This window comes from Bufo bufo, chromosome 6 (assembly GCF_905171765.1).
Source record: "Bufo bufo chromosome 6, aBufBuf1.1, whole genome shotgun sequence".
Taxonomy (NCBI): Eukaryota; Metazoa; Chordata; class Amphibia; order Anura; family Bufonidae; genus Bufo; species Bufo bufo.
The window spans coordinates 207,487,741-207,776,098 of NC_053394.1; the positions used below are offsets into that span (position 1 = coordinate 207,487,741).

Here is a 288,358-nt window from a genome sequence, read left to right on the forward strand (position 1 = left end):
GTGTTGCCAATCTCCTGCCACCTGACACGGGAACGTCCGTGACAGTACCCCCCCTTCTATGGGTGACCTCTGGGCACCCAGGACCGACCTTATCCGGGTGAGACCTATGAAAAGCTTTCACCAAACGACTGGCATTCACGTCAGATGCCGGTTCCCACATCCTCTCCTCTGGTCCATAACCCTTCCAGTGAACAAGATACTGAAGAGATCTACGGAGAACTCAAGAGTCAATTATCTTGGCGATCTGAAATTCCAAACTACCGACCAAGGAAGACTGCACCAAAGGTTCAACATATCTCTTCAACAAAGATTTATGAAACATATTATGAATTTTCAGGGCCTGAGGAAGTTCAAGACTAAAAGCTACAGGATTAATAATGGCAGTGATCTTATATGGACCAATAAATCTTGGACCCAACTTCCAAGAAGGTACCTTCAACTTAATTTTTCTTGTAGACAGCCACACAGATTCACCCACTCTTAGGTCCGGACCATTCATACGTTTCCCATCAGCCACACGTTTATACTTGTTGCCCATATTAATCAAGTTATTTAAAAATTTTCACCATATAGATGACAATGATAACGAAAAACATTCCTCCTCAGGGATACCAGAAGTATTAGAACCAGAAAATGTGCCAAACTGCAGGTGAAACCCATATTCCCCAAAAAACGGCGACTTACCAGTGGACTCATGTCTGATTGTTTATGGCAAACTCTGCTAAAGACAAAAACGAAGACCACTCCTCCTGGTTCTCAGAGACAAAACATCTCAAGTAAGTCTCCAGACTTTAATTACTGCGTTCATCTGTCCGTTCGACTGAGGATGAAAAGAAAGGACAGTTGTACCCTCAGACGAGTACAGAACGCCTGCCAGAATCTGGAAACAAACTGAGTTCCACGATCAGAGACCACGTCAGACGAGTATGTGTCACCTTAGCACGTGCACGTGCACATGTACTAAAGGCTGACACATAGACCTCAACACACTTACGCAACCCCGGCCACCAGAATCTACGAGAGATGAGGTCGGCAGTGGATCTACTTTCAGGGTGTCCCGTAAGAACCGTACAGTGATGTTCCTCAAACACCTTGTGACGCAATCCGATGGCATAAACAGTTTCCCAGAGGGACAACAATCAGGTGCGTCTTCCTGGGCCTCTAACACCTTCACTTCTAGGTCAGGGTGAACAGGGGATATAGCCACCCCTTCCGACAGTATAGGACTCGGATTTTCAAAATCACCACCTCCAGGAAAACTACGTGACAAGGCATCTGCCTTGACGTTCTTAACCCTAGGACGATAGGTGATCAATCAAATTGAATCTGGTGAAAAACAAAGAGCATCTGGGGAGAAAAACAGAACTGGATCGCACATCCACAATGCTATGCTTGTTTCGGGTTCAGTCGTTTAGCCGACTCCAGGTAAGGCTACTTTCACAATGGAGTTTCTGGGTCCGCTTGTGAGATCCGTTTCAGGGCTCTCACAAGCGGCCCAAAATGGATCAGTTAAGCCCCAATGCATTCTGAATAGATAAGGCGTTTTTTAGACGGTCACTAAAACGCAGCTTGCAGCGTTTTGGTGACCGTCTGACTATGCGGAGCCAAACGGATCCGTTTTTCACTGACATATTATGGTGCAATTGAAAACGGATCCGTCCCCCATTGACTTTCAATGTAAGTCAAGACAGATCCGTTTTGACTTTGACTTTTTTTTGAATGAATAATGCAAACAGATCTGATGAACGGATACAAGCGTTTTCATTATTGGTGCGGATCCGTCTGTGCAGATACAAGACGGATCCGCACCAAACGTGAGTGTGAAAGTAGCCTTAGCCAGGTTTTTGTGGTCTGTGAATACCATGATCAATCGCCCCGTCCAACCAATGACGCCATTTCTCTAAAGCAAACTTAATGGCCAGTAACTCTCTGTTACCCACATCATAATTTCTCTCTGCGGCAGTTTTATTTTTTTAGAGAAAAAGGCACAAGGACGCAATTTACCAGGTGACTGGCCCTGAAATAAAACTGCTCCTACCCCCCTCCTCGGACACGCCTAGTTCCACAATGAAAGGTTGTGATACATCCAGCTGTACCAATATAGGAGCAGAAGAGAAGCATTCCTTAATCGCAGAAAAGGCTCGCAATGCCAAATCAGACCACACTGAGACATCTGTCCCTTTCTTAGTCTTATCCGTTAAGGGTTTTACTATTGAATCCATTTTAGGTAACATTTGGTGAACCCCAAAAGCCGCATAAGAGCCTTCAGATTTTCGGGTCGATCCCAGTCCAATACAGGACGGACTTTTTTTGGATCTATTCAAAAACCTGAAGACGACAGCAGGTAGTCCAAAAACTGCACATCATGTACAGCAAAAACACACTTCTCTAATTTTGCGTACAATTTATTGTCCTTTAGGATCTTGTCGGGGGGTAATAATTAAATTAAGAATTAATAATTATGCTCATAAATTTTTTTTAAAATAAAATTCGTCATAAATTCTTAAATTCATGACCTGGTGAATTGTAGACAACCCAATTGAAACAATTCACATCTGAGTCCGACTATTTCCTCAGATAAATAAGTTCTTTTTGACGTGAGATGACATTAATGATAAAATGTAGTTCTGCATTATACAATAATACACAGGTATTATAAAAATAATTATTTATAATATGGAACACCATACTAATAGTGTTGGACCCCCTTTTGCCTTCAGAACTGCCTTAATTCTAAGTGGCATTGATTCAACAAGGTGCTGATAGCATTCTTTAGAAATGTTGGCCCATATTGATAGGATAGCATCTTGCAGTTGATGGAGATTTGAGGGATGCACATCCAGGGCACGAAGCTCCCGTTTCACCACATCCCAAAGATGCTCTATTGGGTTGAGATCTGGTGACTGTGGGGGCCATTTTAGTACAGTGAACTCATTGTCATGTTCAAGAAACCAATTTGAAATGATTCGAGCTTTGTGACATGGTGCATTATCCTGCTGGAAGTAGCCATCAGAGGATGGATACATGTTCTCATTCTGTTTACGCCAAATTCGGACTATACCATTTGAATGTCTCAACAGAAATCGAGACTCATCAGACCAGGCAACATTTTTCCAGTCTTCAACAGTCAAATTTTGGTGAGCTCGTGCAAATTGTAGCCTCTTTTTCCTATTTGTAGTGGAGATGAGTGGTACCCGGTGGGGTCTTCTGCTGTTGTAGCCCATCCGCCTCAAGGTTGTGCGTGTTGTGGCTTCACAAATGCTTTGCTGCATACCTCGGTTGTAACGAGTGGTTATTTCAGTCAACGTTGCTCTTCTATCAGCTTGAATCAGTCGACCCATTCTCCTCAGACCTCTAGCATCCACAAGGCATTTTTGCCCACAGGACTGCCGCATACTGGATGTTTTTCCCTTTTCACACCATTCTTTGTAAACCCTAGAAATGGTTGTGCGTGAAAATCCCAGTAACTGAGCAGATTGTGAAATACTCAGACCGGTCCATCTGGCACCAACAACCATGCCACGCTCAAAATTGACATTCAGTTTGGAGTTCAGGAGATTGTCTTGACCAGGACCACACCCCTAAATGCATTGAAACAACTGCCATGTGATTGGTTGACTAGATAATTGCATTAATGAGAAATAGAACAGGTGTTCCTAATAATTCTTTAGGTGAGTGTATATACCGTTAATATAAAGCATTACAAGCTTAACAATACATGTGAGTGGAAATAACTTGTCACATTAAAACCAAGCTATTATTAGGTTAGGATATCAAAGTAGGAACATAAGTTATATACATCACTTCTGTTCAGAGAAAACATCATGATATCAAGATGGGCATGTCTAATCCTAGACATCATTATAGAATGCTAAATACATTCTGCCCCCCTCCCCCTAACCAACTATACATCACATGACTTCAAGATGGGCAAATTAATTCAAGGATATAACTTAGAATAGACAACTGTATCCTTCCGCCCCATCCTGGACTATTTTCACATATATAACTTTGGTAAGACTATTAAGACAAATAACAGGGATCTAGGATCTTAAATGGGAAGGACTTGAAATAAGTCTTTCCTGTGGGAATCCATCAATTAGCTTGGTGAAGAATGTTCTATCAATATACAGTCGTGGCCAAAAGTTTTGAGAATGACACAAATATTAGTTTTCAAAAAGTTTGCTGCTAAACTGCTTTTAGATCCTTGTTTCAGTGATGTAGTGAAATATAATTACACGCACTTTATACGTTGAAAGGCTTTTATCGACAATTACATGACATTTATGCAAAGTCAGTATTTGCAGTGTTGGCCCTTCTTTTTCAGGACCTCTGCAATTCGACTGGGCATGCTCTCAATCAACTTCTGGGCCAATTCCTGACTGATAGCAACCCATTCTTTCATAATCACTTCTTGGAGTTTGTCAGAATTAGTGGGTTTTTGTTTGTCCACCCGCCTCTTGAGGATTGACCACAAGTTCTCAATGGGATTAAGATCTGGGGAGTTTCCAGGCCATGGACTCAAAATGTCAACGTTTTGGTCCCCGAGCCACTTAGTTATCACTTTTGCCTTATGGCACGGTGCTCCATCGTGCTGGAAAATGCATTGTTCTTCACCAAACTGTTGTTGGATTGTTGGAAGAAGTTGCTGTTGGAGGGTGTTTTGGTACCATTCTTTATTCATGGCTGTGTTTTTGGGCAAAATTGTGAGTGAGCCCACTCCCTTGGATCAGAAGCAACCCCACACATGAATGGTCTCAGGATGCTTTACTGTTGGCATGACACAGGACTGATGGTAGCGCTCACCTTTTCTTCTCCGGACAAGCCTTTTTCCAGATGCCCCAAATAATCGGAAAGAGGCTTCATCGGAGAATATGACTTTGCCCCAGTCCTCAGCAGTCCATTCACCATACTTTCTGCAGAAGATCAATCTGTCCCTGATGTTTTTTTTTGGAGAGAAGTGGCTTCTTTGCTGCCCTTCTTGACACCAGGCCATCTTCCAAAAGTTTTCGCCTCACTGTGCGTGCAGATGCGCTCACACCTGCCTGCTGCCATTCCTGAGCAAGCTCTGCACTGGTGGCACTCCGATCCCGCAGCTGAATCCTCTTTAGGAGACTATCCTGGCGCTTGCTGGACTTTCTTGGACGCCCTGAAGCCTTCTTAACAAGAATTGAACCTCTTTCCTTGAAGTTCTTTATGATCCTATAAATTGTTGATTGAGGTGCAATCTTAGTAGCCACAATATCCTTGCCTGTGAAGCCATTTTTATGCAATGATGGCTGCACGCGTTTCTTTGCAGGTCACCATGGTTAACAATGGAAGAACAATGATTTCAAGCATCACCCTCCTTTAAACATGTCAAGTCTGCCATTTTAACCCAATCAGCCTGACATAATGATCTACACCCTTGTGCTCGTCAACATTCTCACCTGAGTTAACAAGACGATTACTGAAATGATCTCAGCAGGTCCTTTAATGACAGCAATGAAATGCAGTGGAAAGGTTTTTTTGGGATTAAGTAAATTTTCATGGCAAAGAAGGACTATGCAATTCATCTGATCACTCTTCATAACATTCTGGAGTATATGCAAATTGCTATTATAAATACTTAAGCAGAAACTTTTCCAATTTCCAATATTTATGTAATTCTCAAAACTTTTGGCCACGACTGTATATACACTGCTCAAAAAAATAAAGGGAACACAAAAATAACACATCCTAGATCTGAGTTAATTAAATATTCTTCTGAAATACTTTGTTCTTTACATAGTTGAATGTGCTGACAACAAAATCACACAAAAATAAAAAAATGGAAATCCAATTTTTCAACCCATGGAGGTCTGGATTTGGAGTCACACTCAAAATTAAAGTGGAAAAACACACTACAGGCTGATCCAACTTTGATGTAATGTCCTTAAAACAAGTCAAAATGAGGCTCAGTAGTGTGTGTGGCCTCCACGTGCCTGTATGACCTCCCTACAACGCCTGTGCATGCTCCTGATGAGGTGGCGGACGGTCTCCTGAGGGATCTCCTCCCAGACCTGGACTAAAGCATCTGCCAACTCCTGGACAGTCTGTGGTGCAACGTGACGTTGGTGGATAGAGCGAGACATGATGTCCCAGATGTGCTCAATTGGATTCAGGTCTGGGGAACGGGCGGGCAAGTCCATAGCATCAATGCCTTCGTCTTGCAGGAACTGCTGACACACTCCAGCCATATGAGGTCTATCATTGTCTTGCATTAGGAGGAACCCAGGGCCAACCGCACTAGCATATTGTCTCACAAGGGGTTTGTGGATCTCATCTCGGTACCTAATGGCAGTCAGGCTACCTCTGGCGAGCACATGGAGGGCTGTGCGGCCCTCCAAAGAAATGCCACCCCACACCATTACTGACCCAATGCCAAACCGGTCATGCTGGAGGATGTTGCAGGCAGCAGAACGTTCTCCACGGCGTCTCCAGACTCTGTCACATGTGCTCAGTGTGAACCTGCTTTCATCTGTGAAGAGCACAGGGCGCCAGTGGCGAATTTGCCAATCTTGGTGTTCTCTGGCAAATGCCAAACGTCCTGCACGGTGTTGGGCTGTAAGCACAACCCCCACCTGTGGACATCGGGCCCTCATATCACCCTCATGGAGTCTGTTTCTGACCGTTTGAGCAGACACATGCACATTTGTGGCCTGCTGGAGGTCATTTTGCAGGGCTCTGGCAGTGCTCCTCCTGTTCCTCCTTGCACAAAGGCGGAGGTAGCGGTCCTGCTGCTGGGTTGTTGCCCTCCTACGGCCTCCTCCACGTTTCCTGATGTACTGGCCTGTCTCCTGGTAGCGCGTCCATGCTCTGGACACTACGCTGATAGACACAGCAAACCTTCTTGCCACAGCTCGCATTGATGTGCCATCCTGGATAAGCTGCACTACCTGAGCCACTTGTGTGGGTTGTAGACTCCGTCTCATGCTACCACTAGAGTGAAAGCACCGCCAGCATTCAAAAGTGACCAAAACATCAGCCAGGAAGCATAGGAACTGAGAAGTGGTCTGTTGTCACCACCTGCAGAACCACTCCTTTATTAGGGGTGTCTTGCTAATTGCCTATAATTTCCACCTGTTGTCTATCCCATTTGCACAACAGCATGTGAAATTGATTGTCACTCAGTGTTGCTTCCTAAGTGGACATTTTGATTTCACAGAAGTGTGATTGACTTGGAGTTACATTGTGTTGTTTAAGTGTTCCCTTGACGAGGGTATTGGTTATCCATGTTCGCCTCGACCATTACTTTCATACCCACCTTACTCCCCTCTAAACCACCATTACACTTTTCCACCCCAGAACTCTAATCCCAATAAAACTCGGACCACCAATTGGAAATGTAATGGCCACAGCAGCCGTTTATTAAATAACATTTACAACCATAACATAACATAATACAGTATAAAACCCCAATGGGGGGAGGTCCTTGAAGCCCCAATACATCGAGCTGTCAAACCAGGGTGAGCCATTCTTGCCTCCAGCCGTACCGCCCAGCTCAAAGGCACCATCGAATGACCCCCCCTCGATTCACCACAACCGCTCGGTCCACCTGGGAGTCCAGCCCCCACCGTGGGGCCCCCCAATTGTCCTCAGATTCCACCGTGCCCAACTCCAAGGACCCCCCCCCCACCGCCACCAACGACCGGACTTGACCACCTCAACTCCGGGCGTTCCTCCACAACCTCAGGGCCACCTCAATGCCTTCCTGCAACGCCAAACTCCACATATCCAACCCCACCGCATTCAAATGCACTCCGTCCGATCTCTAAAAAGCCCCCGTTCCCGCCTCTAAATCCCTATGCCTGACTACCACCGCCCCGTTCCTAGCCATAAAATGCCCAACTGCCCTGTTCACCTTTATCCTCGCCTTATTCACCGCATCCACAGACCTAGCCTCCCCCCACACCTGCCGGGGGACAATATCCGACCATATGGTCACCATATCTGGAAATAACGACCACAACCGTAAGAAATCCCACTTGATCTCCTTAATCAACTCCCGGATAGGCTTCGCCGCCAAATCATTGCCCCCCGCATGTACCACCAACACCTCCGGTGCCCTATCCATCCTCACGAACCTATGAATTTCAGGCAGCACCCCTTTCCAAACCATACCCCGCCTCCCAATCCACCTTACCACCGCAGACTCCCTGTCAAATCCTAGCTGTTGACCGTCCGGCCGAACCGCTGCCCGGACGGCCCCCCAGAAGACATAGGAATGCCCCACAATCCACACCAGAGCGGGCGCTGTATCTGTAACGAGAGAACAAAAAGAACAATTCCGCAGCTTTGCACAAACACAATAAACCTAACACCAATCAACCCTCCACACTTTACAAGCGATCCAAACGCACATAAGATTTAAACCTCGCCGATTCCCAACGGCCAATCCTTTTAATAACGTCTTCACCCACACCCCATCTAGCCGCTTCTGTCGCTGCCCCGATTCTAAAGGAGTGGCTAGAATACCCCACCTTATCCACCCCCACCCGGCTCAAACACCTCGAAAAAATAGCAGAAAACTGAAAGCGAGACAAAAAGGTGCCATCCATATGAACCAACAATGGGGACCCGCCCCCCCCCCCCCTTAACCCATAATCCCGCAAACATTGAACCGGGCACATGTCACAATCCTCCACCCGGTAAAGCACCACCTTCTTCCCTTTACCCAACGTATCCGTCTTTGACCGCCGAATAATAAACTCTACCCTATCATCAAACAGCTCAACATCCCTCCTCAAAAGTCCCCCAACCCGACTCACTGACTGACAAACCAACTCCCCCACCCGCATAGCCCCAAAAAAGGCCAGCGAGAAAGCCAACCGAAACAACCTCGTTTCCCCCTCTGACCGACAAACCGTCCGTAACTGCCCCCCCAACTTAAGCAACAACCCAAACGAGACTGGCCTCCTCCTGTCCACCCCAGCACCCATCCTCCTCCAACCTTTTAATGCCTGCACCACCAAAAATGACTTTGTCACATCCACCATCCGCCGAGCCTTAAAACCAAAAGCCAACCCGGCCATGTAACTGTTTATCTTGCTAACCGACCAACCCTGCTCCCTACCGTGACCCAAAAACATTAGCAAAACCAACTCCGGCTCCTCAATCCCTCCTCCCAAAGCGGCACACCAGTCCTCCCACACCCTCCAAGCCCTCATATACGCATCCCACGTACCCGGAGCTAATGACGCCCGAATAAGCCCCATCAATGCTCCTCCAGCAGCTCCCACAGGCAACCCGGACACTCCAATCCAATCACCTCCGCCTCCGGAGCCAACTGCCGAAAACGATTCCACTGCGAACGAGAAAGGGCGTCAGCAATACAATTGTCAACCCCCGGCACATGCACCGCTACAACCCAAGCATTAAGTGACAAGCACTCTAACACTAACTGCTGCAGCAGCCGCACCACCAATGGCGACGATGCCGACAGCCCATTTATCGCTTGAACCACCCCCATGTTGTCGCAGTGAAAACAAACCTTTTTATCCCGGAACCGCTCTCCCCACAACACAACCGCCAGCACAATAGGGAACAACTCTAACAAAGCCAGATTCTTCACCCAGCCCCGTTCCACCCAAACAGCTGGCCACACTCCAGCGCACCATTGACCTCCACAAAAGCCCCAAAACCTGAACCCCCCGCCGCATCCGTGAATAATTCAAAATCAAACGCCTCAACAACTTCCCCCATGAACAGCGAGCGACCGTTGTACTGGTCCAGAAAAGAACTCCAAACCTGTAAGTCCGCCCGCAGCTCCCTACCCAACCGAATATAATGATGCGGAGCCACCACCCCCCCAGTTGCCTGCGCCAACCGCCTACAGAACACTCGCCCCATGGGCATTATCCGGCAAGCGAAATTAAGCTTCCCCAACAGCGACTGAAGCTCTCTCAACTGCAACTTTTTTGCCCGAATCGCCCTAGCCACCAAGCCTTTCAGATCTACCAGCTTATCGCCCGGCAACCGACACTCCATCCTCACCGAGTCAATCACTATGCCAAGGAAACTCAATTCTGACACCGGCCCTACTGTCTTACCCTCCGCCAGCGGGACCCCAAACCTCTCAAAAACCGAACTCAACGTTGCCAACAATAATGCGCAAACCGGCGACCCCGGGGGGCCTATACACAAAAAATCCTCTAGGTAATGAATCAGCGATTCACAACCCGACGAGTCCACCACTGCCCACTCCAAAAACGAGCTGAAAGTTTCAAAGTAAGCGCACGACAATGAACACCCCATGGGTAAACACCGATCCACAAAGAACCCCCCATCCCAAAAACATCCCAACAAATGCTGACAATCCGGATGAACCGGCAACAACCGAAACGCTGCCTCAATATCCGTCTTTGCCATCAACGCTCCCGCCCCAAAACGCCTCACCCAACCGACCGCCGATGTATATACTACAGAACAAACCGCCGGGTCAATACCATCATTGACCGAGGAACCCCTCGGGAACGACAGTTAATGGATCAAGCGAAACTTATTTGCCTCTTTCTTAGGTACAACCCCCAGCGGTGACACCCGCAAATTGTAAACCGGTGGCTCTAAAAACTGACCCGCCATCCGCCCCAGCATCACCTCCTTCCCCAACTTCTCCCCCACCACCTCTGGATGCTCCCTAGCAGACCGCAAATTCTTCCTGAGCAACACCGCCTCACCCGGAACAAACGGAATTCGAAAACCTTCCGCAAAACCCAAAACCAACAAACCCGCCGCCTCCCTATTGGGGTACCTATCTAAGTACGGTTGCATCCTTTCCAGCCGAACCGGCGTCACCCCCTTTTCCAAAACCATCCCCCCCTCTCTGCTTGCCTCCCTTAAAACACCGCGCTGGCCCGTGATTCCCTCCACAGCCTGAGCATTCGTGCTTAAATTTACATTTAGGCCCGAACCTACAGGTGCCTTCATTGAAGGCAAAACACAGTCCCCTCGCTGAGGCAACCGCTGTATTGCCCGACCCCCCACTACTACCTTCCCCACGAAAGGGCTGCCCCGAACGCACTGGGGCCGTAACTTTCAGCCATAAAGCAATATCCTTATGGTCCCACCGCATCTCAGGGCGAACCGCCTTCCTTTGCCGGAACTGTTCGTCATACCGCAACCACGCCACTCCCCCATACACCCGATACGCCTCCCCGATTGCGTCCAAATAACAAAACAACCCCTAACAAGCCTCCGGAGTCTTCTCCCCAATCACACTCGCCAATATCGTGAACGCCTGCAACCAGTTTGCAAACGTCCTCGGTATTAACCTATACCGCCGCTTCTCCTCCTCCTCCCGCTTACCATCTTCCCTTCGCACCCTATCCAGATTGAAGCGTTCCAAAGGAAGCAAGGAAAATATCTCCACATATTCCCCCTTCCAAATCCTCTCCCTCACCTCCGACTTCAAATGTGCCCCCAACGGACCCTCAAAGCAAACATAAACCTCCCCTTTTGCTTTATCATCAACCCGCACAGAATCCTCGTCCCCCTCCGTTCCCGCCTGCGTCTGTACCGACACCCCCACACCCGGCAACCCCCGCTGCGGCTCCACCGACGACCCTCCGCTCGCAGCCAAACCTTGCACGCCCCAGGCCTGCAACGGTGTCCCCCCACTCAACCCCCAACTAGCAACCAACCCCGCCAGACCCCCCAACAATTGCCCCAGGCCCTTACTCAACTCTAACTGGGAAACACCCCCCACCCCAGCCCCCACACCCTGCACTACCTGCGCAAGTGGACCCCATGCAATCTCACCTGGCTGCCTGGGCGCTGTGTTCCCATCAGCCGCAAGTCCTGACTCCTGAAGATCCCTCCTCTGCGTCACGCTGTCGCCGTCTCTCTGTCCCCTGGACCCGCTGGGACCAGGGACGTCCTCTCCCGGATAGACCATGCCGCTGGAACCTTCATCCTCACCCTGCCTCCTGGAACGCGCGTTGCAACAGGATCCCTCCATGGTCCGGACCTCCTCACATCTCCTGGGCTCGGTCGGCTCCTGTCCCCTGGCTCTATGCAAACCAGGGACGCCGGGGTTAACAATGTCATCATAACTGCTCCTGGGGGCGGAGCCTCTCGAGCTGTCTGCAACCTGGGGCCTGCTGCTACCACCGTATCCACATGCAGCAGCCCCGCGCTGAATGCCTGACCTCCCACGCCGAGGGGCCGCCCCTGTGCCAGGAGTTACAGGGGCGCCCGCAGTACCCGGTCCCGCTCCCACGCCGTCGCCGCTTGCAGGAGTGGACGGCCGGGCCCGGCCGCCCACAAGGCTCCGCCTACAGTGAAGATTCCTCCCACGCCGGGGCCTAGTAGAAGCTGGTGTCGGCGGCACCCGACGTGGAGGGTCCCGAGAAAGGGCTCCTAATACGTCGCTGAGCCCTAGGGGGGGAAGTTGATGGGGAAAGGCGCGCCGGCGGCCTGGCCCGCCGCGGCCGTAATTCCGGTGAGTGAGGCAAGACAGGCACCTCACTCGGCCCCCCCAGCAGCAGCTGGATCTGCTCCTGGACCCACGCTAGGCCTCTCACCTCAGCCGCTGCCCGCAACTCGCCGATCATGGCCTCCAGACGCTCCATCTCTCAGGTGATGTACCAGCTTTTCTCTCTACCTAAAATGGCCCCTAGCCTTCTTCTTCCCTGCCTATTTAAACCCCTCGACTCCACCCCCTCACACCCCTAACCTATTCTCCCTGCCAAAGCCCCCTCCCTCTCCCCTAGCCCGACCACTCCCCCCCCCCCCCCCAGCTCACTGAAACCAAACCCCTGTCATGGGGGCCTCCCCTCAGTCCGGCCACTGCTTTATTTTTTTGAGCAGTGTATGTGTGTGTGTGTATGTATATGTATATATATATATATATATATATATATATATATGTATATATATATATGTATATATATACACTGCTCAAAAAATAAAGGGAACACTTAAACAACACAATGTAACTCCAAGTCAATCACACTTCTGTGAAATCGAACTGTCCACTTAGGAAGCAACACTGAGTGACAATCAATTTCACATGCTGTTGTGCAAATGGGATAGACAACAGGTGGAAATTATAGGCAATTAGCAAGACACCCCCAATAAAGGAGTGGTTCTGCAGGTGGTGACCACAGACACTTCTCAGTTCCTATGCTTCCTGGCTGATGTTTTGGTCACTTTTGAATGCTGGCAGTGCTTTCACTCTAGTGGTAGCATGAGACTGAGTCTACAACCCACACAAGTGGCTCAGGTAGTGCAGCTTATCCAGGATGGCACATCAATGCGAGCTGTGGCAAGAAGGTTTGCTGTGTCTGTCAGCGTAGTGTCCAGAGGATGGAGGCGCTACCAGGAGACAGGCCAGTACATCAGGAGACGTGGAGGAGGCCGTAGGAGGGCAACAACCCAGCAGCAGGACCGCTACCTCCGCCTTTGTGCAAGGAGGAACAGGAGGAGCAATGCCAGAGCCCTGTAAAATGACCTCCAGCAGGCCACAAACGGGCATGTGTCTGCTCAAACCTTCAGAAACAGACTCCATGAGGGTGATATGAGGGCCCTACGTCCACAGGTGGGGGTTGTGCTTACAGCCCAACACCGTGCAGGACGTTTGGCATTTGCCAGAGAACACCAAGATTGGCAAATTCGCCACTGGCGCCCTGTGCTCTTCACAGATGAAAGCAGGTTCACACTGAGCACATGTGACAGACGTGACAGAGTCTTGAGACGCCGTGGAGAACGTTCTTCTGCCTGCAACATCCTCCAGCATGACCGGTTTGGCATTGGGTCAGTAATGGTGTGGGGTGGCATTTCTTTGGAGGGCTGCACAGCCCTCCATGTGCTCGCCAGAGGTAGCCTGACTGCCATTAGGTACCGAGATGAGATCCTCAGACCACTTGTGAGACCATATGCTGGTGCGGTTGGTACCTGGGTTCCTCCTAATGCAAGACAATGCTAGACCTCATGTGGCTGGAGTGTGTCAGCAGTTCCTGCAAGACGAAGGCATTGATGTTATGGACTGGCCCGCCCGTTCCCCAGACCTGAATCCAATTGAGCACATCTGGGACATCATGTCTCGCTCTATCCACCAACGTCACGTTGCACCACAGACTGTCCAGGAGTTGGCAGATGCTTCAGTCCAGGTCTGGGAGGAGATCCCTCAGGAGACCGTCCGCCACCTCATCAGGAGCATGCACAGGCGTTGTAGGGAGGTCATACAGGCACGTGGAGGCCACACACACTACTGAGCCTCATTTTGACTTGTTTTAAGGACATTACATCAAAGTTGGATCAGCCTGTAGTGTGTTTTTCCACTTTAATTTTGAGTGTGACTCCAAATCTAGACCTCCATGGGTTAAAAAATTTGATTTCCATTTTAAAATTTTTGTGTGATTTTGTTGTCAGCACATTGAACTATGTAAAGAACAAAGTATTTCAGAAGAATATTTAATTAATTCAGATCTAGGATGTGTTATTTTTGTGTTCCCTTTATTTTTTTGAGCAGTATATATATATACAGTGGGGGAAATAATTATTTGACCCCTCGCTGATTTTGTAAGTTTGTCCAATGACAAAGAAATGAAAAGTCTCAGAACAGTATCATTTCAATGGTAGGTTTATTGTAACAGTGGCAGATAGCACATCAAAAGGAAAATCGAAAAAATAACTTTAAATAAAAGATAGCAACTGATTTGCATTTCATTGAGTGAAATAAGTATTTGAACCCCTACCAACCATTAAGAGTTCTGGCTCCCACAGAGTGGTTAGACACTTCTACTCAATTAGTCACCCTCATTAAGGACACCTGTCTTAACTAGTCACCTGTATAAAAGACACCTGTCCACAGAATCAATCAATCAAGCAGACTCCAAACTCTCCAACATGGGAAAGACCAAAGAGCTGTCCAAGGATGTCAGAGACAAAATTGTAGACCTGCACAAGGCTGGAATGGGCTACAAAACCATTAGCAAGAAGCTGGGAGAGAAGGTGACAACTGTTGGTGCGATTGTTCGAAAATGGAAGGAGCACAAAATGACCATCAATCGACCTCGCTCTGGGGCTCCACGCAAGATCTCACCTCGTGGGGTGTCAATGGTTCTGAGAAAGGTGAAAAAGCATCCTAGAACTACACGGGAGGAGTTAGTTAATGACCTCAAATTAGCAGGGACCACAGTCACCAAGAAAACCATTGGAAACACATTACACTGCAATGGATTAAAATCCTGCAGGGCTCGCAAGGTCCCCCTGCTCAGGAAGGCACATGTGCAGGCCCGTCTGAAGTTTGCCAATGAACACCTGAATGATTCAGAGAGTGACTGGGAGAAGGTGCTGTGGTCTGATGAGACCAAAATAGAGCTCTTTGGCATTAACTCAACTCGCTGTGTTTGGAGGAAGAAAAATGCTGCCTATGACCCCCAAAACACCGTCCCCACCGTCAAGCATGGGGGTGGAAACATTTTGCTTTGGGGGTGTTTTTCTGCTAAGGGCACAGGACAACTTATTCGCATAAACGGGAAAATGGACGGAGCCATGTATCGTGAAATCCTGAGCGACAACCTCCTCCCTCTGCCAGGAAACTGAAAATGGGTCGTGGATGGGTGTTCCAGCACGACAATGACCCAAAACATACAGCAAAGGCAACAAAGGAGTGGCTCAAGAAGAAGCACATTAAGGTCATGGAGTGGCCTAGTCAGTCTCCGGACCTTAATCCAATCGAAAACCTATGGAGGGAGCTCAAGCTCAGAGTTGCACAGAGACAGCCTCGAAACCTTAGGGATTTAGAGATGATCTGCAAAGAGGAGTGGACCAACATTCCTCCTAAAATGTGCGCAAACTTGGTCATCAATTACAAGAAACGTTTGACCTCTGTGCTTGCAAACAAGGGTTTTTCCACCAAGTATTAAGTCTTTTTTTGTTAGAGGGTTCAAATACTTATTTCACTCAATGAAATGCAAATCAGTTGCTATCTTTTATTTAAAGTTATTTTTTCGATTTTCCTTTTGATGTGCTATCTGCCACTGTTACAATAAACCTACCATTGAAATGATACTGTTCTGAGACTTTTCATTTCTTTGTCATTGGACAAACTTACAAAATCAGTGAGGGGTCAAATAATTATTTCCCCCACTGTATATATATATATATATATATATATATAATTTAATGCTTTGCTAAATTATGAGTCATGATTCTTCTGCAGGTAGAATGAAGCCTCACAATATCCTAATACTACATCTCAATATGAAGATGATCAATTAATTTAATTATTTATTTATTCGCCAATCTAGATGGTATAATTTCACCCACACTATCAAATTAGTCTTAATAAAATGAAATATCATTTTCTGTGTCTCTTACCAAGTCCTAGTAGGAATCTCACTTCTGCTCCTAGGAAAGCTGGGTGGTCCATCATAGCACATCTCACCATGGCTTTCATCTTGATAGACCCCTCTAGAGAGCTCAACTTCTCTCTTCTCTCTCTTTTTTTTTTTCTTATCAGTTAGACACACCTTCCTAGTTTGGAACTTCCCAATCATTGTCGGATGGGCGTGACCATTGATAAAAAATGTGACATCATAACCTTACCCAGACTGCACTTTTGCTACTGTTGTAATGTCACCTACTCATACCTAGGTGGCACTGCTGTGTAAGCTATTTGCATCATAGTATAAAGGGTTAACTTATGTAAGTCTGAATAAAACGTATTCTATACATTTGACCTTAGAAGCTTTAATTCAAAGCTATAGGGATTAATTCTGACACTTGTAGCAATTAGAGACAGACCTCTAGGCTAATGTTTCTCACACTGTTGATTTATGGACCATGATGATTAGGCCTCATGCACACAGCCGTGTTCCGCAGCCGAGAGCGGTCCATGGTAACCTGGCCGGGATTCCTTCTGACAGCAGGAGCGCACGGCGTCATTGGTTGCTATGACACCGTGCACTTCATGCCGCCGCTGCTGTACAGTGATACACTGGTATAGATCAGAAGGAATCCCAGCCGGGTTACCACGGACCGCTCTCGGCCGCGGAACATGGCCGTGTGCATGAGGCCTTATATGAATTGCCTTGTTTTCTCACAGAGATATCAGTACCTCCTCTGTCATACCAAAGATGTGATTAATGGTTACAAAATACACATCTCTGGTCCTCATGGGGCTGTAGGGGGGACCCGATGGCATGGAAGGCAGCGCAATGCCTTCCTTAGGCACCTGCGCTGCCTTCCGGTGACAAGCCTGTGAGATCCAGTCCCCTGGATCTCATAGGCCGGAAGCTGTATGAGTAATACACACAGTATTACTCATACAGCCAATGCATTCCAATACAGAAGTATTGGAATGCATTGTAAAGGATTAGACCCCCAAAAGTTCAAGTCCCAAAGTGGGACAAAAAATAAAGTGAAAAAAAAAAAGTTGAAAAAATAAAGTTTTCCCCCCAAAAAATTAAGTTTCAAGTAAAAATAAAAAAAACGTCATTTTCCCCAAATAAAGTAAAAAAAAAATTGGTAAAAAATAGGGGGGAAAAAAAGTATACATATTAGGTATCGCCGCGTTCGTATCGACCGGCTTTATAAACATATCACATGACCTAACCCCTCAGATGAACACCGTAAGAAATAAAAAATAAAAACTGTGCTAAATAAACCATTTTTTTGTCACTTTACATCACAAAAAGCACAACAGCAAGCGATCAAAAAGGCGTTTGCCCACCAAAATAGTACCAATCTAACCACACCTCATCTCGGAAAAAATGAGCCCCTACCTGAGACAATCGCCTGAAAAATAAAAAAAACTATGGCTCAGAATATGGAGACACTAAAACATAATTTTTTTGTTTTAAAAAAGCTGTTATTGTGTAAAAGTTACATAAATTAAAAAAAAAGTATACATATTAGGTATCGCCGCGTCCGTATCGACCGGCTCTATAAAAATATCACATGACCTAACACCTCAGATGAACACCGTAATATTTTTAAAATAAAAACTGCAAAATAAACCATTTTTTGTCACCTTACATCACAAAAAGTGTAATAGCAAGCGATCAAAAAATCACACGCACTCCAAAATAGTGCCAATAAAACCGTCACCTCATCCCGCAAAAATCATACCCTACCCAAGGTAATCGCCCAAAAACTGAAAAAATTATGGCTCTCAGTCTATGGAAACACTAAAACATGATTTTTTTTGCTTCAAAAAAGAAATCATTGTGTAAAACTTACATAAATAAAAAAAAAGTATACATATTAGGTATCGCCGCATCTGTGACAACCTGGTTTATAAAAATATCACATGATCTAACCTGTCAGATGAATGTTGTAAATAACAAAAAATTAAAAACGGTGCCAAAACAGCTATTTCTTGATATCTTGCCTCACAAAAAGTGAGCAACCAAAAATCATATGTACTCTAAACTAGTACCAACAATACTGCCACCCTATCCCGTAGTTTCTAAAATGGGGCCACTTTTTTGGAGTTTCTACTCTAGGGGGTGCATCAGGGGGGCTTCAAATGGGACATGGTGTCAAAAAAACCAGTCCAGCAAAATCTGCCTTCCAAAAACCGTATGGCATTCCTTTCCTTCTGCGCCCTGCCATGTGCCCGTACCGTAGTTTACAACCACATATGGGGGTGTTTCTGTAAACTACAGAATCAGGACCATAAATATTGAGTTTTGTTTGGCTGTTAACCCTTGAGGGGTGTAGTTTATAGAATGGGGTAATTTTTGGGTGGTTTCTATTATGTAAGCCTCGCAAAGTGACTTCAGACCTGAACTGGTCCCTAAAAATTTGGTTTTTGAAAATTTCAGAAAAATTTCAAGATTTGCTTCTAAACTTCTAAGCCTCGTAACATCCCCAAAAAATAAAATATAATTCCCAAAATGATCCAAACATGAAGTAGACATATGGGGAATGTAAAGTAATAACTATTTTTGGAGGTATTACTATGTATTATAGAAGTAGAGAAATTGAAACTTGGAAATTTGCATTTTTTTTTGAAATTTTTAGTAAATTTGGTATTTTTTTATAAATAAAAATGAATTTTTTTTACTTTATTTTACCAGTGTCATGAAGTACAATATGTGACGAAAAAACAATCTCAGAATGGCCTGGATAAGTCAAAGCGTTTTAAAGTTATCAGCACTTAAAGTGACACGGGTCAGATTTGCAAAAAATCGCCAAGTCCTTAAGGTGAAATAGGGCCAAGTCCTTAAGGGGTTAAGTCCAACTTGGAGAACACCCTGGCACCAATAATCTGGTTAAACAAATCAGAAATCAAAGGAAGAGGGTAAGGATCATGGTCAGTAATCTGATTAGTTCACGGAAATCCAGACCTGGTCGATGAACTCTGTCTTTTTTTATTTAATTTTTTTATATTTTTATTTTATTTTATAACCACAAAGAACCCTGCTGCCACTGGAGACTTGGAAAGGCTTATGTGTCATGTAGCCAAACTCTCGGCAATATACTCTCTCATGGGCCTATCTTTCAGGTTCAGAAAGGTTATACAACCTAGATTTTGGCAATTTAGCTCCGGGAATAAGATTGATAGGACAATCATATTCTCGATATGGAGGTAAATCCTGGCATCCACTCTCAGAAAACACATCGGCAAAATCAGATATAAAAGAGGGTAATGTCTTAGTAATTAAAACAGAAAAGGATGTATTCAGACAATTGTCAATGCAATAATTACCCCAATACAGAATCTGTCTAGCTTGCCAATCGATGGTTGGATTGTGCTTGCTTAGCCATGGTAAACCTAGAGCCACCGGTGCAGGTAGACCCTCCAACACAAAACACGAGAAATTCTTGATGAAAGTCACCCACTCTTAATGTGATATAATACACCACTTGAGATAAACCCTTTTGAGCTAGAGGTGCAGAATCAATAGCAAAAACTGAGCATCATTCAGGTTCACCCCAGCCCCGCTGTCGATAAACACCTCAATCCCCAGAGTTTTTGTCTCTAGCGCCACCTCAGCCGTCAGGAAAAATCTGGTACTACCAGTAAAAGACATGCACATTTTCGGACTCTCCTCTCACCCCTCCAAGATGGGAATTAAATGTCCCTTTTTTTTCTTTTTGCCGTTGAATGCATGGATATACTTCCTATTACTAGTATGCTTAAAAGCTGATCCAGGAGTAGCTCCCCCTAATTGCATGGGTTCGTCCCCAGACATAAACCCAGGAGAGTAGCTTCACCAAAGTGTCAGAGGAGGACGATACATCATGTGATAGTACGTCCTGAGAGTGGGGGCCCCTAGATCTCTCTCTCAGGCGTCTATCAATGCGTGTATAGCCAGAGACATAGCAGCCTCCAGAGACACTGGTGTTTCATGAAAGGCCAAAGTGTCCTTTAGCCTCTCTGATAACCCTTGACAAAACAGTCTACGGAGGGCAGGATCGTTCCACTCCATATCTGTTGCCCACCTCCTAAACTCAGAGCAATAAGTCTCAGCGGAATTATCACCCTGACGAAGGCCATGCAGCTTGGTTTCGGCTAGAGAGGTCCGATCCGGATCATCATAGATAAGACCCAAAGCTTCGAAAAATTCATCTACCGACCGGAAAGACTGCGATCCAGTCGGCAGAGAAAAAGCCCATGACTGCGTATCCCCCTTATGCAAGGAAATAACCACACGACTCGCTGTTTCTCATCTCCAGATGAGTGTGGACGCAGCCTAAAATAAAGTTTTCAACACAAAGAACCTAAGCAAAGTACAACAAGGGAAAGGAAAGACTTAACTTCAAAGGAGCTTTGGAAGCACCAGAAACTCCGCCGAGATCCACACACCAGCAATCCACAACTGAAACTGAAGCTATAAACCGTACAGCATAGTGGGAGAAGCAACTATAAATAAGGAAGGTTAAATGACCACATTAGCAACACCTGAGGCAAGGGGTGTGGCCATACCAGAAACAACACAGACGCCTATTGATCCACAGGGAAAACCTGCCAGATCAAACCACGTATTGCCAGTCTCACCAATCTCCTGCTACCTGTCGCGGGAACGTCTGTGACAAACACCTTCCCAACCATGAAGCATGGGGGTGGAAACATCATACTTTGGGGACGGGGGGGGGGGGGGGGGGGGGGGGCGCTTTTCTGCAGAGGGGACAGGACGACTGCACTGTATTGAAGGGAGGATGGATGGGGCCATGTATTGTGAGATTTTGCCCAACAACCTCCTTTCCTCAGTAAGAGCATTGATGATGGGTCGTGAAGGGTGTTCCAGCATGACAATGACCCAAAACACACAGCCAGGGCAATTAAGGACTGTCTCCATAAGAAGCATTTCAAGGTCCTGGAGTGTCCTAGCCAGTCTCCAGACCTGAACCCAATCGAAGCTCAAACTCAATGTAGCCCAGCGACAGCCCCGAAATCTGAAAGATCTGGAGAAGATCTGTATGGAGGAGTGGGCCAAAATCTCCCTGATTTAAGTGTGTGCAAACTTGGTTAAGAACTACAGGAAACGTCTGACCTCTGTAATTGCAAACAAAGGTTTCTGTACCAAATATTGTTTCTATTGTATCAAATACTTATTTCATGCAATAAAATGCAAATTTTAAAACCATGCAGTGTGATTTTCTTGATTTTTTTTTTTAGATTGTCTCCCACAGTTGAAGTGTACCTATGATAAAAAATTACAACTATTATTTTCCCCACTGTGTATGTGTATATATATATATATATATATATATATATATATATATATATATTACAGTACAGACCAAAAGTTTGGACACACCTTCTCATTCAAAGAGTTTTCTTTATTTTCATGACTATGAAGGCATCAAAACTATGAATTAACACATGTGGAATTATATACATAACAAACAAGTGTGAAACAACTGAAAATATGTAATATTCTAGGTTCTTCAAAGTAGCCACCTTTTGCTTTGATTACTGCTTTGCACACTCTTGGCATTCTCTTGATGAGCTTCAAGAGGTAATCACCTGAAATGGTCTTCCAACAGTCTTGAAGGAGTTCCCAGTGATGCTTAGCACTTGTTGGCCCTTTTGCCTTCACTCTGCGGTCCAGCTCACTCCAAACCATCTCGATTGGGTTCAGGTCCGGTGACTGTGGAGGCCAGGTCATCTGGCGCAGCACCCCATCACTCTCCTTCATGGTCAAATAGCCCTTACTTTCAAAGTTTTCCCAATTTTTCGGCTGACTGACTGACCTTCATTTCTTAAAGTAATGATGGTCACTAGTTTTTCTTTACTTAGCTGCTTTTTCCTTGCCATAATACAAATTCTAACAGTCTATTCAGTAGGACTATCAGCTGTGTATCCACCTGACTTCTCCTCAACACAACTGATGGTCCCAACCCCATTTATAAGGCAAAAAATCCCACTTATTAAACCTGACAGGGCACACCTGTGAAGTGAAAACCATTTCAGGGGACTACCTCTTGAAGCTTATCAAGAGAATGCCAAGAGTGTGCAAAGCAGTAATCAAAGCAAAAGGTGGCTACTTTGAAGAACCTAGAATATGACATATTTTCAGTTGTTTCACACTTGTTTGTTATGTATATAATTCCACGTGTGTTAATTCATAGTTTTGATGCCTTCATAGTCATGAAAATAAAGAAAACTCTTTGAATGAGAAGGTGTGTCCAAACTTTTGGTCTGTACTGTATATGTAGGAAAAAGGCAGCATTCCAAAAAATAAAATAAAAAAAATACTTTATTCACCTCAGTGGCAATGGCGACGTTTCGGCTCTATATCAGAGCCTTTCTCAAGATCATGCTTGAGAAAGGCTCTGATATAGAGCCGAAACGTCGCCATTGCCACTGAGGTGAATAAAGTATTTTTTTAATTTAATTTTTTGGAGTGCTGCCTTTTTCCTACCTATTGTTGTCGGATTGACTTATTCCAGTGGGCAGTGCACCCATTATTATCTTGAGGCTGGGCTGCCCATTTTTTCATTATATATATATATATATATATATATATATATATATATATATATATACTGCTCAAAAAAAATTAAGGGAACACTTAAACAACACAATGCAACTCCAAGTCAATCACACTTCTGTGAAATCAAACTGTCCACTTAGGAAGCAACACTGAGTGACAATCAATTTCACATGCTGTTGTACAAATGGGATAGACAATAGGTGGAAATTATAGGCAATTAGCAAGACACCCCCAATAAAGGAGTGGTTCTGCAGGTGGTAACCACAGACCACTTCTCAGTTCCTATGCTTCCTGGCTGATGTTTTGGTCACTTTTGAATGCTGGCGGTGCTTTCACTCTAGTGGTAGCATGAGACGGAGTCTACAACCCACACAAGTGGCTCAGGTAGTGCAGCTTATCCAGGATGGCACATCAATGCGAGCTGTGGCAAGAAGGTTTGCTGTGTCTGTCAGCGTAGTGTCCAGAGCATGGAGGCGCTACCAGGAGGAAGGCCAGTACATCAGGAGACGTGGAGGAGGCCGTAGGAGGGCAACAACCCGGCAGCAGGACCGCTACCTCCGCCTTTGTGCAAGGAGGAACAGGAGGAGCACTGCCAGAGCCCTGCAAAATGACCTCCAGCAGGCCACAAATGTGCATGTGTCTGCTCAAACGGTCAGAAACAGACTCCATGAGGGTGATATGAGGGCCCGATGTCCACAGGTGGGGGTTGTGCTTACAGCCCAACACCGTGCAGGACGTTTGGCATTTGCCAGAGAACACCAAGATTGGCAAATTCGCCACTGGCACCCTGTGCTCTTCACAGATGAAAGCAGGTTCACACTGAGCACATGTGACAGACGTGACAGAGTCTGGAGACGCCGTGGAGAACGTTCTGCTGCCTGCAATATCCTCCAGCATGACCGGTTTGGCATTGGGTCAGTAATGGTGTGGGGTGGCATTTCTTTGGAGGGCCGCACAGCCCTCCATGTGCTCGCCAGAGGTAGCCTGACTGCCATTAGGTACCGAGATGAGATCCTCAGACCCCTTGTGAGACCATATGCTGGTGCGGTTGGCCCTGGGTTCCTCCTAATGCAAGACAATGCTAGACCTCATGTGGCTGGAGTGTGTCAGCAGTTCCTGCAAGACGAAGGCATTGATGCTATGGACTGGCCCGCCCATTCCCCAGACCTGAATCCAATTGAGCACATCTGGGACATCATGTCTCGCTCTTTCCACCAACGTCACGTTGCACCACAGACTGTCCAGGAGTTGGCAGATGCTTTAGTCCAGGTCTGGGAGGAGATCCCTCAGGAGACCGTCCGCCACCTCATCAGGAGCATGCACAGGCGTTGTAGGGAGGTCATACAGGCACGTGGAGGCCACACACACTACTAAGCCTCATTTTGACTTGTTTTAAGGACATTACATCAAAGTTGGATCAGCCTGTAGTGTGTTTTTCCACTTTAATTTTGAGTGTGACTCCAAATCCAGACCTCCATGGGTTGAAAAATTTGATTTCCATTTTTTTTTATTTTTGTGTGATTTTGTTGTCAGCACATTCAACTATGTAAAGAACAAAGTATTTCAGAAGAATATTTAATTAACTCTGATCTAGGATGTGTTATTTTTGTGTTCCCTTTATTTTTTTGAGCAGTGTATATATATATATATATATATATTACTTTGGTATGTTGTGAATACTCAAAAAAAAAAACGGGAATCCCCTTTAGTAATTTATAAACCCTGATGGGAAGGAGTGGGTGCGGGCAATTTAAACTCTCTGTATATTCCTGCCCCCACCGAGGTCAAGGATCAATCTAATTGTGGCCATCATGGTGGATTCAAGGAAACAGAATTACCGGTAAGTCTAATTACGGTTTTGGCTATAACCTAGTCACCCTTCTTTTGGCAATTATGTCTGCTAGAAGAATTTCAGAGATTCAGGCTCTCTCGGCTTATAGCCATCATGCTAGTTTTGTAGGATGAGGTGGTTATTAGGACTCTTCCTTCTTTCCTACTGAAGGTTGTTTCTGATTTTCACAGGAACCAAGATGTTATTTTGCCTTCATTTTGTCCTAGCCCTGGGAATCCTTTGGAGCCACAGTTTGCATCCCCCATTCTCCTGGAAGATGGTCGTTGATGTTCTGCGCAATCAGCTGTGCCTTTGACTTCAGCTCCGCAAAGCTCCTGGAACCCGAAACAATGGTTTATTAATGCTTCTGTTTTCCACACATTGGTGCATAGCGCTTAGTGAGTGCTATGCACTGAATAGAGGAGCGGCTATGCTGCTTCCTCTAATGGACCTGGAGATCATGTGATCGTTGGGTGTCTTGGGGCAGATCAGTGCAGCTGGGTCTCAGCTGAACAAGATCAGCTCAGCTTGTGTGCAATGCCTCATTTGTAGCCCTAGTTACAGCAGAAAAAGTGCAAAATACAGGAAAAATAAAAAAACATGATTTTTTTTATGCAGGGCAATGCTCCTTCACATGCATCGAAGTACTCCACTCTATGGCTAGACAGTAAAGGCCTTAAAGATGAAAGAATGACATGGCCCCCTTCCTCACTATCCCTAAAGGGTCTGCACTATATCCCTGGTTCTGGTATTACTCCATCAGGACCTTGCACTGCGATGGCAAGGTCTCATTGCTTGCCATGGCACCCACAAGCCTTACAAAGGCTCCCAGGCCTGCCACCCTGGGCTGGTCTCGTAGGCACATTGTCAGAGAATATTGACAGTTCAATGCATTACGATGCAGCATGTATTGTTATGCGTTGTAGAGGGAATCAGACCCCTAAAAGTTATAGTCCCACAGTGCAATCACAGAAAATAATGCACTATAATAATAGATGCAAGCATAACATATGGACTAAGTCCTCACTCTATTGATAAAATCTGAGACACTTGGTCAATACATTTTGATCAAAACACATCTAAGCCCACCTACCAAGTGACAAAGTGGTCTCAGTTCAGGCGGGTCCTACGCTAAACCTGCCTATGCCGTTATGCATTTATGTTCAGGAGCGCAGACCCCCTCACATATAGTGTGTTGCTCCTAGTTACCTCCATGTGCAACAGCAACCGATGGGAGGAGGAGCACACACAACTATATGTACCACCTTAAATCAATTTGGTTTTCCCGTGATTTGTTTAACTTGTCTTGAAGGAGTGGCACCTTCATTTGTGAATACGCTCATATCTTGGGAGTAGTATTCATGTGCACTTTTGCCCAACCTATCTAATAGGCGACCTTGATTAAGGTGGTACATATAGTTGTGTGTGCTCCTTCAATAGTGATGCTATTTACCTGGGACTGTATGTTGATTCCGGCTGTGGGAGGGAGTGATATTTACATGGGACTGAATGTTACTGGGGTTTGAGGAAGGGAGTGATGTTATTTGCATGGGACTGAATGTTCAGGGGCAATGTTATTTACGTGGGACTGTATGTTGAAGGTGGCTGGTGGGGGAATGATGTTATTTACATGGGACTGAATGTTGAGGGATGATGTTTACATGGGAATGCATGTTGGAGGCGTATGGGGAGGGGGTGATATTATTTACTTGGGACTGTATGTTGAAGGTGGCTGGGGAGGAGGTGATGTTATTTACATGGGACTATATTTTAACCACCTCAGCCCCCCTAGCTTAAACACCCTTAATGACCAGGCCACTTTTTACACTTCTGCACTACACTACTTTCACCGTTTAATGCTCGGTCATGCAACTTACCACCCAAATGAATTTTACCTCCTTTTCTTCTCACTAATAGAGCTTTCATTTGGTGGTATTTCATTGCTGCTGACATTTTAACTTTTTTTGTTATTAATCGAAATTTAAAGAAATTTTTTCAAAAAAATGACATTTTTCACTTTCAGTTGTAAAATTGTAAATAAAAAACGACATCCATATATAAATTTTTCTCTAAATTTATTGTTCTACATGTCTTTGATAAAAAAAAATGTTTGGGTAAAAAATAAATGGTTTGGGTAAAAGTTATAGCGTTTACAAACTATGGTACAAAAATGTGAATTTCCGCTTTTTGAAGCAGCGCTGACTTTCTGAGCACCTGTCATGTTTCCTGAGGTTATACAATGGCCAGACAGTACAAACACCCCACAAATGACCCCATTTCGGAAAGTAGACACCCTAAGGTATTCGCTGATGGGCATAGTGAGTTGATAGAACTTTTTATTTTTTGTCACAAGGTAGCGGAAAATGCTGATTTTTATTTTTATTTTTTCCCTTACAAAGTCTCATATTCCACTAACTTGTGACAAAAAATAAAAACTTCCATGAACTCACTATGCCCATCATGAAATACCTTGGGGTGTCTTCTTTCCAAAATGGGGTCACTTGTGGGGTAGTTATACTGCCCTGGCATTCTAGGGGCCCTAATGTGTGGTAAGTAGTTTGAAATCAAAATGTGTAAAAAATGACCTGTGAAATCCTAAAGGTGCTCTTTGGAATGTGGGCCCCTTTGCCCACCTAGGCTGCAAAAAAGTGTCACACATCTGGTATCGCTGTACTCAGGAGAAGTTGGGCAATGTGTTTTGGGGTGTCATTTTACATATACCCATGCTGGGTGAGATAAATATCTCGGTCAAATGCCAACTTTGTATAAAAAAAATGGGAAAAGTTGTCTTTTGCCGAGATATTTCTCTCACCCAGCATGGGTATATGTAAAATGACACCCCAAAACACATTGCCCAACTTCTCCTGAGTACGGTGATACCAGATGTGTGACACTTTTTTGCAGCCTAGGTGGGCAAAGGGGCCCACATTCCAAAGAGCACCTTTAGGATTTCACAGGTCATTTTTTACACATTTTGATTTCAAACTACTTACCACACATTAGGGCCCCTAGAATGCCAGGGCAGTATAACTACCCCACAAGTGACCCCATTTTGGAAAGAAGACACCCCAAGGTATTTCGTGATGGGCATAGTGAGTTCATGGAAGTTTTTATTTTTTGTCACAAGTTATTTATTTTTTGCCAAGATATTTATCTCACCCAGCATGGGTATATGTAAAATGACACCCCAAAACACATTGCCCAACTTCTCCTGAGTACGGAGATACCACATGTGTGACACTTTTTTGCAGCCTATATGCGCAAAGGGGTCCAAATTCCTTTTATGAGGGCATTTTTAGACATTTGGATCCCAGACTTCTTCTCACGCTTTAGGGCCCCTAAAATGCCAGGGCAGTATAAATACCCCACATGTGACCCCATTTTGGAAAGAAGACACCCCAAGGTATTCAATGAGGAGCATGGCGAGTTCATAGAATTTTTTTTTTTTTTTTACAAGTTAGCGGAAATTGATTATTTTTTTTTTTTTCTCACAAAGTCTCCCTTTCCGCTAACTTGGGACAAAAATTTCAATCTTTCATGGACTCAATATGCCCCTCACGGAATACCTTGGGGTGTCTTCTTTCCTAAATGGGGTCACATATGGGGTATTTATACTGCCCTGGCATTTTAGGGGCCCTAAAGCGTGAGAAGAAGTCTGGAATATAAATGTCTAAAATATTTTACGCATTTGGATTCCGTGAGTGGTATGGTGAGTTCATGTGAGATTTTATTTTTTGACACAAGTTAGTGGAATATGAGACTTTGTAAGAAAAAAAGAAAATTAAAAAAAAAAAATTCCGCTAACTTGGGCCCAAAAAATGTCTGAATGGAGCCTTACAGGGGGGTGATCAAGGAGTGTATATGGGGTTATCACCCCCCTGTCATTGATCAGGCTCCATTCAGACGTCCGTATGTGTTTTGCGGATCCGAGGTGTCCGTGTTTTGCGGATCCACTGATCCGCAAAACACATACGGACGTCTGAATGGAGCCTTACAGGGGGGTGATCAATGACGGGGGTGATCAGGGAGTCTATATGGGGTTATCACCCCCCTGTCATTGATCACCCCCCTGTAAGGCTCCATTCAGACGTCCATATGTGTTTTGCGGATCCGATCCATGTATCGGTGGATCCGTAAAAAACATACGGACGTCTGAATGGAGCCTTACAGGGGGGTGATCAATGACAGGGGGGTGATCAGGGAGTCTATTTGGGGTGATCACCCCCCTGTCATTGATAACCCCCCTGTAAGGCTCCATTCAGACGTCCGGATGTGTTTTGCGGATCCGATCCATGTATCCGTGGATCCGTAAAAAACATACGGACGTCTGAATGGAGCCTTACAGGGGGGTGATCAATGACAGGGGGGTGATCAATGACAGGGTGGTGATCAGGGAGTCTATATGGGGTGATCACCCCCCTGTCATTGATCACCCCCCTGTAAGGCTCCATTCAGACGTCCGTATGTGTTTTGCGGATCTGATCCATGTATCCGTGGATCCGTAAAAAAACATACGGACGTTTGAATGGAGCCTTACAAGGGGGTGATCAATGACAGGGGGGTGATCAGGGAGTCTATATGGGGTGATCAGGGGTTAATAAGTGACAGGAGGGGGTGTAGTGTAGTGGTGTTTGGTGCTACTTATTACTGAGCTGCCTGTGTCCTCTGGTGGTCGATCCAAGCAAAAGGGACCACCAGAGGACCAGGTAGCAGGTATATTAGACGCTGTTATCATAACAGCGTCTAATATACCTGTTAGGGGTTAAAAAAAAAATCGCATCTACAGCCTGCCAGCGAACGATCGCCACTGGCAGGCTGGAGATCCACTCGCTTACCTTCCGATCCTGTGAACGCGCGCGCCTGTGTGCGCGCGTTCACAGGAAATCTCGCGTCTCACGAGATGACGCATAGATGCGTGACTCTGCCTGGAGCTGCCGCCTCCGGAACGCGATCCTGCATTAGGCGGTCCGGAGGCGGTTAAAGGGGGCTGTAGATAGAGAGGGATGTTATTTACATGGGACTGTATATTGGAGGGGGATGGAGAGATTGTGTGATGTTATTTACATGGGACTGTATGTTGGAGGGGGTGAAGGGAGGGGAGTGGTTATTTACATATGACTGTATTTTGGAGGGGGCAGGAGAGATACATGGGTGGTATGGTGGAGGCAGGAATATAACAACAGGGGGCACTGCAAATCCAGGGGACATCATAGGCGTTCTTATTACTACTGAGGGCTCTATAGGAGGGACTTATAGAGCAGCCTTATTTTTACTAAGAGTACTATGGGAGCCTTATTACTACTGAGGGGTCTGTAGAGAGCTTTATTACCACTGGGGAAACAATAGGGGGCCTTATTTCTACTGGGGGCTCTGTGAGGGTATTATTAATACTGGAGGGCTCTTCTACTAATGGGGGTACTCTTGGGGAGCATTATCACGGTTGGGGGCACTGTAGAGGGCAGTATTACTATGGGGCACAAATTTTTCTTCAGGATAGTATCTGGCGGTATTGGGGGGGCACAGCGAGCAGCAGGATAACACTGTGGAGACTCCAGGTTGGGGGATGATGATAGAAATGTGAGGAAGCGAAGATGTCTGTGTGTCACAGGCAGTTGAGAGAAGTTGTACTGACCGAATGGAGAAGATGATGACAGAGAAGATCTACATCCGAGGAGACATCACCTGGGAGGCCCTGGATGTGAGAGGTATGTGCTGCTGTATAGCAAGTACAGCAAAATGCGATGTGTGGGGGAAGGGATGACGACTTAGAGAACTGGGCCATATTCATTGGGGCTTGTGCCCCGACTCTTTTGAGACAATAGCAACGCCCCTGGTAAATGGAAATATAAAAAAGTTATGGCTGTCAGAAAATGGCGATGCAAAGAAAATTTAGACTTTTTCAAAGTTTTTTTTTTTTAAATAAAATAAAACCAAAAAAAATAAAACAAAAAAAACCTACAGTGGGGGAAATAATTATTTGACCCCTCACTGATTTTGTAAGTTTGTCCAATGACAAAGAAATGAAAAGTCTCAGAACAGTATCATTTCAATGGTAGGTTTATTGTAACAGTGGCAGATAGCACATCAAAAGGAAAATCGAAAAAATAACTTTAAATAAAAGATAGCAACTGATTTGCATTTCATTGAGTGAAATAAGTATTTGAACCCTCTAACAAAAAAAGACTTAATACTTGGTGGAAAAACCCTTGTTTGCAAGCACAGAGGTCAAACGTTTCTTGTAATTGATGACCAAGTTTGCGCACATTTTAGGAGGAATGTTGGTCCACTCCTCTTTGCAGATCATCTCTAAATCCCTAAGGTTTCGAGGCTGTCTCTGTGCAACTCTGAGCTTGAGCTCCCTCCATAGGTTTTCGATTGGATTAAGGTCCGGAGACTGACTAGGCCACTCCATAACCTTAATGTGCTTCTTCTTGAGCCACTCCTTTGTTGCCTTTGCTGTATGTTTTGGGTCATTGTCGTGCTGGAACACCCATCCACGACCCATTTTCAGTTTCCTGGCAGAGGGAAGGAGGTTGTCGCTCAGGATTTCACGATACATGGCTCCGTCCATTTTCCCGTTTATGCGAATAAGTTGTCCTGTGCCCTTAGCAGAAAAACACCCCCAAAGCAAAATGTTTCCACCCCCATGCTTGACGGTGGGGACGGTGTTTTGGGGGTCATAGGCAGCATTTTTATTCCTCCAAACACAGCGAGTTGAGTTAATGCCAAAGAGCTCTATTTTGGTCTCATCAGACCACAGCACCTTCTCCCAGTCACTCTCTGAATCATTCAGGTGTTCATTGGCAAACTTCAGACGGGCCTGCACATGTGCCTTCCTGAGCAGGGGGACCTTGCGAGCCCTGCAGGATTTTAATCCATTGCGGTGTAATGTGTTTCCAATGGTTTTCTTGGTGACTGTGGTCCCTGCTAATTTGAGGTCATTAACTAACTCCTCCCGTGTAGTTCTAGGATGCTTTTTCACCTTTCTCAGAACCATTGACACCCCACGAGGTGAGATCTTGCGTGGAGCCCCAGAGCGAGGTCGATTGATGGTCATTTTGTGCTCCTTCCATTTTCGAACAATCGCACCAACAGTTGTCACCTTCTCTCCCAGCTTCTTGCTAATGGTTTTGTAGCCCATTCCAGCCTTGTGCAGGTCTACAATTTTGTCTCTGACATCCTTGGACAGCTCTTTGGTCTTTCCCATGTTGGAGAGTTTGGAGTCTGCTTGATTGATTGATTCTGTGGACAGGTGTCTTTTATACAGGTGACTAGTTAAGACAGGTGTCCTTAATGAGGGTGACTAATTGAGTAGAAGTGTCTAACCACTCTGTGGGAGCCAGAACTCTTAATGGTTGGTAGGGGTTCAAATACTTATTTCACTCAATGAAATGCAAATCAGTTGCTATCTTTTATTTAAAGTTATTTTTTCGATTTTCCTTTTGATGTGCTATCTGCCACTGTTACAATAAACCTACCATTGAAATGATACTGTTCTGAGACTTTTCATTTCTTTGTCATTGGACAAACTTACAAAATCAGTGAGGGGTCAAATAATTATTTCCCCCACTGTATACAAGTTTGGTATTGCTGTATTCCTATTGAGCCGCAAAACAAAGCCTTATTCACACGTCAGTGTTCCACGTACGTGTGTTGTACGTGTTCTTTACGGACAACACACGTACCTATTCATTTCAATGTGTGTGTTCACACAAGTTTTTTACAACGGTCCGTGGGTCTGTGTTTTTAGCACTGAAGCATGCTCTATTTTGTCCGTGTTCATGGATCCATCACGCCCATTATAGTCTATAGTCTATGGGTCACGGATGCCACCCATGTTTCACGGATCATTAGGAAAAGATGCTTTAAAAAGTATTTTTCAGCTGTGCAGTGTCCGTGAAACACAGATGACACACGGACAGCAAAAAACAGAGATACAGACCACACATGGATCTTTCACGGAGGCATCACTGAATACCTTTTCACGGACTTGAGCACGGATATGGAGGTGTGAATGAGGCTTAGCAATGTCCTGTTTTCCAGGACAGACATTGTAAATTAAATAGGGCCCTTAAAAAATACACGTTATCCCGCAAAAAATAAGCCCTCGTATGGCTATATGATCGGAAAATATAAAAAAGTTATGGCTATTGGAACGTGGGGAGGCAAAAACTAAAATGCAAAACCAAAAATGGGCCTGGTACTTAAGGGATTAACCTCAAAGCCTCTGCAGTTTACAGTCAATGCTGTATAAATCACCAAACTAGGCTTCAAATGCACATGGTGCTGCTTCCCTTACATACAACACTTTACAACCACATGTGGGGGGCTGTATTCAGGAGAAAATGGATAACAAATTGTGGGGTGATTTTTCTCCTGTTACCCCATGTAAAAATTAAAAACTTGGGTCTTTCTTGAAAAAAAAAAAAAAAAAAAATAGTTTTTTTTAAATTTTCTCAGCCAAAGAGTTTCTAAATGCTATGAAATACTTTCTGGGCCAATGTGCTCAAATATACCTCTTTAAAAATTCCTTGGGGATGTAGTTTCCAAAAAGGAATCCCTTTTTGGAGGCTTCCACTGTAGGGGTACCTCAGAGTCACTACAAATGTGGCATGGCACCTGAAATTTATTCCAGTGAAATCTGCTATCCAAAAGCCATATAGTGCTCCTTCCCTTCTGACTCCTGCTATGTGCCCATGCAGCAGTTTATGACTACATATTGGGTGTTGAAAATTAAAACTATGGGCCCAAGTCAACATTTTCTTGTAAAATATGTAATTTTTCATTTTCACGGGCAAGTGTTTCTAAATTCTATGAAACTCTTGTTGGGCCAAAGTGCACACTGCATCCCTTTTAAAATATCCATGGGTGTGTAGTTTCCAAAGAGGTCACACTTTGGGGGTTTGTACTGTAGGGCATCTAAGGGGGTCTTCAAATGTGACATGGTGCCTGAAAATTATTCCAGTGAAATCTGCCCTCCAAAAGCCATGTGGCGCTTCTTCTTTTCTGAGATTTGCTGGGTGCCCATACAGCAGTTTATGACCACATATGGGGTGTTGCCGTATTCAGGAGAAATGGCTAGCAAATTGTGTGGTGATTTTTTTTTTTCCTGTTACCCCTTGTGAAAATAAAATCTGGAGCAAAAGAAACATTTTATTGGAAAAAATTTCATTATTTTTCATTTTCACAGCCATGTGTTTCTAAATTCTATGAAAAGCCTGTGAGGTCAAATCACTCACTACACCCCTCGATGCAACATGGTGCTGGAAAACCTTTCCAGCAAAATCTACTCTCCAAACTGGCACTCCTTCCCTTCTGAGCCCTGCCATGTAGCCATACAACAGTTTATTACCACACATGCAGAATCAGGGTAATAAATATTGAGGTTTGTTTGGCTGTTAACCCTTGTTGTTACAGGAAAAATTTTGAAACTTCACATACATTTTTGTGGAACACATTTTTTGAATTTTGTAAAATCAGTTTTGAAAAATATCAGGGGTGCAATTTCTAAAATGGGGTAATTTATGGGTGATTTTTAATATGTAAGCCCCTAAAAGTGACTTCATAACGGAATTGGTCCTTTAAAAAGGGGATTTAGGAAATTTTCTTGAAAATTTTAAAAATAGTTTTTAAAATTCGAAACCGTCTTATGTCGCTCTAGCTTTCTGACGTCGGGGAGCAAGGAGGAGATTGAGGATGCGGTGCTGGGCTCCATCCTGGACTCATCTCTGGGACAGGACACATCTCAGGTTAATTTGCATATGTATCAAATCGTTTTTTTTACAGAATAAAAGCACACAGAGCTATGGGGACTGGGTATTGCGGATGTGCTAGCGGCCATCTAGCAACCCATGTCCTCAGCTCTATACACAAAATCCCGGTGACAGGTCCGCTTTAAGTGTTTATTTTATGAGGTATAAATTTCCGTCTTAAAAGCAGAGAAATTCAAATTTTTCTAAATTCCCTGTAAATTTTGGATTTTTTTTTATTCCTAAAAGTAAAACGGATCGACACAAAGTTACCACTATCCTGAAGTAGAATGTGTCATGAGAAAATAATATCAGATAAATAACTGTTCCAAAGTTATTACCACGTAAAGTGACACGTCAGATATGCAATATACCACCTTGTCGTTCAGGGGAAAAATGGCTTGGTCTAAAGGGGGTTAACAGATGAAATGAAACAAGTGCGTCCTTTTTCATTAGGTACATAATAATTCTGCACACTAAGGGCCCATTCATACGACCATATTTTTCTGTCTTCATCAGTTATAATTTTGCGGATCGGATGCGGACCTATTTATTTCAATTGGGCCACAAAAGATGCAGCAGACAGAAGGCCATGTGCTGTCCCGCATCTGCACTTAAGTTTCGCGGCTCAGCAAAAAAGATGGAACATATCCTATTCCTGTCCATTTTTGCGGACAAGAATAGGCATTTCTATCATGAAGAACGTTCCGATCTGCAAAATGCGGAAAGCACAGGGCCGCTATCCCTGTTTTGCGGATCCGAAATTCACGGTCTGCAAAAATGGATATGGTCATGTGAATGGACCCTTATAGTTGTCCAATAATTATGCACACATAGATAGAACAGCCAATAAACGGATTGGCTCCGGATGCGTTCAGGGTGCATTCAGTGAAACTCGCACCATTTTGCAAGCAAGTTCAGTCAGTTTTGTCTACAATTGCGTTCAGTTGGTCAGTTTTGTTCCGCGCGGGTGCAATGCATTTTGAGGCGTTTTTCGCGGGCATTATAAAAAACTAAAGGTTTACAAACAACATCTCTTACCAACCATCAGTGAAAAATGCATTGCATAAGGACTTGCTTCCGGATGCAATGTGTTTTTCAGCGAAGCCCCATTCATTTCTATGGTGCCGGGGCTGTGTGAAAAATGCAGAATATAGAACATGCTGTGTTTTCGGTGCAACGCAGAACCGATGCATAGAAAAAAAAAAAACGGTCATGTACACAGGGCCATTGAAATGAATGGGTCAGGATTCAGTGGGGGTGCTATGCGTTCACGTCACAGCATTATATTGATTTATGATGCTATGTAAGCCTTAGGGCTCATTCACACAACATTTTTTGCGTCTGGAGTGCTGATATACTTTAATGGGGCCACAAAAGATGCGGATAGCACTCCGGTAATAAAGGTTCTACCTGTGTCTGAATGGTGAACAACAAAACTGTTGGAGCTGATTGTGCTCATCGGTGTCTGTCTGGGCTGTCCAGAGCCTATTCGCGGTGTGTATGCTCTCACATAAGAACTGCTTCCAAGACCTCCTAACAGGTCAGAAGTGCCAAGATGGTGGGAATTCATTGAAATGACCATCCTGCTCTCAGTCCAATGATGTACCCCTCTCTCAAAGTCTGTCAACTGGGCAAAATGTTTTCGAATATGTCCTAGAGCAGGGATCAGCAACTTCCAGCACGCTAGCTGTGGTAAAACTTTAGGGTGTTGCCACTATCCAGTCAGTGCTGCCAGTATCAGACTGTGCAAATACACCGTCCCAACTGGTAATACCTAGATGGACCTTTATTGTATACCGCTGACGATTCGTTCATAAACTTTTAATGGGAATAATAGAGGAAAGACTGGTGTTCCAGTCTTAGTAATTTGAAGTAAGATATTCAGAATTTATTAAGAGACAAGTTTTGATAAATTTTGGTTCATCTTTGGCTGTTTGGCACAAATCAAAATCGCCAGCTATGGGTTTAAACAGATTTCAGCTATAATGTACAACAATTTTCTGGGGTAAACGGATTAAAGGGGGTAGATGCTTATCTAACAGCAAAGAGCACTGAGGGTTATAATTAATGTAACAAATAATGTTGTATAATTGGCCTGAAAAGGGTTGAACTTAATGGACCTGTGTTTTTTTCAACCTTATCCACTTTTTTATTTGTGACCAGCAGAAAATTCCAAAAAGTTACAAATGTGCAAAAGTCCACATGTGTACAGACTTGATATATTCCCTCTTATTTACTGAAAGTTACTATAGCTTTGTCAAATGTACAGTATACTGAGTATTATTGTTTGTGGTCAATGTGTCTTTAAACATTTAGCAAGCAGATTACAGTAGTGTTTCCCCAAAATGCCCATTGTTTTATGAAATGTTCCTTGTATTGTCAGCATTTTTATGGGAAAAACTTGCATCATGAAATTGGAGGCACGTCTCTATGGAAAAATCTACTGTATTTACAACATGCTTTGAATTTTATGGTCGCATAATATAGCTGTATCCTTGAGCCTTGGGACTGTAGTATTTTCAGAAGCAATGTACTGATTTTCTTCTTGAGGGGATGGTAAGTGATGCTAAAGCTTAAAACAGAGCATCAGTCCATCAGCAAGAGGTAGTATACTTAGGAAAACACGGGCATCCCTTAAAATGGCTTCATTCATCTGCTGTATGCTTTGTACCTTGTCTGTCATGGAGTTCTTTTTTAGGACTGCTCCGTTGCACAGCACCTGTTAAATAACACATTTCTTCATGGATTACTGTATCAGCTACTAGCCGTATGCTAATTATGCAGACTGGACAGGAACTTACCCCATCTATGGCCAGTACTCCTCTGCTCTTCAACAGACGCAGGCACTTCTCATAACATTTTCTGCAGTTTGTTAGACCAGACATATTTATAAAGATTATATCAAATGTCCCCACTTCTCCGGCAGACAGTAAGCCATCTTTATAGGAAAAAAACCAGAGGTCAACAATAAGGCATTTAAAATGAGTGGCATAGCTTGACTGGTATGCTTGTGTTTATTGTACTTCTAGACTTTCAGGCTGCTTTCACATATGCGTTTTTGCTGTCTGATTTTGAGATCCGGCATAGGATCTCAAAACCACAGCAAAATGCATCCGTTTGTATAATACAACCGGCTGCATCTGTTCAGAACGGATCCGGTTGTATTATATCGAAAATGAACATGACTGATCAGGCACTAAAACAATTGTAAGCCAATGAGCTCCGGATCCATTTTTTTCATGTCTGACACCAGCACCATTAACTTACATGGTTTTTGGTGTTGGATTCAGCATGTTCAGTTTCCCATGCTGCACACAAAAACACTGCTTGCAGCGGTTTTGTGTCTGGCATGGGAATGCAACAAACCGGAACAAAATGCATTCTGGTGCACTCCTTTCCGGTTTGTTCAGTTTTTTCCCCATTGACAGTGAATGGGGACAAAACTGAAGCGTTTTCCTCTGGTTTTGAGATGCTCTGCCAGATCTCAAAACCGGAAAGCAAAACGCAGATGTGAAAGTAGCCTTACTGATGGTTTTTGGTTTAAAATTTGCCAAAATATAATGGTCTCTAAAATGGCTACCTTTACAAGGTATACAGAAGCTTGCACAATTATGAAGATGGCCATCACCTCCAGACCCCCATAGACCTCTTCAGACCCCCATAAGATCTCTCCATACCCCCCATTAGACCTCCATATCAGACCTCAGATCAGACTGTAAAATAATAAATTAACTTACCTCTCCTGTCGCCACTCTCCCTGTCTTGGCTGTCTTCTCTTTTCAGGGCCGGTGCTGCAGTCACCGGACCTCCTGCAGCGTCAGGTCAGAGTGTGTACTGGCAGGCAGCCAGGACACAGCAGCGCTGGCCCTGAGAAGAGCAAGCAAGAGGAGGGGTAAGGACTAAGCCAGTTCTACTGTACAGCAGTTTGATAAATGACCTCCTTGGTGTTTCTGCAACTGCCCTCCTCTAGTCCTAATTTTGCTGCCATTCCAATGGGAGAAATAGGTGTAAAAACTATTAGAGCATGTTGTGGTTGACAACAGCATGTGAAAACCATTAGTTTAACAGCAAATTTCTACTGTTTTCCGATGTGGTTTTGGCTGTGCAGTTTTTACAGGTCAAACAAATGTATTTTACATTTTTAATCTGCAAATACCATGTAGGCTATAACCGTGGCAATTTGAGATAAAAATGTACATTATTGATCTGCGTCAGATGCAAATCATTTTAAATTAGGGCTTTTGGTAACATAACAGAGCATGATTAGATGTTTTGCATAAACGGAAAACTGATAATATAGTCTCTGCAAGACTGCCTGTGTGAGGGTTGAGACTCCATGTTGTGCATTGTACAGCCATTTTATGTTATAAGCCTTAAACCTTTGTGTGTAGAATCTATGATATAAACTGTGAATTTTTCTGTGTAAGATTACTGTGACTTTTAGGTCGCTCCTAGCCCCTCCAACTTTGTCCCTTTGAGGAATTTGTACAATTATTAGCAGTGATGAGTCTGTGACGAACACCCACATTTAAGATTAAGGAGACGCTTCAGGCGTATAGCCAAGAAATGCTTATTTCCGATTGTGATTTAATGAGTTATGATGTAAATGCTTAATTATGTCTCCCACTTTGGAAATGATCCAGAAAAACGGTATGTAATCTCTGCTTACTTTCAATAAGGTTGGAACACTTGATACACAGCACTGTGCTCATAACTTCTAATTTGGAGTCCACTGCCCATCCGGCATTGGGGTTTTTGCCCCAACAGAAACTTGGTGCCTGATACGTGGGGCATGACCAAGTCCTTCCTACTGAGACCCCTGACGCCTGGACGTGCCACACCGGGACAAACAGACGAAAATAATCGCTGAGGTAAGAGCTTTTTCTTACAAGTAGTCTGTACTTCCCTGTCTGGCATTTGTCTTGTTCGAGGGTCTGGCAGAATATAAGGTAACTTTGCAGTCGTGCCTAGTTTATGTTTAAAAACCTGCGACCCTGATAAAGGCCTAGCAGACGAACGCATGAATAAGTGGTGGATGGATTCAAACCAGGATTTTGCCACTTCCCTGCCCAAGCCTCCAATCTGTCCAGATCCATCTGTAGTGGTATACTGTCCTTTTTTGTCTTAGGGTACTTTCACACTATTCCAGGAAAAAAACTTTATCAGCTTCACCTAATGCTTTTTGAATGGAAAGCAATCCGTTCAGTATGCATCAGGATGTCTTCCGTTCCGTCCCTTTACGTCTTTTGGCTGGAGAAAATACTGCATCATGATGCGGTTTTTTTCTCCGGCCAAAATTCCGGAACACTTCCATTGAAATGTATTAATGCCTGATCCGGTACCAAATGTTCCGGAAATAGCCGCATTGATGGATCCGGTTTTCCGGTCTGCGCCGGGATATAGGAGGAGCTGATTGCGCAGCTTCCTGTTTGTCTCTTTGCTCCAGCCTGCAAGGGACAAGGAAGCATGCCATTGTAAGGTGAGTATAAATTTTTTTTTGTTTTTTTTGTGTAGTGCAACTATAGAAAAAATAACTATAAGCAGCTCCTATGTACTTATACATAGGAGCTGTATGTTATAAGTACATAGGTTATGCTAGTAGTAGTATTAACTAGGTACTACTACTCCTAGCATCCACTAGTACTTATACTACCTGCAGTCCCTATGCAAAATACAATTGGCAATATATAATTTTTTTTTCTTTGCTTTACAGAACAGCAAGCAGTGTTTGGGCGCCCGAAGTTCCCCAGGAGGCGGTCCCTGATGAGCCGCCCACCCCGGGTCCATCTCGTCCAGCTCAAGCAACTGGTCAGGACCTCAATGTTCCCCTACCTGTGCCCTCTGGTGAAGCAACGATGGCCACATTAGTCCCACTTTTTGAGGTCCTCGTTCGTCGCCAGATGACAGGTAGGAGTCGTCAGGCAGACTATGAGGATCTCACAAGGCTCGTTTACGAATCCATGATGGGATTCACAAATAGAGTTGCCGCTTTGGAGGATAATTTGCGGAGTCTTCAGGAGGGGGCGGTGTTGATGTCGCAAATTAGTCCGGTGCATCACTATTTGATATCGTTACTCCCTGTGATGAAACAGTTCATGCCAAACCAGCTGTTTGAGGCCAGAAGACAAGTGGACTGCGTCTTGTAGCAAGTGCAACACCGCCCCAGCCCTATCCCCATCCCACACCTATCCCCATCCCACACCTATCCCCCATCCCAACCTCCCCATCCCCCTTCCCAGCCGCCCCATTCCACTTCTCATCCCACTTCCCATACCCCATCCCAGTCCCAAACCCCAGAGCTATTTTCTCACCACTTTTCTCCCTCTCCTCCTCATTACTATCGCCAACCTCTTTCACCACTCCCTCTACTCTAGCTCGGGAAAGTCCATCTCCTGCCCAATTCTCAACCTTAAATACTCCCTCTGTTGCACTTCCCCCCCAACACGCACTTATTTGCCCACAGTGGCAGAAGAACAGGACAGAGGGGTCCCAAACAGTGTAATGCCCTCCACCCCCCACCCATCGACTTCCCCCAGGCCTGGATACAGGCAACTTTAAAAAAGTTTTTAAAAATGTTATGTTTTTTTAATATCTTTTTTTCAAAAATGTTATTTATTCTTAATAAATGTTATTTGTATTGGAAATGTATTTGTTTTTAAAAATGATTCAAAATGTGTTATTTTGGAACCATTAAAATCTCCCAGCGCTGGCGGAGCGACACAAGTATTTGTCGCTCCTTCAGCATGGGGAGATTATGTTCACAAGGAACAGTGTGTAGAAGAGAGGCCTGACATAATCTCCCAGTGCTGATGGAGCAACACAAGTATTTGTCTCTCCTCCAGCGTGGGGAGATTAAGTTGTCAAGGAGTAGTGCAGAAGAGGCCTGACATTATATCCCAGCGCTGGCAGAGCAACACACGTATTTGTCGCTACTCCAGTGTGGGGAGATCAATGTATGGTTTTAAAAAAAAGTTTAAGAAACAAAATAATTTTACAAAACAGGTTTTGAAAATCAATACACACTACTGTATCCACCCACATAAGTATGCAACCAAACTGCAACAAGAATAAATTCAAATTAGATTAATTTTTCCCCTCACTCATGACAGCACCTATGCGACCAGGACCTCCCATCCAGGACAGGAAACCTGACGAGATAAAAAGGTTCACACCCCACCACACCTCAGTTCAGGTTTCCTGTCCTCCAGATAGGGGGTACCTGAGTTCCCTTTAAATCATGGTTCTCACCTCGATGGCTGGGGAAGGTCCGGGTCTACTACGGTGTAGTAACTACATCGTAAAGGGACCTATCCCTGGCGGCATAAGTCTCCCGGTGGAGCCGTCGCCTAAGTCTGCCCTTCATCCTGCCTCCTTCCAAGCCTCTTTGTGGAGCCGCTGTGGCCGTGAACAGGCGGCTCCCGGTCCATGGCAGTGGCTGCGCTGTCGTCCAATTTCCAAGATAGCGGAATAGGGCTCCAAGACGCTCGGCGGATGCACAGACTCGGAGTGGCTTCCGGCGCATAGACGTCATTTCCTTTGGCGGGTCGGAAGCCGGAAGTTCAGCTGCCGTGGATTAGACACCCCCCCCCCCCCCTTTTTTTCTTGGGTCATGGGAAGGAGCCGAGGCGCCTTATAAATCCGGTAGCAGGAGAAGGCAGCCAGATGTGGACGCACACAGTGCTGTGCAGGATCTGCAGCTGCCGCGTATCATGGAGCCAGGTGACACCAGACGCGCCGACCCCGTGGAACCCTTAAGGCCCAGAAGCCCGGTATTGGACCTGAGGAGGGAGAAAGATTGACGCTACACCTGGGTGAGACTGACCATCTACTACCCCCCCATTTATTTCTGGGTGTTGTATGCTTTTTTCGTAGGTTGCTAAAGTACCTAAGAAAGCTTCCGGCAAATCCAAACATGGAGAATGTGGAGGATGTAAAGTGCCTCTGTATTCTACATATGTTAAACCACTATGTCAATCGTGTATTGATAAGCTAGTGATGGAAGAATCCCATAGCTTATAAAAATCCATTTAAAGCCTTAGTTCGTTTGGAAGTTATATCTTGTATAAAATCCTTCAAGCGAGGCCGGCAAAAATCGCCAGAGAGACCTAGAATCAGGCCAGGATATGTCCTCTGATTATATGTCTTCTGATGAAGATACAGCAGGAAAGTCTCGTTTTTCCTCCAGAAAATGTAGAGTCCTTATTAAAAGCCGTAAAAACTACTATGCAATTGGAGGACATTAAAGAGACTAAAACTATTGCTGACTAGGCTTTTGAGGGGCGTGGCCCAAAACGCCATAGAGTTTTTTCCATTCACAAGAACATTGAAGCATTAATTAAAAAGGAATGGAAAAATCCGGACAGAATTTTTTTAATTCCAAATTCTGTCAAGCGTAAATACCCGTTTGAGGAATCGGTATCTAACGTATGGGACAAAGTTCCTTCCGTAGATGCTCCGGTAGCCAAGATCGCCAAAAGATCAGACCTTCCCTTCGAAGACCTAGGCTGTTTAGGAGACTCCTTAGACAAAAAGGTGGATGTTTATCTCAGACGATCATGGGACTGTGCCTCGACAAGTCTCAGACTGGCCATTGTGGCCTCGTGGGTATCTAGGTCTTTAAGGTTATGGCTGGGGCAGTTAGAATCTCATATCAGAGACAAAACACCAAGAGAAGATTTACTTTCCTCTCTACCAACCTTCCACAAGGCGGCAGATTTTTTGGCAGACGCCTCTACGAATGTAGTTCGTTTTTCTGCCAGAGGTGCGGCTATGTCAAATGCAGTTGGCGGGCTGTATGGCTTAGGCCTTGGAAAGGGGATCAGGGCTCAAAGTCTAGACTTTGCTCTCTCCCATGTGAAGATTCTAGACTGTTCGGTTCCTCTCTTGATGACATATTAGATAGAGCTTCAGACAACAAAAAGAGGTTTCTGGTCCCCCAAAAGAATTCCTTTTTTCGTAAACCTCAGGCTATGTTTAAAAGGCAGAGGAGTAAGCAGAGTAATAGAAGTGAAAGAGAAAGATTCTCTAGGAATTCTGGGGGTTTTCTGTTCAAAACCCAGGACAACAAATCTCAATGACGCCAGAAGTTAAGTGGGAGGAAGACTGTCTGGTTTCCTTCCAGCCTGGAAATCGGTGTCCCAAAACAAATGGATTTTAAGCGTAATAGAAAACTGATTCTGGCTGGAGTTCCTTTCTTGTCCAAAAGAATTATCGTCCAGACAGTTTGCCCCAAAAATCAGGAAAGAAGGGAGGCCTTACAGTCAGAAGTTCTTTCCCTCTTACACAAGGGATTAGTTTGTCCAGTTGCCATAGCAGAAAGAGGCAAGGGATATTCCCCTTTGTTTCAGGTAAAAAAAGCTGAATGGTACATTCAGGGTTATTCTAAATCTAAAAAAACTGAACAAATCCCTAGAGTACAAAAAATTCTGAATGGAGACCATAAAATCTACGGTGAATCTTCTCTTCCAGGGTTGCTGGATGGCAAATCTGGACCTAGAGGACGCATACTATCATGTTCCATTTCATCCTTCCTCCCAAAAGTTTTTAAGAACAGTGGTATGGGTTCCGGGGGAGTTATTACATCTCCAGTACAAAGCTCTTCCCTTCGGTGTGTCACAGGCATCGAGCGTCTTCACCAAGGTGATAGCAGAGGTGGCAGCTTTTCTAAGACAGTCAGGCATTTCGCTAATCCCCTATCTGGACGATTTTCTGATTGTTTCTCAGTCAAGAGAAGGGGTAAAAAAGATATCAAGTTGCTCTGCTCCTCTTTAGAAGACATGGGGTGGTTAATCAATTGGAAAAAGTCAAATTTGATTCCTTCTCAGAGTTGTGTTTTTGGGGATTCAGTTAGATTCTTGTCATGCCCTGCTCTGACTATGTGCGGAGGTCGGCCAGAATAGCAGCACGTGTTTAGTTTTTTGTTTTGTTTTGGAGTCGTGCTAGATCCGCCTCCCTTCAGGTGCACTGGGTGGGGTCATTGGTTTAAACTTCACTCATTCCCAGTGTTCTGTGCGGGTTATAGAAATCAGTCTGGCCTTGGAAGCAAGGAAGGAAGGATTGTCTGTTCCAGCTCAGATAAGATAAGTTTGGTTTCTGTTTTTTTTGTTTGCCGTCTAGGCTGTTTGTGTGTCGTCTGTCCCCTCCAGGTTCTGAGGGAGCAGGCTGCCCCTATTCCCCTTTCACCATCTCAGGGATTCTAGGGTATTTTCAGCCCAGGCACGAGGACACATTATTCCAACCTTCAAGGTCTGAATGTGGGCTTAGCAGTGTGGGGAGAGAATTCAGGGATTTGCTAGTAGGTGACCTTTCCCCAGCTTCTCGCCTTGAAACTTGTTTGTTGGTTTATCTGTGTATCTGAGATCCCGTCCGCCATGACAATTCTAGTCTACAAAGGAGTTTTCTTCCATCACAAAGAAAGGAGGCAATTATAGAATTGATATGGTCAATCTTCCTGTCTTACCGGTGTACTTTAAGAGAAGCGATGGCGGTACTGGAACAAATGTCGTCTGCAATCCCGGCATTTCCATATGCGCAGATCCACTCCAGAAATCTTCAAGCAGATATCCTGAGGTGGTGGGACGGTTCCCCGTATTCTTTAGATCAGAAGTTTCATCTATCCTCAAAAGCAAGGCGCTCCCTAATGTGGTGGATGATGCCAGAGCACCTTTCAGCAGGTGTCCCATGGACATTTCTAGATCAGACCATTGCGACCACCAATGCCAGTCCTTGGGGATGGGGTGCCCACTCCCAGAGCAGGGGAGGTGGGACCTGAATACAAGAAAGGAATCATTCAATTTCAAAGAGTTAAAAACGGTACAAATGTCTCTGATGGTAGCACTTCTGGAAGTAAGAAACAAGAGGATGACTTTTTTATTCGGACAATACAACAGTGGTGTCCTATATAAACTGTCAAGGGGGGGGGACAAGAGCCTCCTCCGTCCTTTTTATTTTATTTAGTAGAGACAAGGATGCTCTTCCTTTCATCAATTCACTTGAAGGGAAAGGAAAATACTGTAGCGGACTTCCTCAGTTGAGTTTCCGTAAAACTGGGAGACTGGTGCCTTAACAAAGAAATATTTTCTCAGATAGTCCAGAAATATGGTCTGCCTATGGTAGACCTGTTTGCCTCCTGAGCCAACAGTAAGGTAGAAAGATTTTTCTCCCTAAATCACTTAGGCAGCCCATCAGCAGTGGATGGGTTAGCACAGGACTGGAGTCTAGAGTTGGGGTACGCCTTTCCTCCCTTTTGCCTAATCCCTCAATTGTTGAACAAAATAGAGAGAGAAGGAGCCTCGGTCATCTTAATAGCCCCAAATTGGTCCAAGAGGTCCTGGTACTCGAGTTTTCTGAAACTGACAATTCAACCTCCCTGGACTCTGCCATTGAGGGGAGATCTTCTTTTCCACCCCAATCCAGAAGTCCTTCACTTGTCAGCATTGAGGTTGAAAGGGAAATCTGGTTAGGAAGGGATTTGTCAGTTAAAGTGGTCTCCACAATGCTAAAAAGTAGAAAGGAGGTGACCTCTAAGAAATACATAAAAATTTGGAATGTGTTTTCTACCTTCTTAGGTTGTAGTCCAGATCCTCTTAAGTCTCCAGAAATTCCAAAAATGCTAGAATTTGTACAAGCAGGGCTTGACAGACATCTTAAAGCCTCAACTTTGAAGGTTCAGGCAGCTGCCCTAAGTTACTTTTTTGATTACTGGTTAACGGAGCATCCTTGGATCAGATTTTTATCTGCTGCTTCTAGGTCTCAGTCTTCCCTTAGATCCTTGTCCCCTCCCTGGGATCTAAATACAGTTCTTACGGCTCTATCCCAGAAACAGTTTGAACCATTAAGTTACATTTCAATTAAGATTCTCTCTTGTAAATTGGCCTTCCTTCTTGCTATAACCTCGGCCAGAAGGGTATCTGCAATACAAGCTTTTTCTGCATTCCCTCCCTATACTACCATCCTAGAAGACAAGGTTATCATCAGGCCTATCCCTTCTTTTCAGCCAAAGGTGGTTTCAGATTTCCACATAAATCAGGATGTGATTCTTCCGTACTTTTGCCCTAACCCAGCCAATGCGTTAGAGGAGAGATTTCATTACTTGGATGTCAGAAGGTTTCTACTGATTCCACTTCTCCTTGGAGGAGAGATGAAAACCTCCCTATTCAGTTCCAGGGAAAGTGTAGGGGCCATAAAGTCTCCTCTAGTGTGATAGCTAGATGGGTTAAGAATGCTATTTCGATGGCCTATTTTTCTCTTGACCTTCCCCCTCCAACGAGGTTTGGGGCTCATTCTACCAGGGCAGTAGCTACCTCCTGGGCAGAAAGGGCTGAGTCTTCATTGGCCTAGATCTGTAGAGCGGCTACTTGGAGTTCTCCCCACACTTTTTTCAAACATTATAGGTTACATCGCAACTCAGATGTGGCCTTCAGTCCGTAGTCCCCCCTTACTTTTTTACTTATATTTTATTCTCGCATGGGTGCCATCATGGGTGAGGGGAAAACAATAATTGCTCTTACCGGTAATTGTTTTTCTTGAAACCCATGACGTCACCCCTATTTTCCCTCCCTTTTTCAACAAAATATATATATTTTTTAAGAATATGATATATATATATATATATATATATATATATATATATGCACCTAATATATATATCAGTTACAGTGCCCTACGGAAGTTGGGAAGTTGCTAAATTTGTTTTCTCTTTTTGTGCTTTTCTTCTTTTCTTGGTGTCGTCACGCCTCCGGAGTTCGGTTTATTATAATCACTGAGGTGTGGTGGGGGTGCGAACCCTTTTATCTCGTCAGGTTTCCTGTCCTGGATGGGATGTCCTGGTAGCATGGGTTTCAAGAAAAACAATTACCGGTAAGAGCAATTATTTTTTTCCTGAAAACCCCCCCAAAAAAACACAAATCATTTAAATCATTTGGTCCTGCCAGTCCACTCTTCCTGCATCGGCGCAGAAATATTCAGTAAAGGAGTCTCTTATCCTTGAAACTGCTACAATGAAAATCCGCCATTTGGCCACTAGAATGCCGAATGTGCATTCAACCATTCTTCACGCCCTGGTCAGGCGGTAGTTAAATACGCATTTGCTCTGGTTTAATCAGCGGCTGGAATACGGTTTAATTAGATTGCCACATATCTGAAACGCCTCATCAGCAACTAACACAAAGAGCATGGGGGGAGCATCTGTACCTAGTAGTTTTTGAGGTGGTGGTAAATCAAATTGTCTACTGTATAGCCTTCGCCCCATCGAAGAATTTTTAAAGACCATGGAATCATTGGTTCGGCCGTAAGCCCCAACATCGATTGCCACAAAACTGTATTGGGCATCAGCGATGCCCATTAATATGATTGAGAAATATTTTTTGTAGTTAAAATAGTCTGAACCAGTGCCTTGGGGCTTGATTATTTATTTTTTTAATAGTGTTTATTTATAGAAAGCATTTTTACTTTACAAAACGTCTCCAAATCCCAAAGGAATACAGAAACGAAGACAGCCAGACAACAAGTCTGAAGACCCGTACTCATCCAAGAAGTACCTCAGAATAAGTCAATGACAAAATGTTGCTAGACAAATGAGCAGTCCCGTAATACGTCATGGTATATTTACGAGTACAGGACCTAACAACCATTCACACACTCATACAACCTGGAGTCCCAGAACCTGGCACCTAAGCTCAAATAGTACCCTACGTACATAACCAAAGTGCCCAAATCTGATCGAATCTGTCAGGATTCCCCTTTGCTGCAAAAGTGAGTTTGTACATCTGCAGGTCAGCGTTTATCAGTTGGATCCAAGAACCAAGGGTAGGGGTCTTTGGTGGTTTGTATGCGGTTTGACGGATCCGGCAGGCATTTCTGGCAACGGAACTGCCCGCCGGAATCCAACAACGCTAGTGTGAAAGTACCCTTATTACTTTACACAGTTTAGTATCATCTGCAAAAAAAAATATTTTTCTGTGCAGCTCCTCTACAAGATCATTAATAACTATATTGAAGAGAATAGGACCCAAAACTGACCCCTGAGGTACCCTACTAGTAGTGACAGTGACCCAATCAAAGTATGTACTGTTAATAACCACTCACTGGGTCCGTTACGTACCCACTTGCACACATTTTCTTCCAGTGGCATAATATCAAATGATTTGGAGAAGTCAAGATATATCACATCACAACTTACCCTGGTCCAGTCTAGAACTTACCACCTCATAGAAACTGATTACATTAGTTTGACAGCATTGATCCAGCACTAAACCAGTACTAGTATGTCGCTATACCCTTTTTTCATTGAGCTACTCCAGGATAGCATCTCTTAGAAAGCCTTCAAACAGGTAACCAACACAGAAGTTAGACTTACTGGTCTATACTTTCCGGGCTCTGTTTTTGACCCCTTTTGGAATATTGGCACCACATTTGCTAAACACCAAGCCTGTGGAACAGACCCTGTCATTACAAAGTACTTAAAGGCTATGTACACCTTCGGAGGCAATTTTTGTTTATGATTGGATTTTAGTCATTTTTGGCTAAAAATCATATTTTCAAATAGCCTTTATTAAAAATATTGAGCCGTTCTGTCACAAAGGGTAACAATTTTTTTGTGTGACTGGTACTTTCACTTTGTGCCGGTCATCTAATAAACTTTATCTCTAAACTAGAGGTCATAAACACTTTATTTAAGCCACATTCTTATCAGTAAGATACAGTATCTCACAAACGTAAGTACACCCCTCATTTTTGAAAAAATGTATTATATCTTTTCATGGGACAACACTGAAGATATGACACTTTGATAGAATGTACAGTAGTCAGTGTACAGCTTGTATAACCGTGTAAATTTGGTCTGCCCTCAAAATAACAACAAAAGTGAGTACACCCCTAAGTGAAAATGGCCAAATTGTGCCTAGTGTCAATATTTTGTGTGGCCACCATTATTTTCCATCACTGCCTTAACTTTCTTAGGCATGGAGTTCACAGGTTGCTACTGGAATCCTCTTTCACTCCTCCATGATGACATCATAGAGCTGGTGGATGTTAGAGACCTTGCGCTCCTCCACCTTCCATTTGACAGCTGTTTCAGGGTGTTGCCCCTCATCAGTGTGGAGTAGGATTCTGGCTGACCGGGAGCAATGCCTTGGAGACTATTCAAACAAAACAATAGCTGATCTTAGGGAGACCAGCTACAGAAAACACTGTGGAGCCTCATTTAAGAGTCTCAACACAGCAATCCAAAGGGCAAAGCTCCCTGGGAAACAGTAATATGGTGGATTTGGTGATCTCTGTAATGGGGACACCCCTTTTCTTGGTTTTCCTTCCTTTGAGGGATATCTGGCTTTCACTGTGTTGAAGACCCATAACTGGGGCTCCACAGTTATTTTGCATATTACTTTTTCCCAAGGAGCTTTGCACTTTGGATTGCTGTGTTGAGACTCTTAAATGAGGCTCCACAGTGTTTTCTGTAGCTGGTCTCCCTAAGATCAGCTATTGTTTTGTTTGAATAGTCTCCAAGGCATTGCTCCCGGTTAGCCAGAATCCTACTCCACATTGATGAGCGGCAACACCCCGAAACAACTGTCTGTGGATGGATAACTGGCTTAGGTCTTCCCCGTCACATCCTTAAAGCTTGTGAAAGAGCGGGATATTGACATGGGGGCCACTTAATATGGTGCATTTGGTGTAATGGGGATACCCCTTTGCTTGGTTTTCCTTCCTTTGAGGGACATCTGGCTTTCACTGTGTTGAAGACCCATAACTGGGGCTCCACAGTTATTTTGCATATAACTGTTTCCCAGGGAGCTTTGCACTTTGGATTGCTGTGTTGAGACTCTTAAATGAGGCTCCACAGTGTTTTCTGTAGCTGGTCTCCCTAAGATCAGCTATTGTTTTGTTTGAACCTTCCATTTGAGGATGCCCCACAGATGCTCAATAGGGTTTAGGTCTGGAGACACGCTTGGCCAGTCCAGCACCCTTACCCTCTTTAGCAGGGCAGTGGTCGTCTTGGAGATGTGTTTGGGGTCGTTATGTTGGAATACTGCCCTGAGGCCCAGTTTCCGAAGGGAGGGGATCATGCTCTGCTTCAGTATGTCACAGCACATGTTGCCATTCATGGTTCCTTCAATGAACTGTAGCTCCCCACAGCCGGCAGTATTCAAGCAGCCACAAAACATGATACTCCCACCACCATGTTTGATTGTAGGCAAGACACACTTGTCTTTGTACTACTCACCTGCTTGCCGCCACACATGCTTGACACCATCTGAACCAAATCAGTTTTATCTTGGTCTCATCAGACCACAGGACATGTTTCCAGTAATCCATGTCCTTAGTCTACTTGTCTTCTGCAAACTGATTGCGGCTTTCTTGTGCATCATCCTTAGAAGAGGCCATACAGAACAATTTAATGCACTGAGCGTTGACAAGCAGACCCCCCCCAATCCATTAACCTCTGTAGCAACACTGGCAGCACTCGCACGTCTATTTTGAAAAAATGGCCTCTAGATATGACGCTGAGCATGTGCAACTTCTTTGGTCATCCATGGCGAGGCCTGTTCTGAGTGGAACCTGTCTTGGTAAACGGCTGTATAGTTTTGGTCACAGTGCTGCAGCTCAGTTTCAGGGTGTTTACAATCTTATTAGGCCATCTTTATGTAGAGCAACCATAAATTTTTTTCAGATCCTCAGAGAGTTTTTTGCCATGAGCTGCCATGTTGAACTTCCAGTGACCAGTATCAGAGAGTGTCAGAGTGATAACACCAAATTTAACACACCTGCTCCCCATTCACAGCTGAGACCTGGTAACAATAACGAGTCACGTGATACCGGGGAGGGAAAATGGCTAATTGGGCACAATTTGGCCATTTTTACATAGGCGTGTACTCACTTTTGTTGCCAGCAGTTTAGACATTAATGGCTGTGTGTTGTTATTTTGAAGGCTGACCAAATTTACACTGTTATACAAGCTGTACACTGACTACTTTACATTGTATAAAAGTGTCATATCTTCAGTTTTGTCCCATGAAAAGATATAATAGAATATTTACAAAAATGTGAGGGGTGTACTCACTTCTGTCAGATACTGTAAGAACTGAGCTATAATGAGTGTTTATAATGTCAGGAAGCAGAGATAAGGAGCCCCTCAGTTCCCCAAATGACACAAAACAGAGAAAATTCAAGGACTTTACATCCAAAGGCTATGCCTTAATTAGACAAAATGTCCAGTCTGTAATGTCTGCAGAAAGTGTGAAAACTAGACCATGTACCATAGCAACTCTACATATCTGGGCAACAGAAGTCTCGGCAGCTTCTGCCCAGAATGCTGTAATGCCCATTGTGGAATGGGCTTTATGTTTTAATGGACAAGAGTGTTCTTAAGAAACATAAGCTTGACAAATTGCTGACTTCAGAAATCTTGTCAGGGTATTCCTTGAGATTTTCTTCCCTTTGCTTCTTCTTGCAAACTAAATGAAGAGGCTGAACAACTGTCTCCAAGGCTTTGATATCTCCAGATACGTACTTAGTCACAGCCCTTCTAACATTTAGAGTGTGAAATAGCTGCTCTTGTTGCTTCCTGGGAGAAGCACAAAAAGGTAGTTTATTTCCTGACAATAATGGAAGGCAGAAGCAACTTTGGGCAAGAAGGCTGGGTCTAATTTGGGGATGATTTTAGACTCCAGGATACTGAGGTTCTCTTAGAAAGGGCCTGCAACTCCCTTATTCTGTGAGCTGAAGTGATGGCAACTAAGGAGGCAGTTTTAATAGACAAGATTATAGCAGACCACTGAGAGCTACATTTAGATTCCAATGAGGACCAACTGTCTCCAGTTCATCTAATCCTGGACTCTGTCTTAGTGAACGTCTTGAGCTATTTATGGTCAGCTATGTGAAAAATCATGAAAATAACAAGGCAGATATTTGGACTTTTAAGGTAATGGGTCTCAAAACATTATCAAACCCTCTTTATAAGAAGTCTAAAATAATTGGAGAATATGGGTCTGGATGACCCATTTAATAACGGGAGCAACGTTTCTTTCAGAATTTCCTGTAGATGGCAAAAGTGACCTTCCTATGGCTTTGCTGTAAGGTAGATAGCAACAAATCCTATAGACCTTGGTTCCTCACAATTTCCCATTAACAATCCAGGTAGTCCTCTTTAGATTGTGTATCTCTGGGTATTGGAGGACCATGAAGAAGAGCCTCCCTTGAAGGAAGAAACACTGGGTCCTTGGAAACAAGAGACTTCATTACCAGGAACCAGCTGAGCTTGGGCGAGAATGGGGTAATCAAATGAGTTTTGTGGATTATGGTTTCCTGAGAACTGAGAGAATGTGGGGAAATGGAGGTAAGTTATAAGCCAGATTCATGTCCCAGCACTGGGATAGGGTATCCACTGCTATTTGTGTGTCCCACGGCTTTAGCAAGAAGAAAGAAGCCAACTGGATGTTCTTCACTGTAACAAATCAGTCCAATGAGAGGAATTTCCTTGTTCACGGAACATTCCACTGCATCTATCTGCTGAGTAAGTCTGCAGTATGGTTCTCTGAACCCTTCAGATGGACAATTGATAAGGAGAATGGAGGGGAAACCTTGTACCTCCTTGATGTTTCAGAAATGACACTGTTTTCTTGTTGTTGGATAGGATCCTGAGATAGTAGCCCCGAAGAAGAGATTCTGCTTGAGGACTCCCATGTTTTCTTCAAGAGGCCATTCATCTTCCTATCCATGGGAACTCAGAGTTGGCAGGAGTCCTCAAATGGTAAAGATGTTTTCTAAACCACCTTGGCCACTGGAACATTAATCTTGGGTACTTTATACCACAATATCGTATACTCTGGATTAAAAGACATGTGGTTTTTGCATTCTCTGCATCTTTCCATTTTTCAAGAATAAGCTCTTTTAAATTTAATTAACTGGGAAAAAGTCTATTTTTATTGACTTTCAGATCCCTAAACATCTCATCATAGCCAGAACGAGGGTGCAATACTTCTGTTTATAGGCTGTCTGACCACTGAAAAAAGGGAGTCCATTTTTTGTCATAATCTGTTGAAATGGAAGGTAGGCTTCCTCTGTTTTGTCTTCTGACAAAATGGTTTTCTGCTTCCGTCTCTGCATCTAAGTCAAAGCCCATGTCCAGGCTAGATATTTGGTATGCGTAGGCAGAGCAGCGATGGACACAAAATGTCAATAGAAGATTGAACCTCTTTACGAACTATAGTTCAGGGAGCAAGGAGTGTTGTTCGTCTCTGATAAGCTTTTCAATACAGTCAGAGCTCAGCTGCATTTTATAAGAGTCCTGTAATTTCTTTGCACATTTAGTGTATCTCTTCACTTCCCTTTTCAAGTTCAAACGGATACACAAACATAGTTGGAATACAGGAAAGCGGGTCAGAGGATGAAGTACACTGACAGTGGTCTCTGCATTAGGACCACAGTTAGGGGTTTCCATATAGCCAGGGGAACACACACACACACTATATATACATAGTCCGGATCCGGGTTTTGGCAGCACCTGGCTGTCCTTAAATAGACAGCTGGGCTCAGAAGCCATGTCTCTGTGTTGGGATCTGGGAACCTTGTGTCTGGATGAAAGCTTGCTACCTGTTTGGCGTGAAAACAGGTTGGTGCTGCTATCAGCAAGGACTCTTTGAGGCAGAATTGCCGCATGGCGTGAATTACCACCAACACCGCAAAGTGACTTTTTGTTTGAATATGACTGCTTGTCTTGTCACTTGCATGAACAGTGTGAATAAAACACTGTTTGGCCAAAGAACTTGTTGTTGCCTCTATACTGCGTCCGCTAATCCTGTCTACCAGAGCGAGTCCCCACAATTGGTGGAGGATGCGCGCATCGTGGCAGTGAGACTGTCGCGAACGCCGATATTTTTGGTTTCTGCATTTTTCAGGCACGGTTGTATGTCGTACATTAAACCAGCTGTATTACAACCAGTGCCCCAATATAGGCTGTTGTGAAGGCCCTCATGGAGGCTAATCTGCAGCAACGAGATACAAACCTGCAGCAACGCGAGGCTAATAAGCGGCAGCAGGAGACCAACCAGTTGCTGCTACAACATGTGATGGCTTTGCAGACAGCAGGAGCAACCCCAAGCGTCCACTATGCCCGGAAAGCGGTCTGTGCTGAGATTCCTAAGATGACCCCCATAGACGACATCGAAACCTACCTGGCGATGTACGAGAAAGTGGCCATCAGGGAAAAGCTACCCCGTGACCAGTGGGCTGAGGTCGTCGCTCCATTCCTGGCATCCGATTCCCAGCGGGTGTATTTCGACTTGCCGGATGATCAAGCGGCCGACTACCAAAAAGTAAAGGGTGAGATTCTGGCAAGACTGGGGGTGAATGTGTTGGTCCGGGCCCCGCGGGTACATCAGTGGGGGTTTAAGCCGGCTGAGCCTGCGAGGACCCAGTATTATGACTTACTCCACCTCTTGCAAAAGTGGCTACAGCCTGATGCGCCGAGTCCCCCGGCTATGCTGGATAGATTATTAGCCGATATTTTCTGGAGGGCTTTGCCATACCCTCTCCAGCACTGGTTCGGTCAGGTGTCTCCTGGCAATGCCCTTGAGATGGTGGACCTGGTGGAATGCTATGAATCTACCAGGAAACTAAAGGAGGGTTGTGTCGGGAGGGGGGTCGGCAAACCCCTGAAATCTCGACCCAGGCCTGGATATTTGAGCCAATGCCCGGATGTACCCACGGCGGACTTGGCTCCGATAGTCTGCTGGCGGTGTCAGGAGCCTGGCCATGTAAGGGCTGACTGTCGCCATCGGGTTGAGCCCATGGACACTAACTATGGCTATTGTCAGGTGCTATATACAAGGAAGCTGTGTGCAACAGGTACCCCAGAGTCTCTAGATCACTTGTGCCAGGTGGAATTGGGAGACAATCCGGCGGAGGCTCTGCTGGACTCAGGGAGTCTGGTGACCCTAGTAAGGGCTACCCTGGTGCGGTCCACTGAGTATACTGGCCGGAAAGTCGGGGTGATGTGCATCCACGGAGACTTAAAAGACTACCCCACCGCGCTGGTGTCTCTAACCACGGTGGCCGGTAGATGGACCCACGGGGTGGCTGTCGCCACAAATCTACATTATGAACTCATAATAGGGAGAGACTTCCCGGCACTGTGGCCTGTTATGAGAGTGACTGATACCCATGAGACAGGGGTAACCCTTTCAGAGTGGCCCGGCTCAGGGGGAAGACCAGAACCCTGGGAACCTGAGACCGAAGGGCCAGCGGTAGGGGTGAACGCCACTTCGGTGGAAGAGGGGGAGGCAACCCCGCTAAGTGTGATGGTGAAAGATGTGGAGGACTTGCCGCCGGGTTCTGAATTGGCAGACCTCAATGTTTCCGTGGATAATTTTGGTACCAACCCTATCCCGCGCCTGGGAAAATGTGTTAATAATAGATTGTGAACCACAACAACCTGGGGCAGAGTCAGTGTTTCCCGGTTTTGTGGTTCACCAAGATATGCAGTAAACCAACTACGGGGTGAGCCTATTGAACAGTTAGTGGTCCCCAAGGCTTATCGCAAGCTTGTGTTAGATCTAGCCCACCAACACGTTCTCGGGGGTCACCTGGGGCTGCAGAAAACTCAGGATTGTATTCTACAGCGGTTTTACTGGCCCGGCATATTCAAAGAAGTTGAAGAGTTTTGTAAGTCTTGCCCGACCTGCCAGAAAACTAGCCCCCAGCCACATTTCCGTAGTCCCCGAGTACCTCTCCCGACTATCGAAGTACTGTTTGACCGAATAGCTATGGACCTCATAGGCTCAGTACTAAAGTCCGCCAGAGGGCATCAACACATCTTAGTCATTCTAGACTACGCCACTGCGACATACCTCGGGCAAACTCATAGCTAAAGAGTTATGGAGATGTTTTCCTGAGTAGGACTACTTAAAGAGGTTCTGACCGACCAAGGGACACCTTTTATGTCCAAGGTGATGAAGGAACTCTAAGTTGCTGCACATAAAACAACTACGGAAGTCCATTTACCATCCGCAAATGGACGGTCTGGTAGAACGGTTAACACAAACATTAACCGCCTTCGGACCGCCTAACGCAGGATCGCGTTCCAGAGGCGGCTCACTCAGGCAGAGTCACGCATATACGCGTCATCTCGCGAGACGCGAGATTTCCTGTGAACGCACACACACAGGCACGCGCGTTCACAGGAACTGCAGTTAAGCGAGTGGATCTACAGCCTGCCAGCGGCGATCGTTCGCTGGCAGGCTGTTGATGCAATTTTTTTAACCCCTAACAGGTATATTAGATGCTGTTTTGATAACAGCATCTAATATACCTGCTACCTGGTCCTCTGGTGGTCCCTTTTGCTTGGATCGACCACCAGAGGACACAAGCAGCTCTGTAATAAGTAGCACCAAGCACCACACTACACTACACCCCCCCCGTCACTTATTAACCCCTTATTAACCCCTGATCACCCCATATAGACTCCCTGATCACCCCCCTGTCATTGATCACCCCCCTGTAAGGCTCCATTCAGACGTCCGTATGTTTTTTACGGATCCACGAAACGGATCCACAAAACACATACGGACATCTGAATGGAGCCTTACAGGGGGGTGATCAATGACAGGGGGTGGATCACCCCATATAGACTCCCTGATCACCCCCCTGTGATTGATCACCCCCCTGTAAGGCTCCATTCAGACGTCCGTATGTGTTTTGCGGATCCGATCCATGGATCCGCAAAACACATACGGACCTCTGAATGGAGCCTTACAGGGGGGTGATCAATGACAGGCCCTCATGGAGGCTAATTTGCAGCAGCAAGAGACCAACCTGCACCAGCGAGAGGCTAACTGTCACGGCTGTATGTGAGCAACAATAGTAATACACAGTACAGAGCAACTGACTGGACCCAGAACTAGGGAGGATAAAGGGTGACCCCTGTCCGACCCTCAACGCTTTCCCTATTCTGCTAAAGCACATGCCCGGATCCAAATGGCGGAACGAGGCATGCCCACGTGCCTAAGACTAATGACCACTGTAACCCCTACAATAGTGGAAGGGGCACGGCCACCAGTGCCCTACTCAGTATATGGAGGGAACCGTGGCCACCTCAGATCCAGTCAGAAAACAAACAGGAATACAACAATGTCTGCAGACTTAGCTGAGGGTGTTGCAGCCGCAGAGAAGACGGATCCAAGGACAGGCTGGCAATATCCGGAGTGCTAGCTGCAGCAGAACACAGGTCCAGTGAACTGATAGCTACAAGTGAAGAAACTAAAGCAAGAGCTACAACTGGAGTGAGAACTATAATCCACATCCTATCATAGGAGGAGGGGTGATATAAAGAGAGGGAAATCAAACACATGAAGAACAGCTGTGGTGAAAGAAACCAAAAGTAAACAGAGTAGTGAGAACTCCTCCCAGCTCTAGTAGTGACATCATCACAGGGGTGGAGAAACAGAGCTGTGAGAACGTCCCAAAGCTCTGGTAGTGACAGTACCCCCCCCTCTACGGGTGGACTCCGGACACCCAGGACCCACCTTCTCAGGATGAGCCCTATGAAATGCCCTGATGAGGCGAGTGGCTTTAATGTCCGACACCGGAACCCACATCCTCTCCTCAGGACCATAACCCTTCCAATGAACAAGGTACTGAAGAGAACCGCGGACAATGCGAGAGTCCACAATTCTGGAAACCTCAAACTCCAGATTGCCATCAACCAAAATCGGAGGAGGAGGCAAAGAGGAGGGTACCGTGGGCTGGACATATGGTTTTAATAGAGATCTGTGAAATACATTATGTATCTTCCAAACCCGTGGAAGATCAAGACGGAAGGCAACAGGATTGATGACTGACAAGATTTTATAAGGCCCAATAAACTTGGGACCCAATTTCCAGGAGGGAACCTTCAACTTAATGTTTCTAGTAGACAACCACACCAGATCACCCACATTCAGGTCCGGACCAGGCACACGTCTCTTATCAGCCACACGCTTATACTTCTCACTCATTTTTTTAAGATTACTCTGAATCTTTTGCCAAATGGTAGACAAAGACGAGGAAAATCTCTCCTCCTCAGGTAAACCAGAAAGAGCCCCTCCCGAGAATGTCCCAAACTGCGGATGGAACCCATATGCACCAAAGAATGGTGACTTATCAGAAGATTCCTGACGACGGTTGTTCAGAGCAAACTCAGCAAGAGGGAGAAATAAACACCAATCCTCCTGGTTCTCTGCCACAAAACAGCGCAAATATGTCTCCAGATTCTGATTGAGGCGCTCAGTCTGACCATTCGACTGCGGATGAAAAGCAGAAGAGAAGGACAGCCGAACCCCCAGGCGAGAACAGAAAGCCTTCCAGAACCTGGACACAAACTGCGTGCCTCTATCGGAAACAATATCAGAGGGAATGCCGTGCAATTTAACAATATGGTCGACAAAAGCTTGCGCCAACGTTTTACCATTGGGTAAACCAGGGAAAGGTACGAAATGAGCCATCTTGCTAAAACGGTCCACCACCACCAGGATCACCGACTTCCCCGAGGAACGAGGAAGATCCGTGATAAAGTCCATGGACAGGTGTGTCCAAGGACGGGAAGGAATGGGTAACGGGAGAAGGGAACCTGAAGGCCGTGAACGAGGGACCTTAGCTCGAGCGCACGTCTCACAAGCAGCCACAAAACCCTCCACCGACTTACGAAGAGCCGGCCACCAAAATCTCCGAGCAATGAGATCTACCGTGGCTCTACCCCCGGGGTGACCAGCAAGAACCGTATCATGATGCTCCTTAAAGAGTTTGTGACGTAGCTCAGGAGGCACGAACAACTTCCCAGAAGGACAACGAGCAGGTGTCTCAGTCTGGGCAGCCTGGACCTCGGCCTCCAAATCGGAATATAGAGCAGAAACAACTACCCCCTCCGCCAAAATGGGACCCGGGTCCTCGGAGTTTCCTCCTCCCGGAAAACAGCGAGAGAGAGCATCAGCCTTCACATTTTTTATCCCAGGTCGGAATGTAACAACAAAATTGAATCTGGAGAAGAACAGAGACCATCTGGCCTGTCTCGGATTCATACGCCTGGCCGACTCCAAGTATGCCAGATTCTTATGGTCGGTAAAAACGGTGATAGGGTGCCTGGCCCCCTCCAACCAATGGCGCCATTCCTCGAAAGCCAACTTGATGGCCAACAACTCCCTATCTCCCACATCATAGTTTCTCTCTGCCGGGGAGAGTTTTTTAGAGAAAAAGGCACAGGGTCGCCACTTGGCAGGGGAAGGGCCCTGGGACAAAACCGCACCCACACCCACCTCGGAAGCATCCACCTCAACAATAAAAGGTAAGGAAACATCGGGATGCACCAAGACGGGAGCAGACGCAAAATTCTCTTTAATCTTAGAAAAGGCTGTAAGCGCCTCCTCCGACCAAGAGGAAAAATCCGCCCCCTTTTTTGTCATGTGAGGGGTTTGACAACAGAGGAATAATTCAAAATGAACTTTCTGTAATAGTTCACAAAACCCAGAAAGCGCATCAATGCCTTCTGATTCTCAGGAAGCTCCCACTCAAGTACAGCACGGACCTTCTCGGGATCCATGCGAAAACCAGAAGCAGAGAGGAGAAAACCCAGAAATTGAATCTCCGATACCATAAAAAGACATTTCTCCAGCTTGGCGTACAATTTATTTTCCCGCAGAATCTGCAGAACCTGAAAAAGATGATCCTGATGGGTCTGAACATCAGGGGAAAAAATCTAAATATCATCAAGATACACCAATACAAATTTCCCCATTAAATGATAGAAAATACTATTAACAAAATGCTGAAAGACGGCCGGAGCATTCATCAGGCCGAAAGGCATAACGAGATTCTCAAAATGCCCGTCAGGGGTATTAAAGGCCGTTTTCCATTCATCCCCCTCTCTGACCCTGACCAGGTTGTACGCGCCTCTCAAATCCAATTTGGAAAACACCTTGGCCCCAACAATTTGATTGAAGAGGTCCGGGATCAGAAGAAGGGGATAGGGATCGCGAATCGTGATACGGTTCAGCTCCCTAAAATCTAGGCAAGGTCTCAGAGAGCCATCTTTCTTTTTAACAAAAAAAAAAACCCGCGGCCACAGGTGACTTTGAGGGACGAATATGCCCCTTTTCGAGACTCTCGGAGATGTAAGTTCGCATAGCGATTCTTTCCGGTTGTGAGAGATTGTAGAGGCGTGCTTTTGGCAGCTTGGCGCCGGGAATGAGGTTAATGGGACAGTCAAACTCCCGGTGAGGAGGTAGCTCCTGAACACCGCTCTCGGAAAACACGTCCGAGAAATCAGAGAGAAATGATGGCACCGTTTTAGTAGACACCTCTGCAAAAGTCGCTGTGAGACAATTCTCTCTACAAAAATCACTCCACTCATTTATTTGCCTTCCTTGCCAATCAATAGTGGGGTTATGTCTAGTGAGCCAGGGTAACCCCAAAACTAGAGGAGACGGCAATCCGTTAAGGACAAAACAAGATATATCCTCCACATGAGTGTCACCTACAGCTAGCCGGATATTGTGAACAATGCCCTTCAGAGATCTCTGTGAGAGTGGAGCAGAGTCAATAGCAAAAACAGGTATATCTTTATCTAATGTGCAAACCTGAAAACCATGCATGGCTACAAATTGAGTGTCAATAAGATTGACGGCCGCTCCACTATCGACAAAAATCTCACAAGAAATGACTTTGCTCTCTAGCGCCACCCTGGCAGACAGGAGAAAACGGGAACTGCAGGTCAGAGGAAAAGCATCAAATCCTACATCAACTTTGCCCAAAGTAGCAGATGAAGCAGAACCTGATGATTTACCTTTTGAGATTTTTCTCTTAATATCGCTCTTAGTACGGTTCAAGAATCTCCTAGACGGACAAACATTTGCCAAATGACCTATGCCCCCACAACAAAAACAGACCATACTCTGAGGACTAAATCCTCTTTTATCAGGGGCAAGTCGAGCTAGCTGCATGGGCTCCTCCTCAGAGGGGAGCGAGACAGGATGAGGCCCCTGCACACTGAATGAGTCCGCACCACTGCCCCTAGACTGACAATGGTTGGACAGAGAGGTCTCGTTTCTTTCGGAGTGCTAGCTGCAGCAGAACACAGGTCCAGTGAACTGATAGCTACAAGTGAAGAAACTAAAGCAAGAGCTACAACTGAAGTGAGAACTATAATCCACATCCTATCATAGGAGGAGGGGTGATATAAAGAGTGGGAAATCAAACACATGAAGAACAGCTGTGGTGAAAGAAACCAAAAGTAAACAGAGTAGTGAGAACTCCTCCCAGCTCTAGTAGTGACATCATCACAGGGGTGGAGAAACAGAGCTGTGAGAACGTCCCAAAGCTCTGGTAGTGACACTAACAAGCAGCAGCAAGAGACCAACCAGTTGCTGCTACAACACGTGATGGCTTTGCAGACAGCAGGAGCTACCCCAAGCGTCCACGATGCCTGGAAAGCAGTCCGTGCAGCGATCCCTAAGATGACAACCACAGTTGACATCGAAACCTACCTGCCGATGTATAAGAAAGTGGCCACCAGGGAAAGGCTGCCCCAGGACCAGTGGGCTGAGGTCGTCGCTCCTTTCCTGGCATCAGAGTCTCAGCGGGTGTATTTCGACTTGCCGGACGATCAAGCGGCCGACTACCCAAAGGTAAAGGGTGAGATTTTGGCAAGACTAGGGGTGAATGTGCTGGTCCGGGCCCAGCGGGTGCATCAGTGGGGGTTCAACCCGGCTGTGCCCGTGAGACCCCAGTATTATAACTTGCTCAAACTTTTGCAAAAGTGGCTACAGCCTACAGTGCTGAGCCCCACTGCTACGCTGGACAGGTTGTTAGCAGATATGTTCTGGAGGGCTCTGCCACCCCCTCTCCAGCAATGGATTGGCCAGGTCTCTCCAGGTAATGCGCTTGAGATGGTCGACTTGGTGGAGCGCTATGAGGCGACCCGGAACTTGCAGGGCAGTCAAATACCGTAACTCTCCACCCCGGACCCGGCGACTGGTGACCACCAAACCCGCCCGGGATGTAACCCCTGTGGACCCAGCTCCAATAATCTGCTGGTGGTGTTGAGAGCCTGGCCATGTTCGAGCTAATTGTCCACATCTGTGGGAACCCATGGACACGAACTATGGCTTCCGTCAATCATTGTATGCCAGGAAACTGTGTGCAGTGGGTGCTCCGGAGTCTCTTAACTACCTGTGCCAGGTGGAGGTGGGAGACACTCGAGTAGAGGCTCTGTTGGACTCGGGGAGTCTGGTGACCCTGCTAAGGGCTTCCCTGGTACGCTCTGCTGAGTACACCGGCCGTAAGTCATGTGTTTACATGAGGACTTAAAAGACTACCCTACTGCTATAGTGACTCTGTCCACGGTTTCCGGCAGGTGGACTCACAAGGTGGCTGACGCAACCAATTTACATTATGAACTTATAATAGGGAGAGACTTCCTGGCACTGTGGCCAGTTACGAGAGTGACTGATACCCATGAGACAGGGGTAACCCTAGCAGAGTGGCCTGGCTCAGGGGGGAGACCAGAACCCTGGGAACCTGAGTCCGAAGGGCCAGCGGTAGGGGTGACCGCCACTTCGGTGGAAGAGGGCGAAACAACCCCACTAAGTGTAATGGTGGGAGACATGGAGGACTTGCCGCCGGGGCCTGAGCTGGCAGACCTCAATGTCTCAGTGGATAATTTTGGTACTGCACAACACCGGGATCCAACTTTATCCCGAGCCTGGGAAAATGTACTAATAATAGATGGTGAACCACAACAACCACGGGCAGAATCGGTGTTCCCCCATTTTGTGGTTCATCAGGATATGTTGTATTGGGTAAATCAGCTGTGAGGTGAATCCATTGAACAGTTGGTGGTGCCCCAGGCTTATCGCAAACTCATGTTAAGAGTTAGCCCACCAGCATGTTTTCGGGGGTCATCTGGGAATGCAGAAAACACAGGACCGGATACTACAACGGTTTTACTGGCCCAGTGTGTTTAAAGAGGTGGACGAGTTCTGTAAGTCTTGCCCGACCTGCCAGGCAACGAGCCCCCAGCACCTTTTTTGCAGTCCATTGGTACCACTCCCGATCATCGAGGTACCGTTTGAGCGAATCGCTATGGACCTCATAGGCCCAGTGCCAAAATCCGCTAGGGGACACCAACACATCTTGGTTGTCCTTGATTACGCCATTCGGTACCCGGAGGCAGTGTCACTGCGACATACATCGGCGAAACTTATAGCTAAGAAGCTAATGGAGATGTTCTCCCGAGTGGGGCTTCCAAAAGATGTTCTGACTGACCAGGGGACCCCTTTTATGTCCAAGGTTATGAGGGAACTCTTTAAGTTGCTGCATATTAAACAGTTACGGATGTCCGTGTACCATCCACAAACAGACGATCTGGTGGAAAGGTTTAATAAAACTCTAAAAACCATGTTAAAAAGGGTGGTGTCCAAAGATGGGAAGGATTGGGACCTTCTTCTGCCCTATCTCATGTTCGCAGTGCGAGAGTATGCCCCAGGCCTCTACTGGGTTCACGCCCTTCGAATTGCTATATGGCAGACATCCTCGTGGCTTGTTGGACGTATCCAAAGAAGCGTGGGAACAACAGCCCACTCCGCATAAAAGAGTCCTTGAATATGTTACAAAGATGCAACAGCGAATAGAGACTGTGTTGCCTCTTGTCAGGGAGCATATGGAGGCTGCTGAGTGAGCCAAGAGTCGGATCTATAATAGTCAGGCTCGGGTCCGGATCTTTAACCCGGGCGATCAGGTTTTGGTTCTGGTGCCGACCGTGGACAGAAAGTTCCTAGCCAGGTGGCAGGGGCCCTACAAGGTACGGGAAAAAATTGGAGAGGTAAATTACAAGGTGCACCAGCTGGGGAGGCGAAAGCCGGAGCAGGTTTACCATGTTAATTTTCCTAATGCCTTGGAAAGATAGGGAAACCAGTACGGAAGACAGCCCGCGACCGAGTTTTCTAGGGGAAGAGGTTCCGGCTCCTCTGTCTGATACAAGGGAAGCGGTTGCCACAATAAAAATTGCTTACAGCCTCTCCTCTAAACAGGCTCAGGAGACCAGGGAGTTCGTTAGTCTGAACACGGATGTGTACTCCGACCTCCCTGGACGCACTTCCGTAATCCAACATGACATTGTCACTGAGCCTCAGGCAAAAGTCCGGTTAAAGCCATACCGGGTGCCTGAGGCTCGGCGAAAAGACAACTCGGAGGAAGTGCAGCTCATGCTATGGCTAGGCGTCATTGAGGAATCTAAAAGTGAGTGGGCCAATTCCTAAGCCAGATGGGACGTTACGATTTTGTAACGATTTTAGGAAGTTGAACGAAATATCTAAATTCGATGCATATCCCATGCCTTGGGTAGATGAACTAATTGAGAAGTTAGGCCAAGCCAGGTATTTTTCTGTTTTGGACCTCACCAAAGGGTACTGGCATGTACCCTTGACTGAGGCTGCGAAAGAGAAAACTGCCTTCATTACACCAGAGGGGCTGTACCAATATAAGGTATTACCCTTTGGCCTGCATGGCACCCCCGCCACTTTTCAACGTCAAATGGATATTGTACTTCGTCCACATCGGCGGTACGCCTCGGCTTACCTGGACGATATTATCATTCACAGTACCGACTGGGAAAGTCACCTGCCCAAAGTACAGGCCGTAGTGGACTCCCTTTAAAAGGCGGGACTAACAGCTAACCCAAAGAAATGTGCAATAGGGTTAGAGGAGACTAAATACCTTGGGTATGTCATTGGGTGCAGAGTCATCAAACCCCAAGTAAACAAAATAGAGGCGATACGGAATTGGCCCTGACCTGCCACCTCTAGACAAGAAAAGTCGTTCCTGGGAATGGTGGGCTATCATATGAGGTTTGTCCCCCATTTTGCCACTTTAGCGGCTCCGTTAGGGCCGGAATGACGAGGCGGAAGAGGCTTTCTCCACTTTGAAGTTGGCCCTGTGTGGGTCCCCGGTTTTGGTGACGCCCGACTTCAAGAGGGAATTTGTGGTACAGACCGATGCCTCCAAAGTAGGCCTTAGTGCGGTACTGTCTCAGGAAGTCAACGGGGAGGAGCATCCCGTTGTCTTCCTCAGCCGTAAGCTCACTCCAGCGGAGACCCGGTACAGTATAGTGGAGAGAGAGTGCCTAGCCATCAAGTGGGCACTCGAGTCTCTTCGCTATTATCTGTTGGGGAAGAAGTTCCGTCTGGTGACCGACCACTCCCCTCTCAAGTGGATGAGCCAGGCCAAAGAGAAGAATGCTCGGGTCACCAGGTGGTTCTTGTCTCTACAAAACTTTAAGTTTACAGTAGAACACAGGGCAGGCCGGTTACAGGGAAATGCGGATGCCCTGTCCCGAGTACACTGTCTGGCGTTTGTTCACCCCCTCAGGGTTGAACAAAGGGGGGAGGTATGTAGGAAGGCACAGGGTTCCGTCATTGACGGAAGGTACAGTACAGACCAAAAGTTTGGACACACCTTCTCATTCAAAGAGTTTTCTTTATTTTCATGACTATGGAGGCATCAAAACTATGAATTAACACGTGGAATTATATACATAACAAACAAGTGTGAAACAACTGAAAATATGTCATATTCTAGGTTCTTCAAAGTAGCCACCTTTTTGCTTTGATTACTGCTTTGCACACTCTTGGCATTCTCTTGATGAGCTTCAAGAGGTAGCCCCCTGAAATGGTCTTCCAACAGTCTTGAAGGAGTTCCCAGAGATGCTTAGCACTTGTTGGCCCTTTTGCCTTCACTCTGCGGTCCAGCTCACCCCAAACCATCTCGATTGGGTTCAGGTCCGGTTACTGTGGAGGCCAGGTCATCTGGCGCAGCACCCCATCACTCTCCTTCATGGTCAAATAGCCCTTACTTTCAAAGTTTTCCCAATTTTTCGGCTGACTGAGTGACCTTTATTTCTAAAAGTAATGATGGCCACTCGTTTTTCTTTACTTAGCTGCTTTTTTTTTTTGCCATAATACAAATTCTAACAGTCCATTCAGTAGGACTATCAGCTGTGCATCCACCTAACTTCTCCTCAACGCAACTGATGGTCCCAACCCCATTTATAAGGCAAGAAATCCCACTTATTAAACCTGACAGGGCACACCTGTGAAGTGAAAACCATTTCAGGGGACTACCTCTTGAAGCTCATCAAGAGAATGCCAAGAGTGTGCAAAGCAGTAATCAAAGCAAAAGGTGGCTACTTTGAAGAACCTAGAATATGACATATTTTCAGTTGTTTCACACTTGTTTGTTATGTATATAATTCCACATGTGTTAATTCATAGTTTTGATGCCTTCATAGTCATGAAAATAAAGAAAACTCTTTGAATGAGAAGGTGTGTCCAAACTTTTGGTCTGTACTGTACGTGTCACCGAGGTTCCTGGCCTCGGTGAGATAGGAACCGGTAGCTTAGTTTGTCAGTAGCAGCTAGGCTGGCTGACACAATGGTTTTTACTTAGTGTGGCTGTAAAGCCGATCCTGGCCGGTTCTTATTGGGAGCAGCTAAAGAGCAGGGTGGGTGGCTGTTCCCCACATTCCAGGCCAGGTTTTGGGTTGGGAATAAAAACCCAGACAGCAGTCACAGCTGTGTGTGGATTACCCTGCATTTTCATAGTGGAGCTGTGAAGCACTGTGGTCTTGGGTTTCAACCAGTTGGCAGCGTGCTGCACGCTAAAAATCAGACGCCCTAAAGCCTGCTGTGGACGACTGTGGATTGCCATGGACAAAACAGTCCGCCAGGTGACACGTTTGTGCTGTGGACTTTAGGTGGTGTGAATTAACACCAGGACTCTGCACAGTGTTTTTGCTTTATTGCTTTTTATGTGAATAAACACTGAACTTTTGCTTTACTACCGTGTTATTGCCTCTATACTGCGTCCGCTTACCCTGCCTACCAGAGCAAATCCCTACATTGCTGTTGAGGGAAGTTTGGATTTAAATATATATGCCCTTACATATATGCATGTATATTGGCCCTTTTGCATGGGCCGGTCCAGGTGGTATGGGTGTATACATGGAGATGTATTTATGCCCCCTTGTCAGCATACATCTCTATGTATAATATATCCATATGCAGGTGGGCTTATTACTGCCCATTTATGATATTGTGTATATGGACATGCATGTAGATGTGCCCCAAACATCTATATGGATGTATATACCTAAGTATCCCCAGGTTGTGTAGTGTGTATATGTGTACATATACAGTCATGTGAAAAAATTAGGACACCCTTTGAAAGCATGTGGTTTTTTGTAACATTTTTAATAAATGGTTATTTCATCTCCGTTTCAACAATACAGAGAGATTAAAGTAATCCGACTAAACAAAGAAAACTGAAGAAAAGTCTTTTCAAGATCTTCTGTAAATGTCATTCTACAAAAATGCCTATTCTAACTGAGGAAAAAGATAGGACACCCTTGCCCCTAATAGCGAGTGTTACCTCCTTTGGCTGAAATAACTGCAGTGAGACGGTTCTTGTAGCCATCTACCAGTCTTCGACATCGGTCTGAGGAAATTTTACCCCACTCCTCAATGCAGAACTTTTTCAGCTGTGAGATGTTTGAGGGGTTTCTTGCACGTACAGCCCTTTTCAAGTCACCCCACAGCATCTCAATGGGATTCAAATCTGGACTTTGACTTGGCCATTCCAGGACTCTCCATTTCTTCTTTTTCAGCCAATCTTTGGTTGATTTACTAGTATGTTTTGGGTCATTGTCATGTTGCATGGTCCAGTTCCGCTTCAGCTTTAATTTTCTAACTGATGGTCTCACATGTTCTTCAAGCACCTTCTGATACACAGTAGAATTCATCGTGGATTCTATGATGGTGAGCTGACCAGGTCCTGCTGCAGCAAAGCAGCCCCAAACCATGACACTTCCACCTCCATGCTTCACAGTTGGTATGAGGTTCTTTTCTTGGAATGCTGTGTTTGGTTTACGCCAAACATGTCCTCTGCTGTTGTGTCCAAATAATTCAATTTTGGACTCATCTGTCCAAAGAACATTATTCCAGAAGTCCTGGTCTTTGTCAACTTTATCGCTGGCAAATGTCAGTCTGGCCTCGATGTTTCTCTTGGAAAGCAAAGGTTTCCTCCTTGCACACCTCCCATGCAAGTTAAACTTGTACAGTCTCTTTCTGATTGTAGAGGCATGTACTTCTACATCAACAGTAGCCAGAGCCTGCTGTAGTTCTCGAGATGACACTTTAGGGTTTTTGGATACCTCTTTTAGCATCTTGCGGTCTGCTCTTGGGGTGAACTTGCTGGGGCGACCAGTCCTGGGCATGTTGGCAGTTGTTTTGAAAGCCCTCCACTTGTAGACTATCTTCCGGACAGTGGAATGGCTGATTTCAAAATCTTTTGAGATCTTTTTAAATCCCTTCCCAGACTCATAGGCTGCTACAATCTTTTTTCTGAAGTCCTCTGACAGCTCTTTTGCTCTCACCATGGTGCTCACTCTCACTTCAACAGTCAGGAGCACACCAAACTAAATGTCTGAGGTTTAAATAGGGCAAGCCTCATTCAACATGCAGAGTAACGATCTACTAATTATGTGCACCTGGTGTGATATACCTGTGTGAGATCTGAGCCAATTTAAGAGGGAATACATGTGAGGGTGTCCTATCTTTTTCCTCAGTTAGAATAGGCATTTTTGTAGAATGACATTTACAGAAGATCTTGAAAAGACTTTTCTTCAGTTTTCTTTGTTTAGTTGGATTACTTTAATCTCTCTGTATTGTTGAAACGGAGATGAAATAACCATTTATTAAAAATGTTACAAAAAACCACATGCTTTCAAAGGGTGTCCTAATTTTTTCACATGACTGTATATATATATTGATCAGCCTGGTTCGTTTATGACGTGGGAGTGTGTGTTGTTATGTTGTGGCAGTTGGGAGGCTTACAGCTTCGGCAGGAAGTCCTTTGTTTCAGTACTAGCATTCCGTCACACGACCCCACGATGATGTCATCACCCTCCTGTTGAAGAAGGAGGAGGGGGGCTGCTTTTGAGCTATAAAACCCAAAGTCAGGGCAGAGGTGGAGTCTCTTGGAATCTGGACTACAATCAGAGACATATGGGACAGCTCCCTGAAGGAAGGGAGGCCACATGCGGCCACATGAAATGGCTGAGTACCAACCATCCCCTAACCCCTGGCTGTTGACTTCATGTCTCAGCATTAATTCCTGATGAGCCTGTACCCTGGAAGCAGCCCAGTCACCCCCTGTATAACCCTTGGTTACCCTTAACCTCTCCTGCCCTGAGTAATCATATATCCCCTGTGTTCCCCCAGGATTGTAGATCCCTCATATCCCCTGTTCCGTAATAACCCCTGGTTATTCCCCGTAGGGATAGTATATTGTCAGGATTGGGTGGGCTGCTGGTAAAGTGTATGCATGTGTATTATTACAATTGTAGTTAGATGTTGGGGAGGACTTGGGACCGAAATAGTGTATTGTTACTTATATTGTTGTGTGCTGCTATAAATATATATATCTATTCCATTGATATAGATATATATAATTATAAGCAAATATTAGAACATATAGTGTGTGAATAAATCCCTGCGGAGCATTAACCTCTGCATTGCCCTGCCCCTGCAGAGTCCTGACCATTAACCTCTTCAATGCCTGATCCCTGCTACCACTGTCCTGATAACTCATAACCCTGTGTCCCTTGGCCTGCAGGTATTAACCCCTGCAGAGCCACCATTGTGTTTAACTCCTTGTACCCCATAGGGACAGTGATTAGTCAGGCGGGTGGGTTACTGATATTTGTGTGTATGCGAATGTATTATTGTATTATATAGATAGTGTGTGGGGTGGAATTTGGGATTGTGCTGTGTAGAGTAGTTAGGCTTGTATTGTGTTTATTGTAGTACCATTTCTATACTGCGGTGTGTACTTCTGTATGTATATATATTCATATCCATTGATCTATGAATATATATAGATATAGCATATAGTTAGACTTGTATAATTGTATTGTGTAATAAATATTCCTTATTGTTCATAATACAGTGTATGGTGTTTTTACTAGTCGCCGCCGTAGTATAGTGATAGTAAGTCGCACGTAGTGTAGTTCAGTGTAGTGTATATGCAATCAGAGGTAATCAGTAGTGTTTTATGTTTATTTAGGTATAAATGGGCGGAGTCATCAATAGACGTCTCCTCCCATTTATGAATATTAATTATCGATATTTGCATAAATATTGGTGATTAATATTCCCCCTTAACAATTGCCTAGTGGTGACAGGTCGGGCCAACGTATTGCCTCTATTTTGTTCACTTGGGGTTTGATGACTCCGCGCCCAATGACATATTCCAGGTACTTAGTCTCCTCTAACCCTATCGCACATTTTTTTGGGTTAGTGGTTAGTCGCGCCTTCCGAAAGGAGTCCACTACAGCCTGCACTTCGGGTAGGTGACTTTCCCAGTCGGTACTGTGGATGACAATAAGCTGAAGCGTACCGATGATGTGGACGCAGCACAATGTCCATAAGCCGTTGAAAAGTGGCGGGGACACCATACAGACCAAAGGGTAGCACCTTGTACTGATACAGCCCTTCAGGTGTGATGAAGGCAGTTTTCTTTTTGGCAGCCTCCATTAAGGGCATCTGCCAGTACCCTTTTGTGAGGTCCAAAACAGAAAAATACCGGGCTTATCCTAACCTCTCGATAAGCTCATCCACCCGGGGCATGGGATACGCATTGAATTTGGCAATATTGTTCAGTTTACAAAAATCGTTACAGAACCGTAACGTCCCGTCTGGCTTGGATATTAAGACTATAGGACTGGCCCACTTACTTTTAGACTCCTCAATGACATCTAGTTGCAGCATTAACTGCACTTCCTCCGAGATGGCTTGTCGCCGAGCCTCAGGCACCTGGTATGGTTTTAACTGGACTTTGGCCTGAGGTTCCGTGACAATGTCATGCTGGATTGTGGAAGTGCGTCCAGGGATGTCCGAGAACACATCTGTATTCCGACTCACAAACTCCCTGGCCTACTGAGCCTGTTTAAAGGAGAGAGATTCCAAAAGCAGCCCCAAGCCTTATTACTGGAGACAGTTTGAAAAACTATTAAACAAGGGCAGATACATATTGCCACAGGGGGCCTTAATGTTATGAAATATGTTTAATGTTATTATGAAGAAGGGTACCATGAGGTACTTGGACGTCACCCTTTGATGCCGGCTTCGCCGGGGCCACATGATCGCAACTCCGGTCACGTTATCGCAGCGTGCTCATGCGATGCATCCGGCTCCATAGCAACATGACGCTTCTGGGACGGCAGAGCAGAGCCCGGCGCTCGGGAGAAAAACAGCACCAAGTGTTCGCTAGACTGCATGTAGCGCTGTCAAGAAGTGCTGGGAGCCGTTCACCTGAGTTTTTTTTCTAAGTGGGTCGCAAAAGATAGTATCTGCCCTTCTTTAATAGTTTCTCAAACTGTCTCCAGTAATAAGGCTTGGGGCTGCTTTTGGAAACCGCCCACCTCCCCTTTGACCCTGATTGATTGCATATGGTTGTATGCATATATATTCAACTTGTATGGCAAGTTTCTTATGCAACACTATTCACCTGAAGAAGGGGAAGTGGCCCCGAAATGCGTAGTGATTCTGCAATAAACATTTGAAGATATTTCATCTGCACCTGGTTAGTTCTTTGCGCCAAGGGATGTTTCTTCCTTTCACCATGTAGAGGTCTCCCTAACCTTACACAGCTTTAGTAAATTAAAGGGGTTATTCGACTTAAAAAAATGTGTTAGGGCTGCTTTATACATCATTAAAGATATATTTCTAATGTACTCACTTTATTGATTTTGCACTGTTTCCACACTGCTGATTTGGGTCATGTGACCCCCGACGTCATCAACCCTTCTCTGGCACTGACGTCTCGTTTACAAGCTTCTCCTTGCTTGAGGGAGTGGCCCAGCTCTGTAAACGAGACGTCAGAGCCTTTGGTGCCCACCCCCTCTCTCCCTGTATCTGGCTGCTGTGATCTCATTTTCATAACAATAGAGCAGCAGGGCTGTCATTACCATACACATGGCCGATAGTACTGTGCAAAACAGAAGCTCCTGTGTTGCACTGAAAGAGTTAACAGGAGAGCTCTGATAAGGAAAGGGTTACCCAGGCGCTGCCAGTCGCTGTATTGCTGTGATCCAGGAGCAGGAATGAAGGATGAGCAGCTCAGCCAATAAAAGGGAGAAGGCAAGTCAGGACAGTCAATCAGATGAAAGACCCGCCCTCCCTGCAGTTTACACCGGAGAGTAAAGACATGTGCTTCTGCCTGGGCTCTTAGGTTTCCCGGGGAGAGGAAGGGGGGGGACACTGCATTGTGTATATTATGTGTATGGAGGGGGGACAGTGACTACATAGTATATAGTCAACATAGATATGGCTGTAATATAGCTTAGATAGATAAGGGTGTCATATATGACACCTTTATGTATATAAGCTATCTGATACCTATATTTATCTAAGCTATATTAGATACATAGAGCTTAGATACACAGAGCTGCCTCAGAGCTTAGATACACAGAGCTGCCTCAGAGCTTAGATACACAGAGCTGCATATAGAGCTTAGATACACAGAGCTTCCATAGAGCTTAGATACATAGAGCTTAGATACACAGAGCTGCCATAGAGCTTAGATACACAGAGCTGCCATAGAGCTTAGATACACAGAGCCGCCATAGAGCTTAGATACACAGAGCCGCCATAGAGCTTAGATACACAATGCTGCCATAGAGCTTAGAAACATAGAGCTTAGATACACAGAGCTGCCTTAGAGGATATATAGAGCTGCCATAGAGCTTAGATACACAGAGCTGCCATAGAGCTTAGATACACAGAGCTGCCATAGAGCTTAGATACATAGAGCTTAGATACACAGAGCTGCCATAGAGCTTGAAAACACAAAGCTGCCATAGAGCTTAGATACATAGAGCTGCCATAGAGCTTAGATACATAGAGCTGCCATAGAGGATACACAGAGCTGCCATAGAGCTTAGATACACAAAGCTGCCATAGAGCTTAGATACATAGAGCTTAGATACATAGAGCTGCCATAGAGCTTAGATACATAGAGCTTAGATACACAGAGCTGCCATAGAAGATACACAGAGCTGCCATAGAGCTTAGATACATAGAGCTGCCATAGAGGATACACAGAGCTGCCATACAGCTTAGATACACAGAGCCGCCATAGAGCGTAGATACACAAAGCTGCCATAGAGCTTAGATACATAGAGCTTAGATACACAGAGCTGCCATAGAGGATACACAGAGCTGCCATAGAGCTTAGATACACAGAGCTGCCATAGAGCTTAGATACACAGAGCTGCCATAGAGCTTAGATACATAGAGCTTAGATACACCGAGCTGTCAGAGAGCTTAGATACATAGAGCTTAGATACATAGAGCCTGTGTATCTGCAATGTGACAGGATGATCTGTCTGTGTGAGCTAGGAGATTATCATGTGACTGTTTTTTTATTTTTATGCAAAGTTAGTATGTGCAGAGCAGGGTGAGGCGAAGGTCAGATTGTTCACGCCCACAAATATTCATGAGGGAGGGCTCAGGCTTTGTGCCCCCTCAGCATGTACTTCAGCATGTAAACACAGCAATGACAGCACCATGAAAAGGTGTAAGTATGGTTTTCTCTCTTAAGAAATCAAGCTTAACGTATATGTATGTCCTGATGAGTTTTATACTTTTTATTTGTTTTTTTCCATAACTCGGATTACCCCTTTAACATGGTAGATCTGTTCCGGCTTTCGCCACTCTGGCTGGTGTACCTTGTAGTTCACATCTCCAACTTTCTCAAGTACCTCGTAGGGCCCCTGCCACCTAGCCAGGAACTTAATGTCGGTACCAGAACCAAAACCCAATCACCCGGGTTACTGATCCGGACCTAAGCCTGCCGATTATAGACCCAACTCTGGGCTCGCTGAGCTGCCTCCATATGCTCCCTAACAAGAGGCAACACTGTCTCTATCCATTCTTGCATCTGGGTAACTTACTCAATAACACTTTTATACGGAGTGGGCTGTTGTTCCCATGCCTCTTTGGCTACATCCAAGAGACCGTGAGGGTGTCTGCCATATAGCAGTTCGAAGGGCGAGAACCCAGTAGAGGCCTGGGGTACCTCTCGCACTGCGAACATTAAATAGGGCAGAAGAAGGTCCCAGTCCTTCCCATCTTTAGCCACCACCCTTTTCAACATATTTTTTAAATCTTTGGCTAAACCTTTCTACCAGACAGTCTGTTTGCGGATGGTAAACGGACGTCCGTAGGTGTTTTATGTGCAGCAACTTACAGAGTTCCCTCATCACCTTGGAGATAAAAGGGGTCCCCTGGTCAATCAGAACCTCTTTAGGTAGCCCCACTTGGGAGAACATTTCCATTAGCTCCTTAGCTATCAGTTTAGCCGATGTATGTCGCAATGGCACCGCCTCCGGGTACTGAGTGGCGTAGTCTAGGACGACCAAGATGTGTTGTTGTCCTCTAGCGGACTTCGGTACTGGCAGTGGTGTATCTTGGTTTTGTGTTGCCCTAGGCGAGACTAAACTCGGGCACCCCCTAATATAAATTTGACCCACCCCTTCCTGTCAAGGCCAAACCCCTTTCTCTCTAAACCCCACCCCTTCCTATGTGCCATCCACAGATCCCCCTCCCCTAAACAGTGCCATCCACAGATCTCCTTCCCCTAAACAGTGCCATCCACAGATCTCCCTCCCCTAAACAGTGCCATCCACAGATCTCCCCCCTAAACAGTGCCATCCACAGATCTCCCCCCTAAACAGTGCCATCCACAAATCCCCCTCCCCTAAACAGTGCCATCCACAGATCCCCCTCCCCTAAACAGTGCCATCCACAGATCCCCCTCCCCTAAACAGTGCCATCCACAGATCCCCCTCCCCTAAACAGTGCCATCCACAGATCTCCCTCCCCTAAACAGTGCCATCCACAGATCTCCCTCCCCTAAACAGTGCCATCCACAGATCTCCCTCCCCTAAACAGTGCCATCCACAGATCTCCCTCCCCTAAACAGTGCCATCCACAGATCTCCCTCCCCTAAACAGTGCTATCCACAGATCTCCCTCCCCTAAACAGTGCCATCCACAGATCTCCCCCCTAAACAGTGCCATCCACAGATCTCCCTCCCCTAAACAGTGCCATCCACAGATCTCCCCCCTAAACAGTGACATCTACAGATCTTCCTCCCCTAAACAGTAACATCCACAGATCCCCCTCCCTGACGCTCACAGGAGTACATTTATAAACTAATCAGTAACTTTAATCATTGCTGATCTCTTTACTTGGATACCTTACTCTGTCTTAGCTCCGGTAACAGCAGGCAGAGCGGGTGGTGCTTACTCACTGACGTCACGCGCCGCCTAGTGGGAGAAGCAGGCGAGTGACGTCAGTGAGTTAGCACCGCCCGCCCGCACTGCCTGCTGTTACCGGAGCTAAGACAGAGTAAGGTATCCAAGTAAAGAGATCAGCAATGATTAAAGTTAAAGTTACTGATTAGTTTATAAATGTACTCCTGTGAGCGGCGTGGCCCTGTATATTCTAACCCCCAGGCAAGCGTCCCTGTCACCATGGGAACGCCTGGGGGTTAGAATATACCATCGGATTTGAGTTTATACGATCTCACTAAGATCGTGAAAACTCAGATCCGATGGTATATTCTAACCCCCAGGCAAGTGTCCCCGTCACCATGGGAACGCCTGGGGGTTAGAATATACCATCGGATCTTCTGAGTATACCGGCATATAAGACGGATGGGACAAGGGGCAAAAAAGGCATTTTGCCGCCCCATTGCCAAGTGGCAAATGCCTAGGCAAATGCCTTGTTTGCCTCGTGATAGATACGCCACTGGGTACTGGGCCTACGAGGTCCATAGCGATACGCTTAAACGGTACCTCGATGATCGGGAGAGGTACCAAGGGACTACAGAAAAGGTGCTGGGAGCTAGTTGCCTGGCAGGTCGGGCAAGACTTACAAAATTCGTCCACCTCCCTAAACACACTGGGCCAGTAAAACCGTTGTAGAATCCGATCCTGTGTTTTCTGCATTCCCAGATGACCCTGAGAACATGTTCGTGGGCTAACTCTAACACGAGTTTGCGATAAGCCTGGGGCACCACCAAATGTTCAATGGGTTCACCCTGCACCTAGTTTACTCGATACAACATATTCTGCTGAACCAAAAAACGGGGGTACACCGACTCTGCCCCAGCTTGTTGTGGTTCACCATCTACTATTAATACATTTTCCCAGGCTCGGGATAGGGTGGGGTCCCGGTGTTGTGCAGTACCAAAATTATCCCTGGAGACATTGAGGTCTGCCAGCTCAGGCCCCGTCGGCAAGTCCTCCATGTCTCCCACCATTACACTCATTGGGGTTGTCTCCCCCTCTTCCACCGAAGTGGCGGTCACCCCTACCGCTGGCCCTTCAGCCTCGGGTTCCCAGGGTTCTGGCCTCCCCCCGGAGCAAGGCCACTCTGCTGAGGTTACCCCTGTCTCATGGGTATTAGTCACTTTCCTAGCAGGCCACAGTGCTGGGAAACCAGGGAAGTCTCTCCCTATTATAAGTTTGTAGTGTAAGTTTGTGGCAACTGCCACTTCGTGAGTCCACCTGCCGGCCCCGTGGTTAGAGACACCAGGGCGGTGGGATAGTCTTTTATGTCCCCAAGGATGCACATGGCCAATATACTCAGCATACCGTACCAGGGGAGCCCTTACTAGGGACACCAGACTCCCTGAGTCCAGCAGGGCCTCCGCTGGAGTGTCTCCCACTTCCACCCGGCACAAGTAATTAAGAGTTTCTGCACACAACCTCCTGGAATATGAAGACTGACAGAAGCCATAATTTGTGTCCATGGGTTCCACCTGATGGGGACAGTCAGCTCGTACATGGCCAGGCTCCTGATACGTCGTGGGGCACGGGTTGTAATACAGCTGGTTTGAAGGGAGTCTTTCACCTAAAATCACCATTATAGAACACTAACATCAGGATCTCCATTACATTCCCCATATTAGAAGGCTACCTTCCATATTGCTGTCCATCGCTGTTTTTCTCAGAAAATCACTTTTATTCAATTTGTAAATAAGCTTCTGAAGGTGCCCAGGGGAGGCATTCATGCGGCCGTTGCCCGGGCCCCTCCCGGATTCAGGCCTTCAGCCTGGCACAAGGCTGAGATCCTACAGAGATTGCCAAAGCTCCAATGTCAGAGAGAGATCATCACCACCACCTGACACTGCTGGCTGTTTTGTATAGGCCTCTCAAAACCCAGCCTGGGACTTGGGGAGAAGTCACCCACCCAGCACTTTGACTACTCCCAGTAAGAGCCGTCCCAGATCAGTTATTTACAGCCATACTAGATAGCAAGGTGTCAAACAGCAACTGCTCATAGGGTGGCCAGAGGTCCAGTTTTAGGCCGGACAGTCCGGCTTTCAGACTCCCTGTCCTCCGTCTAGCGCAGGGCCTGGACGGACACAAGGATGTCCTTTTGAACAGCTCACTCTCAGACAGCAGCACTGTGCTGTCTGAGTGTGAGCTGCAGGAAGAAAGTCACCGTCCTTCCCAAACCCTGCAGCTGACAGAAGTTGATTTTTTTACTTCATTTTTTCAATCCCTGTCGGCTGAGGAGTGTGAGGGGGCGTGGCCTAACTGGATAGGAGGCGTGTCCTTTTAACAGCTCACTCTAAGACAGCAGCACTGTGCTGTCTGAGTGTGAGCTGCAGGGAGAAAGTCACCCTCCCTCCCACTCCTGCAGCTGACAGAAGTTGATTTTTACCTTAATTTTTTCAATCCCCATCAACTATGGAGTGGGAGGGCGTGGCCTAACTGGATAGAGGGCATGGCTTAGTGGGACCTGAGGGCGGGGTTTTAAGTTCGTCTTTTGAGGGTGGACACATTGTGGCAGGGGGCGTGTCTGGGCTCCTTCCTGGCTCATTTGCATACCAAATAAGCTGGATTTTCAGAGGATAAAAACATCTATTGCTGGAACAAAGGCACATCTTGAAATAAGGTACTAAGTGCTATTAGGCCATGGCTTTACTTCAATAGTGATTATCCTGGTAACAGATTTCCTTTAAAGCTCACCTAAAGCAGTGAAGAAAAATGCCTGGGTTGTTTTGGAAACCTGGAGTAAAACTGTATCTGAAGGCTAACAGCCTGCGAGCTTCTATTGACTGATAAGGGTCACGTGACCAAGCTTCTATTGGCTAATGCATTTTTGGGGGAATATCTCAGGAACGGTACGTCCTAGAGAGCTGAGACCTGGTCTAAAACCTTCCCGGAAACCTTATGTACCAGTGTGCCAAATTTAGTGATTGTAAATGCAACGGTGCGGATTCCTTTAGCGGACATACATACACACACACACACACCTTTATATATTAGATATTTAGCTGTTCTGCCACCAAGGGTTAACTGTTTGTCTAGCTATGTGAATTGTACTCCACGTGCATTCCGTTTCCGTATGTACGTATTTCCGTTCCGCAAAAAATAGAACATGTCCTATTATTGTCCGCATTACGGACAAGGATAGTACTGTTCTATTAGGGGCCAGCTGTTCTGTTCCACAAAATACTGAATGCACAAGGACGTCATCCATTTTTTTTTTTTTTGTGGACCCTTTTTTGCGGACTGCAAAATACATACAGTCGTGTGCATGAGCCCTAAACCTTTTATCTCTAAATTATAATAATCAGATAATAGAAGTCAAGTAATCCCTCAAGGTATGGGCCATTTTTTTATTACAAACATTGATTTATTGACACAAAAAAAAACACCAGAGACACATCCAAGGCTTACCACACACAGTTTTAGGCCTCTTTCACACAACCGTTTTTTTTTCCCTTCCGTTTACGGGCCATTTTTTGCGTTCCGTATACGGTCCGTGTACAGAACCATTCATTTCAATGGTTCCGCAAAAAAACCGGAATGTACTCCGTATGCATTCCGTTTCCGTATTTCCGTTCCGTTGAAAAATAGAACATGTCCTATTATTGCCCGCAAATCACAGAACACATACAGAAATGCATCCGTATGTCTTCCGTATCCGTTCCGTTTTAGCGGAACCATATATTGAAAATTTTATGCCCAGCGCAATTTTTTCTATGTAATTACTGTATATGCCATACGGAAAAACGGAATGGAAAAACGGAAACAAAAAAAGGTACAACGGATGCGTGAACAACGGACCGGAAAACACTGAAAAAGCCATCCGGTCGTGTGAAAGAGGCCTAACTGTTTCAACGGCAGATATTGGTTCTCCCAAACCATTCCCTTCTCACACCACATTGGAATTTACTTATGGTTAAATGAACAGCATGAGACTACCAGAGATCTATGGTTCTTTTACTCAATGTGACCAAATGTATCACCACAGTGGAATTTGCCTGTAGTTAGATGGACAGCATGCAATTAACCAGAGCTCTAACATACCGCATGAATGCAGGAGCTTCTGGCTAAGGCCTCATGCACACGGCTGTTGGCCGGGGCTCGCATTGTGGCCCGCAAACAGCGGGTCCGCTGTATATGAGCACTGGCCGTTTGTGCACCGTATCACGGAGCGGACCCATTCAAGTGAAGGTACGGAGTGGAAAAGAGGCACAGAAGCATTACGGAGTGCCTTTGCGGTTTTCTGTCCGTGCCTCTGCACAGCAAAAATGTAGCACATGCACTACTTTTTTGCTGTGCGGACTGTCGGATGAGGATCGCGGATCCCATTTGGGGCCACATGGTCTGTGCAGTATCACGTGTATAGTTTTTCTAGTGTTTAATACTGAAAAAAAAAATATTGCCATATTCTGATCCATATAACCTTTTTTAGTCATGTGTATGGAGGTGTGTGAGAGCTCATTTTTTGTGGGGTGATCTGTACTTTTTATTGTTACCATTGATCACTTTTTATTTCATTTTTTGTGGGAGGTAAAATGGCCAAAAACTGGCGAATCGCTGTTTGCCATATGGGATAAATATTTTAATATTTTAATAGTACGGGCGTTTTCATACACATGACCGTGATGTATATATTTTAAATAAATTTTTATTTTTATTTTGGGGAAAAGGGAGTGATTTGAACATTTATTTTTTAACACTGTTTTATAGTTCCCATAGGGAACTATAACAAGCAATCATCAGATTGCTTCTCTGATATACTCCAGTGCATTAGCATTGGAATCTATGAGAAATGCACTGTATTCCTATGGAGCCCTGCCACAGGCAGGGGCTCCAAGGGAACTAATGTGCGGCAGTCTCTTTGTTACTCAGGAGGACACAGGCTGCCGCACACTGCATCCTGCTCCCCTGATCCTCGCCAGAGAGAGCCAGAGTGCACCTGGAAGTACTATGTACGACGCTGGTTGGGAAGGTGTTAAGCAATAATTTTTATTAAGAGTTTTCAATTACAGTCATGTAATCACAAACAATACATGGATTTATAAGTGTTTTTGACCAGCACTTGGTTTTGGCTCAAAATGCCTGATCAAACACTGACTGTGTGAAAGCAGCCTTCAAGTCATCGGCTTATTTGTTACATATATGATGTCTTATTGGAAAATTCTCCATTTCTCTCAGTTGGACAATGTGTTATTTTCTTACTAGAGAAAGAATTCTCCAAATAATTAATTATAAGATATGTCTTCTGATAGTAGTAGCTATCAAATTATGTAGTCTTATGCCTCATTCACACGTTGGTGTTTGGTCAGTGATTTTGAGTCAAAACCAGGTGTGGCTCTAAACACAGAACAGGAACAGATCTTTCCCTTAAGGCCTCTTTCACACTACCGTTTATTTTATCCGTTTTGCGGGCTGTTTTTTGCGTTTCGTATACGGTCCGTATATGGAACCATTCATTTCAATGGTTCCGCAAAAAAAACTGAATGTACTCCGTATGTATTTCATTTCCGTGTTTCCGTATCTCCGTTCCGTTCAAAGATAGAACATGTCCTATATTTGGCTGCAAATCACGTTCCGTGGTTCCATTAAAGTCAATGGGTCCGCAAAAAAAACGGAATGCATCCGTATGTATTCCGTATCCGTTCCGTTTTTTGCGGAACCATCTATTTAAATTGTTATGCCAGCCCAATTTGTTCTATGTAATTACTGTATACTGTATATGCCATACGGAAAAATGGAATGGAAAAACGGAACTGAAACTTAAACACAACGGAAACAATAAAACGGAACAACGGATCAGTAAAAAACGGACCGCAAAACACTGAAATAGCCATAAACCTTATGTCTGTGGAGGCTCCAAACCTGGTTTTGACTCAAAATTACTGATGGAAATCACTGACCAAAACACTGACTTTGTGAATGAGGCATTAGTGACAGATTAAAGAGGTTCTGCAGTTTTTTTAAACTGATGATTTATCCTCTGGGACCCCTGCCGATCAGCTGTTTGAGAAGGCTGCGGCGCTGGCAGTAGTGCTACGGCCTTCTCGCTGTTTACCGCAGGCCCAGTGACGTCACGACTAGTATCAATGGCCCGGGCTGGGCTAAGCTCCATTTAAGTGAACAGAGCTTAGCCCCGCGCAGGCCAGTGATACTAGTCGTGACGTCACTGGGCCTGCGGTAAACAGTGAGAATTATCAACTCATTTTATAACAAACGCTTTTAGTGAAGATGAAACAAATGTTATAATATATTAGATATGATATGTGCTGTTTTTTTTTTTTAGCCAATTAAGAATCATAAAGTGTTATAATAGGTGTAACTCTTCTTATGCATATTAATTACAGATTAGCGAATTTCATATTTTGCAGTTCGTTCACACTTCGTTTACTGTTAAAAGGTGAATTCCGTTATTCATTCCATCATAATAGAAGTCTATGGGCTGCAAAACGGATCAGTTCTGTTTCTGTTATGCAGGGAAGTCCTCTCCTGCATAAGTGAAACGTGATGAATCCGTTTTGCAGCCCATAGACTTCTATTATGACGGAATGAATAACGAAATGCCTCTAAAGCCATTCTGTTCTGCATTCCATCATAGAATTGTGTTATAGTCCGTGGTAACGGAATCCATAATGCAATTCACCTTTTACCAGTAAACGAAGCGTGAACGAATTTCATAACCTGAAATTCGCTCATCTCTAATATTAATGTTTGGAGATGATCAGATCCTTTGTCCAATTTAGGCTAGGGCTACACCTGTCGCGTCCAGGATCACTGAGCAGTGGTGATCCCATAGAAATGAATGATATTGCCGCTGCAGTTGCAAGAAATCCAGCCGTTACACTGCAATGCACAATATCATGTGTGTCATGTCGCCATCAAGCCAAGCCTTGAAAGAATGAAATTCAAATGTGTCATGAGTCTTGTGAAGGGGTAATTCACAGTTTCGGCAAGATTTTTCTTTCTATAATAAAAAGTTAGGCCTTATGCACAAGACTGTGTGCCGGCTTTGCCTCCGCACTTTTTTGTGTTTGGACCCTCTTTTTTTAGTGTTTGCACTACTTTTTTGTAGTGTGGACCATCGGATGTGGATCGCGGACTCCATTCAAGTAAATGGGTCCACATCCGCAGGCTGCGGCCACACGGTCGGTGCTCGTGCAAACTGCCGTCCTCAGCACGGGCAAAGCCGGCACACAGTCTTGTGCATAAGGCCTAACTTTTTATTATAGAAAGAAAACCCAGGGAAGCACTACTGATCTGTGCCTCCATTCTGCACTGTATCTCCTGGATTGCAGACCCATTCAAGTAAATCCATTATACGGTGTAGCGCATCCACTATACGGTGTGCACACGGCCGGTGCCTGTATATTGCGGACCCGTAATATGGGCACGGCTGGGCAACAGCCGTATCCATTAGGCCTTATACAGTTTTCCATTACATGTTCTGTATGGATTTATGCAAGCATCTTTCAGATGAATGAGAGATTTCTGCCACAAATCTGCTGCATATGAATACACCCAAACAAGCTGAGCACCTGTGTGTCCATCACATAACCAGGACAGATTTAGGATGCCTTGACACGCGGAAGATTTTGTGGCAGAAAATTCTAGTTCCATTCAGCAATGGGGCTAGCAGAAATCCTAGTGCTCGCTGCCCCATTCAAATGAATGGAATTGATTTTCAGTTGCCAAATTTTCTGCCACAAAATCTGCCGTGTGTGAAGGCATCCTTATATTCCATGGAGGTAAGAAATGATGGTTCCTATTATATGATTGCAAGCAGAAATTTTGAACAACATAAGGAATTTATGCACAAAGTATAGTAAAGGAAAATGGATTACCATTTTAAAGGGGCAGTCTGAGTTATATACAACTTGAGCAATCCCTATAAATTGCCTAAAATAACAAAATGAATGGATACGCTCCCATATTCTGCCTTGCATCTTCCTGCACTGAGCTCCAGTCCTCATGTGCATGGAACATCACTGCTGCAGCCAGGAAGATATCAGACAACAGCTGTGGAAGGACCAGAGCTCAGCACTGAAGAAACAAATGAGAAACCGCGTGAATATCCATTCATTTGTTATTTTAGGCCAGAGTTTTCTTTAGTTTTTTTTTTGTTTAGTTTGGACAACCCCCTTTGAGGCCTCATGCACACGACCATATGTATTTTGTGGTCCGCAGAAAACGGATCCACAAAAAATACGGATGACGTCCGTGTGCATTCCGTATTTTGTGGAATGGAACAGCTGGCCCCAAATAGAACAGTACTATCCTTGTCTGTAATGCGGACAATAATAGGACACGTTCTATTTTTTTGTGGAACGGAAATACGGACATACGGAAACGGAATGCACACGGAGTAAGGCGTCATGCACACGGCCGTGACGTTTTTTGCGGTCCGCAAACTGCGTATCCGCAAAAAACGGAAGCCGCCCGTGTTGCCCTCCGCAATTTGCGTAACGGAACGGGCGCCAGCAATATAAATGCCTATTCTTGTCCGCAAAGCGCGGACAAGAATAGGACATGTTATATTTTTCTTTAGCGGGGCCGCGGAACGGAGCCACAGATGCGGACAGCACACGGAGTGCTGTCCGCATCTTTTGCGGCCCCCTTTGAAGTGAATGGGTCCGCATCTGAGTAGCCAAAACGGCGGCTCGGATGCGGACCCAAACAACGGTCGTGTGCATGAGGCCTAACTTCGTTTTCTTTTGCGGACCCATTGAAATGAATGGTTCCGTATACGGTCCGCAAGAAAAAAAAAAAACGGTCACGGAAAGAAAATACGTTTGTGTGCATGAGGCCTAAGGCTGTGGCTGTGAAAACTGCAGGGGCATCATATTAACTGATTAGAACTGATTTGTTCAGTGTGCATTGTTAATGGCTGTGCGAATGCAGGTTACTACATCACCATTAAAGGGGTTTTCCGAGCGTTTAATACTAATGACCTGGGTAGCGGAATCCATAATGGAATTCTTAGATATCCCGAACTTTGTACGCCGAACTTGAAAACAGAAGTTCGCTCAACACTAGACCTGACCTCAGGATAGGTCATCAGTATCTGATCAGTGGAGTCCACCACTTCTCATAGCTCTTACTTACGATTTACGACTGAAAACAGATGTAAAAGAGGAGTAAAAACTACTCCAGTCAGGGCATGGGGTAGTTTTTACTCCTGGCGCATGGACTGCCAAAGATGCGCCTAATTTAAGACCGTAAAGAAGGAGCAAGTCACCTGTGTCTGATTTAATTACCCAGTGTTTGTTCTTCAGACTTTACTTCCACCTGAATTTTATTGTCTACGGCAGCCTGCAAACAAAGGTAAGAGAAAAAGAAAGATACATCGTTATTTGTCGCTAAGGGTATAGGCACACATCATGTAAATGCTTCCAATTCTCTGCAGTGGAATTTTGTGAAGAAAATCCGCATGGGGGGGGGGGGGGGGGGGTAGTTTACTAACAGCGCTTCAGTCTTTAGCATAAAAACAGTTGCAAGGACCACTTTTCTTCACCCACGGACTGCTAGAGCTGAACCTAATTTGTGACGAAGGCCTGCACTTAGTCCTAAATTAGGCGCTTCCTCTGGTAGCGCAGGGGCTAACATAGACCAGCGCAAAAAGCCGGTCTTTGAAAATGACCCCTACTATGTGTGGCCGCACTCTAAGGAGACGTTCACACAACGGCTTTTACAGTGGAATTTTGGTGTGGACAGCAGCGCCGAAATTCCGCCAAAAACCTGCCGGTGGCTGCGTCCTTTCTGCTTCCCATACATCTCTATAAAAGCCATCATGTGTCCCCTAAGGTTACCTGCACATGCTGTGGGTTATGCATGTTTTTTCATGCAGAAAAAAATTCTGCGTGATACAGTACCAGCAAAGTGTATGAGATTAGACAAATCTCATGTACACTTTGTTTATTTTTCTGTACAGAAATTGACCTACTTTGTGGATTTTCAAATCTGCAGCATGTCAATTGTTTTATGCGTGTTTTGTGTGGAGTTTACCCTTTGCAATGTGGAAATCTGTGCAGGTTTTCTGTTAGTAAACGTGCAACCGTGTGCATGTAGCCGTAGGGGAACTACACATGATTCGCATTTGTATGCAATAAATCTACATTAAATCTGCAACAAAAATGCACATAAATTTGCACTATTTTTCTGCCTGTGTTAACAATTCCATTGTAGACTATATAAGGTGCAGAATCGCACAAACAATTGAAATGCTGCGGATTTTAAAATCCGAACAGCAGGTTAATTACCGTGTGTTAAAAATACGCAGTATGTACATGAGATTTGGCAAATCTCACTCACTTTGATGGTACTGTATTACACTGTGGTTTTTCTGCACAAAAAACTGCAGGGGAAAAACTCATGTAAACCATATTGTGTGCAGTTATGCGAATGGTGCTGTTAGGGTACGGCTAAAGGGTGATTTTGGGCACAACATGTGCCACGCATCCATGTCATGCCCAAGTATCGCAGTGTGGCAGGGATGCCACTGGAACGAGTGGGGTCACAGCGCGACTTGCATGATTGTAGCAGGCATGACACGTGAAATGGCATAAAGCCTAGAAGTGCTGGATTTCTTGCAACTTACATGTAACGGTCGCTGCAAACGTGAGTTGCGCTGTGACCCTATTCATCCCTATGGCAGTCCCGCTACACTGCGATCTTTAGTTACGCAACAGATGTTGTGGCCAAAATGGCTATGTATCCAAAGCCTTAGGTCACCTACAAACGAGCGCGGGTGAACGCACATAAGATCCGTGCAGATTTATGTGTGTTTCTGCAGCATATCCACACCAAAATCCGCAATTTCTGATTTTGGTGCAGAATAGATGTGGTTTTGCCACAGATCTCACGCTACTATTGAAATGTAATTATTTCACAGCCACCGAGAATAAAAAGCCCCCTGAGAAAAGCTGGTGTCTCCTCCTGCCTGTACCGATGCTATCCATTACCATACAGGGCGCAAAACCAAAATGGGGGGCATAGCAGGACAACACAGCATCCGATATGAAAAAAATTCCAGCAAATAACATCTACTAATAATGCCCTACAGTGCCAGGTACTTATACTGTATTTGTAATGTCAGGACCGGGTAAAGGTCCTCTTTAAAACACAATTTTTCTCTGCAATGCAGACACATATGAACATTTGACCAATACAGATGCCTTCAGCTGCTAAGCGCACATGTAGCAGGTCGGCCAGTTTTATAGGTATAAATTTGCTGACAGATGCCCTTTAAATGTAATATGTAGGTAAGGCTGGGTTCACATCACCGCTTAGCTTTCCGTTCTTCTGATCTGTCAGAAGAACAGGGGAAAACCCCCCTCAAAAAAACGGATCTGTTATTTGGAGCATCAGTTATGATCAGTTTCCATCAGTTCATGTCAGTTCCATCAGAGATGGAGAATCATTTATTTTTAAATGAAGAAAGAGTCCTGCATGTAGTACTTTTTCTCCCGTCAAAAATAACTGATGCAAACTGATCATAACTGATGCTTAAAAACAGACAGATTAGCGGCAGGGGAGTGCGGCAGGCTGTTCCAGCGGGTAAACAGCCTGTCTGACCCGTCCTGCCTCTAGTTCACGTGTGCTTCCGGACTGCCGCTCCGTCCCCATTGACTATCATGGGGGCGGAGTTCCGGCAGCAGCGCACGGCGAGAGGCAGCCGGACTAAAAGTACGACATGCAGTACTTTTAGTCCGGCTGCCTCTCGCCGTGCGCTGCCGCCGGAACTCCACCCCTGCCCCCATGATAGTCAATGGGGACGGAGCGGCAGTCTGGGGTCACACGTGAACTAGCGGCAGGACGGATCTGACAGGCTGTTCACCCGCCGGACTCCCCTGCCGCTAGTGTGAAACTAGCCTTAGTTTTTAGTGTAAAATGATGCTCAAAATAAAGCATCTGTTTTTATATTTTTTCTGTTCTTCTGACTGATCAGAAGAACGGAAAGCTAAATGGTAATATGAACACGTAATATAATATTTGGTGGTGGCAGTATAGGTCTAAAAAAAAGTCCCCATGCCTGTTTAAGGCTACTTTCACACCAGCGTTTTTGCTGGATCCGGCAGGGCTCAGCAAAAACGCTTCCGTTACTAATAATATAACCATCTGCATCCGCTATGAACGGATCCTGTAGCATTATCTTTAACATAGCCAAGACCGATCCATCATGAACTCCATTGAAAGTCAATGGGGAACGGATCTGTTTTGTTTTGTGTCAGAGAAAATGGATCCGTCCCCATTGACTTGCATTGTGGGTCATGATGGCTCCGTTTTGCTCCGCATCCCAGGACGGAAAGCAAACTGCAGCATTCTGCGGTTTGTTCTCCAGTATGAGAACGGAATGGAATGCATTTTGGAGCATTCCGTTCTGCTCAGTTATGTTTTGTGCCCATTGACAATGGGGGCAAAACGGAAGCGTTTTTTCCCGGTATTGAGACCCTATGACGGATCTCAATACCAGAAAATATTAACGCTAGTGTGAAAGTAGCCTTATGGTGTTTTCACATGTACCATAGTATTTTTAGTAGTGTTCTTCTGCACTTAATTTTTTGCAGCATTTTTTGCTTTAATCCCTTCAGAACCATGCCATTTTTTACCTTAAAGAGGACCTTTCACTAGAATAAAACATCTAAACTAACTATACATACATGGAGAGCGGCGCCCAGGGATCTCCCTTCACTTACTGTTATACCTGGGCGCCGCTCCGTTCGCCCGGTATAGCCTCCGGTATCTTCATAGTTAGGCTCCACCCAGGGGAACCTGCCGGCGTCTCATTCTCCCATGCTGTAGCGCTGGCCAATCGCAGCGCTCAGTTCATAGCCTGAGAGAAAAAAAAGCCTCTCAGGCTATGAGCTGAGCGCTGCGATTGGCCAGCGCTACAGCATGGGAAAATGAGACGCCGGCAGGTTCCCCTGGGTGGAGCCTAACTATGAAGATACCGGAGGCTATACCGGGAGAACGGAGCGGCGCCCAGGTATAACAGTAGGTGCAGGGAGATCCCTGGGCGCCGCTCTCCATGTCTGTATAGTTAGTTTAGATATTTTATTCTAGTGAAAGGTCCTCTTTAAGTACCAGGCTATATTTTGAAAATTAAAAAATATCAAATTTACCAAAGATTTTGAAAAATTTGCAACTTTCCAAATTTCAATTTCTATACTTTTAAAATAGATAGTAATATCTCTTAAAATAGTTATTACTTAACATTTCCCATATGTCTACTTCATGTTTGGATCATTTTGTAAACAACATTTTCTTTTTTTGGGACGTTAGAAGTCTTAGAAATATAGAAGCAAATCTTAAAATTTGTTATAAAATTTCCAAAACCCAATGTTTTAAGGACCAGTTCAGTTATTAAGTCACTTTGTTTGTGGGGCTTACATATTAGAAACCACCCATAAATCACTCAATTTTAGAAACTACACCCATCAAGCTATTCAAAACTGATTTTACAAACTTAGTTAACCCTTTAGGTGTCCGACAAGAATTAAAGGAAAATGAAATTGCTAAATTTTATTCTTTTTTGCAGATTTTCCATTTTAATCAATTTTTCCTGCAACACATCAAGGGTTAACAGACAAAAAAACTCAAATTCTTTTATCCTGATTCTGAAGTTTACAGAAACACCCCATATGTGCTCAAAAACTAATGTATTGGCACACAGCAGGCTTCAGAGTGGAAGAGGCAGCTTATGGCTTTTGGAGAGCAGATTTAGCTGGAATGGTAATTTGGAGGTATGTCGCATATGAAGACACCCAGAGGTGGCCCTACAGTGGAAACCCCCAAAAAGTTACCCTATTTTGGAAACTACACCCCTCAAGGAATCTTTCAAGGTGTGCAGTGAGCACTTTAACCTCAAAAATGGTTCCTAGAATTAGGAAACACTTGGCAGTGAAAATGAAAAATTGCAATTTTCTTTCAAGAAAAAGTTGCTTTACACCGACATTTTTCACTTTCCCAAAGGGTAACAGGACAAAATGCACCACACATTTTGTTCCCCATTTACCCCTGAATATGGTAACACCTCATATGTGCTAAAAAAAAAATGATGTAAGGGTGCACAGCAGGCTTCAGTGTGGAAGCAGCATCATATGGCTTTTGGAGAGCGGATTTAGCTGGAATGGTAATTGGGAGCTACGTCGCGTATGAAGACACCCTGAGGTTGCCCTATAGTGGAAACCCCCAAACAGTGACCCCATTTTGGAAAGTGCACCCCACATTTTCTCCCCATTCAGGAAACACCCCATATGTGCTTGTAGCCTGCTGTATGGGCACACAGCAGGCAAACAGCAAATTATGGATTTTGCTGGCCTGAATTGGCAGACATGGATTTTAGGTGCCGTGTCGCATTAAAAAAAATTCCTGAGGTCCCCAGAAATAAAATAAAAAAACAAGAAGTGACCCCATTTTTAAAAGTGCACCCCCGTACGAACATTTTAAGTGGTGGAAAGGGCACTTTTGACCTAACAGGTGTTTCACAGAAATGAATATGTAGTGGTTCGTGAAAAGTGGATATGTAAGCTATGCGGATTAAATCAGAGATATAAGGTGGTAAAACTACAGGGTACATAAAGGATTAAATTAAATTCGCCATGGATGTGTGGTAGATTTTAAAACAATCCTACATGCACAGGCCAGGTTTCGCAGTGGTAAATGGTGTCTTTCCTTTTCCCCCTTTTGGAACACACCCTGCATCTTTTTTGGGTCCTTCCCTTCCTTGCTGTCTGGGGGACTTGACCTGGAAAATGTTGCCCTGGTACAGCACAGACACCATGACTTCCTGAAGTACTGGGACCCTCCCTGGCCTGGCTTTGAAAAATAGGGCCTTGATAACCACCTCTTAGAACTTAAGGAAAGTTCCTGTGTGGCCTGCAGATTGAAATAGCACATACGCATTGTACATTGCCATCTGTACAATGTGTACGGCCAGCTTTTTGTACCACACTTTTGTTTTTTGTGTGGCAATGTAGGGCTTCAGAACTTGATCTGAAAGATCAACCCCTCCCATGTGCCTATTGTAGCCCAGGATGCAAACTGGTTTGGGGGTAGTGGTTGTGGTACCTCATACAGGAGCAGGGGAGCTGGTGTTGGTGTGAATGGTAGTCAGTAAAAGGATCCCCCTCTTGTCCTTGTACTTAACCGCCAGCATGTTCTAATGGAGGAGAGCCCTGCTTTCACCCATTTCCAGTGGTTGCCCTACCTGGGATCTAGGGAGGCCTCTCTTTTTGCGCACTGTGCCGCAAGCCGCAGTACCTCTGGTAGTTATGGACATGAATAGGGGTATGCTGGTATAATAGTTATCCACATAGAGGTGGTAACCCTTATCCAGCAGTGGGTGCAGTAATTCCCACACTATCTTCCCACTAACTCCTAGGGCGGGGGGGGGGGGCATTCTGGGGGTTCTATCCAGGAATCTTTCCCTTTGTAAATGAGGAACTTGTGGGTGTACCCGCAACTACTCTCACAAAGTTTGAAAAACTTTGCATCACTGAGGAAGGAACATACATGTTTCGAAACACGTCTAGTGGCGGTTTCATGCGGGCAGTGTGGATGGTGATTTATCGCTGATACGCGAGGAGAATTATCAGCTGAAATCGGCGTTCCGGAGATATCAGAGCGCATGCGCCGGTAGAAGGATAGCGGAGGATGGCACAGCTGAGAACCACACCGAGAGGCTGGAAGGAAGATCAGCCTGAAAACTATATAAGGTCATGAGTAACATAGACCATAGTTACATTTGAGTGTGGTTCAGAATAAGTGTACTTCAAGCACAACTTATATATTTGGATCATTTTGCGATATGCAAGCATGGGTTTGAACATTATATCAGCACGTACATGCGAATTAATTGCAACCTAGTGGATTGATCCAAATAGACACGCGAATATAGTGTCATAAATTATACGGACATATCTAAACCTATTCATATCAAGTAATTGAATCAAGGGAAACAAAATCACATACCACCTAACCACATGCCTAAAACTAAGTAACAGTATATGAAAACCGCATTTATTCTATTTTTTAAAACTATATATGCATGAGCTCCGCATTCAATTGGGACCAAGTTTATCAACCTAATATAAGGACTTTTATTACATAGAATTGTATTTGGGGATTGTTATTTTAATGTTTTTTATATATACACTCACCTAAAGAATTATTTGGAACACCTGTTCTATTTTTCATTAATGCAATTATCTAGTCAACCAATCACATGGCAGTTGCTTCAATGCATTTAGGGATGTGGTCCTGGTCAAGACAATCTCTTGAACTCCAAACTGAATGTCAGAATGGGAAAGAAAGGTGATTTAAGCAATTTTGAGCGTGGCATGGTTGTTGGTGCCAGACGGGCCGGTCTGAGTATTTCACAATCTGCTCAGTTACTGGGATTTTCACGCACAACCATTTCTAGGGTTTACAAAGAATGGTGTGAAAAGGGAAAATCATCCAGTATGCGGCAGTCCTGTGGGCAAAAATGCCTTGTGGATGCTAGAGGTCAGAGGAGAATGGGCCGACTGATTCAAGCTGATAGAAGAGCAACGTTGACTGAAATAACCACTCGTTACAACCGAGGTATGCAGCAAAGCATTTGTGAAGCCACAACACGCACAACCTTGAGGCGGATGGGCTACAACAGCAGAAGACCCCACCGGGTACCACTCATCTCCACTACAAATAGGAAAAAGAGGCTACAATTTGCACGAGCTCACCAAAATTGGACTGTTGAAGACTGGAAAAATGTTGCCTGGTCTGATGAGTCTCGATTTCTGTTGAGACATTCAAATGGTAGAGTCCGAATTTGGCGTAAACAGAATGAGAACATGTATCCATCCTCTGATGGCTACTTCCAGCAGGATAATGCACCATGTCACAAAGCTCTAATCATTTCAAATTGGTTTCTTGAACATGACAATGAGTTCACAGTACTAAAATGGCCCCCACAGTCACCAGATCTCAACCCAATAGAAAATCTTTGGGATGTGGTGGAACGGGAGCTTCGTGCCCTGGATGTGCATCCCCCAAATCTCCAGCAACTGCAAGATGCTATCCTATCAATATGGGCCAACATTTCTAAAGAATGCTATCAGCACCTTGTTGAATCAATGCCACGTAGAATTAAGGCAGTTCTGAAGCAAAAGGGGGTCCAACACCGTATTAGTATGGTGTTCCTAATAATTCTTTAGGTGAGTGTATGTATGCAGCATCAATGAAGGAAAAGCACCTGCAAATTACTGTGAGCCAGCCATATTTATTTATTATTTATTTATTACAACTGGGGGTGGTCAGTGGGCCGTGCTCCAGAAGAGTTGGTGAGCATTCTCGAATTTGGTATTGTTTTAAATCTTTATGCCATACCTTGCCCGTTTGCTAGGCAGGTACTGGCGGAATCTAACCCTCCCTTTTGAAAAGTAATAGGGACTCATTTACACAGACATTTTTATCAGGGGTGCACACCTCAGCAAACCTGATGTTAAAGTGGTCAAGGACAGGGCTAACCTTGAACAGACAGTCAAATGTCGAGTCGTTATGGGGTGGGCACTGTGCATTGTCGTTGTAGTGTAATTGTAGTGTGGAATTTCCAAATTGACTCAAATTGCTTCCGGGTCATGGTGTTACTGTAAATTAGAATCTGGTAGAAAATGTCCGAACTCCAATATTGTCTAACTGTTTTTTTTTTACAACGCTCATATGCAGCACGAGTCCCCAAAACTTCATCATCTCTGCTGCACTTACTGGGGTCCAACCTAGTGGTCTAGTGTATGGCGATGTAGGGTTCTGAACAATTAATTGTTGGGTGTATAAATTGGTTTGGGCCACCATTACATTTACAAAAACTTCAGTGAAGAAGATTTTGAAATTTTTTTAGTTCAGTGAAGCCCGCACAATCTATCTGTATTCTGGAGCTGCCCTCAAAATATGGAATTTGGGGCTGATAATCGTCAGGGGGTAGGGTCTATAAGGGTTCACTCTGGGGGGCTGCCTCCGCTGCTACCTTGAGGCGCCTTCTAGAGGGTCCCTCATCAGCGGATGATGATGATGAAGGGGTAAAGGAGTAGATGAAAGTGGCATCCTCTTCTCCGTCACTGGCAGACTCAGTATCAGAGGCAAGGATGGCGTATGCCTCTTCAGCTGAGTTGGGACGGACGGGCCATTTTTATTTTATTGAAGTGTGACGTGTGAAACGTGTAAACCTTTATTTATTGTGAGGGGTGTATATGTACTGCTTTCACACGTGAAGGGGCTTGTAATAAATTTGTAATACAGAGAAAGGGCTCATGCACACAAACGTATTTTCTTTCCGCTTCCGTTCCGTTTTTTTTTGCGGACCATATGCGGAACCATTCACTTCAATGGGGCTGTAGAAAATATAAAAGTCACTCCGTGTGCATTCCTTTTCCGATCGTCCGCATGGCCGTTCCGCAAAAAAGTAGTGCATGTCCTATTATTGTCCGCAAATCACGGTCCGAGGCCCCATTCAAGTCAATGGGTCCACAAAAAATACAGAACGCACACGTTACACATCCGTATTTCATCTGTATTTTGTGGATTCATACTGTAGAAATACCATGCCTAGCCCATATTGCTCAGGTGTTTGGTGATTAATAGGTTACTGTTTCTGTATACGATCCGCAAAAAACTGATCAAATACAGAAACCATACATAGTACATAAGGCCGAAAAAAGACATTTGTCCATCCAGTTCGGCCTGTTATCCTACAAGTTGATCCAGAGGAAGGCAATCCGGATATGCGGATATGTTTTGTGCAATAACGGAACGGAAGAGGACTTAAATCATATAAAAAAAAAAATAATCAAATATGGAACAACGGATCAGTGAAAAACGGATCGCAAAACAACAACGGTCGTGTGCATGAGCCCAAAAGGAGTAGAAAAAAAACCCATACGGATATGTTTTGTGCAATAACGGAACGGAAGAGGACTTAAATCATGGGAAAAAAAAAACTCGAATACGGAACAACGGATCAGTGAAAAACAGTCCGCAAAACAACAACGGTCGTGTGCATGAGCCCAAAAGGAGTAGAAAAAAAGTATAAAAAAAATATTACAGGTGCAGGATGCACGCACAAAGATGTTGATTGCATGCAAAAATCTACACTAATACTACCTAACTAAAATTGATTTCTATATATATGTATATGGATATATATTGTGGGGATTTGCTCTGGTAGGCAGCTTAGCGGACGCAGTATAGAGGCATTCACAAAGTCTTTAACTTAAATAGTTCCGTGTTTATTCACACAAAAGGCAAAGCAAATAACAGTTCGCAATATTGGTGTATGTTCACACCATGGAAAGTCCACAGAACACAAACGCTCAACTGGCAGTTTTTTTTATCAGCCATCCACTGCAGGCTTTAGGGGGCCTGTTTTCCAGCAATGCGGCTCTCAGTCCTTTAGCATAGCACACCTCATGCAGATCCCAAAACCACAGCGTCTCCACAGCTTCACTGTGAAGTGGAGGATAATCCACTCAGTTGAGACTGCTGGCTGGGTTTTTATATCCCAAACCAAAACCCGGCCTAGAACGTGGGGAGAGCCACCCACCCTGCACTTTGGCTGCTCCTAGTAAGAGCCTGCCCGGATCTACAGCCATACTAAATAACAAATAGTGTCAGTCAGCACTAACTGCCGCTGACACTTAAAATTACCGGCTCTTACCTCACCAAGGCCAGGAATCTCGGTGACACATACCTTCCATCAATGACGGACCCTTGCGCCTTCCTACATACCTCCCCCCCTTTATTCAACTCTGAGGGGGTGAACACTTGCCAGACAGTGTACGCGGGACAGGGCATCCGCGTTTCCCTGTAACCTGCCTGCCCTATGTTCCACAGAAAACGTAAAGTTTTGTAAAGACAAGAACCACCTGGTGACCCGAGCATTCCTCTCTTTGGCTTGGCTTATCCACTTGAGAGGGGAGTGGTCAGTCACCAGACGGAACTTTCTCCCCAACAGATAATAGCGGAGAGACTCGAGTGCCCACTTGATGGCCAGGCACTCTCTCTACACTATACTGTACCTAGTCTCGGCTGGGGTAAGCTTTCGACTCAGAAAAACAACGGGATGTTCCTCCCCATTGATGTCCTGAAAGAGTACAGCTCTGAGTCCTACTTGAGAGGCAACAGTCTGTACCACAAACTCCCTCTTGAAGTCGGGCATCAACAATACCGGGGACCCATACAGGGCCGACTTCAAAGCGGAGAAAGCCTTTTCTGCCTGCTCAGTCCACTGGACCATCAGTGACTTGCGTCCCTTCAAAAGGCCTGTCAATGGTGCGGTGACTGTAGCAAAATTGGGGACAAACCTCATATAGTACCCCACCATACCCAGAAACGACTTTACTTGCCGAGTAGTGACAGGTCGGGGCCAATTCCTAATTGCCTCAATTTTGTTCACCTGAGGTTTGATCATTCCGCGCCCAATTACATACCCCAGGTACTTGGTCTCTTCTAACCCTATCGAGCACTTTTTTGGGTTAGTGGTTAAGCCAGCCTTCCTAAGGGAGTGAACTACAGTCTGTATTTTAGGTAGGTGACTTTCCCAGTCGGTGCTGTGGACAACGATATCGTCCAGGTTCGCCGAAGTGTACCGACGATGTGGACGGAGTACAATGTCCATTAGCCTTTGAAACATGGCGGGAGCGCCATGCAGACCAAAGGGTAATACCTTGTACTGATACAGCCCCTCTGGTGTGATGAAAGCCGTTTTTCCTTGGCAGCCTCTGTCAAGGGTACCTGCCAGTACCATTTGGTGAGGTCCAACACAGAAAAATACCGGGCTTGGCCTAACTTCTTAATAAGCTCATCTACTCGAGGCATGGGATACGCGTCAAACTTGGACACCTCATTCAGTTTGCGGAAATCGTTACAGAACCGCAATGTCCTGTCTGGCTTGGGTATTAAGACTATCGAACTGGCCCATTTACTTTTTGATTCCTCGATGACACCTAGATGGAGCATTAGCTGCACTTCCTCCGTGATGGCTTGTCGCCGAGCTTCGGGTACCCGGTATGGTTTTAACCAGACTTTTGCCTGAGTGACAATGTCATGCCGGATTATGGACGTGCGTCCAGGGAGGTCCAAGAACACATCTCTGTTCCGACTAATGAACTCCCTGGCTTCCTGAGCCTGTTTAGGAGGAGAGGCTTTCAGCAATTTTCACTGTGGCAGCCACTTCCCTTGCTTCAGACAGAGGGGCCGAAACCGCTTCCCCCGTGGGCTGTCTTCCGTACAGGTTTCCCTATCTTTCCAGGGTTTGAGCAGATTCACATGGTACACTTGCTCCAGCTTCAACCTCCCTGGCTGGTGTAACTTGTAATCTACCTCTCCAATTTTTTCGAGGACCTCGTAGGGCCCCTGCCACCTAGCTAGGAACTTACTGTCTACGGTCGGTACCAGAACCAACATCCGATCACCAGGGTTAAAGTTCCATACCCGAGCCTGACTATTATAGACCCTACTCTGGACTCGCTGTGTTGCCTCCATATGCTCCCTAACCAGAGGCAACACTGTTTCCATCCGTCCCTGAATCTGGGTGACGTACTCAACAACACTTTTGTGCGGTGTGTGCTGTTGTTCCCACGCCTCTTTAGCGACGTCCAACAGACCGCAAAGGTGTCTGCCGTATAGCGGTTCGAAGGGCGAGAGCCCAGTAGAGGCCTGGGGCACTTCTCGCACTGCGAACATGAGATAGGGCAGAAGATAGTCCCAGTCCCTCCCATCCTTAGACACCACTCTTTTTAACATATTTTTTTAGTGTTTGATTAAACCTCTCTACCAGGCCATCCGTTTGCGGATGATACACGGACGTCCGTAGCTGTTTTATGTGGAACAACTTACAGTTCCCTCATGACCTTGGACATAAACGGGGTCCTTTGGTCAGTCAGAACCTCCTTAGACAGACCCACTCGAGAAAACATCTCCATTAATTCCTTTAGCTATGAGTTTGGCTGATGTATGACGCAGCGGCACCTCCTCCGGGTACCGAGTGGAGTAGTCGAGGACGACTAAGATGTGTTGGTTCCCTCTAGCGGACTTCGGTACTGGGCCTATGAGATCCATAGCGATCCGCTTGAATGGAACCTCAAGAATCGGGAGAGGGACCAGGTGACTACGGAAATGTGGCTGGGGGCTGGTTATCTGGCAAGTTGGGCAAGACTTGCAATACTCTTACACCTCTCTGAACACACTGGGCCAGTAGAACCGCTGTAGAATCCGGTCCTGCGTTTTCTGCTGGCCCAGGTGTCCCCCAAGAACATGTTGGTGGGCTAACTCCAACACGAGCTTGCGATACGCCTTGGGCACTACCAGCTGTTCAATATGCTCACCCCGAAGTTGATTTACCCGGTACAGCATCTTCTGTTGAACCACAAAACGGCAGAACATAGACTCGGCCCCCGGTTGTTGCGGCTCACCCTCAACTATACCACATTTTCCCAGGCTCGAGATAGTCGGGTCCAGGTGCTGTGCTGTACCAAAGTTATCTCCAGAGACGTTGAGGTCTGCCAACTCCGGACCTGGCGGCAAGTCCTCCACATCTCCCACCATCACACTTAGTGGGGTTGTCTCCCCCTTTTCCACCAAAGTTGCGGTCACCCCTACCGCTGGCCCTTCGGACTCAGGTTCCCAGGGTTCTGGTCTCCCCCCTGAGCCGGGCCACTCTGCTAGGGTCACATCTGTCTCCCGGGTATCGGTAACTTTCGTATTCGGCTATAGTCTCTCCCAATTTTTAGTTCATAGTGCAACTTTGTGGCGACAACCACCTCATGATTCCACGTGCCGGTCACCGTGGATAGTGACACCAGGGCGGTGGGATAGTCCTTTAAGTCTCCATGGATGCACACTACCCCTACTTTTCTGCCAGTATACTCGGCAGGCTGCACCAGGGCAGCTCTTACCAGGTACACCAGGCTCCCTGAGTCCAGCAGCGCCACTGCCAGGGTATCTCCCACTTGCACCTGGCACAGGTGACTATTGTCTTGGGGTTACCGGATGCACACAGTCTCCTGGCATATATCTAGGGGCGGTAGCCAAAGTTAGTGGCCATGGGTTCATTCTGATGGGGACAGTCGGCCCTTATGTGTCCAGGCCCGTGACACCACCAGCAGACCACCGGGGATGGGTCTGCAGGGGGTACATCCAGGGCGGGTTTGGCTGGCACCAGCCACTGGGCCTGGGGTGGAGATTTACAGGGTTAGACTGGCCCCCTCCCAAAAGAACCCCCCTGCAGATTTCTGGTGGCCTTGTAGCGCTCCACCAGGTCGACCATCTCTAGGGCATTACCGGGAGACACCTGGCGATCCAGTGCTGGAGAGGGTATGGCAAAGCCCTCCAGAACACATCCGCCAACAGGCGGTCCAGCATAGCAGTAAGACTCAGTACGTCAGGCTGCAGCCATTTTTGCAGCCGGCGTAGCAGATCATAATACTGCGGTCTGGCGGGTTTAGCCGGGTTAAATTCCCACTGACACACTCGCTGTGCCCGGAACAATACATTCACCCCCAGTCTTGCCAGAATCTCACCTTTTACGGTCAGGTAGTCGGCCGCTTGGTCAGCTCAGCTGGTAGGTCGAAAAACACCTGCTGGGGTCTAGATGCCAGAAACGGAGCGATGACCTCAGCCCATTGGTCTCGGGGTAACTTCTCCCGCACGGCCACCTTTTTGAACACCGCCAGATACGTCTCAACATCGTCCGATTAGGTCCTCTTAGGGCATCGTGGACGTTCTGGGACGCTCCTGCAGCTTGTAATGCCATCACATGCTGTAATAGCAGCTGGTTGGTTTCCTGCTGCTGCTTGTTTGCCTCCCGCTGCTGCAATTTAGCCTCCACAAGGGCTTTCACGACCGCCTCCATTTTGTCAGGCTTCATAAAAGACATATGCCCGGGGAAAAAACAAACTTTTCGACCTTTAGGCCAGCCTCACTGCGTTTGCCTGCATCCGACACCAAATGTGGGGATCTGCTCTGGTAGGCAGTTTAGCGGACGCAGTATAGAGGCAATCACAAAGTCTTTAACTTAAATAGTTCAGTGTTTATTCACACAAAAGGCAAAACAAAATAACAGTTTGCAATATTGGTGTATGTTCACACCATGGAAAGTCCACAGAACACAAACGTTCACCTGGTTAGCAGATTTTCATCAGCCATCCACTGCAGGCTTTAGGGGGCCTGTTTTCCAGCAATGCGACACTGGAGTCCCCTGCCTGACATCGGGGAAGACAGGTGCTGACTAGTTCAGCACCGGTCACCTCATCATGAACCCCCCTGGCCCCCTGCAGCTCCATACTGCTTCCGGCGCTGCGATGTGCCGGTCTGGAACGGCCAATCGCAGCGCTTGGAGCTGCAGGGGGGGCGGAAATACATGATGCTGCTCTTACCCAGTATGGATGCCTGCTGGTAAGAGCAGTCATTGTGCCTTGGTTCCCCTGCGATCCTGCCCCAGAACCCGGCAGACCTTGTGCCGTACGCGCCGTCCTTAAGTCACGTCCAGCTGCGCCATACATGTATGCCGCGGGTTCTCTTTGGGTTAAAAATGCCAGCTGCAGATGTTAGCTAAAGATGAATGGGAAATATGAAATGCAGAATATGTTTTTTTCCTGCTGATATTTTGCTAATTAGGTACCATTTTCTTGCTTATTTTGAAAAATTTCCATACTTCTGGAATGAAAAGTCCGCCAGCCCCTGACTAGAGTAGTTTTCACTCCTCTTTTAAGCTTGTTTCCAGGCATTAATAGTTGGAAATTTGCCGGGTCACAAGTGGTGAGGACGGTATATATATTTTTTAATGCCAAAACTGCCTTAGCAAAGTTAATAAATGACTCCCATTGCTTTTTTGTTTTTGCCATTTTTCACGCCTTTTAATATCATGAGTATAACCTGTACGGTGCGTTCACATGTGGCAGATTTTGTTGCAGAAATCTCTGACTGAAAATCTGTTCCATTCACTAAAATGTGATTCTTTTGGTGGCAGGCACATGGATTTCTGCAAGTTTCACTCAAATGAATGGTATTTCTTTTCAGTCACAGAAATGTCTGCAACACAATCTACTGCATGTAAAGGCACCCGTAAAATAACTACAAGCTCATATACAGTATGATATAGATTCATCACACACAGAGTGATCTATATCACATCTTTATTTATTTTAATGTTGATGATTATCACTACAGCTAATGAAAACCAAGAAGTTAATTTCCCAGAAAATTAGATTATATAATGCCAATTAAATGTATTTATTTTTTAATACAGAAATGTTGGCCTACTGAAAAGTATATATAGTATATGCACTCAATACCAGTTATTGGAGGCGATCACCATGTGTCACTGCTTAGGTGTTATGGAATCCCAGGTAGCTTTGATAGCAGCCTTCAATTCGTCTGCTTTGTTGGCTGGTGTCTCTCATCCTCCCCTTAATGGAACTGTACCGACCCTAGGCTAAATGTGTGATATTTGCACAATTTTATTTACAATTAGTCATTGACTATTAGTTACCACAGCCTGCATTTGCCTATTCATAGTGCTGAAAACATCACTTTTATGCCACCATTTATGATTTCAAACAATGTAGCAGAGGACACACTGTTTAGCTACAATGTTGCAATTGACACTGTGCAGACGGTATTTGCTTGTTCAGGAGGCAGCAGTGTGAACCTCTGCAGCACCCCTCCTATTATACAGGTACAGTAACTTCAAACGCTATATCTCATTTGTCGCTACAGTGTGCCTCTGCTATATTAAAACAATCAAGCTCTGGCCACTGACATGTTTTGCCAGCACTCTGGCGTCTTTAGGGGATTGGGCAGCATGCCCATAATGATGAACATTAAAAGAAATAATCGCTAGAAATAGATCACTCTGTGTGTAATTAATCTATATGACTTTCACTTTTTAAATTGAATTACTTAAATAAATGAACTTTTCGATGAGATTCTAATTTATTGAGATGTACCTGTAATTAATGCCATACCTCTCTCCAAAATTCCCTTGCATGACTTATATCTTCTGTCTCTCGCACATGTGCAATTAGCTTTCCATCAGATGGCAACACCAAGGCAAGGACCAAGGGGTTATAGCCATAGCTGCACCCTGTAGTAAACAAGAAGCATCATTTTGTAGCGGACAGGCAATGCAATATATTGTAATCATATGTACTTCAAAATCCTGAGGCTAAAGTGAAAACACAGTTATGGGGCACCATTATACAAAATGGCACAGTGTTCGTGGAATAGAAAATAGTGCACATGGTGTCTGGCCAGCAATCTTTATAAGTTCTTCTTTGGGTAAAATCACACATGATGTGGTTTTACTGCAAATATATATGATTTTCAGATGCTTATGTTCTACTATTTACATGCTTTTTTGTGCTGCCATAGACATGTATTTTAAAACTGCACCTATGTGTGAAAAAAAAATCACATGGCAGTGTAATGTTCCACCACATCACTGCTGCACTTCCACAAAAAATGCTGGTAATGTGTAATCTTACCCTGCAATAGAGTACCTTCACATGTGGGACTCCCATCAAAACGACCCCATTTAGATAAATGGAATTGCTTTTCATTTGCGGAAATTTCTGGAACAAAATCTGCCCCTTTTGAGGCACCCTTGTGGGTGACTTCATTTTGGACATTTTGGTTTGTGGCTTGATGCAGACTATTTTATTTATTTATTTCATTTTTTTCCCTCTCCGCTTTCCAATAGACTTTTTTTAAACTTTTTTTACTATTGAGTGCATTTTGGTTTGTGGCTTGATGCAGACTATTTTATTTATTTATTTCATTTTTTTCCCTCCCCGCTTTCCAATAGACTTTTTTTTTACTTTTTTTACTATTGAGTGCATTTTGGTTTGTGGCTTGATGCAGACTATTTTATTTATTTATTTCATTTTTTTTCCCTCACCGCTTTCCAATGGACTTTTTTTTACTTTTCTGTTCCCATATTTTTTTAGTTAAAATTTTACTGCGTTCACTATTATTCTGCAGGTCAGTACGATTACAGTGATGCCAAACTTTAGTATTTATTACTTCTTAAAAAATAAAAACTTTAAATTAACAAAGAATAAAGATCCACTATGCACAATACATTTTCATATTTTTCAAACTTTCTGTAATTTTTAGCCCCCTTAGGTAACTGTACCATGTGATCCTTGACAGACTGACTGCAGGCAGGGCTTAACAGGCAGTTTGCTATTGCAGGCCTGGGAGCCAGCTCCTTGATCTGCTCACTCTGACCTGAGCACTCAAACTCCTGCTCAATACAGTTACACTAGTGATTTAATTGTGAGCCTCTACTGTGGGAAATGCTGCACACATGATGGGGAGAGTCATGAAGAGAACAGCGCCTGCAAAACGGAATTTTTTTAACAAACTGGTGCCTCCTTGTTCTTTCACTATACCTCTTCTGCTTCATTTCCTGGCACAAACTCAGACACAACAATGAAGGAGCATTAGCAGCGTCAAGCTTCTCAGCCCCTTACCAAAGTGACCATGCATTCCATGCTAGATTCCCTGAGAGCTTCCTTGAAGGCATGCTAAAAGAGTTTAAGAGAGAGCTAAACTACTAGCAGTAATAGATGCCAACAAAATCCTGGAGGTTAAGATTATCAAACTTACTGCAAAATACAAGACATGGAGTGTTACCAGTGGCGTAATAATGTTCTCCTGCAGGAAGTGATAAAGTCAGTGGGTGCTGATGCGCTGGTACAGCTGCTTAAAGATCTAAAAGTTGCCATCCCATCTGCAACGGATTTGGACTTGACTATTGACGAATTCACAGAATCCCAAAACCATCTGGATTTGATCCTTCTGTACTCAGAGACGTTTTGGCAAGGATCCTTTTTTACTAAGTCAAAGACTTATTGCTATGCACCTTATGGCTAAAACCCACACCCACGAATATATTCAAAGGAATCTCAATGTCCCTAGATCTCTTAGTGGCCACATTAACTAAATGCAGAGAGTTTGCTGCAACCACCAAGATCCTCCAAAACCAGATAGGATTTTGTAGGGATTTTCCTGTGGAACTCCTGATCCTGTACAATGGCGTGCAACACATCTGCCGTACTCCTTAATCAGCCTCTCAGAAGCTACTTGCCTGGGACATCCTGTCTGATGTACATTGGTGTCCTAAGGGGGCTACTAACAAGCATGACAAGATATATTGTCTGATAGCAAACCTGAATTGGCTTATCAGTTGGTAGCTCACCGAGTTCTTTAAGGTAATAACATCTGGGCCTCTGTATGTTGCCTGTTTTTACCCCCTTCATAATAATGCAACCACAAGAGCAGTGAGACTATGGAACTCTCTGCCTGAGGAGGTGGTGATGGTGAGTACAATAAAGGAATTCAAGAGGGGCCTGGATGTATTTCTGGAGTGTAATAATATTACAGGCTATAGCTACTAGAGAGGGGTCGTTGATCCAGGGAGTTATTCTGATTGCCTGATTGGAGTCGGGAAGGAATTTTTTATTCCCCTAAAGTGAGGAAAATTGGCTTCTACCTCACAGTTTTTTTTTGCCTTCCTCTGGATCAACTTGCAGGATGACAGGCCGAACTGGATGGACAAATGTCTTTTTTTTGGCCTTATGTACTATGTTACTATGTTACATGGACAGGACTATGGACGGACAGCTCAGTTTTTCTATGGCTACGTGCCTTTGTTTTCTCTTCTTTTTCTAGGTTTATCCCTTTATTTCTTGCATATGGTCACAATGTGTGCTATATCTCTGAAACTGGTGTATGTTCGCCCCTTCTACTGGGGAGAGGACCAGAATGATGTACAATTTTGCATTATGGGATTGAAAAAATACTTTCTGAATGTAAGGGGTTAAACTCTCAATTTAGATTTTTCTCTGTTTTATTATCTGTAAAACAAAATTCTTTAATAAAAAACCTAATGAAAAAAATAAAACCTGTATTGGCATTCAGGTTTGCTGAGGTTATTTTGGTGCAGCTACAGTTTTTTACTGGTGAAACATTTGCACAATCTGAATACACCTTTGCATGATTTATGAATAATGCTCTAGTGATACATTTACCTCTGGTGCATCTTCAGTATGGAAATGCAGTTAATGTGAGAGAAGCAAACCACATCCACAAAATACCCAAATGCAAAACACACGTAATGGCGTATTTCAGTTTTAACAGATATAGTTGGCCACAGACAGTTTCCCATCCTCTGAAAGTAAGCAATGAAGGTTCTTATTGAATTACAGTAAGGAAAGATCTTGAAAACTGGTAGGGATTGATGAAGAAAGCGTTTTTAGTAAGTTGTATAACTCAACTGAAATACTCCTTTAAGTGAATGTGCTGAAGTATTTCACATGAATTCTCACCCATTTCCAAAATGTTCTTAGAATTAATAAGCTTAGCCAGATTTGCCAACAGTTGGGCAGCGTCACTGCTAACATCCTGAGAAGCGGTCCGTAAAAGATACTGGAAACAAACATAATTACATATTATGTATGATCAATATACTTTTGTACAAAAGTGCTTAGTTAAAAAGGTTGATAATGAGAAAACAGTATACAATACCATGTCATAATTGTTTGCAATAATAACAAGTTTATTCATTTTTTTTTCACCCATTGGGTGACAACTACCGGTAAACTATCATTATTATTATTTATTTTAAGAGAATCTGTCAGCGCTAGTTTGGGAGGTGTTTTAGATCTGACAGATTCCCTTTAAAGCACCATTAATTCCAGGGTACTTTACATATGAAAAGGGTTTAATAAAAAAAAACTGTACAATAAGCATGAACTAATTAAGTGACAGACTGATAGAAGGGGAAAGAGGACCCTGTCCACAATGACTTACAATCAACAGGGGAAACTTGTGACTGCAATTTTACAGCAATTTGCACACCATTTTCTGTAGCCATGGTTTCAAGCTGGACCTATCTAATGTGTATTAGAGTTTCCTGACTCTGCCTGATGACTGATATCATGAAAAAGGAGGGTTGGGTTTGCTGGATACCGGAACCTTTTGTTCTCATTAGAGTTATGCCACCACCAAAAGTTTCTGGCACCAACTTATTTACCTTCACCCATTGAGAACATATGCACAACTGGCTGAGGTGAGTGTGCATGTTTATTGGGTGTTGGGGAAATATTAGCTGACAGATATTTTAAGAACATGACCATCTTAAGGGGTGAATATTTTAAAACATAGAGCTTCAGTCCTAATATTACTGGTCTGCCACAATAGTAATAATGCCAAGGTATCAGGCTGTTAGTTTTGTACATTATTGATATTCTGTATTTAGACATCCAATAAACTGGCTACTGAGAAAGGTTTGTTGTATGTGAGAATTTAACATTGTATTTAACAATGACTTCCCTTAACGTCTGGCAGCAGCACATACAATTGGGCTTTAGCCACATCCTCTGAAATCGTTAGGACATGTGTTAGTAAGGTCACACATCTTAATTCCTATATATACTTCTTCCATACCCATAGTCCCTTTATTTAAGTCCTACCTTGGTAGGATGGGAGGAGAATGACTAAAAGTCATTCACATGTGGTAGGTGACACTATGCTGCTTATAACCTCTTTCTCACCTTAAAGGGGTATTTCGGTTACCATAAATATAACTTATGTTTTAGACTAAATCATCACCAATAATTACCTAATATAATGTAAATTTCACATATTTAGCATTCAGTAGTTATAAAAGTAGTTTTTCTTCGTCTGCTAACCACTGTTTCCTCATAAATTACCATGGCATCGACCTGTAGTTCTGAGCCTTTGTTAGGTCGAGCATGCTCAGTGTGTTGCTTTCAATTCTCCATCTAAATGTATTGTGAAACAAAGGGAGTGTTAGTGTGTTGGTGATTACTGAGTAGAGGGGGCATGACAGGACTGTGATATCAGGCAGCCAATCAATAAATACTCGTGAACAAGCACAAAATCACAGCAGGAAATCTAGGCATTGTGAGTATTGTAGTCTTTGAAGTTTTGTGAAAGAAGATCAGGCGTCATGATACTCTGTGTTTTTTTTTTTTTAACAATAGTTTTGAAAATGGTACAGAATACAGTGAATATAAATAGAATCAAGAAAAAAGGTACAAAAAAGACACCAGGAAAGCAGACTGGGCACTTAAGGAGGGGAATTTTCCACATAAGGAAACAATAGACATACGTCAGCAAGATATTATAATGTATTTTTTTTAAATTAGATGGTATCTACTGTTTATCCAGATATTCCATATACTGTATTTTTCGCCCTGTAAGACCCACTTTTTAGTCCCCGAAGTGGGGGAAAATGTCAGTGCGTCTTATGGGGCGAATACTAATGAACGCTTCCATTATGTGGGCTTGTCTTTTGCAGGACAATCTGCTCTTTTTATAAATACCATTTTTTTTTTTTTATGGTGTTCATCTAATGGGGTAGATCATGTGATACTGTTATACAGCAGGTTGTTATGGATGTGGTGATACCAAATATGTCTTTTTTTTCTATTTTTTACAGTTTTTAAATTTGAAACTTTTTTTTAATAAAACACAATTTTACACTTTTAGTGATAGTTTGTGAAGAGTTGAGCACAATTAATTTCACAGGGTATGTGAAAATGTGATCTTGTGAAGCATGCAAGTTCTTTTCTTCTTGTCAATGTCGTGGGGGACAAATCAGAAAAAAAAAGCTTATCTAAACTTTTCAGGAACATTCTATGAATTCATAGCAGCTTTTATAATGGCTTCTTTTAAATGGTACAAATGGAGCCTTGCTAGTAGATCCATTGGAAAAATGGCAGAGAGGGATTTTGGTTTCGATACTTTGTGAGTCCCATTAAATCAGTGAGATATTATTTCAGCTGAGTCTGGCATGTTCTCAGGAATATTTTGAAAACAGATATTATTTCTTCTGAAATTATCCTTGAAGTCAGCAGGCTTCAGTTTGATTGCAACAATGTCCTCCTCTATCTCATTATGCCTGTGAGGGAAAGCATAATGACCATCGACCAGACTGTTATGTGTCCCAAAAATTCCTCTATCTTTTCCTCCAAATGCCATGAAGTCAGAATGTATGGTGGATACAGCCTCCCTTATATCTTGTTGAATTGACTCTTAACTCCCAGAACATGCCTCTTAAATCAGACAAGAAAACATAAGTTTCTGTAATGGCAGCTTGTTTCCCCACCCTGCCAGACAAATCAGTTGGTGCTATGGTACTCACTATACCTGAGCGGGCTACAGTGAATCTTCGGGGAGTTTGTGCCTGCTGAAGCGCTCACATGGCTCAACAAAGATGGAGAAGCGCCTCCCAACTGGTGGGAATTGGCGCCATCATGAGAAGCAAGTAAGTTTTGCCAGGCTGGCACCTTTTCTTCTGCTTCTGGTCATGTCTGCCTGGTCTTCTGGCTGTTGGGGAGGTTTAAGAGGAAAGTTAGAATGCAAATTGCAATGCTTACTGCTATTGCTGTGAGCGGCTTGTGACCACTGTACGGAGCTCCTGCTTTATGCATCCGCTCCTTTCAGAAACTGGCCATGCCGCCACCCCACTCTCTTGTTTTTCATGTTTTGCTCTGATGGAGAACCAAAACATCCTCCAGGAGGCTCCCTTGCTTGTAACAGAGAGTGTGTGCAGATTATCAGCCTCTCAGGTGGCTTTGATCATGGAAGTCCGTTCTCTCCTGCTAAGGGTATGTTCACATAGAGTTGTTGCGATACCAAATTTTTTATTCGATTTTGATACCATAAAAAAGTATTGCGATACCCGATACCATTCGATACCACGAATTTCTTGTCATTTTTCTTTATTTTAAGAAAAATCCAATAGCATATCAGAAACTGATATATTGATATAAATCAAAGAGTTTCCAACATTTTCATCAGATTATCATAATAGGAGTGTGATTGTTCCAAACAATACATTAATACAGAGTGTTTAATCAAAGATAAATTCACTTTAAATCATTGACCATAGCTTATAAGAAAGCTTATAATGATTTGAATATTGAAAAGAAAAATCAATAACATACATACAAACTAAAGACGGGTTGTGGTTTAAGTGAGGGGGGAGGGGAATAGAAGGGGATAAGATTATAATTTTTTTTCTGTTTCGGCGTTTACCGCATCGATTTTTTTTTTATATTTTAATATTAAGTTTGAATTTTTCTGACGTGGCGATATGTTTATTTATTTATTGTTTATATATTTTATATGTGCAATTGGGAAAGGGGGTGATTTATACTTAAGTAAAAAAAAACACCAAAATATATATATATTTTTTACACTTTTTTTTATTTAATAACCATTTCCCCCCTTGTCCTATTCACCCTGATAGAGCTCTAATAGGGTGAATAGGACTTCACACTGTCCCTGCTGCCCTGTGCATCAGACTATGGCAGCCAGGGCTTCAGTAGCGTCCTGGCTGCCATGGTAACCGATCGGAGCCCCAGGATTACACTGCTGGGGCTCCGATCAGAAGCTGCCACTAACACCAATGAAGAGGAGGGGAGGGGACCCTGTGGCCACTGCCACCAATGAGGGGGAGGGGGGGGGACCCTGTGGCCACTGCCACCAATGATTTTAATACTGGGGGGTTGAGAGGGGCGGGCGCACTGTGCCACCAATGATTTTAATGGGGTGAGGGGGTTGGGGGAGGGTGCACTGCGCCACCAATGATAATTAAACCTTAATACAGGAGGCGGGTACTGGCAGCAGATCAGCAGCAGTTAACCCCTCAGGTGCCGCACCTGAGGGGTTAACTGCCGCTGATCGCAACTCCCTGTCAGAGGCAGGGTGCCGGCTATGCGATTCTGCTGCCGGCACCTGCCTCCGGTATTATGTGTTAAAGACGACCTTATATGGATCCAGACTTTAAGTAGCAGGCTACACAGAGCGGCGCCCAGAGATGTCCCAGCACTTACTATTATTCCTGGGCGCCGCACCGTTCGTCCGCTGTGCCCCATTACTGTCTCCTGCTCCATATGCTAATTACTATCAGAGCAATGGGGAGGAGACATCAGCTTCTCTAGTGGGCGTTCCTTCTCCCTGGCTGTAGCGCTGTCCAATAGCAGCGCAGCGAGTAGGAACGCCCACTAGAGAAGCTGATGTCTCCTCCCCATTGCTCCAATAGTAATTAGCATATGGAGCGGGAGACAGTAATTGGGCACAGCGGGCGAACGGAGCGGCACCCAGGAATAATAATAAGTGCTGGGACATCTCTGGGCGCCGCTCTGTGTAGCCTGCTACTTAAAGTCTGAACCCAGGAAAAGTACTATCATTGGTGGCGTAGTGAGCCCGCCCCTCCTCCGCGCTCTCATTGGTGGCAGCTTCAGCGCGGTACAGGGGGAGGGAGAGACTGCTTCCTTCTCCCCTGTGCTGCTGAGAGAACATGAGCGATCTCACAGCAGCACGCTCATGTTCTGTAATACTAGACTGCGTAGCAGCGCAGCCCAGTTTAAAAAAAAATGGAAATCCCAGTATCGTATCGATACCGGGACAAAAGTATCGATTGGGTATCAAAATTTCGGTACCCGCAACCACCCTATGTTCACATGCTGTTTTTTTTACATGGTTTTCAGCGTGGTTTCGGAGCTGAAAAGAACGCAGAATCTGTGCTAGAACCGCCTCCCATTGTTTTCAATGGGAGGTCGTGCCACAGTTCATGCAGCCGAGGATATTTCCCATGCGGTTTTCCAGACAGCACCAAGAATGTACACGTCCATTCTTGGTGTAGTCACTGCACGGACACCTTGGAAAGCCACACCGAGAGCAGGACCGCACCATTAAAAATTAAAACCGCGGCCAAAATCCAATTCTGATTTTTTTTAAGCTGTTTTTGTGAAGTCAATATCAGGAGTGAATCATAATAGGAGAGAGAGCATTAAAGACAGATAATGCTTCTCCTCTTTTTTTTTAATCCACTTCTGGTCTTGGCTTCTAAAACTGCATAAAAAAAACCTGGTCCACCTCCACCGTGGAAAAAGTCTATGGTGTACCAATATACCTTAGGATTTTCCTGCCAATTATCAGCGCAGGGCGCAATATGAACAGCACAGGCAGCACACTGAATGTGGGTAGCCTATTATAGCTAAATGATAAAGTACATGGAAGACATACCATTGGACTGTAGTATTCAGGTTAAGTTGCCATATTGGCACTTTGCAATAAATAAGTTGGTTTTGGGTTGCAGTTTGTGCACTCTGTCTTTAACAAGTTCGCCATCACTGTTCTATAGGGTGAACATGACGATCAAGGTGGTCCCACACAGTGGGGTGCTTAGGTTGTTTGGCACCCGGGGCAGGTCCTTTCTCTGGCACCCCCCCCCCCCAATACTTAAAAAAAATTGTACCCCCTCACAGTAGTATTGCCCTTATTGCAAAACCTTCACAGTAGTTTTCTACAGATTTGTGCCCCTTTCACAGTTGTAATGCCCTCTTTGTGACCCCCTTCACAGTAATAATCCCCATTGTGCCCCCTTTATAGTAATAATGCCCCTTAATAGTAGTAATGCCCATTGTACCCCTTCACAGTAGTAATGCCCATTGTGCCCCTTTCACAGTAATAATGCCCTCTGTCTCCTCCATAGCATAAAATCCCCATTGTGCCCCCTTAATAGTAGTAATGCCCTCTGTGCTAGTAATGCCCATTGTGCCCCCTTAACAATAATAGTGCCCTCTGTACCCCTTCAGCATAGAAATGCCAATTGTGCCCCCTCCATAGTAGAAATGCCCACTGTGCCCCATTCACTTTAGCAATGCCCATTGTCCCCCTCCAGAGTAGAAATGTCTATTGTGCCCCCTCTGTTAAAAAACAAAGAAATAAAACACAGTAACTACTTGCCTTGTCCTGTTCCTGAAGCTCACAGTCCTCTCTCCCCTGCAGACACAGATCGCTCTGCAGCACTGTGTGGGCGAAGCTTATGCAGATTTCCAGGCTGCAGGCTCCGCCCACACAGGGCGGCAGCGCGATCTGTGCCTGCAGGCTGAATGGTGGAGTAGGGAGAAGTCTAACTGCTTCACCATTCAGAGCGCCGCCGGCCTGAAGGAGGGGAGGAGTGTCAGGAACTGAGCGATGAGTGACCGGACTCAGCGTCCTACACTCCAGCAATGAGCACTTCCATCTGTATTGATGGAAGCGCTCATTGCTTCTGGACTCTGGCACCCCCTCACAGCCGGCACCACGTTCCCCCCTTAGCACGCCACTGGTCCCACAGATTAGTGATGAGTGATGAGCATGCTCGGCCAAATACCTGTTCGGCTCGAGCATCGCTATGCTCGGCACATGGCGGTACTCGGTCGAGTACCACATGTGCTCGAGCGCCATGCTCGAGTCTCCTTCCCACACGTTTTGCGGCTGCGAAGCACCAAATAAACGTGCAGGTAAGTACTGCCATCACTTTAATGCCAGTAGCCATGTTGGATGCTGGCATTACAGTGATTGGCTGGCCGGAACGCGTCATCAAGTGCTATATAGCGCCTGATGACGCGGGTTTGGCTCATTGCAAGTCAGGGAGAGCTGTGCTTAGGAAGGGACAGATAGTGTAGGGAGTTTGTGATCGTATTTTATTCAAGTGAATAACGTTTCAAAGACCCAAAAGTCCTTTTAAGGACTATTGTGTGTGGTTGGCAGCAATTTATTTTAGCAAAGTAGTACTCAAATAATTTTTTATATAATTTGCAAAATAGCGATTCTTTTTCTATATAGAGGGTGTCTGCAGTAACATGACATCTGTGCAATTCCTTCTGTGTGTCAGGGGCAGAGATAGGAAAAAATTTTGTGAAAACAATAATTTTTTTCCCATAATCTATCCACATTTTTGCTGTAAACTGTGTCATCCGTGAGTTGTCAGATCTGCGCTGCAATACCTCGTGTAGTTGTCAGGGCCAGATATAGGGAAAAAATTTGAATACAGAAAACACAATTTTTTTCCCCCCATAATCTATCCACATTTTTGCTGTCAATGGTGCAATCTGTGAATTGTGTGATCTGCGCTTCAATACATTGTGTGGTTGTCAGGGCCAGATATAGGGAAAAATATGCACTCACCTAAAGAATTATTAGGAACACCATACTTAATATGGTGTTGGACCCCCTTTCGCCTTCAGAACTGCCTTAATTCTACGTGGCATTGATTCAACAAGGTGCTGATAGCATTCTTTAGAAATGTTGGCCCATATTGATAGGATAGCATCTTGCAGTTGATGGAGATTTGAGGGATGCACATCCAGGGCACGAAGCTCCCGTTCCACCACATCCCAAAGATGCTCTATTGGGTTGAGATCTGGTGACTGTGGGGGCCATTTTAGTACAGTGAACTCATTGTCATGTTCAAGAAACCAATTTGAAATGATTCGAGCTTTGTGACATGGTGCATTATCCTGCTGGAAGTAGCCATCAGAGGATGGGTACATGGTGGTCATGAACGGATGGACATAGTTAGAAACAATGCTCAGGTAGCCCGTGGCATTTAAACGATGCCCAATTGGCACTAAGGGGTCTAACGTGTGCCCAGAAAACATCCCCTACACCATTACACCACCACCACCAGCCTGCACAGTGGTAACAAGGCATAATGGATACATGTTCTCATTCTGTTTACGCCAAATTTGGACTCTACCATTTGAATGTCTCAACAGAAATCGAGACTCATCAGACCAGGCAACATTTTTCCAGTCTTCAACAGTCCAATTTTGGTGAGCTCGTGCAAATTGTAGCCTCTTTTTCCTATTTGTAGTGGAGATGAGTGGTACCCGGTGGGGTCTTCTGCTGTTGTAGCGCATCCGCCTAGAGGTTGTGCGTGTTGTGGCTTCACAAATGCTTTGCTGCATACCTCGGTTGTAACGAGTGGTTATTTCAGTCAACGTTGCTCTTCTATCAGCTTGAATCAGTCGGCCCATTCTCCTCTGACCTCTAGCATCCACAAGGCATTTTCGCCCACAGAACTGCCGCATACTGGATGTTTTTCCCTTTCCACACCATTCTTTGTAAACCCTAGAAATGGTTGTGGGTGAAAATCCCAGTAACTGAGCAGATTGTGAAATACTCAGACCGGCCCGTCTGGCACCAACAACCATGCCACGCTCAAAATTGCTTAAATCACCTTTCTTTCCCATTCTGACATTCAGTTTGGAGTTCAGGAGATTGTCTTGACCAGGATCACCCCCCTAAATGCATTGAAGCAACTGCCATGTGATTGGTTGACTAGATAATTGCATTAATGGGAAATAGAACAGGTGTTCCTAATAATTCTTTAGGTGAGTGTAAATATAAACTACATCAGAAAACAGTGTCTGTACCGCAGATTTCAATAATCTGGGCCTAATCTAGTGTCCATATTCTGTGCGTGTCTGTAACATATACTGTTCTGCATCAGAAAACTGTTTCTTTAGGGCAAAAAAAAAAAATCGGGGCCTAATCTAGTGTCCATATTCTGTGTGTTTCTGTGACATATACTGTCCTGCATCAGAAAACTGTTTCTTTAGCGGACGGTAAAACAATCTGCACCACATCTAGTGACAAAACAATTAAAATGAAGAAGGCGAATGGACCGGGATGTGGGTGTGATGCTGATGGTGCATGCAGAGGCCGTGGCCCTTGTCACAATGAAACTGTGCCTGCTGCTAGTGCACCAGAAAAAAAAAAAACATCCACTGTACCCAGCTTAGCTGGGCAGCGGACCCGCTCCAACTTAGCTGGGCAGCGGAGGACAACACTGTCCAAGTCGGACCAATGCGAACAGTTGGTCGGTTGGATTGCTGAAGATAATGCTTCCAGTCGGTTAAGCCCCACCCTTTCTTCCACCAAGTCCAGTTTCTGTAGCCAAGAGTCTGGTCAACCGAATCCTCTCTCTGATCATCCTTCCTCCCACCATGGGGAGGCTTGCCAAACGAGTGATCCCACACTCGGATATTCCGAGGAGCTCTATCCAGCGCCACTATTACATTTGGTCCTCGCGCCCAGCATGCTTGAAGAGGGACCTAAGCCGGGACGAGAACACTAGCAACCTCACCACCACCAGCATGATACGCCACATGGCATCCAAGCACCCTAACAAGTGGGCCAAACGACTGGGTCCACAATCTGGGTCTGCGGGTCACACCACTGCTTCCTCTTCCCCTCTTTTACGCACTGCTGGCCAATCCCTTGTCGAAGGAGCAGGCCCGGGTGCCCCTCGCCCTGCACCTGGACCTTCGCATAAACCATTAGCAACAACATTCACTTCCCTGTCCAAATGTCCATAACACAGTCATTTGAACGCAAGCGCAAATACCCACCCAACCACCCACAGGCCATAGCACTAAATGTGCAAATTACTGCTGTCCCTCGGTACGCAGTCCCCAGCCGCCACTATTTTTCACGGTGTGCCGTGCCCGCCATACACCAGCATGTGTCCCAGAACATCACCCGTGGCCTGACCAACGCAGTTACTGGGAAGGTCCATTTAACCACGGACACATGGACAAGTGCTGGTGGCCAGGGATGCTACATTTCCCTGACCGCACTGGGTGAATGTTGTGGAGGCCGGGAGTGAGTCGTACCCTGGGATGGCTCTACGTCCATCAGGGTCTCCGCCAGCAGCTATATTACTGGCTCCAACCCCTTCTCCTCCGCCGCCTCCTCCTCCAGCAGCAGTCAGCCATCAGTCGCTAGCTGGAAGCAGTGTAGCACTGCTGTGGGTAAGCATCAACAGGCCATGCTAAAGTTGATCTGTTTAGGGGACAAACAGCACACCGCCGCAGAGCTGTGGCAGGGTATAAGGGACCAAACCGAGCTGTGGCTCTCGCCACTCAACCTACAACTAGGCATGGTTGTGTCTGACAATGGGCGTAACTTGGTGGCGGCTTTGGAGCTCGGCAACCTCACACACATTCTATGCCTAGCCCATGTCTTAAACTTAGTGGTTCAGCGGTTTATCAAAACCTACCCCAATTTGCCAGAGCTACTAGTTAAGGCGAGCCGTGTGTGCCCATTTCCGCAAGTCATCCACAGCTTCAGCCGGTCTGTCAACGCTGCAGCAGTGCTTGCAGCTTCCAGGTCACCGACTGTTGTGTGACGTGAGCACGCGCTGGAACTCTACATTCCACATGTTGGCCATATTTTGTGAGCCGCAGAGGGCAGTTGTGGAATACCAGCTGCAACATGGTCGTCGCCTTTCAAGTCAAGAGTGGGCATTGATGTCAGACCTCTGTGAGGTTTTAAAAAACTTTGATGAATCCACACAGATGGTTAGTGGCGATAACGCTATTATCAGTGTAACCATCCCACTGCTGTGTCTACTCAAACGATCGCTGCTCACAATTAAGCACGACACTCTGAATGTGGCAGATGAGGAAACGGGGAGGACATTACACAGGATGATAGCCAGCCCACCCTCAGTTCGTCTTCTCAGCGCGAAATGGACCATGAAGAGGAGGAGCTGGAGACCGTTGCCTCTGCTACAGAGGGTAGTACCCATGGAACTTTAATTCCATCTGTTCAGCGTGGATGGGCAGAAGAGGAGGAGGAGATGGAGAGTCATCCTGATGTTGACGTCTTGCCTGTTGGTACTCTGGCACACATGGCTGACTTCATGTTAGGCTGCCTTTCCAATGACCCTTGCATTATACGCATTTTAGATAACACGGATTACTGGGTGTTCACCCTTCTCGACCCCCGCTCATCTCTCATTCCTCTGGTGGAGAGGACAAGCAAAATGGTGCAATACCAGAAGATCCTTGTTGGAAAATTGCTCCAAAATTTTCCATCTGACAACGCTGGCGGCAGAGTCCGTACTTCCTTAGGCAACCGAGGAAGGGAGACATGGGGAACACACAGCAGTTCCAACAAAGGCAGGGCAACACTCTCCAAGGCATGGGACACTTTAATGACACCCCGCCAGCAATCTAACCCTGAAGCGCGGCCTAGTGGTACAAGGAGGGAAAAGTTTTGGAAGATGGTGAAGGAATACATAGCAGACCATGTCAGCATCCTAAATGATCCCTCAGTGCCTTACAACTACTGGGTGTCCAAGCTGGACACGTGGCACGAACTTGCGCTCTACGCCTTGGAGGTGCTGGCCTGCCCTGCCGCCAGCGTTTTATCTGAGCATGTATTTAGTGCTGCTGGTGGCATTATAACAGATAAGCGTATCTGCTTGTCCACTAGCAATGCTGACAGGTTGACTCAGATAAAAATAAACAAGGCCTGGATTGCCCCTGACTTCTCAACTCCACCAGAGGAGAGTTGAGCTGATGATAAACATAAAGGCAATTTCAATCTATCATTTATAATGTACTCAATCTACTGTAGTGTATTCCCATGCACCTTTTCCACCACAAAAAAAAAAGAGTATATGGTTGAATCTTGTTTTCTCGTCCTCCTCCTCATCCAGATTGTCTATATTCCCTCCACTCTAATTTTTTTAATAAGGTCAGCTCAACAGCAGGCCCTCGCCCATAATGTTTTGCAAGGTCAGTTAAGCAGCAGGCCCTCGAATATAATGTTTTACAGGGTCAGTTCGCCAGCAGGCTCGCACCTAAAATCTTTTATTTGGTCAGCTCACCTGCAGGCCCGCAACTCAATGTGAATGAGGCCCTCCTTTATGTGATATACAGGTTGTATCGGAATGCCTCTTCATTGTAATTTTTGGCAGGACTTGCACCTTATAAGTAAATATACAGGAAAGAATGTTTTCAATCAGTTTTCCCTATAAAATCGATTTTTTACTTTGGTTTTGTGCTTAAAATCTTAGATTGTGGGCCTGGTGATCAGTTTAAGGCCTTTTAAGCAGCATCAGCAGCAGCATGGTGATAAAAATGTGTGGCAAGGTGACATGGTATGGAGATGGCATCATGAGGAGGCCACATAGTGGCACAATGACTGAGTCTGAATAAAATACTGAGGCCACAGATTGCTTAGAAAGATGCAGATGAAATCAATCTGTGGAGCTATATCACCGTCACCTGCAGATTAATGTAGACCAGGGCCGTAGATACAGGGGAAGCAGGGGAAGCTGCAGCTTTGGGGCCCTGACCCAGAAGGGGCCCATCCAGGAGGAGGACGACTAAAGGATTTGGTCTTGGCCCCCTCAACAGTATTACACAATGAAATTAGCTACAGTAACAGTATAGACAGTGTATAATAAAACTGAGAGAGCGATATTTACTAGCCACAGGAATGGGGGCGGCATGAAAGGAAGGGATCACCAAAAAATTACTGTGGGATGCAGCCCCATTCAAAAATTTGCTGTGGGGCCCAGTCAATTCTAGCTACGCCACTGATGCAGCCCACAAAACAAGTTGGGTTTATCGATTCCAAAACCTTAATTAAATTGTGGGCCTCGTGATAAAAATTAGTGGCAAGGTGACATGGTGTGGAGATGGCAGCATGAGGAGGCCACATACACTGCGTGCAGAATTATTAGGCAAATGAGTATTTTGACCACATCATCCTCTTTATGCATGTTGTCTTACTCCAAGCTGTATAGGCTCGAAAGCCTACTACCAATTAAGCATATTAGGTGATGTGCATCTCTGTAATGAGAAGGGGTGTGGTCTAATGACATCAACACCCTATATCAGGTGTGCATAATTATTAGGCAACTTCCTTTCCTTTGGCAAAATGGGTCAAAAGAAGGACTTGACAGGCTCAGAAAAGTCAAAAATAGTGAGATATCTTGCAGAGGGATGCAGCACTCTTAAAATTGCAAAGCTTCTGAAGCGTGATCATCGAACAATCAATCGTTTCATTCAAAATAGTCAACAGGGTCGCAAGAAGCGTGTGGAAAAAACAAGGCGCAAAATAACTGCCCATGAACTGAGAAAAGTCAAGCGTGCAGCTGCCAAGATGCCACTTGCCACCAGTTTGGCCATATTTCAGAGCTGCAACATCACTGGAGTGCCCAAAAGCACAAGGTGTGCAATACTCAGAGACATGGCCAAGGTAAGAAAGGCTGACACACAAGCTGAAACGTCAAGACTGGGCCAAGAAATATCTCAAGACTGATTTTTCTAAGGTTTTATGGACTGATGAAATGAGAGTGAGTCTTGATGGGCCAGATCAATGGGCCCGTGGCTGGATTGGTAAAGGGCAGAGAGCTCCAGTCCGACTCAGACGCCAGCAAGGTGGAGGTGGAGTACTGGTTTGGGCTGGTATCATCAAAGATGAGCTTGTGGGGCCTTTTCGGGTTGAGGATGGAGTCAAGCTCAACTCCCAGTCCTACTGCCAGTTTCTGGAAGACACCTACCAAGCAGTGGTACAGGAAGAAGTTTGCATCCTTCAAGAAAAACATGATTTTCATGCAGGACAATGCTCCATCACACGCGTCCAAGTACTCCACAGCGTGGCTGGCAAGAAAGGGTATAAAAGAAGAAAATCTAATGACATGGCCTCCTTGTTCACCTGATCTGAACCCCATTGAGAACCTGTGGTCCATCATCAAATGTGAGATTTACAAGGAGGGAAAACAGTACACCTCTCTGAACAGTGTCTGGGAGGCTGTGGTTGCTGCTGCACGCAATGTTGATGGTGAACAGATCAAAACACTGACAGAATCCATGGATGGCAGGCTTTTGAGTGTCCTTGCAAAGAAAGGTGGCTATATTGGTCACTGATTTGTTTTTGTTGTGTTTTTGAATGTCAGAAATGTATATTTGTGAATGTTGAGATGTTATATTGGTTTCACTGGTAAAAATAAATAATTGAAATGGGTGTTTATTTGTTTTTTGTTAAGTTGCCTAATAATTATGCACAGTAATAGTCACCTGCACACACAGATATCCCCCTAAAATAGCTAAAACTAAAAACAAACTAAAAACTACTTCCAAAAATATTCAGCTTTGATATTAATGAGTTTTTTGGGTTCATTGAGAACATGGTTGTTGTTCAATAATAAAATTAATCCTCAAAAATACAACTTGCCTAATAATTCTGCACTCCCTGTAGTGGCACAATGACTGAGTCTGGATAAAAGACTAAGGCCACAGATTGCTTAGAAAGATGCAGATGGAAACAATCTGTAGAGCTGTATCACCGTCACAGATTAATGCAGCCATCAAATTCAAGTTGGGTTTGTCGGTTTCACCTCAGCTCACCAGCAGGCCCGTAGCTTAAATCTTTTACAGGGTCAGCTCACGTGCAGGCCCGCAACTCATGCTGCCTTGCTTTGAAGTAGTAGCCGTAGCAGTTTATTAGGCTCCCTCTCCGAAATCGAACAATGATTCACCGTTACCGGTGGTCACCATGTTAGGAGCATAAAAGAATATCGAAAGTTGATAGGGAAGATATCCAAATGGATCGTGGACGTCAAGGGGACGTGCGATCAGGCAGAAGTTATCTAGATATTAATCACAAAACGGTCCAAAGCACTTCACCAAGGGAAGTACAACGGTACACTCCTCAGCATACTAACAAACCACTACAGAAACTGGAGTACAAAAACACCTGAATCATCAAAAATATAATTTTATTTGGTACAATATTTAAAAATAATCATCATGACATTACAATAATATAACATAATAGCAAGGGACAACAGCCGCACAACACCTCTGTAGCTCACTCAAAATGAACGTGCAAAGGAATATACCGTATAAGCCGATCCATAGACTAAATGAGATCCGAGCATACCCTCATCTACCTATATAGTGCATCCAGCACTTACTAATTTGCTGGGTACTCGTCTGGTGCCGCTCAAATATGCGATCCAACACATGCCCAATATCCCATATGAATAATCAAACTCTTATATATGGTACACATACCTAATGAGAAAATAGCGGCTACAGAGGTGGTGGTCGCTCCTCGACGCCCGTTTCGCGTGTGATCACTACCTCAGGAAGTTTGGAGCATGAATGTTCTCCTCTGGTTCCCAAGACCTCTCCTCAGGACCAAAGCCCTTCCAGTCCACAAGATAGTAGGCCTTCTTAGCACACTTCTTGATGTCCAGGATGTCTTTGACCTCAAATATCTCGTCAGAATCTCCAGATACCAGAGTTGGAGTAGAAGGAGCCGTCAAGAAGCAATTAAGAACTATAGGTTTTAGTAAGGACACGTGGAAGGCATTAGGAATACGCAGAGAGAGAGGCAGACGTAACTTATATGTCACTTCATTGATCCTCCTCAATACTTCAAAGGGTCCCAGGAACCTAGGAGCAAACTTGAAACTGGGAACCCTGAAGCGGATATTTTTAGAGGAGAGCCATACCTTATATCCTGACGAGAACTGAGGCGGTTTTCTTCTTCTCTTGTCTGCATTCATTTTTATGCGAGTCACCGCTTTGTTGATGCAGTCCTTAGTGTCACACCAACTCTTCAAAAAATCCCTAAAAGAGGAATCCGCAGCTGGTACCCCAGAAGATGTAGGAACAGGGAGAGGAGTACAAGGGTGTTGACCACCCAGATAGCTGTACGTTCGGCATAAGGGGGCAGATCTATAACAAATTCCATGGCAATGTGTTGCCATGGGGTATCAGGAACAGGAAGAGGTAACAACAGCCCAGGTGGTTTGGTCCTGGAGACTTTATTTTGAGCACAGCAATAAAGGAATCCCAGCGGACCACGGCTTCTTCAATCAATATACTTGATATTTATTCCATAAGTGAGTACAATAATAGGACGTGTTATCATATGGACAATGAGGAGGCTCTCTGCCTCTTTCTTACTGAAGACATCCGCAAAACTGGCATTCTTATGCGGAAGTCCAGGCAGGTCTACAGGTACAGTAGGCCAGGAAGCAGGTCGGACCTCCGATAAGCAGGTGGACTGACAGGATGATCTCCAACGCAGAATCTGACCGGAGTGCCAGTCCAAAACTGGAGTGTACTGACGCAGCCAGGGAAGACCAAGGATATCTGGACTCACGGACGCTGACAGCACATAGAAGGAGATCATCTCTGAATGCAGAACCCCTATTTGCAACTTAAGGGGCATAGTAACAGAAAGTTCAGGTTCAGGAAGTGGCAGTCCATTTACAGAAGCCACAGACAGAGGCCTTTCTAGACGGATGGTAGGGAGCCGGTACTGATTGAGCAGAGTCCAAGAATGCAGGCACAGACAGTGTGACTCTCTTGTGAGAGAGAATCACCGGAATTGAAAGTTTCGGAGAGGACATCTCCTTGTCTATGACCACCTCTCCAACTGGTCCTAGACATTGGTGTTTTCTGGCTTCTGTGGACAATTTACGCACAAATTGGGCCTTACCTCCATAATACAGACACAGGTTCTCTGCTTTACGGCGTAAACATTCCTGGTCAGACAATCAAAGGCGCTCTATTTGCATGGGCTCTTCTGATGAGGTGGACACTAGAGGAAGAACAGGCCTCTGGAAGGATAGAGCCAAACGAGGTGGTCTTCTGGTGCATGCGATTTCCTTAGAACGTTCCCTGAAATGCATATCTATCCTTGTGGCCAAGGTGATCAGGTCATTCAGAGTAGAGCTAATTCATCCTTAATCCGGTCAGAAAGGCCCTCCCAGAACACCACCAGTTGAGCCTCATTGTTCCATGCAAGTTCGGCAGCCAGGGTACAAAACTGGATGGCGTACTGACCCACAGACGACGAACCCTGTCGTAGATGCAGCAAAGCTGATGCAGCTGAGGACGTGCGGCCGGGCTCTTCAAAGACCAGCCGGAAAGAAGCCAGGAAAGATTGCAGATTAGTGGTCTCTGGACCTCCATGTTCCCAAATAGGATTTGCCAAAGCAAGGGCCTCATCAGACAGCAGGGACACAATGAAGGCAACCTTGGACCGCTCAGTGGGAAACTTCTGCCCATGCAACTCAAACTTGATCAGGAATCTACAACGGGTTTTTGGATCTCCACTATAGCGGGATGGCAGAGGGAGTTGCATACCAGCAGCACACAAATCCAGATTCACCAGTGTGGGTATTTCAGGGGTAGCAGCGACTGGCAACTCTGCAGTAGCTGGAGAAGAGACGGCACCCAGACGAGCAGCAACATTTTGCATGAACTGCATCATGACATCCTGACGTTTGCTCTGACGCCTCACTTCATGTAACAATTCCTGAACGTCAGGCTTGGGGTGACCAGCGGGGTCCATGGTCTCAGCATACTGTCACAAACCAGCGGGAGTGAACCCACTGTGTCACGTGTCCTACCTTCCCTAAGAGCGTTGTCTAAGTGAACCCCTCGATCTTCACAGTACCCCTGATAGTAACATAGTACATAAGGCCGAAAAAATACATTTGTCCATCCAGTTTGGCCTGTCATCCTGCAAGTTGATCCAGAGGAAGGCAAAAAAAAAAAATGTAAAGTAAAAGGTAGAAGCCAATTTTCCCCACTTTAGGGGAATAAAAAATTCCTTCCCGACTCCAATCAGGCAATCAGAATAACTCCCTGGATCAACGACCCCTCTCTAGTAGCTATAGCCTGTAATATTATTACGCTACAGAAATACATCCAGGCCTCTCTTGAATTCCTTTATTGTACTCACCATGACCACTTCCTCAGGCAGAGAGTTCCATAGTCTCACTGCTCTTACCGTAAAGAATCCTCTTCTATGTTTCTGTACAAACCTTCTTTCCGCCAGACGCAGAGGTTGTCCCCCCGTCACAGTCACAGTCCTGGGGATAAATAGATGATGGGATAGATCTCTGTACTGACCCCTGATATATTTATACACATTAATTAGATCTCCCCTCAGTCGTCTTTTTTCTAAAGTGAATAACACTAATTTTGATAATCTTTCAGGGTACTGTAGTTGCCCCATTCCAGTTATTACTTTAGTTGCCCTCCTCTGGACCCTCTCCAGCTCTGCTATGTCTGCCTTGTTTACAGGAGCCCAGAACTGTACACAGTACTCCATGTGTGGTCTGACTAGCAATTTGTAAAGTGGTAGGACTATGTTGTTCTTACGGGCATCTATGCCCCTTTTGATGCAACCCATTATCTTATTGGCCTTGGCAGCAGCTGCCTGACACTGGTTTTTGCAGCTTAGTTTGCTGTTTATTAAAATTCCTAGATCCTTTTCCAGGTCAGTGTTACCGAGTGTTTTACCGTTTAGTATGTATGGGTGACTTGCATTATTCCTTCCCATGTGCATAACTTTACATTTGTTAGTGTTAAACCTCATCTGCCACTTGCAGTATCTGCCCAAGCCTCCAATCTATCCAGATCCCTCTGTAGCTGTATATTGTCCTCTTCAGTGTTAATTACTTTACACAGTTTAGTGTCATCTGCGAAAATTAATACTTTACTATGCAAGCCTTTTACAAGATCATTAATAAATATATTGAAGAGAATAGGGCCCAATACTGACCCCTGAGGTACCCCACTAGTGACAGTGACCCAATCTGAGTGTATACCGTTAATAACCACCCTCTGTTTTCTATCATTGAGCCAGTTACTTACCCACTTACAGACGTTTTCTCCCAGTCCGAGCATTCTCATTTTATATACTAACCTTTTATGTGGTACAGTGTCAAATGCTTTGGAGAAGTCCAGCTATACGACATCCATTGATTCGCCGCTGTCAAGTCTAGAACTTACCTCCTCATAGAAACTGATTAAATTAGTTTGGCATGACCGATCCCTCATGAAGCCATGCTGATATGGCGTTATTTCCGTTGAGATGCACTAAGATAGCATCTCTTAGAAAACCTTCAAACAGTTTAGGCTACTTTCACACTACCGTTCAGAGCGGGTCCGTCTGATGTCTGCACAGACGGATCCGCTCCTATAATGCAGACGTTTGGATCCGTTCAGAACGGATCCGTCTGCATTATAGTTAAAAAAAAATTCTAAGTGTGAAAGTAGCCTGAACGGATCCGTCCAGACTTTACATTGAAAGTCAATGGGGGACGGATCCGTTTGAAGATTGAGCCATATTGTGTCATCTTCAAACGGATCAGTCCCCATTGACTTACATTGTAAGTCTGGACGGATCCGCTTGCCTCCGCACGGCCAGGCGGACACCCGAACGCTGCAAGCAGCGTTCAGGTGTCCGCTTGCTGAGCGGAGCGGAGGCTGAACGCTGCCAGACTGATGCATTCTGAGCGGATCCGCGTCCACTCAGAATGCATTAGGGCAGTACGGATGCGTTCGGGGCCGCTTGAGAGCCCCTTTAAACGGAGCTCACAAGCGGACACCCGAACGCAGGTGTGAAAGTAGCCTTACCCACAACGGATGTTAAACTAACTGGCCTATAGTTTCCGGGCTCTGTTTTTGGACCCTTTTTGAATATTGGCACCACATTTGCCATGCACCAATCCTGTGGGACATTCCCTGTCAGTATAGAGTCCGCAAATATCAGAAATAAGGGTCTGGCTATGACATTACTTAATTCCCTTAGGATACGGGGGTGTATGCCATCCGGTCCTGACAATTTGTCTATTTTAATCTTTTTAAGTCGCTGATGTACTTCTTCCTGGGTCAGACAGGATACTTTTAATGGGGAATTTATTTTTACATTCTGCATGTCATTGTCATCTGATTTTATTTTCCTCAGTGAATACATTGGAGAAAAAGATATTTAACAGCTTTGTTTTCTCCTCGTCGCTCTCTGCGACTCCCCCCTCATTACTCTTTAAAGGGCCGACACCTTCAGATTTATACTTTTTAACATTTATATAATTGAAGAACATTTTAGGGTTAGTTTTACTCTCTTTGGCAATTAATCTCTCGGTCTCTAGTTTGGATGCTTTTATTTGTTTTTTACATGTTCTATTTTTTTCCTTAGAGTTTTTCAGTGCTTCCGTGCTACCCTCCTGTTTTAGTGATTTATATGCTTTCTTTTTGTCATTTATTGCTTTCTATACAGTTCTATTTATCCACATTGGTTTCTTTTTGTTCCTTAACCTTTTATTCCCATACGGTATGTACCTCTCACAATGAGATTTTAGGATGCTTTTAAAGATATCCCATTTTGTGGCTGTATTTTTATTTTTGAGGACTTTGTCCTGGTTAATTAGGCCTATGTCCTCTCTTAGTTGGATAAATTTAGCTTTTTTGAAGTTTGGTATTTTTGTTCCTCCCTGTAGAAACGCTCTTTTGAATGATAATTGGAAGGTTATTACTTTAAGGTCACTATTTCACAGGTGTCCCCCAACCTGCACGTCTGTTGTTCTGTCAGGTGGGGATAGACTTTCCCGAGGGGAACGACATGGTCGCTACCTCTTGAGGAGGATTGGCACATGAGGCAGCTGGTCCAGGCGGACCAGAAGGAACCTGAGTAAGGTACCACAGGTACAGGTGTCGTCAGCAGGCTGAGTAGTAACCAGGAGCCACAGTGCAGGACTGAAGGATAAGGCAGAGGTGAAGTCAAGCATGCAACAGGTCAGGGCAGACAATCCGGTTCGGCAACAGGAGAGCCAAGGCAAGCAGGCAGGGATCAAACAGGTAGCAGGGTCCAGGAATACAAGTTTGAGTTAGGAACACAAGCAGATATCAGGAACCTTAACAGGACACAAGGATCTTGACGCTGAGGCATCTGGGAAGGGGGCTGAGCCACTTATATATGTGCAGGGAGGATAGGATTGGTCAGTGAGGTCACATGATCCAACCCATAAAGGACAGGAAGTGACGCGCACCGACCCTTAAGGAAATGCTGCAGGAAACAAGCAGCAAGCATGCTGTGACCAGTGCTGAAAGGAAACACTGGCAGCAGATCACCGCTGAACACGACGCCTGGGACCGCAGCGGTTTTATTATTTAAACCAGAAAAACTTGACTGTTCATAATATAATAAAAGTCACAACGTCTTGAAACTTCAACTTATAAAGGGCAATTATTAGTCGAGCGTTTATGGGTCACCGTATCAGCGCATGACGTGTCATACACTGATCAGGTGACCCGGAAGGGGATAGGAGACAGCACAAAATTCAAAAGCTGCAGCCAGAGAAACGAGAAATGGCATCTGGAGGAGACATGGAGGAGAGACAGAGGAAAACATTGATAACAACATTAAAATGATCATGCTTATTTTCAAGATAAAGTTCATGTTCTTCATCCTGGTAAATCCTAAAGTTGCTGGCGTGGTAGGTGTTGCTCAGTATCTTTCCAGTCTTCTTGTTCTAAAGTTTTACTCGTCCCTTGGTCAAGGATTCCACAACTAAGTAGGGTCAAATCCTGAGTGGTCATCTTTGAACCCATGCGATGGACACGGCGTTGATTCTTGATATAAACAATGGTACCAGCAGTGATTTCTTTGTTGCTGTTGTTGGCGATCAAAGGCACGTGTCACGGCAAGTGGGGATAAGAGGAACACCAAGTAAACAAACAGCAACAGGTAAACAGACTAGGCTCCAAAGCTAGGGAGGAGGGAATGGTAACCTCCTAACAATCCCTGATCCTCTCCCTGACTGCTGACAGTATGAGCAAGTCCTGATGGTGAACAAACTCATACGCTGGAACCTAAGCCCTGCTGACACTGTAGCAAACCCTAGCTTAGGGAGAGGGGAATGAGACAGCCGGTACCTTCCACTGTGAAGGGACCAGCATCTCCTTGAGACCTAGCAGCAACACACGCACAAAGGAGAAAACAGGAGGACTTAGCTTGAGACGAGCGGGAAGTAGAGGATCCACAAACAACCAGTATAGAACTCCAGAAGGAAAATATCAACTGCAAAGTTAGCAGTGAGAGGCGGACTTAAAGGGAACCTGTCACCAGTTTTATGGTGTCCTAACTAAGGGCAACATAAATAAGTGACTGATTCTCTTAGCACAATGCTGGGTCACTTTCTTTAATTGACCCAGTCAATCTTGCAACATCTTGTATTGAAAAGCTCCAGCTGATAATGATGAGTCATGAATATTCATGAGCTCTTGACTCTCCCCGCCTACCTGCTGCTGAATGACAGTTTGTTTCCATATGAACCAGCAGCAGGTGGGCAGGGGAGTGGCTATAGCTCTGAATTAAATATACGCCGGACTCCAATCAGCTCATTAGCATGCGGCATCTTTGTGTGTATATTATGAGATAACCATCTGTCACACCAGTAAGGGAATACATCTAAGGCACTTTTTAGTAGTTAATGATTGTATATAATTAGTTAGATTATAATCAAATATCCACATGACAGGTTCCCTTTAAATAGAGCCTCTTAAACAGCTAACGAGCAGAACCTGTGGAGAGGTTGGATCCTGCCCACAACAACAAACAGAAAGGAAACACAGAAAGACCTGTCAGATAGACTAACGTGGTGCAAATCTATCCGATCTTCTCAGATCTCTCACAGGGCAGGCAGCGACAGCACGCTTCCGGTGTTCCTGGGCAAAGTGGATGTTGGTACTGACAGTTGAGCTGAGTTTTTTAAGAATAGTTGTCAGTGTATTTAGCACATCAGGGTTGGCATCATCTGAAACGGACATGGGATCCAGAGTGTAATTTTCTTAGGGATTGAGGTTCATAGAAAGCTTGGCCTTCCATTCATACATGACCTCAAATGGAGTGCACTTGGTTGAGGCATGCATAGATGTGTGACAGGCAAACAGAACACCAGGGATGAACTGATCCCAGTTGTTTTCTCAGTCATTGTACAAGCTTACTAAGAAATTTTTTGAGTGTTCGATTGTCACGTTCCCGCTGGCCATTTGTTTATGGATGGTAGGCAGTAGGGCTGCACGATATGGGATTTTTATGAGATTGCGATTAGGGCCCTAAAAATTGCGATAACGATATGCCATGAGGGGGGCCAGCATAAGACATACATATTGCATCTTATGCTGGTCCCCCTCATGGCCCTATGTGTCCCCTCATGTGTCCTAAACTGCGCACATAACTGGCCTTGTGTGTAAAGTATTTTACTACTGTCTGAAACAAGCTCTCTCCTATTGATAAAATGGCCAGCCTCTGTACTCACTTTCACTATGAATGCACTGCAGCGAGCTGGCCGGCGCGTGACTGACGTCACTTAGTAACGCTCCTCCCACTTAATTCAGGAAGCAGGAGCGTTACTAAGTGACGTCAGTCACGCGCCGGCCGGCCAGCTCACTGCAGTGCATTCATAGTGAAAGTGAGTACAGATGCTGGCCATTTTTTCAAAAGGAGAGAGCTTGTTTCAGACAGTAATAAAATACTTTACACACAAAGCCAGTTATGTGCTCGGGGCCCCTTCATATATAATCGCAGCATTTTCGGGTCGGCCAAATCGCCATATCGCATTTGGCGATTATCGCGATTCGATTATTTTTCCGATTTATCGTGCAGCCCTAGTAGGCAGATGAAATGCAGTGATCTGTTTGAAAATGCTCCATCAGGTTGTCGATGATTGAGTTCACAAACTCGTCCCTGGTCAGTAATCAGAGTGTCCATACAGCCAAGCAGGGCCGGACTGTGACAAAAAATAGGCTCGGGCATTTTTGACTGAGCAGCCCAATCACATGACCCCCAACAGGCCCCACCCCCTTTCAGTCTAGGGGCGGAGCCAAAACCGGAAGCACAATTGAGAGGCAGGGCCAGCCACCAGTAAGATAGAAAGGCTTCAGCCAACACACAAGCTTCTTTGGGGGTCCCCAGGTGACATTAAGGGTCTTAGTACGATCCGGCCACCTAATCCGGCAGAAAATGCAAGGAATCCACTGGACACAAAGCACAGCATGCAGCGGTTTATGTCCCGCTGATTCTCTGCATTTTTCCCAGATTGTGGCCGGATCTCTGCCGTACCCCATTATAGTTAATGGGGCTGGCGGGCATTCTGTCTGCATCCAGCAGTGCCGGATCCAGTGAATTCTCAGCTGGAACAGCCTGCCAGGATCACTAACGCAGATGTGAAAGTAGCCTAATACAGCGCCCCATACCTCTTATATCCAGTGACGTCTCCTCTGATGTAGATGTTCTCTTTCTTCATCTTCTCCATTCAGACCAGACCACCGTGATAATTTCTTTCAGCCATCTCACGTCTCTGCAGAATTTGACAGACATCTTAGTTTCCTACTTTTCCATCATCCTCCAATTAACATCCCATCATGCACCCCCAATACTGAGAAGCTGTTCTCCCCAAAACTATACTGCAAAAAGAACTGTGCTAAGCTGATGCTGTGCCAGGGTGCCCCCAAAGTAATGGGGCTCCCAAAGTCCCAACAATAGTAATTATTTCTTTGCCAGAGTGAATTTAGTAGTAATAGTGCTCCTACAGTGCCCCCAACAGTAATTGTGTCCCACAAGTAATAATGCTCCCATAGTCCCCCAGTTGTAATAAAGCCCACCATAATGCCCCGATAGTAATAATTCTCTTTATAATGTGTGACAGTAGAACCCCCCCTTATAATGTGCACCAGTACAAAAAATGCCCCGTTGTGTGGCAGTAAAAAAAGAAATACCTCCTCTTAGTGCCCCCAGTAGAGCCAATGTCCCCAGAGTGCCCTCATGTGTTCCAATGACCCGTACTGTGTGCCACTACAAAAAACACTTAGTGCCACTAGTTGAGCTTAGGTGCCCATAGTGATCTTATAATTTGTGCCAGTATAAAATACTCCTATATAGTCCCCCCAGAAGATGCCCCCATAGTGCTCCTTCCCCGTCTCCATAGTGCCCTCCATAATGTGGCACTATAAAATGCCCCTATAGACTGCCCCACATAGATACCCCCATAATGCTCCTTTCCTCCCTTCCCCATAGTGGCATCAAAATGGGTGCCAGTATTAAATGCCCCTATATAATGCCCTCATAGTGCTCTTGTTCTCCACAGTGCCCACCTATAATGCGTGCCAGTATATAGGGCCCCTAGTAGATGCCCCCATAGTGCTCCTTCCCCTCTTCTCCATAGTGCCCCCGTATTGTGCCAGTATATAGGCCTCCCCATATTGTGCCAGTATATAGGGCCCTATAGTGCTTCCCCTCTTCTCCATAGTGCCCCCCGATGTTGTGCCAGTATATAGGGCCCCATAGTGCTTCCCCTCTTCTCCATAGTGCCGACCCCCCCATATTGTGCCAGTATATAAGGCCCCATAGTGCCCCCCCATATTGTGCCAGTATATATGGCCCCATAGTGCTTCCCCTATTCTCCATAGTGCCGACCCCCCCCTATATTGTGCCAGTATATAGGGCCCCCACCCCCCTTCTTGCCACAGTATAGTATAAAATTAAATAATAAAAACAATAAACTCATATACTTACCTCCATGCTGCTGTCAGCGATGCAGGCCTATTCCGGCCTGTGTCCCACGCTGTACGGCTCGGGTGGCGCCCGCGATGACGTCATCGCTCCGCCTGCACCGGCCTCTGATAGGCTACAGGCCTAGTGCCTGTAGCCTATCAGAGGAATGGGCAAGGGAGACGCCTCTCATCTGTATCCTGAGGACGGCGATACAGATGAATATGGAGATGAGCGCTTCCACAATGGAAGCGCTCATCTCCACTCCTGCCCGGCTGCTGCCACATTAATAAAAAATATAAAAATAACTCAGCCGGCGGCCCGGCTGATTGTGTTCGGCCCGGCCCACCGGGCAAATGCCCGGTCTGCCCTATGGCCAGTCCGGCCCTGCAGCCAAGGCAGCAAATAATTTAGTACAAAAAGATTGCTACTAACTTGGCACTTTTATCTGGAACAGCTGTTGCTTCAGTCCACTTAGAGAAATGATCAGTGGCAGCAACTATATATTTGTTTCCATCTGATATTTCCTGAAGAGGACCGATCATATCAATCCCAACTAAGCTCCATACTTTTCTAGGCACTGGTATACTGTTGAGTGGTGGAGCTTCCTTGCTGATTTTGGGATTTAGGGCCCGTTCAGACCATAGTGCTTTGCAGATCCTCAAATTGCAGGTCCGCAAAACACGGATACCAGCCATGTGCGCTCCGCAATTTGCGGACCGCACATGGCTTCAACAATAGAAACTGCCTATTGGGGACAAGAATAGGACAAGCTCTATCTCTTCCGCCGAGCCGCAGAATGGAACCATTGAAATGAATGGGTCCGCACCCGTTCTGCAAAATTGTGGCCGCCTGAATGAGCCCTTATGATAAAACATTTTTAACAGGCTTTGACATGTTGGTGAATGTTGTTCTTTATTCCCTTCCAGTAATAATGGTCAGAGATTTTGGCTAACGTTTTATCTCTCCCAAAATGACCACCAGAAATTGGGTTGTCATGACAGGCCTTTAGGATATTTGGCAGTTGGCTTTTAGTGAGAACCTCCTTTTCCCCATGGTAAACAATTCCTCTGTCTGCTCGATATGGCTTAGCTGTTTGTCTGAACTGGGTCTTGGCATTTACACGTTTTTCTGGCGGTAGATCGTAAATCCAATGGGGATACTTTTGTTGTGCTACAGTGTAGAATTTAAAAAACTGGTCATACAGTTGATCTTCCATGGTTGTCAAAATTGGAAAAAGTTTGGTGTCACAGAGAGCAGAGAGAAATATACATAACAAGTTACAATATATAACATTAAAGGGATTCTGTCACCTCTTTTTACCCTATAGAGATGCGGACATGCACGGCTAGATACCTGTCCCATATCTGAGTGGTTTTATTGAGTGTAAAAAATGATTTTATATATATGTAAATCAGCCTGGTAAGGAGCCCAAGGGGCTGTACTAACCGTTCTGGAGCCCAGCCACGCCCCCCTGTGAAGGAGCCCAGCAACGCCTGTATCCACAAATCTCCATGCTCACGAAGTCAGATCGCCGTAATCTCGCGACGTGCGAGCTCGCGCATGCGCAGTGCTGGCATAGTGTTCCTTCCCTGTGCTGGCATCAGTCTCCGGGAAGCTCGGGCTCCGCAAGATTACGGCGATCTGACTTTGTGAGCAAGGAGAAGATTCCTGGATACAGGCGGTGCTGGGCTCCTTCACAGGGTGGCGTGGCTGGGCTCCAAAACGGTTAGTGCAGCCCCTTGGGCTCCTTACCAGGCTGATTTACATATATATGAAATCATTTTTTACACTAAATAAAACCACTCAGAGATATGGGACAGGTATATTGCGGACATGCTGGTGGCGATCTAGCCGTGCATGTCCACATCTCTATAGGGTAAAAAGAGGTGACAGAATCCCTTTAACTATGCACTGATGGGGCAGTGCCATCTACTGTCAGTTAAATTAGAGACAGCGTGAGAAACCCAGTGAAGTGATAACATTATGGCCTGGAGGGATATAGTCTGGCCTAGGCTATTTTACACCCCTGGGTATAGAGTTTATCCTCCCCGGGTATAGTCTGGCTTGGAGGGGTATAGTTTGGCCTAAACTATTTTACACCCTGTGGTATAGTTTGGCATAGGACAGTTAATCCCAGGGGTATACTCTGGCCTGGGCCAAACTTTAATCTGGGAAGGGGTTAATTTGGCCTGCTACACCGACACCATCTCCGTCCCTGCGCTGCTGTGACGGGAACTTGATGGCTGGGAAGGCAGCCTGATGCCTTACACAGGCATCGGGGCTTGCCTCCTACGGAAGCCTATGATATCCAGTCCCCCGGCTGCGTCTTATAGGCACGATGTCAGTGTAATACAATGACAGGCAATGCATTACAATACACATGTATTGTAATGCATTGTAGAGGGGATCAGACCCCCAAAAGTTGAAGTCTTATAGTGGGACAAAAAATAATGCTTTACATAATAAAAAAGTTCCACGTTAAAAAAGGGCTCTTTTCCCATAATTCAAAGTCATATAATATTGTAAAAAAATAGGAAAAAAAAGAAAAATAGACATATTAGCTATTGCCACATTGTATTGATCGTATTACATGACCCTCCCCGTCAGGTCAACACTGTAAAAAAAATAAAAAACTGTGCCAAAACAGCCATTTTTTTTGCTCACCTTCTCTCACAAAAAGTGTACTACCAAGCGATCAAAAAGTCGTATGTACCCCAAAATGGTACCAATCAAACAGTCACCTCATCCCGCAAAAAATGAGTCCCCACGTAAGACAATCACTTGAAAAATAAAAACCTATGGCACACGCAAAACAATCCATCCAAATCTGCACTGCAAAGGCCATATGGCGCTCCTTCCATTTTGAATCCTGCCATGTGCCCCCACAGCAGTTTACCACCACATATGGGGTGTTGCTGTACCAAACCATCAACTCGGCCCGCAAAAAATGAGCCCCTACATACATAAGACAATCGCCTAATAAAAAAAAAAATATACAGCTTTCAGAAAATGGCATATGTACCCCAAAATAGTACCAAATTAAACGTCACCTCATCCTGCAAAAAAATGATCCACCACATAAGACAATTGCCTGAAAATAAAAAGACTCCCAGAACATGGCAGCACAAAAACAAGATTTTTTTTTTTTTTTTAAATGCGTAATGTGTAAAACATAACAAAAAAAAGACATATTAGATATCACCATGTCCGTAACAACCTGCTCTATGAAAATATTAAATGATCTACCTCATCCGGTGAAAGCTGTAAAAATAAATAGACAATGCCAAAACTGTTTTTGTCAGCTCATCTTATAAAATGCGTAATATCGAGTGATAAAAAAGTCATATGTATCCCAAAATGGAACCAACGAAAACTTCACCTCATCATGCAAAAAATGAGCCCTCATATTACACCGCCATCGCCCATGAAATAAAAATTTTGTAACTTTCAGAAAATGACGATGCATAAATATGTTTTTTCTTTATAAAAATGCTTTGTGTAAAAGTGGTAAAAAATAAAAAAAATATATATAAACTTGGTATCTCTGTAATTGTACTGCCAAGGAGAATAAAGATAACGTGTCATTTTTTCCCCGCACAGTGTACACCGCAAAAAGAAACCCAAAAAGCAATGGCAGAATTGTTGCACTTCTTTATCCTGCTTCCCAAAACGCGAAATAAAAAGTGATCCAAAAGTTGTATGTGCCCGAAAATAGAACCACGCAAAAAATTACTCCTCACAGAGAAAAAATTATGGTTGACGGAAAATAGCTGTATTAGTACCACAGAGAGTGTTCAATACCAACATTGTGCCTGTAAACCAATCCATCAAAATCTGCACTGCAAAAGCCATATGGCGCTACTTCCCTTCTGAGTCCTGTGGTGTGCCCCTACAGCAGTTTACAACCACATATGCCGTATTCAGGAGAAAATGGGTAACAAATTATGGGGTGCTTTTTCTCCTGTTACGCTGGAGCTAAAGCAACATTTTCCTGGAAGTAATCAAATTTTTCATTTTCACAGACAAGTGTTTTTAAATTCAGTAAAATGCCTGTAAGGTCAAAGTGCTCAGTACACATTTTATTAAATTACTTGAGGGGTGTAGTTTCCAAAATGGGGTCATTTTTTGGAGGTTTCCTTCTGACCACTGCCATGTGCCCATAGAGCAATTTACGGTCATATATGGGGTGTTTCTCTAAACGGCAAAATCAAGGTAATAAATATTGAGGTTTATTTTGGTGTTAAACCCTTGCTGTGTTACAGGAAAAAAAATTATTAACCTAAATCTGCAAAAAAAATTACATTTTGAAATTTCACCGCCATAATTCTTTAACTCGTGTGGAACACCTCAAGGGTTAACAAAGTTTGTAACATCAGTTTTGAATAATTTCAGGGGCCCTCAAAATCACTTTACAACTGAATTGGTGCTTAAAAAACGGTTTAGAAATTTAGAAAAATAGCTTTTAAAATTCTTAGCCTTCTAACGTCCTAAAAAATGATGGCAACATAAAGAAGACATATGGGGAATGTTGACTGATAACTATTTTATAAGGTATTACTATCTGTCTTAAAAGTTGAGAAATTGACATTTAGAAAATTGAATTTTTTTCCAAATTTTCTGTAATTTTTTATATTTTTTTTAGAAATGAAGGAAAAAAAATATTGACCCCAATTTACCGCTAACATAACTTACAATGTGTCACCAGAAAACAATCTCAGAATCAGATAAGTAAAACCATTCTAAAGTTATTACCACATAAAATGACACGGCAGATTTGCAAAAATAGGCCTGGATAGGAAATGAAAACTGGCCTGGGTGTAGAAGGGGTTAAAAGGCAAAAACACTACCTGATGAACAAAAACTTCAGTGTGTCTTTTGTTTCATATTTCCCATGGACTTTCAGCAAAAATCTGGAGCTGGTGATTTTACCACAAAAACACCACTAAAAACGCTAAAGTGCAGAAAAAGCCACTAAAAACCTTTGTATGAAAGCACTCTAGTACTCATTTTTGCTAAACATCATCGCTACATAGTATCTGAAAGTGTGTTATAATTGGAGATGAGCGAATTTTTAAAAAAAATTATTCGGCTGGTTCGTCGAAATTTTTCTAAAAAATTTGGTTCGATCTGAATTTATTTTCGGCGAATCACATTAGAAAACGGCTATTTCCTGACTGCTAAGAGCCTTTATAGTGATGTAGAACACTGTGCCTTGCAGTAACACGCATAGGGAGTCTGTTATGGTAGTGAAATAATACTGTCAGTATGACATGCAGATGACAGGCGTTGCTCTTAGAATCACTGCACACTTCACTTATTTGGGCAGTCACGGGGCCAAAACTGACCAAATAACTCAAGTATGAACTCAGCCTTACAGGTCGATGTTAGCGCCAAGATGAAGCGCACTCCTTTTACACCGTCGTCAGCTGATTGAACATAGATGTCTACAGAACCTGTTCTATTAAACGCTTATAGAAGTAGAGCCCCCACAGAGTGGAGAGGGTGTCAGCAGCAACTTTGTCTTGACGTCACTGATTATTTTGCCCTTCCTCTGATCCGTCAGAACAATAACCCCCCAAAAAACAGATCCTGTCTGTTGAGCATCTATCTGCCTTCAGTATCCATCAGTATTGCTAATGCAAAAAAAACCAGGAGTGGATCAAAAACAGAGATGACACGTTAAAGGAATATTTTCATGTCTTCTGTGTTTTGTAACACTCCTGCTTTTGGCTACCAAATCACAAGCCAATTTTGATGGGACCATACAGGCCTTAAAGCTGCTACACAGACAGGATCAGTTGTGCTTCTCATTTTTCCTTCCTTCTGACAAATCAGAAGAAGGGTCAAATAACTGATGTCAGCCAGGCTGAAAGCAAAATAGTGGCCCAGTCATGAAGTGGGGAGGGTGGGAACAGCATGAGAAGTCCACAGAGTGGCCCTATGATATAGTGGTGAGGTGGAAGCAGCATGAGGAGACCAATAACAGAGTCTGGAGGTAGCGGCAGCATCAGGAGGAGGCCACTGAGTGGCACAATGACAGTGTGGAGATGGCGACAGCAGCTTCAGGAGGAGGCCACAGAGTGGCACAATGACATAGTGTGGAGGTGGCGGCAGCAGCAGAATCAGGAGCAGGCCACAGAGTGGCACAATGACAGAGTGTGGAGGTGGCGGCTAGTTGCGGCCACAAATCCAGTAGTCCAGCGGATATTCAATGTGGGGTGGCAGGGTACTGTCCAAATATGCCACCACCTGCTGTTTCAGGTCCTGCTCCAGGTCTAGCTGCTGCTGCTGGTGAGTAGTTTCTTCACTAGGCGGGTGAAGAAAGCTGCTCATCAGCGACTCTAGACTCAAGTTGCTAATGATGGAGCTGCCACCCTGCCACAGCAGCCATGGCAGAGGAACGTGAGCACAGAGGACTTCCCGGTCAGACCTGCGAGAGGATGGATGATGGCGCAGATAGGCAGCGGCCAACTGACTACATAGGATGTTTCTATAGTAGTTCAGTTTGTCCTCCCTCTTAGCGGGTGTAAAAAAGGCCCCCATTTTGGACCGGTAGCGAGGGTCCAACAAGGTGGAGAGCCAGAAGTCATCCCTCTCCCGAATGGTGACAATTGAGCTGTCACTACGCAAGCAAGTGAGCATGCTTTGGGCCATTTGTGCAAGTGACTCAGAGGGACTCCCTGCCTCCATCTCCACTGCATACTGCCATAGTGTGTCTGGGTCCTCTGCTTCCTCTTCCTCATTATCCTGTAGCTCCTCTGGCTGCTCCTCCTCTCCTGTCACCTGTGTGTAAAAACCACCCATTTTGCTACACATTGCTTGTGCTCCAATGTCCTCCTCCAGTTCAGCCCCCAAAGGGCTCATGTGGCCGTGAGATCTAGGCACCACGTTTCCAGTCCCCTGACCAGCCAGATTTACCAGCATCTGTTTCAGGACATGGAGCAGTGGAATTACGTTGTTCATCCTGTAGTCCTGGCGACTGACAAATAATGTGGCATCCTCAAAGGGCCTGAGCAAACGGCAGGTGTCACACATGAGCTGCCACTGGCTGACATCGAAGTTACACAGAGGAGTACTCCTGTCCACTTGGATGATCAAGAAATAGTGTATGGCCTTTCTCTGTTCGTATAGTCGGTCCAACATATGGAAGGTGGAATTCCAACAGGTGGAAACGTCGCATATCAGCCTATGTTGGGAAATGCCGTACGGCCGCTGCAGCTCAAGGAGGGTGTGCTTTGCGGTGTACGAGTGGCTGAAGTGCATGCAAAGTTTCCTGGCCATTTTAGGATGTGTTGCAGATGGGTGGAAGACTTCAGGAACAGCTTGACAACCAGATTAAACTCATGTACTATATAGGGGGCATGGCGCAGCCCTCCTTGACGCAGCGCAGAAACCACGTTTTTACCATGGTTCCGATTTTGAGTTGTCGCGGAGAAAGCCAGGATTTGATTTCTTGATGAAGGACACGGAGCAGTTCCTCCCCTGCATGACTCCGTTCGCCCAGGCAAACGAGGTGCAGAACAGCGTGACACGGCCGTGCCCTGCACATGTGGTATGCTGGAGGGGCACTGTGAATTGTCCCTGCAGTGCAGGCTGAGGACACGGTGGAGGATGAGGAGGCAGAGGTGGACGTTGTCGCAGGACCAACGGCGTGACAATGTGGAAGCGGAAGCAGCGTCACCTGGCTAAGTTGCTGGTGTGACTGTGCAAGAACCACATTCACCCAGTGGGCTGTAAAGGACATGTATCGTCCTTGACCATAGTTACAGCTCCACACCTCGGCGCTGCCGTGCACTTTGGCAGACACCGACAGGCTCGAGGACTTGCCCACCTTCTGTTCTAAATATGTGTGCAGGGCTGGTACTGCCTTTTGGGCAAAGAAATGACGGCTTGGGACTCTCCACCTCGGCTCGGCACAAGCCAACAGTTCTCTGAAAGGTGCAGAGTCAACCACTTGGAAAGGGAGGGACTGAAGAACCAGCAACTTGGACAGGCGCATGTAACGGAATGCCTAGCACCCCGATCGGGTACCTCTGTTGATAGATGCTCCTAGTGCTTCCAGAGGACTCCAAGCACGCCACTTGACACCGTCAGCACTGCAGACCCCACGAACCGCCGAAGCTTGGTGGAGGTCTCGCCGTCTCCTACCCACCCTGGACCTACGACAAGGCTCCAGGCTCCAGTGGGTGAACCTCTCCTAAATGCAGAGAGCAGGAACCATGAACAAGCTCTTACAAGAGCTTATACTCAGGGGAGTATTGTGATATAGCAATCCCCAAGAGTGTAGTTATCCCATTCCCCAAACATGAGCCAAAACTTCATGAAGGTATAAAACAGGAACTCTTTATTGAGGGCTACCCGCCCGTATTTATGCAGGTCCCCATCTGGTGGACACTCCCCTAGGGGACCAGATGGAAGACTGTGACACAGGACAGATATGCAGCAATCCAGGATACACAGACACAATACATCCCCACAATGCATCATGGTTTCCTACTCTCTGCCCTGGAGACACCCGAGGAGTAATTCAATTATCTCTCAGGACAAAGGGAAATCGCCAATACACATGTGGGGACAACAGGACAGAAATCACCATTTAAACATGCAATGTCACAACCCTTACAGTAAACACAGACATTTAACATATCCCCAGATAGCTCAAGTCTGAGTGCATAGTATTAGGTGAATGGCACTCAGACTACACGAATACAATAAAATTAGCTATCTGGGTACCCTCACATAACATAAAATACAATTCCAAAGACAGATTTAAGCTGTGCGGCCGGTCTGTCTTCTCCTTTAAAGTTAGTATGGGCCATAATCCTGAGGCAAGAGGCTGGTAGCCAGGCCCATCCAAAACCCAGTGGCGAGGTTGGTTTCGCCACAGCGCACATTCAGCTTCTGCGCCATTGGATGAGTGCACGCATACTGTTGTCTCTTGGCAATCGCTTCAGTGATCGATTGCTGACGAAATGACTGACGAAGAGTAGGAAGAGTAGGAGCATCAGGACCAGCAGATGATGGGAAGGACAGACAGCTCAATTCGGCTGAGGTGGTGGAGCCATGACTGCCTGAAACCGGGTGCGTGCCACTGGGTGATGCAGCGGTTGCTGCGGCAGGCTGGACTACCACATCGGAGCTACGGTTCTCCCAGGCAACTTTATGGTGATGCTGCATATGTTGACGCAGGGCCCTAGTGCCAACATTTACCATCTGCCCACAGATTCTACATATGGCCATGTTCCCCTCCTCTGGCGGCTTAACAAAAAACTGCCACATCGCCGAGTAGGTTATTTTACCCCCAACATTAAGCACTGACTGTATGTTACCGCCGCTGCTTCCGTGTACTCATGCACCACTACTTTCCGGGCAAGTAGGCTCCTGCGAAGCAGGTGGTCTACCGTGGGCACGTTTGGCTACCGACCTCCCAATGCTGCCCCCCTGCTGACACCTGGCCACGCTAGCGACTTGCTGGCTCCGCCGCTGCTTCATGGGCATCAGATGATGATGAAGCCCCTAATTCACCCGACTCCCAATTATAGTTGTTGCGATACCAAATTTTTGATTCGATTTTGATACCATAAAAAATTATAGTGATACTTGATACCATTCGATACCACGTGAAAAAAATAAAACCCCAAAAAAGCCACGTGCATTTCGCATTAAAAAAAATGGGAAATCGTGCCGTTTTATTTTTTTTTCTGTTCCGCCGTTCACCGCATCGATTTTTTCAATATTTTTATAAGGCCTCATGCACACGACCGTTGTGTGCACCCGTGGCCGTTGTGCCGTTTTCCGTTTTTTTTCGCGGACCCATTGACTTTCAATGGGTCCGTGGAAAAAATCGGAAAATGCACCGTTTTGCAGCCGCATCCGTGATCCGTGTTTCCTGGCCGTGAAAAAAATATGACCTGTCCTATTTTTTTTCACGGCCAACGGTTCACGGACCCATTCAAGTCAATGGGTCCGTGAAAGAACACGGATGCACACAAGATTGGCATCCGTGTCCGTGATCCGTGGCCGTAGGTTAGTTTTTATACAGACGGATCCGAAGATCCGTCTGCATAAAAGCTTTTTCAAAGCTGAGTTTTCACTTCGTGAAAACTCAGAACCGACAGTATATTCTAACACAGAAGCGTTCCCATGGTGATGGGACGCTTCTAGTTAGAATACACTACAAACTGTGTACAAGACTGCCCCCTGCTGCCTGGCAGCACCCGATCTCTTACAGGGGGCCGTGATCAGCACAATTAACCCCTTCAGGTGCGGCACCTGAAGGGGTTAATTGTGCTGATCACGGCCCCCTGTAAGAGATCAGGGCTGCCAGGCAGCAGGGGGCAGACCCTCCCCCCCTCCCCAGTTTGAATATCATTGGTGGCCAGTGCGCCCCCCCCCCCTCTATTGTAATAATTCGTTGGTGGCACAGTGTGCGCCCCCCATCGGCCCCCCCCTCCCTCTATAGCATTAACAACATTGGTGGCCAGTGTGCGGCCTCCCATCCCCCCCCCCCCCCATCATTGGTGGCAGCGGAGTTCCGATCGGAGTCCCAGTTTAATCGCTGGGGCTCCGATCGGTAACCATGGCAACCAGGACGCTACTACAGTCCTGGTTGCCATGGTTACTTAGCATCCCATCCCCCCCCCCCCCCCCCCCCCGATCATTGGTGGCAGCGGGTTACTAGCAATAGTACAATAGTAGAAGATTCATACTTACCGGCTGCTGCGATGTTCGTGTCCGGCCAGGAGCTCCACCTACTGGTAAGTGACAGGTTTATGCGGCGCATTGCTAAATGAACTGTCACTTACCAGTAGGAGGAGCTCCCGGCCGGAAGCAGACATCGCAGCTCCCAGGTAAGTATGAATCTTTTACTATTGTACTATTGCTAGTAACGCGCTGCCACCAATGATGGGGGGGGGGGGGGAGATGGGAGGCCGCACACTGGCCACCAATGTTGTTAATGCTATAGAGGGAGGGGGGGCCGATGGGGGGCGCACACTGTGCCACCAACGATTTATTACAATAGAGGGAGGAAGGAGGGGGGGCGCACACTGTGCCACCAACGATTTATTACAATAGAGGGAGGAAGGGGGGGGGCGCACACTGTGCCACCAATGAATTATTACAATAGAGGGAGGAAGGGGGGGGGGGGGTGGGGGGGGGGGGGGGGGGCGGGGGGGCGCACACTGTGCCACCAACGATTTATTACAATAGAGGGAGAAAGGGGGGGGGGGGCGCACTGGCCACCAATGATATTCAAACTGGGATGGGGGGGGTCTGCCCCCTGCTGCCTGGCAGCCCTGATCTCTTACAGGGGGATATGATAGTACAATTAACCCCTTCAGGTGCGGCACCTAAGGGGTTAATTGTGCTGATCACGGCCCCCTGTAAGAGATCAGGTGCTACCAGGCAGCAGGGGGCAGTCATGTACACAGTTTGTAGTGTATTCTAACTAGAAGCGTCCCCATCACCATGGGAACGCTTCTGTGTTAGAATATACTGTCGGAAATGAGGTTTCACGATCTAACTCATATCCGACAGTATATTCTAACATAGAGGCGTTCACATGGTGATGGGGACGCTTTAAGTTAAAATATACCATCGGATTGGAGAAAACTCCGATCAGATGGTATAAAAGGGACTCCAGACTTTACATTGAAAGTTAATGGGGACGGATCCGTTTGAAATGGCACCATATTGTGTCAACGTCAAACGGATCCGTCCCCATTGACTTGCATTGTAATTCAGGACGGATCCGTTTGGCTCCGCACGGCCAGGCGGATACCAAAACAACTTTTTTTTCATGTCCGTGGATCCTCCAAAAATCAAGGAAGACCCACGGACGAAAAACGGTCACGGATCACGGAAAAAACGGGACCCATTTTTGCGGACCGCAAAAAAATACGTTCGTGTGCATGAGGCCTAATTTGGACTTTTCAGACATGACGATATGTGATATATTTATTTATTGTTTAAATTTTTTATATGTAAAATTTGGAAAGGGGGTGATTTATACTGAATATTTTTTATTTATTTATTTTTTACTTTATTTAATAACTATTTCCCCCCTTAGGGGCTAGAACCTGGGATCTTTAAATCCCTTGTCCTATTCACCCTGATAGAGCTCTATTAGGGTGAATAGGATGTTACACTCTCCCTGCTGCCCTGTGCATAGTGCTCACAGCAGCAGGGAGCTGACTATGGCAGCCAGGGTTTCAGTAGCATCCTGGCTGCCATGGTAACCGATCAGAGCCCCAGGATTACACTGCTGGGGCTCCGATCAGAAGCTGCCACTGCCACCAATGAGGGGGAGGGGACCCTGTGGCCACTGCCACCAATGAGAAGGGGAGGGGACCCTGTGGCCACTGCCACCAATGATTTTAATACTGGGGGTTGAGGGGGCGGGAGCACTGCGCCACCAATGATAATTAACCTTTAATACAGGAAGCGGGTACTGGCAGCAGATCAGCGGCAGTTAACCCCTCAGGTGCGGCACCTGAGGGGTTAACTGCCACTGATCGCAGCTCCCTGTCAGAGTAATGGGGGCACAGCGGGCGAACGGAGCGGCGCCCAGGAATAATAGTAAATGCAGGGACATCCATGGGCGCCTCTCTATGTAGCCTAGTAATTTAAAGTCCGGGTCCATTTAAAATCCTCCTATCATTATTGGCGCAGTGCGCCTGCCCCTTTCTCCTCATTGGTGGCAGTGGCAGCAGCGGCACGGGGGGGAGGGAGACACTGCTTCCTTCTCCCCTGTGCTGCTGTGGGAACATGAGCGTGCTCACAGCAGCGCGCTCATGTTCTGTGATACTAGACTGCGCAGCAGCGCAGCCCAGTATCGAAAAAATGGAAATCCCGGTATTGTATACAAAAGTATCGAAATTTTGATACGTGCAACAACCCTACTTCCAATTGCGATCAGCTACATCATCGAGTACTGTCTGCACGTCACTGATGTCCTCCTCAACAGTCTCTGGGTCCGAAGCATCACCGCTCGCAACACCAGCTCCCACACCACTCTCCTCATCACTACTTGCCCGCCTAGCGGAGGAAGCAGCGGATGTCTCCTACACATCTTGGCTGGCCAGTAGTTGCTGACTGTCCTCTAGTAGCTCGTCCTCGCTGTATAGTGGGGTTGAGCCCACAGCATATAATACTTCTCTGGCTGGGGGAACAGAAAAGGACAGAGGCAGGTTGAGGACAGGTGAGGGCACAGGGCCCGCTCCCGGGCCATGCCAACTAAAGGTTGTGTCTGACGAATCCACCGACTCTTGGCTGGGGGTGTCTGGTGTCACTTGGAATGAAGTGGATGACCGAGTCAACCATTCAAGAACCGCTGGGTTGCTGGTCAAGACACAACCGCTAGATGACACTGGGAGCTCAGGCCTCTCATTGCGACTCCTGCTGCCATGCCCCCTTACTCTGCTATGACCTGTGCCTGCGCCAGAAACAATTAGGTCTCTCCCACTCCCCTGTGCAGGGCCTGGCACTTCTCTGTCTCACATAGTGTTAGATCAAATAAATAAATAAAAAGGAAATTAAAACACCCCCAAAAAGTCTTTAATTTTCTTACTTCACCACACAACGGCAAAAACTTTTTTTTCTGCCACTAATGCACACAAAAAGGGCTTTAGAACATATAACTGCACCACTGAACGGCAAATAGGCCCTTATTTTTTTCCACTTATACACTCCACAAAAGGCCTTTAGAACATATAACTGCAACCGCTGAACGGCAAATATATATTTCTTTTTTCCACTTATGCACTCCACAAAAGGGCTTTAGAACATATATCTGCAGCGCTGAACGGCAAATAGGTCCTTATTTTTTCCCACTTATACACGACACAAAAGGCTTTAGAACATATAACTGCAGCGCTGAACGGCAAATAGGTCCTTATTTTTTTCCGCTTATACACGACACAAAAGGCTTTAGAACATATAACTGCAGCGCTGAACGGCAAATAGGCCCTTATTTTTTTCCACTTATACACGACACAAAAGGCTTTAGAACATATACCGTATTTTTCGCCCCATACGACGCACTCCCCCCCCCCCCCCAAAAGTGGGGGAAGTGACCCTGCGTCTTATGGGGCGAATACTGGCAATTTACATCGCAGTCTGCGATGCTGGACTGCGATGTATTAGTGAGGAGGGGCTGTAGTAGGCGGGGAAAGCGGCGGGGCAGTGCAGGCACTGTACTCTGTCCCCGCCGCTCAGTATGTACTGTATTATACATAGTGTTAATCATTATATCTAAACTGAATAATGATGCGCTCCCCCTGCTCCCCATGTGTACCGTAGTTACCGGTACACATGTCACGCTCCTGTAGTAAGCACCAGCAGCTAGCAGTGTCATACACAGATCCACCACCCTATAACAGTGCCATCCATAGATCCCCCATCATAATGCCATCCACAGATCCCCCCCACCATCATAATGCCATCCACAGACCCCCCCCATCATAATGCCATCCACAGCTCCCCCCATAACAGTGCCATCCACAGATCCCCCACATAACAGTGCCATCCACAGATCCCCCACATAACAGTGCCATCCACAAATCCCCCACCCCATAACAGTGCATCATCCACAGATCCCCCATAATAGTGTCATGCACAGACCACCATTAGTTGAAACCCACCAAAAGCACACCTTTTGGTTAAAAAATTTTTTTTCTTCTTTTCCTCCTCAAAAAACTAGGTGCGTCTTATGGGCTGGTGCGTCTTATAGGGGGAAAAATACGGTAACTGCGCCGCTGAACTGCAAATAAATTATTTTTTTCCACTTATACACTTTACAAAAGGCTTTAGAACATATAACTGCACCACTTAATGGCAAATATATTTTTCTTTTGCCACTAATGCACAACAAAAATGTTCGCACTTCACCACACAACGGCTAATAAGACCCTTTCCCCCCCACTAATACAAGCCAAAATGCTTTAGAACATATAAAGGGCAAATAAGACGTAGAAATATTTCCTTGTAATAAACCCTGTTAATGGCTGCATCAAACAGCACTTGCACCCCAATTACAGAGCTGTATAATGGCAATTTGGATCCCCAGTCAGTGCAGCAAGGTGTAATAGGATTGTTCCTATAACCCAGGCTGTAACCTCCCCTACTGAACCTTGTTCTACATAAATGCTGTGGAATGATTGCCCCCTATCCTTGAATAATCTTTCCCTGAACTTGTAAATCGTTTTTTTAGCACAATGAAGTCTTTCCTAGCACTGTCCCTAGTGCCTGCTGACGTCTCTCCCTGCACTAAGTACACTGGAAAATGGCAGAATCCTAGATGGCTGAAGCTATCTATAGGGCTGTGACATCACAGGGCTGGATGGCTGCTGATTGGCTGCATGCATGGCAATATGGGTGATCCTGCATTCCCAGAGTGCCTTGTTCCATGTCCTCACACATGCAGCAGAACATGTGCGATTCGTTACCACGAAGCGTGAGGAAATTCGGATTTGGTGTGAATCAAATTTTTCCTGAAATTCGGATCGAATTCCACTTCGTCAGCTTCGATTCGCTCATCTCTAGTTATAATTTATACAAACCGGATTCCAAAAAAGTTGGGACACTATACAAATCGTGAATAAAAACTGAATGCAAGGATGTGGAGGTGCCAACTTCTAATATTTTATTCAGAATAGAACATAAATCACGGAACAAAAGTTTAAACTGAGAAAATGTACCATTTTAAGGGAAAAATATGTTGAATCAGAATTTCATGGTGTCAATAAATCCCCAAAAAGTTGGGGACAAAGGCCATTTTCACCACTGTGTGGCATCTCCCCTTCTTCTTACAACACTCAACAGACGTCTGGGGACCGAGGAGACCAGTTTCTCAAGTTTAGAAATAGGAATGCTCTCCCATTCTTGTCTAATACAGGCCTCTAACTGTTCAATCGTCTTGGGCCTTCTTTGTTGCACCTTCCTCTTTATGATGCGCCAAATGTTCTCTATAGGTGAAAGATCTGGACTACAGACTGGCCATTTCAGTACCCGGATCCTTCTCCTACGCAGCCATGATGTTGTGATTGATGCAGAATGTGGTCTGGCATTATCTTGTTGAAAAATGCAGGGTCTTCCCTGAAAGAGATGACGTCTGGATGGGAGCATATGTTGTTCTAGAACCTGAATATATTTTTCTGCATTGATGGTGCCTTTCCAGACATGCAAGCTGCCCATGCCACACGCACTCATGCAACCCCATACCATCAGAGATGCAGGCTTCTGAACTGAGCGTTGATAACAACTTGGGTTGTCCTTGTCCTCTTTGGTCTGGATGACATGGCGTCCCAGATTTCCAAAAAGAACTTCGAATCGTGACTCGTCTGACCACAGAATAGTCTTCCATTTTGCCACACTCCATTTTAAATGATCCCTGGCCCAGTGAAAACGCCTGAGCTTGTGGATCTTGCTTAGAAATGGCTTCTTCTTTGCACTGTAGAGTTTCAGCTGGCAACGGCGGATGGCACGGTGGATTGTGTTCACTGACAATGGTTTTCTGGAAGTATTCCTGAGCCCATTCTGTGATTTCCTTTACAGTAGCATTCCTGTTTGTGGTGCAGTGTCGTTTAAGGGCCCGGAGATCACGGGCATCCAGTATGGTTTTACGGCCTTGACCCTTACGCACAGAGATTGTTCCAGATTCTCAGAATCTTCGGATGATGTTATGCACAGTGATGATGATAGATGCAAAGTCTTTGCTATTTTTCGACTGGGTAACACCTTTCTGATATTGCTCCACTATCTTTCTGCGCAACATTGTGGGAATTGGTGATCCTCTACCCATCTTGGCTTCTGAGAGACACTGCCACTCTGAGAAGCTTTTTATACCCATCATGTTGCCAATTGACCTAATTAGTGTTAATTGGTCTTCCAGCTCTTCGTTATGCTCAAATTTACTTTTTCCAGCCTCTTATTGCTACTTGTCCCAACTTTTTTGGGATTTGTTGACACCGTGAAATTTTGAATCAACGTATTTTTCCTTTAAAATGATACATTTACTCGGATTAAATGTTTGATCTGTCATCTACGTTCTATTACAAATAAAATATTGACATTTGCCATCTCCACATCATTGCATTCAGTTTTTATTCACAATTTGTTTAGTGTCCCAACTTTTTTGGAATCCGGTTTGTAAAATCTTAGCACGTCTACACAATATGCCGTTTTGTCGCTTTATAAGATGCACTTTTTCCCCCCCAAAAGTGGGGAAAAATGTCAGTAGGTCTTATAAAGCAAATACTAGTGAGCACTTACATTATGGAAGCGCTCACTAGTATGCAGTAGGTGTGGGAAGCAGAGAGTGAGGCGATGCGAGCGCTGCCTGTACTCACCCTCCCTGGTCTTAATCCCTGGGGTCGCGCTACACCGTCATGATTGCATACAGCATCAGGATGTAGTGCGTGCACTATGAACTGACGCTGCAAGTGCGGGCTCAGAAAAGATCAGGGAGCGAAAAATGCAGGAGAGACTGCTGGACCTGCAGAGGAGTGGCAGAGCAGGAGAGGTAAGTGAATTTATTTATTTTAAGGTTGGATCTGTGGTCTGATACAGGGGTCTCACATGGAGGTCTGATGGGGGTCTGATTCGAGGGTCTGGCATGGAGGACTGATCTTGATCTGAGGTCTGATACAGGGGTCTGATATGGGGGTCTGACATGAAGGTCTGATCTGATGTCCTGATATGGGGGTATGATATTGGTGTCTGATCTGAGGTCTGATATGGGGGTATGATATGGGTGTCTGATCTGAGGTCTGATATGGGGGTATAATATGGGTGTCTTATCTGAGGTCTGATATGTGAGGTCCTGATGTGGGGGTCTGATCTGAGATCCTGATGTGAGCATCTGTTATGGGGGTTTAATCTGAGTATCTGATATGGGAGTCTGATTTAAGGTCTGATAAAAATATTTTTTTCTTATTTTCCTCCTCTAAAACCTGGGGTGCGTCTTATAAAGTGAAAAATACAGTACTTTATTTTTGACGGTGGACTTTTCTGTTTATTTCATACCTGACATAATTTTTTCGCAGATGGATGCTCTCTGAGAGATAATCGCAATAGATATTTTCTCCGTGGGTCATCTGCACCCTCAAACATTTTCTGGGACTTTTTTCTTCGATACATGAAGTATCTTTTTCCTAGAAGAGGTAATGCTGCAATTACTATAACAAAAAAGTGCTGAAAACATTATATTGTATCTTATATTATGCAAGATTAAAGGGCATCTGTCAGCAGATTTGTACCTATAAAACTGGCTGACTTGTTGCACTTAGCAGCTGAAGGCATCTGTGTTGGTCCTATGTTCGTATGTGAAAAATGTCTGTGAAAATTTGGATTCCGTGTCCGTTCCGTTTTTTTTGCGGATAGGATGTGGACCTATTAATTTCAATCGGTCCGCAAAAAATGCGGACAGCAGACCGTGTGCTGTCCGCATCAGTATGTCCGTTCCATAGCCCTGCAAAAAAAAAATAGAACATGTCGTATTCTTGTCCGTTTTAGGCATTGTTACAATGGATCGTATGTGTTTTGCGGTCCGCAAATTGCGGATCCGCAAAAAAATAAATATGCCATCCGTTTTATTTTTGCGGATCCGCAATTTGCGGACCGCAAAACATATACGGTCGTGTGCATGTAGCCTAATACTGCGGCCGATTACCCAATGAATGAGCACACGCTCGTTTATTGGGCAATCGAATCTTTCAGCATGCTGAAAGATTACGATTTGGTGGCGGCAGGTCATGCTGTCTAACCACGATCTGGTGCAGGCGAATAACTAGACAGTGTGGGGAAGAGAGATGGCAGAAAGATCGCTCCTCCCCATGCTGTGGAGGAGATCACTGCATGTAATAGCAGCAGTTTCTTCTGCTCATGAGTAGGTGATTTATGGGAAGGAACACTTCCTTCATGACAATCGCCTGTAGAATCGGCTGGTGTAATACAGCCTTAACACAGATTCCTTCAGCTGCCAAGCGCACATGAAACAGGTCAACCAGTTTCATAGGTAAAAATCTGCTGAGAGAAGCCCTTTAAAGTGGATTTCCCATATCATCAAGTGATAGCATATCATTAGGATTCTTGGAAGGGCTGCACTGCTTGTTTAGTTTTTCCCAGCACAACATTCCTGGCCATGCATCATACAGGGTATCACTGCAGATCTTCATTCAAGCAAATAGGCCTGTACTGTAGTCCCTTGCTCAAAAGGTGGCAAAAATCCTTGAGCGGGATGCATGCTTAAATTACAGCCTCAGTCCTTCGCTGTTCCAGAACCCTTTGATTGCAGTGGTACCCTTTGACCTCCTTTGTGATCAAAGGAATCCACCCTACGTTCGGGTCACTGTGTTTCCGAGTGACCCAATCAAATATTGGGGAAGCAATCTGCAGTTAGCCCTGAGGATCTGTGAAGAAAAATGGAAAATACAGGCATCCACGCAAACATATTAACCTGCAGAATTCATTTGTCAGTTATTTAGTATGAAACAAGAATGGTATGAAAAAATGCCAAAATTGCTTTTCTCTATATTTTATATTATATTCCATATTTCCAAAGCAAAAAATGTACTACACCATTTATATATGATTATAAAGAAACCAGTAATATGTATTCGCTTTCTAAGTATAGAAAGAACTCAATTGTCAATATGATAAGGCTGTAGCCTGGTGGTAAGTGGTCAGCCTGCCATGCAAAGATTCCAAGTTTGAATCCTGTGAGAGACTTCTTTTTTCTTCAGATATTTTATCTCCCTAATTTAACCCATAATAAAAGGCTATAGCCTTATCATATCAAGAATAGTGTTTTTATGCTTAGAAAGCTAATACATATTACTGGTTTCTTTATAATCATACACTGCCAGTCCAAAATAAAGTTGCCACCAAAAAAAAGCCTTTAGCTTTGATTACGGCACGCATTCGCTGTGGCATTGTTTCGATAAGCTTCTGCAATGTCACAACATTTATTTCCATCCAGTATTGCATTAATTTTTCTCCAAGATCTAGCATTGATGATAGTAGAGTCTGACTGCTGCGCAAATCCTTCTCCAGCACATCCCAAAGATTCTCAATGGGGTTAAGGTCTGGACTCTGTGGTGGCCAATCTATGTGTGAAAATGATGTATCATGATCTCTGAACCACTCTTTCACAATTTGAGCCAGATGAATCCTGGCATTGTCATCTTGGAATATGCCTGCGCCATCAGGGAAGAAAAAATCCATTGATGGAATAACCTGGTCATTCAGTATGTTCAGGTAGTCAGCTGACCTCATTCTTGGAGCACATACTGTTGCTGAACCTAGACCTGACCAACTGCAGCAACTCCAGATCATAGCACTGCCCCCACAGGCTTGTACAGTAGGCACTAGGCATGATGGGTGCATCATTTCATCTGCCTCTCTTCTTACTCTAATGCGCCCATCACTCTGGAACAGGGCAAATATGGATTTATCAGACCACATGACCTTCTTCCATTGCTCCAGAGTCCAATCTTTATGTTCCCTAGCAAATTGAAGCCTTTTTTTCTGGTTTGCCTCACTGATTGATTAGTGGTTTTCTTACGGCTACATAGCTGTTCAGTCCCAATCCCTTGAGTTCCCTTCGCATTGTGAGTGTGGAAATGCTCTTACTTTCACTATTAAATATAGCCCTGAGTTCTACTGTTTTTCTTCGATTTGATTTCACCAAACGTTTAAGTGATCGCCGATCACGATCATTCAGGATTTTTTTCCCGCCACATTTCTTCCTCGGATACGATTGGTCCCCACTATCCTTCCAGTTTTTAACAATGCGTTGGACAGTTCTTAACCCAATTTTAGTAGTTTCTGCAATCTCCTTAGATGCTTTCTCTGCTTAATGCATGTCAAAGATTTGACCCTTCTCAAACAGACTAACATCTTTTCCACGACCACGAGATGTGTCTTTCGACATGGTTGTTTAAGAAATGAGAAGCAACTTATTGCACCAGTTGGGGTTAAATAACTTATTGCCAGCTGAAAGATAATCGCCCCTGCAGTAATTATCCAATAGGAGGCTCATAACTATTTGCTTAGTGAAATCCAGTTGTTTTATTTTTGGACAGGCAGTGTATATTTACTAAATGGGGCCGTGGGCAAAATTAAAAGTGGAGTCCCAAAAGCTGAAGTATTGTACCTACAGTCATATTCGGTCAATATAGTACATTAACAGGGTTTTCCAAGATTTTATAACTGATGACCTATCCTCTGATCCCGGAACCCCCGCTGATCAGCAGTTTGAGAAGGCACCAGCACTCCTGTGAGTGCCACAGCCTTTGCACAGCTTAGGCCTGTTTCATACTTGCGTTGTTGTTTTCCGGTATTGAGATCCAGCAGAGGATTTCAAAACAGGAAAAAAAATTATTCTGTTTAGTCCTGATGCATTCTGAATGGAAAGGGATCAGGATGCATTCCGTTCCATCAGCATTCTGTTTTGTGACTGGAAACAAAACCTCTGCAAGTTGCGGTTTTGTGTCCGGTCCTTGAAATGGATCAAACTGGATCTATCACTAAAAACAATGTAAGTCAATGGTGACTGACCAGTTTTTTTAAGATCCTAAAAAAAATGATCCGTCACCCTATGACTTTCAGTGTCAGTGTTGGAACGGATGCATACTGATGTGCAAAATTAAAACGGATTCATTTAATTTCAGTTTTGAGATCATCTGCCGGTACATTGTATGTGGCTGTGCTTCGGATCACGTTCAGCCCCATTCAGCTGAGCTGCACCTATGCCATGTGACCGATGAGCTGCCTACTGACCATCACCCAATCTTCTCCTCTCCAGGTATGTCTACCCTAAACATTAAAACTCCACCCAGCTTTTCCCAAGTCTAATTGTCTACACAATTTATCTTTCCTTCTTCTTATCCCCTGGTATTTCTGCACTGAACATTTAACCCCTTCCCGAAATATGATGTACTACTACGTCATAGCATGAAGTGACTTCCCACAAACTGACGTAGCAGTACATCATGATGAGCAGGCGGGCACAGGAGCTGTGCGCTCCCGCTCTCCGTAAAAAAATAAAAATAAAGATGGTGCCAAAACAGCCAAAAAATCGAATGTGCCCAAAGACGGTATCAATACTAACATCAACTCTTCCCACCCAAAAAATCGACCCCCTACACAAGGCAATTGACAGAAAAAAAATATGACTTTCAGAAAATGGAGACACAAAAACATGATTTTTCTTTTAAAAATGCTTTCATATTCGGTATTGCTGCATCTGTAACGACCAGCTCTATAAAATATCACGTGATCCAACCCTCAGGTGTACGTTGTAAAAAAGTAAAATAAAAACTGTGCCAAAACAACAATTTTTGGGAAAAAAAGTATATTAAACAATCAAAAAATCATGTGTACCCAAAAGTAGTAAAATAATAACGTCAGCTCGCCCCCTACACAAGACGATCACCTGAAGAATAAAAAAAATATGGCTTTCAGAAAATGGAGACACAAAAACATTTTTTTTCAAAAATGCTTTATTATATAAAACTGAAGCAACAAAACCTGCTCTTTAAAAATAACACATGATCCATCCCGTTAGGTGAACGCCGTAAAAAACTAAAAATAACAACGTTTCGGAACAGCAATTTTTTGGTTACCTTGCCTCACAAAAATCACAAAATCATATGTACACCAAAATAGCACCAATAAAATTGTCACCTTATCCCGTAGTTTCTAAAATGGGGTCACTTTTTGGAAGTTTCTAATGTAGGTCTCAGGGGGTTTTCAAATGGGACACGAGAACTTAAAATTATGCCAGTGAAATCTATATCCATATGTTGCTCCTTCCCTTCTGCACCCTGCCGTGTGCCAATACAGCTGTTTATCACCAGATGGAGGGTGTTTCTGTAAACTGCAGAATCAGGGTAATAGATATTGAGTTTTGTTTTGCTGTTAACCCTTGCTGCCTTACAAGAAAAAAATGTATTAAAATGCAAATAGAAGTGAAATTTTGAAATTCCTTTAATTCTCGTGGAACACCTAAAGCATTAACAAAGTTTTTAAAATCATATTTAAATAACTTGAGGGGTGTAGTTTTTAAAGTGTGGTAATTTTTGGGTGGTTTCTATAAAGTAAGCCCCAAAAAGTGACTTCATATTGGTCCTTTAAAAAGCGGGTTTTGGAATTTTCTAAAATTGTCAAAAAAATATAAAATGACGTTTACAAAATGATGCAAACATAAAGTAGACATATGGGAAATGTTAACTAATAACTATTTTATGAGGTATCACAATTTTTATAAAAATAAAGGTGAAATATATTGACTCAAATTTACCACTGTCAAGTACAATGTGTCACGAGAAAACACTCTCAGAATGGCTTGGATAAGAAAAAGCATTCCAAAATTATTACCACATAAAGTGACATGTCAGATTTGTAAAAAAATGCCCTGGTCAGGAAGGTGAAAAGTGGCCTGGGGTAAAAGGGGTTAATGTCTCTATTGCCCTGCTGGGTTAATTGAGTATTTGTTTACATTGACTATTTCAGCCCTGTATCTGGTCCATCTTTGATTAGGTCAAATTGAGCCCCCTCCCCTATCTTTCACACCTGATTGAACTCTAAGAGGTATAAATTTAAAGGGGTTGTCCGAGTTATGAAAACAAAATATATAGCACTGCAAATCTGATGGGCAGCAATATATAACTAAGCTAAGCAAGTTTTATGCAAAAAAAAAAATATATATTTCCTCATTTCCCTGGTTCTTTTTTGGCCCTTTGTTTACATGCAATAAAAACAATCTCTGCCCCTCCCCCTGCACTGCTAAGGGAGTGAATACAAGAGCTGCCCTGAGTGACATGTCTGCCTGCTGGGAGACTCAGCAGCATGTTGTATGTGTAGGACTACAAGTCCCAGCTGTACAATGACACTGCTAAGGGAGTGGATACAAGAGCTGCCCTGAGTGCTGGGAGAATCAACAGCAACTTGTAAGTGTAGAACTACAAGTTCCAGCTGTATAATGACACTGCTAATACACACAGGATTTTCCCCCTACCTTCTTGTGCAATGCTCTCTCTAGTCTGTCAGATCCTGTGCCCAGAATTGTCACTGCTGCAGCTAGCCATTATGTGCAGCTGAAAGGGTTAAGAATCTTAGGAGAGAGAGAGCAGACGGCAGTGAAGGGGGGGGGTGTCCAGCACAGTGACTTCTCGTTTACAGGCTTGTAAACGACCTTTATCAGAGCAGGGAGAGAAGCTGACATCACAGGTCATGTGACCCTCAGTAAAATCTGAGAAACCAGCCACTGGAGATAAAGTGAGTTAATTGGAAATTGGTTACATTTGCTTAGTTAGGAACATAGAAAGAACAAAAAAATAACTTGGATAACCCCTTTAAAGAGGTTGTCCGGGTTCAGAGCTGAACCCGGACATACCCTTATTTTCACCCAGGCAGCCCTGCAGTGTGTTCAGTGACGTCACCGGCTCTGATGGGCGGGCTTTAGCGCTGCCCTAGCCGTTTTACTGGCTAGGGCAGCGCTAAATCCTGCCCATCAGTGCCTGTGACGTCACCGGGATTCCTGGCAGCCCCATGGAGAGCCCCGGTACGTCACCGGATCTACGAAAAATGCCTTTGCCCTGCACGATTTAGCGAAGGGCAAAGGAGAGAATCGTGTCATGCCCCGCCCTGACTATGTGCGGAGGTCGGCCAGAATAGCAGCACGAGTTTAGTGTTTTGTTTTGGAGCCGTGCTGGATACGCCTCCCATCAGGTGCACTGGGTGGGGTCATTAGTTTAAATAGCACTCCAGCCCAGTGCTCTGAGCGAATTATAGGAATCACTTTGGTCTTGGAAGCTAGGAGGGAAGGTTGGCTGTTCCAGCTCAGAAAGATAAGTGTGGTTTCTAGTTTGATTGTTTTGTGTCATCTCTCCCATCCAGGTTCTGTGCGAGTAGGCTGCTCCTATTTCCCCTCTTCACCATCTCAGGGAATTTAGGGTGTTTCAGCCCAGGCACGGGGACACATCATACCTACCACCAAGGTCTGCTTGTGGGCTGAGCAGTGCAGGGAGAGAGGTCAGGGATTAGCTAGGAGGTGACCCTTCCCCTGCCTCTCGCCTAGAGCCTGGTTGGTGGTTTATCTGTTAGTCTGAGTGCACGTCCGCCGTGACATTTCGGAGCATGAACTGCTCCGATGCTCAAGTCAGGGGGGCTGTCGGGGTGAAAATGGAGGTATGTCCGGGTTCAGCTCTGAACCCGGACAACCCCTGTAAGTCACTAGGACTTTCAGACCTTAGTCTTTTAAATGGAACATCCTTTAAGTGCGACTCTTTAGGTGCACATATCGAATTATATCAGAATTGAACCAGAAGGGAACCAAAGGTAACTAAAGATATAGTCACTGTATGTAAATAATGTTTCTGCTTCTCACAATCTTCACCTGTATTGTCCGACACTTCCTAAAATACCCCAAACTTCTGCACCCAGCAAAGAACTATTTATCTCTCCCTCCATCTTACCCACCCATCTGACCTCCTCATATCTGTTCCTTAACATAAAAGCTCCTCTCATCCAGCTCCTCTTATAGTGGATTTCATTTTATTCACACCTCCCGCCCCGGCAACAAACATGGTGGAGAAGTTGGTCTTCTACCAGACAACTGCTCCTACAGCTCAACTCCACTGCCACCCTAAATTATGCTCCCTTAATTTGAAGTACACCCTGTCCACATCTACTCTCCCTCTAATCTCCAAGTAGCTGTTCTGTACCTCCCTCCAGGCAGTGGCGTACATAGAGAAGTAAAAAAAAAAATTCCCTGGATTTTATGTGGCTGTCATGGCCCATGAACAGGTAGGAACAAGAGTTAGGGACCACTCATGAGACGGCCTTGACGCGGTGAGTGGCTTACTATGCTTTGGCCAAAATATAAACCAATGTCTCATCCAGCATGGAGGGCAGAGTGCTGGATGTAGTGTGCGATCACATTTGCATTTTCCGTTTGTATATGTATTTCGCCATAGTGATCTGCACCTACAGGCAGGTTGTGCTGACCCAACCCCTTATTTTTTTCTTTGTAGTATATATTGGAGGCGTGGCGATCTCCTTGGAGTCATTGCACACCTGACCAGTTAATCTGTCCTTGAGGCTGGTTTTAAAGTCAGTATAAAACTGAGTCTGCTTGTATAGAACCTACCATTAGCCATCTGGCTCCAGGAGAAGTATATGGTGGGTTCAGCATGCATGTTGGTACTTGCATCCCTGGATCCGATGAAAGCTGTAATGGCACCGGACGGGGTTACAAGCAAAGTGTACTTGGCTTGCATGCTGACCTGCATTCCCTGGATTTTATGTGGCTGTCATGGCCCATGAACAGGTAGGAACAAGAGTTAGGGACCACTCATGAGACGACCTTGACGCGGTGAGTGGCTTACTATGCTTTGGCCAAAATATAAACCAATGTCTCATCCAGCATGGAGGGCAGAGTGCTGGATGTAGTGTGCGATCACATTTGCATTTTCCGTTTGTATATGTATTTCGCCATAGTGATCTGCACCTACAGGCAGGTTGTGCTGACCCAACCCCTTATTTTTTTCTTTGTAGTATATATTGGAGGCGTGGCGATCTCCTTGGAGTCATTGCACACCTGACCAGTTAATCTGTCCTTGAGGCTGGTTTTAAAGTCAGTATAAAACTGAGTCTGCTTGTATAGAACCTACCATTAGCCATCTGGCTCCAGGAGAAGTATATGGTGGGTTCAGCATGCATGTTGGTACTTGCATCCCTGGATCCGATGAAAGCTGTAATGGCACCGGACGGGGTTACAAGCAAAGTGTACTTGGCTTGCATGCTGACCTGCATTCCCTGGATTTTATGTGGCTGTCATGGCCCATGAACAGGTAGGAACAAGAGTTAGGGACCACTCATGAGACGACCTTGACGCGGTGAGTGGCTTACTATGCTTTGGCCAAAATATAAACCAATGTCTCATCCAGCATGGAGGGCAGAGTGCTGGATGTAGTGTGCGATCACATTTGCATTTTCCGTTTGTATATGTATTTCGCCATAGTGATCTGCACCTACAGGCAGGTTGTGCTGACCCAACCCCTTATTTTTTTCTTTATAGCAAGAATCAAACCAGGCCTCCCACACAGTAAAGAAGGGTTTCTGCCTAAACCCCTTTCAATGACCCTTAGACCATTTTTCCACTGCTTCATTTGATAAAAGTTCCTTTAGTGGGTAGAGTCCTGATCAAGTTTTCACCTCCAGTAGAAGAGGAGATAATCCCAACTACAACTGGTCCCCCTCTAGCCCTGGGCCCATAGCATTCGCCTGGTCTGCCGCTATGGTAGTTACGCCCCTGCCTCCAGGCCTAGTAACCACCTTTCTTGACCATTTTAACACCTGGCTCCTACACTTTCTTTCTGCTGACATCCCAACTATCATCAAGGATGACCTCAACATCCCCATTGACACTTGCCACTCAACTGCCTCTAAGTTTCTAGCACTCACTTCATCCTTTGGTCTCTCACAGTGGTCCTCCACTCCCACCACAGAGATGGTCAGACACTGGATCTTAAATTTACACGCCTCTGCTCCCTATCTAACCTTTATAAATTGCCTCTCCCCCTATCCGATCATAATCTACTCACATTCTCTTCACTGGTCTCTGCAGCTGCTCGCCAGTCCACACACTAGCACACTCTCACAGGAACTTTAAACATCTTGACTTTTGCTTGCTTTCTGCCACTATCTACCATATGTTCCCCCCAGGATGCAGATGCTGTCACCACTCTGTATAACACCACAATAACTCAAGCTCTCACACACAATAACTCCAGCTCTCCCCCTCGTTCACAACAAAACCCAAAAAATCAACAGGCAACCATGGCACACCAACCTGACCAAAGAAGTGAGAACTGAGTTTCCAGGGCTGCAAAACGACAATGGAAAAAATTCTCATTCTAAGGCTACATTCACATGACCGTATGAATGAGTCCACATCCGTTCCGCAATTTTGCAGAACAGGTGCGGACCCATTCATTTCAATGAGGCTGCAAAAGATGTGGAAAGCACACCGTGTGCTGTCCACTTCTGTAGTTCCGTTCCGCGGCCCCGCAAAAAACAGATAATGTCCTATTCTTGTCCGCAATTGCGGACATGTATAGGCATTTTCTATTATAGAGCTGAAATTTGTGGTCGGCAAATTGTGGAATGCACACTGGCTGGTATACGTGTTTTGCGGATCCACAAAACACTACAGTCATGTGAATGTACCCTAAGGAGCACTTCACAACATACAAACAATCCCTCCTCATTTTCAAGTCCTCACTCGCTGCTGCAAAACAGGCCTACTTCACATCTCTCATATCTTCCCTGTCCCACAACCGTAAACAACTTTTTTATACTTTTAACGTTCTTCTCTGTCCCCCAGTGTCTCCATCCTCACCATCTCACCACCTGTGCATTTGACCCAATCCCATCCCACCGCATTCCCAACCTCATTACAGTGTTTATCCCAGCCCTAACTAATCTCTTCAACCTATCACTAAGCTCTGGTGTCTTCCATTAAGCCAAATTCTCAAAAAGCCTTCCCTTGACCAATCTTCTTTGTATTATCACCCACATGCTTTGGTGTCTGTCGCAGGCGCATTGAGGATGAAGCGGCCGAGTGAGTGGCCGCCTCTCAGTGCGCCTGCGCCGATTGAAGATAGGTACGGCCGCGGCGCAGGCGCCAGATATTGAATGAAAACAGGCAGGGCCAGCGGAGAAAGATCCCGTCCGCTGGCCCTGTCAATCAACAAGCAGAGGGGGCGTCATTACCATCGGAGGATGCGGCTGCTACCAGCAAGTAGCCGCCCTACTTGCTAGTAGCAAGGTAATTTACATATTATAAAAATAGGGTTTTAGCAAATTCTACTGAACCAAAATTATTATTTTACTTATGTATGGATAAATCGCAGTGTAGGGGTTATTATTAAGCAAAAAAAAAAAAAAAAAACGGTTTAGTGGGCTGACAGAAGCCCTTTAATACTAAAACCTTATCTCAGCTTGAAGGTGAAATTGGGGAAGTGGAATCATCATTATCCCAAAAAATGTCTACAAGTGAATTGGAAGCCTTTAGAAAAGAGGTGGATGCACTATTTGTCAAGTGGGAGGAGCAAATTAAAACTACTAAGATGAAAAAGTTAGAGGGATCGCCTAGATGTTGAGATGAACAGGGTATATCGTTGGAAGCACAGAGACCCTGGTGCAAGACTGAGATCGGTATCTGTAACCTCCATTACGTCAAGAAGTGAGGATGGTAGCTCTGGGGTCTCTGACTCTAGGAGATACCCCCACAGATCTAATAAACGGAAGGAGGCGAATCCCCGGATGCCGACAGGAAAGAGACGCCCGGATGGGACGTCTGGAACATTACAGGTAATTAATCTGTCCACCCGTATACTCACGGATGATCAAAAATCGAATTTGGAGAAGGGTCTCTCCTTTTCTCCCAGCAGTGATTTTGACTTGTTTTTGACAGTGAGAGACGTGCATTTGTTTGCACGCAAGCTGGTTTTAAAGAAGCTATTTTATCAGAGGCCGGATCCCAATTTTCCAACCCCACAGGAGCAGGAGGCACTGGCTATATTAACTTCCCTGTTGGAGGAGCAAGAAGCATCTTCAGAAACGGGTGAGTTTCCCAAGAAATTATGTCCCAAATCTAAGAAATTTCCCCCACTATCGCTTTTTTCCAACATTGATCTATTTGTACAAATGGTGTGTAACGATCTGACTAAGATTCCGGCATCTAATGCCGTTGATAATTGTACCAAGGGGGAAAGGTCCGCCTTGAAAGAAATGAAGACCTGGAATGATGTGGTGATTAAAGGGGCCGATAAGGGGGGCAACATTGTCATCTGGCCCCGTATCATGTATGAAAGAGAGGCCTGGAGGCAGCTGCATGACAAGGAGTGCTATGTCAAACTGCCCTTCAATCCCACCATAAAATACATTGATCAGTTAAGCAGCATATTGAATGGGGCAGTTTTGGAAGGGGTAATTATACTTCTTCCCAAGGTGCATAAAGATTTCCGAGAACCCCAGGGACGCCCGATTGTGTCGGGAACTAACAGCCTAAGGCTACTTTCACACTAGCGTTCGGAGCGGATCCGTCTGCATTAAAACTTAGAACATTTTCTAAGTATGAAAGTAGCCCGAGCGGATCTGTTCAGACTTTACATTGTAAGTCAATGGGGAACGGATCCGCTTGAAGATTGAGCCATATGGTGTCATCTTCAAGCGGATCCGTCCCCATTGACTTACATTGTAAGTCTGGACGGATCCGCTTGCCTCCGCACGGCCAGGCGGACACCCGAACGCTGCAAGCAGCGTTCAGGTGTCCGCTCACTGAGCGGAGCGGAGGCTGAGCGCTGGCAGGCGGATGCATTCTCAGTGGATCCGCCTCCACTGAGAATGCATTGGGGCCAGACGGATGCGTTCGGGGCCGCTCGTGAGCCCCTTCAAACGGAGCGCACGAGCGGACACCCGAACGCTAGTGTGAAAGTAGCCTAAATGAGGCAGTATGCAAATACATCAACTCCTTCTTACACCCGCTTGTTGTAGAGCTACCGTCGCACTTGAAGGATACCATGGACGTTCTCAGAAAGGTTGAAGATTTACACATGGACCCCGATATGTTGCTGGCGACATGCGACGTTAAGTCGCTGTATACATCTATCAAGCATTCGGATGGGCTCAAGGCAGCCGAGTTCTTTTTACACAGCTCCAATTTGGAAGCAAAGAAATGTAAGTTGATTATGACTCTGTTGGAGTTTGTGCTCACCCACAATTTTTTCACATTTGGGTGTCTCTTTTTCCTACAACTCCGGGGGACAGCGATGGGGGCGTCTTGTGCGCCCTCATACGCTAATTTGTTCCTGGGGCTGTGGGAGAGAGAGATCCTACAAACCAGTGTGTCTTCTCTGGGGGCTGAAGGTTCAGTACTGGGGAAGATCCATTGATGACCTGCTTATCATTTGGCAGGGCTCCAGTGAGGAATTCAAGTTGTTTGTGGATGAGCTGAACAATAACCAGTTGAACATCCGACTCACATACACATGCAGTAGAACAGAGATTGACTTTTTGGATGTGAAACTACGGGTGGATGCTGATGGGAGGATCACTTCAGATCTATTCCGAAAACATACTTCGGTAAATTCCCTTCTGTTAGCTCAGTCCTCTCACCCGAGGAATCTGATCAACAGCATCCCTGTTGGCCAGTTCCTGCGGGCGAGAAGAATCTGTTCCACTGATTATTTATTTGAAATTCAGGCTGACGACCTGCGGAAGAGATTTCAGCAGAGAGAGTACACAAGATGGCCGATTGAGAGGGCATATCGTCGAGCACGCCAGGCCAAGCGCCCTGAACTTCTACAACCCCAAGTACGGCGGGACGCGTCTGACGAGATACGATTTATCACAACGTACAATAATAACTGCACCGAAATAGGTGAGGTACTATCTAAATATTGGGGAATACTGCGTGGGGACTCACAGCTCGGACCGACAATGTCGGTTCGTCCACGTTTAACATTTAGACGGTCCAAAAATCTTAAGGACCATCTGGTACGAAGCCACCACATTGTGAGACAACCTGGACTCTTTGGGTCCAAGGGCCCCAAATGGGGCAACAAACCATGCGGCAAATGTGTTGCTTGTTGCAATATGGACAGGACAGACATCTTTTGGGATCCCGCACATAGAAAGGAATACCAGATTACCTACCCAATTGACTGTTCTACTACTGGGGTGATATATTGGGCCCTATACCCATGTGACAAAATCTACGTGGGGCTGACGACACGCCAATTTAAAAAACGTATTCGGGAACATGTACTGGCGATTACAGCTGCAGCTGATATCATGGATGATGATCTCCTTACCACGATACCAAGACACTTTAAGGAAGTACATAGATCTAATGGTTCCCTGTTGAGGTTTAGGGGCATTGATCATGTCAAAATATCCCCTAGGGGGGGGGGGAACTGGAAGAGGATTCTTGCTCAACGGGAATCCCGATAGATTTTCACCTTTAACTCCATTACACCACACGGACTTAATGATTATAATAGTTTTGTGCCTTTCTTGTAGACTCCCTCGTGCTCCGCTTGATGTGATCCTGACATTCACTAGGTAAGTTCTGGTTTTGTAGCAGTATATGATTTTTATTGTCTGACTAACATGTTTTTATCAGTCCTGGTGTTTTGTTTGGTTATCTGCCTGTGACCTTACCCCCTTTTTTGCTCAGTTTCTGCTAGACTCTGCGGATTACTCAACGCGGTTACCAAGCATCACACATGGTGGCGTGTTGTTCCAGCAACGGACAGCCTGTGCGGAGATACAATTATGCACTGACACTTTATATTTATCTGGATATAGGGTGCATTATGAATTCATGCATTCTGCATTCCTTAGTTTTTATGCAACCTATTGTTATGTTTGGACATATTATCTGTGGACACGAATAAGTTGTATGTAGCAAAGTATATTACATTCTAAGATGTGCAATAATGGTATTGGGTTATTATTACTGTAGTGGCATGGATTATGTAATTATGTAATGGATATTTATTGCCCCTACTCTATATATTAAGTATTATGGCTTATAGTGTATATATTTCACAATTATGTATAAGACTTTGTAGTAATTTTGTTGCATGTGGCCATTATTTGTTTTTGCACTTGCACTTTCTCACTGCGCACTTTCACCTGCACTTGCACTTTTCTTTACTGCACGGTTTATTATCATTATTATTATCATTATTATTTTTCCTTCTCACATTAATTATGATCATGGGTATAATTATAGTGTATTTATTAAATTGATTCATGAGGAGTGAACACTTCTCTCGTAACATGCTTGGGTAGGTTATACTACTCTCCAAATAAGGGCGCCAGACCGCTCGTGTCCATTTGATTATCTGTGGGTATTTAAGACAGTGTAGGAGTTATACAGACATACGTGACTTGCTCCACCCATTCATGGGTCAGGTGGGTACCGTTGCTGGGCAGCTGCAGACGCTGTGTCCGGATCATATGGTTGTTGGGGGCGCGTCATCCTCGCTTCCGTTCCAGACGTCATATCCGGTTCGCTGCGCAGAGCTGGTGTGGCGTGGGCCGGGGGCGTGGTTGGGGCGTTCCACCATCAGGTGGTCTGGTCGAATGCGCATGCGCGGTGGTGACATCACGCATGACGTCCACTGTGCGTGTGTGCAATGTGATGGATGGTAGCGCTTTTCAGGTGCAGGATGGGAGGGAGTTGATTGTTGTACCTGATTGGTTTATGTAGATGGGGCGGGTATAAAGGGTGGGTCATATGGGTAAGTGTTATCCTGTATAGTATTATGCTTATTGGTCTCCTCAAGCCACCCAGGGTTGGTATTTTTAGACCAGTGGTGTAGTCGTGCAATCCGTGTTGAGACTGACATCAAGCACAGCGATTGTTTCATCCCCTTTTTGATACATTTTCGGTGGACCACACAGGCAGTGGCAACTATATGCAACAATTATGTATTGCTATACGTACTGGCTTGGGGGGGGGGGGGGGGGGGGGGGGGGGTTTCATCCACATTTCTCTGCATTTCCCTACCGTGCGGTACACATAATTGCTGGTCTCAGCCTTTTTTGGTATATTACCCCTTATGTGCTTGTAGCTCACTGTATTAGCGCACAGCAAGCAATCTATAAAATATGGATTTTGCAAACAGCCCTGAATAGACAGACATGAATTTTAGGTGCCATGTCTCATTTTAAAAAATTCCTAAGTTGCCCAGCAATTAAAAACTCCAAGAAGTGACCCCATTTTGGAAAGAGCACCCCAGTATGAACATTTTAAGTGGTAGAAAGGGTTTTTCTTTACCAAACAGGTGTCTCACAGAAATGAATATGTATTGGTTGGTGAAAAGTGGATATGTAAGCAATGCGGACAAAATTAGAGATATAAGGGTACATGCACACGTTCAGGATTCATGTGCGGAGAATCCGCACTGAAATCCGCAGGTGTTCGCAGGCAAATCTGTGCGGTCAATCCGCATTAATTGGTGCGGATTTGCATACGGATTTGCGTGCGGATTTGGTGCGGATTTCACTAAGTGAATGGAGAAAATCCGGTCAGGAAAAAAAAAATTAATTGACATGTCGCGGATTTTTAAATCCGCACCGCAGGTCAAAATCCGCGCGGAAAAAAATCTGCATCGTGTGCATTGAGAATTTCAAATTCTCATAGAATACAATGGACATGACCTACGGTGCGGATTTTCCGCACGCAAATCCGCGTGGAAAATCCGCACGCAATCCTGATCGTGTGCAGGGGGCCTAAGGTGGTAAAACTACAGGGAGCATCAAGGATGAAATTATTCCATGGATGAGTGGTAGATTCTAAAAAACACTCCTTCATACACAGGCCAGGTTTCGCAGGGCAGGTTTTGCAGTGGTAAATGGTGTCCTTTCTAACCCCCTTTTTCAACACAATCTGCATCTCTTTTGGGTCCTTCCCTTTCTTGCTGTCTAGGGCAGTTCACCTGGGAAATGTTGTCCTGATACAACACGGCCACTGTAACTTACAGAAGTACTGTGGCCCTCTTCTACTTGGTTTGGAAGAAATAGGGCCTTGATCACTACTTCTTGAAAGTGAAGAAATGTTCCTGTGTGTCCTCTAGACTTAAATAGCACATACACATTGTACATTGCCATCTGTACAATGTGTACAGACAGCTTTTTGTACCACACTTTTGTTTTTCGTGTGGCACTGTAGGGCATCAGAACTTGATCTTAAAGATCAACCCTGCCCATGTGCCTGTTGTAGTCCAGAATGCAGTCTGGTTTGGGGACAGTGGTAGTGGTACCTAGTACAGGAGCAGGGGAGCTTGTGTTAGTGTGAATGGTGGTCAGTACAAGTATGTCCCTCTTGTCCTTGTACTTAACCCCTTCACGACTGCAATCCGTTTATATACGTGATATTTGCACATGCCCGTGCAGCTACCACGTGTATAAACATCAAGCCAGCTCTTTAATCCAAGCGCTGCAAAGCGCTTGGATTAAAGCTTCTGCCCCTGTCCTGCTGCTGTCACTGACAGCATACAGTCCAGTAATGCCTGCAAGGGACCAATCAGAGTGGTCCCTTGCCGGCAATCGATATGATTGGTTAGTCTGTGCAGACTAACCAATCGGATCGCGGCAGTGCTAAAATGCCGGTTTCAGGCTCTGATCTGTCTGATCTGGTGCCCCCGATCTGTCCTGGTGCCCCCGATGATTGCGGAGACCCTCAAATGCCAGGGCAGTACGAACACCCCACAAATAACACCATTTTGGAAAGAAGACACCCCAAGGTATTCGCTGAGGGGCATATTGAATCCATGAAAGATTGAAATTTTTGTCTCAAGTTAGCGGAAAGGGAGACTTTGTGAGAAAAAACCCCAAAAAATCAATTTCCGCTAACTTGTGCCAATTTTTTTTTTTTCTATGAACTCGCCATGCCCCTTAATTGAATACCTTGGGGTGTCTTCTTTCCAAAATGGGGTCACATGTGGGGTATTTATACTGCCCTGGCGTTTTAGGGGCCCTAAAGCGTGAGAAGAAGTCTGGGATCCAAATGTCTAAAAATGCCCTCCTAAAAGGAATTTGGGCACCTTTGCGCATCTAGGCTGCAAAAAAGTGTCACACATGTGGTATCGCCGTACTCAGGAGAAGTTGGGGAATGTGTTTTGGGGTGTCATTTTACATATACCCATGCTGGGTGAGAGAAATATCTTGGTCAAATGCCAACTTTGTATAAAAAAATTGGAAAAGTTGTCTTTTGCCGAGATATTTCTCTCACCCAGCATGGGTATATGTAAAATGACACCCCAAAACACATTGCCCAACTTCTCCTGAGTACGGCGATACCACATGTGTGACACTTTTTTGCAGCCTAGGTGGGCAAAGGGGCCCACATTCCAAAGAGCACCTTTAGGATTTCACCGGCCATTTTTTACAGATTCTGATTTCAAACTACTTACCACGCATTAGGGCCCCTAGAATGCCAGGGCAGTATAACTACCCCACAAGTGACCCTATTTTGGAAAGAAGACATCCCAAGGTATTTCGTGATGGGCATAGTGAGTTCATGGAAGTTTTTATTTTTTTGCCACAAGTTAGTGGAATATGAGACTTTGTAAGAAAAAAAAGAAAATCATCATTTTCCGCTAACTTGTGACAAAAAATAAAAAAATCGAGGAACTCGCCATGCCCCTCACGGAATACCTTGGGGTGTCTTCTTTCCAAAATGGGGTCACTTGTGGGGTAGTTATACTGCCCTGGCATTCTAGGGGCCCTAATGTGTGGTAAGTAGTAGGGATCGACCGATATTGATTTTTTAGGGCCGATACCGATAATTTGTGAACTTTCAGGACGATAGCCGATAATTTATACCGATATTCTGGGAATTTTCATTTTTTGAAAAAAAAAATTCATACACAAATCTGCTGAAAATTAATATGTTTATTGTTAACGTGTATTTTTTTTTTTTTTGTAAATCTTTCTTTTTCATTTATACTTAATATTTTAGTTTTTTTTTTTTTTACTAACTTTTAGCCCCCTTAGGCACTAGAACCCTTGTCCTATTCACCCTGATAGATCTCTATCAGGGTGAATAGGATCTCACACTGTCCCTGCTGCTCTGTGCTTTGTGCACACAGCAGCAGGGAGCTGAACATGGCAGCCAGGGCTTCAATAGCGTCCTGGCTGCCATGGTAACCGATCGGAGCCCCAGGATTACACAGCTGGGGCTCCGATGTGGCCGAGCTATTTCTCTCACCCAGCATGGGTATATGTAAAATGACACCCCAAAACACATTGCCCAACTTCTCCTGAGTACGGCAATACCACATGTGTGACACTTTTTTGCAGCCTAGGTGGGCAAAGGGGTCCATATTCCAAAGAGCACCTTTAGGATTTCACCGGCCATTTTTTACAGATTCTGATTTCAAACTACTTACCACGCATTAGGGCCCCTAGAATGCCAGGGCAGTATAACTACCCCACAAGTGACCCCATTTTGGAAAGAAGACACCCCAAGGTATTTCGTGATGGGCATAGTGAGTTCATGGAAGTTTTATTTTTTGGAATATGAGACTTAGTAAGAAAAAAAAATAAAAGAAAAAAATCATAATTTTCCGCTAACTTGTGACAAAAAATAAAAAGTTCTATGAACTCACTATGCCCATCAGCGAATACCTTAGGGTGTCTACTTTCCGAAATGGGGTCATTTGTAGGGTGTTTGTACTGTCTGGCCATTGTAGAACCTCAGGAAACATGACAGGTGCTCAGAAAGTCAGAGCTGCTTCAAAAAGCAGAAATTCACATTTTTGTACCATAGTTTGTAAACGCTATAACTTTTACCCAAACCATTTTTTTTTTTACCCAAACATTTTTTTTTTTATCAAAGACATGTAGAACAATAAATTTAGAGAAAAATTTATATATGGATGTTGTTTTTTTTGCAAAATTTTACAACTGAAAGTGAAAAATGTCATTTTTTTGCCAAAAAAATCGTTAAATTTTGATTAATAACAAAAAAAAGTAAAAATGTCAGCAGCAATGAAATACCACCAAATGAAAGCTCTATTAGTGAGAAGAAAAGGAGGTAAAATTCATTTGGGTGGTAAGTTGCATGACCGAGCAATAAACGGTGAAAGTAGTGTAGTAGTAGTCAATAGTAGTGTAGTGTAGTAGTAGTCAATAATGGCATCTGAGAATGTAGATTTAGTGGCTGTTACGGAGACATGGTTTAATGAAAGAAATGACTGGGACATAACCATACCAGGGTACTCTTTATACAGAAGAGACAGAGAAGGCAAGAAAGGAGGAGGAGTGGCCCTGTATGTGAAAGATAGCATTAAATCTAACCTAATACAAGTTGGTGAGGCCAACATAGAGTCAATTTGGGTTACGTTGCAGTTTGCTAACCATGCAGTAACTCGTGTAGGTGTGATATATAGACCACCTGGTCAAGTTAAAGAACTAGATGATCTACTAGTTGAAGAAATAGCTAAAATGACAATGAAAGGAGAAGTTATCATTATGGGAGATTTCAATCTTCCAGATATAAACTGGAAAACCAAAATAGCAAGTTCTACCAGGAGTACAGATATTCTAAATTCCCTACTGGGGTTATCTCTACAACAAGTGGTTGAGGAGCCAACCCGGAGGGAGGCCATTTTGGATTTGGTATTCACAAACGGGGATTCTGTATATGATGTCATTGTAGGCGAAACCTTGGGATCTAGTGATCACCAGTCAGTGTGGTTTAATATAAGAACTGTGAAAGAGTCCCACCACACAAAAACAAAAGTTTTAGATTTTAGAAAAACAGACTTTTCAAAAATGAAATTAGTCATAAATGAGTCCTTATCAGACTGGAACGGATTACATGGAGTCCAGGAGAAATGGGACTACTTAAAAGGTGCATTATTGAAGGCAACAGAAAATTGCATTAGACTCGTCAGTAAAAGCAAAAAAAGGAGGAGACCAATGTGGTACTCAGCAGAAGTGGCCCAAATCATTAAAAATAAAAAGCTAGCATTTTGTAATTATAAAAAAACCCAGAGCAATGAAGATAAGGAAATCTACAAGATTAGGCAGAGAGAGGCCAAGCAAGTTATAAGAACTTCTAAAGCGCAGGCAGAAGAAAAACTAGCTCAGTCTATGAAAAAAGGGGATAAGACATTCTTCAGATATATAAATGAAAAAAGGAAATTAAAACAAGGAATAACTAAATTAAAAACAAAGGACGGAAGGTATGTAGAAGAGAATAAAGGGCTAGCCGACTGCCTTAATGATTCTGTTCAGTTTTTACAAAAGAAAAAGGAGAAGGACCTCCACTAGAAAGAATGACTATTAAATCGTTTGATGCATGTATCTTTACAGAGGAAGATGTTCTAAGTTTGCTGTCTAAGGTGAAGACCGATAAGTCACAGGGGCCTGATGAGATACACCCAAAATTATTAAAAGAGCTTAGTGGTGAGCTGGCAAAACCGTTAACAGATTTATTTAACCAATCATTAGTAACAGGAGTCGTCCCGGAAGATTGGAAATTGGCAAATGTCGTGCCCATTCACAAGAAAGGTAGTAGGGAGGAATCGAGCAACTATAGACCAGTGAGTCTGACATCAATAGTAGGCAAATTAATGGAAACCCTATTAAAGGATAGGATTGTGGAACATCTAAAATCCCATGGATTGCAAGATGAAAAACAACATGGGTTTACTTCAGGGAGATCATGTCAAACAAATCTTATAGATTTTTTTGACTGGGTGAATAAAATAATAGACGGTGGAGGTGCAGTAGACATCGCATATCTAGATTTTAGTAAGGCTTTTGACACTGTCCCACATAGAAGACTTATCAATAAACTGCAGTCATTGAGCATGGACTCCCATATTGTTGAGTGGATTAGGCAGTGGCTGAGTGACAGACAACAGAGGGTTGTAGTCAATGGAGAACATTCAAAACAAGGTAATGTTACCAGTGGGGTTCCACAGGGATCTGTACTGGGACCGATTTTGTTTAATATCTTCATAAGTGATATTGCAAAAGGCCTCGCTGGTAAGGTTTGTCTTTTTGCTGATGACACAAAGATATGTAACAGGGTTGATGTTCCTGGAGGGAAACGCCAAATGTTAAAGGATTTAGGAAAACTAGAAGAATGGTCAGAACTCTGGAAACTGAAATTTAATGTGGATAAGTGCAAGATAATGCACCTGGGGCGTAAAAACCCAAGGGCAGAATATAGAATATTTGACACAGTCCTGACCTCAGTATCTGAGGAAAGGGATTTAGGAGTAATTATTTCAGAAGACTTAAAGGTGGGAAGACAATGTAATAGAGCAGCACGAAATGCCACCATAATGCTTGGATGTAATGGGAGAGGTATAAGCAGTAGAAAGAGTGAAGTGCTTATGCCGCTGTACAGAACACTGGTGAGACCTCACTTGGAGTATTGTGCGCAGTACTGGAGGCCATATCTCCAGAAGGATATAGATACTCTAGAGAGAGTTCAGAGAAGAGCTACTAAACTAGTACATGGATTGCAGGATAAAACTTACCAGGAAAGGTTAAAGGACCTTAATATGTATAGCTTGGAAGAAAGAAGAGACAGAGGGGATATGATAGAAACTTTTAAATACATAAAGGGAATCAACTCGGTAAAGGAAGAGAGCATATTTAAAAGAAGAAAAACTACCACAAGAGGACACAGTTTTAAATTAGAGGGGCAAAGGTTTAAAAGTAATATAAGGAAGTATTACTTTACTGAGAGAGTAGTGGATGCATGGAATAGCCTTCCTGCAGAAGTGGTAGCTGCAAATACAGTGAAGGGGTTTAAGCATGCATGGGATAGGCATAAGGCCATCCTTCATATAAGATAGGGCCGGAGGCTATCCATAGTATTCAGTATATTGGGCAGACTAGATGGGCCAAATGGTTCTTATCTGCCGACACATTCTATGTTTCTATGTTTCTATGTAGTGCAGAAGTGTAAAAAGTAGCCTGGTCATTAAAGGGTTTCTATCACTTCGTATGACATAATTAGCTGTCAGACACTAGCGATCCGCTAGTGTCTGCTCTGGCCAACCATCCTAATATAACTGTCTATTGGGCAGCCGTTTTGCTAAAAAAATAACTTTTATAAATATGCTAATGAGCCTCTAGGTGCTATGTGGGCGTCATTAGCACCTAGAGGCTCCGTCTACCTTCATACACAGCCACCGCCCAGCGCGTCCCTCCAGCCCGCCCATCTCCTGCTGAATGCGATCCTCCGTGTGACGCAACGGACGAATTCTCGCGCATGCGCCGTGCGCGCTGTATTCGGCGCATGCGCAGTGAATGTCTGACCGCTTCCCTGCTCAGACATCTCCACTGCGCCTGTTCCTTGGAGCACTATGACGTCATCGGCGCAGGCGCAGTGGAGATGTCTGAGCAGGGAAGTGGTCAGACATTCACTGCGCATGCGCCGAATACAGCCGCGCACGGCGCATGCGCGAGAATTCGTCCGTTGCGTCACACGGAGGATCGCATTCAGCAGGAGATGGGCGGGCTGGAGGGACGCGCTGGGCGGTGGCTGTGTATGAAGGTAGACGGAGCCTCTAGGTGCTAATGACGCCCACATAGCACCTAGAGGCTCATTAGCATATTTATAAAAGTTATTTTTTTAGCAAAACGGCTGCCCAATAAACAGTTATATTAGGATGGTTGGCCAGAGCAGACACTAGCGGATCGCTAGTGTCTGAAAGCTAATTATGTCATACGAAGTGATAGAAACCCTTTAAGGGTGTTTAAGCTATGGGGGCTGAGGTGGTTAAGACAATCGCCCAAAAAAGAAAGAAGCTATGGCTCTCAGACTATGGAGACACGAAAAAAAATTTGGGTTTCAGAAATGTAATTATTGTGTAAAACTTAAATAAATAAGAAAAAGTATACATATTAGGTATTACCACGTCCGTAACAATCTGCTCTATAAAAGTGTCACATGACCTAACCCCTCAGATGAACGCTGTAAAAATAAATAAATAAAAACTGTTCCAAAACAGCCAATTCTTTGGTCACCTTGCCCCATACAGTGTAATAATGAATGATCAAAAAATCATATGTACCCAAAAATGGTACCAATAAAAACCTCAACTCTTTCTGCAAAAAACGAGCCCCTGCACAAGACGATCGGCAGAAAAAAAATATATATATGGCGTTTAGAAAATGGACACACAAAAACATTATTTCTTTTTCAAAAATGCTTTATTATGTAAAACTGAAACAAACAAACAAACAAACAAAGTAGACATATTTTATATCACTGCGTCTGTAACAACCTGCTCTATAAAAATAGCACATGATCTACCCTGTTAGATGAATCTTGTAAAATATAAAAAATAACAAAACGGTGCCAAAACAGCCATTTTTTTGTTACCTTGCCTCACAAAAAATGTAATATAGAGCAATTAACAATCATATGTACCCCAAAATAGTACCATCAAAACTGGCACCTTATCTCGTAGTTTCCGAAATGGGGTCACTTTTTGGGAGTTTCTACTGTAAGGGTACCTCAGGGGGGCTTCAAATGGCATCTAAAAACCAATCCAGCAAAATCTGCCTTCCAAAAACCATATGGCTCTCCTTTCCTTCTGCGCCCTGCCGTGTGCCCTTACATCAGTTTACGACCATATGTGGGGTGTTTCTGTAAATCGCAGAATCAGGCTAATAAATATTGAGTTTTGTTTAGCTGTTAACCCTCAATGTGTTAAAGAATTTTTTTTTATATAATGGAAAATCTGCCAAAAAAGTGAAATTTAGAAATTTCATCTCCATTTTCCTTTAATTCTTGTGGAACACCTAAAGGGTTAACAAAGTTTGTAAAATCAGTTTTGAGTAACTTGAGGGGTGTAGTTTCTACAATGGGGTCATTTATGGGGGGTATCCACTATGTAAGCCCCACAAAGTGACTTCAGACTTGAACTGGTCCTTAAAAAGTGGGTTTTGGAAATTTTCTTAAAAATTTTAAGAATTGCTTCTAAACTAAGCCTTGTAACGTCCTAAAAAAATAAAAATGACCTTTCCAAAATGATGCCAACATAAAGTATACATATGGGGAATGTTAAGTAATACATATTTTATGAGGTATCACTTTCTGTTTTAGAAGCAGAAAAATAGAAATTTTTAAAATTGCGAATTTTTCAAAATTTTTGGTACATTTGGGATTTTTTCATAAATAAAGGTGAAATATATTGACTCAAATTTATGACTGTCATGAAGTACAATGTGTCACGAGAAAACAATCTCAGAATGGCTTGGATAAATAAAAGTGTTCCAAAGCTATTACCACATAAAGTGGTAAATTTTGACCTGGACACTGGGGCACCAATGACCTTTGGTCATGAAAGGGTTAACCACCAGCATGCTCTCATGGAGGAGAGCCCTACTTTCACCCTTTCTAGTGGTTGCCCTACAAGGGATCTAGGGAGGCCTCTTTGATTTTTTCATACTGTGCCACAAGCCACAGTACCTCTGGCAGTTAGGGACTTGAATAGGGGTAAGCTGGTGTAATAGGTATCCACATAGAGGTGTTAACCCTTATCCAGCAGTGGGAGCAGTAAATCCCACACTAGTTTCCCACTAACTCCAAGGACAGGTTGGCATTCTGGTGGATTCAATCCGGGAGTCATTCCCTTCATAAACCTGGAACCTATAGGTGTACCCGGAGCTACTCTCACAGAGTTTATACATTTTTATGCCATACGTTGCTCGCTTGCTGGGCAGGCACTAGCGGAATCTTACCCTCCCCTTGAAATGTACCAGGGACTCATCTATACAGATATTTTGTTCTGTGATGTACACTTCAGGAAACTTGGTGCTGAAGTGGTCAAGGATGGGCCTAATTTTAAAAAGCTGATCAAATGTTGGGTCATTTTGGGGCAGACACTGTGCATTATCATTATAATGCAAAAATTTCAGAATCAACTCAAATCTATTCCGGGCCATGGCATTACTGAATATTGGAGTGTAATATAAGACATCCACATTACAATACTGTCTAATTTCAGTTTTTTTTTAAAAAGCCACATATGCAGCACAAGCCCCCAGAAGATTTTCATTTCTGCTGCTGTAACTGTGGTCCAAACAAGATGTCTTGCGTATGACGATGTGGGGTTCTGGGTAATAAACTGCTGGGCATATGAATTTGTTTGGACCACGATAAAATGTGCTAAATCTTCACTGAAAAAGATTTTGAAAAAATCCATGTCTGTGAAGCCCATGCAGTCAATTTGGATTCTAGAGTTTCCTGCAAACTCTGGAATTTGGGGCTGATAATCATTAGGGGGTGGGGTCGATATGGGCTCACACTGGGGATCTGCCTCAGCTGTTGTTCAGGGGCATCTACTAGAGGGTCCCTCATCAGCGGATGATGAAGGGGGTAGAGGAGTAGAGGAAAGTGGCGTCCTCTTCTCCCTCGCTGGCAGACTCAAAATCTGCACAGTAAACTAAGCAGACTGATCGGTAAAATGGACGTTACTGATCAGCGCTAAGCAGGTGCAAAAAGCACGCACGTACAGCATCTACTCTCACAGTACCTGAAATTGAATTATATATATACACTGCTCAAAAAAATAAAGGGAACACTTAAACAACACAATGTAACTCCAAGTCAATCACTCTTCTGTGAAATCAAACTGTCCACTTAGGAAGCAACACTGAGTGACAATCAATTTCACATGCTGTTGTGCAAATGGGATAGACAACAGGTGGAAATTATAGGAAATTAGCAAGACACCCCCAATAAAGGAGTGGTTCTGCAGGTGGTGACCACAGACCACTTCTCAGTTCCTATGCTTCCTGGCTGATGTTTTGGTCACTTTTGACTGCTGGCGGTGCTTTCACTCTAGTGGTAGCATGAGACGGAGTCTACAACCCACACAAGTGGCTCAGGTAGTGCAGCTTATCCAGGATGGCACATCAATGTGAGCTATGGCAAGAAGGTTTGCTGTGTCTGTCAGCGTAGTGTCCAGAGCATGGAGGCGCTACCAGGAGACAGGCCAGTACATCAGGAGACGTGGAGGAGGCCGTAGGAGGGCAACAACCCAGCAGCAGGACCGCTACCTCCACCTTTGTGCAAGGAGGAACAGGAGGAGCACTGCCAGAGCCCTGCAAAATGACCTCCAGCAGGCCACAAATGTGCATGTGTCTGCTCAAACGGTCAGAAACAGACTCCATGAGGGTGATATGAGGGCCTGACGGCCACAGGTGGGGGTTGTGCTTACAGCCCGACACCGTGCAGGACGTTTGGCATTTTCCAGAGAACACAAAGATTGGCAAATTCGTCACTGGCGCCCTGTGCTCTTCACAGATGAAAGCAGGTTCACACTGAGTACATGTGACAGACGTGACAGAGTCTGGAGACGCCGTGGAGAACGTTCTGCTGCCTGCAACATTCTCCAGCATGACCCGTTTGGCATTGGGTCAGTAATGGTGTGGGGTGGCATTTCTTTGGAGGGCCGCACAGCCCTCCATGTGCTCGCCAGAGGTAGCCTGACTGCCATTAGGTACCGAGATGAGATCCTCAGACCCCTTGTGCGACCATATGCTGGTGCGGTTGGCCCTGGGTTCCTCCTAATGCAAGACAATGCTAGACCTCATGTGGCTGGAGTGTGACAGCAGTTCCTGCAAGACGAAGGCATTGATGCTATGGACTGGCCCGCCCGTTCCCCAGACCTCAATCCAATTGAGCACATCTGGGACATCATGTCTCGCTCTATCCACCAACGTCACGTTGCACCACAGACTGTCCAGGAGTTGGCAGATGCTTTAGTCCAGGTCTGGGAAGAGATCCCTCAGGAGACCGTCCGCCACCTCATCAGGAGCATGCACAGGCATTGTAGGGAGGTCATACAGGCATGTGGAGGCCACACACACTACTGAGCCTCATTTTGACTTGTTTTAAGGACATTACATCAAAGTTGGATCAGCCTGTAGTGTGTTTTTCCACTTTAATTTTGAGTGTGACTCCAAATCCAGACCTCCATGGGTTGAAAAATTTGATTTCCATTTTTTTATTTTTGTGTGATTTTGTTGTCAGCACATTCAACTATGTAAAGAACAAAGTATTTCAGAAGAATATTTAATTAACTCAGATCTAGGTGTTATTTTTGTGTTCCCTTTATTTTTTTGAGCAGTGTATATATACTCTATAGAGAGAGACTTATTATATTGTAAGCGATTGCTTTCTCAAGCAGGGCGGTGGTGACAAATTCTCTTGCAGACCACAGGGTTAAAGTCCAAATGATGCTTTATTTTTCATTACACTCCGGCTTTACAGGCAAACCCCAGTTATAGCTCACTGGGTAAGGTGAACGTCCAGCACCAAAAAAACATAAACCAAACCAAAATAAACCTGCACGTCTGGGCTCTGGCAAATACAGTGAAGATCCTAGCTCACCTATTGAACACAGGTGACACAGAGAAATCGGCTTCTCTAGCCTGCAGGGCAGCCAGCTTCCCAGACTTTCTCGAGGCATCACTCTCCCCAGACTGACAGCCTGGACTGTGTTTTATTTCCCCTTAACAATCTCAGCTGGGGATCCCTCAGGCTAGGGGAAAACCTGCCCTGGAATGGGGTGGACTGGGGAGGTCCCTCTACCAAGCGTACCTTCCCCAGTCCAATAAAATCCGGCCTATAAACTTAACAAAACTGTCTCAGCAACCTACACATTGTCGAGACCATTTTAACTTTCTGGATTTCATTTACCTCACCCAGTTGAGGAACCTGGGTGGGATATACACCACTTCCAGGATTTTACCATACACGTTTCTCTTCACCTTACTACATATCCCCCCCTCTTCTCCAGACCGGAGACCTGGGTATTTTTGGCCAACAAACAGTGTATCCTAGATAAAGCACCTGAGTTCCCCTGTAATTTCCACCTGGTCACTCTTGCGTTTTCCCCCCTGTTTTGTTTCATCCAAGTTAAAGAAGCGTGATCTGTTACCAACAGAAATTTTCTACCCAGCAGGTAATATTTAAAGAGGACCTTTCACCGATTCTTACCCTATGAACTAAGTATACAGACATGTAGAGCGGCGCCCGGGGATCTCCCTGCACTTACTATTATCCCCGGGCGCCGCTCCGTTCTCCTGCTATGCCCTCCGGTATCTCCGCTCACTAAGTTATAGTAGGCGGAGATTCCAGTCCCTAAGTTATGGTAGGCGGAGTCTGCCCTAGCGCTGGCCAATCGCAGCGCAGAGCTCACAGCCTGGGAGGTTATTTTCTCCCAGGCTGTGAGCTCTGCAATGCGATTGGCCAGCGCTAGGGCAGACTCCGCCTACCATAACTTAGGGAACGGAGATACCGGAGGGCATAGCAGGAGAACAGAGCGGCGCCCGGGGATAATAGTAAGTGCAGAGAGATCCCCGGGCGCTGCTCCACATGTCTGTATACTTAGTTCATAGGGTAAGAATCGGTGAAAGGTCCTCTTTAAGTGACTCCAGAGCCCATTTAATGGCTAGACATTCTCGTTCCACTATGGCATAGTTTTTTTCTGCCGGGGTCAACCTCCTGCTTAGGTACATCACTGGGTGCTCCTCCTCAGTCTGGACCAGAAACTCTTTTCCGAAATCCGGGGAAATGAGCACTGGCTGTTGACAGAGGGAGGACTTTAGCCTTTGAAGGGCCTTTTCTGCCTCTGGGGTCCACTTCACCATTACTGACTTAGGGCCTTTCGTTAAGTCAGTCAATGGTGCAGCCCCCGCCCCCTACAGTGTAACGTCTCCTTGTGGCCCCCCATACAGTATAACCTCTCCTTGTGGCCCCCCATACAGTATATCTCCTTGTGGCCCCCATACAGTATAACGTCTCCTTGTGGCCCCCCCATACAGTATAATGTCTCCTTGTGGCCCCCCTACAGTATAACGTCTCCTTGTTGCCCCCATACAGTGTACCGTCTCCTTGTGGCCCCCACACAGTGTAACGTCTCCTTGTGGCCCCCCATACAGTATAATGTCTCCTTGTGGCCCCCCTACAGTATAACATCTCATTGTGGCCCTCATACAGTGTAACATCTCCTTGTGGCCCCCACACAGTGTAACGTCTCCTTGTGGCCCCCCATACAGTATAATGTCTCCTTGTGGCCCCCATACAGTGTAACGTCTCCTTGTGGCCCCCATACAGTGTAACGTCTCCTTGTGGCCCCCATACAGTATAACGTCTCCTTGTGGCTGCCCCCATACAGTATAACCTCTCCTTGTGGCTGCCCCCATACAGTATAACCTCTCCTTGTGGCTGCCCCCATACAGTATAACCTCTCCTTGTGGCTGCCCCCATACAGTATAACGTCTCCTTGTGGCTGCCCCATACAGTATAACGTCTCCTTGTGGCTGCCCCATACAGTATATAACGTTCCTTGTGGCTGCCCCCATACAGTATAACGTCTCCTCGTGGCTGCCCCCATACAGTATAATGTCTCCTTGTGGCTGCCCCCATACAGTATAACGTCTCCTTGTGTTTTTTTCTTTTAAACTGGTATTTATTGCGATATATATCGTTATCGCAATAAAAAAAATTATATCGTTATCGTCCAAAATTTATATCGTTATGAATATTTTTGATATCGTCCAACCCTAGCCCTGACTTGTTTTTTTTTGTTAAGGGCCTAGGCAAGTTTTGTATCGCCTCTACTTTATTGATCAGGGATTTAACCAGCTCTTTACCAATAATGTAGCCCAGGTATTTTGGTTCCTCTAGACCTACTGCACATTTCTCATGGTTTACGGTTAGGCCAGCATCACTAATGGAGTCTATCACGGCCTGTACCTTCCAGAGGTGACTTCTCCAATCAGATGAAAAAATTACCACGTCATCAAGGTAAGCAGCAGCATAGTCACGATGTGGCCTCAAGATTAGGTCCATCAACCTCTGAAATGTAGCGTGGGCTCCATGTAACCCGAATGGCATCACTGTGTACTAGAACAGCCACTCTGGAGTGGGGAATGCTGTCTTTTCTTTTGAATCATCTGATAATGGTATCTGCCAATACCATTTTGTAAGGTCCAGGGTCGTGATGTACCTTGCTTTCCCAAGCCTCTCAATTAGTTAATCTACTCTGGGCATGGGGTACGCATTAAGTTTGGACACCTCATTTAGCTTCTGGAAATCATTACAAAATCTCCAAGTCCCATTGGGCTTCAAGATTAAGACAATAGGGCTTGACCACTCACTGGTAGATTCCCCAATGACCCCCTAACTCAAGCATGCGCCTGACCTCAGAGGATAACACTTTTCTGCGTGCTTCTGGTACCCTGTAGGGCTTTGAATTCACCTTACTGTGGGGCTCAGTTCTCATGTAATGTTTTATCAGGTGGGTACGGCCTGGTAGGTCAGAAAACCTTCCTCTATTTTTCTGTAAAAACTCCTTTACTTCTTGTTTCTGGGGTACTGACAATGCCTCACAAATTTTTACTGGGGGAATTGGTGGTGACACCTCCTTAATCATGGTCTGTGTGGCCACCAATGACTCCCGATCTTTCCATGGCTTGATCAGATTTACGTGGTAAATCTGGAAGAGTCTTCTTCCTGGTTGGTGCACCTTGTAGTTCACCTCGCCCACTTTTTCCACAATCTTGTAGGGACGCTGCCACTTTGCCAGAAACTTACTTTCTACAGTGAGAACCAAAATCAGGACCCTGTCAAAATCACCCAGATACGTACCTCGGTGTATCACCCACAGACAGACGGGTTGGTCGAGAGGTTAAAATTGATCGATTTTCACTCCGAGACAAAATTGAGACTTTGAGGTTTCATAAGCTGACAGCCATAATCATCCAAATTATAACATATAAAGGCTTGAAATATCTCGCTTTGCATGTAAAGAGTCTATCTCATATGTTAGTTTCACCTTTTAAGTTGCATTACTGAAATAAATGAACTTTGCACGATATTCTAATTTTTTCGAGTTTCACCTGTATGAAGCAGGGGTATGTAATTGTCATCAGCATATTGTAAAGCCTTCTGGGCATCTAGCAGAGCTGTGTGTAATGGACATGTACCAGGGCTGTGTATGTAATGAGCATGTAGCAGAGCTGTGTGTGTTATGGGCATGTAGCAGTGCTGTGTGTGTTATGGGCATGTAGCAGTGCTGTGTGTGTAATAGGCATGTGGCAAAGATGTGTGTGTAATGGGCATGAAGTAAAGCTGTGTGTGTGTTATGGGCATGTACTAAAGTTATGTGTATAATATACATGTAGCAAGGCTATGCGTAAAGAGCATGTAGCAGTGCTGTGTGTGTAATAGTCATGTAGCAAAGCTGTTTGTGTAATGGACATGCAGTAAAGCTGTGTGTGTTATGGGCATGTACCAAAGTTATGTGTATAATGTACATGTAGCAGAGTTGTATGTGTAATGATCATATGGCAGTGCTGTGTGTGTAATGGGTATGTAGAAGGGCTCTGTGTGTAATGGGCATGTAGTAGAGCTGTGTATATAATGGCCATGTAGCAGAGCTGTGTATGTAAGGGCATTTAGCAGGCTGTGTATGTAGGGGCATGTAGCAGAGCTGTGCATGTAATGGGCATGTAGCAGGGCATTGTGTGTAATGGGCATGTAGCAGAGCTACATATCGAGCTCTGTTATTGGTAAGAAGGCTGCTGATTTGTCAGTTTGGGTGGACTGCTGGGCCATTTGCTGTGCCACTCTGAGACCACTGTCGAGGACGCCTGTGCAGTGGCACCACCATCTTCACCAATACTCCCAATGGACTGGCGGTCTAGTGTGGTAAGCAGCCTCTTGTAAGAATTGCACTGCAGGAACTAGGCAGTTATACCCAAATAATTACAGATTAGTCTTGGGAGCGCTGTTTATGACTCCAGTATGGGGGCACTACATACGGAACTAAGTCTGACTGTATAATGGGGCAACTGCATATGAAAGCACTGTGTATGGCAGTGTTATGTTAGAACTGTGTATGGCAGTGTTATGTGGGCACTATGTGTGGCAGGGTTATGTGAGCATTGTGTATGGCAGTGTTATGTGGGCATTGTGTATGGCAGTGTTATGTGGGCATTGTGTATGGCAGTGTTATGTGGGTATTGTGTATCTAGCTCTGTTATGGCAGCAGTGGTCTAACATTCAGTGTATGATGGATACATTTAAAATTGTCTACATTCTACTATTTCTGCATAAAAGACATTATAGAGGAGACTATAATGGTTTCCCTGCATAAATGGCAATCTCACGACTATGTCTTCTATATAATTACCGCACAATTCGTACTTCTCGGCTAAAAATAATCCTCAAAAATGCTAAGATTAGTATTTTTACTGTTCTGGAAAAAATGTAGTACGACTGTATTCTATTGAAAATACAATAAGGGTCTATGAGACTTGCTTCACTGCATTCTGTTTTTATTTACATTTTACAAAGCGTCCATAAAATGCTCTGAGTGATGAGGGGGAAGTTGCAGAGAGTGACGAGGAGAAAGCAAAGCTATTAAATATTTTTTTCTTCACTGTATTTACTGAGGAAAATGAATTGTCATATGAAATGCAAAATATAAAAGTTAATTCCCTATTAAAAGTGCCCTGTCTGACCCAGGAAAAAGTGCAGCGGTGTCTTAAAAAGACTAAAATAGACAAATCACCAGAACCAGATGACATACACCCCCATATTTTAAGAGAATTAAGTAATCTCACAGACAGACCCTTATTTATGATATTTAAGGACTCTATATTGATAGGGAGCATTCCACAGGATTGGTGCTTTGCAAATGTGGTGCCAATATTCAAAAAGGAGCTAAAAAAAGAGCCTGGAAACTATAGGCCAGTAAGTCTGTGAAGGTTTTCATTTATCCAGGTCATGGTATATCTGTAAAGAATAAATCAAGGCAACTGGACGTACTGTAGATTTCTTGAAAACGTTTCACTCGTTCTTCCAACGAGCTTTCTCAATTCTGAGAAATTCTATAGGCCAGTAAGTTTAACATCTGTCGTGGGTAAACTTTTTCAAGGTTTTCCAAGAGATGGCATACACCCCCGTATTCTAAGAGAATTAAGTAATGTCATATCCAGACATTATTTCTGATATTTAACCCTTTCAAGACCATGACATTTTATACCTTCGTGACCAGGCATAATTTTGCAAATCTGACATGTCACTTTATGTGGTGATAACTTTGGAATGCTTTTATTTATCCAAGCCATTCTGAGAATGTTTTCTTGTGACATCTCGTACTTGATGTTAGGGGTAAATTTAGGTCAATAGTTTTTTCCTTTATATTATAAAAAAATCAAAAATTTACAGAAAATTTGGCAAAAAATGTAATTCTCTAAATTTGAATACCTTTGCATTAAAGGCAGATAGTGATACCTCATTAGATAGTTTTTACTTAAAGGGTTTCTATCACTTGGTATCACATATTTAGCTGTCAGACACTAGTGATCCGCTAGTGTCTGCTCTAACAAACCATCCTAATATGATAGGTTTTGGGGCAGCCGTTTCGCTAAAATAAGAACTTATATCTATATGCTAATGAGCCTCTAGATGCTATGGGGGCGTCATTAGCACCTAGAGGCTCAGTCTACCTTCATAAACTGCCGCCGCCCAGCGCGTCCCTCCAGCCCGCCCATCTCCTCCGGAATGCGATCCTCCCCGTGCGCGTCTCTGTTCGGCGCATGCGCAGTGAATGTCTGACCGCTTCCCTGCACAGACATCTCCACTGCGCCTGTTCCTCGGAGCACTATGATGTCATCGGCGCAGGCGCAGTAGAGATGTCTGAGCAGGGAAGCGGTCAGACATTCACTGCGCATGCGCCGAACAGAGACGCGCACGGGGAGGATCGCATTCAGCAGGAGATGGGCGGGCGGCGGCAGTTTATGAAGGTAGACGGAGCCTCTAGGTGCTAATGACGCCCCCATAGCACCTAGAGGCTCATTAGCATATAGATATAAGTTCTTATTTTAGCGAAACGGCTGCCCCAAAACCTATCATATTAGGATGGTTTGTTAGAGCAGACACTAGCGGATCGCTAGTGTCTGACAGCTAAATATGTGATACCAAGTGATAGAAACCCTTTAAGATTCCCTGTATGTCTAGTTTATGTTGGCATCATTTTGAAATTTACATTAAAAAAATTTAGGACGTTAGAAGGCTTAGAATTTAAGAAGTAATTTTTCAACTTTTCTATAAAATTTTCAAAACCAACTTTTTCAAGGACCAAATCAGTTCTGAAGTCACTTTGAGGTCATTACATAATAGAAACTAGGGTTGTCATGATACCAAAATTTTGATTAAATTTCGATACCATAAAAAAATATTGCCATACTCGATACCACATGGAAAAAATAAAACACCAAAAAAGCCGCGTGGATTCTGCATTTTATGGAACGTCTGGCCCATAATAGAACAGTCCTATACTATTTTTTGGGGGGACAAGGTGACTAAAAAAAAAAAATCGAATTACGCATTTATTATTATTTTTTTTTCTGTTACGGCATTCACTGCATAGATTTTTTTTATATTTTAATAGTTAGGACTTTTCGTACGTGGCGATATGTAATATATTTTTTTATTTATTGTTTATATATTTTATATGTAAAATTGGGAAAGGGGGTGATTTATACTTATTATTTTGGTGTCTTTTTTTTTTACTTTTTATTTAATAACTCTTTCCCCCCTTAACCCCTTGTCCTATTCACCCTAATACCTAGCTCTATTAGGGTGAATAGGATTTTACACTCTCCCTGCTACCCTGTGATTTGTGCACACAGCAGCAGGGAGCTTACAATGGCAGTCAAGGCTTCAGTATCGTCCTGGCTGCCATGCTAACCGATCGGAGCCCGAGATTACACTGCTGGGGCTCCGATCAGAACTGCCACTGCACCACCAATGAAGAGGGCGGAGGGGACCCTGTGGCCACTGCGACCATAGATTATAATACTGGGGGGGGTCGCACTGCGCCACCAATGACATTAATGGGGGGGGGGGTGCATTGTGCCACCAATGAAGATAATTAACGTTTAATACAGATACAGGAGGCGGGTGCCGGCGGCAGAATCACATAGCCGGCTGATTGCAGCTCCCTGTCATAGAGGACGGGTGCCGGCTATGTGATTCTGCCGCCGGCACCCGCCTCCTGTATCTGTATTAAACATGAATTAACTTCATTGGTGGCGCAGTGGACACAGCCCCTCCCCTCTCATTGGTGGCAGCAGCAGCATAGGGGGGAGAGAGAGACTGCTTCCTTCTCCCCTGTGCTGCTGAGGGAACATGGCGCATGTTGAGAGCAGCACGCGCCATGTTCTGTGATACTAGGCTGCGCAGCCTGGTGAAATTTACAATTTTCAGATTTTGTGCAGATTTTTAATTTTAATCCAGTTTTTCCTATAACACAGCAAGGGTTAACAGCAAAACAGACCTCAATATTTATTACCCTGATTCTGCAGTTTACAGAAACACCCCATTTATGTTCGTAAACAGCTGTATGGGAACACGGCAGGGTTCATTAGGAAAGGAGCAACATATGGTTTTTGGAGAGCTGATTTTGCTGGAATGGCTTTTGGGTGTCGTGTCATATTTGAAGGCACACTAAGGCACCCCTACAGTAGAAAACCTGCAAAAGTGACTCAATTTTGGAAACTATACACCTCATATAACTCATTGAGGGGTTTACTGATCACTTTTACCCCAGAGGCGTTTCATAATATTTAGAAACACATGACTGTGAAAATGAAAAATTATATTTTTTTTTTTACAAGAAAGTCACCAAAAAGCCCACATTTTTCACTTTAACAAGGGATAACAGGAGAAAATGCACCCCATAATTTGTTACCCATATTCTCCTGAATACGTCAACATCCCATATGTGGTCGTAAACTGCTGTATGGGACGACGGCAGAAGTCAAAAGAAAAGGAGCGGCATCTGCATTTTCTAACAATGAATTTGCTGAAATACAGTACCTTGCAAAAGTATTCACCCCCCTTGACTTTTTTCATATTTTGTTACATTACAGCCTTAAATTCAATGTTTTGTTAATCTGAATTTTATGTGATGGATCAGAACACAATAGTCTAAGTTGGTAAAGTGAAATGAGAAAACTATCTAAATAAAACTATTTTTTAGAAATAGAAAAGAGAAAATTGGCATGTGCGTATGTATTCACCCCCTTTGTTAGGAAGCCCATAAAAAGCTCTGGTGCAACCAATTACCTTCAGAAGTCACATAATTAGTTAAATGCTGTCCACCTGTGTGCAATCTAAGTGTCACATGATCTGTCATTAGATATATACACCTCTTTTGAAAGGCCCCAGTGGCTGCAACACCTAAGCAAGAGGAATCACTAACCAAACACTGCCATGAAGACCAAGGAACTCTCCAAACAATGTTGTTGAGAAGTATAAGTCAGGGTTAGGTTATAAAAAAATATCCAAATCTTTGATGATCCCCATGAGCACCATCAAATCTATCATAACCAGATGGAGAGAACATGGCACAACAGCAAACCTGCCAAGAGACGGCTTCCCACCAAAACTCACGGACCAGGCAAGGAGGGCATTAATCAGAGAGGTAGCACAGAGACCGAAGGTAACCCTGGATGAGCTGCAGAGTTCCACAGCAGAGACTGGAATATCTCTGTACATAGGACAATAAGCTGTACGCTCCATAGAGTTGGGCTTTATGGCAGAGTGGCCAGAAGAAAGCCATTACTTTCAGCAAAAAACTAAAAAGCAAGTTGTAAGCTTGCGAAATGGCATGTGGGAGACTCCCAAAATGTATGGAGGAAGGTGCTCTGGTCTGATGAGAATAAAATTGAACTTTTTGGCCATCAAAGAAAACGCTGTCTGGCGCAAACCCAACACATCACCCAAAGAACACCATCCCCACAGTGAAACATGGTGGTGGCAGAATCATGCTGTGGGGATGTTTTTCAGCAGCCGGGACTGAGAAACTGGTCAGAGTTGAAGGAAAGATGGATGGTGCTAAATACAGGGATATTCTTGAGCAAAACCTTTACCACTCTGTGCGTGATTTGCGGCTAGGACGGAGGTTCACCTTCCAGCAGGACAATGACCCCAAACACACTGCTAAAGCAACACATGAGTGGTTTAAGGGGAAACATGTAAATGTGTTAGAATGCCCTAGTCAAAGCCCAGATCTCAATCCAATAGAAAATCTGTGGTCAGACTTAAAGATTGCTGTTCACAATTGCAAACAATCCAACTTGAAGGAGCTGGAGCAATTTTGCAAGGAGGAATTGGCAAAAATCCCAGTGGTAAGATGTGGCAAGCTCATAGAGACTTATCCAAAGCGACTTTGAGCTGTGATTACCGCAAAAGGTGGTTCTACAAAGTATTGACTTTAGGGGGGTGAATAGTTATGCACATTTACTTTTTCTGTTATTTTGTCCTATTTGTTGTTTGCTTCACAATAAATAAAAAAAAAAAAACATCTTCAAAATTGTGGGCATGTTCTGTAAATTAAATGATGCAAATCCGCAAACAATCCATGTTAATTCCAGGTTGTGAGGCACCAAAACACGAAAAAAGTCAAGGGGGGTGAATACTTTTGCAAGGCACTGTAGATTTTAAGCGCCATAACTTTTTTATTTTTTGTCGACTGAGCTGTGTGGGGGCTCATTTTTTGCGGCATGGGCTGTAGTTTTTAATGGTACCATTTTTGGGTACATATGACTTTTTAGAAAAAAAAATGGTGAAGTAGGCTAATATTGCAATTCTGCCAGTGTTTTTTATGGGGTTCTCCATGTGGTATACTTGATAAGATGATTGTATTCTGTGGGTTAATACGATTCTGGAGATACCTAATATATTTTGTTTTATTCATGTTCTACAATTTTTATATCATAAAATCACTTTTTATTAAACATATATTTTCTTTTGCATCACCAAATCGAAGATCCATATCTTTTAGATTTTTCCATCAATGTAGCTGTGTGAGAGCTTGTTTTTTTTGCAGGACAGTCTGTAATTTTTATTGGTACAATTATGGGGTATATATGGCTTTTTGAGCTCTTTTTATAAACATTTTTAGGAGGCGAAGCGGAAAAAAATTACATTTCTGTCAGTGTTTTTTATTTTTTATGGGGTTCTCCACGTGGTATATTTGATATGATAATTTTATTCTGTGGGTTGATACGGTTATGGTGACACCAAATTTGTATCTTTTTTTGTCAAGTTCTACCACTTTTATATCATAAATCCCTTTTTTAAACATTTCTTTTTGCATCACCAAAATCTAAGACCCATAACTTTTTTATTTTTCCGTCAACATAGTTGTATGAGGGCTTATTTTTAGCGGAATGGGCTGTAGTTTTTATTGGTATCATTTTTGGCATGCATATGACTTTTTGATCACTTTTAATTAAATATTTTTGGGAGGTGAGGCACGCGCCATGATAATTTTAAAGATCAGGTCATTACAAATGCGGCAATACTAATTATGTGTAGGTTATTATTATTTTTTTATCTTTTATAAATGAGCAGATGTGGGAAAAGGCAATTTATTTAATTTTTAAATTTTTATTTTTTTCACACTTTTTTTTTTTAATCAAGACCCACTTGGATCTTGAAGACCCAGTGGGGCTGATAGCTATACTTTACTTTGCAATGCTCTTGCATTGCAAAGTATAATACTATCAGTTTTACACTGATAGATGGCAACACTGGACGCCTTTGCAAGGCATCCGGTTGCCATGTCAACCATCGGACCGATGCCATCGCAGCGCGAGAGAGGGAGCCCCCTCCCTTTATTACCCCATGGATGCCGCTGACCATGGCATCTAAGGGGTTACAGCAGAGTGTCAGCATACAGCTGACACTTGCTGCTGATGGTGGCGGCTCAGGAATAGAGCCACCGCCATCAGATAGAGGAGGGGGATTGCACAAGCGGGCACAGATGAGGGCTGGGAAGGTGACACAGATGGGCAGGGGACATGGATGGGAGCATTGCCGGCACAGACAGCACACGGACGGCAAATTTGGAGGCAGTGCACACAGGGGGGGCACAGATCGGGGTGCACATACAGAGTGTAGATCTGAGCCTGAAACCAGAACTTTGACACTGCAGCGATCTGATTGGTTAGTCTGCAGAGACTAACCAATCGTAGCGATCGCCGGCAAGGGACCTCTTTAATTGGTCCCTTGCCGGCATAACTGGACTCTGCTCTGTCCCTGACAGTGGCAGAGCAGGGGCAGAAGCTTTAATCCAAGTGCTTTGCAGCGCTTGGATTAAAGGACTGTCATAACGTTTATATACTGTCACGGCAAGTGGGGATAAGAGGAACACTAAGTAAACAAACAGCAACAGGTAAACAGACTAGGCCCCAAAGCTAGGGAAGAGGGAATGGTAACCTACTAACAATCCCTGAGCTTCTCACTGACTGCTGACAGTATGAGCAAGTCCTGATGGTGAACAAACTCATACGCTGGAACCTAAGCCCTGCTGACACTGTAACTTAGGGAGAGGGGAATGAGACAGCCAGTACATCCCACCGTGAAGAGACCAGCGTCTCTCTGAGACCTAGTAACAACACACGCACAAAGGAGAAAACAGGAGGATTTAGCTTGAGACGAGTGGGAAGTAGAGGATCCAGAAGCAACCAGTATAGAACTCCAGAAGGAAAATATCAACCGCAAAGTCAGCAGTAAGAGACGGACTTAAATAGAGCCTCTTAAACAGCTAACGAGCAGAACCTGTGGAGAGGTGGGATCCTGCCCACAACAACAAACAGAAAGGAAACACAGAAAGACCTGTCAGATAGACAAGCTGCAAGTCTAGCTGATCTTCTCAGATCTCTCACAGGGCAGGCAGTGACAGTACCCCCTGTTCTACTGGTGACCGTTGGGCACCCAGGACCGAACTTATCCGGGTGTGCCCTGTGAAAAGCCTTAAGAAGGTGACTAGCACTGACATCAGTCGCCGGAACCCACATTCTTTCTTCTGGCCCGTAACACTTTCAATGTACGAGGTACTGAAGGGAACCACAAAGAATATGCAAGTTAATTATTCTGGAGATCTGAAACTCCAGATTACCATCTACCAAGACAGGAGGCGGTGGCAAGGGAGATGGTTCAGCAGGTTCCACATAGTTTTTTAACAAAGACCTGTGAAACACATTATGGCTCTTCCAAGCCTGAGGAAGTTCGAGACGAAACGCAACGGGATTAATAATGGCAGAGATATTGTAAGAACCAATAAATCTTGGGCCCAACTTCAAAGAGGGTACCTTCAACTTAATGTTCTTAGTGGACAACCACACCAAATGACCCACACACAGGTCCATACCAGTCATATGTCTCTTGTCATAGATGACAAAGAAGAAGAGAATCTTTCCTCTTCAAGTATACCAGAGGACTCAGTTTCAGAAAAGGTACCAAACTGAGGGTGAAACCCATATGCACCAAAATGGTGACTTATCAGTAGACTCCTGTCTATGTTTATTTAAGGCAAACTCAGCCAAAGACAAAAATGAAGACCACTCTTCCTGATTCTCGGAGACAAAACACCTCAAATAAGTTTCCAGATTCTGGTTAGTGTGCTCAGTTTGTCCGTTTCGACTGAGGGAGGAAAGCCGAAGAGGACAACTGAACTCCCAGATGAGTAAAGAATGCCCTCCAGAACCTGGAAACAAATTGCATCCCCCTATCAGACACCACATCAGAGGGAATGCTGTGTAATTTCACAATGTATCAATAAACACTTGAGCGAGAGTTTTGGCATTGGGCAAACCTGATAATGATATAAAGTGCGCCATCTTACTGAAGCGGTCCACCACCACCAAAATCGTTGTCTTCCCAGAGGAACTAGGCAAATCAGTGATGACGTCCATGGACAAATGCGTCCAGGGACAGGATGGGATGGACAAAGGAAGAAGAGATCCTGAAGGCCGAGTATGAGTTACCTTGGCACGTGCACACAGGTCTCACAGGCTGCCACATAACCCTCCACACCTTTACGTAAACCTGGCCACCAGAATCTCCGGGAACTAAGATCCACAGTGGATCTGCTCCCAGGGTGTCCCGCAAGGACAGTATCATGATGTACCTTGAACACCTTGTCCCGAATCCAAGAAGGAACAAACAACCTCCCTGGAGGAGAGGAATCAGATGCCTCACCTTGAGCGTCCAACACCTCCGTCTCAAGTTCGGGATAAAGGGCGGAAAACACCACCCCATCAGCCAAAATCGGAGCAGGATCCTGTCTGGTCAACCATGGTAAACCTAGCACTAGAGGGGCAGGCAAACCCTTCAGTACAAAACAAGAAATGGACTCAACATGGGAATCACCCACCCTCAAATGAATATTATGCATCATATGAGTCAGACCCTTTTGCGAGAGAGGGGCGGAATCAATAGCAAACACAGATATCCCCTTGTTTAATGCGCTTGTTTTAAAACCATAACTCTGAATGAACTGATAGTCCACAAGGTTAACCCCTGCCCCACTGTTAACAAATACTTCCAATTCAATATTTTCGGAGTCTAGCGCCACCATGGCAGGCAGGAGAAATTGGGTATCGGGTACTACTGGTAAAAGACAAAAATACCTTCTCCGACTCCCCACCCACACTGCAAAGAGTAAGAGAACTAGACCCATTAGTTACAACCTTTTTTTTTCCTTTTTTACCTTGAGGTTTAATATAAGGACATACGTTAATAAAATGTCCTTTACCACAGAAGAAACAAAGTCTTCTCTGAACCCTGAAGTTCCTACTACCAGGGCATGAAGAGACCTGTCCCAATTGTATAGGCTCATCACCAGACACGAGCTCGAGTGTCTCTGTACTCCGGGGGACAGAAGAGGCTGTTTTTCCATATAGTAGTGCATCCCGAGTGAGGGGAACCTTGCACCTCTCTCAGGTGTCTATCAATCTGTACAGCCAGGGACATAGCCGCCTTCAAAGAATCAGGGTTTTCGTGGAATGCCAGGGCGTCTTTTAATCTCTCAGACAGCCCTTGACAGAGTTGACTACGGAGTGCTGGGTCATTCCACTCCGAATAAGTCTCCCATCTCCTAAATTCAGAGCAATATGACTCTGCAGAACGTTCTCCCTGACTCAAACTACGCAGCTTAGATTCTGCCCGAGAAACCCGGTCTGGGTCATCATAAATAAGGCCCAGGGCTCTGAAAAATTTATCCACCGATCAGAGGGATTGGTAACTGATCGGTAGAGAAAAGGCCCAGGACTGAGCATCACCTTTTAGCAGAGAAATAATAATCCCCACTCTTTGACTCTCGTCTTCGACTCTGAACCGAACAGAATTATCACTCCCCCCAGAAAACCTATCTGGGAGGGCGACTTTAGGTACAGGGCTGCCCTGGTTCCCGCTGACGGAAACACACGCCTGAGAATTCCGAAACTGTGCAACTGAATTACGGAGGTCAGCTACCTCCAAAGATAATCCCTGTATGCGATCCACCAGTGCATTAACAGTATCCATATCTGCACAAAGCAAGGAAAATAATGACGGTAGGGGCGGTTGATAATGTCACGGCAAGTGGGGATAAGAGGAACACCAAATAAACAAACAGCAACAGGTAAACAGACTAGGCCCCAAAGCTAGGGAGGAGGGAATGGTAACCTCCTAACAATCCCTGAGCCTCTCCCTGACTGCTGACAGTATGAGCAAGCCTGATGGTGAACGAACTGTCACGATAGGTAGGTAAGCGGGAAAATAACCAAACACGGGAAAACAAACAGAACAAACGACTAGGCCCAAAAACTAGGGAGAAAAGGGTCACCTCCTAGCGATCCCTAAAAGCTTTCCCTAAACTGCTGTGCCCATGTGCATACCCTTAGGGTGGATATGCACATGCCCTCGTGCCTAAACCTAAACCTGAACCTGAACCAAGAGCTCTCAGGAAAGAACTATAACCCGCACAGGCCACTGGGGGAAGGAGGGATAAATAGCCTCACTAACAATGAAACCCAGTACACCTGAGGGAAGGTGGATCCAGCTCAAACCCAAATCAAAACAAGCAGAGAAGTCAGACATGTGCAGCCAGTCTGACAGACCTCCGCACATACACAGGGCAAGGCGTGACACAAACCCATACGCTGGAACCTAATCCTTGCTGACACTGTAGCAAACCCTGAGACCTAGTAGCAACACACGCACAAAGGAGAAAACAGGAGGACTTAGCTTGAGACGAGCGGGAAGTAGAGGATCCACAAACAACCAGTATAGAACTCCAGAAGGAAAATATCAACCGCAAAGTCAGCAGTAAGAGGCGGACTTAACCTCCTCAGGACCGCCGTACGCAGGATTGCGTCTTTGCGGCGGCCCTGCTCTTCTGGGTGGACGCGCCGGCGCGTCCTCTCGCGAGACGCGAGATTTCCTGTGAACGCGCGCACACAGGCGCGCGCGTTCACAGGAACGGAAGGTAAGAGAGTGGATCTCCAGCCTTCCAGCGGCGATCGTTCGCTGGCAGGCTGGAGATGTGGTTTTTTTAACCCCTAACAGGTATATTAGACGCTGTTTTGATAACAGCGTCTAATATACCTGCTACCTGGTCGTCTGGTGGTCCCCTTTGTTTGGATCGACGACCAGAGGACACAGGTAGCTCAGTAAATATGTTGCACCAAGCACCACTACACTACACCCCCCCCCCCTGTCACTTATTAACCCCTTATTCACCCTTGATCACCCCTGATCACCCCATATAGACTCCCTGATCACCCCCCTGTCATTGATTACCCCCCTGTCATTGATCAACCCCCTGTAAAGCTCCATTCAGATGTCCGCATGATTTTTACGGATCCACTGATAGATGGATCGGATCCGCAAAACGCATACGGACGTCTGAATGAAGCCTTACAGGGGCGTGATCAATGACTGTGGTTATCACCCCATATAGACTCCCTGACCACCCCCCTGTCATTGATTACACCCCTGTCATTGATCAACCCCCTGTAAAGCTCCATTCAGATGTCCGCATGATTTTTACGGATCCACTGATAGATGGATCGGATCCGCAAAACGCATACGGACGTCTGAATGAAGCCTTACAGGGGCGTGATCAATGACTGTGGTTATCACCCCATATAGACTCCCTGATCACCCCCCTGTCATTGATTACACCCCTGTCATTGATCAACCCCCTGTAAAGCTCCATTCAGATGTCCGCATGATTTTTATGGATCCACTGATAGATGGATCGGATCCGCAAAACGCATACGGACGTCTGAATGAAGCCTTACAGGGGCGTGATCAATGACTGTGGTTATCACCCCATATAGACTCCCTGATCACCCCCCTGTCATTGATTACACCCCTGTCATTGATCAACCCCCTGTAAAGCTCCATTCAGATGTCCGCATGATTTTTACGGATCCACTGATAGATGGATCGGATCCGCAAAACACATACAGGCGTCTCCCTGGAGCCTTCCAGGGGGGGTGATCACCCCATATAGACTCCCTGATCACCCCCCTGTCATTGATCACCCCCCTGTCGTTGATCACCCCCCTGTCATTGATTACACCCCTGTCATTGATCAACCCCCTGTAAAGCTCCATTCAGATGTCCGTATGATTTTTACGGATCCACGGATACATGGATCGGATCCGCAAAACACATACGGACATCTGAATAGAGCCTTACAGGGGGGTGATCAATGACAGGGGGGTGATCACCCCATATAGACTCTCTGATCACCCCCTGTCATTGATCACCACCCCTGTCATTGATCACCCCCCCTGTCATTGATCACCCTCTGTAAGGCTCCATTCAGACATTTTTTTGGCCCAAGTTAGCGGAATTATTATTTTTTTTTCTTACAAAGTCTCATATTCCACTAACTTGTGTCAAAAAATAAAATCTCACATGAACTCACCATACCCCTCACGGAATCCAAATGCGTAAAAATTTTTAGACATTTATATTCCAGACTTCTTCTCACGCTTTAGGGCCCCTAGAATGCCAGGGCAGTATAAATACCCCACATGTGACCCCATTTCGGAAAGAAGACACCCCCAGGTATTCCGTGAGGGGCATATTGAGTCCATGAAAGATTGAAATTTTTGTCCCAAGTTAGCGGAAAGGGAGACTTTGTGAGAAAAAAATAAAAAATATCAATTTCCGCTAACTTGTGCCAAAAAAAAAAATTTCTATGAACTCGCCATGCCCCTCATTGAATACCTTGGGGTGTCTTCTTTCCAAAATGGGGTCACATGTGGGGTATTTATACTGCCCTGGCATTCTAGGGGCCCCAAAGCGTGAGAAGAAGTCTGGTATCCAAATGTCTAAAAATACCCTCCTAAAAGGAATTTGGGCACCTTTGCGCATCTAGGCTGCAAAAAAGTGTCACACATCTGGTATCGCCGTACTCAGGAGAAGTTGGGGAATGTGTTTTGGGGTGTCATTTTACATATACCCATGCTGGGTGAGATAAATATCTTGGTCAAATGCCAACTTTGTATAAAAAAATGGGAAAAGTTGTCTTTTGCCAAGATATTTCTCTCACCCAGCATGGGTATATGTAAAATGACACCCCAAAACACATTCCCCAACGTCTCCTGAATACGGAGATACCACATGTGTGACACTTTTTTGCAGCCTAGGTGGGCAAAGGGGCCCATATTCCAAAGAGCACCTTTCGGATTTCACAGGTCATTTACCTACTTACCACACATTAGGGCCCCTGGAAAATGCCAGGGCAGTATAACTACCCCACAAGTGACCCCATTTTGGAAAGAAGACACCCCAAGGTATTCCGTGAGGGGCATGGCGAGTTCCTAGAATTTTTAATTTTTTGTCACAAGTTAGTGGAAAATGATGATTTTTTTTTTTTTTTTCATACAAAGTCTCATATTCCACTAACTTGTGACAAAAAATAAAAACTTCCATGAACTCACTATGCCCATCAGCGAATACCTTGGGGTCTCTTCTTTCCAAAATGGGGTCACTTGTGGGGTAGTTATACTGCCCTGGCATTCTAGGGGCCCAAATGTGTGGTAAGGAGTTTGAAATCAAATTCTGTAAAAAATGACCAGTGAAATCCGAAAGGTGCTCTTTGGAATATGGGCCCCTTTGCCCACCTAGGCTGCAAAAAAGTGTCACACATCTGGTATCTCCGTACTCAGGAGAAGTTGGGGAATGTGTTTTGGGGTGTCATTTTACATATACCCATGCTGGGTGAGAGAAATATCTTGGCAAAAGACAACTTTTCCCATTTTTTTATACAAAGTTGGCATTTGACCAAGATATTTATCTCACCCAGCATGGGTATATGTAAAAAGACACCCCAAAACACATTCCTCAACTTCTCCTGAATACAGAGATACCAGATGTGTGACACTTTTTTGCAGCCTAGGTGGGCAAAGGGGCCCATATTCCAAAGAGCACCTTTCGGATTTCACTGGTCATTTTTTACAGAATTTGATTTCAAACTCCTTACCACACATTTGGGCCCCTAGAATGCCAGGGCAGTATAACTACCCCACAAGTGACCCCATTTTGGAAAGAAGAGACCCCAAGGTATTTCGTGATGGGCATAGTGAGTTCATAGAACTTTTTATTTTTTGTCACAAGTTAGTGGAATATGAGACTTTGTAAGGAAAAAAATAAATAAATAAAAAATCATCATTTTCCGCTAACTTGTGACAAAAAATAAAAAGTTCTATGAACTCACTATGCCCATCAGCGAATACCTTAGGGTGTCTACTTTCCGAAATGGGGTCATTTGTGGGGTGTTTGTACTGTCTGGCCATTGTAGAACCTCAGGAAACATGACAGGTGCTCAGAAAGTCAGAGCTGCTTCAAAAAGCGGAAATTCACATTTTTGTACTATAGTTTGTAAACGCTATAACTTTTACCCAAACCATTTTTTTTTTACCCAAACATTTTTTTTTATCAAAGACATGTAGAACAATAAATTTAGAGCAAAATTTATATATGGATCTCGTTTATTTTGCAAAATTTTACAACTGAAAGTGAAAAATGTCATTTTTTTGCAAAAAAATCGTTAAATTTCGATTAATAACAAAAAAAGTAAAAATGTCAGCAGCAATGAAATACCACCAAATGAAAGCTCTATTAGTGAGAAGAAAAGGAGGTAAAATTCATTTGGGTGGTAAGTTGCATGACCGAGCAATAAACGGTCAAATTAGTGTAGGTCAGAAGTGTAAAAAGTGGCCTGGTCTTTCAGGGTGTTTAAGCACTGGGGGCTGAGGTGGTTAAAGAGAGCCTCTTAAACAGGTAACGAGCAGAACCTGTGGAGAGGTGGGATCCTGCCCACAACAAAAAACAGAAAGGAAACACAGAAAGACCTGTCAGATAGACTCATGTGCTGCAAGTCTAGCCGATCTTCTCAGATCTCTCACAGGGCAGGCAGTGACATATACATGCTATCTGCACGGGGTATTGGCAGTCATGAAGGGGTTAAGGACTCTATACTGACAGGGAGTATTCCATAGGATTGGCCCATAGCAAATGTGGTGCCAATATTCAAAAAGGGTCCAAAAACAGAGCCCGGAAACTATAGGCCGGTAAGTTTAACATCTGTCGTGGGTAAACTGTTTGAAGGTTTTCTAAAAGATGCCATCTCGAAGTACCTCTATGAAAATAAGCAAATAACACCATATCAGCATGGCTTTCTGAGGGATCAAAACTAGTGTAATCAGTTTCTATGAGGAGGTATATTTGACACTGTACTGCATGAAAGTTTAGTATATAAAATGAGAATGCTTGGACTAGGGGAAAATGTCTGTATGTGGGTAAGTAACTGGCTCAATGATAGAAAACAGAGGGTGGTTATTAATGGTACACACTCAGATTGGGTCACTGTCACTAGCGGAGTACCACAGGGGTCAATATTAGGCCCTATTCTCTTCAATATATTTATTAATGATCTTGTAGAAGGCTTGCACAGTAAAATAAAAATTTCTGCAGATTACACTAAACTGTGTAAACTAATTAACATGGAAGATGACAGTATATTGCTACAGATGGATCTGCTTGATAAAGACTGCAATGAGCAGTTGAAACGTTGCAGAGGGGAAATAAAGCGGGTCTTTTTCACTTTTTACACTGGAGTGCTGCCTCTTTTTTGGAGAACTACAATTATTGATGACTGCCTTGCCCGTGGTCTGAGGAATTAGCATATAGTTCTGCTGCTACTTTGTTGGATACAGATGGATCTGGATAGATTGGAGGCTTGGGCAGAGAAGTGGCAGATGAGGTCTAAGGGCTCATTCACAAGGGGCTTTTGCCCCTTTGTTGCCATATTGCGGCCCGCATACGGCGGGTCCGCAATACACGGGGCACTGGCCGTGTGCATTCCGCATCACGGATGAGGACCCATTTACTTGAATGGGTCCGTAAATCTGGATACGGTACAGAACAGAAGCACGGAATGGTACCCCACGGAAGCACTACAGAGTGCTTCCGTGGGGTTCCGTTCCGTGCCTCTGCACTCCAAAAAGATAGAACTTGCTCTATCTTTTTGCGGAACCGACGGATCGAGGACCCCATTCAAATGAATAGGTCCGCGATTCGCATGTGGCTGGCCCACGGTCAGTGCCCATGCATTGCGGACCGCAATTTGCGGTCCACAGCATGGGCACGGAGCACTTTACGTTCGTGTGAACAAGCCCTAACACTGACAAATGTATGGTTATGCACATCAGAAGGAATAATGCAAGTCACCCGTACATACTACATGGTAAAACACTGGATAAGGCCTCATGCACACGACCGTATTTTTTTGCGGTCCGCAAAAACGGGTTCCGTTTTTCCGTGATCAGTGACCGTTTTTTTCGTCCGTGGGTCTTCCTTGATTTTTGGAGGATCCACGGACATGAAAAAAAAGTCGTTTTGGTGTCCGCCTGGCCGTGCGGAGCCAAACGGATCCGTCCTGAATTACAATGCAAGTCAATGGGGACGGATCCGTTTGACGTTGACACAATATGGTGCAATTTCAAACGGATCCGTCCCCCATTTACTTTCAATGTAAAGTCAGGAGTTAATATACCATAGGATCGGAGTTTTCTCCAATCCGATGGTATATTCTAACCTGAAGCGTCCCCATCACCATGGGGACGCCTCTGTGTTAGAATATACTGTCGGTTCTGAGTTTTCACGAAGTGAAAACTCAGCTATGAAAAAGCTTTTATGCAGACGGATCTTCGGATCCGTCTGTATAAAAAGTAACCTACGGCCACGGATGCCAATCTTGTGTGCATCCGTGTTCTTTCACGGACCCATTGACTTGAATGGGTCCGTGAACCGTTGTCCGTCAAAAAAATAGGACAGGTCATATTTTTTTGACGGACAGGATACACGGATCACGGTCTCGGCTGCAAAACGGTGCATTTTCCGGAAAACGGCACAACGGCCACGGATGCACACAACGGTCGTGTGCATGAGGCCTAACACTGACATGGAATTTTAGTGAACAGCAAACTAAGCTACAGAAACCAGTGTCAGGCAGCTGCTGCCAAGGCCAATAAGATAATGGGTTGCATCAAAAGGGGCATAGATGCCTGTGATGAGAACATAGTCCTGCCACTTTACAAATCACTACTCAGACCATACATGGAGTACTGTGTACAGTTCCAGGCTCCTGTGAACAAGGCAGACATAGCAGAGCTGGAGAGGGTTCAAAGAAGGGCAAATAAAGTAATAACTGGAATGGGTGGACTACAATACCCAGAAAGATTATCAAAATTAGGGTTATTCACTTCAGAAAAAAGACAACTGAGGGGAGTTCTAATAACTATGTATAAATTAGGGCTGCACAATATGGGAATTTTGTGCGATTGCGATTAGGGCCCTAAAAATTGCGATAACGATATGCGATGCGATATTTTAAGGGAATTGTGCTAGAGGTCTATTTGCTTGGATTTTCCCATATGAGCCGCTGACGCGGCTGGGTATGACATAGTTATGTGGGGGATCTGTGGATGGCGCCGTTATGTGGGGGATCTGTGGATGGCGCCGTTATGTGGGGGATCTGTGGATGGCGCCGTTATGTGGGGGATCTGTGGATGGCGCCATTATGTGGGGGATCTGTGGATGGCGCCATTATGTGGGGGATCTGTGGATGGCGCCGTTATGTGGGGGATCTGTGGATGGCGCAGTTATGTGGGGGATCTGTGGATGGCGCCGTTATGTGGGGGATCTGTGGATGGCGCCGTTATGTGGGGGATCTGTGGATGACGCTGTTATGTGGGGGATCTGTGGATGACGCTGTTATGTGGGGGATCTGTGGATGGCGCCGTTATGTGGGGGATCTGTGGATGGCGCCGTTATGTGGGGGATCTGTGGATGGCGCCGTTATGTGGGGAATCTGTGGATGACGCTGTTATGTGGGGGATCTGTGGAGGACACTTATGGGGGATCTGTGGAGGACACTGTTATGGGGGATCTGCGGAGGACACTTATGGGGGACCTGTGGATGGCACTGTTATAGGGGATGTGTGCTATGACACACATATAGCATCTTATGCTGGTCCCCCTCATGGCCCTATGTGTCCCCTCATGTGTCCTTAACTGCGCACATAACTCTCCTATTCATAAAATGGCCAGCCTCTGTACTTTCACTATGAATGCACTGCAGAGAGCGGCAGCGAGCAAGCCGGCCGGCGCGTGACTGACGTCACTGTCACGCTCCTCCCACTTAATTCAGGAAGCAGGAGCGTGACTAAGTGACGTCAGTCACGCGCCGGCCGGCCGCCTCGCTCGCTCCCGCTCGCTGCAGTGCATTCATCGTGAAAGTAAGTACAGAGGCTGGCCATTTTATCAATAGGACAGAGGACATTTTATCAATAGGGGCCCCTTCATATATAATCGCGGCATTTTTTAGGGTCGGCGAAATCGCCATATCGCATTTGCCGTTTATCACGATTCGATTATTTTTGCGATATATCGTGCAGCCCTAGTATAAATATATCAGGGGTCAGTACAGAGATCTCTCCCATCATCTATTTATCCCCAGGACTGTGACAAGGGGACATCCTCTGCGTCTGGAGGAAAGAAGGTTTATACACAAACATAGAAAATAATTCTTTACGGTAAGAGCAGTGAGACTATGGAGCTCTCTGCCTGAGAAGTTGGTGATGGCTAGTTCACTAAAAGAGGTACCAAATCCGACTTCAGATTACTAATTTGTAATGTTTTTAAAGACATAGAACTGAATACCGAATTAATTAACCAAAGTCTTCCACAACTTCAAAGTGTTAGAGCGAATAGACTTTGGATATATTAAGTTAACCCTTGCCCTATAAGTATGTAAATTGTGACACTACAGGTGCCAATATGGCCTGAACAGGTATATAGGCATGATGGGAGTTGTAGTTTCACAAAAGAGAATGCCACCACCTATATTCTCAAGAGAAGCACTGTCCCCTTATGGTTAATAAAATAAAAAAGTATTACTCACCTAGTGCCATTCTCATGCTGAATGAAGATCATGCTCTCCCCAGCAGCAGGTGTGACATAGTGACGTCATAGTGGCTTCTGAAAGCACCCAGGCTGATTCCCCAGATATGGGGAATGATCCTTGGCCTGCATGCTCTCTAGTTTCATGCTCAGTCCGGCAGGTGCAATGGCATTACCATATTACACCTGCTGCTCTCCCCAGCAGGGATGGCGCCCGGCTCCACTATACCATTCAACTAGGGCTGCAGTTATCGACTATTTTTGTAATCGATTACCTAATGATTAATCGAGTACTCTAATAACAAAAAACTAATTAAAAGAACGTTTTTCTTTATAAAAACTCATCAGCCCCCTCAGTGCCATCAGCTTCCCCCCCAGTGCCATCAACTGTCCCCCCAGTGCCATCAGCTGCCCCCCTAGTGCCATCAGCTGCCCCCCTAGTGCCATCAGCTGCCCCCCTAGTGCCATCAGCTGCCCCCCCAGTGCCATCGGCTGCCCCCCCAGTGCTATCGGCTCCCCTCTCAGTGCCATCAGCTGCCACCCAGTGCCATCAGTCTCCCCCCAGTGCCATCAGCTGCCCCCTCAGTGTCACCAGCTTGCCCCCCAGTGCCACCAGCTTGCCCCCCAGTGCCACCAGCTTGCCCACCCAGTTGCCCCCCAGTGCCATCATCTCCCCCTCATAGCCATGTCCCCAGCGCCAGTACTTACCTCTCCTGTAGGGGCACTGCTCCACATCTCATTATCTTCTCTGCGCGCTGCACTGTCGTCCTGACGTCACACAGCGCCGGGTCATAGTGCGCGCTTATGTGCACTATGACCTGACGATGTGTCAGGATACAGAGCACAGGCTGGCAGGTGACCACAGAACGGTGAGTAATAGCAAGTGCTTCACTCCCGCTCCGTGGTCACATGACACAAACGAGTCCTCGATCCAATGATTAATCGAGTACTCTAATAACAAAAAACTAATTAAAAGAACGTTTTTCAGCCCCAAATGCCATCAGCTGCCCCCTAAGTGCCATCAGCTGCAATCCCAGTGCCACCAGCTGCCATGCCAGTGCCACCAGGCTCCCCCCAGTGCCATAAGCTGCCCCCTCAGTGTCCCCAGCTTGCCCCCCCCAGTGCCACTAGCTTGCCCCCCCAGTGCCACAAGCTAGACCCCCCAGTGCCACAAGCTTGCCCCCCCAGTGCCACAAGCTCCCCCTCCTAGCCATGTCCCCAGTGCCAGTACTTACCTCTCCTGTAGTAGCACAGCTCCACAGCTCCTTCATCTTCTCTGCGCGCTGCACTGTCGTCCTGACATCACACAGCGTCGGGTCATAGTGCGCGCTTACGTGCACTATGACCTGACGATGTTTCATTACACAGAGCACGGGCCGGCAGGTGACCACAGAACGGTGCAATAGAAAGTGCTTCAGTCCCGCTCCGTGGTCACATGACACAAACGAGTCCTCGATGTAAAAAATTTGCATCGAGTATTTTTTGTGTCGAATTACTCGATTCAATTGAGTAATCGTTTCAGCCCTACATTCAACTACATCTGCGTCAACAGAACGCAGATACAGCTGAAATCGGAACATAGAGCCAGGACAAGGTATTTTGGTGCCCTAGACAGATTAAGTAAATGGCACCCCCTTTGTAGAATTAATTAAACACTGCCTTACTTGCTAATAAAATATATTTTAAAACATTTTACAAGGCACAGACACGGAATACTAAAGTATTTAATCCAGTCACCCACCACCGATGTTTCTCTGACTGGTGTTCACTTTCTTCTTTACCCTCCACCCCAGACTGCCATGAAAAGTTATCCCAAAGACCGCAGATTCTCTTTGACCAGTGGCATAGCTATAGGGGGTTAAGAGGTAGTGGTTGCATCTGGGCCTGATAGTCCAAAGACTCCTCTGCCATATAAGGCTACTTTCACACTCGTGTTTTGGATTTCAGTTTGTGAGATCCGTTCAGGGCTCTCACAAGCGGTCCAAAACGGATCAGTTTTGACCTAATGCATTCTGAATGGAAAAGGATCCGCTCAGAATGCATCAGTTTGCCTCCGTTCCGTCTCCATTCCGCTGTGGAGGCAGACACAGAAACGCTGACTGCAGCGTTTTGGTGTCCATCTGACGAAACTGAGCCAAACAGATCCGTTTTCTATGACACAATCTGGCACAAGAGAAAACTGATCCGTCCTCCATTGACTTTCAACGGTGTTCAAGACAGATCCGTCTTGGCTATGTTACAGATAATACAAACGGATGCAGACGTTTGCATTATCTGAACGGATCCATCTGTGCAGATCCATGACGGATCAGCACCAAACGCGAGTGTGAAAGTAGCCTTACAAGACACCAGTATTATAATAGTACCTTGAGGACCTGTTAAAGATTTTGCATTGGGGCAAAATCAGCTGCTGCAGAACTTCATAGTATACATCCAAACTGCTGCAGAACCTCACAATACATACTTCAATTACTGCAGAACATCATAATATACATCACATCTGCTGCAGATCCTCATTATACACATCTAAGCTGCAAACCGCATAATACACACCTCAGCTACAGCGGAACATCATAATACATATCTCAGCTGCTGCAGAACATCATAATACACATCTCAGCTACAGCGCAACACCATAATACACATCTCAGCTACAGCGGATCATAATACACATCTCAGCTGCTGCAGAACATCATAATACACATCTCAACTACAGCGGAACATCATAATACACATCTCCGCTGCTGCAGAACATCATAATACACACCTCAGCTACAGTGCAACACCATAATACACATCTCAGCTTCAGCGGAACACCATAATACACATCTCAGCTTCAGCGGAACATCATAATACACATCTCAGCTACAGCGGAACATTATAATACACATCTCAGCTACAGCGGAACATCATAATACACACCTCAGCTACAGCGGAACATCATAATACATATCTCAGCTTCAGCGGAACATCATAATACACATCTCAGCTACAGCGGAACATTATAATACACATCTCAGCTACAGCGGAACATTATAATACACATCTCAGCTACAGCGGAACATCATAATACACACCTCAGCTACAGTGCAACACCATAATACACATCTCAGCTTCAGCGGAACATCATAATACACATCTCAGCTACAGCGGAACATTATAATACACATCTCAGCTACAGCGGAACATCATAATACACATCTCAGCTACAGCGGATCATAATACACATCTCAGCTGCTGCAGAACATCATAATACACATCTCAACTACAGCGGAACATCATAATACACATCTCCGCTGCTGCAGAACATCATAATACACATCTAAGCTACAGTGCAACACCATAATACACATCTCAGCTTCAGCGGAACATCATAATACACATCTCAGCTACAGCGGAACATTATAATACACATCTCAGCTACAGCGGAACATCATAATACACACCTCAGCTACAGCGGAACATCATAATACATATCTCAGCTGCTGCAGAACATCATAATACACATCTCAGCTACAGCGCAACACCATAATACACATCTCAGCTACAGCGGAACATCATAATACACATCTCAGCTGCTGCAGAACATCATAATACACATCTCAACTACAGCGGAACATCATAATACACATCTCCGCTGCTGCAGAACATCATAATACACATCTAAGCTACAGTGCAACACCATAATACACACCTCAGCTTCAGCGGAACATCATAATACACATCTCAGCTACAGCGGAACATTATAATACACATCTCAGCTACAGCGGAACATCATAATACACACCTCAGCTACAGCGGATCATCATAATACACACCTCAACTACAGCGGATCATCATAATATACACCTCAGCTTCAGCGGAACATCATAATACACATCTCAGCTACAGCGGAACATTATAATACACATCTCAGCTACAGCGAAACATCATAATACACACCTCAGCTACAGCGGAACGTCATAATACACACCTCAGCTACAGCGGAACATCATAATACACACCTCAGCTACAGCGGATCATCATAATACACACCTCAGCTACAGCGGATCATCATAATACACAACTCAGCTACAGCGGAACATCATAATACACACCTCAGCTACAGCGGATCATCATAATACACATCTCAGCTACAGCGGAACATCATAATACACACCTCAGCTACAGCGGAACATCATAATACACACCTCAGCTACAGCGGATCATCATAATACACACCTCAGCTACAGCGGATCATCATAATACACACCTCAGCTACAGCGGATCATCATAATATACACCTCAGCTTCAGCGGAACATCATAATACACACCTCAGCTACAGCGGATCATCATAATACACATCTCAGCTACAGCTGATCATCATAATACACAACTCAGCTACAGCGGATCATCATAATACACACCTCAGCTACAGCGGATCATCATAATACACACCTCAGCTACAGCGGATCATCATAATACACATCTCAGCTACAGCGGATCATCATAATACACATCTCAGCTACAGCGGAACATCATAATACACACCTCAGCTACAGCGGATCATCATAATACACACCTCAGCTACAGCGGATCATCATAATACACACCTCAGCTACAGCGGATCATCATAATACACAACTCAGCTACAGCGGAACATCATAATACACACCTCAGCTACAGCGGATCATCATAATACACATCTCAGCTACAGCGGAACATCATAATACACACCTCAGCTACAGCGGAACATCATAATACACACCTCAGCTACAGCGGATCATCATAATACACACCTCAGCTACAGCGGATCATCATAATACACACCTCAGCTACAGCGGATCATCATAATACACATCTCAGCTACAGCTGATCATCATAATACACAACTCAGCTACAGCGGATCATCATAATACACACCTCAGCTACAGCGGATCATCATAATACACACCTCAGCTACAGCGGATCATCATAATACACATCTCAGCTACAGCGGATCATCATAATACACATCTCAGCTACAGCGGAACATCATAATACACACCTCAGCTACAGCGGATCATCATAATACACACCTCAGCTACAGCGGATCATCATAATACACACCTCAGCTACAGCGGATCATCATAATACATACCTCAGCTACAGCGGATCATCATAATACACACCTCAGCTACAGCGGAACATCATAATACACACCTCAGCTACAGCGGAACATCATAATACACACCTCAGCTACAGCGGAACATCATAATACACACCTCAGCTACAGCGGAATATCATAATACACACCTCATCTGCAGTGGAACATCATAATACACACCTCAGCTACAGTGGAACATCATAATACACACCTCAGCTACAGCGGAACATCATAATACACATCTCATCTGCAGCGGAACATCATAATACACATCTCAGCTACAGCGGAACATCATAATACACATCTCCGCTGCTGCAGAACATCATAATACACACCTCAGCTACAGCGGAACATCATAATACACACCTCAGCTACAGCGGAACATCATAATACACATCTCAGCTACAGCGGAACATCATAATACACATCTCAGCTACAGCGGAACATCATAATACACACCTCAGCTACAGCGGAACATCATAATACACATCTCATCTGCAGTGGAACATCATAATACACACCTCAGCTACAGTGGAACATCATAATACACATCTCAGCTGCTGCAGAACATCATAATACACACCTCAGCTACAGCGGAACATCATAATACACACCTCAGCTACAGTGGAACATCATAATACACATCTCAGCTGCTGCAGAACATCATAATACACACCTCAGCTACAGCAGAACATCATAATACACACCTCAGCTACAGCGGAACATCATAATACACATCTCAGCTGCTGCAGAACATCATAATACACACCTCAGCTACAGCGCAACACCATAATACACACCTCAGCTACAGCGCAACACCATAATACACACCTCAGCTACAGTGGAACATCATAATACACATCTCAGCTGCTGCAGAACATCATAATACACACCTCAGCTACAGCAGAACATCATAATACACACCTCAGCTACAGCGGAACATCATAATACACATCTCAGCTGCTGCAGAACATCATAATACACACCTCAGCTACAGCAGAACATCATAATACACATCTCATTACAGCGGAACATCATAATACACACCTCAGCTACAGCGGAACATCATAATACACATCTCAGCTACAGCGGAACATCATAATACACACCTCAGCTGCTGTAGTACATCTGATTCTACAGAACACAAGGCTTTTATCACATCTGTGTTAGGGGCCCCTGTTGCCGATCATAAGAAAGGCTGGACAAAATTTTGCAGCCTGCCAGGCTCCATGATGGATCCCCATCAAATATCAGTGCAGTTAGATGTTGTCGTCTGTGATGTGCCAGATCCAGCACCACCGTGATTTTTGTTGTTGTGCTCCTGTGACAGGGGAGAACATCAGAAGTCACTAGCGCAGATCTGAACAAAGCCTAATAAACACTTGAGATGCTGCGGAACATCATAATAGTGATAAGAAAACATCAACATATCCAGGCTGTTATTATGGGACACCAGTTGACATTATATGTGGAGGGGTAAAAGAGGAGAGAACTGCATTTCTAGGATGTTATTATCTGTTATTAGGGAATGAGTATAAGGAAAGAACTAACACTCCTAGTATTTGAGAACCTCCTCCACACATGCAACACAGGAGCTCTGCCTCCTTACACTGTGACATCACACTGGTCCTTCTCCACCTGGTATCTTATGTGCACAGCTAGTGGATGGAGGTTATGTGTGCCGCTGCAGTCAATGACTATCCACAGAAGTGACATGTCTCCCAAGCAGCACATCACTGGATACCGCACTTCGTGGGACACGCCTCTGCTATGGTCAGTCATTGACTTCAGTGGCACACGTGACCCACGTCCACTGGCAGTTGACAAGCAAGGAACTAGAGCGCACTGAACAGACGGAACCAGAACCCAGCAGTGGTGATCAGGGGCTGACTGGGAACTTAAAGTGGCCCTGGAAAAAAATACCCAAAAGTGGCGCCGTTTTGTAGTCGGGTCCAAATAGATGGAAGGCAGGGCCAGCAATACCATATTGTGGCACATTATACCACCCCAACAGAGCCAAATACCACAAAATACTGCCAACAGCACAAAATACATCCCCAAAAACTTCCACTGGCCGGCCATGAGGAAGACTCAGGTGGGCCTTCGGGCATCAGCCCACTAGGAAATGGCCATTCCGCCCCTGGTGGTGAGCAAGTATTGCTTCCCTCCAGAGTCTGCCCTGCTAGGGGTGGGTGGCAGCAGTGACTGCTTCTACTATGGGGGCTGAGTGCCATTCTGTGAGATATGGCATTTTGGCGTGGGAAAATGTGAATAATTCTCCTGTATCTTTCTGACGTCCAGACTTGGGGGGTATGACTACAGAATATTTACACTGGTTTTGTTTTGAATTCATTTATGATTTCTAAATTAATGACTCACTGCTGCATGGCAGGATAAAAGCTCTGAGATGCACTCACCAATGTAGACACCCGCAGCGAAGGTGACCCCAAGTACACCTATGCCGACCACTGCTTCTCTGGTGACTGCAGAGCGGGACATGGTGGTGTAGCCGGAGCAGGTACAAAGAACACTGCACCGGAGGACACAGCACATCCTGATACTGTTCCTGGTCACGTGACCCTCTATCTAATAGGAAGCCGGCACTTTACAACTCTTATGAGCACATTATAAAGTGTCGCACTGCCATCTAGTGGTACATGTGCAGAATTACGACTAGCCTGTATGAATTATAAAACAGGTGAAAATATACAATGAATTCAACCAGTGCTTCTAAATAAATAGGCTGACAGAATGCTGACTAAGACTTCACTGCTCTCGCCACTTATTTTATAGACTGCAAGCCTAAGGCTAAAATACTTTATAAGAAAACTGAATACATTGCTAGAATTGTGCATTATGCTGCTATCTAGTGGTCACTATTTATTAATACCACTAGTGCTCATTTTTAGAATAAGGCTCACATCTTCTCAATTATCTTTTTCATCCTTACAATTCTTTTATACAGGTGAAACTTGAAAAATTATAATATCGTGCAAAAGTTCATTTATTTCAATAATGCAACTTAAAAGGAGTTCCATTAATTACAACTTAAAATTAGAGTTTTGTGAAAAAGTTCAATATTCTAGGCTCAAAGTGTCCCACTCTAGTCAGCTAATTATACCATACCCCCTGAGCCAAGGGAACCTCAAAATTGTGACTTTGGTGTTTCATAAGCTGTAAGCCATAATCATCCAAATTATAACAAATAAAGGCTTGAAATATCTCGCTTTGCATGTAATGAGTCTATTTCATATGTTAGTTTCACCTTTTAAGTTACATTACTGAAATAAATGAACTTTGCACGATATTCAAATTTTTCGAGTTTCACCTATAATGTTCTCTCTTTGAACTGTCTTACTAATATTATTACTAAGGCTACATGCACATGAACGTTGTTTGTTTCCGTGCCCATTCCATTTTTTTTTTGCGGATAGGATGCGGTCCTTTCCTTTCCGTTTTAGGCATTGTTACAATGGATCCGCCTCCTCAGCACTCCCTCAGTGCGCCTGCGCCGATGACGTCTTCTCTTTCGGTGATGTCATCGGCGCAGGCGCACTGAGGGAGTGCTGAGGAGACGAGCCTCCTCATCTCAGAGCGCCTGCGCCGAATGACCAGAGGCGCGCGATTTTTGAAATACTGACAGGGCCGGCCGGAGGAGGAGATCACGGCTGGCCCTGTCAATCAACAAGAGGAGGGGGCCCTACTTGCTGGTAGAGCCCTGATTTGCATATTATAAAACTTCGTTTTCTAAAGAATCGGCCGCATGAAAGTAAGTAAGACTATTATATTCTCCTATATCGCGCTATAAGGAATATAACTATCCAAAAAAAAAAAAATTTGTTTTGTGGGGTGACAGAAACCCTTTAAGAAGCAATTTTTCAACTTTTATATAAAATTTTCAAAACTGACTTTTTCAAGGACCAATTCAGTTCTGAAGTCAATTTGAGGTCCTTACATAATAGAAACCACCAGTAAATGACCCCATTTTTGAAACTGCACCCTTCAAATTACTTAAAACTGGTTTTACAAACTATGTTATCCCTTTAGGTGTCCCACAAGAGATAATGGAAAATGGAGGTGAAATTTTCAATTTTGAGTTTTTATGCAGACTTTTAATTTTAATCCAATTTTTTCTATAATACAGCAAGGCTTAAAGGGGTATTCCCACTTCATTAAATAGGGTTACATTAAATCATTGCCCCCCACTGAACATTTCTTATTATACATGTAATTAAAAAAAACATACCATTCGGCATAAAAATGCTCCTTTCACTCCCCTGTGTTTATGCTGGTATCCCATGGATACGGCCTCATCTCGCTGGCCGCATCCATGTGCCGTGCCTGCGCACCGCATCCTAACCTATCCAGCGGCCGGCCTATGCTGTAAAACGTGAACGCGCATGTCTTCAGCAGTATCGGTCGCCCGCGCATGCGCAGTATGTTTCCGATTCCGAATGTTATGCTGGCCTGGTAATGGTGGTAATGGCAGCGGGCCCGGTGCACTCACTGTATTCTATTACACCGGGCCCCGCTCACTGTAATACTAATTTTCATATGTGAACAAGAAGAGAAATCCTCTGCGATCCTCTCGCTCTCTGTACTCAGTAGCAGGCAGGCCGGGCGGCAGCGCAACTCACTGACGTCACGTGCCTGCTCCGCCTGCTTCATTCATAAAGTTGGAGGAGCAGGCGCGTGACTTCAGTGAGTTACGCTGCCCGGCCTGCCTGCTACTGAGTTTGTGAGTACAGAGAGGGAGAGGATCGCAGAGGATTTCTCTTCTTGTTCACATATGAAAATTAGTATTACAGTGAGCGGGGCCCGGTGCGATAGAATACAGTGAGTGCACCGGGCCCCGCTGACATTACAACACCAGATGCCGGTCCCCAGACCCTTTATTGGGGATCATTCACTCACAGGGACACTGTCATCTGTGGATGACACATATATAGCATAAGGTGCTATATATGTGTCACCCACAGTGCCACTCACAGAGCCCCCACAACAGTGCCACCCACAGAGCCCACACAACAGTGCCACCCACAGAGCCCCCACAACAGTGCCACCCACAGAGCCCCCACAACAGTGCCACCCACAGAGCCCCCACAACAGTGCCACCCACAGAGCCCCCACAACAGTGCCATCCACAGAGCCCCCACAACAGTGCCATCCACAGAGCCCCCACAACAGTGCCATCCACAGAGCCCCTACAACAGTGCCACCCACAGAGCCCCCACAACAGTGCCACCCACAGAGCCCCCACAACAGTGCCACCCACAGAGCCCCCACAACAGTGCCACCCACAGAGCCCCCACAACAGTGCCACCCACAGAGCCCCCACAACAGTGCCATCTACAGAGCCCCCACAACAGTGCATCCACAGACCACCATTAGACGTTAGATGTAGCAGAGCTGTATATGTGGCAGGAAGGATCCAGGTTCTGAAATGGCCAGTCTGCAGTCCAGATCTTTCACCTATAGAGAACATTTGGCGCATCATAAAGAGGAAGGTGCAACAAAGAAGGCCCAAGACGATTGAACAGTTAGAGGCCTGTATTAGACAAGAATGGGAGAGCATTCCTATTTCTAAACTTAAGAAACTGGTCTCCTCGGTCCCCAGACGTCTGTTGAGTGTTGTAAGAAGAAGGGGAGATGCCACACAGTGGTGAAAATGGCCTTGTCCCAACTTTTTGGGGATTTGTTGACACCATGAAATTCTGATTCAACATATTTTTCCCTTAAAATGGTAAATTTTCTCAGTTTAAACTTTTGTTCCGTGATTTATGTTCTATTCTGAAAAAAATATTAGAAGTTGGCACCTCCACATCATTGCATTCAGTTTTTATTCACGATTTGTATAGTGTCCCAACTTTTTTGGAATCCGGTTTCTATTACTACTACTACCCATAGACAACTGTTCTACTGTCTTGCATGTTCCATGCTATGCTGCTTCTGCTGCTAGTACTATTAAGGTTGCATGTCACTATATCTATACCCTTTCCACATTCACAATGCAGTGATACTGCTCCCAATTATTTATGCTCATTCACAACGAGCTACTTTTTCTTCTGACAATCAACACTGTGTCATATGTGCAGGCAATCTGACCCTGCCAATGCATAACATTTGGACGCTTGGTCCCCCAAGCCAGTTTTTTTTTTTAAATCCCATAACATCATTTGTGTTTAAGCCCTTAGGAACACATGACGTACCAGTACAGCATGTTTCCCGAGTCCTTAAGGACACATGACGTACCGGTACATCATGTGTTGCTCCGATCACCGCCGCCCGGCGGGCGGTGATCGGAACAAGGTGCCTGCTCAAATCATTGAGCAGGCACCTCGGCTAAATGCGCAGGGGGGGTCCCGTGACCCCCCCGTGTCGGCGATCGCCGCAAACCGCAGGTCAATTCAGACCTGCGGTTTGCGGCTTTTACCTGGTGCGGCGGTGGTGCCATCGGGTCCCCATGGGGCTGTGGGGGGGACCCGATGGCATGGAAGGCAGAGCGATGCCTTCCTGAGGCATCTGCGCTGCCTTCCGGTGAAGAGCTTGTGAGATCCAGCCCCCTGGATCTCACAGACCCCGGAAGCTGTATGAGTAATACACACAGTAATACTCATACAGCCAATGCATTCCAATACAGAAGTATTGAAATGCATTGTAAAGGAAAATACCCCCAAAAGTTCAAGTCCCAAAGTGGGACAAAAAATAAAGTGAAAAAAAAAGTTTAAAAAATTACGTTTTCCCCCAAAAAATTAAAAGTTTCAAGTAAAAATAAACAAAATGTCACGACCGCTATCCCAGCAGCAGTCGTGTCGCACCAGACGGAGGGGAAGGGGGACCCTTATCTACGGATGGGAAATAGAATGGCCACCCCTGACTAACCCTAAGCTGGCACCTGTCTGCCCTGATACCCTAGACGGGGTGTGAACCCGTGCAGCGAGCAGGATGCCTAAACTCTCAGTCACCCTAACAAGACTAGACTGGGGAAAGGCCGATGGGAGCACTAGTCACCATCACTCGTGTCTAGGAGAACAACAGGGGAAGACAGCAACAAACAAACAATCAACAGCAGAGATAGACTAATCCAGTCACGAGCAGAGAAGGCGATCCCAAACACGACAGTCCACGCCGGACAAGAGCTCCACAGCAACACCGTCAAACGTTGGGAGTGGCAGACAGGACTCACCTGAGAAGGATGCCTACAAACACCCAGTCAGGACAAAAAGGTTCACAAGGCAAAACCCGGATGACATACCCTGAACCACGGAGCAAACTCACAAGCTATCGCGAGTAGCAAGTCGCTGCGACCTTCTCCTCCCAGACCTGTCTGGATCAGTCACAGTCGTGACACAAAAACGTCATTTTCCCCAAATAAAGTTTAAAAAAATTAGAAAAAAAAAAAAAAGGTATACATATTAGGTATCGCCGCGTCCGTATCGACCGGCTCTATAAACATATCACATGACCTAACCTCTCAGATGAACACCGTAAAAAAATTTAAATAAAAACTGTGCAAAATAAACCATTTTTTGTCACCTTACATCACAAAAAGTGTAATAGCAAGCGATCAAAAAGTCACCCCAAAATAGTGCCAATAAAACCGTCATCTCTTCCCGCAAAAATCATACCCTACCCAAGGTAATCGCCCAAAAACTGAAAAAATTATGGCTTTCAGACTATTGAAACACTAAAACATGATTTTTTTGGCTTCAAAAATGAAATCATTGTGTAAAACTTACATAAATAAAAAAAAAAGTATACATATTAGGTATTGCCGCATCCATGACAACCTGGGCTATAAAAATATCACATGATCTAACCTGTCAGATGAATGTTGTAAATTACAAAAAATAAAAGCGGTGCCAAAACAGCTATTTCTTGTTATCTTGCCTCACAAAAAGTGTAATATAGAGCAACCAAAAATCATATGTACCCTAAACTAGTACCAACAATACTGCCACCCTATCCCGTAGTTTCTAAAATGGGGCCACTTTTTTGGAGTTTCTACTCTAGGGGTGCATCAGGGGGGCTTCAAATGGGACATGGTGTAAAAAAAAACAGTCCAGCAAAATCTGCCTTCCAAAAACCGTATGGCATTCCTTTCCTTCTGCGCCCTGCCGTGTGCCCGTACAGCTGTTTACGACCACATATGGGGTGTTTCTGTAAACTACAGAATCAGGACCATAAATATTGAGTTTTGTTTGGCTGTTAACCCTTGCTTTGTTACTGGGGAAAATTGATTAAAATAAAAAATTTGCAAAAAAATTTAAATTATGAAATTTCATCTCCATTTGCCAATTACTCTTATGGAACACCTAAATGGTTAACAACGTTTGTAAAAATCTGTTTTGAATACCTTGAGGGGTGTAGTTTCTTAGATGGGGTCACTTTTATGGAGTTTCTACTCTAGGGTTGCATCAGGGGGCTTCAAATGGGACATGGTGTCAAAAAAAACAGTCCAGCAAAACCTGCCTTCCAAAAACTGTATGGCATTCCTTTCATTCTGCGCCCTGCCGTGTGCCCGTACAGCTATTTACGACCACATATGGGGTGTTTCTGTAAACTACAGAATCAGGGCCATAAATATTGAGTTTGGTTTAGCTGTTAACCCTTGCTTTGTAACCGGAAAAAAATTATTAAAATGGAAAATCTGCCAAAAAAGTGAAATTGTATCTTTATTTCCATTAATTTTTGTGGAACACCTGTAACGGGGTTCCGAAGGTGCACTCGGTCCCCCATTAGCCGCAGACCTGCTGCTTAGCTTCGGGAACGAGGATCTGTGTTTTACCTCATTCCCAGGGCGGCTTTACTAGCTGGGTGGCTCCCTGCTCCTAAGTCTGCCTTGAGCGCCGAGCTGATCACTCGGTGCTTGACTGGTTGGTCTGTCGGTCATGTGACGCTGGCCACGTCACATGACCCTCACTCCCCACTATAAATACAGGCAGCCTGCTGGCCACAGGTTGCCTGTTAATTTAGGTTCCACCTGTGATTTGGTCTTTCCTGGCATACTTACCTCCTGCTGAATTCCTGACGATCCTCTGCTGACTCCTTTGGTACTTCACGTCTCTCCTGGTATTTATGACCCCGGCTTCTCCTGACAATTCTCTGCTTGCTCCATTTGTACTTTGTAGCTTTCCTGGTATTTACTCGGTCTGTTCACGTCCTGTTGTTTGTCTGTCTGTCATCCCTGCACTTATTCCAAGTTAGGGATTGCCGTCCAGTTGTCCCCTGTCATTAGGACTCGCGAGGCAAGTAGGCAGGGCCAGGGGTAAGGGTGGAGCGCAGTGGTCACTTCCCTCCCCCCTGTGTGTGTGTGTACGCGACCGTTACAGCTTAACAGGCCCAATAACCACTGTATAATGAATCCTCTGGTGACCCTGACTGACCATGTCTCTAATCTGACGCAGATGGTGCAGGAGTTAGGGGAAAAACTCAGTTCTTTTGAGTTAGGGCAAGGTTCTTCCACTCCTCAGGCCTCCAGTCCGCATTTTGAGCCCCAGATTAAGCTCCCAGAACCCTTTTCTGGAGACCGGAAGAAGTTTCTCTCTTTTAAGGAGAATTGCAAACTTTACTTCCGTTTGCGCCCCGTGTCCTCTGGCCCCGAGAGTCAACGCGTGGGCATTATCATTTCCCGATTACAGGGTGATCCCCAGGACTGGGCGCTCTCTTTACCTGCAGGCGCCAGTTGTTTATCTTCTGTGGAGGGGTTCTTTCAGGCCCTGGGTACCCTCTATGATGAACCAGACAGGGCTCTAGTAGCCGAGACGGCTCTAAAGGCACTGGTTCAGGGCAATCTACCAACGGAGGATTATTGCACCCAATTCAGAAGGTGGTGTGTCCCCTCAGGATGGAACGAACCAGCCCTGAAGAGTCAGTTCAGGTCACGTCTGTCTGATAAATTAAAGGATCTTCTGGTCAGTTATCAACTTCCAGAGACCTTAGAGGAGATGATGACCCTTGTTGTCCGACTTGACCGACGGGTTAGAGAGAGACGACAGGAACAACAGTTCTCTTCCCAGATGGTGGTCCAGCCAGAGGCCTATCCCAGAGACAATGCTGAGGTCTCCACCGAGGAACCCATGCAGGTTGGCATGACCCGAGGGAATCTTCGCCGCAGACATGGAGAATGCTTTTAGTGTGGAGATCCTGACCATTGGATCAACCAGTGTCCTAAGAAGGTCCTCTCTGTCAAGTCTCCTAGGGAAAGGCAACCTAAAGACCAGGTACACCCTGAATTTTCTAAATGTAAACTTTCGGTACCCATTACGATTTCTCTGGGAGTAGATAAATGGCCGGGTAAGGCCTTTATTGATTCTGGCTCAGCGGCTAGCTTTATTGACTCTGAGTATGCTGTAAGATTGGGTATTCCTATGTTTGCCTTACCAACTCCTATTCATGTCATGGCTATTGATGCTACTCCTCTTATTGGTGGTACGGTGAGCTTATGTACCTCATAGATTTCTCTAACCGTGGGTGTGTGCCACTCAGAGAGATGTTCGCTTTTAGTCCTGGAGAACCTACCGGCTGAGGTGGTACTAGGGTTGCCTTGGCTCCGACTACATAACCCCACTATAGATTGGTCCAATGGGGAGTTGGTGAGATGGGGGCCTAAGTGTGACTCGTGCTTGTCCGTGGTACAGGCTGGGGTCTCAGTAAAGTCTGATACTTTACCCTCTGTTGTTAGAGAATATTCTGATGTATTCTCATCACCAACCCCGGAGGTTCTACCCCCCATAGACCTTATGATTGTACCATAGAGCTAGTAGAGGGGGCCAAGTTTCCTAAGGGACGAATTTATAATCTTTCTATGCCCGAACGCAAGGCCATAGCAGATTATATTAAGGAGAGCCTTGGTAAAGGGCATATTAGACCTTCTGTCTCTCCTATGGGGGCGGGGTTTTTCTTCGTTAAGAAAAAAGATGGTGGTCTTAGGCCATGTATCGATTACCGGAGATTAAATAAAATCACTGTCCAGAATAGATACTCCCTCCCATTGATTCCGGATTTATTTAACCAGGTTCTGGGGGCAACCTGGTTTTCCAAAATTGACCTGAAAGGGGCATACAATCTAATCCGAATCAAGGAGGGAGACGAATGGAAGACGGCGTTCAATACCCCGGTAGGACACTTTGAATATCAGGTGATGCCTTTTGGACTCAGCAATGCCCCAGCTGTGTTCCAAAACTTCATGAATGACATTCTTAGGGAGTTCTTAGGTAAATTTGTTATTGTCTATCTTGACGACATTTTGATATTCTCTCCTGACTTCGAATCCCATGTGTCTCATGTTAAACAAGTATTAGAGGTGTTGAGGGAGAATCAGCTATCCGCTAAGCAAGAGAAATGTGTCTTTGGTGTACAGGAGATTCTGTTTCTAGGGCATGTTCTGACTCCTCACGCCTTCAAGATGGATCCTGGTAAGGTACTAGCAATTAAGGAATGGGTAAGACCTTCATCCTTAAAGGCCTTACAACGGTTCTTAGGTTTCGGCAATTACTATCGTAAATTTATTATGAATTTTTCCGTAATTGCTAAACCGTTGACCGACCTTACTAAGAAAGGGGCGGATTTGGAGAATTGGTCTACTGAGGCCATTTCTTCATTTAAAAAATTAAAAAAGGCGTTCAGTAGCGCTCCCATTCTGATCCAGCCTGATCAGGAGAAACCTTTTATTGTGGAGGTGGATGTGTCCGAGGACGGCGCAGGAGCAGTCCTTTCACAAGTTCCTGCTAGCCTCACTAACCTGAGACCATGTGCCTTCTTCTCCAGGAAATTCTCTCCCACGGAGAGAAACTACGACATAAGGAATAGGGAGCTGCTGGCCATTGAATGGGCTTTTGAGGAGTGGAGACATTTTCTGGAGGGGGCAAGGCATTGTGTAACTGTTGTCACTGACCATAAAAACCTAATGTTTCTCGAGTCTGCTAAGAGGTTGAATCCCCGTCAAGCCAGATGGGCTCTGTTTTTTTGCTCGTTTTGATTTTTCCATTACGTTCAGGCCGGGAAGTAAAAATGTGAAGGTGGACGCATTATCTCGGAGCTTCCAGGCTTTTCAACCTACTGAGGTACCACCTGAATCCATCCTACCAGCAAAAATCTTCTTAGCAGCTCTTACCCAGGATATCTCGGCTCGCATTAGGTCTGAACAACATCTGGCACCGGTATCCACCCCAACAGATAAGTTGTTTGTTCCCGTACAATTTTGTCTCCAGCTGTTGGGTGAGTGTCACGATTCTGCCTTTTGTGGACATCCGGGTGTTGAGGGCACTAAGGATCTGGTTTCTAGATCTTATTGGTGGCCCACTCTAACTAGGGATGTCAAGTCCTACGTGTCAGCCTGTGAGGTTTGTGCCAGGTCCAAGACACCTAGGACTCGCCCTGCTGGTAACCTACGACCCCTACCCATTCCCAGTAGACCCTGGTCCCATATCTCGATGGACTTTATAACTGACCTACCGCCGGCAGAGGGTAAGACTGTAGTTTGGGTAGTGGTTGATAGGTTTAGCAAGATGGTCCATTTCATTCCCCTGTCTAAACTCCCGAATGCCAAAACCCTGGCGTCTATTTTTGTGAAAGAAATTGTTCGATTGCATGGTATCCCGGAAAATATTGTTTCTGACAGGGGTGTGCAGTTTGTGTCCAAATTCTGGAGGGCCTTCTGTCAAAAATGTAAAATTTCATTGTCTTTTTCCTCTGCCTACCACCCTGAGAGTAATGGGCAGACTGAACGCCTTAATCAGTCTGTGGAACAATTCTTGAGGTTGTATGTTGCTGATGACCAGCAATTATGGGTGAAATTTCTTCCATTGGCTGAATTTGCTTTGAATAACCGTGTCAATTCTTCTGCTGGGGTTTCACCTTTCTTTTGTAACCATGGTTTCCATCCCCGTTTTCATTCTGGGTCATCCATCTCCTCCTCTAACCCTGAGGCGGATAGGTTCTCCTCTGAACTGTGCACAGTTTGGGCCCGGGTTCAATCGAACTTAGAAAAGGCTCAAAGTTCTCAGAAACTCAAGGCCGATAGGAGACGTTCAAGGGGGGTGAATTTTAAGGTTGGGGATAAGGTATGGTTGTCCTCCAAGAATCTCTCTCTTAAGGTAGATTCTAAAAAGTTTGCTCCTCGTTTTGTTGGACCATATAAGATCACGGTGGTGATTAACCCGGTATCATTTAGGTTGGAGCTGCCCGAGTCATTCCACATTCATAATGTGTTCCATAAATCTCTACTTAAAAAATATTTAGAACCAGTAGTACCATCGAAAGCCTCTCCTCGGCCGGTTCTTGTTAATGATGCTGTCGAGTATGTGGTGTCTAAAATAGTGGATGTCAGGAAGGTGCGTAATTCCTTGCAGTACCTGATTCACTGGAAGGGGTATGGACCTGAAGAGAGATATTGGGTACCTGCCAGGGAGGTTCATGCTCCTAGACTTGTTTGAAAATATCATTTAGAACACCCTGAAAGGCCATCGCCTGAAGTCTTGGGTCCGGTGGCCCCTCGTAAAAGGGGAGGTACTGTAACAGGGTTCCGAAGGTGCACTCGGTCCCCCATTAGCCGCAGACCTGCTGCTTAGCTTCGGGAACGAGGATCTGTGTTTTACCTCATTCCCAGGGCGGCTTTACTAGCTGGGTGGCTCCCTGCTCCTAAGTCTGCCTTGAGCGCCGAGCTGATCACTCGGTGCTCGACTGGTTGGTCTGTTGGTCATGTGACGCTGGCCACGTCACATGACCCTCACTCCCCACTATAAATACAGGCAGCCTGCTGGCCACAGGTTGCCTGTTAATTTAGGTTCCACCTGTGATTTGGTCTTTCCTGGCGTACTTACCTCCTACTGAATTCCTGACGATCCTCTGCTGACTCCTTTGGTACTTCACGTCTCTCCTGGTATTTATGACCCCGGCTTCTCCTGACAATTCTCTGCTTGCTCCATTTGTACTTTGTAGCTTTCCTGGTATTGACTCGGTCCGTTCACGTCCTGTTGTTTGTCTGTCTGTCATCCCTGCACTTATTCCAAGTTAGGGATTGCCGTCCAGTTGTCCCCTGTCATTAGGACTTGCGAGGCAAGTAGGCAGGGCCAGGGGTAAGGGTGGAGCGCAGTGGTCACTTCCCTCCCCCCTGTGTGTGTGTGTACGCGACCGTTACAACACCTAAAGGGTTAACGACGTTTGTAAAATCAGTTTTGAATACCTTGAGGGGTGTAGTTTCTTAGATGGGGTCACTTTTATGGAGTTTCTACTCTAGGGGTGCATCAGGGGGGCTTCAAATGGGACATGGTGTCAAAAAAAACTGTCCAGCAAAACCTGCCTTCCAAAAACCGTATGGCATTCCTTTCCTTCTGCGCCCTGCCGTGTGCCCGTACAGCGGTTTACGACCACATATGGGGTGTTTCTGTAAACTACAGAATCAGGGCCATAAATATTGAGTTTGGTTTGGCTGTTAACCCTTGCTTTGTACCTGGAAAAAAATTATTAAAATGGAAAATCTGCCAAAAAGTGAAATTTTGAAATTGTATCTCTATTTTCCATTAATTCTTGTGGAACACCTAAAGGGTTAACGACGTTTGTAAAATCAGTTTTGAATACATACTCAATATGTATACAGGTACGGGTGTGTATGCCATCTCGACCTGATGATTTTTTAAATCTTTCTGGGTCAGAAAAAAAAACAGAAAAATATTTAACGATTAAATAAAGCAATTAAAAAGTATCCACAACAGGACGCTCCAATGCCACGCAATGAACAGCACAAGCTCTGAATAGGGTAATATAAAGAGACCAAAAGTGCTCTGAAAAGTCAGTTATAAATATAAATAACATATTGATAATATGAAAATCAAATGAAAGAGCAGGGCCTTGCAAAAAAATTAAAATAAATAAAGCCTCACAGAATATATGCTGGGGAGACACTCCACGCATATCCCTGTCCATCAGCTTTTTCAGTATTTTATTATTGATTTTCCCGCCATGTATTTCTACCCATAATGACTCCACATAATCATTTCCTTCACTTATATCTTCCTAGAGCATGTGCTTCGGACAGCACTTTACATAAAAGCAAACTCCTCCCCCTTTCCTGTTTTCTCAATCCTTTCAATAGACTGTAACCTTTTATGTTAACTGCCCAGTCATAACTATCATCCAGCCATGTGTCAGTTATTCCCACTATGCCATAGTCCACCTCAGACATTATTAATTCCAATTCACCAATTTTATTAGTCAGGCTTCTGGTATATATACAGTACAATTAAGAGGTTTTTGGATTTTTTTTTACCCTACACCTTTCCTTAAAAACTGTTCTAGTCCCTCCCTCCATTCCACCCACAGTTCCATTATCTCGCCCCATGTCACTATCTGTCCTATATTCCCCTCCCATAGGGTAGCCACCTTTCCCTCAGTCCCTAGTTTAAACAGTCCTCCACCTTCTAGCCATCTTCTCCCCCAAAACAGTTATACCTTCCCCATTGAGGTAGTGCCCAATTTTCCAGGAACCCGAACCCCTCCTTCCTACACCAGATCTTGAATCACTTATTTACCTTCCTAATCTCCCGCTGCCTTTCTGGTGTGGTTCATGGTACAGGTAATATTTCAGACAATATTACATTTGAGGTCCTTGCCTTGAGCTTGCAACCTAGGTCTCTGAACTTTTAGGGACCCTTCACCTATCTCTAACTTTGTCATTGTTGCAAAATGAATGTAATGAATCCAATTAGTTCAGAATTTGGATTTGCTCATCTCTAACCCAGAGCAAAGCATCTACCTGCTTGAGATGCACATGTATTGTGTCCTGGTCTCATGTCTATTATTTTCATGCACCATTTCTTCATGACTATAGGTTTGTTGAGTCCTTTCATCTGGTTTTCATACAATACAAAGTTGTTCTACTCCATGGCGATACAGTTGAATTCAGGAGGGCACCTGCAGCTGCTGGCAAGTACCTGATGCTCCTACTATTAAACGGTTTCTACCACCAGATTTTGAGATTTTTTGCTGCACTACCTAACCGTGCTCTTGTATCACCTTTGTCTGCTGCCGTTAAGCTTAAAAACATACTTTTATTGATATGCAAATGAGCCTCTAGGTGCTATGGGGGCGTCTTTTCAGCACCTAGAGCCTCCGTCTACTCACTATTTCTGCCGCCCACCGCGTCCCTCCAGCCCGCCCCGCTCCTCTTGATTGACAACTAACCTCGCTCCATCTCGAATTCCAGCACCTGCACTTCTATATTCGGCGCAGGCGCAGTGCCTGTCGGACCGCTCCCTGCGCCGGCATCTTCACTGCGGTCCGACAGTCACTGCGCCGCAACAGGTGGCAGGAGATCGGTGAGACTCGCAACATGTGGTTTGATCTGACAGGCAGGCAGCATCATTTTTTTTTTTTAAACATTATTTTTATTAATATACCAATTTCAGTTACAGAGCATACCATTCGGTAAATGACATTGATATGGTATTATTTGCAGGTTAAACATAAGAACAAAAAAGAATATAAAGAGTAACTCAAGAGGAAAAGTACCTGTAAGGCAACAAAAAAATGGTTGAGCACATCATTGAAGTGTGAAGTACAATCCACATCACAGCAATTAGTACACTGATTCATAATCATGAGGCAAACATGTTCATCTTATATAAATTTGTTTCTATTTGGAAATAAGCACACGCGTATATATAATCTAGTTTCCTGGTTTGGAAAAGGTAGATGAGGTCCCACCTGGTATAGTGTTTAGATAGAGAGTTGAAAGCTGAAGCAGACATGTTTTCATACCAACACTGCTCATTCACAGATTAAACAATGTTGGATATGTGTATTGGTAAATTTTGCTTCCAATAAGCTGCAATTTTTTGTCTCACTGCTATACACATGTGGAAAATAATAGTGGTATGCAGGAAGGAGAATTTATCTATTCCCAGTAAAAGAAGGGCCAGAGCTGGGTCTGGGTCAATAGAAAATTGACATATTTGGGATAGTATCAGAAATACTTGGGTCCAGACTCCCTTCACCTGTACGCAATCCCACCACATGTGAATATAGGTTCCTTCAGTATTGTCGCATCTCCAACACTTGTTAGAGGTACCTGGAAATATTCGGGAAAGACGGGATGGAGTATAGTACCATCTATAAAAGATCTTTCGGTGGGTTTCAAGGTAAGAAGTACATCTAGAAAATTTAGAAGCAGATAAGAGAGCAGCTCGCCATTGCTCATCTGAGAAGATCTGATTCAGGTCTCTATGCCAGAGATTTTAAATATACATGGTACCGTTCTCTCCCTCCATTAATAGATTCTTATAGCAAAAGGAAATATTATGCGAGTTAGAATTAGGTTCGCCAGCCATAGAGGTAATATGGAGGGTTGGAGGGTAATAGAAGCGGGCTTGAGCCTTGCTTTAATCATGTGTCTCAGTTGTAGGTATATAAAGTAGTCTGGACTCGAAAAATTGTCTAAGGTGGAGAATTGAAACAGCCCAGGATTGCCAATATCTCTCAAATGGGTAAAGACCTTTTTAATCCAGTTTGACATAGAAAGGCCCGGGATAACTAGTTCAAAGATTTCTATGGGCAGATCTGTTAAGTCCATTGGGTTGAAAAGGCCATGCATCGATGGGTCTAGCCACAGTCGTATCATAGCTTTATATGTGGATGTTAGAGGGGGGATTTGTTATAAGGCACACAAGCAAGGTGTAGGTACAGAAAATGTAAAATATCATGATCAATTTCAACATTCACCAACTCAATTTGGACCCATTTCGTAGAGACGTCTCTCGTCCAAAGTGATTTCAGGTGGGCGATAATTACTGATTTATAGTATAGTTGAGAGAGAAGGGCAGTTCACTCCTCCTCTAGACACGTAAGATAATAAAATGTCCTTCTTCCATTCCATACAAACTTCATAATCATAGCTTGTAACTTTTGGATATAAGATGGAGGAACATTGATCGATACATTCCTGAATGTGTAAACAATTTTAGGTAAGATCATCACTATTCTGCCCATCCATGATATTCCAAACATTTTATAGGAAGCGAGTTGTCTCATAATCTCCTCCAATAAGACAATTAGATTGAAACTGAGGAAGTAGGGTAGGACAACGTTATACCTAAATAAGGAAGGCTATCTTTGACCCACTGAAACTGGAACCTGACTTTCAGAGATCTAAGTTCAGTTTTATCCAGGTTTTTTTGGAAGTATTTGGGATTTATTTACAATAATATTGTAATAAGACACTTCGCTAAAATGATTGAGTATTTCTACAACTTCCGGGAGAGAAATTGAGGGTTGTGTCATAATTAAGACGGCGTCATCCACAAAAAGGCCAATTTTATGCGCTGTCCCATGTGTTTTAATGCCATAAATGTTCTGAGAGGTTCTAATTCTTTCTGCTAGGGATTCTATAATCAAAGCAAAAATAAAGGGGGGACATGGGGAAGTCCTGTCGGGTACTATTAGTGATGTCAAACATGTTTGAAAGAAACCCCAAGGTATAAACTAGGGCATTAGGGCAGGAGATCTTTAGGTCCTAATTGAGTAGGGATATAGGGTGAAAATTAGCCATAATTTGTTGACGGTCTGCGCTATACAGGGAGTGCAGAATTATTAGGCAAGTTGTATTTTTGAGGATTAATTTTATTATTGAACAACAACCATGTTCTCAATGAACCCAAAAAACTCATTAATATCAAAGCTGAATATTTTTGGAAGTAGTTTTTAGTTTGTTTTTAGTTTTAGCTATTTTAGGGAAATATCTGTGTGTGCAGGTGACTATTACTGTGCATAATTATTAGGCAACTTTAACAAAAAACAAATATATACCCATTTCAATTATTTATTTTTACCAGTGAAACCAATATAACATCTCAACATTCACAAATATACATTTCTGACATTCAAAAACAAAACAAAAACAAATCAGTGACCAATATAGCCACCTTTCTTTGCAAGGACACTCAAAAGCCTGCCATCCATGGATTCTGTCAGTGTTTTGATCTGTTCACCATCAACATTGCGTGCAGCAGCAACCACAGCCTCCCAGACACTGTTCAGAGAGGTGTACTGTTTTCCCTCCTTGTAAATCTCACATTTGATGATGGACCACAGGTTCTCAATGGGGTTCAGATCAGGTGAACAAGGAGGCCATGTCATTAGATTTTCTTCTTTTATACCCTTTCTTGCCAGCCACGCTGTGGAGTACTTGGACGCGTGTGATGGAGCATTGTCCTGCATGAAAATCATGTTTTTCTTGAAGGATGCAGACTTCTTCCTGTACCACTGCTTGAAGAAGGTGTCTTCCAGAAACTGGCAGTAGGACTGGGAGTTGAGCTTGACTCCATCCTTAACCTGAAAAGGCCCCACAAGCTCATCTTTGATGATACCAGCCCAAACCAGTACTCCACCTCCACCTTGCTGGCGTCTGAGTCGGACTGGAGCTCTCTGCCCTTTACCAATCCAGCCACGGGCCCATCCATCTGGCCCATCAAGACTCACTCTCATTTCATCAGTCCATAAAACCTTAGAAAAATCAGTCTTGAGATATTTCTTGGCCCAGTCTTGACGTTTCAGCTTGTGTGTCTTGTTCAGTGGTGGTCGTCTTTCAGCCTTTCTTACCTTGGCCATGTCTCTGAGTATTGCACACCTTGTGCTTTTGGGCACTCCAGTGATGTTGCAGCTCTGAAATATGGCCAAACTGGTGGCAAGTGGCATCTTGGCAGCTGCACGCTTGACTTTTCTCAGTTCATGGGCAGTTATTTTGCGCCTTGGTTTTTCCACACGCTTCTTGCGACCCTGTTGACTATTTTGAATGAAACGCTTGATTGTTCGATGATCACGCTTCAGAAGCTTTGCAATTTTAAGAGTGCTGCATTCCTCTGCAAGATATCTCACTATTTTTGACTTTTCTGAGCCTGTCAAGTCCTTCTTTTGACCCATTTTGCCAAAGGAAAGGAAGTTGCCTAATAATTATGCACACCTAATATAGGGTGTTAATGTCATTAGACCACACCCCTTCTCATTACAGAGATGCACATCACCTAATATGCTTAATTGGTAGTAGGCTTTCGAGCCTATACAGCTTGGAGTAAGACAACATGCATAAAGAGGATGATGTGGTCAAAATACTCATTTGCCTAATAATTCTGCACGCAGTGTATATGAAAGGGATTCTGGATTTGGCTGATTTGGTTTTGATTTTGTTTGCTAATGATTTATTCGCCTTATTGCCACTATAGTAGTACATAGACTTGGTTTTTCGGAGGAGAAATTCAAACCTAGATTGCATAAGACCATAAAGTTCATGTCTGAGATTTTTCAGTTGTGAGCTAAGGATTGTCGTGGGTTATTTTTAACTTTCATTCTCCAGATGTGTAATTTTGTTAGTAAGGAATTCCATTTTTTGGTGGCGTGTTTTATTTTCAAGGGCTGAATATTTCAAAAAAGGACCTCTCGTAACTTCTTTGTGAGCGCACCATAGTTGCTGGAGTTTAATTAATTTCAAAATACTCCTGTAAAGATGTGCAGAAAACATTTGGATATTCTGGATTGCTTAATATGGAATTGTTCAACCTCCAAGGAGCAAAATGTGATTTTGAGAATTGTAATTTCACAGTTATGGAGGTAGGGGCATGGTCTGACCAAGATATAAGACCTATGTCTGTTGAAATGACGTTTTGTAATAGTATTTTGTCCACAAAAATCTTATCTAAACGTGAATATGAATTATGTTGGGTGGAAAAGAAAGTGAAGTCTTTTTCAGATGCATGTAAAATGCACCAGGGATCAAAAAAATGCCACCTTATGTAAAAAATCTCTAAAGGAAAAATCCTTGTCTCTAGTGTCCATGGGAGATTTATCCATTGTGGGGTCTATGATCTTATTGTACTCACCACACAGTATTAAGAAGTCTTGTTTTAATGGGTTTAGTTTTGAACAAAATCGGAGTAGGAAGCGAATTTGGCACTTGTTGGAGGTATATATAGATGCAATGGAGGTGCAATTAGGAGAAGAGTAGAATGATGAGAGAGGCAGTAGTTGAACCAAACAGGAACTTTATTTGTAAATTGTAGTCTTGCAATAAGTATAGCATTCAATAGCAGTAATTTGTCGTACATGAAGTTGGTAAAGATGATAAAGCTGCAAATCCCAATTAGCAGGCTCTTTGAGGTGATGTTTGTAGGTTCCAGCTCAACTTTAGTAGGAGTAATAATGGTACTTTACTTGGTTTCTGTTCTTGCTCTGGCTATTCAGTCTTGCAATAATATGGATCCTCTGGTACTAATAGTATACAACCCAAGGGCAGTCTCCCTCATGGCAGGCAAATTCTTTGAAAAGGTTGTCTGAACTATAGTCCAAGTAGTGCCTGGCCTTGACTCTACAATGTAGGATTACTAAATCCTGCTTCTGGATTCCAAAAGTTCAAGTAGCTTACATCCTGGGCAAGGCCCAGGAGAACAGAGCAAAGTCTGTCTCCTCTCCTAACTCCTCACTCCTAATTAGTAATGGACGAACATCAGCCGGGACGGTTTGCCAACGCGATCAAATATTTGCGAACCGCAAATTCGCGACGGGCCCCATTCACTTTAATGGCAGGCGAACCTGAAAAACCTTCAGCTCATATTTGCAGCCAGCAAACACTAGAAGTACACAAATAGTCCCACAACATGGACAGTGATATACCAGAGGGGGATCATTGGCAAAAATTCCCACAAAAAATATGTATTTTAATCAGGGGCCATTTTTATGCGTCTTCAAGGGAAATTCTCAAAAATGTGCCCTGCTGGAGCCTAGAATTTTTTTTTTCCTATCAGTTGGATGTATACAAATGTACAGCACTCCACGTTTTTGTATCCTGCAGAGTCTATTAAAATAAATGCATACGTTAACGCAAATTTTATTTCTACCATGGAACTGTATAGTGAATGGACGCCACTGTATGGCATCAGTCTGATGCATCTATTAACGCATACATTTTTGGTATGCATTAAATGGATGGCAAAAATAGGATGTGAACCCAGCCTTAGTATCAGAATAGTGACATACTAGAGGGGGATCAATGACAAAAATTCCAACAAAAAATGTGTCTTAATCAGGGGACATTTTTATGCGTCTTAAAGGGAAATTCTCTTAAATGTGCCCTGTTGCGCTACCTAAATGCACTATATAGAAAGTATATTATTGGTATATACCACCCCTGCTTCAATCACTTTTTTTGGGGGGCAACTGGTATATCACACTAGTAGAAATTATTTGTTCCAGTGACGCTTGTCCCTCTATATACCTGCGGTATCGCAGCAGAACCGCACACAACTGCCGCACAATAAAAATGCACTATAATATACTTTCTATGTTAGAAAGTATATTATAACATTGTACAAGGAAGGCAATCCATTAGAATATACATAAAGATAAAACTTAACCTTTAATAATGTTACTATTAAGGGCTCATTCAGACGGCCTTATGCTATCTGCAAAAATGTGGATTTTTTTTGCGGATTAGATGCTGACCCATTCACTTCTATTGGGCCCTTTTCTATTCCATGGTTCTGCATAACAAATACTTGTCCGTGAAAATCAGGACATGGCCCCATTGAAGTCTATGGGTCCGCAAAAATACTGAATGCTATCCATTTTTTTACGGACATGCTGAACTGTCCGCAAAAAAACGGATCAGCATTTTTGCGGACAGCATACGGCCGTCTGAATGAGGCCTACGGGTTCATTTACACTCCCGTAAGTGTTCTGCAGATCCGCAAAACACAGACACTGGCAATGTGCATTCCCCAATTTGCAGACCGCACATCGCCAGCACTATAATAGAAAATGCCTAATCTTGTCCGCAATTGCGGACAAGAATAGGACATGTTTTATTTTTTTGCGGAAACGGAAGCACGGATGCGGAAGTGCGGATCCGCAAATGCGGATGCGGACAGCACATTCCGGCCCCATTGAAAATGAATGGGTCTGCGGACCCATTTTGCGGACGTGTGAATAGAAAGTTAAAGCTAAAGTTAAAGCTTAAAATTAAAGTTAAGCTAAAAGCATAGATGTGGTAGGCAATAACAAGTGCTCGGCGGCATTAAATCAGAAATTAAAGGGTTTCTATCACTTCGTTTCACATATTTAGCTGTCAGACACTAGCGATCTGCTAGTGTCTGCTCTGCCAAACCATCCTAATATAATTGCTTTTGGGGCAGCCGTTTTGCTAAAAAAAGAACTTTTATTAATATGCTAATGAGCCTCTAGGTGCTATGGGGGCGTCATTAGCACCTAGAGGCTCCGTCCACCTTCAGAAACTGCCGCCGCCCACCGCGTCCCTCCAGCCCGCCCATCTCCTCCTGAATGCGATCCTCCCTGTGAGCGCCTGTATTCGGCGCATGCGCAGTGAATGTCTGACAGCTTCCCTGCTCAGACATCTCCACTGCGCCTGTTCCTCGGAGCACTATGAAGTCATCGCGCAGGCGCAGTGGAGATGTCTGAGCAGGGAAGCGGTCAGACATTCACTGCGCATGCGCCGAATACAGGCGCTCACAGGGAGGATCACATTCAGGAGGAGATGGGCGGGCTGGAGGGACGCGCTGGGCGGCGGCAGTTTCTGAAGGTAGACGGAGCCTCTAGGTGCTAATGACGCCCCCATAGCACCTAGAGGCTCATTAGCATATTAATAAAAGTTCTTTTTTTTAGCAAAACGGCTGCCCCAAAAGCAATTATATTAGGATGGTTTGGCAGAGCAGACACTAGCGGATCACTAGTGTCTGACAGCTAAATATGTGAAACGAAGTGATAGAAACCCTTTAAATATGTCCTACCACAATCCGGGGGGTTCCAGTGCACATCGATGAATCCCGAGGGAAAGCAAAAAAACATCTATCCCTGGGCTAGATCAGTGTTTCAGCCAAAGGCTGTCTGGGCATGCTGGGAGTTGTAGTTTTGCAACAGCTGGAGGCACACTGGTTGGGAAACACTGGGCTAGATGATGATGTGGGTATTGAAGGACAGGGTGGGCAAAGAACTGTCCCTGATATTGCCCTACAGGGGTGTGCTATTCTGGCCCTGATAGCCTAACCACAGACCACCCGTCCTGATTAGAGCGACCCCGTCCGGAACCTTACCCTACATAAAAATGGCCCTAGTAAGCCCCTAGCCCCTAAGCCCCTGACTTCCAGGTGATCACTATATAGATCTATCTATGTGTTTTTGACTCATTATAAAAGTATATTATAAGTATATCACACCCCTCTATGTATCAAACCTATCGATAGCACACCTATACCAGTCCTTAAAAGGACTTTTGTGGCCCTATTAGCTAGCGTTTGGTGTCCCTAACAGCCTGTTCCTGCTCCACACAGCAACCTCTCCCTACACTGGCAAAAGACTGAATGTAAAATGGCGGCCAGATCAGGTTTAAGGTAGGGGGTATGTCCATGTGCTGAAACGTCTCAATTGGCTGTCTTGTACCACCTGATGGATGTGTCATGGGTCAAAGTTCTTCACAATGTAAAAAAATATGGCAGGCGCGAATATCGCCATATGTTCGCATGTTCGGTGAATCGTGAACACTCAAAGTTCGCCGCGAAACGACCACCGGGCGAACTGCAAGGCCATCTCTAGTCAGGGATGAGGACTGTGTTTCCCAAGGATCATTTTCTACTGGGAAATACAGGGCACAGAATAATACACTAGAATCTATATAATATAAAGATATCCCTACCCCCGGATTATAATACAATTAGGTGATCATTTATTATATAGAAATACGTCTATGTTAGGCGTATTTCTGACACAGATTGTGGCGCAAAGATCCTTAGCACCGCAATCTGCATATTTTTCCCGCTCATGCCAGGTCTAAAAAGGATGGCGTGGGCAGGAAAAGGGATAAAGATATTGGATACCACCGCCATACATTGACCGGAAAACACCTCTGCACAGTGACCGGAAAACACTGCCATACCGTGAGGGAATAAAAGAGTATAAGAGGGCATAGTACAGGGAATGACTAGGGGCACTGCACAGGGTGTGGTAAGAGGGCACAATGCAGGGTATAAGGGGGCACAGTATGGGGTAAGGGGCACAGTACTGGGTGGGGGCACAGTCACATGATCCTGTGATATTAGGTCCTTATGGTGAATGCGGTTCATACGCCACCATAATGAGAAGCAGAGGAGTGAGACAAGGGTGTGATTATATGGTGTAGGCATTAGCTCTTATCCGGGGGTCATTCACACAATGATCTTCATCCACCGCAGGATTAGGGGCCAAACATTGCATTTATTTTTAAATTCTTCGCATACAGGACAGCCCAGTTACACATCACTGGGTAGGGTGAGGTTCCCACGTACACCAAAACAAAATAAATACCTGCCCGGCTGGGCCCTGACTAAACAGAGGTATTCCCTGACTCTCCTCTAAGCCCTGTTCACACAGGTGAAGTACATGTGGCTTTTCCCACCTTGCCGTCCTCCAGCCCCTAGGCTGTGCAAATAAAAAGTACCTTGGGGAAGCTGGACTCTCTAGTCCGCCCGACTAGGATCCTGCGACCCATTCCCAGGCATCGCTCTGTGCTCCCCAAGTCCTCCAGCCCACCCAGGCTGAGCAACATCACCTTTCCAGGATCTCACTATTTTCTGACTGACAGTTTGGGGCTGTGTTGTTATCCCCAGACTGATTGTACACCTGGTGGAATAGGGGTGTGGACCGCACTATCCACCCCTTCCTTACCAGTCACCTCTGTGAGATCTGTCACTATCTCAAAATGGCTAGAGATAAAAAAATTTACTGTCGGCCAGTACAGGCCCCAAAAATTAGCCAATAGGCATTCACCTGACAGCAAAGAACTTTGGATTCTGTGGCTGGAGGTACATTAGACAAATGCTGCACTACCTAAATGCACTATATAGAAAGTATAATATTGGTATATAACACCCCTGCTTCAATCAGTATTTTTTTTTTTTTGGGGGGGGGGGGGGGGGGGGACTGGTAAATCACACCAGTAGAAATGATTTCTTCAAATATTGTTTTTCACTCTGTGTAGATGCGGTAACGCAGCAAAACCGCAAACAAATGCTGCACTATCCAAATGCACTATATAGAAAGTATATTATTGGTATATAACACGCCTGCTTCAATCTGTTTTTGGGGAGGCAACTTGTAAATCACACCAGTAGAAATTATTTGTTCCAATAGCGTTTGGCAATCTGTGTGGCTGCAGTATCGCAGCAGAACCGCACACAACTGCTGCACAATACAATTGCACTATAATATACTTTTTATGTTAGAAAGTATATTATAAGTATATTACACCCCTCAGTAAGTCACACCTATCGATAGCACACCTATACCAGTCCTTAAAAGGACTTTTGTGGCCCTATTAGCTAGCGTTTGGTTTCCTAACAGCCTGTCCCTGCTCCACACAGCAACCTCTCCCTACACTGGCAAAAGACTGAATGTAAAATGGCGGCCAGATCAGGTTTATTCATAAGGTAGGGGGTATGTCCATGTGCTGAAATGTCTCAATTGGCTGTCCTGTACCACCTGATGGATGTGTCATGGGTCAAATTTCTTCACAATGTAAAAGAATATGGCGGGCGCGAATATCACTATATGTACGCCCGTTCGGCGAACAGCGAACGAGCAAAGTTCGCCGCTAAATGACCGCCGGGCAAACCGCAAGGCCATCTCTACTCCTAATCTCTTCTCTAACGTCCTGTGGCTGACCTATATAACTGGTGTTATAGTGACCTCTAGTGTTGGTAGTGTGTGATGCATTTCACCAGCCTGTAATAGAAATTTAGCAGCATTCACAAAGGAAAATACAATGATTAGTGCAAGATGACCTGAAAGGGCATATAGCAATTTGGAGTGGCCCATACACATATAAGTGGGACACTACATTCCCCACTGCTTTAATGAAAGTCGGCCTCAACTTTAGACTTGCTAGATGCTGTGGATCTCCAAGCCGTCACCTGAAAAACACCAAAAACATGAACCGCATACATATATAGATATATCTCAAAATCCCACATTATAGTATATAGGTAACTTTTCAAGTTAATCCAGTAAATTCAAGTGCATAAAAGAGTTTTGCATATAAATACACATTATCAAAATATCACATGTTAATACATTGGCGCAAAGGGATTAATGGGCGTTGTTTTCTTCTTTGCTTGACGGTAACAAAACTGGGCGATGATCTGGGAATAAGCAATACGGTCTATAGCAAAGTCCAATGGGGCAAAGTCCAACTCAATATTGAGGCAAAAACATTTGTAATCCAAAGTGAGTGTAAAACATGTGTAATTCAATAAGATAATTCAAGTGCAAGAGTTCTTCAATTGTAAAACATGAATATTGCATAGAATGAGGCACAGAAAATGACTTTCTGGATACATTGCTTAGAACGTTGCATAACCTGAAAAAGGGGAAAATGGCGCAACATAAGATAAAATGCGCAACTTGGGAATTTTCACTGCTGCAATGGTCCAGTAGGGTAGTCCTGATTAATTCAGTAAAGGGACCAGTGTGCTCTGTAGTGGCCTGAGGAACTGCCACTAGGGAGTGCAACCAGCACGAGTTCTACGTGGGGCATAAAAACATTTTTTCTTTTTCAGAGGTGGCCATCCGTCCTACTCACTAGTATGGATCCGGGCTCGAGGGCACATCGGTCTCATCTGCGGCCTCATCCTCCGGCTTCTCCTGACTCCTACTAGATAGCCGTCGGGTTCACAGCTGCTGCTCCCAGGTCCGGCCCCACCCCTCAGCGGCACTGGGGGTAAATGGTGCACTCTGGGACTGGGAAGGCTCAGCTGATCTCAGAGGTGATCCCGCAGTGTAGTATGAGCCATAGTGGGAAGCGTATGCCTTTCTTATGGCCTCCTAGAAGTCGAGCTCCACCAAAAACAAGTGAGCAACCTCCGATGGCCATTGCGCCAATGGTGTAACGCCGCTAGCTACTGCAGCCGATTCTGGGGCAGTCTTTACCTTCAGGCCCTCACTCTTGCCTTTATCAGGCTGGGGCGTAGGATGGTTGGCCATTTTTTCTACTACTTGAGTGTCGTCAATGGCTTCTCCACAGATGCGCATGTCCTCCCTCTCCGATGGGCTGGCACACACTTCTTCCTCCGGTCCGCCCCCTAGGTTCACTTCCACAAGGGGGGCGGCACCTAGACCAGGAGGCATAACACAATGTCTATGGTGTCGCAGTAGGAATACTTTTCCCACACTTTAATTAGGCGGTGCTCAATTTTTTCTGCTTTTAGAAGGGGGCATTCTGCACAGTGATGGCGCAGTACAATTAATAAAGAAGCTTTAGGCGGCCATTTTAGGTGCATAAGAAAGTCCATTCAATGACAGCAGTCAGTTCTATTGACACAAAAGTCTTCAGTTTTCTCATTTTTGACCATGCGAATTAACAATAAAGGTCTTGTTAATGTCCTCATATACTTTGATTCAAACAGGCTACTTTCCACTTTATTAAAGGCACTTTAAAGTTTCTCTCCCATCGATATTTTCATTACACGGTGTCATTAATTTTGCTTCTGCTTTGTAAGACAGGTTTATTCTTACACAGTTCTTTTAAAGGCACAGAGGCATTTTGAAATCCTGTTTGCATACTGTTCGCATAAGGTGCAAGGGATCTTGAATCCTGTTCGTGACGCCAATTCTTGCGACGACGCAATTCCCGAGCCACAGTGGTGTAGTGAGTGAGCGTTGGTGGGGGTGTTGCCGAGTGGGTGCAGTACTTGTACTCACTTTTTTGTAGCTCCCTGGGCCGGCGTGCAGTGGAGGGGAAGACAGCACTAAATCCTCCGGGGCACAATCTATTGCAGGGAACACCAGCCAGATGGAAGTTGAGATGCCCTTGATGGTAGTGGATATGCTTAATGTGCTTTGGTGGCTGAGCCCCTGTGGCTCCAGCATCGTAAGGTGCAATTAGGAGATAAAGTAGAATGATGAAAAAGGCAGTAGTCAAACCAAACAGGAACTTTACTTGTAAATTGTAGTCTTGCAATAAGTATAGCATTCAATAGCAGAACTTTGTCTTACACGAAGTTGGTAAAGATGATAAATCTGCAAATACCAATTAGCAGGCTCTTTAATAGGAGTAATAATGGTATTTTAGTTGGTTTCTGTTATTGCTCTGGCTATTCAGTCTTGCAATAATATGGATCCTCTGGTACTAATAGTATACAACCCAAGGACGGTCTCCCTCATGGCAGGCAAACTCTCTGCTCCATTCTTTGAAAAGGTTGTTTGAACTATAGTCCAAGTAGTGCCTGGCCTTGACTCTACAATGTAGGATTACTAAATCCTGCTTCTGGATTCCAAAAGTTCAAGTAGCTTACATCCTGGGCAAGGCCCAGGAGAAGAGAGCAAAGTCTGTCTCCCCTCCTCTCCTCACTCCTCACTCCTAATCTCTCTAACTTCTTGTGGCTGACCTATATAACTGGTGTTATAGTGACCTCTAGTATTGGTAGTGTGTAATGCATTTCACCAGCATGTAATAGGAATTTAGCAGCATTGACAAAGGAAAATACAATGATTAGTGCAAGATGACTACAAAGGGCATATATCAATTTGAAGTGGCCCATACACACATAAGTGGGACAATACAAATGTGAGTGGAAAATATGCGGGAATCTCTTGTTATAGAGTCTAAAGCTGTCTTTAGCTAACAAGTGTGTCTCTTGTATGCAGAGAATATCACATTTTAGTTTGGGTGACTCTCTCCACAAGCTAGATCTTTTAAAAGGGGTGTTTAAACCTTTGACATTTAAGGATGATATTTTAAGTGCCATACTGACCAAATGGGTATATGCTTATAAACAAATAGTTTGTAAATAGTTTGTACGGTGGTATGCCAAAGAGAGTGGGGTCTATAGCCCCTGATATACTGTTGTGTATCATGTCTACATCGCCTGAAGTAGACATGTAACTCTCATAACAGGTAAACTAAGTAACATAAAAAACAAAACATTGTAGGAATCTAAATGTTCCCAAACCATCGCCAATCCCATTCTCAATTGCTATGAGTAGGACTGGGGAAAATGTAATAGGGGAGGAGGGCCTATTTGGAAAGGGAAGGAGTCAGTGAACAGGGTAGCAATACCAATATAGTTATGTGTAGAACAAATCCTCAGTTCAACCAGAGGAGTAGTGTGATAATGGAAAGGAAGGATTCAGATTGGTTAGCTCCAGCTAGCCAATAGCCATGACTTCTGAGGGGACTTTCAGAGAAAAGACGTAGGTTTCCCTGAGTGTTGAGATATATAGGAGTACTTTGTAGTATAGTAAAAAAGAACCATCTTCATCTTGAGGTTTCACTACAGTCCATTCTTGCATCAGGGTTGGAGGTTTCTGCTTAGCTGGAGATCTTTCTCCCTCTTGTGGCAGATGAAAAGACAAAATTTCACGTAAATAATTCACCGCAATTAAAACATAACATTTATTAATATATTGTTAAAAAGGCCCAAAAAATTGGTATAAAAACGAAGACAAAGGACACACCAAGATAGATAGATATATAGACGCGACCCGTAACTGCCCTCAGAACAATACAAAATCCAGTAGGCAATTGACAGGAGGGAGAATAGAGTGAAGAGACAGGGGTACTGGGACGCTGTCCCTATGTATCCCTAAAGGCTCTCACTAGTCGTGCTCCCTCTCTAGTTTACCCTTGCTGTCCGTCCATTAGGCAACAGTGACTGCCCAGTTTCGTCAAGTAAAAAGGAAACAGAAAGGCAGTTTATGATAATCAAAAGCGACTCAATGGTCCCAAGTGCAAATCTGCTAAGTAGTCCCGACGTGTTTCATTGGCATCCGTCAAATCATCAGGGGACCAATTTACAGGTTATCAAAACTTGCTGTAAATGCCTAATAAAGCTCTTGGAGAATACCTTGTGTCACATACAAAATATATATAAAAAAATACGTGTAAACTACTTAGCTCTCCAGTGGTGACCTAGTGTGGTACAGCTGTAGTCATGCCAGCGGTCCTGCGTGTGGCAGCACCTATAGACGACATCCTGCAGTGGCAGCAACAATGTGAGTTTCCGGGCTGCTCTATTTACAACCCCCGCTCAAACACTCAAAAGTCCGCCTCTTACCAACACGTGAACTGCCCCAGAGCCGATCATGTGACCAATCAGATAACTTACAATGCCACATGATCGGATGAGGCCTGTCAGAGGGCGTTCCCTTACATTAAAGCGACGCCCTCTCTGTGATGTCTTAAGTATTTAGAGGCTGGACGGTAGGCAGGGACCGAGGGAGGTGACTGAGCCAAAGGTCCCCAACCATCGCGTACCGCTATGGGTTTGAATAATATGAGCGGCACTAGCGTAGTGACCCGGCATGTGCAATTAAGGATTTAGACGGCAGGTCCTGTCAGTGGAATAATTACAGGATTTTACTAATGTATGACGTAAAGTCATGATTTTATTAAAGACACGGAGGCGAGTATTGCTTTTACCTTTCTTTACTTCTACCATAGCAGCAAAGAGAAAAAAGGTATACAAAATGGAAACCATAGTAACAGACTCCTCCCCTTATCCCAGTATATCCTTCCTTGTCTGCCTGGGATCTTCCTCTTTCTTTGCGTCTCAACCAGCGCTGTCCAACCGGAACGACTGACGCTGAAAACAACCGGATAACGAAAAAACCTCTTGAAACTGTCGGCTTGGACCGCAACAATCGGACATCCGACCGGACCGGAACTGTGTAACTCAAAAGCATGAAGCCGTTAGTCTCTCAACCTAGGAAAAAAGAATATAAAGAAAAAACCTGCTAAGAGCATAATCCAGTGCATCAGAAAAACATAGGATCCACATGTAGTAAAAAATACTAACAACTTCAATATCATGACCATAAGGTAAATCAACACAACATACTTACTCAAGCCCCAAGGGTGGGTCCAGGGAGGGCAATACTCGCCTCCGTGTCTTTAATAAAATCATGACTTTACGTCATACATTAGTAAAATCCTGTAATTTTATAACAAGACACGGAGGCTTCATATTGCTCGTTTAAAGCTGAGCCACTAAAGAATCAAAAGCGTGTGATGCCGGTCTGAAATAAAACTCGCGGAAAGTGGAAGTCCTGGACCAATCCGCCAATCTCATAACATCTTCTAAGCGAGCTCCAGATGTTGTCATGGAAGTAGCCGCTGCACTGCGAACCGAGTGTGCCGTAAAGACGGTCGTATCAATCCCAGAAAGGGAGAGAATCCATTTAACCCAGCGAGATAATGTAACGCTGGTGACCGGAGCAAATGGGCTGCGAAAAGAAATTAATAAGTGAGGAAGAGAAGGAGATCGTAAGGGACGGGTTCTCTCTTCATATTCGCGTAAACATGCCACAGGACAAAGTTGTGGTGAATCCGGAAAACGGGGATAAGAGACCGAACGGATACTAGTTTTTGTGCGTCGGGAGATGTTAAAGTGGACCCCTTCCGGGGTGAAGGATCTAGCGTCCCAATCTAAAGCGCGCACATCCGAAACTCTCTTACAGGAGATTAAACAGAATAAAGTGACTAATTTGGCCGATAACTGACGTAAAGACAGTTGAGCATTAGAGGGCCAATTGACTAAAAAGGATAAGACACCAGACACATCCCAAGTCGATGAAAACCGTGGCCGAGGTGGTCGGGCCAAACGTGAACCTTTAAGTAAACGACAGACCAGGGGGTGCTGACCCGCTGGACGTCCCTCGAACCCGTTATGCCTGGAGGAAATTGCTGACCTAAAGACATTGATGGTACGGTAAGCCTTCCCGGCCTCAAAAAGTGAGGATAAAAAGGCTAAAATGGAATTCACAGGAGCCTCAATGGGATCCAAAGTTCGCTCGACGCACCAGCGAGACCAAGAACCCCAGGCGGCTCGATAAGCCCGTCTTGTTCCGGGTGCCCAAGCGCAGTCCAATAAGAACCTAGTCGTTTCTGAAAGTCCAGCGCCTCCTTCTGGACTCCCGAGATCTTGCAAGCTAGAAGACGTAAGGACCCGTTCTGGAGGAGTGGATGAAATTCTCCAGCAGGCCCTAGAAGCAGAGACAACTGATCGGGAAGGAGAAGCGGAAAATCCACCAGAAGTTCCAGGATCTGAGGGAACCAAGACTGAGTTCTCCAAAATGGCACAATCAGAACCAGGTTCGCCAACTGCTGACGAACTTGAAGGAGTACCCTCGGAATGAGCGCGAAGGGAGGGAATGCATACATCAGCGCGTCCCGCCAGTGTTGAAGTAGAGCGTCTACCGCTTCCGCCAAGGGGTCCGGCCTCCAGCTGAAAAACCTGGGCAGCTGGGTATTCAAGCGGGAAGCGAACAGGTCGACTGAAAAGGGACCCCACAGAGAAGAAATAGCAGAAAAAACTGTCTCGTCTAACCTCCAGTCGCTGGAGTCCGATATGTAGCGTGAACTCCAGTCCGCCAGGGTATTGTGAAGACCTGGAAGGTATTCTGCCACCACAGAAATGTTCCTGTCGAGACAAAACTCCCAAAAATCCTTCGCTAAATGGGTCTGAACCACAGACCGTGTTCCACCCATACAATTCACATACCTGACCGCTGATATGTTGTCCATGCGGAGTCTGATGGCTGAGCTGACCACACCATTGGCAAAACTGCGAATGGCAAACGACCGTGCGAGAAGCTCCAGAGCGTTGATGTGAAGGCGGGATTCTTCTAGAGACCATGGACCGCCCGTGGAGACACCACTGCAATGTGCTCCCCATCCGTGCAGGCTCGCATCGGACTCTATGATCAGATCCGGTTGGGGACCCACAATTGCTCTGCCATTCCAGACTGACAGGTTGTGGATCCACCATCTCATTTCGTCCTTCGTCTCTGCATCCAAAGTGACAAAATCTGCGTAAGAGGCCCCCGTCCGAAGGTGAGCAATTTTGAGGCGCTGCAACGCCCGATAATGGAGGGGGGCTGGAAATATGGCTTGGATCGAGGAGGCCAAAAGTCCGATTATCCTTGCTAAATGTCGCAAAGACATCTGATCTAGTCGCAGGACATGCCGCAGTTTCTTGCGGATAGCCTTGATTTTTGAGAGGGGAAGACTGAGGGATAACTCCACCGAGTTCACCTGGAACCCCAGGAACTCCATTGACCTGGAAGGGGTCAGGCAAGATTTCTCCTGATTGACGATAAATCCCAAATTGGACACGAGCGACACCGTCAAGTGGAGGTGCCTCAGTAGGAGTGTATGTGATTGGTCCATAATCAAGATATCGTCCAGGTAGACGATTAGGTGGACACCTCGGCTGCGAAGCCAAGCCACCACTGGGCGCATGATCTTGGTAAAGCACCAGGGGGCGGAGGATAGGCCGAACGGAAGGCAGGTGAAACGCCAGGTTTGATCGTTCCATAGGAACCGCAACAGGTCTCTTGAAGAGGGAGACACTGGAACCGTGAGATAGGCGTCTTTGAGATCTATCTTGGCCATCCAATCGCCTGGAAGGAGTAGATCTCTCAAAAGATGGATGCCCTCCATCTTGAAATGCCGATATTGTACAAAAGCGTTTAAGGCTTTCAGATTGATCACCGGGCGCATCTGGCCCCCTTTCTTTTGCACCAAAAATATATTGCTGATCACACCCTTTTAATCCTCTGGTGCGCGTTCGATCGCGCCTTTTTGTAGTAGATCCGAAAGTTCCCTATGAAACAGGAGTCGTGTTGAATTGGACAGTGGTATTAAAGGGAGGATCGGTATGGAGCTCGGATCGGCAATCAGATCTATTGTGAACCCCTGCAAAGTAGAAAGGACCCATTGGTCTGAGGTTATGTCTGGCCACACATGAGAAAAGAACCGGAGTCTGCCTCCGACATAATGGTCTGAAAAAGGTAGAGGACGAAGAATATAACTTACCAAAAGGTCGGCGGGAGCTTGGATTCCCTCTGAAACCTCGTGACCGGAAAGGAGTGCCTCGTGATGGAAAAAAGGCCGGTTGGTGTCTCTGATCCTGGAGGGATGCTCTATAATTAAAGGAGCCTCTGCCGAAACCTCGGGCATGAAAATTGGAACGGCCGGACAGTCGGCCCCTTGAACTGCCGGCCCTATTGGAAAAACGCCCTTGAAAAACTCGACGCATCGATGTCTGGGCCTTATCAAGAGCCGTAAAGGCTCCTACATATTTACCTAATTCTTTAATAAAAGAGTCACCAAAGAGCAACCTCTGGGCATCTTTGCCCGCTTCAGTCAAAGCCAAGTTAGACAGCTTTGGTTCTATTTTAATCAGTATCGCTTTGCGCCTTTCAATGGCGAGCGAGGCGTTGACATTACCAGCCACGCATATGGCCCTCTGGGCCCAACCTCTCAATTCTTCCGGGTCCACCTGGCTACCTGCCGCTTTGGCGGATTCAGCCAAATCAAAGATTTTTGCTAAAGGACCTGTAATGTCCAGTAGTTTATCTTGGACTGCCTTCAGGGCCGCGTCCAGCCCTTTACGGGGGTTAAAACCCGTTTTTGCCAAAAACTGGACCATTTTAGGATCCACTGAGGGCGTTTCACACACTTTGTGTGGTATCAAAGGACGGGGGCATTCTGCTCGCAACTTATTACGCGAATCTTTACTAAGCGGATTGCGTATGCGAGCCTCCATATATTGTGCTACATGCGTGGCGGGCATCCATTCCGCAGAGCGGGGATGGTGCAGCTCATCGGGATTAAACAGTGGTTCCCCAGACGGATCCAATAAAAGATCCTCTGCTGACCCCTGGTGTAGAAAAGGGGTTTCCGGGCATACATTAGGTGCCGGGTCCACAGCAATATCCGCCAATTCGTCCTCCACCTCATCCGTCAAATCATAGACATTCTCATGAGTTTCCTCCTCCGACTCCCTATCAGAGTCTGACATTGGCTCAGGTAGAGACCTGGCAGTCTTCCATGCCCGCGTTTTTTTTGCCTGGCGGGTGCAAGCTCGTTTACGCGAACAATGCGCGTTATCTTGGGATGGGGATGGCCCATCAATCTGAGGTATTCTGGAGGCAATAGGTACTGGCCCTGGAGGCGGGACCGAGCCCTGGGTAGCAGTGCTAGGACGAGCCATAAGGGCCTGCGATATAGATTGGGTCAATGCAGAAGACATTGAACCCATGGCGGTTATAATAGCATTAGATATTGATCTTTGCAGTGCCACATCATGGTCGTCCGGGTGAATCACCTCGGACCTTCTATCCTGAGCAGGGGAACCCTGATCTGTAGGGGAGGGGTCACTAGGGGCCACTGAAGCAACAGAATTCTTCCTGAGGGACATGGTAATGGATGGGAACGGCAGGAGTTAGTCACCCCAGCCGGAAGTAGCAGGTACAGCACTGAAAGAAAAGAAAAGGAGAGAGCATGTAGTAACCTGCAGAAGGAGTAATAGAGGAAGAAGCGAATATATATATGTAGTGAAGGAACTTACAAGGCCCAGAGGAGCAGTAGTAAACCGCAGGAGGATAAGCTGTGGAGAGCGGTAATGTCGGGTGCGTACAGAGCGGTGAACTCACAGAGACGGCGAAGTCTCACGAGATCTCGCCGTCAGCAACAGCCGAACCAGTGAAAAATGCGGCCGAAATCTCGTTATCGCGAGATTTCGGGCGGGAAGGAGAAGAAGAAGACAGAAAAAGCGCGCGCAAATGGCGGGCGCAACCTGAGGTAAACCGGGAACGGAAGGTAAGAGGAGGGGGAGCGGTTCACGCCAGGAGGGCGGAGGAGCCGCAAGGACCGTTAAAAGAGGGCAAAATCCCATAAGAAAAGGGAACACTGAGGAATAAAATACCTGAAAGGGAAAATTATACCCCAGACAAATTAAACATATATATAAGACCGTAAAAATGACATTTGTTAAAGAAAAACCCCAAACAACCCCAAAAGGGGGGGTAAATCAAAGAACAAAACAAATATATATATATACCAGACCCTGAGCAACGCCACAGAGCTGGAGAGTACTTATCTGCCTGTAGCAGCAAAGAAAGAGGAAGATCCCAGGCAGACAAGGAAGGATATACTGGGATAAGGGGAGGAGTCTGTTACTATGGTTTCCATTTTGTATACCTTTTTTCTCTTTGCTGCTATGGTAGAAGTAAAGAAAGGTAAAAGCAATATGAAGCCTCCGTGTCTTGTTATAAAATCAATGTTAAATGAACGAAATCAACTTATTTCTGGCCAAGGTATATATATAGAAGAGGGTCATGCTGATGAAAAAAACATTTCTTTAGCAACTCCGCAGCTTGTGAGGGAGACATTTAAACAAAATTAGTGCCATTTATGCTAACAATTAGTTTCACTGGGAACCCCCAACAGTAGGGAATATTATTTTCTCTCAATATAGCAGTGTATTTGGCAAATTCCCTTTTTCTCGCTAGTGTTTCAGGGGAGACATCAGCATAAAGTAATATCAGTTTGAACCTCTCAGGAATGTCTTTCTTGCGACCAGCTTCTCTAAGTAGGTTGTTTTTATAATGAAAGAAATGCAGCATCACCAGCACGCAGGGCAGTTTCTAGGTTATTTTACCAACAGGGCGGACATTAAAAAAGCGCCCCCCCCCCCCCAAACATTAAATAACAATGACTTAACCAATGTTGCATAGCATACACAGAACAGAAAAGATTTTGCCTGCCCATGGCCTGTGCCTGGTATCGCAGCCTAGCTCAGTTCTGTTGAATGGAACTGAGTTACAATCAAATCCATATCTCATTACAGGTGAGGGTGGTGGAGTTTGTAATCATGGACAACCATTTTAGGTATTTTGGTCTTTATCTACAAAGTGCCTGGAGCAAAACTTATTCTAAAAACATTTTCTTACTGTGCAGCTGTAGTCCAGTTGGTGTAGTTCAGATGGTGCTGTCCAGATGGTGTAGTTCAGATGGTGCTGTCCAGATGGTGTAGTTCAGATGGTGCTGTCCAGATGGTGTAGTTCAGATGGTGCTGTCCAGATGGTGTAGTTAACTTGCTGCAGATCTGTGTGTTTCCACTTCTGATGCAGAACAAGCAAGAACCTGTGAATAAAAGAAAGATGACACTATGTAAAAATGCTTACCGTAGACTGAGTTTCAGCTACCACCCAACTCTCCTTTCCAGAAAAGATTTTTCCTGCCCATGGCCTGTGCCTGGTATCGCAGCCTAGCTCAGTTCTGTTGAATAGAACTGAGTTACAATCAAATCCATATCTCATTACAGGTGAGGGTGGTGGAGTTTGTAATCATGGACAACCATTTTAGGTATTTTGGTCTTTATCTACAAAGTGCCTGGAGCAAAACTTATTCTAAAGACATTTTCTTACTGTGCAGCTGTAGTCCAGTTGGTGTAGTTCAGATGGTGCTGTCCAGATGGTGCTGTCCAGATGGTGTAGTTCAGATGGTGCTATCCAGATGGTGCTGTTAAGATGGTGTAGTTCAGATGGTGCTATCCAGATGGTGCTGTCCAGATGGTGTAGTTCAGATGGTGTAGTTCAGATGGTGCTATCCAGATAGTGTAGTTCAGATGGTGCTGTCCAGATGGTGTAGTTCAGATGGTGTAGTTCAGATGGTGCTGTCCAGATGGTGTAGTTCAGATGGTGCTGTCCAGATGGTGTAGTTCAGATGGTGCTATCCAGATGGTGTAGTTCAGATGGTGCTGTCCAGATGGTGTAGTTCAGATGGTGCTGTCCAGATGGTGTAGTTCAGATGGTGTAGTTCAGATGGTGTAGTTCAGATGGTGTAGTTCAGATGGTGCTGTCCAGATGGTGTAGTTCAGATGGTGCTGTCCAGATGGTGTAGTTCAGATGGTGCTGTCCAGATGGTGTAGTTAACTTGCTGCAGATCTGTGTGTTTCCACTTCTGATGCAGAACAAGCAAGAACCTGTGAATAAAGGAAAGATGACACTATGTAAAAATGCTTACCGTGAATTTTTTTTCACTATCAAAACGCAAGAAAAGCTATACATATTGGGTTTCGCCGGATTCGTACTGACCTGTAGAATAAAACTAAATGGTCAGTTTTATCGCAAATCAAACGTCGTAATTTAGAAACCCGTAAAACTGTGGTGAAATTGCTTTTTTTTTGCAATTTCACCCCATTTGGAATTTTTTTCCCGCTTCCCACTACACCGTATGCATTATTAAATGATGGCGTTGGAAAGTACAACTTGTCCCGCAAAAAATAAGCCCTCATATGGCTATGTGAACGGAAAAATAAAAAAGTTATGGCTCTTGGAAGGCATAGAGCGCAAAACAAAAACGCAAAAATGAAATGAAAAAACCCTGTGTCCTTAAGGGGGTATGCTGCATAGCTGAGATATATATATTTATTACTGACAATATACGTGTCAGCTATGCAGCATCCATGTGTATGTATATATATATATATATATATATATATATAAGAGAAATGGCGGCACTGGACAAAAGTGCTTAGGCGGGTGCAATGTTCAATGGGGACTGACCATAAGCCCCAAGATAATATGGAAAAACGAACTGCACTCCAAAAAATAAATCAAAAAAAGATCATTTATTGACCCATGCGGTGCAACGTTTCATCTCTAGGTTCAGAGCCGAAACGTTGCACCAGAAGGGTCAATAAATGATCTTTTTTTGATTTATTTTTTGGAGTGCAGTTCGTTTTTCCATATTATATATATAGCAGGCTTATACAGCTGAATATGAATAGTACATATGTACAATTATGCTCAGCGCTGTAACTGTACATATAAATTATAATTATACTCAGTATATTATCTATAGTATCATCTGAGACTGAGTATAATTATATATACAGCAAAAGCACTGAGCATAATTATATATATGCACATGTACTATGCAGCTATATATAGGCCTGCCATACTGTCTGTTTTTAACTTAATACTTCTTTAACTGTACCTAACCTGCTGGGGGGCCTGGGCTAGCCTAGTGCCACTTCCTGACTGAATCTGCTGGTGGAGGACCGGAGGCTGAAATCCTGGAGGATTCTGTGCCAGTGCAGTGAGTGACTGAGCAGACAGACTGGAGAGAAAATGGCATCCGCCTCGCTCTTCTGCTCCCGCCTGAAGTAATGGACGCACGCAGCAGCGCTGCCTATGACGTCACCCCGCACAGCGCACTGGTCTTGGGGCGTTCCGGACATGCTGCCAGGCCCTGCCCCTTACAGCTTACAGGACAGCCGAGCCTGCAGCCAGAGGCCCAGAACCATTAGCAATATGGAGCCGCAGCCGGCGCAGCGTAGTAGCACTTTTAACTTTGCCTGCGCTGCGCTCCCAGCCAGTAAATAGATGCCCACGGGCCACGGCGCCCCCCTCTTCTTGCTGGAGACATGCGCCCCGTGCGGTTGCACCCCTCGCCCGGCTGTAGAAACGGCCCTGCCAGCACGTCTCTTGGTACACTTGTAGGCATAGATCTGGGTTTGGGAACCCGGTGTGCTCTGTCTATGAGGAGATCCCTTGCAGGGGTGTCAGGAAGAAACAACGTAAAAAGATCTGTCAGGAATTCTTGAAGGGAGTTATTTGTGACAGTTTCAGGGATGTTCTTGATTCTGATATTGTTTCTACTTGAACGATCTTCAAGGTCTGCTAGTTTTAGTTTTTATAGCTGCTACATCATCTTGTGTTTCATTATAGGAGTCAACCATGGAGTTGTGTTCCTCTTTCAATTCCTCCATTTTCTCCTCTAAATGTGCAGTACGGTCCCCAATAGCTGTAATGTTAGCTCTAATGGTGTTCAGGGCTGATTGTATATCTGATTGGATGGAGTTCCAAAAAATCTGCCATTAAGTCCTGCATTGTGGTCAGGGTAATTATATCCTCCCGTTCAGACCTTATTACTGCCCCTGCATTGCCTCCAAAAGGAGAACTTTGTGGTGATCCCCCGCTTGATATACACAATTTACTTGCCGGAGATGCTTGCTCTGCTGCTCCTGATGGGTTCCGCTGCCTCGTGGCACGCTTAGTGTGGGAGCCCAGTGTGTGTTGTGCTGCCTCGTGTAGAGAGCGGGCGCCATCTTGGATCTGCGCAGAGGAGAAGAAGAGGGAGGTGAGTTTGGTAGGAGGCCAGGTGTCTTCTTCGTCCTCGTCATTTCTTTGCTCTCCTTAGGTGTTAGGAGGGTTATTAGGAGGGTCTGGGTGGCTTTTGAGGGCAGTAAGTAGCTTTGTATGGCTATAATTAGCCGAGGCTGCCAGATCTCAGAGCGGCACACATGTTCTCAGTACAGCATCAGGCCAGCATCATGATGGTTGTGGTGGCTTGTTGGAGACAGCAGCAGCTGTACAGAGCATGGTGGTTGGCAGGTCACAGCAGCGGCATGATGGCAACAGTGGCATGATGGAGGCAGCAGCAGCCTTATGGAAGATCATAGTTGGCAGTCCACAGCAGTGGCATGATGGCAGTGGTGGCATAACGAAGGCAGCAGCAGCCCTACGGAAGATGATAGTCGGCAGACCACAGCAGTGGCACGATGGCAGCGTTGGCATGATGGAGGCGGCAGCAGCAGCTGTACAGAACATGATGGTTGGCAGGTCGCAGCAGTGACATGATGGCAGCAGTGGCATGATGGAGGCAGCAGCAACCATACAGATCAGGGCTCAGAAGTCGCAGGTCGCAGAAGTCGCATGATCGAGGCGGTGGCATGATGGAAGCATGCAGTAACAGTGGCAAGATGGGGCACCGCCATCAAGGCCAGATTGTCATGAATAATGGGGAGGAGAGGGACACCAGAAAGACAACAGAAGGGAGACAAAGAAGTAGGCCTCAAGGCTAGGGAGAAGGGAAAGTTCACATCCTAGGAAACCCCTAGATCTGGCCCTGACTCCTGTCAGTATGTTTAGACCCTGAAGGTGGGAAAATACATACGCCGGAACCTAAACCCTAGGAGCCCTTAGATGCCCTAGAGGTAGTGAAAGGAAATTAGACTACTGGTTCCTTCCCAGGTGAACGAACCAGCGTCTCCCTGAGGCCTAGTAACAACAAGCATAAGGGAACAACCAAATACAAAGAGCAGTACAACTCATCTTATAGAAAATGGATGAGCAGGAACACAGGTAAGGTCCACACACCAACTCTTCCAAATCCAAGCAGAGAATATCAACCGCATGGTATGAAGTGTGAAACCAAACTAAATAGGGAAGCAGTAATGACCGCCAGCTGCACCTGACAAGAGGTGTGGTCATTCATGGGGTCAGGGGAATTTGAAATGGCTGCTGCTACTGATATTGCTGCTGTGGCTTTTGCTGTTTGTGGCAGCGGGAGAGGGGTGACTCTGAGGGGGACTGAGAGGGGCCTCTTTTTCAGGCACGCTGGCAGCAGGCATTTACTTGCCATAAGCTGCGGCAAGCTGCATACACTGTGTAATTTGTCCTCCCTTTCTGCAAGAGGAAAACATTCCCCCATTTTGCCTTGATAGTGGTGGTCTAAAAGCATGGCTATCCATTAATCATCAGACTGCTGTCACTGCATAAGCAAGTGAGTATACAGGTCACCACTCTGGCCAGCGTAACAGAGAAGCCAGTTCTTTCCAGTCACCCCCCATTGAGAATATTTGGCTTCCTGGCTGGTGCCATCGCCATCATTGCCCTCTTCCTCCTCCACCTCCTCTTGCAATGGCAGCTCCTCATCCTCCTAATCCATGGCAGATTCCCATTATGTGTACCCAACAGCTATAGGGTGGACTGCAAGATGTGTTAGCTGCTCTTCTTCTGCTGTGGTCCCCTGCTGCATGAGCGCCCCCGTCTGTTGTAAAATAAATATGAGAGGGATGACATTGCTCATGCCGCAGTTGTTCTGCTGACAAACTTTGTGGCCTCTTCGAAGGGCTTCAGCACCCAACCAACTGCCTGACCTTGAAGCAACATATGCTATCTGCTGCTGAGACTGTCTGGTGTATGACAAAATTTTTTCAGCTTTCCACTACTTGTACAGATGCTCAAGCATATGCATTGTTGAATTCCTCGTTTGCGGATTGTGGTAAAGCGGCAGGTCATTCTGGTGCTGCAGGTCCAGGAAAGCGTTCCTTGCCACGTAAAAGTGACTGAAGTGCATGGACAGTCTCCTGTACTTTGCCAGCACCTTGCACAAGCCAGTGTACTTTTTTAGACAGCATTGCACCACTGGTTGATGATGTGCACCATGCAGAGAACATATATTATTTCACCAGGTTCAGGGCGGCCAGGATGTTGCGTCCATTGTCGCTGTCTACCTTGTCCAGTTGATATCGGCAGGGTGACAGCCAGTGGGATATTTTCTGCTTGATGTACTTTAGCAACTGCTTGCCGGTGTGGCTACTGTTGTCCAGGCCGATCAGCTCCACCACGGCATCGCAACACTTGACTTGACACATGATAGGAAGTAAGGGTAGTACGAGCAACCAGGGCCGGACTGGCCATAGGGCAGGCCGGGCCGCCTGGTGGGCCGGGCCGAACACAATCAGCCGGGCCTCCGGCTGAGTTGTTTTTTAATTAATGTGGCAGCAGCCGGGCAGGAGTGGAGATGAGCGCTTCCATTGTGGAAGCGCTCATCTCCATATTCATCTGTATCGCCGTCCTCAGGACAGCGATACAGATGAATGGAGCAGGCGAGAGGCGTCTCCCTTGCCCATTCCTCTGATAGGCTACAGGCACGATGATGTCATTGCGCGCCGCCCAAGCCGTACAGCGTGGGACGCAGGCCGGAAGAGGCCTGCATCGCATCGCTGACAGCAGCATGGAGGTAAGTATATGAGTTTATTGTTTTTATTATTTAATTTTATACTATACTGTGGCAAGAAGGGGGGTGGGGGCCCTATATACTGGCACAATATAGGGGGGGAGGGTCAGCACTATGGAGAAGAGGGGAAGCACTATGGGGCCATATATACTGGCACAATATGGGGGGGGGGCACTATGGGGCCCTATATACTGGCACAATACAGGGGGGGGTCGGCACTCTGGAGAAGAGGGGAAGCACTATGGGGCCATATACACTCACCTAAAGAATTATTAGGAACACCTGTTCTATTTCTCATTAATGCAAATATCTAGTCAACCAATCACATGGCAGTTTCTTCAATGCATTTAGGGGTGTGGTCCTGGTCAAGACAATCTCCTGAACTCCAAACTGAATGTTAAAATGGGAAAGAAAGCTGATTTAAGCAATTTTGAGGGTGGCATGGTTGTTGGTGCCAGACGGGCCGGTCTGAGTATTTCACAATCTGCTCAGTTACTGGGATTTTCACGCACAACCATTTCTAGGGTTTACAAAGAATGGTGTGAAAAGGGAAAAACATCCAGTATGCGGCAGTCCTGTGGGCAAAAATGCCTTGTGGATGCTAGAGGTCAGAGGAGAATGGGCTGACTGATTCAAGCTGATAGAAGAGCAACGTTGACTGAAATAATCACTCGTTACAACCGAGGTATGCAGCAAAGCATTTGTGAAGCCACAACACGCACAACCTTGAGGCGAATGGGTTACAACAGCAGAAGACCCCACCGGGTACCACTCATCTCCACTACAAATAGGAAAAAGAGGCTACAATTTGCACGAGCTCACAAAAATTGGACTGTTGAAGACTGGAAAAATGTTGCCTGGTCTGATGAGTCTCGATGTTGAGACATTCAAATGGTATAGTCCGAATTTGGCGTAAACAGAATGAGAACATGTATTCATCCTCTGATGGCTACTTCCAGCAGGATAATGCACCATGTCACAAAGCTTGAATCATTTCAAATTGGTTTCTTGAACATGACAATGAGTTCACTGTACTAAAATGGCCCCCACAGTCACCAGATCTCAACCTAATAGAGCATCTTTGGGATGTGGTGGAACGGGAGCTTCGTGCCCTGGATGTGCATCCCTCAAATCTCCATCAACTGCAAGATGCTATCCTATCAATATGGGCCAACATTTCTAAAGAATGCTATCAGCACCTTGTTGAATGAATGCCACGTAGAATTAAGGCAGTTCTGAAGGCAAAAGGGGGTCCAACACCGTATTAGTATGGTGTTCCTAATAATTCTTTAGGTGAGTGTATACTGGCACAATATTGGGGGGGCACTATGAGGCCCTATATACTGGCACAATATGGGGGGACACTATGCAGAAGAGGGGAAGCACTATGGGGACCTATATACTGGCACAATATGGGGGGGGGTCGGCACTATGGAGAAGAAGGGAAGCACTATGGGGCCATATATACTAGCACAATATGGGGGGGCCTATATACTGGCACAACATGGGGGGGGCACTATGGAGAAGAGGGGAAGCACTATGGGGCCCTATATACTGGCACAACATGGGGGGCACTATGGGGCCCTATATACTGGCACAATATAGGGGGGACACTATGCAGACGAGGGGAAGCACTATGGGGCCCTATATACTGGCACAATATGGGGGGGTCAGCACTATGGAGAAGAGGGGAAGCACTATGGGGCCATATATACTGGCACAATATGGGGGGGCCTATATACTAGCACAATACGGGGGCACTATGGAGAAGAGGGGAAGCACTATGGGGGCCCTATATACGGGCACATTATGGGGGGGCACTATGGAGAACAGGGGAAGGAGCACTATGGGGGCATCTACTGGGGGCCCTATATACTGGCACGCATTATAGGTGGGCACTATGGAGAAGTGGGGGACAAGAGCACTATGAGGGCATTATATAGGGGCATTTAATACTGGCACCCATTTTGATGCCACTATGGGGAAGGGAGGAAAGGAGCATTATGGGAGTATCTATGTGGGGCAGTCTATAGTGCCACATTATGGAGGACACTATGGAGATGGGGAAGGAGCACTATGGGGGCATCTTCTGGGGGGACTATATAGGAGTATTTTATACTGGCACAAATTATAAGGTCACTATGGGCACCTAAGCTCAACTGATGGCACTAAGTGTTTTTTGTAGTGGCACACAGTACGGGTCATTGGAACACATGAGGGCACTCTGGGGATATTGGCTCTACTGGGGGCACTACGAGGAGGTATTTCTTTTTTTACTGCCACACAACAGGGCATTTTTTGTACTGGTGCACATTATAAGGGGGGGGGGGTTTCTACTGTCACACATTATAAAGAGAATTATTACTATCGGGGCATTATGGTGGGCTTTATTACAACTGGGGGACTATGGGAGCATTATTACTTGTGGGACACAATTACTGTTGGGGGCACTGTAGAAGCACTATTACTACTAAATGCACTCTGGCAAAGAAATAATTACTATTGTTGGGACTTTGGGAGCACCATTACTTTGGGGGCACCCTGGCACAGCATCAGCTTAGCACAGTTCTTTTTGCAGTATAGTTTTGGGGAGCACAGCTTCTCAGTATTGGGGGTGCACGATGGGATGTTAATTGGAGGATGATGGAAAAGTAGGAAACTAAGATGTCTGTCAAACTCTGCAGAGACGTGAGGTGGCTAAAAGAAATTATCACGGTGGTCTGGTCTGAATGGAGAAAATGAAGAAAGAGAACATCTACATCAGAGGAGAAGTCACTGGATATAAGAGGTATGGGGCGCTGTATTAGGCTACGTTCACATCTGCGTTAGTGATCCTGGCAGGCTGTTCCAGCTGAGAATTCACTGGATCCGGCACTGCTGGATGCAGACAGAATGCCCGCCAGCCCCATTAACTATAATGGGGTACGGCAGAGATCCGGCCACAATCTGGGAAAAATGCAGAGAATCAGCGGGACATAAACCGCTGCATGCTGTGCTTTGTGTCCAGTTGATTCCTTGCATTTTCTGCCGGATTAGGTGGCCGGATCGTACTAAGACCCCTAATGTCACCTGGGGACCCCCAAAGAAGCTTGTGTGTTGGCTGAAGCCTTCCTATCTTACTGGTGGCTGGCCCTGCCTCTCAATTGTGCTTCCGGTTTTGGCTCCGCCCCTAGACTGCAATGGGGTGGGGCCTGTTGGGGGTCATGCGATTGGGCTGCTCAGTCAAAAATGCCTGAGCCTATTTTTTGTCCCAGTCCGGCCCTGCGAGCAACCCTCTCACTGCTGCTGTTAGGGACAGACCAACATCCATAGAGTAGGAGACAGAGAATAAGTGCCTGGTGTGGGAGCCAGGCCGACACAATCGGGGGGGGGGGGGGGTCAAAAGGAACTGGCCTTGTTGCTTGGGTGCTGCCTTGCCCCTCCCGGAAAAAATATTGACCCAGTGAGCCGTGAAAATCATGTACTGTCCCTACCGCAAGAGCTGCACCAGGTGTCCACTGTGGCATGAATCTTGCGAGCATCACAGGGAGTGGCCCACATTCTCCGGCTTGTGAGAGTATAAGGCAGGGATGGCTTTTTGGAAGAAATAATGCTGGCTAGGAATCTTCCAGCAAGGGTGAGCGCATGCCATTAGCTCCATAAAGACAGCAGACTTGACTAAATGGTATGACAGCAATTGCACCACCAGCAACTTGTCCAGGTGGGAATTAAGCTGGGACCAGGAGAAGGAGGGAGCTTCTGTTGCAGTAGCTGGCTGCCACTTCTGTTCGCCCACAGGATGGGGTAATGCAGCTTCATGTGGTTCAATAGAGCTGTGGTGCCTACTAGTGTTGAGCGAGCATGCTCGGCTGAACTGCTGTTCGGCTCGAGCATCGCTATGCTCATACATGGCGGTACTCAGCCGAGTACCGCATGTGCTCAAGCGCCATGCTCGAGTCTCCTCCCCGCATGTTTCTTGGCTGCTATGTAGCCAATAAACGTGCAGGTAAGTACTGCCATCACTGTAATGCCATAGCCTTGTTGGTTACTGGCATTACAGTGATTGGCTGGTCGGAACATGTGATCGGGTGCTATACACTGCGTGCAGAATTATTAGGCAAATGAGTATTTTGACCACATCATCCTCTTTATGCATGTTGTCTTATTCCAAGCTGTATAGGCTCGAAAGCCTACTACCAATTAAGCATATTAGGTGATGTGCATCTCTGTAATGAGAAGGGGTGTGGTCTAATGACATCAAAACCCTATATTAGGTGTGCATAATTATTAGGCAACTTCCTTTCCTTTGGCAAAATGGGTCAAAAGAAGGACTTGACAGGCTCAGAAAAGTCAAAAATAGTGAGATATCTTGCAGAGGGATGCAGCACTCTTAAAATTGCAAAGCTTCTGAAGCGTGATCATCGAACAATCAAGCGTTTCATTCAAAATAGTCAACAGGGTCGCAAGAAGCGTGTGGAAAAACCAAGGCGCAAAATAACTGCCCATGAACTGAGAAAAGTCAAGCATGCAGCTGCCAAGATGCCACTTGCCACCAGTTTGGCCATATTTCAGAGCTGCAACATCACTGGAGTGCCCAAAATCACAAGGTGTGCAATACTCAGAGACATGGCCAAGGTAAGAAAGGCTGAAAGACGACCACCACTGAACAAGACACACAAGCTGAAACGTCAAGACTGGGCCAAGAAATATCTCAAGACAGATTTTTCTAAGGTTTTATGGACTGATGAAATGAGAGTGAGTCTTGATGGGCCAGATGGATGGGCCCGTGGCTGGATTGGTAAAGGGCAGAGAGCTCCAGTCCGACTCAGACGCCAGCAAGGTGGAGGTGGAGTACTGGTTTGGGCTGGTATCATCAAAGATGAGCTTGTGGGGCCTTTTCGGGTTGAGGATGGAGTCAAGCTCAACTCCCAGTCCTACTGCCAGTTTCTTTAAGACACCTTCTTCAAGCAGTGGTACAGGAAGAAGTCTGCATCCTTCAAGAAAAACATGATTTTCTTGCAGGACAATGCTCCATCACACGCGTCCAAGTACTCCACAGCGTGGCTGGCAAGAAAGGGTATAAAAGAAGAAAATCTAATGACATGGCCTCCTTGTTCACCTGATCTGAACCCCATTGAGAACCTGTGGTCCATCATCAAATGTGAGATTTACAAGGAGGGAAAACAGTACACCTCTCTGAACAGTGTCTGGGAGGCTGTGGTTGCTGCTGCACGCAATGTTGATGGTGAACAGATCAAAACACTGACAGAATCCATGGATGGCAGGCTTTTGAGTGTCCTTGCAAAGAAAGGTGGCTATATTGGTCACTGATTTGTTTTTGTTTTGTTTTTGAATGTCAGAAATGTATATTTGTGAATGTTGAGATGTTATATTGGTTTCACTGGTAAAAATAAATAATTGAAATGGGTATATATTTGTTTTTTGTTAAGTTGCCTAATAATTATGCACAGTAATAGTCACCTGCACACACAGATATCCCCCTAAAATAGCTAAAACTAAAAACAAACTAAAAACTACTTCCAAAAATATTCAGCTTTGATATTAATGAGTTTTTTGGGTTCATTGAGAACATGGTTGTTGTTCAATAATAAAATTAATCCTCAAAAATACAACTTGCCTAATAATTCTGCACTCCCTGTACACCTCTGAGCAAGCCTACAACATCATGTGTAGTGTGCAAAAAGGTTAAAAGTCCCAGGGTGAAAGTAGTTGCTAATTCTACCATAATTTCACAAGCTGCAAGGGAACGCAGACATGCCGGCATCCCCTGAACAGAGGAGGGCATAGCCTTTGAGAAAAATGCACAAGGACGCAACTTGCCTCCGTGTTCTTGTGTCAGTACCCCCGCCATGGTTTTACAATTTTGGCGTGCAAACATGTGGAAGAGCATATTATAGTCAGGGACGCCCAGCCCTGGACTCAACATGAGTGAACATTTCAGATAATCAAATGCATTGTACATCTCAGAAGACCATTTTATCAGATCTGGATTCTCTTCCAGAGTGGCTTGCCTCAAAACATTGTCATAGTAGGAGCAATCAGGAATCCATTGTCTGCAGTAGTTAATCATACCAAGGAAAGATAACATTTCTTTCTTGGTGTGCAGGGTGACCAGGCCCGCAATAGACTGGACTCTTTCTGTGCTAATTCTCCTTTCACCTTTTGTGAGGACAAAGCCCATATATTCAACCTGCATTTTACACCATTGCATTTTCTTAAGTGCCACTTTGTGACCACATCCTGACAACCATTGTAACAGTGATAAACCATCCTGAATGCTGGCCTCCGCTGACATGCTACACAGTAACAAATCATCGACATATTGCAGCAGCACAGAACCTTGGGGGGGGGGGGGTACCATGGTTTTAATGTGGCTTGGAGGACTATGCTGTACACTACAGGTGAATCAGCATATCCCTGGGGCATTCTGCACCAGGTCAGTTGACATCCATCAAAGGAAAAAGCAAAAAGTAGTCTGGTTGCCTTATCAACTGGGATAGAGAAGAAAGCATTCTTCAGATCTATCACACTGAAATAGACAGCGTCTGCAGGAATTGCAGAAAGAAGTGTGTTGACATCTGGGACAATTGGAGCAATAGGCACAATGATATTATTTATTGCCCTTAAATCCTGTACAAAGCGGGTAGTACCATCTACCTTTCTCACTGGATTTATGGGTGCGCTGTAGGGTGAAATCACCTCTTCCAGGATTCCCTTTTGTAGGAATTCTTCTATCATTGGCCTAAGTCCATCGACTTTCTCTTTTGACAGCGGGTATTGTTTCTGATATACAGGTGTACTGCCTTCTTTGATGTTTGCTTTGTATGGTGTGCAGTCAATGAATCCTGTGTCATAGTCCCCTTCTGCCCATAAGGATGGGTCTATGTCGGACGCTGTGGTCCTCCTACTGTCCGTCAGTAGTGTCCCAGCTGTCCGTGAAAACAGAGCTCTGATTTTTAGCACAACACTTAACATGTAACACGTAACTTCAAACATTAAAACAAACAGATCTGACAATACAGACATGAACACACAAAGGGCCCATAAGAAACTTTTCATTGACTTCAATTTAAAAAAAAAATGTACAGCTCAATCAACACTGTTGGCACCAATAAAAACCCCAAATCTTCCAAGAAAAACAAAATAAAATTCTCAATACGCATATTATATGAAAACAAATATCGTACTCCATACACATTAACATTTTCATGTACTCCTTTTCACAAACGGCTCATAACCACGCCCTTATACATAAAATATGAATTGCATACACAGCTCTGCTAAAAACATCCATCAGTCTTCACACATTTTTGACTCAACTACAACTCAAAGCCACACCTATTCACATTCCACTGAATCATGTATGTCTTCCAACCCAGCCACAGAGTTTTCTTTGTTTCATCCCAAAACTTGCAGCACAGACAAACACAGCTTTCCTGGAAACAGATAGCTACACCACACCCAGAATTGCTGATGGTCTATATCGCTGTTGTGCTGTGTTTTCCAATGTCTTCTGGTCTTCACTCTGTGATTAATCAACTCTTATAAGAAGACAATATACATGTTATAATCATACAGTAATTTTGTTAAACCCAAATCATCTTATATGCCATGTGATCTTAGTTAGTGTTGCACATATACAGTATAATAATTTTTGTTAAAAGCTGGATTCCCACATTACACTGCTTGGGAAAGAAAGAAAATAATTAAACAATTCTTTGTCTTCTATAATGTTATTACAAATATAACATCACTTACTCTGCATTATTCCCTCCCCCCTTTTTCCTTTTTTTGCCTGCTTCTCTTATCTCAGGAATGTTTCTCTGTTAAGGCAGAGAAGTGAATCTCTGTGGCTCACACTAGGTACAATACTTATCCATTAACTGACCATCTTTTACTGCTCTAATCTCTAATACTAGGGCTATGGATCTTCCCTATTTAAACACACACATATCATTAGGGTAACAAAACTTAACCAGTTCATTTCTGAACATTTAACACAAGCGCCTTTCTGATTGCAGACACTGGGGCACTTTCTTTCTTGCTAGTGCCATCAATTAACTTCCTGACACTGCTCTGTTTTCTCACTCATTAGAACCCCCCCTTCACCATCACAGGAGTTCTGATGTCCACATTCTGTAAGCTCTAACTTCACAGATTCTTACAGATTTTCATTCCTGTTGCCAGCCGGGCGACCTGCTGTCCGGGTCCACACTTTCTCTGTAACATTCTTTTTCACATTTTAACTTTCAATTCTCCATTAATATCACATCCTGCCAAATTGTCTACCCATGGGTTAACTAGGAAGTAATTTGTGGGACTACAACGTGCAACATAAACTTTACATGCTTCTCCCGTCTCAAGTTTGGGGTAATCTGTTTTTGACGCTTGTGCCCCATTCCGTCTGATATTTTAATGATGCCACTTCTCTAGGACTGGCTGTACTGAACCGTGAAGGCTCTGACAAATCCTGTCAACTTAGACGAAAGGACTCAGGTCTGATCACAAAATATCAGAGAGTTTCATCAAACATATAATTTGTTGTTTTGGTCCGCCACTTGCGTTCACCTATCCCCGGGTCAACGGATTGCTCCTAGCCGGGGGGTGGGGCATCTTGCAGACCTCCGCAACACAGTAAAACAACAATACAATGTCCTTATAACTCTATGCAAATAGTGAACTTCAGTCTGTACACTTACCACCCGGACAATATCTCACACAGACAGATAATCTTATCACTTCTAAGACACTTATACTATATATACATATACACTCACCTAAAGAATTATTAGGAACACCATACTAATACGGTGTTGGACCCCCTTTTGCCTTCAGAACTGCCTTAATTCTACGTGGCATTGATTCCACAAGGTGCTGATAGCATTCTTTAGAAATGTTGGCCCATATTGATAGGATAGCATCTTGCAGTTGATGGAGATTTGAGGGATGCACATCCAGGGCATGAAGCTCCCGTTCCACCACATCCCAAAGATGCTCTATTGGGTTGAGATCTGGTGACTGTGGGGGCCATTTTAGTACAGTGAACTCATTGTCATGTTCAAGAAACCAATTTGAAATGATTCGAGCTTTGTGACATGGTGCATTATCCTGCTGGAAGTAGCGATCAGAGGATGGATACATGTTCTCATTCTGTTTACGCCAAATTCAGACTCTACCATTTGAATGTCTCAACAGAAATCGAGACTCATCAGACCAGGCAACATTTTTCCAGTTTTCAACAGTCCAATTTTGGTGAGCTTGTGCAAATTGTAGCCTCTTTTTCCTATTTATAGTGGAGATGAGTGGTACCCGGTGGGGTCTTCTGCTGTTGTAGACCATCCGCCTCAAGGTTGTGCGTGTTGTGGCTTCACGAATGCTTTGCTGCATACCTCGATTGTAACGAGTGGTTATTTCAGTCAACGTTGCTCTTCTATCAGCTTGAATCAGTCGGCCCATTCTCCTCTGACCTCTAGCATCCACAAGACATTTTTGCCCACAGGACTGCCGCATACTGGATGTTTTTTCCTTTTCACACCATTCTTTGTAAACCCTAGAAATGGTTGTGCGTGAAAATGCCAGTAACTGAGCAGATTGTAAAATACTCAGACCGGCCCGTCTGGCACCAACAACCATGCCACACTCAAAATCGCTTAAATCACCTTTCTTTCCCATTCTGACATTCAGTTTGGAGTTCAGGAGATTGTCTTGACCAGGACCACACCCCTAAATGCATTGAAGCAACTGCCATGTGATTGGTTGACTAGATAATTGCATTAATGAGAAATAGAACAGGTGTTCCTAATAATTCTTTAGGTGAGTGTATAAGAGTTAATCCAAGCTTGTAACCTTTTGTTCCCTGAACAGTATATTTTTTTAGTCCACTTTATTTATCTGTGGTGATGTGGACTCCTGGAGTCCCTTTTAATCACCTTTGGCTCCCTGAGCCTTGTCTCCTGTGTCCCGGACACAGCGACCTCCCGAAATCTTAAGTATATGGTTTAACTTACTTGGGCCGAGACGTGGCCAGTGCCCTCGGATCAGACGGAGGACAAAATTGATGTCTTTCTCAACGGACCCGAGGATGACCCTCTCGATCCCGGACACGAGCCCCCAGAACTGTAAGGAAATTGGACCCTTTGCTATGGTATCCCTGATACCGGACTTTGGTGGTCAGCTTGGGTTAAGTCTTATCTGGCGCCAGGAGAATGAACTTGTCAGATATAACACAAACACGTGTCTGTTCAAATTCACTCTAATTTTATTGTCCTTCAGTTCAGCCTTTTATAAGGCAGAGAGTAAAATTTACATAGTAACAGCATTAACCAATCATATGTGGACACATATAGGCCTGTAAACATTAAGCCGGAATGACCTTGTCTTCACTAGAATTTAGGAATTTCAAGAAACTGTCCAAGGACAGGGAGATAAACCCAAATTCCAGTGGGGGAACTTGAAACAGTGCATGAACAAGATGCTATCACAATACATATTGTTAGAACAGACAAAATGGAGTCACATATATCCTTTCAGTCCACGTATCCGTAGTTAGTTGGACCTTGCCACAGATAGCGTTGCGCAGTGCACACCTGATTTTGTCCCCCACTTGGTTGTGCAGGGAAGTTATGGCTCGCCTGGAAAAGTAGTGGCGGCTGGTGGTGGGTAGGGGGGGGGTACTTCCTCTTTCTCTCTAGTGTTTTTGAGATAGAGAGTTGAACGCTTCCATGGGACATTGTGGAGATGCTTGGTGACCCAGGTGGTGGCGTTGCTGGCAGATCCTCTCTTTGCGAGGTGGCAGGTGCCACTGTCACTCCAGAGGTGGATGAAGAGGCCGAGACTGCAGCAGAAGAGGAAGCAGGAGTTGCCAGAGACCTTTCTTTGTTTTTGAAGTGTCTAATGGTGCCTGGTCATGCAGGTTGTGCTCAGGTTGAGAATGTTTATGCCTCGCTTCAGGCTCTGATTGCACAAAATATAGCAGCAGTATCTAATGCTTGCATTTCACTGTGACAAATGCAGCAAAGGCCGCAAATGTATTATCTTGCCCAAAATGGGTGTTTTTTTTAATAACAGAATATAACAGCACTATCAAACGCTTGTATTTCACTGTGACAAATGCAGCAAAGGCACCAGATGTATGCTATTGCAAAAAATTGGTGTTTTTTTAAAACCAGAATATAAATGCAGTATTTCAATCTTGTATTTCACTGTGACAAATGCATCAAAGGCCCCACATGTAGGGTATTGCCTTAAATGGGTGTTTTTTTAAACCCAGAATATAATTGCAGTATTTCAAGCTTGTATTTCACTGTGGCAAATGCAACAAAGGCCGCAAATTTATTATCTTGCCCAAAATGGGTGTTTTTTAATAACAGAATATAACAGCAGTATCTAACGCTTGTATTTCACTGTGACAAATTCAGCAAAGGCACTACATGAAGGGTATTGCAAAAAGTTGGTGTTTTTTTAAAACCAGAATATAATTGCAGTATTTCAAGCTTGTATTTCACTGTGACAAATGCAGCAAAGGCACCAGATGTGCAATGAGCTGGACTGGGGTATGCACTCTGATGCCAAATTATGCAATGACTGGGTCAGGTGTAGGTGATAGTCTATAGTTTTGTTTGTGACGCCAATTGCAGCGTGCGCAGGGTACAATCACAGGGACCTCCAAGGATGTTATAACTCACACTCAGGTTAGGAATGCCAGAGTGGTGTAATGTCTCTGTATGGTAGTAGTAATGGTGTCAATGGTGTCTCCTACCTGGGTACGGCTGGACTCCTGGATCCTGGCTCAATTGCAATAAATTGAGTGAGGTGCTAGTGGGAGTAATAGAGGAATTTTCAGCAGAAATTGAGATCCAGACCTTTGGTAAAGTTCAAACTTCTCTTTACTGACTGTAACTTTCATCCAAGCAAGATACAGCTTTTGTCCTAGGTCCTAGCAGGTATTGGCAATGGTTGGCATGAATTTATCTTCTGCTCCATCAACCTGGAGCTTGCAGGAAAGGACGTCTGCTTGTTAGCTCTATACTGTGGCAGGAATTTGGCTCCTGCACTTTCTATCTTCTGCTGTCTGGGGACTGACTAGCTGAGGAGGAATATGGCTTCTCCTGGGTCTCTGGACTCTACTCACAGTTATCTTCACAGGGTATGCTTTCTTCCTGGAATTCTGGAGTTCGTCTGCTTGCTTCATCCAACCGAGGCTGCAGGGTTCAGGCTGGGGATGATGATCAATGTCTCATCCGAGACAAGATCCTGTCTTGGTTCCCTATATCTGGGAGCTCCAAACACGCACAGCCTTCCCCAACAGGGGTGGCTGGCACACTGCCTCTAACTCCCTTCCCCACCCATGAGGCAGGATGTGGGCACAGCCCACTCTGCTCACAAAGGGGGAGCTAAACTGGAATGAACTATTCCAGCTTAGATATACTAAACTGAATCTAAGTCTTTGCTAACACATTGCTGCCACCTGCTGGTGAACATGGAAATTACAGCAATATACATTTAACAAGGTTTACAATGCCCTGTTGTGAGGATATAATGTAAAATTACATCGGATGACAAGGTTAATGCTCTTAGGAGATTGTAGCGGGGTAAAAGAGTTTAGTAACACAACTCTGGGGTGTTATATTCCCCCTTACTTCGAGTTAAGCCGCCCTTGGCTTATGCTTAGGAGGGAAGGAACCAGCTCCTGGGTACCCAAATAAATACAAAGTGCTGCACGAATTACACATATGACATGCAAAGACTAACATATAATGGCTACCCTGAGGTTTCAGCCCGCATGAGTAGGGTGTCCTAACTAACAGTTTCCCTCTCGGTATAACCAGTGAACCAAAGGTCTGCACTAAGCAATCACTACTGACTAACTTTGAAGTGTTCTGAGCTCTGTAAACACCAAAGAAAGCATGGGGGTGTCTTTACTCTGTAGTCCCACCATTATGTAATGAAATGCCCGCAAATGGAAGGGTGGCTTTATCCTGTATTCCCTTCCCAGCACCAAAGTCAAAAAATAAGGCTTATAGTACGATCACTATGGTGACTATGGGTAGCTAAAAGGCTCTAAGGCTTGAGGTACCATACCTTAGGCAAAGGCACAGAAGGGGAGGTATTAGCGTCTCCATGCACTTCTGGCAGTGACAGGAGGTAATCCCATGAAACTCCTGGAAGACACCTCAGGATGGGAGCAATCCTGAACATATAACAAAAACTCCTCTAACCATTCCCGAAGCAGCGGGGTTACCCGTGTAGTTACTAGACCTGCCAGGACTTATCACTTGGTCTTACCTGGATACCCGGGAAATATGACTCCAAATGTAGGCCATTAGTATTAAGCGTCCAGATAGGCAGTCCGTTTAAAGGGGAAGAGAACAAAAGCTGTAAAGCAAGGCACACAGGAGTAAGGTGCTACATATCTGGCTAAGTGCAAAGTTAAGTGCAATTTCACAATAAGTGCATGAGGTCACATGGCGGCAACTAGAAGAGAATACACACAATGGGCATATTATACTTAAACGTTGCTGACCTGAAAACATTTAGGCAGAATTAGTGCAAGAATATCACATAGAGATCACAAAGAGCTCAGGTATACGTTTGAGTCTTTTCTTTGGGTGCAAGCTTTTTACGTTGCAGTAAACATTTTGGTAAAAACAGTGCAAATACGTTATGCATTTACTAGTGCAATAATATGCTTAAATAAGGCTTGAGTCCTTTTACTTGAAGTACTTGATGTAGAATCCTCTGAAAACAGGCAAAAGTCAATTGTAATCCACAGGAATAATAAAGTTAATTGTAATCCATTAGGTGGTATAAAATGTCATATAAAACACATAAAAGCAGCATATTTAGAACCGTAGTTCCATAAGGCTATCATGTAATCTGAGAAAGGGAAAAAACAATGTGCAAACTTTGGATGCAAGGGGTTAAATGATGATGGGGGACTCCTTACTGCACATGACCATCAGGGTGAGGACGAAATAGGGCAACCTGTTAAAGAAAACATTAAAACAATGCCAACGGGTCCTCACCCGTCAAGAACAGTCCATGGCGTGGCTCCCATTAGTCCAGGTATTGAAGAGAAGGGCACTTAGAGAAGGACGTCCAGGTCCTCCTCGCTGCTTGAGCTACTGAAGCGCATTAGGGGGCTCTCTTGCTTTTGGTAGCTGAGGGTTGCAGAAGTAGTGGTGCGCCATTGCCCTCTGGTGGTGTCTTTGGGTGGTGGCTGTGCAGTCAGCCTGGTGAATGCAGCTGTGACATGCTGCAAGCCGGGATCCCTAGCCGATGCAGAGGTGGTTAATACCTCCGGCTGAAGGGGTTCTGGAAAGCAAACTAGGGTGTCTATGGGAGCTTCCATGGCAAAACATAAGGTGGCACCCTGGGGTTGTGAGAACCGAATTGTTAATCTGACCCACCCGTATGGTTGGTGGTGCGGCCAGTTCAGGGATGAGGGGTTCAGGTTCTGGCTGGGTGTCACGAGGGTATCAAGAGCCACGCCTGACTCCGTTATACCCGGGGTCAGGAAGTCGCAGCGGGTGGCTGCGCGCTCTATGTAGAAAGACAGTGCTGTTTCTTTATGGTAGCTTTCTGGGTTTGCCTTGCAACCCTTTTTGGTTCACTCAGGGATCCATAGCTTCTCCTCCTCAGCTGTTTCTTGTCTAGCAATCCCAACCTCCTTATATTCCCATCTCCCACTTCTCTGGTTGCCACATATAGAGCTTCCTGCCTGGACTTCTATACTGACCTACTGGAGCTGTGTAGCTGTGTTCCCTGGTTGTTGTTCCAGAACGTTACCCTCGGGATCCCTGTGGGCCTTGGTGGTCTGCTGTTGTCGCCCACCTGGGATTATATGTTTGTCTGTATTGTCTGTCCTCTCCTTGGTGTTTTCCTCTTAGTGCCAGTGGTGCGGACTAGTGATCCCACCGCCCCGTTCACTACATAGGGCTCATCTTAGGGAAAGCCAGGGTTTAGGCACGTGATCGGCGTACGGGTGAGGAACCCGTCTAGGGACGTCAGGGCAGTCAGCTGCCAGCCGCAAGGTGAGTCAGGGGTCACCACCTTTCCCTCTCCCTTGGACAGGGCCTTCCCATTTCCCTCCCTCTGCGTGACGCCGGTCATTACATTATATCTGGCCCTTATTTTGTGTAGTTACTTCAAGGCCCTTATTTTGTGCCAAAGCAACTTCAAGGCCTGTCTTTGGAGGTGGCAGGATTGAAGGCGTCGGTCCTCCAGCAACAGCAGCAATTGCAACAGACCGCAAGCCCAGCGGTTGCTACAGGTAACCAGGTTGTTGCGGAACCCAAGGTTGCTCTTCCTGACAGATTTTATGGGGGAAGGGACAAATTTGTGACGTTCCGTGAGGCCTGTAAATTATATTAAGCTGCGCCCTTACTCCTCTGGTAATGAAGAACAGCGGGTGGGGGTTGTTATTTCCCTGCTGCAGGGGGACCCGTAATCCTGGGCGTTCTCTTTACCCACTGATTCCCAGGCTCTCCGGTCAGTGGATGAATTTTTTGGGGCCTTGGGTCTCATATATGACGACCCTGACCGAGTCGCACTGGCTGAATCAAAATTACGGAGACTCCTACAGGGAGAGCGGCCAGCAGAGGAGTATTGCTCAGAGTTCCGTAGGTGGGCTACGGATACCCAGTGGAACGACCCGGCTCTCAGGAGTCAGTTCTGCTCTGGGTTATCCGAAACGATTAAGGATGCGCTTGCGCTGTATGCGACTCCTTGTTCCCTTGATGGGGTCATGTCCCTTTCTGTCAGAATAGATAGACGTCTTAGGGACAGATTGAAAAATCAGGAGCAATTGGTAATCCCTCCCAAGCAGCAGTTAGTCTGTACGGACTTAGACGAGCCTATGCAGCTAGGAGGAACTACTCGTCAGGTCCATCCTCCTGAGGCTCGCCGTAGGCGTGGGGTTTGTTTTTTCTGTGGGGAGAGGGGTCATTTTATTAATGTCTGTCCTTCCTTCCTCAAAAACAAAAGACCGTCTGAAAACTACTAACCCCAGGCTGTGTGGAGGATGTCAGCCGGGGGGTATACGTTTCCTCCATGCGTACATCGCAATTTGGGTTGCCAGCGGTTGTTGTTTTTGGTGTTAAGACGGAGACTATTTCTTTTTTTCTAGACAGTGGAGCAGGAGTAAATTTGATAGATGCCCATTTTGCCCACACTATGGGTTTGTCTCTCTGTACGCTACAGAGACCTATTCCCATATTCGCTATTGATTCTGCTCCTCTGTCTCAGAGAAACCTCACTCACATTGTCCATAACTTTCACCTTCGGGTAGGGGACCACCATAACGAGTTGCTTTCATGTTATGTTCTGGAGGGGCTTCCCACTCCGGTGGTGTTGGGTCTTCCCTGGTTGGTAGCGCACAATCCAGTGGTGGATTGGCAGGCCAGGGAGATATTGGAGTGGAGTGAGCATTGCAGAGAAAATTGCTTAAATAGCAATTGCTTAGTCGCCTCCATAGCTACCCTACCTACGTTTGTTTCGGACTTTGAGGACGTTTTTTCTGAAAAGGGTTGTCAGAAGTTACCACCTCACCGTCCTTAAGATTGCCTGGTTAACCTGATTCCCGGTGCAAAATTACCCAAGACCAGGTTATATAATCTTTCGGGTCCGGAGAGACAAGCCATGAAAGATTATATCTCCGAGAGCTTGGCTAAGGGACACATCAGACCCTCTTCTTCACCCGTGGCTGCAGGGTTTTTCTTCGTTAAAAAGAAAGATGGGGGCCTGCGTCCTTGCCTAGATTTTCGCGAATTAAACCGGATAACCATCCGAGACCCATACCCTCTTCCTCTCATTCCTGACCTGTTTAATCAGATTGCGGGTGCTAGGTGGTTCTCCAAACTTGATCTTAGGGGGGCCTACAATCTGATTCGTATCAAGGAAGGGGATGAGTGGAAGACAGCTTTTAACACCCCTGAGGGGCATTATGAAAATCTAGTCATGCCTTTCCGTCTGACCAATGCTCCTGCTGTCTTCCAACATTTCGTTAATGACATTTTTAGTCATCTTATCGGCAGGTTTGTGGTGCTATACCTAGATGATATTTTAATTTATTCGTCTGATCTGAAAACACATGAGGTGCATGTCAGACAGGTACTGCAGGGAAAGCCAGGGTTTAGGCACGTGATCGGCGTAAGGGTGAGGAACCCATCTAGGGACATCAGGGCAGTCAGGTGCCAGCTGCAAGGTGAGTCAGGGGTCACCACCTTTCCCTCTCCCTTGGACAGGGCCTTCCCATTTCCCTCCCTCTGCGTGACGCCGGTCATTACACTGGGGCTGTTCATTGAACCGCATCCTGCCATCTTGGGTCTCTTGAAGGCACCTAACTCTCCCTGCAGAGCCTGGGTCTTCCTGCCAGGTCTCTGGGGTAACCGCAGGGGACAAAGGTTTGGCCAGCAGGGTCACACCGGCAGAAAACGGGCCTTGGATGTAGCGCATAGGGGTATACTCCACTTGATCCCCTGCGTACAGGTTGTGACCGGTCTTGGGCAAGTAGTGGCGCTTGACGGAATGGCAGCCCACAAATATCTCGGCACCTGAATGGCTGTCTTGGAGGAAGCCCACTCCTCTCTCTACCGCAAACCATAGTACAGTCCCGGTGTGCCTGATAAGCTTTGGGTCGCCGGGCCGGGGGTCATCTAGAACCTGCTTGGCCCATTCCTCTATGGCTGACCTGTTTTCCCAGGCCATCTGGGCATGCGCTGTTATTTCCAACGGGACCTCTGGGTTAAGCCTCCCTGACTTGGGGATGTCCTTTCTGGGCGGCGGAGTGGAAACTCCGGCCCCCTCCGCTGCACCAGCAAGCGTGTGTAGCGGAGCCTGTTTGGACCTACTAGCAGTGGTGGGACCCACCGGGCGCGGTGCAGGGGCAGTTACTGGCTGTATCGGGGTATCAGGGAGCGGGGCTGCTTCTACCCGACGTTGCGGCCGGGTGGCCAGTTACGATGCCTCCTGCTGGTGCACGGGGACCTCCGTGATAGGTGATATTATTGTGGCTGTCTGTGAAGCTGTAGTCCGATTAGCAGGAGTCGCGGCTTGCTTCTCGGCCGGGACGTCAGTCACTGGTACAGACGGTAAGGTGGTTGATGCAGTCGTCTCCTCCAGTGTCTTGACAGGGGTGGCAGCAGCTTCCGCAGTAGCGGGCTGGAGTGCAGTGGCCATCTTGTCTTCAGCGCTGGCGAAAATCTGGGCTGCGGGCTAAATAGCTGAGGAGGGATCCACTGCCTCCGGGATCGCGGCAAAGACGGAGGGGCCACTCTCATCTCTGGCGGGTGGTCCTCATAGACAGGCTCTCCTCCGATGACCATCTGGTCCAACTTAGGCGATGGGAGCGCCATGTTTCCTGCGTCTCCTCTCTCACTTGGTACAGGGAATGAGGGTGGAGCCCAGAGGGAGGAGTTTTCACTCCCTTGGCTCACACTGCAAAGTTCTTGGTGGGCAGGCTTGAGAGTTCCCGCTTCTAAGGGGGTATATTCTGAATTTTCGCGCTCTTGAGAGGGCATTCTTGAGTTTTCCCGCTTCTGAAGGGCATGAAGAAGCGGTGCCATTACAATATGGCAAATTAACCCTTGGAATGCTGGTGCGCACGTTTTAGCGCTTTCTGGCACCGCAATTAAGTCAATAAAGTAAATTTCTAGGGTTTTGCCACAATTCTTAGGCCTTGTAGCAGTGTTAAACATGCAATTTGATCCTGTTGGCACACAATTGGATCCGGTTCTGTTGGCACACAGTTGGATCCAGTTATGGCAGGGATAGGCACACAAATCAATCTGATCCTGTTGTAGCAGGGACAGGCACACAATTCGGTTCGTATCCTGTTCGTGACACCAAAAATGCAATGAGCTGGACTGGGGTATGCACTCTGACACCAAATTATGCAATTGCTCAGTCAGGTGTAGGTGATAGTCTATAGTTTTGTTCATGACGCCAATTGCAGCGTGCGCAGGGTACAATCACAGGGACCTCCAAGGATGTTATAACTCACGCCCCAGGTGAGGAATGCCAGTGTGGTGTAATGTCTCTGTATGGTAGTAGTAATGGTGTCAATGGTGTCTCCTACCTGGGTACGGCTGGACTCCTGGATCCTGGCTCACTTGCAATAAATTGAGTGTGGTGCTAGTAGGAGTAATAGAGGAATTTGAAGCAGAAATTGAGATCCAGACCTTTGGTAAAGTTCAAACTTCTCTTTACTGACTGTAACTTTCATCCAAGCAAGATACAGCTTTTGTGTTAGGTCCTAGCAGGTATTGGCAATGGTTGGCAGGAATTTATCTTCTGCTCTATCAACCTGGAGCTTGCAGGAAAGGACGTCTGCTTGTTAGCTCTATACTGTGGCAGGAATTTGGCTTCTGCACTTTCTATCTTCTGCTCTCTGGGGACTGACTAGCTGAGCAGGAATATGGCTTTCCCTGGGTCTCTGGACTCTACTCACAGTTATCTTCACAGGGTATGCTTTCTTCCTGGAATTCTGGAGTTCGTCTGCTTGCTTCATCCAACCGAGGCTGCAGGGCTCAGGCTGGGGATGATGATCAATGTCTCAGCCGAGACAAGATCCTGGCTTGGTTCCCTATATCTAGGAGCTCCTAACATGCACAGCCTTCCCCAACAGGGGTGACTGGCACACTGCCTCTAACTTCCTGCTCACAGAGGGGGAGTTAAACTGGAATGAACTATTCCAGCTTAGATATACTAAACTGAACCTAAGTCCTTGCTAATACATTGCTGCCACCTGCTGGTTAACATGGAAATTACAGCAATATACAGGGGAAACTCGAAAAATTAGAATATTGTGCAAAGTTCATTTATTTCAGTAATGCAACTTAAAACGCGAAACTATTATATGTGATAGACTCATTGCATGCAAAGCGAGATATTTCAAGCCTTTATTTGTTATAATTTGGATGATTATGGCTTACAGCTTATGAAACCCCAAAGTCACAATTTTGAGGTACCCTTTGCTTAGGGGGTATGGATTAATTAGGTGACTAGAGTGTGACTCTTTGAGCCTAGAATATTGAACCTTTTCACAAAATTCGAATTTTAAGCTGCATTAATGCAATTCCTTTTAATTTGCATTACTGAAATAAATGGACTTTTGCATGATATTCAGATTTTTCAAGTTTAACCTGTACATTTAACAAGGTTTACAATGCACAGTTGTGAGGATATAATGTAAAATTACATCGGATGACAAGGTTAATGCTCTTAGGAGATTGTAGCAGGGTAAAAGAGTTTAGTAACACAACTCTGGGGTGTTACAGATGTAGAGTATTGCAAAAATTCGTGTTTTTTAAACTCAGAATAGAATTGCAGTACTTCAAGCTTGTATTTCACTGTGTCAAATGCAGCAAAGGCACCAGATGTATGGTATTGCAAAAAATGGGTGTTTTTTTTAAACCAGAATATAAATGTAGCATTTCAAGCTTGCATTTCACTGTGACAAATGCAGCAAAGGCACCAGATGTAGGGTATTGCAAAAAATTTGTGTTTTTTTTAAACCCAGAATAGAATTGCAGTATTTCAAGCTTGTATTTTACTGTGACAAATGCAGCAAAGGCACCAGATGTATGGTATTGCAAAAAAATGTTGTTGTTTTTTTAAAACAGAATATAAATGCAGTATTTCAAGCTTGTATTTCACTGTGACAAATACACCAAAAGCACCAGATGTATGGTATTGCAAAAAATGTTTTGTTTTTTTTAAAACCAGAATATAAATGCAGTATTTCAAGCTTGTATTTCACTGTGACAAATGCAACAAAGGCCGCAAATTTATTATCTTGCCCAAAATGGTTGTTTTTTTAATAACAGAATATAATAGCAGTATCTAACGCTTGTATTTCACTGTGACAAATGCAGCAAAGGCCGCAAATTTTGTATATTGCCCAAAATGGGTGTTTTTTTAATAACAGAATATAACAGCACTATCAATCGCTTGTATTTCACTGTGACAAATGCAGCAAAGGCCGCAAATTTAGTAACCTGCCCAAAATGGGTGTTTTTTTAATAACAGAATATAACAGCAATATCTAATGCTTGTATTTCACTGTGACAAATTTAGCAAAGGCCCCACATGTAGGGTATTGCCTTAAATGGGTGTTTTTTTAAAACCAGAATATAATTGCAGTATTTCAAGCTTGTATTTCACTGTGACAAATGCAGCAAAGGCACCAGATGTAGGGTATTGCAAAAAATGGGTGTTTTTTTAAACCCAGAATAGAATTGCAGTATTTAAATCTTGTATTTCACAGTGACAAATGCAACAAAGGACCCTGATGTAGGATCTTGCAAAAAATGGGTGATTTTTTTAAACCTATAATTGCAGTATTTCAAGCTTGTACTTGACTGTCACAAATGCACTGTGCTGGTGCACTGAACTTGCATAAAATAGCCACCGACGCCCACCTAACTAACAGGTGGATAAAAGTTCTTTTTCTGTGTCACTGGGCTCAGGGCAGGGTAAAAAAATTGTGCACTGCACCCACAAAACAAAATCGCTGTAGATCTCTGAGTTAACAAGCACTTCTGATAAAAGATTCTTTCCTATTCTCTCCCTCACAGCAGCAGCATCCTATCCCTACACTAATCAGAGCAGAGTGGCGTGCAGCGCTATGTGACTCCAGCTTATATAGAGGCTGGGTCACATGCTGCACTGACCAATCACAGCCATGCCATTAGTAGGCATGGCTGTGATGGCTTCTAAGGGCACACAAGTTAAACGTTTGTTGATTGGCTGCTCTGCAGCCTTTCAAAAAGTGCCATTACCTCGCCGAACACCGATCCCGAACTTTCACTGAACAGTTCGGGTTCAGGTCTGGGGTCCAAAAATCCTAAAGTTCGGTACTAACCAGAACTTTACATTTCAGGTTTGCTCAACCCTACTCATGAAGCAATGCTGATAGGGCGTTATTTGCTTATTTTCATTGAGGTACTCCAAGATAGCATCTCTTAGAAAACTTTCAAACAGTTTACCCACGACAGATGTAAACTTACCGGCCTTTAGTTTTCGGGCTCTGTTTTTGGACCCTTTTTGAATATTGCCACTACATTTGCTATACGCCAATCCTGTGAAAAACTTCCTGTCAGTATAGAGTCCTTAAATATCAGAAATAAGGGTCTGGCTATGACATTACTTAATTCTCTTAGGGGTGTATGCAATCTGGTCCTGGCAATTTGTCTATTTTAATCTTTTTAAGACCTCGCTGTACTTTTTCCTGGGTCAGACAGGACACTTTTAATGGGAAATTAACTTTTACACTCTGCATTTCATCTGACAGTTTATTTTCCTCAGTGAATACAGTAGAGAAAAAAATATTTAATAGCTTTGCTTTCTCCTCATCGCTCTCTGCAACTCCCCCCTCATTGCTCTTTAGGGGGCCGACACCTTCAGATTTATACTTTTTACCATTTAGATAATTGAAGAACATTTTAGGGTTAGTTTTGCTCTCTTTTGCAATTAATCTCTCAGTCTCTAGTTTGGCTGCTTTTATTCGTTTTTTACATATTCTATTTTTTTCCTTATAGTTTTTCAGTGCTTCCTTGCTACCCTCCTGTTTTAGTGATTTAAATGCTTTCTTTCTGTCATTTATTGCTTTATTTACAGTTCTATCTATCAACATTGTTTTTTTCTTGTCCTTTAACCTTTTATTCCCATAAGTTATGTATCTCTCACAATTAGATTTTAGGATGCTTTTAAAAATATCCCATTTTTTTGGCTGTATTTTTATTTTTGAGAACTTTGTCCCAGTTAGTTAGGCCTATGGCCTCTCTTAGTTGGCTAAATTTAGCTTTTTTGAAGTTTGGTATTTTTGTTCCTCCCTGAACAAACACTCTTTTGAATGACAATTGGAAGGTTATTACTTTATGGTCACTATTTCCCAGGTGTCCCCCCAACCTGCACATTTGTTGTTCTGTCAGGTCTATTGGTTAAGGCCTCTTGCACACGAAAGTATTTTCATTCCGTGTCCGTTCCTATTTTTTGCTTACTGTATACAAAATCATTCATTTTAATGGGTCCGCAAAAAAAACTGAAGTACTCCGTGTGCATTCTGTTTCTGTATTTACTGAAAAAATAGAACATGTCCTATTATTGTCCGCATTATGGACAAGGATAGTACTGTTCTATTAGGGGCCAGCTGTTTCACTCCGCAAAATACGGAATGCACACGGACGTCATCTGTATTTTTTGCAGTCGGGTCCTGAACCAGTAGGGAAAGGTAATTGTCTTTGGTTATTGCCAAGAATCTGTTTCCTTTATGAGTCCCCCATAATAACCACCTCATTATGATCTGCCGCCTCATCTATCTCGTTTAGTAGCAGATTTTATGTGGACTCTGGTATATTAGGTAGTTTATAATAAACTCCTATTAGTATTTTATTATTGTTTTTGCCTCCATGTATTTCTACCCACAGTTACTCCACATGTTCATGTCCCTCACTTAGATCTTCTCGGACTGTGGGCTTTAGACAGGACTTTACATAAAGGACAACCCCTCCCCCTCTCCCGTTTTTGTGATCCTTTCTAAACAGACTATAGTCAGCACCCGGCATAAGCCTTTCTCAGCAGCTGCAGCTGTCCCCCTTACAAGCTTCCGTGCTGTGGAGCTTCAGACATGCACCCTCTACACAGGACATGCTGCCTGAGGAGGAGAGAGACCTCAGCGGAGCAGAAGTGTGAAGAGATGCAGACACGTCTGTGAGTGAGTGTCACGAGGGTGTCAAGAACCACTCTCTTTACCCACTGATTCCCAGGCTCTCCGGTCAGTGGATGAATTTTTTGGGGCTTTGGGTCTCATATATGATGACCCTGACCGAGTCGCTCTGGCTGAATCAAAATTACAGAGACTCCTACAGGGAGAGCGGCCAGCAGAGGAGTATTGCTCAGAGTTCCGTAGGTGGGCTACGGATACCCAGTGGAACGACCCGGCTCTCAGGAGTCAGTTCTGCTCTGGGTTATCCGAAAGGATTAAGGATGTGCTTGCGCTGTATGAGACTCCCTTTTCCCTTGATGCTGTTATGTCCCTTTCTATCAGAATAGATAGACGTCTGAGGGACAGATTGAAAAGTCCTGAGCAATTGGTAATCCCTCCCAAGCAGCAGTTAGTCTGTACGGACTTAGACGAGCCTATGCAGCTAGGAGGAACTACTCGTCAGGTCCGTCCTCCTGAGGCTCGCCGTAGGCGTGGGGTTTGTTTTTTCTGTGGGGGGAGGGGTCATTTCATTAATGTCTGTCCTTCCTTTCTCAAAAACAAGAGACCGTCGGAAAACTACTAACCCCAGGCTGTGTGGAGGATGTCAGCCGGGGGGTGTACGTTTCCTCCATACGAACATCTCAATTTGTGTTGCCAGCGGTTGTTGTTTTTGGTGTTAAGACGGAGACTATTTCTTTCTTTCTAGACAGTGGAGCAGGAGTAAATTTTATAGATGCCCATTTTGCCCACACTATGGGTTTGTCTCTCTGTACGCTACAGAGACCTATTCCCATATTCGCTATTGATTCTGCTCCTCTGTCTCAGAGAAACCTCACTCACATTGTCCATAACTTACACCTTCGGGTAGGGGACCACCATAACGAGTGTCTTTCATGTTATGTTCTGGAGGGGCTTCCCACTCCCGTGGTATTGGGTCTTCCCTGGTTGGTAGCGCACAATCCAGTGGTGGATTGGCAGGCCAGGGAGATATTGGAGTGGAGTGAGCATTGCAGAGAAAATTGCTTAAATAGCAATTGCTTAGTCGCCTTCATAGCTACTCTACCTAAATTTGTTTCGGACTTTGTTTCAGTTTCGTTTTCTCTGAAAAGGGTTGTCAGAAGTTACCACCTCACCGTCCTTATGATTGCCCGGTTAATCTGATTCCCGGTGCAAAATTACCCAAGACCAGGTTATATAATTTATAGTTTAATATATAGTTTAAGTTATATAATCTTTCGGGTCCGGAGAGACAAGCCATGAAAGATTATATCTCCGAGAGCTTGGCTAAGGGACACATCAGACCCTGTTCTTCACCCGTGGCTGCAGGGTTTTTCTTTGTTAAAAAGAAAGATGGGGGCCTGCGTCCTTGCCTAGATTTCCGCGAACTAAACCGGATAACCATCCGAGACCCTTACCCTCTTCTCATTCCTGACCTGTTTAATCAGATTGCGGGTGCTAGGTGGTTCTCCTAACTTGATCTTAAGGGGGGCCTACAATCTGATTCGTATCAAGGAAGGGGATGACTGGAAGACAGCTTTTAACACCCCTGAGGGGCATTATGAAAATCTAGTCATGCCTTTCGGTCTGACCAATGCTCCTGCTGTCTTCCAACATTTCGTTAATGACATTTTTAGTCATCTTATCGGCAGGTTTGTGGTGATATACCTAGATGATATTTTAATTTATTCGTCTGATCTGAAAACTCGTGAGGTGCATGTCAGACAGGTACTGCAGGTCCTACGGACGAATAAATTCTATTCGAAAATTGAAAAGTGTGTCTTCGCCGTTCAGGAAATACAGTTCCTAGGTTATTTATTATCTGCTTCAGGTTTCCGTATGGATTCTAGGAAGGTCCAGGCAATTTTAGATTGGGATCTTCCTGAGAACCTCAAAGCACTGCAACGGTTCTTGGGCTTCGCAAATTTCTACAGAAAGTTCATTAAAAATTATTCGGTGATTGTCAAACCACTTACTGACATGACTAGGAAGGGGACTAATATTTCTAAATGGTCTGACGCCGCTAAAATTGCTTTTTCCTCTCTAAAAAATTTGCTGTGGTGCCCAGTCAGTTCTAGCTAGTGAGGGCCCCTTATACAGTATAATGACCCCCAGTGAGCACCATACATTATTCTAAATGGGGGCGACTGGAGGTCATTATTCTGAATGGAGGGCCACTGTGGGGTCATTATACTGCGTAGGGGGCCCACTGAGATTTATGGCCCAAAGGCCCACATGAACCTGGAGCCGACCCTGCCTGTACGTTAACTGCCCAGTCATAGCTATTATCCAGCCATGTCTCAGTTATTCCCACTATGTCATAGTCCTCCTCACACATCACTAATTCCAGTTCACCAGTTTTATGAGTCAGGCTTCTGGAATTAGTATTGCAGCGGTTTGTGTCCGGCTGACTCTCCACTTGTCTGCCGGAACAGCGTACAGATCTCTGCCAGACCCCATTATACATAATGGGGCCGTCGACCGTTCAATTTGTATCTGGAATCACATGCCCAGATGCTTATAAAGAATGCGCAGTGAGAATACCTGTCACGGCTGAGGATGGGGAAAACCCTCAGCCGTGCGGTATCAGGAGATGTAAGGTCGCTACTTGGCCAGTAACACAGAATTAGGGAGCAGGTCACCTCCTAGAGCTTCCCTAATCTGACCCTGACTCCTAACTGCATGAGCCGCCCTTGAAGGTAGGAGGGCTCATGCTCAGGAACCTTGGATCCCTTCTGACCCTCCGACGATCCCTGTACTAGGAGCTGGGTAGACAGCCCGTTCCTCCTGGACACGGAGTAACAGGAGTCTAAAATGGCCAAGCTATAAAGAAAGGGGAACATAAACAGACATATGACAATGGCAGGTAAGTGCAACTAGAACCACACTTACCTGCCACAGACACACAACCTGGAACGCACGTGCAAGTGCTGCTGTCCACAAACAACACAAAGGACACCGCACACACAGACATCACACGGGAACCCAGGAAACCATATTCTGCAATAAATAAAGACCAAACAAACATCTTCTAAACACCATACATAAACTTATGACCACAAGGGTGCCCCCCACTGGCAGATGGAATACACAGGAGGCTGCTCCAGCTAACCATGGCTGAAGTACCCCTCAGACAAGTGATATTCACTGAGGCTTTATAGGCCCAAGTAGCCACACCCACAGTCAGACACACCCAGTGCACACACACTAGGAAGGAGGTTAACCCTTCCAACACCAGGCAAGGGAAGACAGACTCTTAAAGGGGAATACACGCGGGCAACGGCATGCGTGGCAATCATGTCCTGGGGATCAGCCATAGGGCTGAGACACTGCCACCACATGCACACAACACCACACGTTGCCACGGGCAACCAAGTGAAGGAAAGTGTCACAAAACAAACCACTGGCCGTGACAATACCACCTAACAGGGAGAGAAGTACTGTATGTCTGTTTGGCTTAACTAAACAGGGAACAAAAGTTTTGGGGTATACTGGGCATGGGTGTAACTGGGGGTGTGTGTCAATGTGTAGGAATAATATATAATTCTTTTATAAGAGGGAAAACAAAAACATGATTATGTTTTTCTATTGTGTAGCTTCACCACATGTCCTCCGTTGTGCAGAAGATTTAATGCAGGAATCAGCAACCTTCGCCACTCCAGCTGCTGTGAAACTACAACTCTCAGCATGCATGCTTAACTTGGCTGTTCTTGTTATTTCCACAGAAGTGAAAGTTGTAATTTCAGAACAGTTGGAGTGCTGGAGGCTGCTGATCCCTGATCAAATATGACACTGCAATGCATCCTTTGGTTGCTGCTCAAATAGCATTACCAAATGTTTGCATTACCATAGTTCAATGTTTTTTCAAGAAGGTTGGGGGCCCATTCCTGACCTGCTATTGAGCACTAGGAATTAGATGGCCTGTTCCTGTGCATTAGGGACAGCAAATTGCTTAAATAGGTCAGTGATCTGTCCGCACAGCATAAAAATAAAACAAGTTTGATTTTTTTGCAATGCGCAGGCACGGAGAGAAACCCGATGGAAGCACTCCGTATTGCTTCCGTGGGGTTCCGTGCCTCCATTCAGCACGGCACCTTCCGGATTACAGACCCATTCAAGTGAATGGGTCTGCATCCGTGATGTGGTGAGCACACTGCCGGTGACTGCATATTGTGAACCCGCTGTTTGTGGGCCCCAATACTGGCACGGCCAAGTACATGAGCCCTTTGAGTGATACCTCCTAATCAGAGAAAAGGATGTAAGAAGCTAACATGAGTCACTTCCTCTGTATGTCAATACTTTAGTCTTTTCTAGCAGCAAACACCTGTACTAAGTTAATAATTTACCATTAGGGTGCAGCAGTCAATTAGTAGCAAATTGTAAGCGCTATATGCCTCCTCTAATGCACACGTGTAAAGTGATCACAGCAAGAATATAGCACTCCTGATTACAATATAGCCTTCAAGGGAGTCTGTCACCACAATCTGACATTATAGACTTCTTACATAGCGCTGTAGCATAACTATACATGAGTCAAATTGTACCTTTGTAAGCCATGTACCGGGGTGTGCTCCCCAGGATACAGCTAAGTCAGGAACGAGGAAAGCAACACTGACACCAGCTTTTGTAAAACAGGCTGTTTACTATAACAGGGTATTAAACACAATCCCAAATGCAAGGAACATAAAATGAGGTTACATACACTCAGTCCGGAGGCCGAGACCCTTGTGCTGCACAACAGGGTGCCCTAAGATGGATGACAGAAAAACAATTACTGTAATTTACCTATTGCGTGCACATCTAACACTGCCTCGCATACTTTTTATTACCCTAAGGCAGGAACAATTGCTTAGGGTGGGAGGTACGGGCTTCCCACGGTACAGCACAAGAGCTTGCAATCTTATCTGTCTATACAGTATTTCATCCACCCTTTTCCCATAAATGCTTCGGTGGCACGTGCCTGGTAGTACTCCCAATCAAAACACTGGACTGACTGGCGTAAAGGTAAAGTTCTTTCCTGATCTCCGGTGAGAACTATAACTTGAACTGGTGAGTCCTGGTGGTGAATAATCAAACTCTTTATGGCCTGCCACACATGAAACTCCTACAAAAGCAAAACCAACCCGCGGTAATGTCCATATAAATCTTTATTGAACAAATATGCACACATACAAGATAAATAATTAAAACCCAGTAGGGAAATGCAGAAAAGTGTGGATAACCCCCCCCCCCTCCCAATGCCAGTACGTATGTCAATACATAATAGTTGCATATAATTACCGCTGCTTATGTGATACACCAAGAAATATCCAAAAAGGAATGAACCAATCAATATGCTATATGCCAGTCTCATCAATGAATGGATAAATATACCACATGCCTATAATTCAACCTGGGTGGCTTGAAGAGACCGATAATCATAACACTGTATTAAGTACCACTAACACTCGGTACTAACACATAAGAAGCGATAATAGCATAATAAATACATAGCAGATAACCAACCTGGCTGGAGGGACGGCCCGACGTCCGTTTCGCTCACTAGCTTTTTCACAGGAAACAATGAACCTGCCAAATGACCCACCCTATATACCCAGCCTATCTCTGTAAGCCAATCAGAGATGCAGCAATCAGATCCCTACCATCCTACACCTGGAAAGCGCCACCATCTATCCCATGTCATGTGCAGAGCGGCCGTCATGCGTGATGACAAAACGCGCATGAGCACGCGGCCAGACCACGCAATGATGGAACGCCCCAACCCCGCCCCCGGCCCGAGCCACACCAGCTCTCCACAGCAGACCGGATGTGACATCAGGATCGGAAGCAAGGATGCCGGACGCAGCGTTACGGCCGCCTAGCAACAGCAACCACATGACCCGTAAGTCAGTAGAGAAACTCGCATATGTCTATATATCTCACATAATATCTCGAATGAACACGAGCAATCAAACACCCACATTAAGAGAGTAGTATAATCTACTCATACATATTAAGAGAGAAGTACAAACTCCTCATACATCAATAAATAAACCATAATTATGAAAATAATAATAATAAATATGAAAAGAATAAAGATAATAATAATAAAAGGTGCTAAAAGGAAAAGTGCAAGTGCGAGTGAAAGTGCCCAGTGAAAAAGTGCAAGTGCAAAAACCTCATGCAACGAAATTAATACAAAATATTATACATAAGATGTGAAATACAAAACCATAATGCTTCATATGCAAAATGGGAACAGTAAGCATCAAATACACAGTCTGTACCAATACATTAATGATACCCCAATCCCATTATTGTACATAGTCAAGTGTTACACACTTTGATAAATGAAACATGCTCGTGTCCACAAATAATATACACTGCTCAAAAAAATAAAGGGAACACTTAAACAACACAATGTGACTCCAAGTCAATCACACTTCTGTGAAATCAAACTGTCCACTTAGGAAGCAACACTGAGTGACAATCAATTTCACATGCTGTTGTGCAAATGGGATAGACAACAGGTGGAAATTATAGGCAATTAGCAAGACACCCCCAATAAAGGAGTGGTTCTGCAGGTGGTAACCACAGACCACTTCTCAGTTCCTATGCTTCCTGGCTGATGTTTTGGTCACTTTTGAATGCTGGCGGTGCTTTCACTCTAGTGGTAGCATGAGACGGAGTCTACAACCCACACAAGTGGCTCAGGTAGTGCAGCTTATCCAGGATGGCACATCAATGCGAGCTGTGGCAAGAAGGTTTGCTGTGTCTGTCAGCGTAGTGTCCAGAGCATGGAGGCGCTACCAGGAGACAGGCCAGTACATCAGGAAACGTGGAGGAGGCCGTAGGAGGGCAACAACCCAGCAGCAGGACCGCTACCTCCGCCTTTGTGCAAGGAGGAACAGGAGGAGCACTGCTAGAGCCCTGCAAAATGACCTCCAGCAGGCCACAAATGTGCGTGTGTCGGCTCAAATGGTCAGAAACAGACTCCATGAGGGTGATATGAGGGCCCGACGTCCACAGGTTGGGGTTGTGCTTACAGCCCAACACCGTGCAGGACGTTTGGCATTTGCCAGAGAACACCAAGATTGGCAAATTCGCCACTGGCGCCCTGTGCTCTTCACAGATGAAAGCAGGTTCACACTGAGCACATGTGACAGACGTGACAGAGTCTGGAAACGCCGTGGAGAACGTTCTGCTGCCTGCAACATCCTCCAGCATGACCGGTTTGGCATTGGGTCAGTAATGGTGTGGGGTGGCATTTCTTTGAAGGGCCGCACAGCCCTCCATGTGCTCGCCAGATGTAGCCTGACTGCCATTAGGTACCGAGATGAGATCCTCAGACCCCTTGTGAGACCATATGCTGGTGCGGTTGGCCCTGGGTTCCTCCTAATGCAAGACAATGCTAGACCTCATGTGGCTGGAGTGTGTCAGCAGTTCCTGCAAGACTAAGGCATTGATGCTATGAACTGGCCCGCCCGTTCCCCAGACCTCAATCCAATTGAGCACATCTGGGACATCATGTCTCGCTCTATCCGCCAACGTCACGTTGCACCACAGACTGTCCAGGAGTTGGCAGATGCTTTAGTCCAGGTCTGGGAGGAGATTCCTCAGGAGACCGTCCGCCACCTCATCAGGAGCATGCACAGGCGTTGTAGGGAGGTCATACAGGCACGTGGAGGCCACACACACTACTGAGCCTCATTTTGACTTGTTTTAAGGACATTACATCAAAGTTGGATCAGCCTGTAGTGTGTTTTTCCACTTTAATTTTGAGTGTGACTCCAAATCCAGACCTCTATGGGTTGAAAAATTTGATTTCCATTTTTTTATTTTTGTGTGATTTTGTTGTCAGCACATTCAACTGTGTAAAGAACAAAGTATTTCAGAAGAATATTTAATTAATTCAGATCTAGGATGTGTGTGTTATTTTTGTGTTCCCTTTATTTTTTTGAGCAGTGTATATAAAAATAACAATAATAAATTATATATAAAAAATACAAAATACAAGATACATAAATTCATAATACGCCCTACATACAGATGGGTATAAAGTGTCAATGCATAATTGTATCTCCACACAAGACGTCCATTGTTAAAACAACACACCGCCATGTGTGCTACTTGATCAACGCGCTGAATAATCCACAAAGTCTAGGGGAAACTGAACAAAAGAAGGGTGAGGTCACAGGCAGATAACCAAACAAAACACTAGAACTGATAAAAACATATTAATCAGGCAATAAAAAATATATACTGCTAAAAACCAGAACTTACCTAGTGAATGTCAGGATTACGGCAAGCGGAGCACAAGGGAGTCTATAAGAAAGGCACAAAACTATTATAATCATTAAGTCCATATGGTGTGATGGAATTAAGGGTGAAAATCCATCGGGATTCCCGCTGAGCAAGAATTCTCTTCCAGTTTCCCCCCCTAGGGGATATTTTGACATGGTCAATGCCCCTAACCCTCAACAGGGAGCCATTACAGCCATGTAATTCCTTAAAGTGTCTTGGTATAGTGGTGAGGAGATCATCATCCGTAACATCAGCTGCAGCTGTAATCGCCAATACATGTTCCCGAATGCGTTTTTTAAATTGGCGTGTCATCAGCCCCACGTAAATTCTGTCACATGGGCATAAAGCTCAGTATACCACCTCAGTGGTAGCACAATCAATTGGGTAGGTGATCCGGTATTCCTTTCTGTGTGCCGTATCCCAGAAAATTTCTGTCCTGTCCATATTGCAACAAGCAACGCATTTACCGCATGGCTTATTGCCCCATTTGGGGCCCTTGGACCCAAAAAGCCCAGGTTGTCTCACACTATGATGGCTTCGTACCAGGTGGACCTTAAGATTCTTGGACCGTCTAAATGTTAAACTCGGGTGATCCGAATTTGTCGGTCCCAACTGTGAGTCCCCACGCAAAATTCCCCAATATTTAGATAACACCTCACCTATTTCGGTGCAGTTATTATTGTACGTTGTGATAAACCGTATCTCGTCAGATGCGTCCCACCGTACTCTTGGTTGTAAAAGTTCAGGGCGCTTAGCCAAACGTGCTCGACGATATGCCCTCTCAATCGGCCGTCTCGTATATACTGTATTCTCTCTGCTGAAATCTCTTCCGAAGGTCGTCAGCCTGAATTTCAAATAAATGATCAGTGGAGCAGATTCTTCTCGCCCGCAGGAACTGGCCAACAGGGATGCTGTTGATCAGATTCCTCAGGTGAGAGGACTGAGCTAAAAGGAGGGAATTTACCGAAGTATGTTTCCTAAACAGATCTGAAGTAATACTCCCATCAGCATCCACCCGTAGTTTCACAACCAAGAAGTCAAACCCTGTTCTACTACATGTATACGTAAGTCGGATGATCAACTGGTTGTTATTCAGCTCATCCATAAACAATTTGAATTCCTCACTGGAACCCTGCGAGATAATGAGCAAATCATCAATGTATCTTCCCTAGTACTGAACCTTCAGACCCAGAGAAGACACACTGGTTTGTAGGATCTCTCTCTCCCACAGCCCCAGGAACAAATTGGCGTACGAGGGCGCGCACGACGCTCCCATCGCTGTACCCCGGAGCTGTAGGAAAAAGAGACCCCCAAATGTGAAAAAGTTGTGAGTGAGTACAAAATCCAACAAATTCCAAGTTGGAGCTACGTAAAAAGAACTCGGCTGCCTTGAGCCCATCAGAATGCTTGATGGATGTATACAGCGACTCGACGTCGCATGTCGCCAACAGCATATCGGGGTCCAAATGTAAATCTTCAACCTTTCTAAGAACATCCATTGTATCCTTCAAGTATGACGGTAGCTCTTCAACCAGCGGATGTAAGAAGGAGTCAATTTACTTGCATACTACATCATTAGACTATTGGTTCCCGAGACACAATCGGACATCCCGGGGGTTCTCGTAAGTTTTTGTGCACCTTGGGGAGAAGGTATAAGGTGGGAATTACTGGATATTCGTGCAACAGATATGATGCTTGTTTGGCCGAAATTACCCCTTCCATAACTGCCCCATTCAATATGCTGTTTAACTCATCAGTATATTTTATGGTGGGGTTGAAGGTCAGCTTAACATAACACTCCTTGTCATGTAACTGCCTCCAAGCTTCTCTTTCATACAGGGTGTGGGGCCAAATGACAATATTGCCCCCCTTATCAGCCCCTTCGATCACCACATCTTTCCAAGTTTTCATTTCCTTCAGAGCAGACCTTTCACCCTTGGTGCAATTATCAACGGCATTGGATACCGGAATCTTGGTCAGATCATTGCACACCATTTGTACGAATAGATCAATATTGGGAAAGAGTGATAATGGGGGAAATTTCTTAGATTTAGGACATAATTTCTTGGGAAACTCACCCGTTTCTGAAGATGCTTCTTGCTCCTCCAACAGGGAAGTTAATGTAGCCAATGCCTCCTGCTCCAGTGGGGTTGGAAAATTTGGATCCGGCCTCTGATAAAATAACTTCTTTAAAACCAGCTTGCCTGCAAACAAATACACATCTCTCACTGTCAAAAACAAGTCAAAATCACTGCTGGGAGAAAAGGAAAGACCCTTCTCCAAAATAGACTTCTGATCATCCGTGAGCACACGGGTGGACAGATTAATTACCTGTAATGTTCCAAACGACCCATCCAGGCGTCTCTTTCCTGTCGGCACCCGGGATTCGCCTCCTTCCGTTTATTGGATCTGTGGGGGTATCTCCTAGAGTCCGAGACCCCAGAGCTACCATCCTCACGTAATAGAAGTAACAGATGCTGATCTCAGTCTTGCACCTGGGTCTCTGTGCTTCCAACGATATACCCTATTCATCTCAACATCAAGGCGATCCCTCTGCAGTTTTTTCATCTTGGTAGTTTTAATTTGCTCCTCCCATTTGACAAATAGTGCATCCACCTCTTTTCTAAAGGCTTCGAATTCACTTGTAGACATTTTTTGGGATAATGATGATTCCACTTCCCCAATTTCACCTTCAAGCTGAGATAAGGTTTTAGTATTAAGCTCGATAATAAGCTGCATCTGGCTGCGTGAACAGCCATCACAGGACGCCTCCCACTTAGAGCAGAACTCATTATCATCCCAACCATAGGAGGGGAATGTCTGTACCCTCAAACCCCTCGGAATTAATGATTTGAGAATATATTGTTCCAATGTAGCCTTAGTCCACTACGTTCTAATGCGTTTGTGCAATAAACTCTTGAACCTTAACTTGAGCTCCCTTGTGCTCCGCTGACCAGAATCCTCCACACCGCCTGCCCCTCCTGAGAATACTGCTTCCACCTGGGCAATCCAGGTTTGATCACGTGATCGATAATCCATATTAGATTCTTCTGTAATGCAATAGGGAAAATTAATAATATTCAAGGTTAGGTGGCTCACTCACTGATGTACAATGGAATGGGTGCACTGCCACACAGCACTCCCTGTTGCTGTTTGAGAGTACAATTTGGAGAACAAGGGTTTGGCGTCACTCAATATCTGGCACAAATATAGGCAGGCAAAGGACAATATTCAGGAATATTATTTATTAGGTTACTCACAACATGTTGTGTAAAATAACGAGATAAAATGACAATAAAACATTAAAAATTATAAAAAATCACACATATAGCATATTAGGACTCCTATAATACTTCCTATGTTCAGTCTCTTTGTATTATTATATGGTTCACAGTTCATATATGGTGAATTACCAAGTGAGGTCAATGGCAGTTCAATTGATTTAAAACACTTTGGTAATATAAATGTACTTTACCACTCCTGTTTAGCCGTACAGATGCCTGGCTATGGGCTGCAAGGATCGCTCCTATTAAACGTGGGGCCGCTTGGCTGTAAGCTGCTTGGTTTGTGAACTGCAGGAAACACTCCTGTTGGCCGTGCGTCCGTTTGGCTGTGAGCTGCAAGGACCTTTGGAGGCGGGTTCGCCTGTCGACACTTCCCCGTATTGCTGAATGTTACAACCAACTCTGACCTTCCAGGACCTGATCGTGGCGTCCCACGTGGTTCGGCCGGATCGGTCAGGTGACTTCCTCTTTCAGGCGGGGTTTTCAAATGAATACAGCATTCGCTTGTAATAATCGGTGTCTTCCTTGTATCGTCCCCCACTGAGGAAGGGATCTCATCCCGAAACGCGTATGGTCGGCAGACAGTGTGGGACGATACAAGGAAGACACCGATTATTACAAGCGAATGCTGTATTCATTTGAAAACCCCGCCTGAAAGAGGAAGTCACCTGACCGATCCGGCCGAACCACGTGGGACGCCACGATCAGGTCCTGGAAGGTCAGAGTTGGTTGTAACATTCAGCAATACGGGGAAGTGTCGACAGGCGAACCCGCCTCCAAAGGTCCTTGCAGCTCACAGCCAAACGGACGCACGGCCAACAGGAGTGTTTCCTGCAGTTCACAAACCAAGCAGCTTACAGCCAAGCGGCCCCACGTTTAATAGGAGCGATCCTTGCAGCCCATAGCCAGGCATCTGTACGGCTAAACAGGAGTGGTAAAGTACATTTATATTACCAAAGTGTTTTAAATCAATTGAACTGCCATTGACCTCACTTGGTAATTCACCATATATGAACTGTGAACCATATAATAATACAAAGAGACTGAACATAGGAAGTATTATAGGAGTCCTAATATGCTATATGTGTGATTTTTTATAATTTTTAATGTTTTATTGTCATTTTATCTCGTTATTTTACACAACATGTTGTGAGTAACCTAATAAATAATATTCCTGAATATTGTCCTTTGCCTGCCTATATTTGTGCCAGATATTGAGTGACGCCAAACCCTTGTTCTCCAAAATTAATAATATACCAACAAAAGCTGGGACCAGCAATTATATGTACCGCACGGCCACAAAACATGAAACTCCTACAAAAGCAAAACCAACCCGCGGTAATGTCCGTATAAATCTTTATTGAACAAATAGGCACACATACAAGATAAATAATTAAAACCCAGTAGGGAAATGCCACACATATAGACCCTAACTAACTGCAGGTCTAATCTCAGTCTCTGGTATTTCAGGCGCCAGTACTACAATGTGATGCATGCACGATTTTACCGACCCAGGTATATTTTCACCCAATGATGTTTTCAACATGGACAGCAGCAAGTCTCTTCAGCACACATGCGGCTCTGCAGAGAAGATAGCGCTTTGTTCCAAAGGTCCTAACAGCCTTCCTGGAAACGATCCTTTTCCTCTGAACGGGCTCTGGGACTTGGACTGCGATCAGCGTCACTCAGCTGCTGCTCCGCCCACTCGGACACTTGGATGCCAGCGGATTCGATTCGCACACCGTCCTGTTCTGTCTGTCTCCTTCTAAGATGTCTGCTGTTCCTCTGCTTCCTGCTTTTTCTCGAACTCCTTAACCCCACCTCTCATGAATATTGAAATCCAGCAGTATATTAGCTGTGTGGGTAAACAGCGGCCTCTTGTGGCCAAACAGCAAAATAACAGTCTTGTTAACTTAGTCCACACAAACAGTATTCAAACATTAAGAACGGTTTCTCAATCTCACACCTTTGTTGTTTTGTTTTGAAACTCACTAGATGCAAAGAAGATAGACTGGCCTGGGCACTTACAGCCCGAACGCCGCCCCTGGGCACTTGCGAGCCCTCATTTACATATGAATAAAACTGCGTTTTTGCCTCTGTTGAACTTCAGAACAACACAACAAAGGTACCATTTGATTCATGTATAGTTATGCTACAGCGCTATGTAAGCGGTCTATAATGTCAAATTGTGGTGACAGACTCTCTTTAACCCCTTCCCGACACATGACATACTATTACAGATCACAGACCCTCTACACAACTGCTCGGTCCTCTTCTCCCAAAACCCGCTTCTCCACCATTACAGAAGAAAAACTCTCCACTCTACTCTCCAGATCACATCTTACCACCTGTGCACTTGACCCAATCCCATCCCACCTCATCCCTAACCTCACCACAGTGTTTATTCCAGCCCTAACTCATCTCTTTAACCTATCACTAACCTCTGTTGTCTTCCCCTCTGCTTTTAAACATGCTACCATTACACCCATCCTCAAAAAGCTTTCACTTGACCCGTCTTCTTTGTCCAGTTATCGCCCCATATCACTTCTTCTGTATGCCTCAAAGCTACTTGAACAACAGGTCCATTCAGAACTGTCCTCTTACCTCTCCTCCTGCTCCCTCTTTGACCGCCTACAATCTGGCTTCCGATCCCAACACTCGAATGAGACTGCCCTTACCAAAGTCACCAATGACCTACTGACAGCCAAAACCAAGAAACAATACTCTGTCCTCCTTCTCCTTGACCTGTCCTCTACCTTCGACACTGTTGACCACTCCCTTCTGTTGCAAACTCTCTCATCTCTTGGCATCACTGACCTGGCCCTCTCCTGGATCACACCATACCTCACAGACCGGACGTTTAGCGTCTCCCACTCCCGCACCACCTCCTCGTCTCATTCCCTCTCTGTTGGTGTCCCGCAAGGCTCTGTCCTAGGACCCCTGCTCTTCTCTATCTACACTTTTGGCCTGGGACAGCTGATAGAGTCCCATGGCTTTCAGTATCACTCCTACACTGACGACACACAAATCTACCTCTCTGGTCCAGACATCACCACCTTACTATCAAGAATCCCACAATGTCTATCTTCTATATCATCCTTCTTCGCCTTTCGCTTTCTAAAACTTAACATGGATAAAACAGAATTCATCATCTTTCCCCCATCTTGCTCAACCCCCCCAACAGACCTATTTATCACGATCAATGGCTGCACACTCTCCTCGGTCAACCAAGTCCGCTGCCTTGGAGTAACCTTGGATTCTGCCCTCTCCTTCAGATCGCACATCCAAGCCCTTTCCACCACCTGCCGCCTCCAACTCAAAAGCATCTCCCGCATCCGTGCTTTCCTTAACTTTGAATCTACGAAAATGCTTGTACATGCCCTCATCATCTCCCGCCTAGACTACTGCAACACTCTCCTCTGTGGCCTTCCATCTAGCAATCTCGCACCCCTTCAATCTATCCTCAACTCTGCTGCCCGACTAATCCACCTCTCAACCTATTACTCCTCTGCCTCT

General features: G+C 45.1%; 1 protein-coding gene across 3 annotated transcripts; it reads right to left on the reverse strand.

The window, feature by feature from the left end:
- Positions 1–36,301: 36,301 nt before the first annotated feature.
- On the reverse strand, positions 36,302–208,512 carry COMTD1 (catechol-O-methyltransferase domain containing 1). Of its 3 annotated transcripts, XM_040435745.1 has the most exons (9): positions 208,371–208,512; positions 207,063–207,274; positions 206,103–206,133; positions 148,951–149,078; positions 105,282–105,381; positions 101,916–102,034; positions 85,176–85,230; positions 37,301–37,437; positions 36,302–37,218 (listed from the first exon to the last, which is right to left on the reverse strand). In XM_040435745.1, exons 4-9 carry the CDS (start codon positions 149,062–149,064, stop codon positions 37,066–37,068), a joined length of 678 nt encoding a protein of 225 aa, XP_040291679.1. In that variant the 5' UTR covers positions 149,065–149,078; positions 206,103–206,133; positions 207,063–207,274; positions 208,371–208,512; the 3' UTR covers positions 36,302–37,065. The 3 variants fall into 3 exon arrangements, with proteins under 3 accessions (XP_040291679.1, XP_040291680.1, XP_040291678.1); XM_040435746.1 differs by lacking the exons at positions 206,103–206,133; positions 207,063–207,274; positions 208,371–208,512 and adding exons at positions 163,771–163,772; positions 163,947–163,951; XM_040435744.1 differs by lacking the exons at positions 206,103–206,133; positions 207,063–207,274 and having other exon boundaries at positions 36,303–37,218.
- Between the last annotated feature and the right edge of the window lie 79,846 nt (positions 208,513–288,358).

What these genes read in the sequence shown, in the direction of transcription:
- COMTD1 (XM_040435744.1), bottom strand. Translation starts at nt 208,506, where the DNA reads ATGTGCTGTGTCCTCCGGTGCAGTGTTCTTTGTACCTGCTCCGGCTAC. An exon ending in CGCTGCGGGTGTCTACATTG is followed by an intron (nt 149,079 to 208,370) that starts GTGAGTGCATCT and finishes TACCTCTTCTAG; the next exon opens with GAAAAAGATACTTCATGTAT. An exon ending in CTGCGAAAAAATTATGTCAG is followed by an intron (nt 105,382 to 148,950) that starts GTATGAAATAAA and finishes GTTTGTTTCCAG; the next exon opens with TATCTTTTACGGACCGCTTC.